This window comes from Delphinapterus leucas, chromosome 5 (genome assembly GCF_059928025.1).
Source record: "Delphinapterus leucas isolate spDelLeu-1000000601 "Yukka" chromosome 5, BTC_Dleu_Yukka2, whole genome shotgun sequence".
Taxonomy (NCBI): Eukaryota; Metazoa; Chordata; class Mammalia; order Artiodactyla; family Monodontidae; genus Delphinapterus; species Delphinapterus leucas.
The window spans coordinates 91,436,865-91,725,222 of NC_143133.1; the positions used below are offsets into that span (position 1 = coordinate 91,436,865).

The following is a 288,358-nucleotide window of genomic DNA, read 5'->3' on the forward strand; positions in this document are numbered from 1 at the left end:
AGAAACCAGCATATTGAACTATGTTGAGTACTTCTGTGTGTATCTGCAGTGTGTGCATCCATGCGCAGGCACTAGGGGGCAGTGGAGAGGACCAAGCCAAGATGAAAATAGATAGGAAGGCAAAGGCCAAATCGTGAAGAACCTATTAAACCATGCCAACAAGTTCAAGCTTTAAAAGCTTTTGCATAGCAAAGGAAACCATAAACAAAATGAAAAGACAACCTATGGAATGGGAGAAAATATTTGCAAACGATGCCACCAAAAAGGGATTAAGTTCCAAAGTATACCAACAGCTCACACAGCTCAATATCAAAAAAACAAACAACCCAATCAAAAATTGGGCAGAAGATCTAAATAGACATTTCTCCAAAGAAGGCATGCAGATGGCCAACAGGCACATGTAAAGATGCTCAACATCGCTAATTATTAGAGAAACGCAAATCAAAACTACTATGAGGTAACACCTCACACCAGTCAGAATGGCCACCATCAAAAAGTCTACAAACAATAAATGCTAGAGAGGGTGTGGAGAAAAAGGAACCTTCTTACACTGTTGGTTGGAATGTAAATTGGTGCAGCCACTATGGAGAACAGTATGGAGTTTCCTTAAGAAACTGAAAAGAGAGCTACCATATGATCCAGCAATCCCACTCTTGGGCATATATCCAGAGAAAACTATAATTCGAAAAGACACATGCACCCCAGTGTTCATAGCAGCACTATTAACAATAGCCAAGACATGGAAGTAACCTAAATGTCCATCAACAGATGAATGGATAAAGAAGATGTGGTACATATATACAATGGAATATTACTCAGCCATAAAAAAGAATGAAATAATGCCATTTGCAGCAACATGGATGGACCTAGAGATTATCATACTAAGTGAAGTAAGTCAGACAGAGAAAGACAAATATCATGTGATATTGCTTATATGTGGAATCCAAAAAAATGGTACAAATGAACTTATTTACAAAACAGAAATAGACTCACAGACATAGAAAACAAACTTATGGTTACTAAAGGGGAAAGGGGGGAGGGATAAATTAGGAGTTTGGGATTAACATATACACACTACTATATATAAAATAGATAACCAACAAGGACCTCCTGTGTAGCACAGGGAACTCTACTCAATATCTTGTAATAACCTATAATGGAAAAGAATCTAAAAAAGAATATTATATATATGTATATATACATATATATGTATAACTGAATCACTTTGCTGTACACCTGAAACTAACACAGCATTGTAAATCAACTATCTTTCAATAAAATTTTTTTATTAAATTTTTTTATTAAAAAAAAGTTCATGCTTTAGTAAGTCTGGCATGGGGCCCAGGACTCTGCATTTTAACAAGTACCTTAGATGATTTTGATGAAGGTGGTCCAGAGAGCATACTGTGAGAAATACTATTCAGAGGATGCCCAACATGTACTTTGGAGGCAAACAGAACTGAGTTCCAGTTTTACTTTGTCATGTACTAGCTGTGTGATTTGTGGCAGGTTACATAATATGTCTAAATCTTCTCACCTATAAAATGGGACTAATAAAGATGCTCGTTTTCTGAAGTTATTATGAGTATTAAATGAGATACTTAGCGCAGTGCCTGGAACATTAGAAGGGCTCAAAATATATTAGTTGCTATTGTTATTTTGCTTAACAAGTTAACCCTGGCAGCTCTGTGGTAGGCAAATGGAATTTGGAGAAAGTGACAGAAGACATGGATTCATAAAATGTCAGGCATGGTATTAGGTTTGAAGCACCAAAGACACATAAAGCTTGACCCTAACCCTCACACACAATCAAAGTAGGCTGATAAGACTTATTAGGGTCATTAGGTATGGTTGTGCAGGTTGTGCACTGCACCATGATGCCACATCTAAAAGGGTACCATTCACATTTTAGACATCGCAAATTTGCACATTTACTACAATAATTGTTTTAAGCAGATGACAGTCAAGTGTCTTGTTCTAATAAAATGAGTACACTATAACAATTTTCCAACAGATGGAAATAAAATGTCTTGAGGAAGGGAATGGTAGATTGTTATATTAATGGCTCCAATGAATCATGTTTCCTGGTATCCACACTCTTGTGTAGTTCTCTGCCATATTGACTCTGAACTTGGCTTTAGCCACTGGGACATCAGCAAATGTGACATGAATAGAGCTTGCAGAACTCCCAGTTATGAGAGCCAGTGTCTCTGATTTTCTAGGACTTTCCCTCACCATCAAAATATGGCTGCTGCTGATCCAAAACAGCTATAGTCATCTTCATTCAAAGCAGGAAGGAGAGGTATAGGCAATGCCAACTAGAGCTTCACTTATCAGAAAAGCAAAAAAACTTTCCAGCAATATTTGAGCAGACTTTCATTTATATCTCATTGACCAGATCTATGTCACAGGGCCATCCTTAGCTGCAAGGGAGTCTGGAGAGTAGAATACTTACCTTTTCCAGGCTCTGTAGTAAAATATGGCAAGCAAATAAGAGTCTGGGAAAGGTTGTTGGGTTGGCTAAACAGCAAAGTCTGCTGTAGAACTTTTAATCATGGATCCCACATGCAACCGTTCTCCCATTAATACCACAAAGGCATGCAACATGGAGATGGTAAGACACTAACCAATTTCCAAGTATACATGAAAACTTTTTAAGGTTGGAAGGTTGGTTATTCATCTTTGAGCCAGGCTCAATTCATTTCTATTGAACCTTCATAATAGTGCCTCTACAAAGAGATCAGAAAGCTTCTTGTAAATCAAAGGTGCCTGCTGTTAGCAAAATAAAAAGCCTGAGTTATGCATCACCAATCCTAAGCCAGGGACTGTCAAAGTTTATGGACTGAGACTCATTAGTAAGAATTTTATTTTATATCATAATCTAGAATACATGTACCCACATACATATTTCATAAAACAATACCTATCCTTATTATATGGTATATTTTCTATTATATTTAACATATCGAATACATTTTCAACTATATTTAAAATTTTTTAAATTGGTTATGACCCACTGAATTAATTTCGCCACCCACTAATGGGTCATGACCTGTAGTTTGAAAAGTACTATAGTAAGCAGAGGCCGGGAACAACATTTTTCTGGGCAAAGGGAATGGCAGATGCAAAGGCCCTGAATTTGGAGTTCTCAGAACCTAAGAAGGCCAGGAAGGTTGGAGCCTGTTGGGTGGGAAATGAAGTGGGAAAGTTCAGCAGAGACCTGTCATGAAGTCTACAGGCCACAGCAGGAAGTTTGGGATTTACTTTTACTCTAATGGAAGCTCCCAGTGGCTTTAAGCAGGGAAATGACATGATATAATCTACTTTCTAAAATAGTTTCTCCTGACCTCATGCACAGGCCAAGGATGATTCCAGACTGACTTAATTTCCTCTAAATTTAAACAAGCCTGGAATGACTTTAAGATCCTCCACAGAGGATTCTCTCACTCACCACACATTCATTCCATCAAACTCATTTCCTGGTTCCTTCCCTTGCATATGGGCTCCTACCCTCTGCTGGGCTCCTCTGGAGACCAGAGTCTTGCAGAAATACCGAAGTTTTAGAATTCTCCCTCCATCAAGATGAGTACCTTTATTGTCCTCCCATCACTAAATATCCATAAATTTGAGGGCCACACTGCCCTGCTGACTAGAGTCCTGCACACCCAGAGGTTTTTTTTATTTGCTGATTTGCAACATTGACACTTGGAAGGACATCTCTTCGTTTTGGCAGGGAGCTCCTTGCAGCTTGGAAGCACGTCTCCTCTACCAGTGGGGGTCTCCGCGTCTGCCGGGACATCTGCAGCGCCTTCTGTTGGGAGATGCCACCAGGGGGCTAAGTCCTGGTGTCACACAGACTGCAGAGGAAGCTGGCGGGGTGAGGGGTTGCATAACAGCAGACGAGCAGATTTCCCAGGGCCTGGGCCTCCTTCTTGGCCAGTCCCCAGGAGATGAGTTCCAGCTGCTTTTCTTTTCTTAATCTTCCTCCTCTCCCCATCCCCCTTTCCAGCTGGGCCCCCAAACCCTCCCTCCTCTGGCCAACCCCCAAGCCATACAAGATTTTGGGTGGAAAGCATGACTGTCAAAAGGGAGGAGTCCAGGGACTGGGCAGCTGAAAGGCGGAGGGGGATCCTCTCCTCTTCTGGAGACCTGTTCCACGGCTCTAGCATCTCCTGTCTGGGTAAAGACCACGAGGTGCAGCAAACACAGCAAATGTGTTTTCCTTCGGCCAGTTAACCCCCTCACGCCCCTCTGGCCCTGGAGAACATCCAACCAGATTTCTTTTATTTACCTGTAGTTACCAAAATAGGCATTTTCAAGGCCTGGAAGTAAAGATATTTTAGGAAAAAGATAGAGGCAGGCAGAGGAGGAAGAAGGAAAGAAGAGGTTGCTTTGAAAAGGGAGACCTAAGTGAGTCAGTAAATTGTAATGGTTAAGGGCAGAGGTCCAGAGTCACATCAAAGCTGGTTTACAAGACTGTCTTTGCCACGTGTTCACCATGTGAAATAGGGTTGGCTCTTTTCACCTCGCTGAGCCTCTGTTTCCTTACCTGTGAAATGGACATATTTATACCTGCTTTCAAGACTGAGAAGTAAATGGGGATTCTTAATGCAATTATTATCTACCCTGGTAGGAATTTGATAAATGGTAGCTTTATTATAGTTAATATTATTCACGTAAAAAGAGCATTGGAAAAGGAGCTGCCAGGTACTTTTGATGGAAAGAAAACCGGGAGAGCAGCTGTTGAGGAGTTTCAGAAACATGAGCTGTAAGTTTAATATTGTGTATATTTTTTTTTTTTTAGGAGTTTATTAATTAATTTATTTAGTTTTGCTGTGTTGGGTCTTCGTTTCTGTGCAAAGTCTTTCTCTAGTTGTGGCAAGCGGGGGCCACTCTTCATCACGGTGTGCGGGCCTCTCACTATTGCAACCTCTCTTGTTGCGGAGCACAAGCTCCAGACGCGCAGGCTCAGTAGTTGTGGCTCACGGGCCCAGCCGCTCCGTGGCATGTGGGATCCTCCCAGGCCAGGGCTCAAACCCGTGTCCCCTTGCATTAGCAGGCAGATTCTCAACCACTGCGCCACCAGGGAAGCCCAATATTGTGTATATTTTTAAATCAGATTTGGTAGCTTCCCACAGACTCTGTATCTCTTATCAGTCATGATCTTTACAAGTGTTGTGATGTATGAAAGATGAGTAGATATGTTTATCCCCATTTCACAGATGAAGAAATTGAGACCCAGGAGGTGATGATACGATAATGAACATAAAAGTACCTGGTATATTGCAACATAGTACATAACAAGATTATTTCTTGTTTTTTGTTGTCACACAAACTGACAAGCAGTAGGACAGCGTCCAAAACCCAAATGTCCTAAGTCTGTCTTCAGTGTTCTCCACACTGGGTCTCAAAAGAGGAAGGAAAACTAGGCTTACGTGCGAAGAGAAACTGTCCCAAGTTTAGGCAGATGGAGGAAGGCCTCAGGTATGAACTTGATGATTTATGGGGTTATATCTTCAAGCCTCCGAGGGCTGAGAGAAAGCAGGGCCAGGCAGGAAAGGCCAAGGCCAATCAGTGTTCCCAGAAGTAATGTCTGAAGTTTGCAGCCATAGTGATAATAGATGTAAAATGGGAGGTAAACATAATCTAAAAACAAAGCATATTAAATAGAAATATCTCCCCAGTGAAAAATCCTTTTGAAGGCAAGTCAAGCTTAGAAACAAAGAAACCATTCCCAATGACATAAAATTAGGGGGTTGCATTTTATAATACCGAAAAACTAAAGGGTCTTATTCTTTCCTTTCAAGCCCTGGAAATCGTGGCTTGGATTTCAGCCAGGAAGACCACAGAACTGGTTCTTGATCCCAATCAGTGATTTCACTAATGAGAACCAAGAGACGCAAACTGAGTGTGGGTTACTTGCTGAAAATAAACATAAATCAGAAATCACACTTGCACTGGCAGGTGCCAAAATTATACAAGATGCACACCTGGTCCTGTATTGTCTTTGGAAGGTTTCTGAGCACTACTTTCTTTCTTTACATATTTTTTAATCTCAGTTTGCTCTCCTAATGGATCCTTCTGAGTCTTCTTTGTATAAAATTAAAACTGATATTTCCTTTAGGGTAACTGGCTACCTGGATATCTTGCAAGCCCCTTAAACTCAGGATGTCCCAAAATAGGAAATAGACATCATTATTTCCCCCAACAAACACGTATGTCCCCCTGTATTCCACCTCTCAGGAGCAGCTCTCCCATTCACCCTGTCACTCAAAACCAGAAACCTGGGCGCCCTCCTTGAGGGCCCTTTCCCCACATGCTGCTCTTCCTATCAGCCACTAAGCTCTCTCAAATTCCCTCAAATCTCTACACTTCCCTCCATCTCTTCTCACCCACATCTGACACAGGCTCCCATCTTCACTTCTGTGGATTGTTAAGCGACAGACATAAAGGCTTCGAGCCTCAGCCGCTAGGCCCTGGACTCCCTGCGGTTTGCCCCCCCGTCCAGACCTCAGCAACCTGCACAGCAGCTGCAAGGTCCCTACAGCACCGAGCAGCAAGCAGCTACTCTACCAGGCCAACCACTCTAACGGCCCCCACAGGCCAGCGCTGAGGGCCAAGAGAAAGGAATGCTTCCAGACCAGCCAAGGAAAAGGAGCTGGGGAGATAGACAAAGGTACGGGTGACCCGACAGACGAGCAGACAGAGTTGCTCGGGTCATGTGCCGCTACTCTGTGGCCTCTAAGCAATTACAGCCATTGTTTAAGTGTACAGTTCAGTGACCTTAATACGTTCATATACCTGTGCCACCTTCACCACCATCCATCTCCAGAACTTTTCGATCTTCCCAAATTGAAACTACATGCCTGTTAAACATAGCTCCCCATTCCCCCCTCCCCCAGCCCCTGGCAACCACCATTCCACTCTGTCTCTGTGAATCTTACTACTCTATGTACCTCACATAAGTGGAATCATATAATATTTGTCCTCTTCTTTTTGGCTTATTTCACTAAGAATAATGCCTTCAAGATTCAGCCATGTCGTAGCATGTATCAATATCAGAATTTCCTCCATCTTTAAGGTTGAATAGTATTTCATTGTATGTATATACCAAATTTTGTTTATCCACTCATCCATCAATGGACACTTGGGTTGTTTACACATTTTGGCTATTGTAAATGATGCTGCTATGAACATGTACTAATATCTGTTCAAGTCTGTGCTTTCAAGTCTTTTGGGTATATATACTCAGAAGTCCAATTGCTGAATCATATGGTTTAATTGTCTTTTAATTTCTTACCTCCTCCAAAAGACTGTAAACACTTAAGAGACCAAGACTGATTCTTGACACAAATATTTGTTGAATAACTGATCATTAACCCAAGTAAAAAGGATTTTGTAAAAGACTGAAATTTATGAAGATAAAGGATGGGAAGGGCAGGAGGGGTTTGGGGCCTTCAAAAGGTTCAGATCCTGGTGAAATTTACAAATCTTTGATCAAATCTTAAACAGATGACAGGATGGGTGGGAGGCTCCCAGGGAGGCCTTATCACTGGTGGCTAAGCTCACAGGCTTTGGAGCCAGACCACCGGCCCCCTACTCTGCCACCCTGGGGGAGAAAAGAGCATAGACTCAATTTCCAAAAGTGCTTCTTGGCCTTGTGTATCTTTCATCATCTTCTTTTAGACATAGGTTAGTAGCCAAAGGACTAACAACTTCATTAGTCTGTCTACTTAGCAGAAAAAGAAAACATTGTTTCGCACGTGCCTATTAGGAAAGAAGCCAACTATATAAACCCACTCATTCTAGCTCTGTTGATTGAACAGTGATATAAATGAAATATTATTCCTAAAACTGAAAAAATGTTAATAAATGAGTACAACCCTTTTAGCTTTCATCTATACCTGATTTTCCCCTTGGAAAATAAATGTAATTTTTTTGAGGAGCGTACTGTGATAGCCCACCCTGTAACCATTTGTTTGTTAATGTATTCGTTATTCATTCAAAGTATAGTGATTCATTCTTTCATTCAACAACTCTTGTTAGTATTTCAAAGTAAAATTTAAAAAAACAAACAAACAAAAAACACTTACATATAACTCCTTTGGCCATCATGCTAGACACTTGAGGAATAAAAAAGCAGAAACCTCAGCCCCTGACAGTCCAGAGAAAGGTTTGTTGAGAAGAGAAAAATAATACACAGGAAGGAACCAGAGCTTATGATCCAGACAGGGCTGAGACTTTCCTGCTAAGAGCTGTTCAAATACAGGGCAGAGTTTACATATGTCAATGAGAAGGCTCCATTAAAATAAACTAAGTGGCTGCCCACAGGTAGAAAGAAAGGAGGGGCAGTGGGCTAGGCTAGAGGAACAGGCCTCCTGAAACTTACCTCCAAAGTACCCATCTTACCTGCTGAAAATTCTCTGCATTTTAATGTCTCTTATCCTTCCATTGTCTCCCCCCCTACCCCCGGAAGCCTGCTCCTACCTCCTTCGCCCAGATGGTAAGCCACTTAGTATTTTGATTATAAAGCATAAAGTTAGGTGTACAGGGGGAGGCTTGATTAAATAACTTCTAAAATTCCCAAAGGTTTAATGATCTAAAATTCACAAGAGGGAATTCCCTGGTGGTCCAGTGGTTAGGACTCTGCACTTTCACTGCCAGAGCCAGGTTCAATCCCTGGTTGGGGAACTAAGATCCCACAAGCCATGCGCCATGGCCAAAAGTTAAAAAAAAAAAAAATTCACAAGAATATCATTTATTTGAGCACTTACTAATATGTCAGATATTTTACACTCATCGTCTCACTTGATTCTTACAACAACTGTAAGAGAGACATACGTTTTTTAAGTCTATTGTACAGATGAAGAAATGCAGCCATGGAGAGTTCAATATCGTGGCCAGGTTCACAGAGAAGTGGCAGAACCCAGGACTGTCAGACTGTAAAGCCCATCTTCTAAATGCTTAAGAGTTAAGTATAGATGTCACTCTCTAAATAACTTCTTCCACTGTCTCACAGCCTCCTCGGTAGCCCCTAAACCACACTTATCTATCCTCCCTGTTGTACATTTACATAAATGTCTTTCCAAAGTATGAGTTCCTTGAGAGAGGGAACTTGTAGTGACCATCTTTGTAACACTCTCTGCTCAGAACACAGGACCTGGCACACAGTAGGTGCTTAAATGTTTAGTTAATTAATGATATCAGTCACCAGAAACTTAACAATCATGAGCACACTGCATACTCACCAAGTGTGCATGAAGATTTTGCACCTTTCTTCTGCTCTGCGTGTTATTATTGGAGACTATGTCTCTGAATATAACATTAGTTCTTTTTTCATATTTGCTGAGCACTTCCTTTAAAAAAAAAAAAATTGCTTATTTATGGCTGCACCAGGTCTTAGTTGCGGCACAGGGGATCTTCATTGCAGCATGCAGGCTCTAGTCCCACAACCAGGGATTGAACCCAGGCCCCCTGCACTGGGAGTGTGGAATCCTACCCACTGGACCACCAGGGAAGTCCCTATTGAGCACTTCCTGAAAGCCAAATACTGTGCTAGCTCCTTTAAAGGATACAAAGATAATTAAGACATAGCTGCTATCCTCCTGAAGCCTATAGTTTATGAGACAAGATAGACACATAAACAAGTGAGTTGGCTGCAGAGCAGATTGGGACAGGCAGTAAGGCAGAGACATAAATATAACATTGAATTTGACGCCCTTGATTGGAAGATGCATCCTGATTTTAGGTATTACTAAGAGAGAAAAGCTGTTGATAATTAACCCACACACAACAGTGATTTGAAGATGCATCCTTATTTTGGAGATGTTGAAATGTTTTAAAAATGTGCCTCTTGAATGAAGTACTGCTGATATAAGTAACAATGTGGATGAACCTTGAAAACACTATTCTAATTAAAAGAAACCAGTCACAAAAGATCACATACAGTATGATTCCATTTATAGGAAATGTCCTGAATAGGCAACTCTATAGAGACAGAAATTAGATTAGTGGTTGATTAGGGCTGGAGAAGATTTGGGAAGGGGGTAGGGGTGTGGATTGGTGAGTGATAGCTAAAGAGTATGGAATGGGGGGGGATGAAAATATTCTAGAATTGATTGTGAGGATGGTCACACAATTCTGTAACTATGCAAAAAGCCATTGAATTGTATAATTTAAATGGATGAATTGTATGGTGTGTGAATTATATCTCAGTATAGCTACAGCTCAAAATAGCACAATGGGAGGGCAGGGGCTGGCGGGGGTGGGGGGGAGAGATTAAGTCAGATGGGAAGGGATTGAGGGAAGCTTTTAGGCATGGGCATTGACGCTTAGAATATAGGAAGGAATCGTGCCATACAGAAATAGAAAATGGAGTGAGGGAAGGTGATCCAGGCAGAGGTAACAGCTTAAGCAAAGTCCAGGAAGCCAGGGTACTGGATAAAGTGCAAGTATTAGCTGAAGAAAAGGAGCTGTGGGTGGAGGAAAAGCTTGCAGGCAGACTGGTCCACCTGGGGGAAGGCATCGAACGTTGGGCTACAGACTGTGTTTTTTTTCAGCTTGTGAAAAGAAGCCTTGAAATTTTCCCCAAGTGGCAACCTTTAAAATTTTGGCAACCCCATACTCAAAGTGAACGTACTTGGGCTTTTCTTCTAGCCACAGGGCATGGTTACTGACCTGACAGGCAGTAAAATCCCCTTTGGAATTTGGAGCCAGATGACACAAAGGTTAGAAAGGCAAAGAGCATTGCCACTGGAAGAGCGGAACTTAAACAGATGCTGGGAAGAACCGGGGTTTGTGGCAGGGAGCCATGAAATTCCAAAGGTCACTTCAGCAGAGCCAGGAAGCTGAAAGCAAGAAGTTATCAGCGTGCTAGGACTCACACGGGAAGAATAGAATCGCACTGCTCTTCCAAAGAGAGTGAAAACTGAGAACACAATGAAATGGGGAGGAGGAAGTGTGCAGAGTTAAGGGAAAGAAAACAACTGGCATCTCAGGCTGAGGAGAGCCAGCAAATTGAAGCAGGAGCTCCTGGGCTCAAATACTGTTGTCTGGGAGCCGAAGCCTGAATTTGCCTGCTCTGAGCTAAGCGACAAGAGCCTGGGGCCACGGAGGACACCAGGGTACAGAGGAGGCACAGATCAGGGTTTGAAAGGCCCCCTCGCTGGGCGATTCCCCTGAGCCCTGCAGGTAGGAAACAGTCCTGGGTGCCCCCTTACTGCCCCTGTTCCTGGGAAGGGGATTCCAGGCAGCCCTCCTAACTCAGTCCAGCTCCAAAGAGGGAGGTAAAGGAGTGTGGAGAGGAGTGTGGAGAGGTGGGGGGACTGCAGAAGGCAGAGCGGCTGGGAACCCAGGTGGGGGAGCATCGTACTAATAAACAGAGAAGAATATCGCGAGGCCCACCTGGGTCTGTCTGCCCTTTGGCTCATCTCTTCCGTTTCCGGGAGAGCTTTTGTAAGTTTTAAGGGAGTCAGTTACTCAATTTAAATAATATGAACAGCACAGTCCCCTTTTCTTTTTTTTTTTTTTTGGCCACGCCGAGCAGCTTGCAGGACCTTTGTTCCCCGACCAGGTATCCAACCCGGCCCCAGCAGTGAAAGCACTGAATCCCAACCACTGGACCACCAGGGAATTCCCCACAGTCCTCTCTTATTCTTCCCCCAAATGCTGACACAGTTCCCAAGATGGACACAGGAGCAGGAACTCAGAAAAGCTATAGAGGGCCGCAAGCATGCCCAGGCCTACTTCCTCAGAGGAAACAGCCTTTGATTTAGAATAATTGTGCCCAGGCTACTCAGGCAGGCAAAACATGTTAGCTCCTGGCAGTGTGTGCTAAATGGAAGTGTTTATTTACCTGGAGTGTAAACCCGCCCACTACTACAAAGGGTTGCAGGCCCCGGAATTGCAATTTGTGCCTGTCAGTACTCCCTGCCCTCAGAGATTAACTGCTGACAGACGTCATGCAGTCTGAGTCTTTCCAAACAAAATCTGAAACCTTCTCTTCTTTGTCTATACCCTTGTCCCCAGAAAGAGCAGTCACAGGAAGAACCGCTTGGCCAATTCTGTAGATCTGATAAGGCTCTGGTTTTCTTCCTTAAGGTCAAGAGAGGTCTGTCCCCTGTCCCCTTTCTGGATCCAGCTCAGCTCTGCTCTTCAGCCCAGAGGCTGTGACACCTGAGCTCTGGTTCCAGTCAAAGCCACAAAGGTAGGGCAGGGCAGGGCAGAGGAATTCTCATCTGGATGGGCTATGGGTTTTAAAGTGTAACTGGAAGTGGGTATTCCTGTCAAAATGGTAAGTACGGCTGAATGTGGGCTTGGAAGAGGTCCTGAAACCCACTTGGGCTCAGCCCCAGGCAAAAAGCATAAAGATCTACTCCCTCAGAGCCTCCGATTCTGTGAGGTCTGGGATCAGTGCAGAAATCGACAACTTGAAAAAGCATCCTGGGGCTTCCCTGGTGGCGCAGTGGTTGGGAATCTGCCTGCTAATGCAGGGGACACGGGTTCAAGCCCTGGTCTGGGAAGATCCCACACGCCACGGAGCAACTAAGCCCGTGAGCCACAACTACTGAGCCTGCGCGTCTGAAGCCTGTGCTCCGCAACAAGAGAGGCCGCCTTAGTGAGAGGCCCACGCACCGCGATGAAGAGGGGCCCCCGCTTGCCGCAACTGGAGAAAGCCCTCGTACAGAAACGGAGACCCAACACAGCCAAAAATAAATAAATAAATAAATAAATAAATAAATAAATAAAGTTATTAAAAAAAAAAAAAAAAGCATCCTGGACCACACTTCCAGAAACATTGAAACAGAAGCTATGGGACACCTTCACAACTCCTGAAACTCACCCACCTGCAGAGGGCATTTCTCCTGGATGGGATGCCCACACCTACCAGGTACCCACTGTTCAACCTGACAGAGCACAGAACTTTCCTACACAATCTGGAGCAATTCTGGTAGACCCCAAAACAGGGACCCTTTCTCTTCTTCCCAATCGCAGTGTGTTTGCTTGTGCGGTTCCCTCCCCCTGCAGCATCAGCGCCTCTATCAAAACCCTACTTTTACTCAGGGTTCAAGTGCCACCTCTTCCAAGAAGCCTTCCTTTATCTTGTCAGTAATTCCTCTTTCCTCTAAATGCACACAATTCCCATTCTCCTTCTGTTACTTACCTTGTTTGTTTGCTCATCTTGGTCATTTGTGCACATACTTATTCTCCCTGTTAGACTGAGTTCCTGGGTATTAGGCAGAGGCTATACATTATATCATCCATACTACCTGTTTCTTGGACATACATGGCACAAAGGAAAGTAACTTGGAGATAAGAGAAATCAGGTTGCCTCTTCAGTGGATATCTGTTGGTTTTGCCTTCCTGGAACTCATCCACCTTCTTCTGGTAACAGTATTCGTCATTTTACATTCACTCTCAATCCATGCAGAAACCAGATCTCGGGAGCAGTCATGTCACCAAGGTCTAGACAATCCATTTACTCTATCTCCAGATACCATGATTGGTTCAGTGATGGGCACATAACCCAAGCTAAACCAATAAGATTTAACTGTAGGAGTTTTTATTGATTTACTGAGATAAAGAGAAGCTCTTTTTCAACTGAACTTAAAACTGTGAGGATGGGGACTTCCCTGGTGGTCCAGTAGTTAAGACTCCACACTCCCAATGCAGGGGAGGGAACTAGATCCCTGGTCAGGGAACTAGATCCCGCATGCCTCAACTAAGAGCCCGCATGCCGCAAGTAAAAGTCCCGCACGCAGCAACGAAGATCCCGAGTGCCGCAACTAAGACCTGGTGGAGCCAAATAACTAAATAAATATTTAAAAAAAAAAAAAACCTGGGAGGATGTGTGCCTGTGGCTGCTAGGGACCACTACCTGGCAAGAGCCTACTTGAAGGTGAAGTCAACATGGAGTAGAGTAAAGCAAATGGACTGGGTCGATGACATCGAACGTTTGGATCCAGATGTGCCAGAAACTTTGAAATTACAGAAACAAACAAATTCTGAATTGGGTCTTCCATTCCTTATAATTAAAAGAACACAGCCTAATGCACCATTTGAACTTTCAATCAGCATAATCCACACACTCCAAGTGAATGTGATTAGACATCTTCCTGTCGAAAGATGGTGGAAGAATTTGACTCTAGTCCCAACTTCAATGAAGGAAACATGCATATTTCTACAGAGTTGAGACTAGAATATCATGGTAATTTAGTAAGAGGTAGAAACATAATGAATTATATAGTGGCCTGAACTGTGCCCTATCGTGTGAACAGAAGAAAGGCAGCAGCCTGGAGCATGGAGTCCAAAAGTCAGAAATCAGCATTGCCCATCTAAGCTCAGATAAGGAGAAAATGTGCCCTGGCTTACAGACTCAAGTGCTACTGGCAGACCTATACCTGTTGTGGATGAGCCAACCACAGCCTCTAGTTCAAATTTCAATATTCAACAAACAAATTTGTGATGATAACTTCCCCTTGAAACAGTGCCCAGGGAGAAAATATGTTTATCCCATCAATATCAAAGCTGCACATGGTTTGAGATCTCACTGTAAACAAATAAACTGACTTTCTGGTTTCATACACCAGGCTCCCTAAGCTTGGTTAATTTCAGCTTTCCTCTTGTGCTGTGAGGACAAAAATTTCTGGCCCAGGAAACTGTTGGTCAGATCTCAGATGATGTTGAGTTCATCCTGTGAGTTCTCTTTGTACACAGGTTCTAGCATCTGCAATTTATTTTAAAACATATAAGCATTTACAACGTGATATTACATGTGTGTTTCTTAGGTTAAGCCAAAACCCTGGGAGTCAGCAAGAAAGCACAGTGCGGCAGAAGGCAGCTAGCGCTTCATCAGAAAGTGCCATGTTCTAGAGCCAGTCTCTGCATTATCACACCTCAACCAACAACCCATAGGTTGCCAGTAAGTATACTCAATGTCAGAGATGGGTTTTTATTGGGAAGGTAGTGACATTTTCATGCATATGACTGATGTTAGAAATGGGCTTTCAGTCGTGAAATTAAAGGAATTCAAGGTAGGTAGAGTGGTTAGAAAATACTGTAAAGGTAATCCCTATCCTTACACAAACAAGGTGTAAAAATCTGGTGAGGCCTGGGCCCAAATCTTTAGTGATAGTGCCTGAGGCTTGCCAGCTAATGGCTCCCATGACAAGCCATTGATTTACAAGAACTTCTGATTGTCTGATGCCCACTAGAAGCCATAGAAGCCTTCCTGGAACAAACCTTTTGTGTGGAGCTGGTGGAAACCCCTCAAAGGGCTGAGATCTCGGACTTAAGCTCCCAGAACAGTTGTATGAACTACGTTGTGCCTGCTGACTAGTAAATATTTATCTAATAATGTCTGTATATGTGGCAGGACTTGGTCTGAAACTTGCTTTCGTTATAACCTGGTAGTGAAGTATGGGGAAATAGCCAATTTTTACCTTCCTTAAAACTTCTTTGGGGACTACCATTCTCCACCAACAAGAACCTAAAAGTTTTCTTGACCTAAGTGTCTCATTTCAGATCTCACCACCAAGCTAAAATATCCACTATGCACCATGATGACAATACCCCAGTCCTTTCACATTGCAAGTTAATGGCTGGTACATAGAAAGGCCCTTAGCAAAAACCGACTAATACATTTGATGAGTAAATAAATGAATAGATGATGTAAGTGAACATCATGATGTAAGTGAATGGATGGACTTGGAAAGCTGTAGAATGATCGTTGCAGGTTCTGAGGCCCTACTGTCCAGCTTCCTTTGTAAAACTCTCCCCTCCTAATTGGCTTCCCACCATTATAAACGAATGAGTATTACCCTTTGGGTTAGATCATCTTAAATCTCCTTGGATATAAATTCTTTGAAGGCAGAAATTATGTATTTTTATATTCTGTAAAAAATCCAATGTGCCATTTTTAGATTCTATTATACAATATTTCTGAATATTTCTGTGATGTTATGTACAGTTATCCCTTGATATTCATGGAGAATTCGTTCCAGGACACCCCCTCGGATCCAAATCTACAGATGCTTAAGTCTCCTATATAAAACAATGTAGTATTTGCATATAACACACATCCTCTATACTTTCAATCATCCCTAGATTACTTATAATACTTAATACAATGTAAATGCTATGTAAACAGTTCTAAATACAATGTAAATATTATGTAAATAGTTGCCAACTCATGTAAATTTAAGTTTGCTTTTTGGAACTTTCTGGAAGTTTTCTTCTAGTATTTTTGATCTGCCGTGAGTTTCGCAGAGGGCTGACTCTATCAAAGAATATTTCTACAGTATTCTGTAAAACCCAATGTGCCAAACAGGATGTGTTTCATGAGGACTAACTGCTGATGATGTAAACCTAATAATGATAATAATAAAAATAGCCAATAATAGTAAGCATTTACTCAACGCCTGGCTATCCAAGTGCTTTGTAAGTGCTAGGTCAATGTTTCACACAATATCCCCATAAAGGTGGCATTATTATTTCCATTTGACCATTGAAAATTCCAAGAAGTTATATTACTTGCCCAAGGTCACATGGCTCATAAATTCCAGGGCCTGTGTAACCACAAGCCCGTGCCCTGGTCATTATGATTGTGGAATCTCTGGCTATGGGATGTTCACCAGAACAGCTGGTCCAGACTCTAGATCAACTGCTGTACTGTCTTAAGGAGTTAGTCAGTCCCTGCCCCAATTCTCTAAGGATTTAAAGTTCCTGCCTATTCCTCTCCCTTCCTTAGAGAGTTCAGATTTCTCATGAAGAGCAACGTTCATAGGCTCTGCCAGGACACCTGTCTGCATGATCTTTTTTTTTTTTTGCGGTACGCGGGCCTCTCACTGTTGTGGCCTCTCCCGTGTGCTCCGGACGCGCAGGCTCAGCAGCCATGGCTCACGGGCCCAGCCGCTCCGCGGCATGTGGGATCTTCCCGGACCGGGGCACGAACCCGTGTCCCCTGCATCGGCAGGTGGACTCTCAACCACTGCGCCACCAGGGAAGCCCTGCATGATCTTTTAGTGTTGACAATTTTGGGATCCCTCAGGACCCCAAGGTTCAAAGAGAAGGTCTGTTGTCCTCTGGTAAAAGAACCAGCCTTACCTCAAAGACTAATGGCTTTTTTTTTTTCTCCTGGATTGCTGGGAACTGGTTTGGAGAGCAAACAATGCCGTGCTTTCTGAAGAGCATTCCATAGGAAACAGATGTTCAAATTCAGCTTGGGTTCGTGTTCTATTGTGGTGGATAATTTCTTGGCTCACCTCTCTGCCTGAGGCACTGCTACCCAGCTGATGGTTGGTGGGGATTGAGTCGCCACGAAGCAAAGGAGGACGACAGCCTTCTGAGCAGGGCATGTGAGGAAACCACCTCTGGCTTTCCCAGGCAGAGGACAGAGGTCCTCAGGAGAAGCCGGCCTCAACCATCGGGGTGTCATTGGCTGCCAGTCGTGCTGGTGGAGAGCCCCGAGCCTCGCACCAGGACTTTCAGCAGCAGGCTGGCAGGCCCACTGCACAGCCGTGACCTGAGACTATGCACGACCTGGCTCAGGCTCTGGGGCCTATAGGAAGAAGGAAATTGGATGGGCAAGACACTTCCAGTGTTTCAGAACTGGGATGAAAAGCTCTCTTCCTAATTGATTGGAAACTGTAGAAGATAAGCTGCATTTCCTCCCATCTGCCAGCTGACCCAGGAAGCCCTCCTGTTTCCAGCAGCCACTTTTAGCTGCACTTTGACTGCCGAACACACATCTCTCTCCCAACTTACCATGAGGTCAACCTTTTTAACTCTCGTTCAGAATTATGTGGAGAAGGGAATAATGTCAGGGGCTGGGAGGGTCATGGCAAAGGGGACTATGTTTCATTAGGGTTTGTTTCTTTGTTTTTTTTTCTTTTTTGAAGTTGATTGATTTCCTATGTTGCATTTAAACAAACTGCCAATAGACTTTTGAACTCCATATATGAACTTTCTAGCTATATCCATTAACAGTCTATCTTATTGACCAAAACAAACCTTTAGCACTACCCCCAAATCTCCAACTCTCATTTGAACTATCAGAACCAATTATAAGTCTCAATCCAGAAAAATCCTTTAAGACTTAAGAAATGATCAAAGCTTAACACTTATATAGTGCTAGGCACAGAAATTTACAAAATAACTCATTTAATCTTTACAAAAACCTTATTATCCTGATTTTACAGAAGAAACAGAGGCACAGAGAAGTTAAGGGATTTGTCCAAATTCACACAGCTGATAAGTGAAAGAGCAGAGTTTCAAACCCTAGCAGCCAGAATCCAGGTTCTAAAATATCAATACTATACTCCATTTCTTGTTATGCTTCAGTTATTTGTGTTTTAAAGAATTTCTCAGTTTTGTCTAAGTTGTCAAATGTGTTGGCATAAATGCTCTAAGTTTGAAGTGATATTCCCTCTTTCATTTCTAATACTGGTCACTTGTGTTCTCTCCTCAGTCCAGCTAGAGGTTTATCAACTGTATTGATCCTTCAAATAAACCAGCATTTGTCTGGTCCTTCCCTGGTGGAGCAGTGGTTAAGAATCCACCTGCCAATGCAGGGGACACAGGTTCAAGCCCTGGTTCAGGAAGATCCCACATACTGCAGAACAACTAAGCCCGTGTGCCACAACTACTGAGCCTGCACTCCACAACTACTGAAGCCCTTGCGCCTAGAGCCTGTGCTCTGCAACAAGAGAAACCACCACAATGAGAAGCCCAAGCACTGCAACAAAGAGTAGCCCCTGCTCACTGCAACTAGAGGAAGCCCATGCACAGCAACAAAGACCCAACACAGCCAAAAAAAAAAAAAAAAGAAAAACACACAGCATTTGTCTTACTTGATTTTTCTATTTTTGCCCAATTTTTGTGTCATTGATTTCTGCGCTTTATTATTTCCTACCTTCTACTTAATTTTGAGTTTAATTTAATCTTCTTTTTAATCTCAAGTGGAATTCTTAGATGTTGATTTTAGAATTTTTCTTTGTGTTTAATAATATCAGCGTTATAAATTCCCTCTAAGCACTGCTTTAACTGAATCCCACAAATTCTAATATTTTGTACTTTCATAAACATTCAACTAGAGAGATTTCCTAACTTCTCTTATAATTTCTTCTTTGTCCCATGGGTTGCTTAGAAGTGTCTTCTTTAATTTCCAAATATTTGGAGATTTTACAGATATACTTCTCTCATTTAATTACATTATCATCAAAAAACATACTCATTTTTAACCTATTGAGACATTTTACAACCTAGCATATGGTTTCTCGGTGAATATTCTATGTGTGCTTAAAAAGAATATGTATTCTGCCCCTGTTGGGTACGATGCCAATTAGGTCATGTTGATAGTGTTTTCAAATCTATATCCTTACCCATTGTTTATCTACTTATTTTATCAGTTATTGAGAGAGGAGTATTAAAATCTCTAACTATAATTGTGTTTGTCTATTTCTCCTTTTAATCCTGTCAGGTTTTTTTACTTCATATATTTTGAAGTTCTTGTTACTAAGTACATAAACATTTAGGATTGTTATGTCTTCATAATGAATTTGCCTTTTATCATTATGAAATTTCCCTCTGTCTTTGATAATGGTCCTTGTCCTGAAGTTCAAATATAGCCTTAATATAGCCTTATTTTGATTAATATTGCATGGTATATTTTATTTCATTCTTTTATTTTTAAACTTTGTCCTTATATTTAGAGTGTATTTCTTTTAGACAACCTATATGTATCTTGTCCTCTTCCAGCATAACAATGTCTGCTTTTGATGTGTTTAGTCCATTTATATTTAATGCAGTTGTTGATATTTTTGGATTATTTACATCAACCATCTTGTTATTTGTTTCCTATTAATCCTATCTCTTCTTTGTTCATTTTTTTCAGGTTTCCTGCTTTCTTTTAAATTGAGTATTTTTAGCATGTCATTTAATCTTCTCTTTTAGTTTATACTCACTTTTTTTTTTTTTTTTTTTTTTGCGGTATGCGGGCCTCTCACTGTTGTGGACTCTCCCGTTGCGGAGCACAGGCTCCGGACGCGCAGGCTCAGCGGCCATGGCTCACGGGCTCAGCCGCTCCACCGCATGTGGGATCCTCCCGGACCGGGGCACGAACCCGTGTCCCCTGCATCGGCAGGCGGACTCTCAACCACTGCGCCACCACGGAAGCCCTATACTCACTTTTTAAATAGTGATTGCTATAGGGTTTACAGTATGCATCTTTACCTTATCACAGTTTACCTTCAAATAAAATTGTACTGCTGCATAGATAAAGTTAGACCTTATAACAGTCTGCTTCCATTCCCCCCTTGTCCTGTTAAAACTTTTACTTATATATGTTATTGATCCCAAATATATTGATATTACTTTTGTTTTAAATAATTATTTTTGAAAAAAATTTTAATGAAAAACTTTTACCCACATATTTACGATTTTCAATGATCTTTATTCTTTTGTGTAGAGCTGGTATTTTTTCCTCATAAATTAAAGAAATTCCTTTTCTGTTTCTTGTAGTGTAGGCAATAATTACTTTCTAATAATTAGCTGTTGTTTATTTTAATCATTAGCTATTATAATGCAGGCAAGAATTATTTTCTAGTAATTAGCCTTTATTGGTTTAAAAAACCTTTGTTTCATCTGCATTTTAAAAGGTTATGTTTATTGCATATTAGAGTTCTAAGATAATATTTTCTTTCTTTCTATGCTCCTCTGTGTCTTAACATTATTTAACATTAAGCCTCTCTGGCTTAACATTATTTCTGATGTGAAATCAGTGGAAAATCTTATCTTTGTTCCCCTGAATGTAATGTGACTTTCTTTCTCTAGTTGTTTTAACACATGCACTTTGTCACTGGTTTTCAGAAAATTGATTAAAATAAATCTTGATTTGGTTCTTTGTATTTATCCTGTTTGGGGTTTGCTAAGCTTATTGCATCTCTTGGTAAATATATATTTTTAAAATCAAATCTGGAATTTCAGCCGTTATTTCTTCAAATATCTCTTCCACACTCAATTTACATGTGTTAGGTTGCTTGATATTTACCCACAGGTCACTGGGGCTCTATGTATGTATATATGTATGTATGTATGTATTTTCTCTCTCTTTTTCTTTCCGAGCTTCAGTTTGAACTTTTTTTTTTTTTTTGGCTACATCTTCAACTCCTTTTTTTTTTCTTCTGTTGTGTGCCATCATCTGCTAAGCCCATCCAGTGAATTATGCATTTCTGATTTTTAGGTCTAGAAGTTACATTTGGTTCTTTCATTATAATTTTCCACACTTCTCATTGTGTTCATTGAGTTTTTCTTGAAATCCTTAAGCATATTTACAGTAGCTCTCTCAAAGTCCTTGTCTGCTAATTCCATCATTTCTGTCCTTTATGTATCTGTTTCTACTGACTTTTTTTTCCTGGCTAAGGATCATCTTTTCATGTTTTCCCACATGCCCGGTAATCTTTTTACCAGATTGTGGACACTGTGAGTGTCATATTGTTGAGTGTCTGGATTTGTGTTGTTTTCCCTTGGAAGGTGCTGGCTGAGCTTTTTTCTTGTAAGCAGTTAATTTAGTTGGGGATCAGCTTGGTCTTTTGAGGTTTATTTTCAAGTTTTTCTTGGGAGGGTCTAAAGTATCCTTTATTTTAGGGCTACTTTAGCCTTACTCCTAAGGTGTGGTATTTCTGGAGCCTACTGAATTCTGGCTAATTGGAAGTAGAATGTCTCTCAACCCTCTGCAAGCTCTAGTTATTGTTCAGTTTGCAAGCTTGGTAGTTTTTCTTTCTCTGGTAATAGTTCTATGTGCCCAGCTTATGGAGTCTCACCTTACACATATACAGCCTAATATTTGGCCAAAGACTTAAGGGGATCCTATGAACACTTGTACAGCCCTTTTTCTGTAAACCTTCTTTTGGTTTGGGAACTTGCCCCACAAATTCCAGTTGCCTCAACTGCTCCAAACTCTGATCTATATCTGTCTCCTCATTTCAGTGAGGCTGCCATGTTCTGCTTGCAGCTTCTCTCCCTACTATAGAAAGCCTGGGAAATTAGAGGGCTCACCGAATTCGTATTCTTTCTCTCAGGAATCAGAGTTCTGTGTACCTGTTGTTCAAAGTCTGAAGACTGTTGTTTTATATATTTTGTCCAGTTTTCTAGTTACGTATTTATTTCAGGGACGCTAACCAGCTACCAGTTATGCTATTGTGACCACAGCAGAAGTCAAACTTAGGTTTTATGAAAATAACATTTACTGAGCCTCACTCTCCATTAGATATCATGTTAGAATCTTTATCTGCATTGTTTTATTTAATCTTCGCTAAACCCCATAAAGTAGGTAGTTTTTTTTCTTATTACAGACATAAAACTGAGGCTTAGGAAGGCAAAGAAACTTGCCCCAGGTCATGTAGCCAGTAAGTTACAAACCAGTACTAAGACCTGTCGGACTCTCCGCCCTTCTTTTAAAAGTCTCTCCTCCCTTTTAATATTGAATTATTACTTTTGCTGATTATAAAAGTATTACAGGCTTATTAAATGGATGTTTGAAAATATAAAGAAATATAAAAGGAAAAATCTACAGTTTCTATATTTGCACCATCCAGTGACAGCCACTGTTAACATTACATAAATATATTTTCAATATATAAAATGAACAGAAAGGTTAGTTTTATTTTTACAAAACTAGAATCCTACAGAATCCTACCATACATCAATACATACTGCTTGATAAATTGCCTTTTCCATTTAATAATACCTTATAAGCATTTTCCATTAGATGTAAACATTCTTTGAGGACAAGAGTTTTTAGTTTCTGTTATCACAAATTTCAACTGCAATCCAAGGTATAGAGAATACCATAATTAACCCTCATGTGCATGCAACCCTCACTTAACTGTAAAATTATTAACATTTTTCAATCTTTGAATATAATTTTTAATGGCTCATATTCTAACACATAGATGTAGCATTGTTAATTTAACCAATTCTGTTGTTGAACATTTGTGTTGTTTCTCATTATTGTAAATAACACTGCAAAGATCTTTCTGAATAAGCCTTTGTGCAAATATAAGATTACTTCCTCAGGATAAATTCCTGAAAATAAAATTATTTGATTAAAGACAATGAACATTTCAAGGCTTTTGAAACATGTTCCCAAAATGCATACTAGAAAGTTTGTATTAATTTACCTTACTTCCTCCCAATAACAGTTTCTGAGTGCTATTTCACCACATTCTCAAATAACTAAATATTACTCTTTAAACATGTATTTGACTGTTGGACAGGTTGATTGACATGCTGTTATCGCTCTACAATCACCAATCCCCATCCTTCAAATTAGCTACAGAGAGACTGGCTCTCATATTAGTCAGAATTTACTCAGAGCGAAACATCAAAATGAGACTAGAGAACAAACACCATTGTTTGTTCCACGTATTTTTCCTATAAAAAAATACACCCTGCCTGGGACTTCCTTGGCGGTGCAGTGGTTAAGAATCCGCCTGCCAATGCTGGGGACACGGGTTCGAGCCCTGGCCCGGGAAGATCCCACATGCTGCGGAGCAACTAAGCCCATGCACCACAACTACTGAGCCAGCGCTGTAAGAGCCCGCGAGCCACAACTACTGAGCCCGTGTGCCACAATTACTGAAGCCTGTGCGCCCTAGAGCCCGTGCTCCGCAACAAGAGAAGCCACTGCAATGAGAAACCCACGCACCGCAACGAAGAGTAGCCCCCGCTCCCCGCAACTAGAGAAAGCCCGCTCGCAGGAACAAAGACCCAATGCAGCCAAAAATAAAATAAATAAATTTATTTTAAAAAAAAACAACACCCTGTCTTTGCACTCGGAGGAGGCCAGTCGGCCGCAGCCGTGGCGTCCAGCCGGAATGGCATGATCCTGAAGCCCCACTCCCACAAGGGCCGTCAGGGGCGTGGGGCCACGTGGTTCAACCAGCCGGCCGGCAAAATCCGCAGACGCAAGGGCCGGCAGGCCAAGGCGCGCCTCATTGCCCCGCGCCCCACGTCTGGCCTCCTCCAGCCGGTGGTGAGATGCCCCACGGTCAGGTACCACACCAAGGTGGGCGCCGGCAGGGGCTTCAGCCTGGAGGAGCTGAGGGTGGCTGGCATCCACAAGAAGGTGCCCCGGACCATTGGGATCTCAGTGGACCCGAGGCGGCGGAACAAGCGCACGGAGTCCCTGCTGGCCAACGCGCAGCGGCACAAGGAGTACCGCTCCAAGTTCATCCTCTTCCCCAGGAAGCCCTCGGCCCTCAAGAAAGGAGACAGCACTGCTGAAGAGCTCAGATTGGCCACCCAGCTGACGGGACCAGTCATGCCCATACGAAACGTCTACAAGAAGGAGAAAGCCAGAGTCGTCACAGAGGAGGAGAAGAACTTCAAGGTGGTCGCCAGGCTCCGCATGGCCCGCGCCATTGCCTGGCTCTTTGGCATCGCGGCAAAAAGGGCCAAGGAGGCTGCAGAACAGGATGTCGAAAAGAAAAAATAAAGTGCTCTTGGCAAATTGTGATTTAAAAAACAAAAACCACCCTATTTATCCCATATATGTGGTCCTGGTGCCTAACATTTGTACCCACTTAGAAAGGCAGGAATTCCTTATTTTGGCAGCAATGGAGGACAGATGATGGTCCTGGCAAAAGTGGCACCAGCCACCTGTCTGGGACTAGACCAAAGCTAACACTGGCTAACACTGTGCTCAGCCTTGCATGTGCCTTCCTGTTCTCTCCGCTTGCATCCAGCCTTAGAAATCAAATCTCCAGAAGTTGGCTCCAACACAGTTTACAAACATGTTTCAATGGGCAGAGAGAAGTTCAGGACACAAGGATGGCTTATGTGAGAGAACCATTCTGTGAGAACTGAGATCCCCTCAAATCACTTCCCCCCCCTCCTCTCTGGCCTTGGCACTCAAGCAGAAGATCTGAAAAGATGCCAGGATAGTCCCAGCATTGGAAACTGGCTCTGGACAATAAAGGGACGGGAAAAGCTACAGAAACTAGTCTAAAATATGCAGCTAGGCCATGTGAATTTCAATACATAAACTTACATTCTCATTAGAGAGTAAGCTTCATAAGACTGAATTTTGTCTTTTTGGTTCAGAGATTTATCCCAAAGGTAAGAAATAATGCCTGACACATTGTAGGCACTCAATAAATGTTTGTTGAGTGGATTCATTAAATGTGGATTCATTAAATGGAAAGAAAGAATTGGGAAAATCATATTCAACAATTATGTATTAAACACTTTATATATTGAGACAGGAAGGGGGCAGGGCACATTTAAAAGAATGACAGAGCCATTGAGGACACAACATAAACTGGTTAGAACCAACCAGTCCAAGATGGTGGACAAGTCAACTTCCATTAGACCTTGAGCCTCTTTTATGCTCATTGTGATAACATCAGCATGCTAAATGACACACCCACAGGCGCCATGACAGTTCTGAGGCTGACCATAAAAGGCCAAAAAGTGGGAAGTGACCCAATTCCTGGAAATCTCCGCCCCTTCCCTGAAATAGTTGGAATAATCTTCCCACTCATTAGCCTATGAAATTACCCAGCCCATAAAAACTAACCACCCCGTATCTCAGGGCCACTCTCACTTTCTGAGATGGCCCATACTCCGTCTATGGAGTGTGTATCTCCTTGAATAAATCTGCTTTCACTCTACTTCGGCTCACTCTTGAATTCCTTCCTGTATGAAGCCAAGAGCCCTCACTGGCAGCCATCCCAGGGACTCGCTTGAGACCTGGGACGTGACCATCCTCTCGCACCCCACTCTTCCTGCACCAATATCACTGAGTTAGGAGCTAAGCAGAAACTCAAGGAAGGATTAAAAAAGAAACTTTCCTTCTGGAGAAGCTGGCATACACAAAATAAAAAGCTGAACCCTCAGGAATGGCATAGACAGCAAGTATTCTTGGAGTTCAGAGGAGGGAGAAATACTTCTTTCTTAAATGATGGGGGAAGGCCATAGAAAGGAGGTCAATTTGGGGCCGGGTCTTGAAGGATGGTATATTAGTTTCCTAGAGCTGCTGTAACAAATTACCACAAACTGGGAGACTTGGAACAACAGAAAATTAATTTCTCTCACAGTTCTGGACTCCAGAACTCTGAAAGAGGATCCTTCCTTGTCCCTTCCTGGTGCTGGTGGCTCCTTGGCTGTGGCAGCTAACTTCAATCTCTGTCTCTGTCTTTCCATGGCCTTCTCCCCTATGTTACTCTGTGTCTTTTTCTGTCTTTTGTAAGGACACTCTCATTGGATTTAGGGCCCACCCTAATCCAGTATGATCTCATTTCAAGCCTTATCTTAATTACGTCTGCAAAGACCCCATTTCCAAATAAGGTCACATCCCGAGGTTCCATAACCTGAATTTTTGAGTGACACTATTCAACCCACTACAAATGAGTAGAACAATAGTCATGACAGGGACTTCCCTGACGGTTGAATGGTTAAGATTCTGCACTTCCAGTGCAGGAGGCATGGGTTTGATCCCTGGTCGGGGAACTAAGATCCCGCAAGCTGCATGGCACGGCCAGGAAAAAAAAAATAATAATAATAATGACAGAAACCCTCCTCCCAAACTCAGAGGGTGTTTGAGACCAGGTTTCCCCAAAACCAATACGCAGCCAAAGACGCAAAACTTTCCAAAGCCAGGCTACAGAGCAACCCTAATGAATACACAAGAAAATAGAAAACTTCAAATTGTAGGGTTCCCAATAGACATGCAATCTTCTGAACTGAACTTCCAAAAACTTAAAACAATTTAAAATGCACATGTAATGCACAAAATTGTAACTGAGCAGGACCCCATGGGGCCTTCCCAGAACAGACTCCCCTGACCCCCATGTCCTCCGCCTGCCTCTTGTCTATAGAAAAACTGTAGCCTCCTAGGCCTTCCCTGAGTTCCAAAGAGTAAATTTCATCAGAGGAGTGAGAAAATGCAGAAAGAATGAAAAACAGTCAAGCAAGACAAAATAATAATAGTTTAGCCATTAAACAAAGTCAAGGACCTTTAGTTCCTCCTCAAGGGCTACAGATAATCTTCTGAGCCACGTCCTTTCAGCTGTTTTGCAGATACTGAAACCCCCACCAGGTGGAAGAAATTAACTGCATGCTGCCCACAAGCCTGTAGACCCCAGACTGGTTGGAACCAGAAGGTTGATGACGTTGACTCCCGATGACGTCACCACCAACCAATCAAAAGAATATCCACGAGCTGATCACACACCTCACAACCGCCTCCCTCACCTTGTGTTTAAAAACCTTTCCCTGAAAGCGCTGGGGAGTGCCAGTCTTTTAAGCATTAGCTGCCCTGGACTCCTTGCTTGATGCCCTGCAATAAACACTTCACTTTCCTTCATCACAACCGGTGTCTTGGCTTTACTGCATGCAGGCAAGCGGACCCAAGTTTGGTTCGGTGACAAAATGAGAAATTTTGCTTCGAAATTATACATGAGCTTGAAATGAGCTACTTACTATTTAGAAAGATCAAACAATTAAAAGCACGAAGTCTGGGTTAGATTCCTGATTTCTCAATTCACTTACCCTGCAATTTGAGGCCCGTTACTGCCCTTCTCCAGGTCTCGTCTTCCTCATCAGTAAATTAGGGATAATAATATTACCTGTCTTCCGGGGTTGTGCAAAAAAACCCCTCAGTTCTCCTCTTGTGTTCTCCTTTAGTCTCACACTACTGCCACACTCAGAACACTTCTGATACCAGAGGTGTGTGGGTTTTTTCCCACACCAAGTAATTCTCTGTGACACCAGCTGTGTGTGTCTTACAATTTAACTCAGTTCTGATACTGTCTGCCTGGAGATAGCATCAAATCCCACAGGTTAAGGGCTCAGTCCTACAAGACTGTTCCCGCTCCACTTCAGATGCCAATCACAAGTCCAGGTTTTCACCTGTCCCCCTGACTGATGAGCTATAGACAACCCTTTCCTTCCTCAGAATCAATTAATTTGCTACAGCAGCTCAGAGGACTCAAGAAAACAGTTCACTTACCGTTTACCAGTATATTATAAAAAGATATAATAAAGGATACAGATGAACATCCAGATGGAAGAGATGCATAGGGCAAGCTATGTGGCTTCCATGCCCTCTCCGGGTGTACCCTTCCCCCAGCACCATCATGTGTTCACCAACCTGGAAGCTCTCAGAACCCCGTCCTTTGGGGATTTTTATGGCGGCTTCATCACGTAGGCATGATTGATCACCAGCCCATTTCCAGCCCCTCTTCCGTCTCTGGAGAAGGGAGGGTGGTGCTGAAAATTCCAAGCTTCTAATTATGGTTTGATCTTGCTGGTGACCAGCCCCCATGCAGGAGCCCACCCAGAGTCACCTGACTAAAAGAAAAGACACGGCTATCACCCAGGAAACTCCAAGGGATTTAGGAACCGGGGTTAAAGACCCTATGTTAGAACGAAAGATACTCCTAGTGCTCTTACCACTTAGGAGATGTCAGTGGTTTTAGGAGCTCTGTGCCAGGAACCACGGACAGAGACCAGTATATATATTTTCTAACACCTCACAGGTCAGAATAAAGACGAAAAGAGATAATGCATGCAGAGTGCCTTGCCTAGGACCTGGCATGTGGAAACTGCTCAATAAATATCAACTCATTGTTTTAGGAGGCTGTTAACAGTGGAGAATGAATTTGTTGAGGGGATGGAGAGAGTTATGAAGCTAAAGCCTAAGAGGATATTATAAGACCCAAGCAAGAGATTGTTTACATTTTTAAAAATTAATTAATTGATCTATTTTATTTTTGGCTGCGTTGCGTCTTCGTTGCTGCGCGTGGACTTTCTCTAGTTGTGGCGAGCGGGGGCTACTCTTCGTTGAGGCGCATGGTCTTCTCATTGCAGTGGCTTCTCTTGTTGCGGAGCGCGGGCTCTAGTCGCGCAGGCTCAGTAGTTGTGGCTCGCGGGCTCTAGAGCGCAGGCTCAGTAGTTGTGCACGGACTTAGTTGCTCCGTGGCACAAGTAAGGGATCTTCCTGGACCAGGGCTCGAACCCGTGTCCCCCGCATTGGCAGGCGGATTCTCTAGCACTGTGCCACCGGGGAAGTCCCAAGATTGTTTACATTTAAGAAGAAAAAATAATTTACATTTTCCAAGGCCTGGCCTATATTCCTACTAACTGCAATAGCTAGAGTGGCAGTTTTCAGAATGTATAATCGTTTGGGGACATCTGGGAATCTCCCAAACTCTTTGAGGGAGTCGTTGAAGCCTTTTTCACTCTCGTGCCCTCATGAGGGTGCTATGGCATTTCCTAGAGGCTTCCTGACATGTGATGTCACACCTGACAGAAGCAGATATGAGAATCCAGCTGTCTATCTTTTTTTTTTTTTGGCCTCACCAAGCAGCTTGTGGGATCTTAGTTCCCAGACCAGGGACCAAACCCGGACCCCCGGCAGTGGAAGCACAGAGTCCTAACCACTGGACCACCAGGGAATTCCCCCAGCTGTCTTTTATTAAGCCAGACATTAACGATACTTACAAAAAATGTAAAACAATGACACTTCTATCGCTGAATTTTTTGGAAAAATATTTGTCAACATATACATTTATTATTGTTATTTTAAAGAGAATGAAGAAATTAAAACGTTAAAGATTTCTGCTTTAATCCAGGTACAGTAAATTTCAATAGATATAATCCAGATAAACAACAGGTCTTGAATTCTCAATAATTTTTTAATAGTGCAAAGAGTCCTAAAACCAAAAAGTTGGAGAACCTGTGGTCTAGAGGAGCACATGATATGCCTCAGGGCCAAATAGTTTGGCATCACACCAGGTAATCACTGGATAGAAGTGGGCTCTACATTTACTTTCAGAGATTATTACATCATCGGCATAACTTTTAGGAGTTTTATGGGGAAAGCAATGTGGAATCCAAGTTTCCATAATATATCCATTTCATTTGCTCCTGAGCAATTGTTCCGATTAGGGCAGAGCTCCATTCGTTGCAAAAATCAGCTATCTACTCAGGACAAAGGGGAACACGAAGTTCACCACTGAAAACTCAGACTGTGACATCTATTTGTGTTCTAGTTTCCAGCTTAAAGTCCCCTTATTTCACATCCTTTCTTACTTCATTCACCTTGGAATTGCCAATTTTATTTGCAATAAATTGAACACTACTCAAGCCTTTACTCAGAAGTTAGATCACACCTTTGTTTTTTGTTGTCCTTGTTATGTTTCCAGAATTCCTGACATTTCTTTCTATGACATAAAGGGTCATATTTTATACCATGTGACCCCATCCTAACTGGCCACAGCAGACTGAACTGGAATTGGACACTTAATCCAGAAATAGCCAGTTGTGGCTTATCTATGATGTGTGTTCTCTCTGCTAGTCTGGCTTCCCTGTCCTATATTTTTAAAATCACCTAGGAGCGTGCTCAGGCTTCTCTGATTAGAAAGCAAAACAAAACAAAACAAAAAAACACACGGAGCTGGTTAAAAAGACAGATTCTCAGGCCTTTGTCTTGGAGATTCTGATTCAGGAGTTTGGATGGGGCCTGTGAACGAATTTGTTTAACGAGGTTCCACATGTGTCTTTATCAGGGCACTTTGCAGAACAAGTGCCTGTTGTATAAAGGCATTGGGAAGTCCCAGGTATGGAATAGACCAGGGATTTTCAGTCTTCGGTGACCATACCAGCTACTTGGATCTGCCGCAGAGATGATGACTAAGTAGATCTGGCCCGGGGCCCAGGAATGACCATTTTACCCCCTCACGTGTCTGATGTGAACGCTCAAGTTTGAGAATGGCCAAGAGTGAGATCATTTCATCAGATTATTTTGCTTCTGCAATTCCCTACCATGAAAGAATGAAATTTTTTTTTGAATGAAAGGTAAATAATGAAGTGAGGACAATTTTGGAATAGATTCCCCTATCCCTGCTCCAGGGGAAGGTTGAGCAGGATGAAGGGTCCAGGGGAATTTAAATACAGTTCTGGGATATTTAGGGCCTGAGCCTGGGGTAGGGGCGAGGCAGGAGGGGCACAGAGAATCTCCATTCCTTCCCTCCTTCGTGGCAGCTGCTCCATCCAAACTCTACCAAACACCAGCACCGACACTGACACTGAAAATGTGCCTGACAGTTAGAACCGGTTGGAACAGTCACGCAACGTTGTAAATGCCTTTGTAAACTGCAACACAGACTGTCTTGGTGAAGATAACAAATTACACCCTGAAGCTTCCCATCCCTGGAATCTCATTAGTAGCAGCTCGCAGGCCACCCAGCCAGAAATCAGGATACTGGTTCTCAGAGAAGTACTTATCTTTACTATCAGACGATCACATTCACTTATTTTCTGAGAAGGTCCAATGACACTTTGCTTATTCTCCTTCCTGGACAGAACTTAATCACTTGCACCAGCTTGATTTGGTGCAATAGGTATTTGTTTCTCCTACTGGAAAAGTATTCTCTGGTCACCTCTCAGGATTCACAATGAATCTCTACCTCTTGGTTTCTCTTAGTCCCAGTCACTTCCTCTTGGATGTGGACCCAGAAGCTCCAAGAGACAAACTTTATTTTTCTCGGTAGCAATCTATCCCCATCTATCAAACTGTATATTGGCCCATTTATTTTGTTTTCTTCCTTCCTCCACTAGAATGTAGGTTCCATATGAGGGCATAGTTTTGGTCTGTTTTGTTCTCTGGGCCTAAAACAGTGTGCCTGGTTCTTAGTAGACCTTTAGTAAGTATTTGTTGAAGGGATAAATAAACAGGTTTTATTTCTGTCCAGATGGGGGAAGGGAAGGTAGAATGGCTGAAGTTTTGCTGAGCCAAAAGGAAAGGAGAGAGTGGTGGGTTCTAGGGTCCAGGGTTAGACACAGAATGTTATTTAAGGAAATGATATACCATGGCAAAGACACAATCAGAACTGAATTTAATGTAGAGGAGCTTCAAGGCCCTCATCCTGGACAAACACAAAGCACTAAGACCAAAGGGCCACTGGACAGGAACTAAGGATGGGATCACGGAGCCCAGAGATTGGACGTAATGTCAGCAGGTGAGCAGAGGGAAAGGGTGAGGCAGGTGCATCAGCAGAGTTACACCTGAACCAAATTCTGCTTCCTACTGCTTTCCCCTTGTAAGAGTAGGGCTTTAAAAACTGATTTTTAAAAAAATAAATTTATTTTTGGCTGCGTTGGGTTTTCGTTGCTGCACGCGGGCTTTCTCCAGTTGCGGTGAGTTGCGGCTACTCTTCATTGCGGTGCGTGGGCTTCTTAATGCGGTGGCTTCTCTTGTTGCAGAGCACGGGCTCTAGGTACGCGAGCTTCAGTAGTTGTGGCACGTGGGCTCAGTAGTTGTGGTGCACGGGCTTAGTTGCTCCATGGCATGTGGGATCTTCCCGGACCAGGGCTCAAACCCGTGTCCCTTGCATCGACAGGCAGACTCTCAACAACTGAGCCACCAGGGAAGCCCGAGAAATGTGTTTATAAGGAAGAGAAGTAGTCACAAAAGGGGAAGGGGTGATGTAACAGCAGGGGGCAGAAGCAGGTCAACCCAGGTAAAGGGACTTCAATTATGTCGAAGGAAAAAGTCAGTCTTTATTTCTGAATGTGTTCATTAACATTTTCCTACAGTATTCTTTCTAGTCAGAATCAGTTAGCTCTCCTTTTTACAGATAATACAATAGCAACTTTAAAGATATTTACATTGATAAAGTTTTACTATGTCATTCTAACAATATAGTGTGGTGGGGAGAAGCAAATTCTTCGATATCAGCCTCAACCAATTTTATTGCCTGTTCTGCTACTTGCTAAGGGTGTAACTTTGGGCAGATGACTTGTCCTTTCTTTGCCTTAGTCTCTTCATCTATAAGATGGGAATGGTATAAGAGCTATTGCCTCCTAACGTTATTGTGAGAATTAAATGAATTAATATGTGTAAACACTTAGAACGTGTTAGCTGTTATTATTATTACAATGTGGCATGCCAAGCCATATGCATTGCTTATGTCATAGAAATGAACATGGATCATTAAATCATACTGACATTTATTGGCCTTGGAGTGTCCACTGCAAGAGTTAATGAACTTTGGGCTCCGTCTTGCACTGGGTCTGACTAGGCCCCAGGCTCCATGCCTCTCCATTGTTGGGAGGAGACTAGACCTCAGATCTTTGTACTTTGGGATTATTTGAACCTGAAACTGCAACAAAGGGAGGGCAGTTTATTTGGGGAGGTTTTACTCATGTTGCCAGGGAAAGTGATTGCTTTTCCAACCTTCTATCCCACCCAGTCCAGAGTCACTACTGTTCAGTAGACTTTTAAAGACACCAGTGGATACCCTCAGAAGCATCTAAAACACTTAAACCAGGGCCTGAGACTTTCTGTGCTGCCCTTCTTGTAATCTACACAGATTCTTCCTATAGGACTTGTGAAATGTTGTAGCTCTATATTAACAAGTGGAATGTCTGTACCTTATCCACACCTTGAAAGGGAAGGGCCTGTGATCCAAGCATCAATGCCCAGCTGAGGTGGTCATACTGGAAGCCAACAGAAATGCATTCTCAGTTATTCAAGGGACCAGAAAATCTACCACCTTTATACCATTTCTGTAAAAACTACTCCAAGGCACACTCAGCAAACTGAGGAATAAAGTAAACTTAATAACGAAAAAACTGGGGCATAAAAAGTGCTAGTGATGAACATTGAGACCAGTGCATTAAGGCCAAACAAGTGTCATACTAGGTCAAAAGGTAACTGTGCACTAATTATCTGGGCTATTTGTGCAATGATTCACACTTTATGGGTTGAAAGGAAGAAAGTAATAGTGATCCTTGGCAACTTAGCTTAGCAGCTATAGACTTCTGGGAAAATTTCCTAGTCCACTTTGTAAGTTTCATCTGCAATCGACAATACACTAATCAGGAATTTTAAGAAGCCAAATAATTCCTTACTGACATTTACTAAGCTGGAACTAATCGTGCATCAATTCTAAATAAAATGTTACTTTTATTTTATAGCTTTGGGTCAGATTATCCACCTTTCCCCTCTGTCTCTAAAACTAATACACACGATGGAGAATAAGTTATACCGAAGGAACTTTGTGATTCCCACTCCCTAACCTTTGGGGAGACCAAATGACATAATGGAACTAGCAAGTGCATCAGGCCAGGGAATCAGTACTGAATCTACAAATTATTAGCTGTGTAACCTTAGACAAATCACTTTACTGCTCTTTGCTTCAAAAATTCTTGATTTATTCCTCATTCTATTGCAAAGGGAGACAAAAGAGATTTCCCAATTCCCTATAGTCTGGACTTTAGGGTGAGAGAGACAATTCTCAATAATCAATACTGGGACTTCCCTGTCGGTCTAGTGGTTAAGACTCTGTGCTTCCAGTGCGAGGGGCATGGGTTTGATCCCTGGTCGGGGAACTAAGATCCCACATGCCACACAGTGTGGCCAAAAAATAAAATAAAAATAAATAAAATATTTATATTAAAAAATCAATACTATCTAAAGTGATAAATTGTTTGAACAATCAAAAATAATGAGATGGATTCACACACCAGGAAAGGTTAAAGAACTAGGATTGACATGAGATAGAATGTAGAGAACTTAAATCCTCCCTAACAATGGGCACAGCAATTACACTCGTGTGTGTGTGTGTGTGTGTGTGTGTGTGTAATTTGATCTTTACAATTTTCTGGGGAATTATTATCTTCTTTCTCCAAATGGAGAAATGGAGGTTCAGAGAAATTAAGTGATTTGCTCAAAATTAAACAGCAAGATAGAAGTGGAGAGGCAGTGACAACAGTGGGAATGGTGGAGTAAGGACCTCTGAAAAGCTGCTCTTCCGGGCAAAGAACATGAACACTGGCAAAAATTGTCAAGATAACTTTTACAGAACTCTGGAAATTAACCAAAGGCGAGCATTTATTTATAAAAAATGGCTGAATCTTAGTAAGCACAGTGAGCTTTGTGGCATTTTCACTTGCCCTATTCCTACGCCTTCTCCCCAGCTCCACAGCAGCCTTGAAACAAACGGCACCGCATTCACAGTGAAAACCCGCAGTCTAGCAGCCACTGGAAGGGGAAGAAAGGGGTTGGAACTCCCCAGAACACCATTCTCAGAGAATTGTCATTATTTGACATGTCAGGCCGTTCCCTGGAAAACTCTGTTCTAAGGCCTTGTCTTTATTTGACCTGACTCAGAACAGCTTTTTCCGCAGGAACATTTGTCAAAAACAATCAAGAGCACTTGTTTAATATCACAACTGCCTGAGGCAGTGATAACAATTGAGACAAACAAGAAACTGACCACAAAATTTAGAAGGAAAAGCTAGGGAATAAGATATTCATAGGAGGCTTTGAAAAGGTCCAACATATTTCTAGAAATCTAGAAGGATGCAAATGGTAAGGCTGGGCGAATGTTCCAGGAAAGATCTAAATAAATTGTGAGACATCTTGTGTTCACGGATTGGAAATTTTAATATTGTTAAGATGGCAATACTCTTCAAATTGATCAATAGATTCAATGCAATCCTATCAAAATCCCACGTGCCTTTTTTGCAGAAATTGACCAGTTGATCCTAAAATTCATATGGAAATTTGAGGGACCCAGAATAGCCAAAACATTCTTTTTTCTTTTTTTAATTTTTTAAAATTTATTTTATTTATTTTTGGCTGTGTTGGGTCTTCATTGTTGCATGCAGGCTTTCTCTAGTTGCAGAGAGCCGGGGCTACTCTTTGTTGCGGTGTGCAGGGGCTCCAGGTGCGTGGGCTTCAGTAGTTGTGGCTCGCAGGCTCTAGAGCACAGGCTCAGTAACTGTGGGGCGTGGGCTTAGTTGCTCCGTGGCATGTGGGATCTTTGCGGACCAGGGCTTGAACCCGTGTCTCCTGCATTGGCAGGCAGATTCTTAACCACTGCGCCACCAGGGAAGCTCGTCAAAATATTCTGGAAAAAGAAGAGCAAAGTTGGAATCACACTTCCTAATTTCAAAAGTTACTACAAAGCTACAGTAATCCACTTAGCAAGGTATTAGTATAAAGGTAGATATATAGATCAATGGAACTGAATTGAGAGTTCAGAAATCAATTATTACACTTATGGTCAGTTGATTTCTACAAGGGTGCCAAGACAATTCAATGGGGAAAAGAATAGTCCTTTTAACAAATGGTACTGGGACAACTGAATACTTGTGTGCAAAAGAATGAAGTTGGAACCCTACCTATATTAGTCAGGGTTCTCGAGAGAGGAAGAACCAATAGGATATACATAGACATATAGAGATTCGTTATGAAGGATTGGCTCACATAATTATGGAGGCCAAGGTGGAGGCCAAGGTGGAGGCCAGCTGGAGGCCCAGGGAAGCCAGTGGTATAGTTCTAGTCCAAACCTAAAGGCCGGAGAATGAGGGAAGCTAATAGCGTAAGAATCCAAAGGTCTGAGGACTGCTGGGGCTGACGGTATAAGTCCAGTTTGACTCCAAAGGCCCAAGAACTAGAAGTGCCAGTGTCCAGGGGAAGGAAAAGATGGATGTCCCAGATTGAACAGAAGAGCAAATTTGCCCTTCCTCTGCCTCTTTGTTCTATTCAGGGTCTCAGCGGATTAAATGATGCTCACCTGATTTGGTGAGGGTGATCTTCTTTACTCAGTCTATGATTCAAATGCTAATCTCTTCTGGATACCTCCTCATGGACACACCCAAATATAAGGTTTTACCAGCTATCTAGGCATCCCTTAGCATGGTCAAGTTGACACATAAAATTAACCATCATATCATATGTAAAAATTAACTCAAAATCAATCAAAGGCCTAAATGTGAGATCTAAACTATAAAACTCTTAGAAGAAAACATAGGAGTTAACCTTCATGAGCAATGGTTTCTTTTCTTTTTTTCTGTCCGTGCCACACAGCTTGCGGGATCTTAGTTCCCTGACCAGGAACTAAGTGGAAGATTTGATTTGTGGCCCCCAACAGTGGAAGCCCAGAGTCCTAACCACTGGACTGCCAGAGAGTTCCCTGTAATGGTTTCTTAAATACAACACCAAAAGCATAGCAACCAAAGAAAAAATAAATTGCAATTCATCAAAATTTAAAACTTTTTTGCTTCAAATGATACTATCAAGAAAGTGAAAGACAAACTACAGAATGGGAGAAAATATTTGGAAATTATATATCTTATAGGAGACTACTACTTAGAATATATAAAGTACTTACATAACACGATAACTTTTAAAAAACCCAATAATCCAATTTAAAAATGGACAAAGTATTTGAACAGATATTTTTCAAAGAATATATACATATGGCCAGTAAGTACATGAAAAGATGCTCAATATCATTAATCATTAGGGAAATGCAAATTAAAACCACAATGAGGTACCACTTCATACCCACTAAGGAAAGCTGTAATCAAAAAGATAGACAATAACAAGTGTTGGCAAGGAAGGATGTGGAGAAATTGGAATCCATCATACACTTCTGGTGGGAATAAAAAATGGTTCAGTCACTTTGAAAAACAGTTTGGAGTTCCTAAAAATGTTAAACATAGAGTTACCATATAACTTAGCTGTTCTACTCCTATGTATACCTAAGAGAATTGAAAACATACGTTCACACAAAAACTTCATAGAAGCATTATTCAAATAGCTAAAAGTGGAAACAGTCCAAATGCCCATCAACTGATGAATGGTTAAACAAAAGTGGTATATCCATACAATGGAATATCATGCAGTCAAACAAAGGAATGGAGTACTGGTACATGCTATAGCATGGATAAATCTTGATACATTATGCTAAGTGAAAGAATCCAGACACAAAAGGCTGCATATAACCACATATGATTTCATTTATATGAAGTGTTCAGAACAATAAAATCAAATCTATAGAAACTGAAAGTAGATTAGTGACTGCTTTGAGTTACTGGGATGTTGGGGTGAAATGAGAGTTAACTGCTAATGGATACAGGGATTCTTTGGGGAACGATGAAAGTGTTCTGAAATTAGAGAGTGGTGATGGTTACACTCCTCTGTGAATATTTAAAAACCTCTGAACTGTACACTTTAAAAGGATGAATTGTATGATATGTGAATTACATCTCAATACATTTTTTAAAAAATTAAAACAATAAAAGAGATGCAGCCAAGAAGCAGGTATTCTAATTGTAAGATTGGAGGCTCTCCACTGCACTACCAAATGATATGCATTAGCCATCACAAACTACTGTTTAATGAAGACACACAAAAGAAAGGGGATTACTCTTTTTCCTGGATGATGGGCATGAGTACTGTGAGTTCTTATATGGTCCTCTTATATTCTCATTGCCCCACTGGGACCCACACATGGGAAGCTCCTAAGAAATACCTGTTAATTGTATAAATGAACTAGGTGTTTCATTCTGTAAGAGAAAAATCTTGTTGGCAAGATACGTTTAACAAACTCTTTTTTGGTAATTGTCATCCCTTCCTGTCTCGGAATGCTTAGGTAAAAACGAGAAGAGCACCAAGGAATCAGAATATTCTGGTTCTTATAGGGGAAAGTTCTTATAGGGGAAAGAAATAGGATTGGAAATCTTCCCATGTATGTGGCTTATCTGGTTTATTCTAAACTAATCTCTAAGAAAAGTTCTTCCCTTACTTCCAGGCATGACGTATTGACTGATTTTATAGAGTTGCAGAAGAGAAACTCAACCTAAGCTATGTTTGTATGAGGAGCTACCAATTATTAAAATACGCTTGTTTCTTTTTTAATGTTAATTTTGGGCAAATAATACATATGTCAAATATACCATATCTGTTTACGTGAAACTCCTAACAAAAAATAAAAATAAGGAAAATAATAACTAATGGTCAAAGTTCATTTCATATTTAAGGACTTAATGGAAATTCTATGATTCTTTGCATTCTGTTTGAATAATAGGGGTTTCTTAGCTTGTTTACTATTCCAAGTGTCAATTTATAAAAATATTAAATTCAATGTATGTCTTCTATGTTCAAAGCACTGTGCTAAATATGGTAAGATATATACAAACATGATAAGGTCATGGTAGACACTGGCATCAAGGACATTATAGTCTCCTCGGTAAGGTTTTTCTTGATCATCCCATTGAAAAATTTAAACCTCCATACTACCCTGACCCTCTCTACTCTCGTACATACCTTTTATCCCCCCTTAGAAAAATCTAAAATACTATTTTACCTGTCTTTTTTGTTTATTGCCTTTTTCCCCCAAACACAATATGTTTCATGATGACAGGCATTTTTGTGTGTTTTGTTCATCACTGCATCTCCAATGTCTAGAATGGAGATATTAATGTCTAGAATGGATATATATATTTAATTAGAGGTGCACAAATAAACATCTAATTGGCAAACTGACAAGAGTAAGCTAGATAGTTCAGCCATGGCTAGTGCATGGAGAGATTTCTTGAAAATCAGAAGATGGGTTAATTTTGGGTGTCGGTCATCTTGGACAAGGCATTTTTCTTTACCTATAAAGTGAAGGAATTAATTATCAGGAAACTCAGATTTTCTCATCTTACAAATCACCAGCCACCCCACTAAAGAATTTGAGCCCCTGAATGACAGAAACAAAAGTCCATTATTTTCCAAAAACAACATTACATGTGTGTCTGCATTCTGTTACATTTTTCAGGTATGACAAGGCTTAAGAACATAAAAATTATAATACCATAAAGAGGAATAAATTTTGTGGCTAGGATTTATAGTGTAATAACTACTAATAATAGTGCTATAAAGAGCTAAAATTATAGCGATGCTGTTGAGAATATTTTATTGAGTGCCAAGTGTAAAATGCACTAGTGATAAATTAAAAATTGCAGTAATGGTATTAGCAGGAGAGACATCATGTATGTCTCCTGAAAATTACTGATATATTCTTATAATTTACTGTAAAATATTTCATACTGCAGTTATGTAAGGTGTTACCACCGGAGGTGACTGTGTGGGTCTCAAGTGAACCTTTCATGCAGGGAGCGGTTGAAGCACCTAAAGAAACCAGAGAACTGGGAACCTCATTGAGCTTAATGGTGTTTATTGAGGCTTTACTATGTACCAGGCATTTTCTAAGGACTTTGTGTTAATTCATTTGATCTTAAAAAAAAAAGCCCATATTAAAAATGAAAAAACTGAGAAGCTGAAGGTTGTCCAAACCAGGACAGGAACCCAGGCAGCCTAACTCATTGCCATGAGCCTAAGTACTTCATGATCCTACTCTTTCATTACACATTTTTTTTTTTTTTTGGCTGCACCAAGAGTCTTGGGGGATCTTAGTTCCCCACCAGGGATTGAACCCAAGCCCCAGCAGTGAAAGCATCAAGTTCTAACCACTGGACCACCAGGGAATTCCCGTGTATTCTGCTTTCTAATGAGATTTTTCTTTTGGAAAACATGCAGCAGAATTTGGTCCGAGACTTACTATTATAACGATTTATGTATCACGACTGAGTTGGGTGGATGGGTAGGTAACTTGCTCTCCCACCTTAAACTTCTTGAGCAATTATTGCTATCTTTCAAAAAGAAGCTAAGTGTTATGCATGACCAAGTTACCTCAGGTCAGTTTGCAATAGTCCTGAACTGATAGACAACTCGTTGGTGAAAAACCTCTTTGTTCCCTTCCTTTGTAATCAGAAGATACCAGAAAACACAACATCAGGTCAGGTCATCTTCTACTAAATCTCCTCCAATGGCATCTTTTTGCCCCCAGCATAAAAACAAACTCCCTAATATAGTTTTTACAGCCCTTCAAAATCTGGCCCAGTTACCTTTTCGGCTCATGGCTGAGCACTCCCCATTCATTCTCTGTTTCAGGCTTTCCTGTAATTCAGTTTCTTTCAGTTTCTTGAAAGTGCTGAACTCTTGCTCCAGGATTTTTTTTTTTTAATTAAAAAAAGTGAGGTAAAATTTATGTAACGCAAAAGTCACCATTTTAATCATTTTAAAGTCTATAATTTATGATGTCATGTGACCATCACCACTACCTAACATTGAAAGAAACCTCACAGCCATTAGTAGACACTCAGAATTCTTCCCTACCCCCAGCCCCCAACCACCACTAATCTACACTCTCTCTATGGATTTACCTGTTTTAGACATTTCATATAAGTGAAATCATACAACATGTGGTCTTTTGTGCCTGGATTCTTTCACTTAACGTATGTAACGTTTTCAACATTCATCCATGTTGTAGCATGAAACAGTACTGGATTTCTTTTTAAGGCTGAATAACATTCCATTGTATGGATAGACCACATTTTATTTATTTATTTGTTTGTCTGTTTATTTAGACTGCATTGGGTCTTCACTGCCGCGCGCTGGTTTTCTCTAGTTGCAGCGAGCGGGGGCTACTCTTCGTTGTGGTGCACGGGCTTCTGACTGTGGTGGCCTCTTTTGGTTGTGGAGCACGGGCTCTAGGCACACGGTCTTCAGTAGTTGCAGCACGCGTGCTCAGTAGTCACGGCACGTGGGCTCTAGAGCACAGGCTCAGTAGTTGTGGTGCACAGGCTTAGTTGCTCCGCGGCATGTGGCATCTTCCCGGACCAGGGCTCAAACCTGCGTCTCCTGCATTGGCAGGCGGATTCTTAACGACTGCGCCACCAGGGAAGTCCCGAATGGATAGACCACATTTTGTTTATCCATTCATCAGCTGGTGGACATTTGGGTTATTTCCATTTCTTTGGCTATTATGAGTAATGCTGCTATGAATATTTGTGTACAAGTTTTTGTGTGAACATATATTTTCAATTCTTTGATGTATATACCTAGGAATGAATTGCTAATTCATATGGTAACTCCATATTTAACTTTCAAAAAACTGCTCAACTATTTTCTTTCCAGGACGTTTTCATTGGCCCCTGGGATAATGTAAAGGTGCCAGGCCTTAGCATTCATCCTTTCAGGTCCCAGCTTAGACATTACTTTTCCAAGAAGCCTTCCCTGACTGCTTAAGTTGAAATTAGATATCCCTAATTCTGAGGTAAAGAATACTACCCAGCACTCACCATATTATCTTGTACTTGTTTCTTTCTCTCTTCACCAGCACACTCCTAGTCTGTGAATTCTAGGGGTGTTCAGAGGGAATATGTGTATCTTACTCTCTTGCGCAGTGCCTGCCATCAGGGGGGCATGCAATAAGAAGCTGTTAGATTGAATAATCACAGCATTTATTCTATTCACAGCAGCAAAAGGCTCTGTTGCATGATTCTTCCACTAACAAGTCTACATAAACTGATTCATGGAGTTGTCACTGAAGGATGATAATTAGTGAATTGTTTATACACATGTACACATATGTATATATATATATATATATAAAACACTAACATTCATGACTATTTTAGTGATTGATTCTTTAAGTGTTTAAGAATAAAGTTTAGGGCTTCCCTGGTGGCGCAGTGGTTAAGAATCTGCCTGCCAATGCAGGGGACACAGGTTCAAGCCCTGTTCCGGGAAGATCCCACATGCAGTGGAGCAACTAAGCCTGTGAGCCACAACTACTGAGCCCACGTGCTGCAACTACTGAAGCCCGTGCGCCTAGAGCCCGTGCTCTGCAACAAGAGAAGCCACCGCAATGAGAAGCCCGAGCATCGCAATGAAGAGTAGCCCCCGCTCGCCGCAACTAGAGGAAGCCCGCACGCAGCAACAAAGACCCAACGCAGCCAAAAATAAATAAATTTTAAAAAAACAGGAATAAAGTTTAGGGACCGCCTATTATGCCCAGATTGAAATTGCATTAATCTGTACAAATGTTTCAAAAAACAACTGCTACTTTTTGACCAAGTAATTCCACTTCTGAAAATCCTAAGGAAATAATTCTAAAGGCAGAAAATGTTTTATGTATAAAGGTTTGCCTGAAAAATTATTTATAAATAATTAAAGATTGGAAACAAGCTCCCTCAAAAGGTAATGGAGGAGTGGCTGCATAAATTCTACAGATATTTAAAATAATGTTCAAGAAGAATCTAGAATAATGTGGTAGAAATTCTAATATACTGTAACTGCAACTATTTAAAGAGGGGGAAAAAAATCCCAAACCTATGACAAGAAATGTATCAAAATGCTAACACTGGCACGGTTTATGCTGTGGGACAATACATGGTTTTTCTCTTCTATTTTATTTTCTAAATTTTAAATGTGATTTTACTGCCATAATAATTTTTTTGGTACAATAAACATTGAAGCAAATAACATGAAAAGCAAAAAAAGTTAAAAGCCCATATCACTAAAAATGATGTCTCTGATGACGTTTTTGTTTAGGATGTTCACTTTGAGAGTACAGGGACAGACATTTATAATGCTTTATGAGATGCTGTAGGGCAACTGGCCATTCAGAAGCGTGAGATGGGGGTCACGTTCTTCTTCCCATTTGTCTCCTAGGTCACCCATGGGGCCAGTGAGGGCAGGGTGTGGTCTCTATCTCCATCCTCAACAGGAGGCTTAGGTCTGGCAAAGAGCTGGCAAGACATGAAGGCTCAAAAGAGCACCCATTTAGCCCAAATCAACTGAGAAAATTCACTCTAAGGCTCACAGAGATATTGGTACTCATTTAAAGTTCTCCACATTTCTAGTGATTATACAATGCCTGAGGAATGTAGAGCAAAGATCATCCTCAAACTTCAGTGAGCATAATAATCACCAGAGCCTCTGGATTAAGAGAGATTCCCCAGTCCTGGCCCAAAAGATTCACACTCACTAAATCTGGGATGGAGTTCAGGCATCCATCATTTTTATCTAAGAAGCAAAGTAACAATGCAGATGAGCCATTTCTCATGACATGTGAGAAAACATGCTTTCCACCATCTTCCAAGGTCTTGACCTATTTCTAATTCAGAGATGGCCAATTGTAACGAGCTCTGCAAAATTCTGCAAAATTCACCAAACTACAGTACAGCTGACTCCAGTGACCCCAAATTGGAAGTTTTCCAGAGCACTTCATCTTAGTTTGCTTGCTTTTAGGGAAAAATAGAGAAAATGCCTATGCTTTAAATTCAAACAAATGTCTTGTGTCTTGTCACCTTGGGACAATAATACAATAGGTGAGCAGTCACTTTTATCGTTTCTAAACTGGCTCCCTTGATAGGCTTGACATAAAAAACAAGCTAAAGAACTACTTTAAGCCTCCTTTCCTAATTCTGAGAAACTTTGCTATTCAGTCACTGTTTGGATTTAGACTTTGGATAAACAATGATAACATCTCATCTGCACTTCAATGTAATTTTATCATCTTAAAACTTGGAGAGTGCGATGAGAATCTGGCTGTCTGGCAGGGATTCCTCTCTCCCAGAGATGCCCTAGAGGCGAGAAAGTGGGACATCCAAATACTCTGTGTGATCACAGTTCCAGCCCTTGCCAAGTACATGTCCAACTGCTTGGAGTCTGTGATGAAAGGAAAGGGAAATCTATGCTGGAAGCTTTCACCTAATTCTAAAGGGAATTTCATTGCATTTGTAGACAGCCTGGAGTTCTACTCCTCCAGCAGACACGTAATTAAGGCGCAATGATTGGCCAAGAGTCAAAGCCACAAAGTAGAGCCTGTAAGAAAAAAACAAAAAAAATTGCTTCAAGAAACCTGTTAACTGCTCTTCGTTGCTCTTTTGATACTTTCTTTTAAAACCGTGGGCTAAGGTATTGGTCCCTGCATGCAGGTCCACCTCTTCCCAGCCCCAGAAGGCACCTCTAAGAAGTTGGTGGTTACGGAGGAGATGGTGGGCAACAGACTATAGGGAATGCGGGGTCCTTCGAAAACCGATACCAGAGGGGACAGAGGCTCAAGATACCTTTTTAAAACCCAAACGGCTTCTAGGATATACCTGTTGGATGGCACTTGCACCTTTATTTACCTGGCTGGGAAACAGCCAGCCTCTGGCTATCCTTGGTCAGCCCTGTCCCCTTCCCGGATGTTGAGAGCCCGGATTCCACCGAGTAACAGGCCATTTGAGAGTCCCATTGGCGGGAAAGAACCTTATTTAATAACAATGATAACATCCCCTTATTATAGTACATTGCAAGATTATTTGTGGGCATTTAGGGTAGATGTGGTTCAAAAGAGGGATAAGCAGTTATATATTTTTTAAATTTCGGGCTTGAAATCAAACTCAGAGAAAAGTTGCAAGAACTGTACAAAACTATTTACCCTTTACTCCTATTCTATGTTGACGTTTTACCATCTTTGCTCTGTACTCCCCTATCTTTTTTTTTAATTAATAAGCTTTTTAAGAACAGCTTTAGATTTACAGAAAAATTCAGCAGATAGCACATAGGTTAAAACACCAGCCTCCCCCCTACAGTTTTCCCTAAGATCTTACATAGGTATAGTACCTTTATTACAATTAATGAACCAACATTGATTCATTATTATCTGAAGTCTATAGTTTATTCAGATTTCCTTAGTTTTTACCTCCTTGTTCATGTCACTTTAATTTGACTCAGTCCCTCTGAAGCACAGCTGGTAAATGTAAATGTAAACTATTAAACTGCCCCTGGGAAAATAGCCAAGAAATAAAAGAACCTCGCAATTATTTTTAAAAAGATATTCAGTACTATCTGTTATAGTGAGAAATCACCCACATGTGAAAGAGTAGAGAAATGGCTTAGCAAACTATTATATATTAACATAGTGATATACTTTCTGGCTATTAAAAGTGTAAGCTAGGGAAATTGTTTTAATATGTGCAGTATGCTATTAATGAAAATAGTGGAAGGTAAAATAAAATATGCATGCTGGTTAGCACTAGTCAGCCCCAAGTTAAAAGGAACCCATGGGACTAGAAATGAGTAAAACGTATTACTCCCTAGGTTATATCTTTTGTATGTTTGAAGTGGTTTTAAAAAATTATTATTAAAAAATAAAACTAGCAGCAATTTTCATCTTCAGGAAGTGCTTTAAGTAAAAGATTTATATGATTAGAAAAAAAATCTTTTGGATTTCCTATATTCCCTTCCCCATTCTTATGTTGAATGATAAAGTCATTCTAAGATATTCTCCCTAGCGATCAAAAAATGAAAGAAAGAAAAGAATCAGACCAGTGATACTGACAGATCTAGCCCATTTTAAGTTGTAATCAAGCATAGTAACTGTTCTTCAATCATATCTGGCCCACACCTGTCTCATGTCTCCACTACCCCACAAGCAAACAGAACAGCCACAGGTGTGAGATGGGTGGTCACAGCTGGGAGTTCCCATGAGCAGGCAACCAGTTTCCTGGAGGAGGGACCTCCTGCCTGAAAAGTCATGCACCCAGAACACTGGGCAAAAAAAAAGCAGATTAAAAACAAAAGAAAATCATTGCTTCAAGTCAAATGAAGACAAAGAACGATTTTTTAAATAATTTAAAACTTAATACTTTTAGGATCTGGCCCTGTATGGAAAAGGAAGTGACATTGAAGCAACACCTGGTCTGCAAATGAATTCTGAACTGCCCCATTTTCAGCCATCTGAAGACCTAAACTTTTATTTTATCTTGAACTTAATAAACAATACCCAATTCAAATGGAAAAATAACAATATATTAAGCAATAAAATAGGCTGGAAATTTCTATGCACAGTATGGTTTTTTTCTTATAAATTCTGGAAGGATACACACTGAAGTATTATCAATGATTACCCTAAGGTAGTGAAATTAGGGAAGGTTTTGTTTTCTTGTTCTCTTTTCTTTATCTGTGTTATCTAATTTTTTTTTACAATAAACATGTATCATTTGTATAATTTTTAAATTCTTTAAAATATGAAATAGATGTAAAATTTATAAAACCCAATCTTTCATCAACTGACTTTAGTTCTGTGTATCTAAATGCAAAGATAGTTGATATTTACGATAATAATCACAAAGCATTAATGATCTTAGACGGTTTTTTTAAACCATAAATTACTTTGTGTTTAGTTTTAGTGCTGAGTGTATTTAATTGTAGTTCAGTTTTCTTAAACTATTTATCATGTGAAGCATATGTGAGAAATTCTTATGAACTAGAATAATTTATTATTCAAAGCAATCCATTTCCCAAACCTATCAGATAATGGAAGTATTTCTTGTGGTACCTCCTTCCTACATCACAAAATACTGCTTAACTTCTCTATAAACTTCCTTTTTTTTTTTTTAGGAACATCAAACAGTTTGTTACTTCAAATCCAGTTTCCATCATAAGCCAGTATCTGGATGCTGTGGCTTTACATTTATAAAGGATAAGGATTTCTTTCTTTTCTCAACTTATAGAAAGTAAATAAAGACATACGGAATTTTGAACCTGAGGAAATACCTCCAAAATGGAATTTGAGTCAGACGCTTAACACAATAAAGAGAAAACGTTAACTCTGGTAGAACAAGAGCAGTCCTGTGCCCACAATCCAGGTGATACGTGTCTACCTGTTCCGTCACTGTTGTTCCAGGTGGTCTTGAAGAAGCTTTTAGCAGGAAAACACCTGGACCCAAGAGACCACAGAACGTGTAAGGTGACACACATATAAGGGACATAGAGTTATGATCAGGTGGCACCTAAGACAACTTCTGCCTCCAGATGTATGTCTGTGTTTAGAGAATTAATCCTTTTCTCAAAGAGTCACAGGCTGCTCACAGGATGAGGAGTTTTCGCAGCCACTCGGTCTGCTGCCTCATGCGGATGTCTTCCTTTATAAGAATCTGGGGACTTCCCTGGTGGTCCAATGGGTAAGACTCCATGCTCCCAATGCAGGGGGCCCAGGTTCAATCCCTGGTCAGGGAACTAGATCCCGCACGCATGCTGCAACTAAAAGAAGATCCCACATGCTGCAACTAAAGATCCCTCCTGCCGCAACTAAGACCCGGCGCTGCCAAAAATAGATAGATAAATAAATAAAAAAAAATTTTTTTAAAACCTTTAAAAAAGCATCTGGGAGACATCTTAAATAAATACAATAAATCTTGTGGTGGAAGAATGTAAAGCCAATTCAGTTCTCCGTTACCCATGCTTGAACATACATGGTGGAGGGGCGTGTTTTGGAGGGACATAGAATATCAACATTGGTCACTGAAAATTTCAAACACTTTAAAAATCTTAACAAGCAGCAAGTAGTCTTGAGTTTCAACCCCTCTGTCAGTACCTGACTGAAAGCTGCAGTTGACCGAGAACAAAGATCAGAAGAGAAAATGAGTGTGAAAGATCATCCACATCGGATACTCTGCTCCTGAAACAGAGGTGTATACCCCATATGTGAAAAGTGGTTCTAGGATTCAGCTTTCCCAAGATTTCATGATGGGTATCAGAAACTTGCCCAAGAAATCCAGGGCAATATTTCGTGATCTCTCTGCAGTCATAGAAAGATAGCTCCACAGGTAGGCTTGGTATACGTTATTATGAAATGTTACTTAGTTTATATGCCCCATAAGAATAGCTCTTGTGGGGCTTCCCTGGTGGCGCAGTGGTTGAGAGTCCGCCTGCCGATGCAGGGGACACGGGTTCGTACCCTGGTCCGAGAGGATCCCACATGCCGCGGAGCGGCTGGACCCGTGAGCCATGGCCGCTGGGCCTGCGTGTCTGGAGCCTGTGCTCCGCAACGGGAGAGGCCACGATGGTGAGAGGCCCGCATAGCTCTTGTGAGAAGATGTGGTCTCAGGATAGGATAAAGCAAAATCAACCTTCTGTTCTTTTTTCCCCCATTTCTGCTACCCATTTGGACTATTGTGCATTTTAGTGCCTTTCATCCTGAAGATCTGAGGCCAACTTGATGCTATTGGTATGTTTTTCTCCTTCTTCCCCTTTGCTTTCCTCACAAAAATCAAGGCTCACAGAGATTTCCTATCTGGCATATAACCAGTTAGGGTTAAACTAGGTGGAAAACTAATACTCAGTCAACATCCAAACCCCCAAGGGCATGTCTATTCCAATGCAGGTGGCTATAGTCCAGCCTCTTCCAGAAAGAAAAATCAATGGGACTCTCCTTGGACCATCAGTTTAGGCAAAGCTACTGTCATCAGCTGAGTAAATATTCATTTTGCTTACTTTCTTAAAGTTTATTTTAATTAGAAACTCTAAATACTCTGATCTAGGCACCCTTATGTGACTTGGTAATCCTCTTTCCTCAAACCACTAAGGAAATGGGACTATTTCTAGCCCAGTGGCTCCCTGTCTTAGCCCTACTGTGGCCGGCCTAGGCTCGTAGGCAGTGAGACCCAGTGTGGGATTGTGGCAGTTGCTTGGTTCACTACAGTTGTCCCTGAAGCACTTCCCTAACTGACAACAGATGATAGGACTTCATGACAGAGCTAATTGTATTTGAGGATATAAATATAATAGCAAAATCTTCAAGTTCTATAAGAGTAACAATTACGGTTTCAGGAAGAGTGATGGCACAGAAACACCTGTTCATAGCTGCTAGACTTGAGAGTATTCACTCTTCTCAAAAAGAGAAATAGAACACATGGAAAAATTAGACCCTCTAAAAAAAGAGTCCTGTCTTTGACCCCAACAGTCAAGTTGACAAACATCTTTCTCCTTATTTGTCATCATTTTCTTGTTTAATTGAGGCACAATTTGCATGGAGTGATGCCTTTTTAAAAAACACAAGTCTTAAAAGTAGAAAAGAGGAGTCAAACTTGGGAGCTAGGAATCAAGAAATACTATACCAAAGAGGGAGAATATTTCAGTACGTCAGTAATTTTTAATCCAATTCAGTGAGACTTCATCTTGACAAAGTTAGTGGAATTTTGGTTAAAGTTTACTGCATGGTTGACTTTAGTTTATTTCAAATTTCCTGAGTGATGGTAGCTCTACATACACACACACACTCAACTCTCCATAAGCCTCACCCCTTCAGAGCTCTGCCTGGATTTCAATTCCAGGCTAAACCAGAGCTGCTGATTTGACTGATGTTAGCTTACATGACTTCAATTAAGCCTAATTCTGTCTAATGACATACTGTAATAGCTCATGATTGTTCCGCACAGACAGTCGAATGGTCTTTTTCATTTGAAATGAGAAACACAAGCATCTTTTTATATAGAAGCATAATGAAAAATGTTTGACTCTATTGGCAAATCTCATTCTGGGAGCACTGTTTTAATCAACCAGAGAATTTCTTTGTCTTCAGCATAGATTGAAATTTAAAGTGAACTGTATATTTTGAATGGTGTTTAAAATAATAATAGCTAACATTTATTGAGGATTTACTATGTACCAGGCATTTTTTAAAATGTTTATTTATTTATTTTTTATACAGCAGGTTCTTATTATCTATTTTATACATATTAGTGTATTTATGTCAACCTCAATCTCCCAATTCATCCCACCACCACCACCACCACCCCCGGCTTTCCCCCCTTGGTGTCCATATGTTTGTTTTCTGCATCTGTGTCTCAATTTCTGCCCTGCAAACCGGTTCATCTGTACCATTTTTCTAGGTTCCACATATATGCGTTAATATACGATATTTTTTTTTCTCTTTCTGACTTACTTCACTCTGTATGACAGTCTCTGGGTCCATCCACAGCTCTACAAATGACCCAATTTTGTTCCTTTTTATGGCTGAGTAATACTCCATTGTATATATGTACCACATCTTCTTTATCCATTCATCTGTCGATGGACACTTAGGTTGCTTCCATGTCCTGGCTATTGTAAATAGTGCTGCAATGAACACTGGGGTGCATGTGTTTTTTTGAATTATGGTTTTCTCTGGGTATATGCCCAGTAGTGGGACTGCTGGGCCATATTGTACCAGGCATTTTCTAAGGACTTTGTGTTAATTCATTTGGTCTTAAAAAAAATAATAAATAAATCTTAAAACTGAGAAAACCAAGAAGCTGATGGTTGTCCAAACAAGGACAGGAACCCAGGCAGCCTAGCTCATTGCCATGAGCCTAAGTACTACATGATCCTACCCTTTCACTACACATTTCCCCACCCCCGGACCCCCCCACCCCCACCCCCGGAGAAAGGGATTGAATCCTGGCCCTCGGCAGTGAAAGCGCAGTCCTAACCGCTGGACTGCCAGGGAATTGCCTCAATTACACATTTTTAATCATTTGTTTGATGTCAGCAAACACAAGCACATACACTGACACTGCTGTGCTAAACAGCCTGTACAGGGATTGAATTTATACTCTTAGATCAATGCCACCTTGAACGTAGACCGTCATCACAGTAGTGAAGGGGTCTAATCACTGAACCGGAGCATTAGAGATGAGAGGAAATGGAGAGATCCTTTTGGATCTCACCTAACGTCTTCTGATTTTTATCAACTAAGTAAGCTCCTCCAACTAAAATTTTCTTTCCTCATTTTTAGACATCCAAACGTATTCACCTTATCGAGCTAATTGAGTCAATATTCCTATTTCCAATATGAAACCAAGACACTACAATAATTTACCTGATCTCTGCTTCTAGTTTGTCTCCCTTACTATATAGCAAGAGGGATCTTTACTTCACCCCAGTCTATATAGGTCTACATTAAACTGTCAATGGCTCCCCATTGCCTGGGTCAGTAGTTCTCAAATATGTACAGGAACTTATTATGGTGATGGTAGCACAACTCTGTAAATACACTCAAAACCATTGACCTGTATACTTTAAATAGGTGAATTGTATGGTATGTGAACTATACCTCAAAGTTGTTACTTTAAAAAATTTACTGAGGAAATCAAAGCACCTGGAAGTCATGGCACGCTATGTGTAAAATCCTAAAATGTTGAACTAGAAGCAGTTTTACTAGCAGAAAATAAAAGTATGGTAGATATTATACATAAGATTAAAATTCACTACTTTACAACTATGTCTACGAAAAAAGCAAGTGGTTGAGCTAAGATTATCCCCAGTTTCTAATGTTTGCCTCTAATATTAAATTGCCATTTGTTCAATTGCCCACCACTGTTTGCCAGCAAAGAAGCACTAACATCAAAGACAAGGAAAATTTGAAAGGGAAACTTTAAAATTGAGTACATGCTATACAATACTTTTTATTTGTCTTCAAATTAAGACTTTACGAAAGTTTCCATATTTGGAATTACACTAAGGTTTCCTGGAGGGAAAAACTGGACGATCCCTGGCTTCCTAGAAAATGCTTATTTTTCTTGACGTATCATAAAAGATACTTTCTTCAACCTGACCTTAAATTCCCTTTCTATCTTCACCTCGTTCCACAGCGCCTTAGGCTGCCACACAGCAGAAGCCACGTATCTCCCACAGCCATAGGAGCTAAGTATCCCCCAAACACACCCAGCAGCTTTGCCCTCACAGAGGCTTCGACGTCTGAGCTGGCCTTTGAAACATGAAAGTTCTCCAGGAAAAGAGCAAAAGGGATTCTAAGCAGAAAGAATTCAGCACCAGGACAGAAACTGAGAGGGTAAGGGCATTCACACCCCGATGGGTCTGGCCTCAGTGTGGGGGAGGTTTGTGGCTGGCAGGAGGCTGGGACTGGCTGTCCTCCTGGTCTGTGTTTTATGACATGAGCAAAAGGGTGACTCCATCAGGTCTGTGCTGTACACTGCTCTCAACACCCTCTTCTGCCTCGCCCTCTCCCCAAATACATGTTGACCACGTAAGAAGGTTGACCACAGTCATAGGTACGATATGGGGACAAAGGACAGGCGGACCTGATGGGTCCTCATAAGAATGAACCTGGAACCCAAGACTGTGTCCTAACCATTGAGCAGTCAGCCAATGTTGTGCTATGAAATCACACACTGAAGCCAAAGGCAAGAATGTGGTAGAACCAACAAAGCTGGTTTCTGTGGAAAGCCAAGATCATTCACCTAAAGATGCCTGGCCTCCCAGTAGCCGGCCCAGATTTTCTTAGCCCAAAGGACTCTCTCCTCTGAAATCCTCTGGAGCACTTAACTTTGTACTTACGACACTCTGAAAAAAAATTTTTTTCTTGTATTGCAGTTGTTTTGTCCTCATTCCTGGTACCTTTTTTTTCCTTTGCCTCATTTTAAAAGCTTATACATAGTACAATGCAGCTTTAAAAGACATCTTGGGAGTAAGGTATGGTATAAATCAGTCAACAACAAGTCTTGTTAGATTTTAAGTTCAAGAGGGGAGAAGTCATGTCCCATTCACCTTTATCAATCCCACAGCACTAAGGAAAACATATTTGTTGAATGAATTGACATTGTGATAACAGTATGGTAAAGTAAAAACATTCTTTGGCTTTTAAAAGAAGTTGACATTTAAAATTTTTCCCCCCCTGGGAGATCACCGCCTGTACTAGAGTATTCACATAAATGTTTATCTTTTATGTTTAAAAATTTCATCTCTCCTAACCATACACCTGCTGTCTGTACTTGTAGCTTTTTTTCCTTGATGTGATTTGCCAAAGTTTCATCCCTTGTATAGGTCTTTTTGGAGAAAAGCAACCCTTAGATTGATTTATTCTGCCTATTTTTTGTTTGTTTTCCAATAGAACAGATATCGTTATTTCAGCAAAATTATAAAGTAAAACTACAAAGAAACAAAAATATTTGATACTCACTGAGTCACAGTTTTGTAAGGCAGAAAGTTAACAATCCTCAGCATAAGTACAATAAATTATAAAGATCTGTGGATATTTTAATGGGGGAAAATAGCCAGAAGAAACACAAAAATACTTTAAGATACAACATCATTGCCACAGCGCATGAGAACAATTCCATAAAAAATTAACTCTTTCCTCTTAGACACTTCATCTTTCAGCCCTCTTTGAATTTACATTCTGAACTCTTGATTTTCTACCGCAGTTTATAAACTAGCCATCCTCTCATTCCATGGACCCACAGAGATCAGTCCCACCACGAGCAAATAAAAGGACCACTTCCTGCTAGAGATACAGCACTTCAAAGCTAATATTTAATCTTAATTGGCAAAATGTTTAGTGCAAATAAAATTATATTTAGCAGCTTAGAAAATTCCTGGTGGGGAGGCATTCACCTCATAACCCTTACTGCATCCCCAGAACAAAATCATTTCTCACTTTTCATGAGTATGAACATTGGCCATTCAAACCTACTGAAAACTACTGATGCTAATTCTGCTGTTCGTTACACAGGGAGTTTCCATAAAAGATGGTTTCAGTCACTATGCTAATGAGCCATACAGTTTTTACATTTGGAAAGTTCCCCTCAGGTTGATGTTTTTTTTAAAAAAGCAGGGTCTGAGTGTCAGTCACAACTGGATCTTACCCAACTGCTTCTCTGAAACGAGGCATTAATCATTTCTTGTGCTGGCCACCAAAGGTTGCATTCAAAGAAAGACCTGACGATGGGGCAGAGGATTCTCTTAAAGCAACTTCTACTCTCCAGTAATAATTTTACTGCACAGATTTGAATGCCAAAAAAAAAAAAAGGGAAAGAAGAGGAGCCATCTGATTTCAAACCTGGTGTTTTCCACTCTCAGCCAAGATTTGTTCTGCAAATGAATGGAAGCCAGAGAGCTCCTAGCCAGAGAGAGGATTTTGTTTGAGCTTCATCAATTCCTTGAATTGCCTCTCTTCTTGTTAGACATCTGTTTCCTCTCTAGCCAAGGCCTGGGGTAGCTGCTCGGGAGAACAGTGTGGCCTGCTGTGCCCAGATCTGTGATGGCAAGGGAAGGAGAACAACAGCCGGGTTTTAAGCACCTGACTCTGCTCCTTCTCTACGTTCACTGGCCCAAGGACTTGAGCCGTCAGAAAGCTTGGACGACCTCTGAGGCCCGGGATGTGCTGACGCAGAATCCAGGGAGGTAAACACTAGGTAGGCCATCTCACTTGGCCTGTCGACCAATTCCTCAGCAATTTTTCCATTCCCCCTGGATTCTCTCACTGAAGAGCTCAAGGATGGGGGTGTGGAGGCCATGTTGGAGAGAGGGGCTCCCCTCAGTCACTATACTCTTCTCTTTCCCTTAGACTGGGGAATTTCTCATACTGGTTGGCTGACTTCCATTTGCTGTGCTGACTTTTGAGCAGTGCAGCAAAGGAAGTCTTTCGAGTGATATTTCTAGATATTTCCCGGCTCTTGGCCTTCCTGGTGGGGGAAGAGCTTCGAACCAAGGGATAGGTGGAAAAAATGGGCTTGCCCCGTGGGGCTTCCAGTAGCTGCCATATTTCCCCAGAGGTATTACTCGTCAGATACTGCCAAGGCTTCTTCCCACTGCTGTCCCGGACGTTCACACGAGACGCCAACCTTTGCACTAGCAATTTGATGATCCCCTGGTGGCCATGAATGGCTGCAAGGTGCAGCGGGGTATACCCACAACTGGACTTCACATTTACATCAAGAGCAATCCCTGCTTTCTGTGCGCCTGAGACCAAGTCCTGAAGGACCCTGAGGTCACCGTGTTTGGCTATCCAGTGCAAGGCAGTGTACCCGGTCAAAAAGTCTTTGTGCAAAGCCAGCTGGGGGTCCTCCCAGAACAAAGTCAACACCTGAATCCAAGAGCCACTGGCAAGCTTCACAATCCATTCATGCTCCCTGGCATCAAGGGGGACCAGGGATGACTTGTGCTCGGAAGATCTGGGGGGGATCAAGACTGCAGGCCTCTCCCCTCCAGGGGCCCATGAGCTGTGTGGATGACCACACTCAACAACAGTAGCCTTGATGTCTGCAGGTTTTGGTGTCAAAGCGGCATCCACCCTCGGGCTGGACATTGCTCCCACCTTCGAGGGTTTCCTGGACCGGGGAGGGCGCCGGCTCCTTTTCAGCAAATCCTCCTCAAGGCACTCCTCATCAGAGGAGGACAATTTGGCTCTCTCTGCCCTAGAGCTCCTCCTTAGGGATCTCCTTAATTTGGGAACAGGCCAGGGCAAAGGCTGAGGGTGGCCTGCAAGGCCACCAGCTCCTATTGGGACGGGCTGAGAAGGGTGACCATCCTCTCTGCTCCTGAGGCCCTGAAGGCTCCTGCTGGGGCTGCCCTCCTTTGGAGAAGGGGCCCCAGCTGGATTCCTGAGCCTTCTCCCATTTGGGGCTCCAGGGGCAAGGTGCAGCCCTTCTTCAGAACCCCCAGGGGACTCTTTGGGTCCACTGCTGCTCTCCTCGCTGCCGTGGCTCTCCTGGTCCACAAAGTCCTCCAGATCTTGTAGGGACAGCTGACAACGAATGCTACGAAAGACTGCCAATGGAGACTTCCCGGGCCAGGATTCCGAAACAGCGGGAAAGAGAGAATGAGGGGGAGGAGGGAGGTCCGGTGGTGCTGGCTTAGATACCGGGACCCAGAAGCCCGGCTCCGAGGGCAGCTGGGGGAAGTTGTCTGGCAGCATCGACCAGGCTCGGATGGGACCCTGGTCTCGGGGCTCGGGTATCTGGGGGTGTCTGGCCACCCAGTCTCGAGTGCGCTGCTGCTGCTTCTGCAGGGTCGAATAATGCAGGGAGCCCGGGATCACCAGCTCGGGCGGCTCTCCGGGGGGAGTGGGGCAGGACAGGGGAGCAGGTGGGGAAGTCCCGCTCCCAGCAGCCTCGACGGTTGTGGGAGGAGAGCGGGGCGCGGCGCACACCGGCGGGGGCTCCGCGGGCGCACCTTCCCGCTGCGGCCTGGGAGCCCCGCTGTCGTCCTGGGCAGGCGGGGCCGGCGCCGGCTTCTCCCAGGCGCTGGCGGTGGCGGTGGGGGCGTCGGGGAGTGAGCCGAGCAGCGGCTCGCCCGGGAGTCCCCCCAGGCCGTTCTGGAGGCATTCCCAGCAGCGGCGGCCCTGCGTCTCGGCCGCCACGCACCTCGCTCCGTCCTGGGCGGCTGCGGGCACCGGTGCCCTGTGGCCGGAGCTGCCCCTCCGCCGGCCGCCTCTCCGGGCCGCCTCCCGGGCCCCGCTGGCGGGGAGTCCATTGCAACCTGCCTCGGCGGCCGGGCCTGCGGCACCTGCTTGCTCCTCCTCTAGCTCCTTCTCGCGCCGCCGCCGCCGGGGTTGCTGCGGCGGCGGCAGCGGCAGCGGCGGCGGCGGTGGCTCCCCCCTGCGCGCGAGGAGCGGGAAGCTGGGCGCAGCTCCCCCTGCAGGGGCGGCGGCCGCGGGCGGGTCTCTGGGTCGCTGCAGCCCCTCCTCCCCCAAAAGGTCCCTGTACCTCCTCTTGAGCACCACGTACTTGGTGCCGTCGGGGTCCTGGCGCACTGCGGCCACCGAGTTGACGAAGCCCTTGAAAAGCTCGCGGCGGCGCTGGTGCTGGCTGGGGGGCGTATCGGGGTCTCGGAGGAAGCTCTTGAAGTGGCTCAGCAAGGCGGCGTTGGTCACTCGGCCCCCGGCCTGGCACAGAAAGTCCAGTAGTGCCTCCTGGCTCAACTCTCGGGCCATCGCTGCCCCGTCGTTCCCTGGACCCGAGGTGTCTGCGTCTCGCCCTCCCTGCGCTCTCCCCCGCCAACAGAAACCCTGGCCTGGCGTCTGTCACCTGCGCCCGGGGCGGCGCCACCCGCCTCCATCAGCCACGGCCTGCTTGCAGCCCCAGAACGTGCCAAGAGGGCCGCGGGTCCCCGGGGAGAGGCCCCGGTGCTGAGCCCCCGCGCGCAGCCCAGGGTGGGAGAGGGCGGCTCCCAGGCTGCCCCTGCGCGATGCGCGCCTCGCGCAGCGAGTCCCCGCTGCGAAAGTTCCCGGGATAGGTCGGAGTCGGTTTCACCTGCGCCCTGGCGACGCCTCCTCCCCGGCTCTGGGGGAAGGGCCCGGCCCGCCTCCTCCTGTCCCTCCTCCCCCTGAGGTCTCCCCCACCCCTGACACCCATCCCAGATGAGTCAGGCTGGTCCGAGCCCGGAAGAGCGCCGTAGGTGAGGTCGCCAGCTAGCCGGAGCCGGCCACGTACAGCTCGGCAGGTCGCGCAGCCGCTCCTGTGCAGGGGAATGGAAGGCAGGTAGGCGACCAGCCGCTCCTTTGGGTTTCGGCCACGTAGGAAACGAAAACAATAGACCTGTTCTTGCCCTCTCCTTTCGCTTCGTTAGTCACGGCTGAAGCCGCTGGGTGAGGAAGAAGGTGCAAATTAACCAGCATCTTGCTGTCTCTCCAAAACATACCTTTATTAACGATGTAGGCTATTAATTTCAGATACCCTGAGGCAGTATCGAGGTCGGGGAAAACTCATTTTGCATTCAAAACAAGCCTATCTTGATCTGGGGATACAGCCGAGGCGGCTCCTCCGAACACCGGCTCCTAGGGATCCAAATACACCCAAGTCTGTACCGAAAAGAGAAATCACTCTGAAGATTACAGGTTGGTTAGAGGGAAAAGGAAGGCCTTTTTTCCTTCCTCACAGTCTCATGTTAAGGTGCCGGAAAAATCTAATTTGATGCCGAATTCCCTAGTGACTGAGATGAAGAGGAATTACGTCTCGACAGTTAAGGTATTTGGTGCCTTTGTTTTTATCTAGTCCAAAATTTATGAACAGAAGAGATCTGTACAGTCTCTTTTGTGTTAGCGTAAGTGGTGAAGTCTTTCCCTCCGAATGTGAGGTTTCCTCTACACCTTCAGAATGTTAAGTATTACAGGCTCCTTGATTTGACCCTGCTGCTCCCAACACTGGAATGTCTGCTTGACTCTCATTCTCCACCGCGGGGCCCGAGAACTTCCTAATTCCACGTCCATTTGTAGACTAGAGCTTGAAAAACTCTAGTTTCAAAACATTGGCCTCTTCAGGACAGTAGAATCACAGCACGTTTCCTAACAGCTGCTTCCCCCCTACATTTCACTTGTCCACAGGTTGATCCTGCCCTTTCTGTAATAATCCTTCTGGTCTTATCCTGTTTCTTTATCAGTCCTACTTACATGCCAAAAATACTTTCCTTGTTTTATCTACTTACCTATCTGACTCCGCGACCTCTCCCATTCTTTTCTTTAGCTGTCTTCTTATTTCTTTCCATCGTAACTGGTTGTTTATTCTCAACCCCAACTGTGACAGCAAATATGTTTATTTTTGGGAATGCTCTGTTGGCTATATTTCGTATTTTCTCCTGCCCTGTCAATGCCAGTCTTCCTTCCTGTACTCCCCTCATCTTTCCACGCTTTCTTCTTTTGCTCTACTATTTCTAATTGTTTCATGTGTCCCTGTTCTTTTTGCTGAGGGAGGGTATTGAAATATGTTGGCCGCACAGTTGTCAACATGTGTTAGCATGGGCCAATTTTACTGATGCCACGTAGGCCACATTAACTGAGCTTTGTTTTAAGTCTCCAACATACCCTGGTACTTTTCCATGAATGAATTGCAATCCTTGGCTTTAAATTATTTAGGTCAGAAAGAAGAACTGGGAAACATTGTTTTCTATTTTCAGCATTTTCTTGAATCCAAACCCAATACTGGGTTAAGAGGGGGTAAGTGTTTTCCACTGAGGTCTCTACCTTAACGTCAAGCCTTTAGAATAGTTATTAAAAATAAAGGTTTTGTGTTAAACTTTAGCTTCCTTTTGTGTGTGTCTGTGTGGTTTTTTGTTTTTGTTTTTTCCTGATGGAGGCTTGACGGAACTTGCCAGGTGTGTCCACAACTGGGGCAGGAGGGAGTCCAAACAGAAAACTCAGGGGGGCACTGAAGAGTGGCAAGTGGAAAGAATCCCCCTTTGGTACTTTCCAAAACTCTGGTTACAAAATAGGGGACTTGTGGCAAGAGGGGGTGATGACATAGAGGTCTGAACTTGAAGCACTTAGGACTAGAAAGAAAGGAAGGGGTCATCAAAGTCATGCTTGTTGAAGTCAGATTATCTTTAGTTGAGGGTGGAATTAGCAGGTCTGGAGGAGTAGAAAACGGGGAAAGGGAAGAAAAAAAAAAAACCCATTGCTTTAGCTTTCTGGATGCCCAGGTGGTTTGATGTCCAGATCTTCTCTCTTCCTTTTTCTCTCTCTTGTCTCAGGTTAAGGTGATAGTCAATTAGAATGCTCTTCACCTTATCTCAGGGAACATTTTTATGCTTCTCTCATGTATAGTTCCTCATCTTCAGAAATATTTATGGGGCACCTGTGTTGCCCTCGCAGTGCTGGAAGTGGGTACAAAGAACACATGCTTGAGAGCTCACTATTTACTGGGAGCAACAAACGAGAGAAATGGCTTAAACTTGTGCATTAAGTGCATCAGATGCTGGAAAAATTGAGAAGCAGCACATAAAGGAAGAGCCTAGACTCAGTTGGGGGGATTGGGACAATTTTCCAATAAGGGGCAACTTGGAGTAGAGGATGCGAGGAAGAGGCAGAGGAAACACTGGTGCAAAAGCACCAAGATCTGGCTCAGCAGAGTCTATCTGGGGAGCTAACTGCAAACAGATCTACCTGGCTTTAAGGAAGAGGATGTGTGAGGATGTGCTAGAAACAAGACTTGCAAAAGTAGGAGGGAGTCAGAAGATGAAGGACCTGGGGAGTGGAGGTGGGGTGGGGAGGGGAGTCTTTGAAGAATTCTTGGGAGGGTAGTGACCCGACCAGATTTGTACTTTAGAAAGATTATCCTGGAGGTAATTGCTGGTTTGGAATCATGACCCATATTAACAAGTAAAAATAGCACTTTGCAGAGCAATAATGAATTTAACCAAATCTAAGACACTATTGACTATATGATACAGTTTGATTTCAGAGATGTTAAAATGTGTGTGTGTGTCGGGGGAAGTGCCTCTTAAAGTAGAAGAAATACAGCATGTTTAATAAAATTATATTTTTAGAAAGAAAAGTGTATTGGGAATAAGATTTGAGGATTGGATCGGGGTAACTAACTTTTTCTTTACAGCCTTATGAACTATTGGCTATTTTACAATGACAGTATATTCCTTTTTAGTTTGAAAAAGACACTAAAGGAAAAAAAAACATAAATGAATAACAATGACAAGGGAAAACAAGTAATATCAGATCTTTAGACTGGAGGAGGGAGATGGAGGCCAGCAGGAAGAACAGTCTGGAAATTACTGAGATGATCCAGAAAAGGGAGCCAAATGTCTAAATTCAGCAGTGTCAGAGAAAGAGAGATGAATGGATGGATTGGAGAGATAGGGGGCCAAGTCAATAGGATTTGGAGCCAGAGGAGTCTGGGGGTGAGGAGTAAGCTGGCTTCTCTCATGCATCTGGCCTGAGTCTCTGGATGGACGGTTGTAACCATATACACGAATAGTAAATGTAGAACAAAGTCAGTTTTGGAAATGGGAAAGATGATCAATTCAGTTTGGGACATCTTAAGTTGAGGTGCCTACAGACCATAAAAACAGGAATGTCTAGGAGGCAGTTGGCCATAGGTTGGAGGCTCCAAGAATGTATGACTTTAGTATATATAAACAGTCATCTGAGTCACAGGTGATGATAAAATTGCTTAGAAAGAGATATGCCAGCAGTGGGAAAGGAGCAGGGTGGAGGGTGAATCCACATTTACCAAAGAGAAAGAGGAAAATAAACCTGTTAGGAGACTTAGAAGGAGCAGCTAGAGGGGGAAGAGGAACACCACTGAGCGTGGTATCATGGAAGCACAGAAGCAGAAGGGGGAACAGCTTTCTAGAGTTGACGCCAAGTTAGATAAGAAGTGAAATGTGACCATAGCCTGTTAGGTCGCTGGGGCCAGGTCTGGAGCAGTTTCAGAAGAGTGGTGGGGACAGACATCAGGTTACAGAGGGGTGCAGAATGAGTAGGGTAAGAAAGACTTGACCATGAAAGGAAGGAGAAAGAGAATTCTAGATATGGAGAATATCAGATCATGTAACCTAAGATTTGTTTTTGGTAGTTGTTAGAAGAGATATGATCATGTCTATGTGCTGAGGGAAAAAAGCCAAGAGAGGATAAGTTGAAAGACCTAGAGGAGAGGGTAAATAATTGATGAAACAGGGCATGGGGGTGGGGCTGGAGTCCAGAGTCTAGGTGGAGAGATTACCTGGGACAGGACAGAGAGAGACACTTTTCCCATCGAGAACAGAAAGAAGAAAAATGGCTATTGCATTAATTAGGGGGCTAAGAGATCAGGAGAAAAGATTTGAAGAAGTCTTGGTGGGGCTGAAAAGTAGGTACAAAGGCAGTAAGTGTATATAGAGCTTGAAGTTTAGGTTACTGTAAGCAGGGCATCAAATATTCTTAGGTCTTGGGGCTTAAGGTTTCCAAAGTGGGATCATTTGGAGGTGATGACAAGATTCAGAGTGTGACCATATGTAGCGGAAGTGAGAGGCACTGGAGGAGATAGCATCACGGAACTGTGAGACAGGGTGTTGAATGAGTCACGCAGGTTACTGAAGTCATCTAGGATGGAGAGGATAACCATGAATCATGTACATAAGTCTTTAGTACCATGGTATGAGTAACACAAATGGCATTTTGTCAGGAGCAATCGCTCTGCTAACAGTGTAGTATTGTGACTGACACGTGTGTGTCATGTTCCAGATTACTGTCCTTTATTTGATCCTCAAAACAAGTATGGGAACTGTGTAGGACAGAGATCATCGTCTTGCAGGAAGTAGCTCTCCTTGCTATCAATATGTATGTATGTTTTGTAGGATGTATTCTGATGTGCTTATTCTTTGCCTTCAGTCCAGACCTCTACTGTGGATGTAGAGTGGAATCTCCACCCAAGAAGGTGCAACTGTTCAATGTCAACCCTCCAGGTAGGTGGACAGATCCCCAGGTGAAGCTAGAGCTAAGATGTACCACGGAAAGGCAGGAGAGAAAACCAGGGTGCTGGCCCACTCTCTCTCTCTCCCCCCATTTCTTCCCACTCCTTTTTCCCCTCTTCCCCCTCCCCTCCCCCTCCCCTCCCCCTCCTCTCCCCCTCCTCTCCCCCTCCTCTCCCCCTCCCCTCCCCTCCCCCTCCCCCTCCTTCTCTGTCTCTCTCAGGTTTGGATTTCCACAAGTCTGGGTACTCCCAAGGGTGCTCTGAAGTAGCAAGGGGAAAGCATTTTTGTGCTGGGCTACAAGCTGAGGTTGAGGGTGCTAAGTTACAAGCCAGATAATTGAATGATATGGGGCTCTCTGGATTTATTTCCCTTCTTCTGTCCTGAGCCTTTAATCATTTATTTATTCATCAATATTTATTGAGGGCCTACCATGTATGTGCTTTTCTGGGGCTGGAACACAATGGTAAAGCAACAGACAAAATCTCTTTGGGGAAACTTATACTCCAGTAGGGAAAAGAGACAATAAACATAAAAATAAACAAGAAAATATCACCAGATAAGTGATGAGATGCAAAAGCCAACTGGTATGATACTGACTGGAGAGCTACTCTGGCCAGGATGGACAGGGAAGTTCTCTCTTAGAAGATACCAGGCAATAGGGACCTCAGTGCTAAGGAGGAGACAAGCCATGTGAAGGTGGAAGGGAGGGGAGCAGGGTGGGAAAGCATTCCAGACAGAGGGAATAGCTAATGTTTGTCAGAAATGAGTGTGATATTATAGAAAGCTAGTGAAATGCCACAAATCCCATATAAATTAGCATAATATGTTTATAAATTAATTGCCTAATAAACTTTTATGACAACTTTGTCTATATTGTTTAGTGCATACCCTTTGATCATCTCATCAAAATTTTCACCCTCCTCTTTAGAGAGAATAAAAAGATAATTTATTTTCTTCTCTTAACATATGGTTGAAATTTACTCTTTTTTTTTTTTTTTTTTTGCGTTACACGGGCCTCTGCGGCATGTGGGATCTTCCCGGACCGGGGTACGAACCCGTGTCCCCTGCATCGGCAGGCGGACTCTCAACCACTGCGCCATCAGGGAAGCCCTGAAATTTACTCTTTAATATTGATAGCTTGGAGCTCAACGCATTTTACTTCACACACAAATATGCTGGTTGTTTGTAGAACTGCTATAGATTTGTGCCATACAAACACAAGAATTGTGATACATTTATTTCCCAAAATTTTTTAAAATTTATTTTATTGAAGTATAGTTGATTTCCAATGTGTTAATTTCTACCATACAGCCAAGTGATTCAGTTATACATACATATGTATTTATATTCTTTTTCATATTTTTTTCCATATGGTTTATCACAGGATATTGAATATAGTTCCCTGTGCTGTACAGTAGGACCTTGTTGTTTATCCATTTTATATACAATAGTTTGCATCTGCTCATCCCAAACTCCCAATCCATCCCTCCCCCACCCCACTCCCCCTTGGCAACCACAAGTCTGTTCTCTGTCTTATTTCACAAAATTCTTATCAAAAAAGGAAAAAAGTATGTGTTTATAATTGTTCATGCTTTATTATCAAGTATATTCCTAACAAGGAAAGAAACTCTGTTTTGTTTTGTTTTTTTAATTGGGAGAAGTTGCCCAAGGCTGAAATATTTTCCCCCAGCTTTATTGAGGTATAATTGACAAATAAAAATTATATATATTTTTAAAAGAAAATGAGGGACTTCCCTGGTGATCCAGTGGCTAAGACTCTGTGCTCCCAGTGCAGGGGGCCTGGGTTTGATCCCTGGTCAGGGTACTAGATCCCACATGCACCAACTAAGAGTTAGAATGCTGCAACTAAGACCGATGCAGCCAAATAAATAAATTAATACAATTTTTTTAAAGTTTGAAAAAAAAAGAAAATGAAAATAAAATAAATGAGTATGGTGTATTTGAGGAACAGAAAGAAAACCAGGGGCTAAGTTGGAGCACAGTGAAGGACGAAAGTGTGGAGTGAGAAGAAGTCCAAACAGTGAGCAGGGTCTCAGTCCTGCAAGGCCTAATGGGGTTTGGGTTTTCGTCTAAGCGTGATGGGAAACCATTGGAGGTTTATAATCAAGAGAGTTGCATGTGATTTATGTATAACAGAACATCTGGCTGCTGTGTTGAGGGTAGATTATAGGGGATGCCAAAGTAGAAACAGAAAATCCAGTCAGAGACGACTGCAGAGGGCGAAGCAAGAGATGGTGGTAGCTTGGAATAGCAAGGTATTGGGTGTAGAGTATTGAGATTTGGAAAATATTCTAGAGATAGAAACTAGAGAATGTGCTAGTGGGTTGAATATAAATTTACCAAGATTGGGGGCAGGAAGATGAGCATTCCCTTTTGGAAAGGTTAAGTTTGGGATGAACATTAGCCATCTAAGTAATGATCTAGAATAGGCAATTGCTCAGGAGTGAGGTCAGAGCTGGAGATATAAATCTGAGAGTCTTGGGCATTGAGATGGTATTTGAAAGTTATGGGATTAGATGAATTTATCTAGGAAGGGAACCTAGAAAGAGAAAAAAAGACATTCTTAATCAGCCTCAGCATTTGGGGTCTAATCTTTAGTAGTATCTTGCTTACATATTATGACCTGTCTCAGTCATACTATGGCAATGAGAGAAACTATAAAATCCTGTTTTGTCCCCCTAAGGCCAGTCTGCTGCTTGTGGCTGTAACAGACATTAGTGTGAGACACCCAGCGAGTAAGGTTAATTCCAGGGTCCGGAGTAAGGTCCACTGACCCCTCCCCGAATGGAAAAGTCTCCCTCCATTGCCAACTTTACAAGATTTAAAAGTTTAGGGGCTTCGCTGGTGGTGCTGTGGTTGGGAGTCCGCCTGGCGATGCAGGGGACACGGGTTCATTTCCCGGTCCGGGAGGATCCCGCGTGCCGCAGAGCGGCTGGGCCCGTGAGCCATGGCCACTGAGCCTGCGCATCCGGCGCCTGTGCTCCGCAATGGAGCACAAAAAAAAAAAACAACTTTTTTACCGCAAAAAAAAAAAAAAAAAAAAGTTTAAAATTTGTTAAAGGAGTCAGCAGATTTTACATATAGGAAAACCAAGTTTCAGAGCTTAGTGTCTTGTGGAACTAGTGCTCAAATCAAGCTGACCTCAAATCTAGCATTTTGCACCAGAGTCATAATCTTTCCTCAACTCTCTGGAGTACTTGACTCAGTTGACCATTTTCTCCCTTTGAAATCTCTGTCTTGGCTTCTATAACCACTGGTCTTTTCTGGCTCTTCTCTTACCTCCCTGATCCAACTCCGACTCTCCCTTGCTAACTCTTCTTTCCATTCCTTCTTTCCATGTTCTCTACTCGTTCTCTGGGTTCTACCTGAGTGATGTTGTCTATTTTCCCAGATTCAATTACCACCTGTATTCTTAGGATTCCCAAGTCTATCTGTGATGCTCACCTAGAAAAAGCACAGACTTTCAACCAGTTGCTCTAGTCTTGACTCTGCCTGTAACTATCTCTTTAAATTGGCCAATATACAAACTCTCGGGGTCTCAGTTTCTTCATTTGTACAGTGAAGGAATTAGATCAGATGATTCTGAAGTTGCTTCCAGTACTCACATTCTGATTCCAGACTTGATGTCCCTTCTCATGATCTCTATAGTAATAATGACATTGATTGCATGCTCTGTGCCAGACATGGAACCAAGTACTTCACACATATTAATATATTTAATTCTCCGAACAAATTCCTATGCGGTAGGAGCTATTAGTATCCTTATTTTATAGTGGAGGATATCAAGATCCAAATAATGTGATTTCCTATTATATTGTAACCAATAAGTGGCAGAGCCAGGATTCAAACTCTGACAGTTTGAGTTTTGAGTCAGCATCGTTTAGCCCCCGCTCTCTTCCTGCTTTTCCCTTCGAGGACCCTGATCCCTTAGGCTCACATCTCTTCTGCCTCCTCGGGACCCTTACTCCTTCTGTTACCCCTCCCCCTTGTATCTTCATCCTCTTCCTCTCTTCATTCTCAAGGGCTGATTTCCTTCCTAAAACAAAACAAAACCAAAAAACGAGCACTTTGCTCTGAACCGCCCTCGTTCAGTCACTGCCTTAGCTCACCCTCAGCATTCCTGCGTGTGTCACCTCCTCGCAGAGGCCTTTCCTGACAGTGTGGATGAATCAGCTTCCACTGCGAGGCACCTCTAGGCACTTCTATTTGGGGAAAGTTAAGTTTGAGATGCCCATTAGGTATTTAAGTAGAGATGGCAAGTGGACGATTGGATATGCAATTCTGGTGCTCTACTTTCACAGCACCTAACACTCCACTATTAAAAATAAATTTTGTATTTGTTCATTTTTATGTGGTCCCCTCAACAAGAACACAGGTTCCGTGAGAGCTAGGCCTGTGTCCTCTTCACCACTAGCAAGGAATTAGCTCGGAATAACAAGGTGTATTCGTTTCCTGGGGCTGCTGTAACGCATTATCACAAACTGGGAGGTGGAGGTGGAAGCAGTAATATAACAGAGATTTATTCTCTTGCAGTTCAGGGGGCGAGACCTTGGAAACCAAGGTGCTGGCAGGCCAGACTCCCTCCGGAGACTCTAGGAGAGAATCCTTCTTTCCCTCTTCCAGCCCCTGGTAACTGTCTACATTCCTTAACTTCCTTGGCTTATGGCCACATCACTCCCATCTCTGGCTCCATCTTCACATGGCCTTCTCCTCTTCTGTGTGCTTCTCCTCTTCTGTCTCTCACAAGGATATTTGTCATGGGATTTAGGGCCCACTCAGATAATCCAGGATGATCTGATCATAAGAACCTTAATTTAATTACATTTGCAGATCTTTACCTTTTTACAAATAAAGTAACTTTCGCAGGTTCCAGAGAGTTGGACATGGACGTATATTTTGGGTGGCCACTATTCATCTCACCATACAAGGGAATAGGAGGAAGTTCAGGAATGTCTCCCCAGCCCCACCCCTTCTCCGTTTATCCTGGCTAAATTAAATGCTCTTCAAGATTCAACTCAGTGGTTGCCCAGTCAAGGGAGCCACACCCCCAGCCCCAGTACATGCCTCTCCTATAATAATAATAGCTAGTGCATATTCAGCACTGTTTTAAGGGCTTTATGTGTACGAACTCACTTAATGCCTGCTACAACCCTATGAGATTGTCCCCATTACTATCTTGATTTTATCAAAAGCTAATGGTCCGTTTTGTTGTCTCTCTTCCGCAGTAGACCTCCCCCCAGGGCAACAGCCAAGACTTCTTATCTCTCTGTCCCCAACATATACCATGGCATTTCCAGGCTCTGTGTGAAGGCTGGTGGGTTGAATAAACGACTGAGCAAGAGATAGGCTTGTACTAGTCTGGGCAGGGTTTTGAATATCAGATTAAGGTATTTGGATTTGGGGACTTCCCTGGTGGTCCAATGGTTAGGACTTGGCACTTCCACTGCTGTGGCCTGGGTTCAATACCTGGTTGGGGAACTAAGATCCCACAAGCGGCACGGCGCAGCCAAAAAAAAAAAAAAAAAAAGACATTTGGAGTTTATCTTGTAGATCATAGGTGGCCAACAGTTTTAAAGGTGAGTAGTGATAGGATGGGCCCATCTTTCAAATATATCCTCCCCTTGGGAGAAACGTCATCAAATATTGTTTTAATTATCATCTCCAAGTACATCCCTCCCCCTCCACCCCCTGGGCCTTCCTCCTGAGCTCTAGTCTCACATTGCCTGATTCTTGCTGGGTCTCTCTAGGCTCAAATTCAGCATGTCCAGGCCAGCCTTCGTCATTCTTCCCACCAAAGCCACTCTTCCTGTTTTACTGAGCTCAAAGGCATCCAAACTAGACAACTTGAATTAATCCCACTTTCCTCACCCCCACTGCCAATTAGTCATCAAGTGCTGTCAACTCCATCTCATGAACTTTATCTCATATCCATTCGCCTGGTCTCTGCCATAGTTCAGGCTCTTGCATCTTTCTTTTTTCTTTAATTAATTAATTTAAAATTTATTTTTGGCTGTGTTGGGTCTTTGTTGCTGCTTTGTCTAGTTGTGGCGAGCGGGACCTACTGTTTGCTGTGCTGTGTGGGCTTCTCATTGCGTTGGCTTCTCTTGTTGCAGAGCATGGGCTCTAAGTGCATGGGTTTCAGTAGTTGTGGCATGCGGGCTCAGTAGTTGTGGCTCACGGCCTCTAGAGCGCAGGCTCAGTAGTTGTGGTGCACGGGCTTAGTTGCTCTGTGGTATGTGGGATCTTCCCAGACCAGGGCATGAACCCGTGTCCCCTGTATTGGCAGGCGGATTTTTTTTTTTTTTTTTACATAAATTTATTTATTTATTTATTCTTTGGCTGCATTGGGCCCTCGTCGCTGGGCGCAGGCTCCCTCCAACTGCAGCAAGCAGGGGCCACCCCTCGCTGCGATGTGCGGGCCTCCCACCGCGGGGGCCCCTCCCATCACTGAGCGTGGGCTCCAGGTGCGCGGACCTCAGCGGTTGCGGCACACGGGCTCAGCAGCCGTGGTTCACGGGCTCTAGAGCGCAAGCTCAGTAGCTGTGGTACACGGGCTTAGTTGCTCCGCGGCATGCGGGATCTTCCCCGACCAGGGCTCGAACCCGTGTCCCCTTCACTGGCAGGCGGACTCCCAACCACTGCGCCACGAGGGAAGTCCGAGGCTCTTGCATCTTTCACCTGGACTATTGCGCTAGCCCCCTGACCAGTCTCCTCACCTCTAGTTTCCCCTCTCCAACTCCAGTCCATCCTCCACTCTGCTGCTCATTTTATAAGCCTAAAAACCAGATCTGATCATTCACTTTCGTGTTAAAACAATAAACAAACAAAGCTCCAAAACAACTCTGCAATCGTTCTTCATTGCGTACAAGATCAAGATCTTCGAGATCTACCTACAAAGATTTACTTTTCTTCCTTATTTATTCACTTAACACATGTGTATTGAATGCCTACTATGTGTCTGGTATTGTACTCATTGCATTCATATACTAGTGAGGGAGGTGCCCTACACATATACAGATGGACGTAGCTGTTCATTCATATACTAGTGAGGGAGGTGCCCTACACATATACAGATGGACATAGCTGTTCTTACGTGGGCGACTCATGTCACAGGCAGTGAGAGGAATACCCTAAGGAAGATTCTACAACTAGAAGAGGTCGATAGTGGCATCCTTGCTATTTGCTTTCAGGATATACTGTAACTTTTTTGCTATTTGTATGCCTGTTGAGTGGATTTACAGATTATATTTATCAGTATCTAGTTTCAAATTAATCTGAACCAAGAAGGAAAGTAATTTAAAAAAATTCTCACAAGGAAACTATGAACTAAAGAGAATACTAAACTTTAAACCAAGGAAATAATGCCATAAGCCTAAGGGAGTGGGGCTACACCTAATATGAGCCTTAGCAACATTAGACTTAAAACAATATCTAGGGACTTCCCTGGTGGCGCAGTGGTTAAGAATCCACCTGCCAATGCAGGGGACACGGGTTTGAGCCCCGGTCCGGAAGATCCCACATGCCGCGGAGCAACTAAGCCTGTGCGCCACAACTACCGAGCCTGCGCTCTGGAGCCCTAGAGCACAGTTACTGAGCCTGCGCTGCAGCCACTGAAGCCCGTGTGCCTAAAGCCCATGCTCCGCAACAAAAAGAAGCAACCACAATGAGAAGCCCGCACCCTGCAACGAAGAGTAGCCCCTGCTCGCCACAACTAGAGAAAGCCCACACACAGCGAGGAAGACCCAAGGCAGCCAAAAATAAAATATGCATAAATAAATAAATTTATTTAAAAAAATAGTCATTATATTTTAAAAAAAGAGATAAAAGTGTATTTTTTTTTTTTTTAGGAATACAAGTCCAAGTAGACTTGAGTCCAGATTTTTTTTTTATTAATTTTATTTATTTATTTTTGGCTGCGTTGGCTCTTCATTGCTACGCGCGGGCTTTCTCTAGTTGCAGCGAGCTGGGGGGCTACTCTTCGTTGTGTGGTGTGCGGGCTTCTCACTGCGGTGGCTTCTCTCCATGCTACAACATGGATGAAACTTGAGAATATTGTGTTAGGTAAAAGAAGCCAATCACAAATAACCATGTATTGTATGATTCCATTTATATGTTATGTGCAGTGTGGGCAAATCCATAGAGACAGAAAGTAGATTACTGGTGGCTTGTGGGAGGGGAGAATGGGGAGTGACTGCTAATGGCATGGGGAGATTGAGTCCAATCATGACCAATGACTTAATCAATCATGCCTATATAATGAAACCTTGATAGAAACTCTAAGGAGGTTCAGAGTGTTTCCTGATTGGTAAGTATATCAATGTACCAGGAGGCTGGCACAAGCTCCCAAGCCGCCCCCATTGCAGACTTTGCCTTATGTATCTCTTCCATTTGGCTGTATCCTTTATAATAAAACAGTAATTCTAAGTACAGTGCTTTCCTGAGTTCTGTGAGTCATTCTATCGAATTATGAAACCTGCAGAGGGGTCATAGAAACCCTCAATTAGTAGTCAGGCTGGTCCATCAGAAGTGCAGATGGCCCCCTGAATTTGTAGCTGGCGTCTGAAGTGGGGGCAGTCTTTTGGGACTGAGCCCTTAATCTGTGGGCTCTGCAAAGTGTCAGACTTGAAAGGAATTGTTGGACACCCATCTGGTGTTGAAGATTTGCTGGAGAGCTCTGGGGAAGGTAGCATTTGCTAAGGGGGCCATTATCTAAGAAGTCTGAGGACACTACAGAACAGTACTTAGTACCAAATCTTGAATACAGATAGAAAGTAGCAACTGCGCTACTTCGAGGCACTGCAAGTGAGAGATAAAAGTATTGACATTTTTAGAGTTGAATTGTACTTTACAATACAAATGTTTACTAAGGGTACTTTTCAAAAGACACTTTCTCTTCTTATCAACCTTTTCAAAGATAATGAAGCCTGTCTACCCAAAATTACTTAGGGATAGGTCTGTCTGAAAGTGAAAGGATGAAATTGGAGGCTCTCTTTTAGCCATATGATTATATACATTTCTATCAGGGAAAAAATCTCCCTGGATCTTGAAACAAACCAGCTGCTGCTATCCAAATATGTATGAATGCAACACATTCTATTTCTTTAAATAAGTATTTTTATTACACTGATTCTTTGGGAAAGGTTGATTATTTCCATACTTGCTCTGCACCATCCTCTCCTCTTTGGTCTCCTTCTTTTGTTCCCTCTTCCCCCAGATGGGAAGAAGGACATTCTCGGAAATTCACATATACAAAGGCAGAAATACTCAAGATTATACAGGGACAAGAAAAAGTCCACTATGAAAAAAAATTACATCACTCCAATAAGTTGGGAATAAAGGATGTTACATCCTACTCTTTGTGGCAATGAGTAGGGGAAAAGAAGGACAAAACTTCAAAGCAATTCATCTAGCATAATATAAACTAAATATTTATAAAATGAATATAAATAATATGAGGATTTTTTTAAACAACTGCAAAAATAATAAAGAAAATAACTAGTCTGTGTGTGGACATAGGGTCTTCCTTGTGAGGACTCATACCGTTATCAGATGTGTGACTTTGATCGTACTAAATCGTAATTCCTGCATATGGCATTAATTTGCAAGTTAAAATTTTGATAAAAGATTTGTTTTCCCCTAGACACAAGCAATGTGTCTAATTTTAGTGTAATTTTAAATGAGAATATTTACTGTGCTTCCTTGAATTAGTTCATTGAATCATGATAAAAATGGTATAATGACTTTTTTTCTCATTTTAAATGACTGCCATTACAGTCTTATGATGGGTCTTTATAGATTGCCTTTTGCACTAGAGAAAACATCTTATATTACTTTCCTCATATTTTAAAACTACAGGAGCCCCTGTTCATAGCACCTGAGGAAATGGTGAACATGAGTAAAATTATGCAGGCGAGTTTTAGTTTGCTAAATGAATAACACTTTAGTTCATCCAAAGTGGCTCCTAGAGACTAAAACAAGTAGTTCATTTATTTTTAGCTGCTGATTTAACTTCAGTTATAACACTTTTATTTAGGAGATGACTTCCTAGGAGAAAGTATTAGGCAGCAAGAAGAGAAATAAATATGGAACAATCTTTAAGATTCCATTAGACAGAAGGCTCATGATACTAAGAAGAAATGAGGCCATTCTGTAATTTTACCTTTAAAATGTATATTAGATTTGTAATAAAAATAAATATGTATCTTTTAATTTTAGTAATGAGTTAAATATATTTACAAAGCGGGCCGTGCACTGTAGTGGAAGGAGCAGCGTGTGGCCGTCTGCAGTGCTGGTCCTACGCTGAAACCATCCAGCTCTATGATTTCAGACTTACAAGTTAATATAGGCTTCCTGACTCCTGATTCCTCATCCTGGGGAACCGACTCAAAAATGTATAATAGGGCTTCCCTGGTGGCGTAGTGGTTGGGAGTCCGCCTGCCACTGCAGGGGACACGGGTTCAAGCCCTGATCCAGGAAGATCCCACATGCCGCAGAGCAACTAAGCCCGTGCGCCACAATTACTGAGCCCACGTGCCACAACTACTGAAGCCTGCGTGCCTAGAGCCTGTGCTCCGCAACAGGAGAGGCCACCACAGTGAGAAGCCCACGCACCGCAATGAAGAGTAGCCCCCGCTCACCACAACTAGAGAAAGCCCACGCGCAGTAACAGAGACCCAAAGCAGCCAATAAATAAATAAATAAATAAAAATAAAAACAACCTTTAAAAAAATGTATAATATACTTCCTAGCTCCAAATTTCTGTGATTAATTCCATAATCATTAGGGTGTGCATACAACATTAACATGTTTTAGGAAGAGTAAAGAGCCTGGGATTATAGTCACACTAAATGGATCTCCAGTTCTGCCACTCACTTGCAACGGAACTTTGGGCAAGTAAGCTTTCTGAATCCCAGTTTATTCGACTTTAAAACCAGGTTAGTAATACTACAGCAGACACTGGCAATGCCATGCCCCAGAGCCCCTCAGCCCAGGGCAGCTGCAGGGGCAGCGCGCAGCCCGGTCAGCTGCCCACCTCTGCCTACTTCCAGCTCCTTCCCTGCCCCTGCGCTTCCTCTGGTGCACAGCGACTTGCACAGCCCAGAAGCACCAGGGATTTGATGTCCCCAAATGCAACCCTCCACCAGTGAGAGACAGTCTTCCTGGCTCGCAGTGGAAGAACTCAGAGGCACAGTAACACGGCTCTTCAGTGGGTCCCCAGCTGGATCAAGTCCCCATTCCCCACAGTGGTGAGCAGCTCATTGACAAACCCTGTATTGGTTTTTCTCTCCTGCCTGTCTCATTTTCTCCACTATCTCCTTTGTGCTTCCTGGGATCACCTCCCAAATAACCTACTTGCACACAATTTCTTATCTCAGGTTTTGCTTTTGGTAAATCTCACTTCGCAATTGCTGTGCCAGTTAATTGAGAGCATGTGGAAAGCAACTACTAGATCCAATAGTTAGGCCCTAACAAATAGTAATGATTATTATATCTAACAATTGAGACAGAATTTCATGGTTCTAGGAAATGTTTAGATTGTGTTTCTATAGTTAAGTGATTTTACAGCCTGCTAAAGTATATTTACATAATTTTATGAGGTATCTAAAATGCACAGAAAATTTTGTAAGTGGGGAAAATTTAGATATGATTAAAAATTGGGTATAGAAAATATTTGCTAAGGAATTTTTTTTCTCTTCCATTTTTCATTTCTCCTTTTCATTGTTTCTATACTGAAGTCATATTCCTACTTCTATATGAAATGTCATAAATTAAGCACTATTACCTTGAAGAAATAAGTAGAAGAGTATTAACAATATAGGAAATAGCTGGTACATAAATATAAATCTTTTGAGGGTCGGGGAGGGATGGACTGGAAGTCTGGAATTAGCAGTTGCAAACTATTATATATAGAATGGATAAACAACAAGGTCCTACTGTACAGCACAGGGAACTGTATTCAATATCCTGTGATAAACCATAATGGAAAAGAATATGAAAATATATCGGGCTTCCCTGGTGGCGCAGTGGTTGAGAGTCCGCCTGCCAATGCAGGGGACACGGGTTCGTGCCCCGGTCCGGGAAGATCCCATATGCCGTGGAGCAGCTGCGCCCGTGAGCCATGGCCGCTGAGCCTGCGCGTCCGGAGCCTGTGCCCCTCAACGGGAGAGGCCACAGCAGTAAGAGGCCCGCGTACCGCAAAACAAAACAAAACAAATATATATATATATAACTGAATCACTTTGCTATACATCAGAAACTAACACAACTTTGTAAATTAATAAAGTAAATTAAAAAAATATATTTTTTGACTACTATTCAATGATTCCACAAGTGTTTAATCATGAAAAAGTCATTTATTTGACTTTATCTCACATTACAATTCTACAGAAGAACGCCAGATACTTTGTATTTCCTTCATGCCAGGAATGAATCCTTTAATCATTTCTTAGTCTATGTCTTTCCTAGGCAAATGTATTTAACACCTATGCGTAGTTTCCTGTTAATGTCTCTGTTCAATTTAAAATGCATTCTTGGCTTGTAAGAAATTCCATGGATAAGGACACAGCTTATGTGGAAGTTCTAAAAAATGATAAAATGGAGTAGAATGAATGTTGTAGCAAGCAGCTGTAGGTATGTCAATACTACCAATTCTTAGTTGCACAGGCTAGCTGAAAAGACCTCTCTAGGACTTCTGTATTTATCTGCACAGGCTTGAACCCTCTGGGCTCGCTCCAAGACCAAAAAGGCTTCCCTTGGGCAGTGTCGGGTATATGTGAAGGGAATATTTTTTCTTTTATGTTTTAAAAGTTATTTTTATTGAGATATAATTGATGTATAACATTGTGTAAGTTTAAGGTGTACAATGTGTTGGTTTGATACATGTATATATTGCAGTATGATTACTATGATAGCATTAGCTGGCACCTCTATCACATTACATAATTATCAGTTCTTTTTTTTTTTTTTGCGGTACGCGGGCCTCTCACTGTTGTGGCCTCTCCGGTTGCGGAGCACAGGCTCCGGACGCGCAGGCTCAGCGGCCACGGCTCACGGGCCCAGCCGCTCCGCGGCACGTGGGATCTTCCCGGACCGGGGCACGAACCCGTGTCCCCTGCATCGGCAGGCGGACTCTCAATTACTGCGCCACCAGGGAAACCCTAACAGTTCTTTTTTGTGGTGGGAATGTTTAAGGTCTAGTCTCTCAGCACCTTTTTTTTTTTTTGGCCGTGCTGCGTGGCACGTGGGATCTTAGTTATCCCACCAGGGATTGAGCTCATGCCCCCTGCAGTGGAAGCACAAAGTCTTAACCACTGGACCACCAGGGAAGTCCTGCAACTTTGATTTTTATAATACAGTATTGTTGTCTACAATCAATATGCTGTGCATTAGATCTCCAGGACTTATTTACTACTGGTTGCAAGTTTGTACCCTTAAACGTCTCCTCAATTCCCTCACACCCAGTCCCTGGTAACTACCATTCTACTCTCTGTTTTTACAACTTCAGTTTATTTTTGGTTCTACATATAAATGATATCATATAGTGTTTGTCTTTTTCTGTTTGACTTATCTTACTTAGCATAGTGCCATTAAGGTCCATCCATGTTGTTGCAAATGGCAAGATTTCCTTCTTTCTCATCGCTGCATAATATTCCATTCATCTATTGATGGACACTTAAGTTGTTTCCATACCTTGCCTACTGTGAATAGTGCTGCAATAAACATGGGAGTGCATATATTTCTTTGACATCCTGTTTTCATTTCCTTTGGACACTTACCCAGGAGTGGAATTGCTGGATCACACGGTAGTTCTATTTTTAAGTAATTATTTTTTTTATGAATGTATGGTGACTTGGGTATCCCAATATATTGGTAGTGGGAATATAAATTTGTTGGTTCTTTCTGAAAAATAACTCTATGTATCAAGAGTTTTAAAATATTCACCCTTATAGATTCAGTAATTTCACTTTCAGGAACATTTCTTAAGGAAATAATAGAAATTTAGATACAGGTATGCAAAGATGTTTATTGTGCTTTGTACAGCAGGAAGGAAGAATGAAAGGAACAGAGGAAAGCAGGAAGAAAATAAAGAAAGGAGGTAAGGAGGAAGGAAACAGAGAGAGGAGAGAGAGAAAAAAAAATGAAAACAACCTAATATTCAATAACCAGGGAGTATTACATAAATTTTGATGTGCTCATATGATGGAGTATTTTGCAGCCAGAAAGAGAATCTTATTTATCTATAATAAGGGTTGATATCTTTTACACTTAAAAGTTAGAAAAAATGTTAAACTAGCTCAAGAAAAAAAGTTAAACACTCCTTATGGAAATAATAGGCAAATGATATAAGTAGGAAATTTATAAAGAAAGAAAAAAATGGCTAGTAAAAATATTTTAAAAATTCAATCACTAATTGTGATATAAATTTAACTTAAAAAAACTGTTATTCTTTACTATAAAATGGCAAAGTTTTTTTTTTAACATCTTTATTGGAGTATAATTGCTTTACATTGTTGTGTTAGTTTCTGCTGTATAACAAAGTGAATCAGGGACTTTCCTGGTGGCGCAGTGGTTAAGAATCCGCCTGCCAATGCAGGGGACACGGGTTTGAGCCCTGGTCTGGGAAGATCCTACATGCCGCAAAGCAGCTAAGCCCGTGAGCCACAACTACTGAGCCTGAGCTCTACAGCCCACGAGCCACAACTACTGAGCCCGCACATCTAGAGCCTGTGCTCTGCAACAACAGAAGCCACCGCAATAAGAAGCCCGCCCACCACAACTAGAGAAAGCCCACACGCAGCAACGAAAGCCCAATGCAGCCAAAAATAAATAAGGCAAAGATTTTATTTATTTATTTCTTATTGAAGTATAGCTGATTTACAATGTTATATTAATTTCTGGTATACAGCAAAGTGATTCAGTTATACATATATATTCTTTTAAATATTCTTTTCCATTATGGTTTATTACAGGATATTGAATATAGTTCCCTGTACTATAAAATAGGACCTGTCATCTCTGCCCGAAGGGGTACAACTCTGTTGCTCCAGAACTTCCCACTGTGTTGGCTGAGGCTTTTTTGGGTCTATATTACGGTTCAGATTCCCCTTGTGCCCAATCTGGCTTCATCCCATTTCTACATCTCTAATAAACATCTTGCACCCCAAACTCCACTTTAGAATTTGCTGGAGGGTCACTGTCTACCCATCATGGGCCTCCTCTCTTAACAGAAGAATTTTGCTTAGTATTAAGGATCATTTCCCTCTGAGCCTTACCTGGACCCCTAACTTATGCTTAAACATTGAAACATATTTACCTAATGCCTTGTCTGTTATCATTTGAAGAAGTCTACAGACATGAACTTATATCCTCCTTTCATACACGTATTTGAATACAAGTAGCATCCTGATATACCCACTGTTGCTCTTGCCTGTCCAGCTGCCTTTACCCCTTCTTTTGGAAAGAGTATTTACATTTTTCTTCCAAGCCCAACAGATACTGATAGATGAAGAAGCAAGGAACTCAGGTTGAAATAAGTAAAGAAAGTTTTACCTCATTCAAAAGGAACAAGTCTACAAGAAGAGACATGAGGGTACAGAGTAACCCCATGCACTAGAGAGTTATTCAGCTAGTGGAAATTGAGGATGGTAGAATGATGGACAGCGAATAGGTTGAGACAAAACATGAAAATATAGAAGTGATACTGCTGTTCAAATATACAGGGATGTATGTATGATTCTATTCTAATTCAGTGGCAATATCTAGTGGTTGAAGGGACTTCAACTACATAAATTTTCTAGGCTCACAAAAAGAAATAATAACTGATACCACAATAACTGGCTACAGGGAGAAAGGAATTATCTGAGAATTAGAGATGTCAGAACTATGGGACCTGACCCAGGCTGGCTGCCAAGGACAGTGACTAGCAGGCCAAGTCATCATACTCCAGGGAGCATGTCATTTCACAGGATGCTCCTTAATGAGATCAGATTTTAAAAAGAGCATGTATTAAAGAGTAGCAAAAGCCTACGAGGATTGATACTTTCTTGTAGGCTTAGATAATTTTTGCTTTTAAAAAGAATACCAAGAAATTTTCAAAATTTTTTTTTTGCTTTTCAAGTAATACTTCTTGCCATAATAGGATGAAAAGAAGGGATGAAAATCACCACTTGATGCTGATGATATAATGCTATCAGATGACCAAGAAAAGTCAAAACTACACAACTTTTTGTCTCCTCTCTCAAAGAGAATTTTTTTTTAATGAAAAATGTAGTATAAACATGATTAAAAGGTTACTGAAATCCAATGTGGTAAGTGAACAATCAATTGCTTTAAGTGAGTTAAACATTCCAGGCCTAAATGAATTATCCCTGAAAGACTCTGCATAAGTGATTATGGATTAGCATTAGTCAGCTTTGGGAAACCAGAGAAAAATAAGAAATGCCAAGGATTGAAGAGGGCATATATTGTACTGATTATCAAATAGAATAAAAGCAGCAGGAACAGGGCAGAGTTTGAGAAATATTGGTAAATTTAACATTATCTAGAATGAATTTTTAAAAAACTGTTTTAACAGGGAAAGAGATTGAGCTTATAAATGACAATTTCAATTTTTTTTTGTTTCCACATATATCTACCAAAGTCTCAGTGGGAAAAAAAAAACACATTACTGCAGATGTTTCAAATGAAAAAAAAAAGATACCTTAAATAAAGAGTAGAACTGTTAACACTTGCTAGTCTAGTATGATCACCAGATCAGCAGTATCAGCATCACCCGGGAGACTGATGGAACTAAAGAGTATCAGGCCCCACACCAGACCTACTGATTTTAGAATCTGCATTTTAACAGGATCTCCAAGTGATTCATGTGTACTAAAATTCGAGAAGCACTGAAGTATAACAAATAAGGGATGGCAAGGCACCCAAAGACTAATAACATTAAGAAATCATTGGGGACTTCCCTGGTGGCGCAGTGGTTAAGAATCTGCCTGCCAATGCAGGGGACATGGGTTCGGGCCCTGGTCCGGAAAGATCCCACATGCCGCGGAGCAACTAAGCCTGTACACCACAACTACTGAGCCTGCACTCTAGAGCCCGCGAGCCACAACTACTGATCCCACGTGCCACAACTACTGAAGCCTGCGCGCCTAGAGCCGGTGCTCTGCAACAAGAGAAGCCACCGCATTGAGAAGCCCACAGACCGCAATGAAGAGAAGCCCCCCTCTCGCCACACTAGAGAAAGTCCGCGTGCAGCAACAAAGACCCAACGCAGCCAAAAATAAATACATACATACATTTATTTAAAAAAAAAAGGAGTCATTACCACTCTTAGAACTGAAGGAACAAAGGGAGGAAATTGTGAGATTGGAACTGGTGAATATATTAAAAACCATTGAATTGTACACTTTAGATTGATAAACTGTATGGTATGTGAATCGTATTTCAATAAAACTGTTAAAAAGGAAAAAAACCAAAAAAAAATACATGCAAAATCTGTATGCTGAAATCTCCAAAATATTAAAGAAAGCAAGCAGTGGAAATAAATGGAGTGATATATCATGTTCATGGACTGGAAGATTCGATAGTGTTAGGATGTTAATTCTCCCTAATGATTCTAAATCCCACTATGATTTTTTGGTATAAATTTACAAGCTTATTATAAAATGTATATGGAGAGGCAAAGGATTTAGATTAGCCAAAATAATTCTGAAAGAGAATAAAGTTGGAGAGTTCATTTTCCCCTCATTTCAAGACCTATTAGAAAGCTACAGTAATCAAGGCAATGTGGTATTGGCAGAAGGATAGACACATTGACCAATACACAGAAGAGTTCGGACAAGCACATATATACTTAATCAATTTTTGACTGAAGTACAGAGGCAATTCAGTGGAGAAGGGATAATCTTTTCAACATGGGAAGCTGGAAAAATTGCATATGTGAAAAAATAAGCTTTCATCCTTATCTCACACCATATACAGAAATTAACTCAAAATAGATTATAGACATAAATGTAAAAACTAAAACTATAGACTTCTAGAAGAAAAACAGAGATTTGACACAGATTTCTTAGATAGACACCAAAAGCACAATCCATGAAAGGAAACAAATCAATGTTATACTCCATGAAATAAAAATTTCTGCTCTTTTAAAAAATTCTATTAAGAAAATGAAACAACAAACCGTAGAGAGAAATACATGTGAAATATATATCAAGCATCTATAAGAATAAATAACAAAAATAAACCAGTTTTAAAAACAGGCAAAAAAATCACATAACCAAAGAGGGATATAGATGGCAAATAAGCAAATGAAAAGATTCTCAACACCATTAGTCACTGGAGAAATGCAAATTAAAACTACATTGAGGCACCACGGCAAAACTACTAGAATGACTAAAAAGTTAAAAATTGAATATACTTACTGCTGGTAGACAGCAGGACAACTAGAACCTCATATATCACCATAATAAATTTTAGAACATTTTTATCACCTTGAAAAGAAATCCCATACCCCTTAGTTATTACTTCTGTACCACTTCATGCCACCTCAGTCCTGAGCAGCTAGCTGTTATTTTTTTCTGTATAGATTTGCCTATTCTAGACATATAAATAGAATGATATAATAAGTGATCTTTTGTGGCTGGCTTCTTTCACATAGCATAATGATTAAAAGATTCATCTATGTTGTACTATTTAACAGTATTTAACTCCTCTTTATGGTCAAACAATACTCCATTGAATGGATCTACCATATTTTACCTATTCGTCAGTTGATGGACAGTGGGATTATTTCCACCTTTTGGCTATTGTGAATAATGCTATGAACGTGCCTGTATAAGTTTTTGTGTGGACATACGTTTTAATTTCTCTTGGGTATATACCTAGGAGTGGCGTTGTGGAGTCATATGCTAACTCTATGTTCAACCATTTGAGAAACTGCCAAACTGTTTTCCAAAGTGGCTGTGCTACTTGACATCCCCACCAACAGTGTACGAGGGCTCTAATTTCTCCACATCCTTGATGAAACTTGTTGCATGATTTTTTTAAAGATTATAGCCACCCTAGTGGATATTAAGTGGCATCTATTTCTAATGATGTCAAGAATCTTTTCATGATCTTTTACGGCCATTTGTACATCTTTTTGGACAAATGTTTTTTTCAAATCCTTTAACCATTAAAAAATGATCTTTTATTATTAAGTTGAAAGAGTTCTTTATATATTCTAGATACAAGTCTCTTATCAGATATATGATTTGCAAATATTTTTTCTTATTGTGTGGGTTGTCTTTTCACTTTTTTTGTGTCCTTGAAGCACAAAAGTTTTAAATTTTGATAGTCTTCTGTTGCTTGTGCTTTTGATGTCATATCTAAAAATCTATTGCCAAATCCAACATCATGAAAACTTAGCTCTATATTTTCTTCTAAGAGTTTTATATAGTTTTAGCTCTTACATTTAGATCTTTGACACATTTTGAAATAATTTTTTTATGTGGTAGGTGATAAGGATTGGAATTTATTCTATTGCATCTGCCTAGTTTCCCGGTATCATTTGTTAAAAAGATTATTCTTTCCTGCATTGAATGGCCTTGTCCAGTTGACCGTAACACTTGAGTTTATTTCTGTCAATTCTATTCCATTGATCTTTATATCTATCCTTATGCCAGTACCACACTGCCTTGATTACTGTTGCTTTGTAGTAAAATTTGAAATATGGAAGTGGGAGTCCAAGTTTTGACTATTCTAGGTCCCTAAAAGTTTATATGAATTTTAGAATCAGATTGGTTTCTACAAATAAGCCAGCTAGGATTCTGATAGGGATTGTGATAAATCTGTAGATCAATATGGGGAGTACTGCCATATTAACAATGTTAAGTCTTCCAATCCATGAACATGAGATGTTTTTCCACTTACTTAGACTTTGAAAAATTTCTTCCAGCAATGTTTTTAATGGAAGTTTTGTACTTTTGTTAAATTTATTCCTTAATATTTCATTCTTTTTGATGTTATTGTAAATGAAATTGTTTTCTTAATTTCAGTTTTGGATCGTTCATTGCAAGTGTGTAGAAAAACAACTGATTTTTGTGTAATGATTTTTTATCAATACAACCTTGTTGAATTCATATTAGTTCTAATGATTCTTTAGTGGATTTCATAGGATTTTCTATGTACAAGTTTATGTGAATAGAGACAGTTTTACTTTTTCCTCTCCAATATGGATGTGTTTTAAAATATTAGAACATCTTTATATATTATGTTGCAGGAGGGGTTCAGGATCTGTTGTCAGTTATACTGTTTGAAATGAAGTGGTAATAGCTCCTAACTTATTCCCTGTCTCTTATAGTGTTCCTAATTCATCATTTATCATTTTTTACTGGAATCAAGGTGATGTGTTAGTTAGGGTTGTTTGACTGCAAGTCACAGATTTGCTCTAGATAGCTTAAGAAATAAAAATAGATTATGGAATGCATAAACTCTAACAATTTGTACTGTCTTTGGGTCCTTAATTCAAGATTCAAACTTAACAGTGTCTGACCAAGCTTAGATCACATGCTCTCTTGGATATACTTTGGTGGTAAGAGGAAGGATTTGATGGAAAGTAACTTTAGGAACCTCTCTTGTAGAGGCATTTACTTTCCATCAAGGTGGAACATTCGCTGGAAAATCTCCCCAAGCAAATTGGGGTTCCATTAAGAAGGGAACAGATCTGGCATAACTAACAATGTCAAATATTCAGTAGAGATCTTTTCTATATATATGTATTTTTTTCCCGGTGTGCGGGTCTCTCACTGTTGTGGCCTCTCCCGTTGCGGAGCACAGGCTCCGGACGCGCAGGCTCAGCGGCCATGGCTCACGGGCCCAGCCGCTCCGCGGCATGTGGGATCTTCCCGGACCGGGGCACGAACCCGTGTCCCCTGCATCGACAGGCCAACTCTCAACCACTGCGCCACCAGGGAAGCCCAGCAGAGATCTTAGTTCTAAAATGCAAATAGATGGTTAACCTCCTTGGCTCTTCATTGCCCACGGGATCACATTCCAAATCCTTAGTAAGGCAATAAAGGCTTTTGGTAGCATAGCTTCTAGCCTCATCTCCATTCCAATGCACCTCAACATTCATTGAATATATCAGACTTTGTGAAACACGAATAAGCACTCTTGCCTTGAGACATTTATAATCTTACTCATAATCTCTGTATGTTAGTATGATCATCTCTCAATTAATAACTTGTAATAATAGCTAGGGTGACCATAAGTCCTGGTTTTTGCCTATTGTCCTAGTGTAGTTACTAATGGCACCAATGCTCTTTTTCAGTCTCTAAAGTTTCTAAGTTTGGACAATAAGTTATAGGTCATTCTAATAATAGCATACCTATGTTTTTTCAGTTAACTCTGAGCAAAACAATTCTCTGATGGACTGAATCTGTTAAGGTTGAGATGGTCCATTCCTATTGGATAATTTCAGTAGAGTTTAAGAAAAGGCTACTTGCAAAGGTGTGGGCAAAATGTAGAGAAACCACAAGGGGTTTACTCTAGAATAACCTAGAGTAACTGTGACCTTCAGATGTAGCCAGCCTGCAGGCATGCCATAGCAAGGGAGCCTTAGGGAATAAATACCCAGACTCTTCGTGTATTGCTGTTGTTCCCCATTGCCTGAACTCAACAAACTGAATCTAAGGGAAAGAAAGCCCTTTAAGTTCAGGTTCTCCTGTGGGCAGGAACATGGATATCCTGCATCAGAACTCACGATTACTACCCTATTTTGCAGTAGGAAAAAATGAGACGAAGAAAGGCTAACGTGCTCCATGTCACAAAGCTGATAAGTGATAATCTGGAGTCCAAGTGCCGTGTTCTCCCCACTCTACCAGGCTCCCTCTAAGGCTGCTACATAGTAGCAATGCCAAATTACCTATCCTTCCCATAGCATCATTTCCTTTGAAATCACTGAATCTTTGCTCATTCTCTTCCCTTGTTTGGAATGTCTTCCTTGCTCTCGCCCCTCTCCAACTCTTTGATGAAGCCTTTCCTGTTCTGACAGGGAGTGAATAGCTCCTTCTACTGTGCTTTGAAATCCCATAATTCATACATCTTTTCTAAGATTTAGCCTATTTATTGGAGTTGTTTAAACATCTGTCTCTCAGCAGACCGTGTCAGAGAGGCATCCTCAGTAAAATTTTTTTTTAGTTCCTAGCACAGTGCTGGGCAGAATTAAAAGGTAATCTAATCTCTTATTAATTCCATTAGGGAGGAGCTATTACTAAACAGGTTTTAAAGATGAGATAATTGAAGCACTGAAACGTTAAGTAATTTGCCCAAGGTCACACAGCTGTGAAGTATCAATAGTAAAGCCAGGATGTTGAATCTAGGTAGTCTGGTTGTAGAATGATACTTAACTTCAAAATGAGAACTGAAATTCTGAAATAGCCTTCCTTGGTTGAAAGGATTTAAATTGTATATTTATTAAACACACACACACACACACACACACACACACACATATGCCTACCTGCCAAAAAAACAAGGAAGGGGGTAATTTAAGGCACTCCTTGCTCCTAGTCAGTGAAAAAAAATCAGGCAGAAGCTGGGTAAACTGATGATTTTACCCTAAAAGGGTTTCCTCAAACAGATTAGATGTTGGACTTTAAGCTTTGTGATGAATTTAAATAAAATAACCTACCAACAAAGGTAGGGAGTTCACATCCTTAAAAACGAATCAGCTGTTTTCAACCTAAGCGTTTGCAAAAAAAATAAGTAAATAAAATTAAAAACAATGAATGAAATCCTGCAGTCTGGTCTGGTCTGCTCTATGTAACATAAAATGGAGAGTTGGTTTGTAACTGCCCTTATCCAGTTGGCAGCCTGTGGAGCTGTCTTTTCATAGGGTTTACCTGAGACCTCTTGTCCATGGGCAGTACCTCTGTGTAATCCTCTCTCTGGGGGAAGGAAAAAAAATGTCCATATACAGAGAGCTGCAGACCGAAGTATTTCTTTCCCCCTCCCTTTACATAGCACGCACGCACCTGGTAATCGTAACTCAACTCTTACAGAGTGCCTAATGCATGCTTGACGTAAAATGGTGGTCCTCGTCTTCAAAAGATTTGAAGTCTAGGGGTAGAAACTGGTCCAAACTGAAGAGGTTAGTGCTCTGAGGGTCTGGGCCACAGGCTGAAGAGCCCCTCATCTTTCTTTCACCGAGTATACTTTCATTGTTTTCTCATTCCTGGCGGTCCCACCAGGATGCTGCGGGTGTAATTCATTTTGGGTGGCCTCTAGCCCCTTGACCCCTCCCGGGGCAACCCAGCGCCTGCCTCGCAGCAGCTGGATGCGTGCCCGGAGCCCACCCACCCTTAGCCAAAGGCGACGCGGCGCGCGTTTGAATCCTGCGACTCATCGGGGGCAGAGACAGCAGGAGCGGCAGACGCAAGGCCTCGAGAAGCCTGGGTGCTTGAAGTCTCAGGTCAGGCTCTGAGGAGCCCCAGGCTAAAAGAGGTGGTTTGTCTGTCACCTAATTCAATAGGCCAGGGTTTTCCCTAAGGGCGCAATCCCGTGGGCTGATGACAGCCCTTCATCGCCTCACCACACCTTCCCTGCGCTTGGATCCAACTGGCTCCCGGCCCCCGACCGGGAGCTATCCTCAATCACCTTGTCGTCGTGGACCCCTCCCTCCTCAACCCTAAGAGAGGCCGCGGGGATCGACAGCACCTCCCGCACACCTCACCGCCCAGCTCTTGCCGGGGTGCCGCGCCACCCGGCCTGCACCAGGACCCTGCCATTCTGCGCTCCACACAGACACGCAGCGACGCCCCCGACATCTGCGGGAAAAGTCCTTCCCCACCGCGGAGCAGTTTCCCATTCCCACGCGCTCGGAGTCGCACAGACTGGCGCCGTCGCCGCGCCCCACAGCCGCAGGCCCGCGCGCCCGCCTCCGGGTCGTCCGGTCAGTCTCCAGCGATCAAAAAGAGTAGTCGGCGGAGCTCTCACGTGTACCCAGCTCTCGGGTTACAGCCGGGGGAGGCCTCGGCCCCCACGCTCTAGGGCAGTCAACAGCTGCTTTAATTCTCCGGCGGGGGCGTCCTTTTCCTCCTCTGCGGCCGGCTGAGGTTAGTCGTCCGCCGCAGCAACTTCTACCGCCTCTTCCTCTCCACTGTGGTCGCCTACCCGGCCGCACGCTACAGTAACAGCTTCCAGCTCTCTGCCTTTTAATCTTTCCCTTAGGAAGAAAAGAATTGTGGAGGGGAACTCTTCCCTCGCGGGGGTCGGCCCAGCCCACCTCGGTCGCCCACCGCTCTCCCTAGTGGCCCGCTCCCCTTCCAAGCCGGTTCCTCCGGTTGGGGCGTGCTTGCCTGGGGCTAACTTTCCGCGAGATGCTGTCCCCGTGGACCTGTCTCGCCCGTGTCCGGTCTCCCTCTCCGCAGCCGCTCCAGCTACCAGCTTAGCGAAACGCGTGGCGGGACCCGGGGCTGGGACCTCCGCGCCCAGGCTTTTACTCGGACTCCAGCACTTGGTGGAACGGGGGTGGCGGCCGGCCCACAGGCTGGGGGCTTTCGGTGGCACGGGAGACGGTCATTTCGGGACCGCCCGCTACATTTGATGAGGGCGAGCTCTGCGGCCTGGGCCTGCGGACCAGGGCTGGAGGCCCGCCCCTCTACTATCTTCCCTCCCACCGCCTCAGCCTGGGCGCGCAGGCTCACACCCCTTCCTGGGGAAGCAAATGGTCCCTTCCAGGCGGGTGGCCATGTTGTTCTAATAAAGCGGGAGGGGCGGCGGCGTGGGGAGGGGAGCAGATGCCGCTGGTTGCGCGCGGGAGCCGGGCGCTAGCAGCGCGCAGCCGCGAGGGAGGCGCGGGGGAGGCGAGCGGGAGCCCGAGCCCAAGCAGCAGCTAGTGTTGGCGGAGGGCACCCGGGCGCAGCTGGAGCAGCAGCCGCGATGGCCGTGGCCGTGGGGAGACCATCTGTGAGTGCTGGGGCCTCGCTTCCCTCGGCCGCTTCTCCTCCGGCGCTGGAGGTGTTCCCGCTTGCGGGCGGGGGCCGGCGGGGAATACTGGGGGCCGGGAGCGGGGGCCTCGGGACGGCTGCGGCGGTAGCTGTGGGTGTGTGCATGAATTTGGGCGCGTGTCTGGGGCTGAGGGGAGGGCGAGGATCCCCGCGGCTCGGCTACTACGTGATGCAACAGTGTATCGCCTCGTCGCGCCCCGATTCCCGGGATGTGGGAGAAAAAGGACCCCTCGCCTATTTTTTCTTTAAGAGGATCCTTTTGGCCACGGTGTTTCTCGGCTGCCTCCTCCCCGCGCACACCTTTTCCCTCGTGACAGTCGAGAAAGGCGCCGGGTGCGGGGGGGGGCTGTTTCCTCCCGGCTCCCCCGCGCCGAGGGGCGACCAGGGCGTGGGAATTGTTAACCCAAGCGTTGTGTCACGCGGTTGTAGAAGCGGGTCAAAAATGAAGGGGTGGGATTGCTGGGTCGTATGGTAGTTCTATTTTTAGTTTTTTAAGGGACCTCCATACTGTTTTCCATAGTGGCTGTATCAATTTACATTCCCACCAGCAGTGCAAGAGGGTTCCCTTTTCTCCACTCCCTCTCCAGCATTTATTGTTTGTGGACTTTTTGATGCTGGCCATTCTGACCGGTGTGAGGTGATACCTTATTGTAGTTTTGATTTGCACTTCTCTAATGATTAGTGATGTTGAGCATCCTTTCATGTGTTAAAAAAAAATTAAAAAGGCGTGGGATTTCCGTGGTGGCTTCCCCTGTGCACTGTGAGATCCCGGACACCCTCAGGCACCCACGCTGGTGACCGGGCCCTGCCCAGGATGTGGACAAAAGCCTTAGATACACAAAGTTTTCAAAGGGCCCTGTTGTCGGGGTGGGTGGAAGTTTTAAAATGCTCTGCGGTTGGAAGGTCGGGGGCGGCGGGCCGGAGAGGCGGGCGCGCGAGGAAGAGGAAGGGGTGGCGGGTGCGTGGAGAATCGGGTGCCCCGGGACGGGGCGAGGGAGACGGGGAGGGAGGGAGGGGGATGCTTAGTCCCCGAGTTTGCCGGCGGGGCAGGGGCCGCGCCTCCGGCGGTGCAAAGCTCATTCAGCGACTCTGGACCCGGCCCGAGGGCAGCCGGACTTCAAGGGTGCGGTTTCAGCCGGGGCTCTGCATCCCGGGTGAAAGGCGGAGGCCAGGGGCGGCGGCGGCCTTCCCTTTTTACTGAAAGGAGCAGAGTCGGTGGGGAAAGGCGCAGTCCTCTTTCTTTCTCTTTCCTCTTTTCTTTGTCACTGTTCAAAGTCACTTTTGCCTCACGGGCTTTGTGGGCTCCTTGAGCGAGTTTCTTCCTGCTCTACCACCTCCTTTTCTTTTCCTCTTCTTCCCCTTCCCACAACTGTGTAGCTGCAGGTGGTGGCTTGAGAGATTTTGCAGGTACAGACCAAAGTCTCGCGGAGATACTGGAAGCTCTGCAAGCCCAGAAATGCAAATTGCAAGACTGTGCTCTCAAACCCCCAGCCCTTCTCCCAACTCTTCCTCCAGATACAGTCGCTTTTTGCACCCCTCCCCCTTAATTAGCGGAGTCCTTCAGCGTGCTCTAAACCGGTTTGGTGGTTCAGCTGCCGCGATGTTTTCAAAGACGTTCTCCACCGTCAGAAAGTGTGCAGTGGTCATATTGAAGTGTAACTGTGGGTCTTTTAGGTAGTTTAAACTCTAATATTTAATGACAAACACTTAAGAATTCAGGTCTCCTCTTGATAATTAGTGGTCATAGATTGTTGTTACTGCGGGAAGTTGCATAGTCTCTGGGCTGATCCCTTTATTTTTCTGGTGAGAATATTGAGGTCCAGAGAGGTCAAGTTTATCTGGTTAAATTACTACTCCCACCCCCCTACCCCACCCCCCTTCCCCAACACACACACACACATTTACAGAGCACAGATTCAGATAAATAACAGTATCTGCTTTAGATAATTGGACAGTGGCTATATGCAAATGTTCTGTGTGTGTGTGGGCAGGGTGTCTTTCAGTAACACCTATTGCTGGTGCATTCTTGAGGCATGCGGGAGGTGGAAGAAATAATTTGCTGCACATTTTCTATAAATTAGTTCATATATGTCAGTTAAATAGGAACAGTATGTGGATTTAAGATTTAGTTGTGTGGCCACAATCATGTCCAACACCAGGTCTGCCAACCAGATGTGAGCTTAATTCCACAGAATTCTTGTGTAAGACCTCTCTCATTCAAAAAATAGAGGCGATTTTACAAAGTGTGTGTGTACAGAGGAGGTAACTGCTTTCTCTGCACATTCCCTGTTGTCATTAGAATTAAGATTAAGTTACTTACAGTTTGGAAACAGAAGACTGTTTTTTCTTTGGACCGAGTTGTAGGGGTGATCAGGAGTTGACTACAAAGTTAAAAAGTCTTTTCATACATTTTCCAAGGAGTTGTTGAACTGTTTCACTTTGTTCATTCGGTTCCTGTTTTAAGTGTAGTGTTTGCAGTTAGGTCTTCAAAACAACCCCAGTGAATGCAGAAGATTCTCCAAACCCAGCCCCAGGGTCTCTACACAGAATCCTTCATGGTAGAAATCACTGCCCCTCCTTTTCCCATATCTATTCTACCATTTGAACAAAAGAAGGGAAGGGTGTGTTGATAGAAAAGAATCACTCCAAAGTTGATGGTGAATGGAGTTTCCCTAGTTACTCCTTTAGAATTAGATTTTTTTGTTTAGGAAAACGTGAACATATCTCCTTCCCCTACAAACTGCCTCTCATTCAGATTGAAGAAGTTCAACCAGAATAACTTGCCCTCAACTTTAGACAGACATTCTTGAACTTGAACCTCTGAGTGTGATACCTCAGGTACATATGACATTTCACTGGGCAAAAATCCTTATATATCAAATGCAGTATTTTCTATCTTATGAAGTGGTTATCTTCAGTTATAATCATTTTAACTTCAAGGCTAAATTCGGACGTTTCTTAAGTGGATTTGTTGTTGGCTGGGAAACAGAAGCTTCAGTCTGGTGTGATACTGTTTATTTTCATTTTAATCTCGACCCCTAGCTTCTCCATTTTCCCAGGAGTGGTTTTTGGACTTGGCTCCCAGAAGCCCCTGAAGCACATCTGCTGTTTCCAGAGTGTGATGATTAGTAAGAGCATTTCTCCCCTAGGGATGTGTGCACATTACGGATGAGTTAGTATTTTGGCATCCAAGTCCCAGGGCCGCTATTATCTTTGTTTTAATCAGAGCATGGTAATTTACTCTACCTGGGAACAGGCTTTAAGTAGCTGATCCTCTCATTTAAGGAGTGGTGTTCATCAAGTTATAAGGTCTGGGGGTTTAAAGGGACTTTAGGGGTCATTTAGTTCAGCCTCCTCCCCAATGCAGAAAGAAATATTTTCTACATTATCCCTAACAGAAGTGTTTAAGTCTTTCCAGTGGTGGAGATTCCCCTATGATATCATTCAAGAAACAAGTTTAATTATCCTTTTATCCACTGCGCCAAAAGGAATGGAAATCCAAGTTCATTCATTAGCTTATTTAACACTATTTATCGAGCACCTCCTGTGTGCCAGGTACTGTTCTAGGTGCCAGGGATACAGTAGTGGACAGCAGAGAAATTCCTTCTTACCTGGAGCTTTTATTTTCTGAGAGATTTAGTGTCCGTGTGTATTACAGAAACAAACTTCAATAGCGTATGTAAGCCATTTCGGGAGAAAGGAAATTATGTGCCTATTGCTGAGTCAACAGCTATGATGCAGGTTAAAGGACCTTATCTATTCGAGGATCATTATAGGCAGTTCCTAAAGATATGGTCTGTCTTCAGCAGGAGGGTGAGGACTGACAACGAGATGTCATTTTCCCTTGTTGTAAAATTGCCATTTCTATGACTTGAGGATGTGGCCCCCTGCATGGAGGTCTGTGGCTTTTGGACCTGGAGAAGGATTAATACTTTTGAAAGCTGTAGATTATTTCTCTCTCTTCTAAAGTATCTTCTTTAAAAATGATGTGTCTACATCACGATGACCCAAGGAATTGATTAAAAGATGAAAACTACTCATATCCCATCGTCCTGACGTAACAGTTCTTAGATTATGCTCATCAACTTTTTGAGGTTTACAGCAGCAAGCATAACCCATACCATATAAACTGCTACTAAGAAGCCCAACTGTGTGCCCGGGAGTGCTCTGTCTGACTATTTGGACCCTTGTGTAACCGAGGCAACGGATGCTTAGTGCTTTCACAGGGGCCCCCGCTATGTCTGTGTCCAGACAAAGGAATGAATGACTTGGATGGCCTGCTTTGATTGATTACCAAAAGACCCAGTGTTTATTACACTGACGATGCCACAGCTGATGATAACTTCGGATTTAGGCTCCCTGCGGAGCAAGCTACGATCAGGGTTTTCTGTGCCTGTGTTTGTCTTTACGGGCCTTAAACTTGGTTGGGGGGGGGAGGGTAGGGGCTGCTCTTGGATTTTATCATTTATTGGGAACTGTCTTTCATCCCTTAGCTAAACTGTCTCAACTGGGGTCAGCCAAGCTGAACGATTATTTAAACAAAGACCCAGTAGATCTAAAGCTTCAATCCTTTTTCCCCAAAGAGAACTCCTTTACAATATAATTGATACCCCCTTTGTTTTTTTTTTTTTTTAGTTTGTTTGTTTTAATCCAGATTGACAGAAAATCCCCTTTCAACTAAACAATACCTCTCCTATCCACTCAGGCCTGCTGGCAGCCCATCAATGCGGCTGCTGTTGAACATAGAAACAAGACTTGGGCTAAGGTGAAACAGACAGATTTCTAAAAAGAATGCTGGTGATCTAAAGATCAAGTATGCATTGTCTCACACCTGGCCTGAGGGAGAAATCAGGAGTCTGTTGCCTGATATGACCAGAGCCAAGGCATTAGAAACACCTTTTCAGGATCCGTGCCAGCGAGGGTGAGTGCATCGCTCAAGTCAAAGGATGCGGGAAATTGAGTTGTGTGGATGCGTTCGGTCCACCTGCTGCACTAGGACCCTGTGAGATGGAGGGTGATGTGTTGACTCGGGCCAGGCTGGGGTGGAGACGTAGGAATGGCTTCATGCTCCAAAAGAACATCTTTGGTATCCAACAAGGGGGAGCTTTGTTCCTGCTTTTTTTTTTTTTTAAATTTTTAAAATTGTTGTGAAAATATACCTCACATAAAATGTGTCTGTTTGTTTTTTTTCCACACACACACACACTGTATTTCATTTTTACAAGAGATAAATAAACTGACACCAAGCATTGTAAATGGATGACCACAACAAAAGCAACAATGATTGCAATTACCAAACACGAAACACACTCATACCATGTCATAATATTGACATTCAGTCCAGGAATCCTCCACGGTAACAGCTCCTTTACTTTGCAGTGAAAATTGATTTGTATATTTTTTGCCTCTGAGTCCTTGTGGAATTGTTTCTGTTTTTGATAAGTAACATTCCTTTGGGAAGAATTTATGATTTTCTTACTTTCAAATTCTTTTTTCTTGTAGAAGTAGAATTACAATAATATAGATAGGTTAGAAATGGAAAAGCAAAACAACTGTCAACACCCTAATGCATCAGTAGTCATTCTTGGCTTCCTAATCCATCTGCTTTATCAGATACACCTTGTGCACTTTCTTTGTGTAGGTGCTGAGGTTATGACGTAAGTCCTTGAGATGCCGTCCCCGATGCTCATCAAATTTCTCTGAAGGATGAGCAAGCACTAGGTCTCAGCAAGGAAAGTGAGGTGGGGCGGTGGCTAGGGAAAAGTGTTCCAAGCCAAGGGAACAGCATGTGCAAAGCTCTGAGGTGAGGCAGAGCCTCTTAAGGGAATCCAGTGTAGCAGGGACGTCAGCATTCATGATGGCGTAGAGTGGATGGACGTGAGGCCGAGAAGGTGGTGGGAAGAGACCACATCACTTTTGCAGTTCATTCTTCAAGACACGGGTACTTACTACATAGCTCTTTAAATATTTTATATGCTATCCACCCGACCCGCAACGTAGGATATCCCAGATTCTTAGACTTGGTTGATGGAAGACACTGAGAATCTTCAGAGCACTAATTCTTCAGGTTTCAGGGGAGGCTCGGGGAGTTGATTTCTTTCATGGCCAAATCAAGCCCTCAAAGAACAGAGGAAGTAAAGACTGAGGAAGGGCACAGAGAGGAGTGACAACGTCACCAGGCCTTCCTCTGTCTAGTTTTCTGTATGGAGCTCTTCCTCAAGATGTAGAACTAAAAGTCTTACTTCCTTACACACCAAAGCAATTGAGTCCTGAGGGGTGGGGTAGAATGCTAGGACTCCTCCCACCTTGGACTGCAAGTGCCAGTTGGTTTTGTCCATAAAGAAAACTAAAAACCCACTGGATCCTATGCAAACAGGAGGAGAGTCTTTTAAAAGCCAGGGTTCTGTTAAGACTTAATCCTTTTTCATTCATCTTCTTAATCCTTTTTCATTCATCTTCCTTTGTGTACCGTTTTCATGCCAATATAAACTTCATGAATCTCATTAAGGATGCCTATTAAATTTACTCAGACCTGCTGTTGGAAGGAAAAGGCTTGACTCACAGCTTCTTTGTCAGGTATAGGAAACCTGTGCAGCGTCTTGATTTTTAAGTGTTTTCTATTTAAATTACTGTCAAGACAATTATCTCTCTTGATCCTCACAAAATTTCTGAGAAGTAATATAGGCAAGAAAACTGAGGCACAAAGAAGTTGTCACTTATCTAATCTGGTACAGCCAGTTAGTGGGAGAGCTTGGCTTTGGAGCCAACAGTTCTGAGACCAGTGTGCATAGAGACCTACCATTTGTATTGGTCAGTTAGACTAAATTATGTTGAGGTAACAAATTGGTCCCAGGATCTGGTGGCTTACACAGCAAAGGTTTATTTCTCACACAGGGTCCTTGTCTGTTCCATCCTCTGAGATCCGCTCCATGCTGAATTGACCCTAGGACCCAGGCTGAGGGAACGTTCTGTCCTCTCTCTGGACATTGCCAATCTGGTGGCAGAGGAAGAAGAGGCCTGCTGAACCCTGAACTGACTTTTCAAGCTCTTGGGTGGGTCACTTGCACATGAACATCATTGACCAAAATAAATGGTTACTCCTAAATTCAACAGGATGGAGATAGATAATCCTTCTGCAGAGTGTGGCTCTGCCAGTCACTGGGCCAAGCTGGATGGGATGGGGAAGTAAACCCTCCCCTAGGGAGAGCCAGTGATGGTGTTGAATAGTAAGAGTTCACCATAGCTTCGTAGTCAGGGCATCTGCTAGAGAGCTAAGCGTCTTTATTATTTTGTAAAATTGTCTCCCTGTCGTGATTTTTCTCAGTCTGTTTGTCCTACTCTGATTCTAGCTGGACATGGTAGAATGATGAGAGAGGGAGAAAGAGTGTCTGTGTTTAAGCAGCCAGAATGAACTGAAGGCAGGGAGTATGATGATTCCTATTCTTTCACAGTGAGCTTCCAATAGCACCGTCACCAAATAAGGGATGAGTGGTGACCTTCTCAAAGACCTTCTGTGCTAGTCTCTGGTGGCCCCAACTCTGGGACTGTACTCTCTGGGAAACGGTTTTGAGGCTATTAGGGCTTCTAACTGCTTGATAGAATTATTTCCCTTAGGATGCTTCCACATCAGTCTTTTCCCAGCCTTTCCTGTTCCTCAATGCAGATGCATCTCTGACAGCCTTCTTCTCTGTGCTTTGTTTTCTCTCTGCTGAGAGGTACTAGTACAGTCATCCCTCGGTATCTGCAGGGACTGGTTCCAGGATCTCCGCGGGTACCAATATCTGTAGATGCTCAAGTCCCTTATATGAAATGGCCTAGTATCGTTGGCCCTCCGTGTCTGGATTCAGCCAGCCGCTGATGCGGTCCCTGCAGATAGGGGTAGAGGACTGTATGTAGCATTTTGGTTGAGAATGTGGGCTCTAGAGCCAGACTGCTGGCCTCCTAGTGTATCACCTCTGCCATTTGACCACCTTAGACAAGTTACTCACCTTGTGTACCTCACATCCCTCATCTGTAAAATAATTACAGTACCTTCTTCAAAGGTTTACAGGATTAAATGAGGTATTGCACCAGGTGCTTACGATGATGCATGAAACATTCGTCCTCAGTAAAAGGCAAACGAATACTGAAATAATAACTGCTTTATACCTAAGGCTGGGCTCAAAGCAGAACTGCCACCCCCCCAACTCTACCCAGTAGGAGGCGAGCATTTGCCCCTTCCCTTGTTCACGCACCTGAAATGTGCACTCTTCCCTTTTTCTTGTCAGGGCACACTTTTTTTTTTTTTTTTGCGGTACGCGGGCCTCTCACTGTTGTGGCCTCTTCCGTTGCAGAGCACAGGCTCCGGATGCGCAGGCTCAGCGGCCATGGCTCACGGGCCCAGTCGCTCCGCGGCATGTGGGATCTTCCTGAACCGGGGCACGAACCCGTGTCCCCTGCATCGGCAGGCCGACTCTCAACCACTGAGCCACCAGGGAAGCCCAGGGCACACTTTTGAGGCACAGATCCAACATACCCGCTCCTTGAAGCCTCCATTCACCAACCCAGGTTTTGGTGACTTTTCTGTCTTTGAATTCCAGCAGCAATAATGCCTACCACACTTATGTGCCACCTACATAGTGTTCTGGCGCACCTCCAGCCCCAAGGTACTTTTTTTCAATAAACAGGAATGATCAAATGTATTTGTGAATGTTTAAAAAAGCCTCATTACCTTAAGCAATATGTTCTGATAACCTTGACCACATTCATGCACTCTTAGCTCTAACTGACAGGCTTAAGGGAGGGGCTGGCGCTGTGCTGTGCACAGACCCCACAGCCCAAGAGACGTTTGACCGAAGGAGTGGAAACTGGTCCTTGGATCCGTTGGATGAGATGTGTACCGGCTCCCCTCCTCTCAGCCACCCTTTTATTCCAGCTGTGCTGTGCTAACCTCTGGCAGGTGTAGACCTCATCTCTACAGCTTTCTGCCCCAGGCTTCTCGGCTGTGGTATTCTGCTTCGCTGTTCTGACCTGTGTACATATCTGGATGTCCAAGGGAGTTACCATTGCATGGCTCACCTCTGACTGCTGGGGGATAGAAGCTGGTAGATAAATACTTCTCTCTTTTGTCACCAAGTTGGACAATTCCGAGGCACAATCAGAGGGTCCACGTGGGCCCCAGCCCTCAGGGGTGACTGGTCCATCCTTTAGGATAGCTTTCCTCTTTCGCTGTTAAACTTTTCCCAGTCCCCACTCCTGTTCCTCTGGATCACTTTCACATTAGCTGCATGCATGCAAACCCTTGCCTCAGGCCCCTGCATTTTGGGGAAACCCAGGTGAAAACACCTTGTTTCATGCTTTGTGGGTCTTCTTTTGCCTTATGCAGATGAGGGAGCCTGCATGTTGCTTTGGTAACATACCAGATTACTCGACATCAAAAAAAATAGGTTCAGAACAAGCTGATCTTTCATCGGGTTTTTACTATTTACGTAGGAGGACAGACTTCAAACTGCTGTAAAAGCTAGACTCTGGGATTTCCCTGGTGGCACAGTGGTTAAGGATCTGCCTGCTAATGCAGGGGACACGGGTGTAAGGTCTAGCTCATGCTCTCAAGAAGCCTGCAGTTCAGTTGAGGGAAAAGTCTGAGACTCAGGTAATGCTCCACTTCCATGATTTTGCGGGGAGGGCGGGGTGGCAGCGTCTTGTCAGCTCTTCTAACTACTATTTAGCCCTCCCTTTTCCCTTAGAGAGTAGATGTCAGGAACTCGGTTCCGAATTCAGAAAAGTAGGGCCCGTTTTATTTCCCTCCTCTTCTCATTTTATAATGTCATTTGAGGAGTGCTAGAAAGATAACCTCAACTTTATTTCCTTCTAGGCTACCATTAGAAATTTATTCTTTTGGTGTAAGGTGAGGAGAAAAGTGGCACAACAAAGGGAATTGACTAATTGTATCAGAAGTCTGGAGGGGATGTTTTCAAAATTTCTGCCAGATGAGTTTGTATGCCCCATTCTCTCTTCAAAACATAGTGACTGCCACAGCATGCCAGATGCTTTGACTAGCAGACTAATATTCTATTCTAGGGCACGTGGGCATTTCTGTACCTACCATGCCTACTGGATCAGTAAGCCAGTACCCACGCTTACTGGGTCAGGTGTTTGTTTCCAAAGCCGCTTCTGCCAGTTGTAGTCGTCATCATAATGCGCATAATTTAATATTATGTAAATCTATGAAATATAAGTGCGAAAACAGAAAGATTCAGTAAAGGTGAGAATTTTGCTAAAGTAAAACTGCTGTGAATTTAATATGGTTAAGTTGGAGGAAAAAATTGTAAGACTCTAAAGGAGTCTGAATTCAGATTACATTGGAAGTGTTTCAAAATTCTGACTCCACTTGAGAAACAGGCTGGAAATCATAGATGATGCTTATGGGTTTGTACCAAAAAGACACCTCTAAATGGACTTTCTCTAAGTCATTATGATGAAAAAACACCTTGGCCTTTTGTCAAAAAAAATTGGTGCATGAATGTATGTTTATAGTTTTAAGGTACAATAAAATGTTTAGGTTATAACGATTGTTTTTTTTTTAAATAGTAGTTTTTATTGTGTATGAAATTTGGAGTGAGTTTTATTAATTTATTGTTTTTTGCTGTGTTTGGTCTTCGTTTCTGTGTGAGGGCTTTCTCTAGTTGTGGCAAGCGGGGGCCACTCTTCATCGCGGTACGCGGGCCTCTCACTGTCGCGGCCTCTCTTGTTGCGGAGCACAGGCTCCAGATGCGCAGGCTCAGTAGTTGTGGCTCACAGGCCTAGTTGCTCTGTGGCATGTGGGATCCTCCCAGAACAGGGCTCAAACCCGTGTCCCCTGCATTAGCAGGCAGACTCTCAACGACTGCGCCACCAGGGAAGCCCCGATTGTTTTTAAAATCCTAGTCTTTAAATGCTTTTTAAGATAAATTATCCAATCCTGCTCCTAATAGCTTTGGATAAAGGAACTAGTACATAACCACCGTTCCTCCCAACTTCCCCATTTCCATATTCTAACACATATGGTAGATGGGGAAACAAGTTGAGAATTACTGTTTTTTCCTGGGTCAGATGTGAATGTCTCTGGAAGAGTTAACTTACTTGACATGATTTACCTTCTTTTACACCTGATGTAAATGGCTATCAATGTTGGTTTTTTGTTTTTGTTTTTTAAATCTGATTTGAAAGAGGTGAAAGGACACTAGAAAATTTACCTGTTCCATCAGTTTCTTTTAGGTTAGTCCAGAATAACGGGAAATACGATTTTGGGAGCAAAATAATCTCAGTTTGGAAAGGTGAGGTTATTTTAGTGATCATTTAATTTTCTCTTTGAGATACATGAGCACATGAGAGATATGGGTTACTCAAAGACGTACTCTGTCTGGGAAGAAGAAATTGCTTCATTAGATGCAGATGAAAGCTTAGACCATAGTCTTAGTAGTCAGTCTGGACTTTTGCATTCATTCCTTCCAACCATCCTTGGATAATCTTCCGTCAGCAATTTGATTTAAGTTTTAATCCCAACCATGAAAAAATTGTGTTAAAAACAAGTAGAAAGTTGTTTTTCTATTCCAAAATAAAGGTAGTGGGAGGAGAAACTTAACAAATTGGAAGCTGAAATGTGTGATTTCTCCATTTCTCAAACTAAAACAGGAATTATTTTTCAGGTTTTTTTTGGTCTTTAAATACACATTTGAAATGTTGTTGCTAATTTGCACATTGACTTTGCCACTAAACTTATTGCACACGCAGCAGTTGTGTCCTAATTGAAGTTGTGCAATTCCACACATTTTTCCTGTGATAAGACTTCAGTGTAAAAGTTGATTTTTGAAATAACGTTGTAAGGAAGTTTGATTAGATATTATTCTTTTTATATATATATAGATTTTATTTACTTATTTACTTTTGGCTGTATTGGGTCTTGGCTGCTGCGCGCAGGCTTTCCCTAGCTGTGGCGAGCAGGGGTTACTCTTCGTTGTGGTACGAGGGCTTCTCATTGCGGTGGCTTCTCTTGCGGAGCACGGGCCCTAGAGCGCAGGCTCAGTAGTTGCGGCGCACGGGCTTCGTTGCTCCACGGCATGTGGGATCTTCCCGGACCAGGGCTCGAACCCATGTCTCCTGCATTGGCAGGCGGATTCTTAACCACTGCGCCACCAGGGAAGCCCCGATTAGATATTATTCTTGACCCAAGCCCGTCAGCCCCTATTTGATGGATCAGGGCTCATACTTGATGATCTTAAGGCCAAGTCTTTTGGCTGTTGGTTATACCTCTTCTTACCAAATAGAGATGACACCCAAGGCTGCAGAACAGTGCTGTCAGGTAGAGCTTTCTGTGACGATGGAAATGTTCTACCACTACATTGATCAGTATGGTAGCCGCTAGCCGTATGTAGCCGTTGAACACTTGAAATGTGGCTGGTGCAACTGTAGAATTAAATTTTTTATCTTTAATTAATTTGCATTTAAGTTTAAATAGCTGCGTGTGGCTAGTGGCTATCATACTGAACAGTGAAGCTTTAGGAATGTAATCTAGACGTATTTACAATCTGACATCTTTCTCATTTTTTAGAAAACTTTTTTATTGAGAAAAATATCAGACATACACAGAGTAAGGATGGAGGTGTTCATTATAACATTCTCTCATCACCCAGGCCAATCTTATGTCATCTGTTTTCCCTTTTCTCTAACCTCTTTTCTTCCCTACCCGTCAACCGCCCCAAATTATTTTGAAGTAAATTCCAGGACAGTCTGATCTCATTTTGTTTTAAAAGCTAAGATGGTGATCTGGGGGAAGGAGGGGAATGGTATTAGAGAGAGGTACTCAGGGAGCTTCAAATGTATTGGTGATTAAAAAAAAAAAGACTTGAAGTATAGAGATGGGAAAAGTTATGGTTTGACAAAGGTAGGTAATGAGTATACAGATGTGCTATGTTTTTGTTTGCTTGAGATCTTTCGTCACCATCACCATCATAAGAAGCCAAGCTTGAGCCCAGAGATGGAACAGTCACTGTACCAGGCCTCACTTACCTGTGCTTATAGTGAACCTTGAGTTCATGGATAATTTAAACATTCAAACATTATTCGTATGCGATATTTATCCTTGAGCTTAATTGAATGCCAACAGTGCTATAGAGTCATAAGATCTGTAAAAAGGTGGAAAGCAAGGTGAAGACCTTTCTCTTTAGCCCAGTCTCCTCCCAACACTTGGTTTCAGAGAGTGGTAGCTTGATTGGAGCTCACATTGAGCCCAGAGCTTTCTGTCACACCACACTTACCAGATCGACTGATTTGCTGAGTTAAAGCTTGCAGCGCTAGGTCACTCCTACCTACTTTTAAAATGGCAGATTCCTTTTTATAAATAAATAAATTAATTAATTAATTTTGGGCTGCATTGGGTCTTCATTGCTGCACGCGGGCTTCAGTAGTTGTGGCTCGTGGGCTCTAGAGTGCAGGCTCAGTAGTTGTGGTGCGTGGGGTTAGTTGCTCTGCAGCATGTGGGATCTTCCCGGACCAGGGCTCGAACCCATGTCCCCTGCGTTAGCAGGCGGATTCTTAAGCACTGCACCACCAGGGAAGTCCTAACAATGGCAGATTCTTCTGATCTCTTTTAGAGCAGATACATTATTTCTAAGTCTACTTGCAGTTTTGCAGGTACTCTTGTTGGAGGGAAATGTTTTTGTAATAGTATAAAGAAGTCATTTATGAAATTTTATATTTGGAGCTGAGAATTGATGCCTGTTACTGGTGGAGAGTATTATAGGAAATGCCTGTTTGTTTTTTACATTTCTGTTTATAAAAGAAACCCTTGTAGCAAGCACAAGGGTTTGGTCATGTGGACACATTGAAGGAAATAGTGCTTGCATCAATGATATTTAAAAGTGCAGTTTTCCTTTACTACGTAAAACAAAAATTGTTGCTGTGCTTTTGTAGCTCAATTTAGAGGCTAAAAATGATTTTCTTCCCTTCTGATAGTGTGCAGAATATGTATATTCTAAATTTGGAACGCTATACTTGGGTTCTCAGGATTTAAGGGGAATGCATTTGTGATGGTAAAGGATCTTGTATCATCAGAAATGCTCCCAGGCCTTGGCTCAGCTGTCCTATTGATGCAGAAAGATAATATGCTTTAGAAGAAGAGCGATTAAAATTTTTAGCAACATTCTGAACAACTGCAAGCCCATGGTTGCAACAGGATGCTGTTCCTCTTCCATGGTCAAGTCTCTAAAAGCCTGCCCTTTGTGTTCCCTTGGTCTTTTGTTAACTACATTCCTGGGAGGGAGGGAAGAGCTTTGTCTAATCTCATGATCTACATTGCAGGTTGGTCCAGTTTGTTTTTATTCCATGGTTTGTGGAGATAGTGAATAGTTGGTTAACACCCTACGTATAAATGTTACCAGGAGTCAAGATTTATGCCATTTTTACACATCATACTCCCGTGAAATGAGCCTTCTTATCTCCACTTGACAAGAGATAGTTGAATCCATGGTAGGGCAAGAAGATTTAGGGAAATGTTTTGTCAAGTCAGTTGCTCTGTCCTTTTCATGTAGGCTAGAGACAAGAAACTATTAAGGCTTTAAAAATGACTGTGACCTGATTAGACCATAGCAACTATTTTCAGTAAAGAGGGCACAAGATTAGTGTGAGTAGCAGGTTTTTTTCTTTTTTTTAATGTATTAAGTTTACAGATTTTGAAAAGCTTTTATATTAGATGAAATTTAAATCTAGCGATAACACATCTTGAAAAAGAAAATAAATTCATGTAATCTAGATCTCAATTAAGCATTCTCACACTTAATTACCTTTAGAAAAATGTTAAACTTGATGTAACCATAACACTAGTAAGAAATAGAAGTTTACCATATGTGTTCTCTTTAAAATAGTTACTGAGCCATGGCTTACTAGCAATCTGGCTATCTTTGATAGGCCTCAGTTTGGTTCTGGAGTGAATTACTTATGTCATGGTAGGATAGTAAGGGAGAGAAATATGTCAAACTGTCTTTGACCAGGGTGAGCTTCATTATTTGGCTCATTTACTTGAAGGGAAAAAAGTACCAAAAGGGACAACTCTCAGATTCTTCTAGTTAAACTGCTATAAACGGGCAAGCACGTGCCACCTCTTGATTCTGGTTGTTGAAATAAGGGTGTTAGTGGTGCCATAGTTTTTCAAGAGAAGACGGACATTTAGAGTTTGAGGTGAAATTTCCCCGTCTGAAAATGTTGGCAATGAAATCAGATATTTTAAAAATACTGTGTGGGCCACATACACACATGCTCATGGGCTGAGTCTGCCAGTATGCAGTCTGATTTCCACTGGAAATGATTCATTTATTTTTCTTGTATTTGAATAAAGAACTCATTAAAGTTTTAAAATTTTATTTTGTTTTGGTAGGCCTTTTAGAATGCTTTAACATTTGAGCAATTACAGTGCTTTGTGTGGAAAATACTCAGGTTTTTTAAAACAGAAGCAGTGCCTTGAACTCTGGTATGAAAATGTCTAGATTGTTCGAGGGCAGCATCAAAACTTGTAAATTGTTGGGCTTCCCTGGTGGCGCAGTGGTTGGGAGTCCGCCTGCCGATGCAGGGGACACGGGTTCGTGCCCTGGTCCGGGAAGATCCCACATGCCGCAGAGCGGCTGGGCCCGTGAGCCATGGCCGCTGAGCCTGCGCGTCCGGAGCCTGTGCTCCGCAATGGGAGAGGCCACAGCAGTGAGAGGCCCGCGTACCGCAAAAAAAAAAAACAACAAAAAAAAAACTTGTAAATTGTTTCCCTCACAGGATATCTCCAAACAGGTTTGATCACATTGGGAGAAATGGAACCGGAGTTGTATGGTGTGACTAGGACCCACAGCAGAGAGAGTGGGAGGGATTCATGAGTGTGTGGGATCCAATGTAAATATCCCTCTGCAAAAACATGTGCTGTATATAGTGAATGGGGTTGGATTTTTTTTTTTCTTCCTGTTTGGTTGAGGTCCAATGACAGTTAATGGCTGTTTCTTACAGGCTGTGAAATTATTTATGAGTTTGGCAGTAGGATGATGTAAAATGCAAGTGGATATAGGTAGAATAAGGGCTGTTACCAAATTCCAGTAAACTGTTAGTGCTGGAGCTGGGAGGGAATTTAGAGGTCATCTCATCAGGGCCTGGCTTTGAGACGGGGAACTGAGGCCTGAGTTCAGCTGAAACTGAAATTCCCCATTCACTCTTCCCTGCCCGGCAGGAACCCGGCATTCTCCCTTCTTTTCTTCTCCCTGCCTGTAGGAAAATGTATCTTCCAGGAACTATTTGTGACAATTAGAGAGTCTTGGAAAACAAACAAACAAAAGCAGATGTTTGGTGAACAGAAGTTTTAGAGAACAACTTGCGAGGAGGTTGTCTTTCCGATTGTTAGAACGTTTTTATTGGTAAAGTTTCTGTGGTTGTTTTTTGTGAGTCTTGATACCCTTCTTTCTAAAAGTCTACTCTTCCATAATGGGTATAAGAAGCAAAAAAACAGATCATCGACAGAAAAATGTGGCAATTAATTACCTTTAAGTCTGCAGAATTTCCTAGTGGTGGGTTCAACCACATGAACTAGTTGATTTCAGCTGTTTCTGAACTACGGAACCGCTAGTTTCACATGGTTCAAGATAGTAGCTTGAGCAAAAGGGTAATAAGTACAGTTGACCCTTGAACAACAGAGGTTTGAACTGCACAGGTCCACTTAGAAGTGGATACTTTTCAATAGCAAATACTACAGTACTACGTCTGTGGTTGGTTGAATCCAAGGATGCAGAGAGACCACTTGTATGCAGGGCTGACTACACATTATACGAGGATTAACCCCTGTGTTGTTCAAGGGTCAGCTGTACTGGGGTATCTTCCTAGTCCTCTAAAAACGTCCTTAGCGTTTTACACGGTCACTGACCACTCAGCCCTTCTCAGTTTATCCTGCTCAAACACTGTTCTGCTGGGGTACTTTTACTAAGAAATGTGGAATTGAAAGCTCCATGTGCACACGTGGAACAGTCTTCCTTCCACATGTTACCTTTGGCTTGAAAAGCCTCCTTTGCCTTGAAGAAAAGACCACCCAGCTAAAGTCAGATGCTGGATTTGTTTCTAATTGTTCAGGCCAACAGAAGCCAGTTGGAATGGAAGTCTTGGTCAACAGCAAGATAGTTTTGGGTGTTTTTAAATTAATTAATAAATTTATTTTTGGCTGCGTTGGGTCTTCATTGCTGCACGCACGGGCTTTCTCTACTTGCAGCGAGCGGGGGCTACTCTTCGTTGCGGTGGCTTCTCTTATTGTGGAGCATGGGCTCTAGGCACGCGGGCTTTAGTAGTTGTGGCTCGTGGGCTCCAGAACGCAGGCTCAGTAGTTGTGGCGCACGGGCTTAGTTGTTCCGCGGCATGTGGGATCTTTGCGGACCAGGGCTCGAACCCATGTCCCCTGCGTTGGCAGGCGGATTCTTAACCACTGCGCCGCCAGGGAAGCCGCCAGCAAGATAGTTTGGTATGCAGTTATATTAATGTTACAACTTGTATTGAGGATCTGAGACTTTTGGAAACATTGCCCTGTTATTGTAATTGAATCCTAATTCTGATTTGGCAGTGGTAGTGGGGGGGGGGCGGTGGTGAGTGGGCCCACAGAAAGCAATGTTGTAAACTTCAGACCTTTTCTTCCGCTAGTTTCCTAAATCGAATCCACTGAGTATTGGCTTTGTCAAACCGACTTTTGTTAAACAAGTGGCATTTTAGCATTTTGTAGATTCGGAAAATAAGTATAAAATACGAGACATTTGGGCTTCCCTGGTGGCGCAGTGGTTGGGAGTCCGCCTGCCGATGCAGGGGACGCGGGTTCGTGCCCCGGTCTGGGAAGATCCCACATGCCGTGGAGCGGCTGGGCCCGTGAGCCATGGCCACTGAGCCTGCGCGTCCGGAGCCTGTGCTCCGCAACGGGAGAGGCCACAGCAGTGAGAGGCCCGCGTACCGCAAAAAAAAAAAAAAAAAAAAAAAAAAAAATCAGTAGTAACAGGCCCAGGTTTTTGCCTAATGCAGAAGGACTTAATCAGTAAAAATTACTGTGGCAGAACATCCTAGAAGGAGGTTAGGGGACAAAGAATTTAAGAATCTGCTCAATTTTCCCCAGGAATTCTCAATTATCTTTATTTAATGGTTGAGCACCTGACAGTAGTTTGCTGTGGAGGGCTGAGAAGTGAACACAAATGCAGCGGGCTGAAGGTTTTAATTTTCACTTCACCTGTTTCTTGTCTCAGCTCAATTTTTCTCAGCCCTGGGTTGCTCAGGCTATACCAGTTGGAGTTGACGGAGCATGATATAATTTACTCCTGCCCATCAGAAAATATTGCAGAGTGACTGGGTGAGGCAGCCTCAGTAAATGGTACAGGTGGTTCTCTTTGATGCTGTACTCAGGGCCTTTTCCTGGGCATATTTTTCCTAATTATTGAAATTGTATGAATAGCAATGATCCCTGAAGCTCTTCTATGTGGAAGTTGGTGGGCTGCTTTCAGTATTTCCACTTTCATTAGTTATTATCTTCCAGAGAGCTGCCAGGTGAAAGTTCTAGAAATAATAGCATGTGAAGTGGTTATTCATAGTTGTCTTTCCTGTGGAAGTGAGGCTACGGAATTCATCAGGACAGTAAATATTTACACTTTTTAAAGTTTGTATATGAAATCTATATGTGTTTCTTAAATAAACATCCTTAAATGGCTAGCAGAATTGACAATGAATTGATAGGGAAAACATTTTAAATCTTGTTTACTGTGGAATCGCTTAAAGTGGGCAGGACTGTACCAGATGCTTCCTATTGTCTCTGTGGAAAAACTGTCAGAAACCTGTGATATAGACATCTGTACTTTTCAGTGAAAGGAAAAGAGACTTAGAAGTCACCTGCCCCAAAGTCATTCAGCTCAAAGATGGCAGAGCTGGAATTTTTATTCCCAGCTGACTTGCAGCCAATGCTTGTGACACTCTTCCAGGCTGCTTTATTTTTTGTATTAATTACAGAGAGATTTTTTTCCAAGCCTATCATTTAAGATACTGATATTTAAATATTAAATTAAAAATGGCACCACCAACTTCATGCAGACCTGCCTCAAATGTATGTTGGTGAAAGGTAACACTAATTACTTTAAAATTTTAAATCATTTTATGCGTTGTTCTGGAACAGAATATTGCAGTGTATGTTTCAGCTAAATACTTTAGTTATGATTTTTGAACGTTGGCTCGGTGCAGCACAACACCTATGAATATGCCAAGACTTTTATGAGCTTTTTAGAAGGGTAGTATTTGCTTGGAAAAAAGAAAACCATCTGAAAATAGATAGAACTTTGGGATTATTCAGTGGTGACAGTGCTCATCTTAGAAGATCAGAATGAGACAGTGAGGGTCTGGGTGTGAAATGCCAAGTGGTTGTCACAGTGCCTCTTTTCTGTCCAGCTTCACATGGTATGTAAAAAATAGGTCTTTTAAAATATGGGGACATAAATTACTTTTCTTAAGTAATTCTTAAGTAAAGATGGCCAATGGCTCCGCGAGATACAGCCACCTCTAGGTGGTTATGATATTCAACTGTCATGATTGTAGTGAGGTTGGACATCTTTTCATGTGGCTATTGGCCATTCATGTTTATTTCTCTGTGAATGACTTATTCACCTCCTTGCCTTTCCGTTCCTCTATCCCCCAGTTGGGCTGTTTCTCTCTGTCCTGTTGACATTCGTCCTTTTTTTATGTGCAAATAATTTTCTCTCAGTCTGCCATGTTTCTTTTCTTTTGTTTTTGGTGTCTTGTTATATAGAAGCTTTAACTGCACCATCTTCTTTTCGGTTTGTATTTCGGTGTCTTGTTTTGGAAATCAAGCTCCCTTTTCACTGAACTTCATTTAATTATGTTTAACAGCTGTTTTGTCTTTTGCTCAGTACTTTACAGAAGACAAGAATGTAGCAACTGTTAAGAAACAGAGTCCATTCATCCAGTGGGAGATGTCCTGAACTAATAAATTAGAAACAACTCAAAGAGGAGACAGAAAGGGAAGAGCTTGGAACCCAAGATGTGAAAAGGAGCTCAAGGATCCAGCCCCTTTAGAGGGGCACAGGAATTTAATGCTCTGTGATTTGAAGAAACTTTTATGAGATAATTAACACCTAACTTGTAATTAGCAGTTGAGTACACGCTGAGCTAGATGGAGGACAAGCAAGGGAGGCCTTGAGTTAGTGATTGGGTCTTTGCGTTAGAAATGTGTTGTTTGGGGGGAGGCATCCCATTTTAACATTCCTTTCAACTGGGCTATTTCCACGTTTATAGATCAAAGTATTTTATCGGTAATAAAGAGTAAGAATACTGAACACTCACTATACAGCAGGCGGTGTGTCTAAGCACTTTATGTGCATCGTCTCATTTGGTCGATAAACTTATGAGCAGGTGTTATTATTATGCCATTTTCCAAATGAGAAAGCAGGCTCAAGAAGGTTAAATAACTTGCCCAAAGTCACATAGCTGGTAAGTAAATGGTACCAGGACTTGAATTCAATTTTTTTCTGACCTCAGGGCCATCCAAATGTGATTGTTAACACATGTAAAAAAGTATTTGTGGAGATTCTGAAGGATGAGTCCTTGAAGTCAATGACAGTGGCTGTTCTGCTTTAAAATCAGGCTCCATCAGGCATCTGCTGGCAGGGCCTGACTTAGTTGCTGTCAGTGGAAGTCAGAAGTCTCTGAAGGACTTTACCACTGGAAACCCTTAAAAAAAATCGAAGCCGCTTCACTTCTGGGGGCCCTGCTTTTCTCTGCAGCCTTTGCTGTTTGCTGCCAAAGTGATGAGTGGGTCATTCTGCTCTTTCAGGCCCTGGCTTTGCTCTCCAGCAACCTTTTACTAAGTCAGGTCACAGGTAAACCTACATGTTGCGGTGGTGCGAGGGGACTGGATAGACCTTGTCTGTGTGTGTACATGACACACACATGTGAGGGGAGACTCAGAGCATGGCCATCTCCTCCCCAGGGCTCCTCGTCAACAGTTCCACTCCCCAGCTCAGCACGTATTTCATCAGGCTGTCCCAAACATAACCTTCTACTTCAGTGAAAATGTGACACATGTCAAGCAAACGGAACAGAGACTAAAATCTCTTTATGCGGAACAAGTGCTGTTGTGAATCGCTGATATAATTCCATAGTGATAAAGCCGGTTAAAAATCCAGGTTTTGTTACTTACTTCCTCTGAGACCTCGGCCACGTTTCTTTGTATCTCCATGACTTAATTTCCGCCTCTGTAAAATGAGGATGATAATATCTATCTTACAGGGTTGTGAGGATGTAAACGTTCATGCATGTAAAGCACTTAGAATAGTGCCTGGAGGATAAATGGTGCCTTATGAATGTTAGCTATTTTATAGATTTAAAGCAATAAACCACTATTTCCAGAGTGGTGCTCCTGGTACTATTTCAGTGCAGTTCACGGACATCTTACATTCTTATCTCTGACAGTTTGGCGCACTGATATTACACTTACCTCCCCCTGTAGGTGAAGGCACTTCTGTGGTCTCTAGAAAAGTAGAAAAGTTTATTTGAGCCCCAGGAATACTGCTGCTGGCTTTGAGTCATCCTTTCTCACCATGGCCACGGTCCTTTGATCACCCAGATGTAGTCCCCCATTTAAGCCTAAAGAATGGGTTCTCTGCCTTCTAGAATCGGCATGTGTTCATGAGTTATTACCCTAGCAGCTGAAATCAAGATGGAAACACCCGAACTGTCCTTGTGGTCTCTCCCTACCTCCTCTTCCTTGTTGAAGGTGCCCCTTAGCTATGGTCCTTGTGGACTGTTTACAGCTCAGTGGCCCGTGTCGAGCACTGACACTCCTCCAAGCCCTGGACTAGATGCTGTGGAGGCACACTGAACACCACTGCAGGTTTCTGTGGCTTGGGTTTTCAGAGAATGTTCAAGCAGGAACGACTTTTAGAGAAATCATCTCATCCAGCTCTTTCATTTTACAGAGAAGGGGGCCAAGACCCAGGAGAGTCAGTGACCTGCTTAAGGCCCACAGACTCAGAACTGGAGCCAGATCCTCTGACTTTTGCTCATACTACAAACCCAAGGCCAGTTGAACGGAGGCATTCCTGATAGGTAGTAGGCAAATTCTTTGGTGGTTTCCCATTGCCTAGCGGAGAAAACCCCAAATCCCTTTCCAGTTACTGATCTCATGTTTGGGACCCTGGTCACTGACTACGGTGAAAAAAATCTTAACGGTTTTGGAGCTATACATGTAATGAATCAAGTTTAACTTGGGCCCTCAATGCAGTTGGGTATTTATGGTTAGTCACCCTTCTTAAAAAAAAAAAAAAAAAGTGATTCCTTATAAAAGGCTTACATAACACAACTCAGGTTACTGTTGGTGGTGCTTGTGTGTGCATCTCCAGCCTGTGGACTAGAAAATAACTAATGCCTTACCGACAATACAGGACACCCTTTGAAAGCTCTCTACCATCCCAAAGTGCTTACTGTGACAGTGTCAGTTTGGGACATTCTTTTTTATTATTAGTTGCATACTTTATGCCAAAACAAAGTACTCCCCGTAGCCATTCCTGTGGCGTTTTGTTGCATCATCGATCCACTTCTATTATTATTTATGTTTTAAAAATATTTACTTATTAATTCATTTTACATAACAATAATCGTATTACCTGTTAACATTAATAACAGTTTTATGAAATGTAAATTTTTCAAGTCATTCAACGAGTGAGATGAGATACAATTGTTTTACATTTTTGTGATTCTTTTTAATGTCTGACTTAATAGAAGACAGCTGGTCTTCAGGTCTGCTTTTCATTTACTCTGATGCAATGTATTGTTTTGGTCGAAGTGCATGAAGAAGTCCCAGCCTCACAGATATGTGGTTGGAAAAGAAGGAACTTGTACACCCCTAAAAGTTTCCTGGAAAGGCCTCAGGGAACCCCTGACCACACTTCGAGAACTACTTTACTTTAGAGTAACTCTCTCAGATCTGTATCCTCATTCATTCCCCTCTAGGGAGGAGCATTGCATTTCCTGATAGATGACACGGATGGAGAAGGGAGCGGGCAATGCTATTACTGTGAAGTTAGGACTCTTAGTGACTGTGCGCTGATAGTGGTGTATAAGGTAGAGCTATGGTAAAAAAACGAAACAACAAGAAAATGACTCAGTGCCCATTCAGGATAGTGTTTGCATCTGGTGGTGGGCAGGAGGGAAAGGGTTACCATCACACGTGGGGAACTCTGGGGCTTCAAAGCTTTTGGTAGTGTTCTGTCTCTTGGGCTGGTTGTTGGATATATGGGCGAGTGTTCTATTCTCTTTGCATGATAAGGATATGTTAGAGATACTCATATATATATATATATATATATTTTGCGGTACGCGGGCCTCTCCCGTTGCGGAGCACAGGCTCAGCGGCCATGGCTGACGGGCCCAGTTGCTCCGTGGCATGTGGGATCTTCCCGGACCGGGGCACGAACCCGTGTCCCCTGCATCGGCAGGCGGACTCTCAACCACTGCGCCACCAGGGAGGCCCGACACTCATATATTTAAAGAGAGCTCTGGTTTCTAGGACGTGGGGGAAACAATGAATCTGTTTTTTCCCTCATTCAATCTCTTCTGCTTTTTTGGCTTGGAGTTCTTGAATCTTTCCAGTCTAAAAAACACCTGTTTGGATACATGAATTATGACTATTTCCATCACAGTTATTTTTCACTTCAGGTACTTGTGTTCACACAAGATCTAAAGCTTATGATTCCCTCATTGTTGTAAGAATAAAGAAAATCAGAGACTCTCAAGCTCAAATATAGGGCTAGAGTCATGAGAGCTCTTGGTGTGGGAATGGTCTGGTGACGGTGGCCCCCCCTTTGCTCTGAGCCTTCTGTGTCACGTTGATCTTGGCTCACAAGGGCTGATTGGTTTTTCTGCCTTCTGCTAGATAATAGGCTGGCTTTGTGGTCTTAAAAGCTAAAGTTGTGCTTCTTGGACCGGCTAACATACTGTTTGACTTGCACTTGGATCCATTCCTCTGTCTGTTTTGTCTTCTCCTTTGGCTTCATATTTTGTACTTCTGTTTTGATGACTGATTACTTCTAGTTGGATTTTATTTGAAGCCTGATATCCACTCGAGTGTAGGCACTGGCATCCTTTCTTTTCTTACCCCATGGTCAGTGGTAGAAGCCTGTGACTGAAGAACTAGAGAGTGTTCATGCACCCTTCCTCAACAACGCCTGTCCCCTCATCAGTGTTACAGAAGATGACACTGAAGCCCAGAGAAATGGTAGTTGCTGTCATGTAAAGCAGCCCCTAGCTGGCATATGGTTGCAAGCCCTGGAGGATTCTTAGCTGTGGAATGTAACGGCTAAAGTAGCTTTGTGTGCTTATTTACTTTAAGGTAGGTAAGTCCAGCTTCAGGATATAATGTGGAATGAGGTGGAGGGAAGAGTATAGTATTGTAAAGAAAGCATATTTGGTGGGAGAGAAATTTAGACGATAGGACAAAGCTCAAGAGGAAGCAACCACCAATTTTTATTGGAGAGGGAGAAAATGGTATTACATAATATGTGACTTTAAATTTATTAAAGTTTGATTTTAGAATGCTTTGCCATTTGTTGCACTTGCCGAAATATTGTTGCCTAAATAGATGACATCTGAATATGGTTTCCATGGGTCTGAGTAAGCTATTAGTAATTACCTCATGGATGGTTAAGAAATCAAAAATCAGGTATTTTGTGTTGATGCCACAGTGGCTGGTGGCTTGAACATGTGTTCCAGATTGTGAGCTGCAGACAAGTGCATGTAAAGGAATGTGGGTGCAATTAAAATGCCTTCAGAATGGAAGCCTAAGTAAATATTAAGTGAAACAACATAAGTGAAATTGCCAACTAATGTCTAGCTCAGAGTAGGCTTTAGAATCATGAATGTTAGTTTCCCTGAGGAAACTAGTTTTAAAAGTTTTAAAACTAGTTTTAAAAATATCACTAGTTTTAAAAGTTTTATTTTTTAATATAAGCTCAGAAGTGGATAGTGGTGTTCCATCAATAAATCAGGAGATAATCATTCTCTCTTTCGTCTAATCTTTTTTTCAATTTATTTTTATTTATTTTTGGCTGCGTTGGGTCCTCGTTGCTGTGCGTGGGCTTCCTCTAGTTGTGGCGAGCGGGGGCTGCTCTTCACTGTGGTGCGTGGGCTTCTCATTGCAGTGGCTTCTCTTGCGGGAACATGGGCTCTAGGCATGCGGGCTTCAGTAGTTGTGGTGTGTGGGCTCAGTAGTTGTGGCGCACAGGTCCAGTTGCTCCGTGGCATGAGGGATCTTCCCGGACCAGGGATCAAACCCATGTTCCCTGCATTAGCAGGCGGATTTTTAACCACTGCGCCACCGGGGAAGCCCTCTCTTTCATCAAATCTTAAATACCTGGGTGATGAGCCTTCCCCCTCTAGACGGGATGAGGGAATGAATCTGGAGACGTCCTCTCATCCCAAAAGGTGCCTCTCTTTTTAGGATAATTAAGGATGATTAAGTTGATGTCTTGCCAGTTCCTTGCACGTGGGAATAGGGGTACAGAAAATATTTGTTCTTCTCTATCCCCTACTCCTAAAAGTTGTTTAGAGTCCAGCCATATGTGTGTGTGTTCCTCAGTGCTCTCTGAGAAGCTAAGGAGGAAGTGATGGGAATTTCCGACGTGTTAGCCATGTGGTTTTAATCAGTCAGGACTGCATCCTGTCTTTCTTCTCTATCTCCAATGCATTTTCTTTGCATCTTCTATGTGAGCTTTAGTTGATTTTTCTCTACAACTGGTTTTTATAGCATTTTTCATAGCTTCTTAGAGAAAACTAAGAAGGGAGGCTTGATAATCTTTGCTTTTTGGATGAGTGAGAGAGTGACTACTGTAGGCTGCTCAACTTTAACCTATAATCTTTCGGTTAGACATGTTCCTTCTGTGTGAGAAATACAAGAATCCACTCCAGCAGCTGGTGGTGGAAAGGCATCTCTTCTCAGATCCTTCCTCCTCTTCCTTCCTTAGTCTCCCCTTTACTTTCTTTTGTGTGCTCCACCAGATGGCTCAAGGCACGTATGTCGTGGTAGAGCTGCCTCTCCTACGCTTACTGACCTTAGGAGATGGTAGTGTAGTGTGCTGGTGTGAGGCTGTGGATGTCCCCTGATGGCCAGCACACACACATCATTCTGTGGTTTATAAAACGTTGACTGGGGGCTTCCCTGGTGGCGCAGTGGTTGAGAGTCCGCCTGCCGATGCAGGGGACGCGGGTTCGTGCCCCGGTCCGGGAGGATCCCACATGCCGCGGAGCGGCTGGGCCCGTGAGCCATGGCCGCTGAGCCTGCACATCTGGAGCCTGTGCTCCGCAACGGGAGAGGCCACAACAGTGAGAGGCCCGCATACCGCAAAAAGAAAAAAAAAAAAAAATTAATCTCTTTATCTGAGAGATAAGTTTGGAATTAACTGTTCCAGGAAGTAGACAGCAAACATAGCAGAACTCGGCAAAGTAATAACACACCAAATTCACTAAAAATCAGTACGTATTAAAACTTGATTTCTGGGGCTTCCCTGGCGGCGCAGTGGTTGAGAGTCCGCCTGCCGATGCAGGGGACGCGGATTTGTGCGCCGGTCCGGGAAGATCCCACATGCCGCGGAGCGGCTGGGCCCGTGAGCCATGGCCGCTGAGCCTGCGCGTCCAGAGCCTGTGCTCCGCAACGGGAGAGGCCACAACAGTGAGAGGCCCGCGTACCGCAAAAAAAAAAAGGTTGACCAGAAGTAGCTTTTTTCTAGGCTCTTAGGCCTTACTATAATTCAGTGGCACGGGTTTGGAAGCAGCCTGCCTGGCTTTGAACCACCACTTACTTGCTGCATGACCCTGAGCAGCTCAATCTCTGAGCTTCAGTTGCCTCAACTGTAAAATGGGAATCATATCAGAGGCGGTGGTGAGAGATAAGTGAAATCAATGTAAAGTACCCAGGATGGTGCCTGGTGCTGTGCGCGCTCACACACACGTTTCCTGAGACCAAGTGCCCTACAGTGTTTGACTTCTAACTATGCACAATGAGTTGCCACTAAGTGCCGGGAAGGGACCATACTGATGCGTGTGGCTGGAGTATTAATGTCTAACTTCTCCAGTTTCCAAGGGCATCTTCACCCTTACTTCCTCCATCCCACATACCCTGGGGGTTTTAGCCCGTAAGGAATGCTCCTTCCAGCATGGCAGTTGTTTTGGTTGGGGAAGGCAGGGGAAGACTGTTAACTCTGTGAGAACTGATTCCCTGCATTTGTTCATCCTAAACATACAGATCAGGCTACGTGTGACATTGTGATAAGTGAGGTTCAAAGTAAGATGAGTAAGATGGGGTTCCTGTCCTCAGGAAATTTACATTCTTCTGGGGCCTAACCACTGGAAAACTAAGTATACTGCTGGGTACAGGACGTGCTGAGTGGCCCAAATACAGTGAATGTTTGTAAAATAGAGAGCAGTGGTGTCTAATTCAAGGAACCAGGGGAGGCTTAATGAAGAAGGCGACATTCTGCCTGGGATTTTAAGGATGAGTAGGATTTGACAGGTGGAATTGAGGATAAAGCATTCTCTGTGCAAGGTGGTGTGCTTTGAAAAGAGTCAGCTTCCAGCTTAAAGTCCAGGTGGCTGTCCAGGTGGTGGTGGACTTGGAACCTGGCACAACCGGTTTGAATGCTGCCTCTGCCATTCATTTGAGCTTTGGTTTCCTCATCTATAAAATGGAGCCAAAAATATCTACTTCACAGAGATATGAGGATTAAATGGGAAGATGTTTTAAAGGTCCAGGTATGGTGTGTGGCACAAAAGCGCCCAGTAAACTATTATTTATGTGATGGTTGTAGTGGAAGGAGGATAGTATTGAAAGCATAACTTAATCAGGGGTTGAAGTAATTCAGATTTTTAAACCAAGGGTTCATTTTTTTTTTTTTTTTGCGGTACGCGGGCCTCTCACTGTTGTGCCCTCTCCCATTGCGGAGCACAGGCTCCGGATGCGCAGGCTCAGCGGCCATGGCTCATGGGCCCAGTCGCTCCGCGGCACGTGGGATGCTCCCGGACCGGGGCACGAAGCCGCGTCCCCTGCATCGGCAGACGGACTCTCAACCACTGCGCCACCAGGGAAGCCCAGTATTGTGGTCTTTACATAAACGTTCAATGGTTGCTTTTTGGTTGATTGATCAAGGGAAATGTTAGAGCCCCTCTTTTTAGTTCTCTGGCTAAAAGAGTGGTAGAGCCTGTTTCCTCTTTTCCCTACTATGAATATTTTAACCTTCACTATTCAGGTATTCCAGGCAACTTTGAATTGATATTTGTAAAAGATATCAATCTACTTTTCCATCTTGAACCCAGAATATGAGGTGGAATAGAAGGTACATTTCTTAGTGCTCTAGTCTCCCTGAGGACTGAACTTTCACTCATTCCACTGTCCAGATAGAACTGGTTTTACAGTGGTTATTCCTTGAGTATTTGGGCATGCTAGCAGCCAGATGACTTGTGGCTGTCACACTGTCTTCCGAATTATTAATATCTGGGCTAAAGAGTATGAAATTGGACTGAGGAGGAATCCGGGGGCAGAGCTGCCAGGCCTTATTTCCTTACATTGGTCGCAGCTGCCGCATTGCACGAAACCCACTCCTGGTAATAACCAACCTAAGTATGTACAGTTAGTGCAATTGTGGCCAAAGGGGTTTAACTCTGTGTAGCCATGATTATAGTAAGATATATGGTCTGACCCTCTCTATGCAGGAGGGGTTTGAGGCTTAGATCTTTCTCAAATCCAAATGGCCAAAGTTGCTTTTCTTGTTTTTGCCAGTGTAATTAGCACTTATCTTCCCTGCCTGCCTTTCATTTTCACTACATGAAATAATAATTATTCTAATGAACCATTAAGGCTTTGGAAGAGGTTAATGGTGGCAGCTTGGATCAGTGACTAAGACTTTTGCTAATTCTGTTCTTTCTTTCACCCTGGGTCTCATTTAACTTTCTTAGTTTCTCCTTCCTACAGAATGTATGAATTATAGCGAGGATCTCTTGCCAAGCTATAATCTTTCAAGTTTCGATTTCAGTTTAATGCTTTCCTGTAATCGTGCTATCAAAGACTGTCAGAAACATATTCCCATTCACATATCCCGCAACTCTTAATCTATTGATCTAGGAGCATAGAGCTGGGACTGGACTCCATCTCAGTGAGAAGTCTGGGCTGCCAACCCGACTCCTTTGTGCTTTGTGGGAACAAGATGCATGAAAGTGTAACCTCTGCTGTTGCATATATTCTGTCACCTAGTTTTGAAAGCTGATGGGATTTTGTAACAGATTGTTGTATGTAGTCAAGATTTCCTAGTATCCGACTTGGGTCCTACTTGATTGTTTAGAAATAACATGATGATAATTATAATGAAAATGCCTCTTTAAGAGGCAATAGAGGGGGCGGAGGGGACTGTGGGAACATTCTTCTGTGACAGCATGTGAGAAGGTTTGTTTTGCATTGGCTGATCAAGACAAGAAAGCCAGCATCTAAAATCATCCAACAACAGGAGACTTTTGAGAGTAGCAGAAAATTGTAACGTAGCCTCTTGGGTCTGCTTTCCTAAGTACAGCAATATGTGTGAGAAAACCCCTACACCAGCTTTTTCTTAGAGCTAGATGGACACTTCTGTGATGTGCTACTAGAAGGCAGAAAGTTGTCTGTTCTGCTGGAGTATTTATATTTTTAGGGGTTAACTGGCTCCCATTTTTTTTTTTTTTTTTTTTGTGGTTCGCGGGCCTCTCACTGTTGTGGCCTCTCCTGTTGCGGAGCACAGGCTCAGCGGCCATGGCTCATGGGCCTAGCCGCTCCGCGGCATGTGGGATCTTCCTGGACCGGGACACGAACCCGTGTCCCCTGCATCGGCAGGCGGACTCTCAACCACTGCGCCACTAGGGAAGCCCTGTTTTTTTGTTTTTTGTTTTTAAATGCTCTGAAGGACGTTTGCATCAAATAGCTTACCATTTGGATGGTTGCCCAGGCTGGTAATCTAGGTTAAAACATGGGCTAGAAGGCAGTTCTATACCCAAGATCCCTTGGGCTGCTGCTCTGGTGGGAAGATCTGTTCCTAAGTGCACTGGGTGGTAGGAAACAGAAAAATCTTTCATGATGTGACCGCCCAGTGATTGTTCCTTGACTTCCTCCCTCCCTCAACACTGGGACACCCAGTGACAGATCCTGGGTATGTGTTTAGTTATGTGTCGCTTATATGTGTCTTTGTAATGCTTCACTTTAAGGGATATTTCCAGTAAACTGAAATGTGAACCAGTTTTATTTAAAGTCTTATATCCTCTACGCTGAATTATTCTTTGGTTTTTCCAGTTCATTGATTTCCATGCCCTTTTGGACCTCTTTCCTTTCCTGTTGCCTCCCCTAACAGACTCTACTTCTTTCTCTCCTCCCATCTCCATTCCTTCTCTGTAGCTATCCAAATTGATTTCCCCTTATCATGAGCTAGATGAGGTCTGACCCCCTCAGAGAAAGTCTTAGTTTTTTGCCATGGTCCCTGTTGCTCTCCATTGTCTCACACTGATAAACTTTGTACTATATTTCATCATCAAACAGTTTGCAGTCATCTTCTGTTTTGTCTCAATGACTTTTCTCCCTAATAATGCTTAAGTTCCTTAAAAAGCTTCTGCATCTCCTAGAATTCTTACATAGCAGCCACCTAAATGTTTGCAAGGTTTACTTCATTGTTGGAAGACTTCCTCCAAAGGCAAAGTGACACTCCAGCTAGTTTGTCGTTAGCCCCCTTATCACTTTTGGTTAAGAGAGGGTGGAAATGCTTTGGTAACCTGATGGAGATCTAGTTCACTATGGTTTACTAATTTCTGTCTCCCCCTCCCCTCCCCCACCCCCAGAGACTTAGTTGTGTTTTGTTTTTAGTTAGGGAAACTCTAATATTCACTATTTTATTCTATCCTAAAGTTACCTGGGAGAACATAGGAATATTATAATGCACATGTGGTTGGCAGAATCCTAAGGTGGCCCCACGATCCCAGCCTCTTGTGTGCATGCCCCGTATAACCCTCTGAACTTGTGAGTACGACGGGTTAGTCACCCCCTTTGATGAGGTTATGTTATGGCACAGTTTCCTCTATGATATGAAGATTATCCTGGGGACATCTGATCCAATCAGTCCCTGAAAAGGGACTGGACTCTTTCTAAAGAAGGTGATTTGAAATATGAGAGGGACAGAAGGGATTTTCTGTTGCTGCCTTTGGAGATAGGTGGCCATATGGCTAGTAACTGTGGGTGACGTTTTGGAGCTGAGCACAGCCTCTGGCTGACAGTCAGCAAGGAGAGGAGGCTCTCACTCCTACAGCTGCAAGGAATGAATTCTGCCGACCTGAATGAGATTGGAAGTGGAATTTCCTCCAGAGCTTCTCAGCCTGGCCAGTGCCTTGATTTCAGTGATATCGTGGGCAGAGAACCCAGCTATGCCATACCCAGAGTTCTGAGTTACAGAACCGAGAGCTAATGAATAGGTGTTTCCAGCCACCAAGTTTTCTGGTAATTTGTTGCATGGCAATAAGAAACTAAGACATACCCCAAGTGTATGCAGACAACCTCTATTCCATCCTGATCGCTTTTCATCCAGGGCTGAGGTTAAGATGCAGTGCTATTTTATTTTTGGAAGGCTTGAGAATTTTGGTCAGGATTGTTTAGTAATATTTGCAGAGTGATATCAAATGTTAATTTGTATGTTTATTTCCTAAGAACGTATTTACCATGTCTTTGGTCATTGTTGGTATAGCCCCTCAGTTTTCAGGTGCTAGAAATGAATTCCTGCACTCATAGATGTTCTAAATCAGCCGGGCTGAGCAACTGAAGATGCTTTGGGAGGAGAAATCCCTGGTGCTTTTGTTTATGACTGCCACAGAGCTGGTTTGGATTTTTTTCTTCTTTCTCAGAGACTGCCATTATGTGGTCATTACAGTAACTGAAAGTCCCTTGCATCTTCAGAAAGGCTCAGAAATAAATAATATCTTTCAAAACGGAAGTGGCTAATTTATATCCGGTGATAGAAATGGTGCAAAGGAAGGAAGTGTCCCATCCATATTTCACTTCTTGCTGATGAATGCTTTCAGTGAACAGAGGTACATGAACTGAGACACAATATTTCTCAGATAGGAAGCACTGAGGAATTGATGTGTGTATATCAGGAGGAGAACCGTACATAAAAAGTTGAGAACAAAGCTTCCAACTGATATGGGCCCCTTAATTATCTTTGACCTCCTATTCACCACTGTTTTGAGAAAGCTTGTCTGAAAGATCTGCACTGTAAAGGCAGGGCAGAAGGCACAAAAAGGAGCCACACAGCTGTGAGGATTTGGGTGGTCTTCTCCCCTGCAAGATAGGTGATATGTTGGAGATGGCACTGGGTTATTTGGGGTCCCACTGGAAAGCTGAGGGTCTTGAAATGATTAGTGACTCTCCTCCGTGGTTTTTTCATTAGCTTTCCTTGGTGTTTGCTGAGTGAAGGGCTTCTCTCTGTCTTGGTGATGTTGAGTGGTGTGAGAGAACAGCTGTAGCATGTGTTTCTAATCGGAATGTGCCTTTCTAAATACTTCTTGCCTATCTGTCAATCCCCCTCCCCCTCCCACCCGTCTTCCTCTGAGCCTGCAGAATTTGTGAGAGTCCCTGGAATGCACATGTGGGCCTTGTTATTCCCAAACATGGGACTTTCTGTTGATCAGCACTTTGTAACATTAGGCTCTCACAGGCATTAGTCACTTTGACTCCACTAGAAAGATTGATCTTTGGAAATGTAAGAAAATGTCTTTTGCTGTTGTTGTTATTAATTCTTGGCATCCAGTTAGATTTAGCCTTTGAGAATTTACGTGGACTTCTAGCAAAAAAGCATTCTGTCTGTAAGAAAAAAAAGTGCTGCCACTTTTTACAGTTTTGGGATTGTCACACTTAGTAGTTATTGGCTGCAAGACTGTTTTACTAATAAGCCAATACCTCCCCCATCCTGCCTATCCTTCCCCCACCTCCCCAGGATCCAGGGTTGTGGGCAGCAGCTGGGATTTTGTTCACTTCAGATACCCGTTTCTGAGGACTGCTTTTAAACAGTGTATTTCCTAATTGTGAGAGATCTGATATCTAACCGGACAAAGGTGAGACTCTAATCCCAGACAAAGCAGCAAAGCAGCAAGATCTTGGAGGACGTGTGGGCAGTGACTGTTTTCTGTGAGGGGAGGCTGTAGAGAAGACAGAAAGGCCGGTGGAGGAGCAGAGGCAGGACTGTGTCCTCAGCCGTTTGGTGTCAGGCTTCACTCGGCAACAATGTGAATTTTCACCTTGCAGCTGGCCCAGGCGTAATGGAGGGCGGGGTGGACCAGGCGCCAGGGCGCTGGGTGCCGCAGCTCTGTCTCTCCACGTGGCCCTGCGCGTACCTGTCTCCTTCTCCGAGAAAGATGAGGTTGGAAGATAACGATTTCTGTGAAACCTCACACGGGATACAAATTTGGTTGAGGTGTAAAATAGGGGTGGTGTTAGGAAAAGAGGGACATTCAAGTCGTGGATTTCCAGGCTCAGAAATAGAAATCAGCTGGTAGACTGGATGCACTTTTGTCAGTTAAGAGTGCCGGGTGGGCAAGTTTCAGCCAGAAAAGGGGTGATGGGAGGTTATTAACATCTGGGCACAGAGGAGAAAAATCTAACCTGAGACTGACAGGCTTCAGGAAACCTTCACCGTCTAATTGGGAGGGTTTAAGATGACTAACCAGTGGACTTTTTTCTTCTGCAAGAGGGCGGAGGCCTATAAATTTATGCATGTTTTTAGCAATATGCATATCTAGAGGCCACTAATACCTTGAAGTAGATATTGTTGCCATTTGACATAAGAAAATCAGAGGAAGGACAGATTTGAATTGAGAATGGGGGATAGGGTGCGTTCTGTTGGAGATGGTGGCTTAGGGGTGCCTGGACCATGGATGCCCAGGCACCCCTAAGCCTGGAGGCGGGCAGCTGGTTATAACCAGGGAGTTGTTAGCTTGGGGTTGTCATGGGCAGGGATGGGGTCATCCAAGCAAAAATGTGTCAAAAGAGCTGAGGAGAGAGAATTACGTTAATTCTTGCAACAGCTTGGTGAGCTAGTTTATTTTAAAGTTGACAAGACTGATACAGCCACTATGCAGAACAGTATGGAGGTTCCTTAAAAAACTAAAAATAGAGCTACCATATGATCCTGCAATTCCACTCTTGGGCATATGTCTGGAGAAAACCATAATTCGAAAAGATACATGCACCCCAATGGTCATTGCAGGACCGTTTACAATAGCCAAAACATGGAAGCAACCTAAATGTCCATCAACAGAGGAATGGATAAGGAAGATGTGGTATATATATATATATATATACAATGGAATGTTACTCAGCCATGAAAAGAAGAACGAAATAATGCCATTTGCAGCAACATGGATGGACCTAGAGATTATCATACTTAAGTGAAGTAAGCCAGACAGAGAAAGACAAATATCATATCATATTGCTTATATGTAGAATCTAAAACAAACCAAACCAAACCAAAAAAAAAAGATACGAATTAACTTATTTACAAAATAGAAATAGACCCACAGACAGAGAAAACAAATTTATGGTGACCAAAAGGGAGGGGGGAGGGACAAATTAGGAGTTTGGGATTAACATATACACACTACTGTATATAAAGTAGATAACCAACAAGGACCGCCTGTATAGCACAGGGAACTATACTCAATATTTTATAATCTATAAGGGAAAAGAATCCGGAAAAGAATATATATACACATATATAATTGAATCACTGTGCAGTATACCTGAAACTAACACAACATTGTAAATCAAGTACAATTGAAACAAGTCGATAAAACTGAGGCTGAGAAGTTAAATGAGTTACACCAGGTCATACAGCTAAACAATGGCAGAGTTGCCCCGTGTCTCCTGACTGCACGTGTCAGGTACCTTCTACTGCACTAATCTGAGTTTTTGCTTTTACTCTCGTCGCTTCCTATGTAACTTCGTTCTGTTATTAGAAAAGAAATAAGTGCACATATTTTATCTTACCACCCACCTATTAGCTGCAGTAAAATTGCAGGCTGAGCTACTTTGAAAAGATTTTTATTATTTATTATTGTTATTCACATTTCCTGATTTTTATTTATTTATTTAAATTCAGGTTGAGACTGTCCTTTAATATAAAGTCACGAGTAAATTTCCTGTGGTCCTGACACAACTTTCTTTTTTTTTTTTTTTAATTTGGAGCATAGTTGCTTTACAATGTTGTGTTGGTTTCTGCTGTACAACGAAGTGAATCAGCTACATGAATCAGGATATATACACATATCACCCCCTCCCTTGGACCTCCCTCCCACCCCAGCCCCCCAATCCCACCCATCTAGGTCATCACAGAGCACCGAGCTGAGCTCCCTTTGCTACAACTTTTAACAAGAAAAAATGTTGAAGTTTTGGTTTTCTTAGATTATATTGTCCGCGGGTAGTATGAAAGAATTCCCCCGAACATATCAGCACGACTTATCTTACCGTTTCTGCGTCTTTTTATATCACGCAGATAACTGGCACCCCTTTCCCTCACTGTACAAAATCTGAATACGATCCATTTCCTGACTTATAAAATCTCATTTTCTATTCTAAAAGTATGAGGGGTTTTTTTGATAATTAATTCAAATATTACAGAAACATAACAGAAAGTAAAATTTCCCTATAATCCTACCATCCCCAAAGAAAACCCCTACACCATATTATTTTTGCAAGGATCTAGAAAAGCAAAATCTGTCCCTCTGCTGGGAGTCTTTTGGAGAAAGTTGCTTAGAGATGGCACTTACTATTGGAGCAGTTACTTAATATTAATCAAGATCTTTCCTGGTTATTTGGTGGTGTTTCGAGAGTGGCTCCTGGGTTTGATAGAGCTGACATTCCTGGCTCTGTGACTTGGGGACTGGCCCCTGGGTGCCTTTTTTTTTCTCAGTCCCAGCTTCCAGCTGGGCTGCACTCAAGCTCTTTCCTCATATGGTTTTCCTCCTAAGAGTTCTCTCTTCTTCCTGGCTCTTACTATTCTGCTGCTTGTGCGAGACGATTTCCTTGGGGGCTTTCTTGGCTCTGACCTTGGGATTTCATGGTATAGATGACAAGCAGAGTAGCAAATGTTGTCCAAGTCATTCTTAAAGAACGCAGTCCTCATTGGTAGTGAGATGCTTCAGATGTTTTATATTATGGAAGTGGCCCTAGCAATGCCTAGCCTTGAAAACATCCCAGTGCAGGCTTCGTAGTTGTGGTTTGGGTTGATACTTTGCATACCAGTGTTTTCCTTTTTGCATGAGAACTAAGGGCGTGTCCCATCTTCCCACCAACTTTTCTTTCTTTAAAAGAGAATATGAAACCAGTTGAATACTCTCTAGAATGTATTTAGGTAAGTGTATGTATTTACAAAAATGAACGATCGGGCACTTGGGAAGAGCTTACTTCTTGGACAGTGTGTGAGGCCAGGATTTCTCCAAATACTGAGAAGTGGCTGGTGCTCAATCAGTGATTTTGTGTGAGGAGAAGCATGTTCTTCTCTTTGCCTGTCTCCAGGTGGCTGGCATCTGTACTACTGAAACAGAGCCTCAAAAAAAAGACTCTAAGATGAAGGGATATGTACTGCTCCTCTTCTCTAAGTGGACATCTCCTTTATGAGAAAAGACAGAGAGTAAAGGGAATATGCCCCATGGTTCCATCTCAGCTCTATTTTAAATTGGACATTCATTTTCTTAGGACTGGAGTCTTAATTATTTCTACCTCCTCCCATCAGGCAATGCTGGTCAAAAAGACTCTTTGTTTTCACCTGAATACATAAAACCTGCACATCAATTGTACATAGGAGCTGTCTACTAAATTAATACCAAACAATGCTGCAGACTAATACATGTTTTTATATCCTATAAGCTGGTGGATCTACTGCAAGAATCACATGAGTTATAAGGTTGCATCGAATTCTGTACTTTGGATAGCTTGTGATTATACGTTTGGATTGCTTGATTAACATCTGTCTGTCCCACTAGACTATGTGTTCCATGAGTTAGCAGTGCTTTGCTTTCTCACCGTCATCTCCTTAGCATTTATCACAGTATCTGGCATGTGTTGGTGTTCAATAAATATTTGTTGAATGAACGAAAGCGTGAAAAATTTGCTTTTCTTCTTGAAGAGATGATTAACTTACATAGAAGAATTTTCTACATTTTGTTTTGAGGCTATAAATCCACTTTTCAAAAAATTTCTTGAAGACTGCAGATATAGCTGAAGAAACAAGTTTTTAAGCAGGACAGTTGTAGGGAGTGGGTACGTAACTTTTGTTTTGAAACTAAGTCAAATTATCATAGTTAAGCAAGCAAAAGTGAAAAGTTCATGTGGAAGACACAGCGGTACACACACAGATTTCTATTCTGTTTGGAGTTAACCAGGGTAAATGACAGGAACTCCCTTTCAAGGGTCATGTAAAAACTGAGCCATCTTGGATCTGACAATAGAAAATATACTGCCAAGGGCTTCCCTGGTGGCGCAGTGGTTGAGAGTCCGCCTGCCAATGCAGGGAACGCGGGTTCGTGCCCTGGTCCAGGAAGATCCCACATGCCGCGGAGCGGCTGGGCCCGTGAGCCATGGCCGCTGAGCCTGTGCGTCCGGAGCCTGTGCTCTGCAACGGGAGAGGCCACAACAGTGAGAGGCCCGTGTACCGCAAAAAAAAAAAAAAAAAAAAAATTTACTGCCAAGAAGTTTTTGCCCTGTGTTGGCTTTCCTCAAGCAACATGACAAGATTTAGATTTATGCATCTCTGATTTCCAAATGCAAGAAATCTTAGAATTAGCATTAGAACCAAAGACTTTGCTTAGAGGTCATTTGGTTAAATCTCGTTTTACAGATGAGGAAACATAAGCCCGGAGATTAAGTGACTTGGATCAATGTAATTCATTCTCCATAAAATGAGGCTTTGAGAAGAGTGTAATTTCCAGTTTGGTAATACATAAATTACCTGTTAAATTTAAAAAATAATACTTTAAATTTTAAAGAGGCAGAATCTTTCTAAACTTAAATTGTAATGTCTGTCTTTAAAGGTAAAAAAATGAAGTCTAATTGTTTTCAACCTAAGTGAAAACAGATATCACCTTGGTAACGTGCTCTCCAGCTCCCCCTGACTGATAAGGGTCAGCAGCTGTAGACTACCTACTTACCACATCTGCTGAAGCCTTCAGTTTTAAAAGGAAAGAACTGGGTTATCACTTTGAGTATGGTGAATAGAATCCATCTGTGCACAGCCAGTTTGTTAATTTCAGGAGGCTCTGGGCTGGACTAAAATAGAAGGAAGAGTGAAGAAGAGGAATCCTTAATGGCTTCCAGCCGTGGAGGATGTGGATGCCTGCAAACAGGAATGGAATTCTGTGGCTTTCCCCTCAGCCTTGTAAATGAGCTTCCTATTTAGGGTGGATTTTCTTCACACTAGAGTTCCCCATTCTCTCTTCCCTGTTCTTTTTTTCCTCTTTGTTCCTCCGTGAGTGATTCTTCCTCCCTGGTTAGTCTGCGGGCTTTGCCCATCCCCAGTTTCTCCCCGGGCTCTCAGCAGCAATAGGAGGGCTCCTCATTTTAAAATGACAGCTGTCTTCCTCCCACCTAATTTAGGGAAAGGAAACCCAGGTTTCCTGAGGACCTATTAAATGCTGGCCCTCCCATAGGTACCATTTCCTTAGTTCCTCCCAGCCACCCTGCCAAGTCCTCCATTTTTACTGATGGAGGACAAAAAGTAGGGAATCAAACCCATGGCTGTCTGACTCCAAGTCTTTTTCCATCCTCCTTGTGGTTAAGCAAGATTTGGAGTTGTGGAACATATTTTAAAGCAGCACTCAGAATGTAGGTGTTGGCACACATTCTTATATAATTTGTTTTATAATTATTTCCATAATGAAGTCAGCTAGATAGCTTCTGAAAAACTTGTCGATTATGATCTTCAAAGTACACATTCATAATAAAGTGACCCTTTGTGTATAGATAACATTTATCTGGAAGGCTTCTGCAAGCTGGACTTCTTTACCCTGGTAGATTTGGAGAGCTCCAGCCTTCCTGAAAGATGCCCCCCTGACTTTCCCTAGCCAAAAGCTACCTGTTTCCCCTTTGTCATTCCCACAGTTAAAGTGATGGTATGTATCACTTTTATCCTTAATAGTATTACATTTACTTGTGTCCTGTCTCTACTGCTACATTGTAAACCCCTGAAGGGCAGGAAGAGTGTTTAATCAATGAATAACAAAAGTAATGTATTTTTGCTCCCTTAGCGCTTTGAGCAGTGAGGTTTTTTTTGAATGAACAAATAAATAATTGTGTTCATGTCAAGATGATCTGGAAAGAGAAAAATGAGACTGTCAAGTTAAAGACTGGTTATTTTATTTTATACTATAGAATTCAGTCATTGCCCATTTCAAGATGGAGTGGGCCTAGAAATTATCCAAGTACAACCCCTCCCTAGATAGATTAGCAAATGGAGGACTAAATCAATTAAGGTCTTATAGTTACTTACTTAGAGGCTCCAAGGTGGCACTTACATCTCAAAAATGGTCCAAACTAACCCTTTATTATTGGCTTCATGTGCCACAGATGCAAAAATCAAAGTCTCAGCATTGCCAGGACCAGTGAAAATATACTTAGAGCTGCTTTGCCAATTTCAATTCTCAACTTCCACCTCTTACGGTTGCCAAAGAATTATGATTTTAGAGAACATTTTTTTCTTTCTAGTTTAATATATTGGATTTCAATAGCAGCTCCAATTACTGTATTGTCTGGGGCTACCTAGGAACTTAGATCATCATGTGGTAACAGTGACTAAGTGTGAGGACTCTGGACTCTGGCACCTGACCTCCTAGGTCCACATTTCAGCTTCTCACCTTATTGGCTGTGAGACCTTGGGCAAGTTACTAAACTTCTGGGCCTCTGTTTTCTCATCTGTCAGTTGAGATTAGGTAACAATAGTAACTACCTCAGAGAATTGTTAAGATAAACTAATTCATTCATGTTTAGGGCTTTTCTGGAACCTTGGTCCATAAATGTTAGTTAGCTGTTATGATGATGGTGGAATACCAAATAGCTCGAGCTACTTTTATCCAATTATTATTTTCCTTTTATTGGTAGGGGGAATGTTTACTGAAATCCTCCCTGAGATTTCATAGTAAAGACAAGCCTGGAGATAAAATTTCTGTGGGATCTGGAAGGTTTGGATATGTAAACACTGGCTGTAAGTTCCTTCCAGATAGAGGAAATAGTATGAGTAAAGTCTGATGAAGAGAACCCTGGGGTTTTCTCCCAGGAACTGTAATTCCATTTAACTGCAGTGGAAGGTGCTCCCTGGGAGGAGTGGGAATAGGGATTTGTGTTTAGCCCATGGAGGCTCCTGAGATGGCAGGCCAAGTTTGGATTGAGGACCTTTGAGTACCAAGATCCCTTTGGCAGCAAGGTAGAGCGAGGGAAGATTAGAGGGGGTGGGATGGAGGCAAGGTGACAGTTGGAAGGCTGTTGAATTAGCATGAAGAGGAGGAGGGTGTGGCATTGATAACAGTTTGGAACTGATGCAGGCAGGTGGGTTTCAGGTACAGATAAATGCCACTAACAGAAACAGGGAACCCGGGAGTAGGGGTGGGTTTGCAATAGAAGAAGATGATTTCAAGTTTCTTGAAGAACAATTTGAGGGACAGAAAGGACAACCCGGGAGAACTGCCCCTTTTGGTAGAAATTCAGAACTGGAACGCAGAGTTCAGTACTTAGAAAATTCTGAGAGTCGTTGCTAGGTGTGTGATAGCGGTAAAGACATGAGACTATCTGAGATTCCCTGAGATCACGCCTGTAGACTCAAGAGCCCCGCACACTTTCTTTGGATAGAGACATCTAAGGCATGAAGCCATAAGCGTGGTGCCATGAAGTGTCGGGGTGTAGGAGTTCATTTTAGCTGCTGTGTGTGAGATAGAGCTCCCCTCACACATCCTGCAGTGCTTTCAGTTTTAAGCCTGTTCATGAACCAAAGGAGGAACTTCCTATTTCCCCTTTCCCCATCACTCACCAATGGGCAATAGCCCAGTAAAGGATTCCTTTACGGCTGGGCAGAGAAATAGGCTCAGATTATGGAATTTTTAAATGGCATTATAAAATTGACATATTTTATATGACAAAGAAGAGAGAGACTCTGAAGACATAAATTTAAATTAAAAAAATTTTTTTCAAGACCAAACTGTTTTATAACCCTTCATTTTGTATGTGGTTTTCAGTGGGTATAAAAATACTCGGTGGGTATGTGGGTGGTTTCTCATGTTTTGGAAATGGTGAGAATATGAGATGCTGAGCATTGGGTTCTGGGATGAGAGCTATAATTACTAACTCTGATTCTTTCCCCCGATTGGCTCCCGGGTAGATATCTGAACCTAAAAACCCAACAAGAGTCCAGAATCCAGAGCAATAAACCACTCTCCTCCCCGCACCCCCCCCCCCAGAAATTAAAAGAATTATTGTGGCAAAGAGGAGAGGGAAGGAGGGACGATGGTTCTAACTTGCCTCGTCCCCTTTTCGTGCTGCTCACTGACTGTTCAAGGCTGTGGTGCATCAGGAAAGAGGCTGGTGTGACGGCTTCTCCTCGCTGTCTGCACAGCAGCCCCTGTGCAGCTGTGATGGAAAGAGTTCTAAATATAACCCAGACTCCTTTCAAATCTTCCTCCCCCAGTCTTGGCAGATGTGGTAAACACCCTAAAAATACCTGCTGTCTGAACCTTTGAGGTCTTTGGAGAGGAAGGGGCAGGTGGTAGCCCTGGGGCCACAGGGTGCTGTCAGGAGGCCTTGCCAGGCTACCAGGGCTGCTCCCCAAGCTGTTTGGTGCACTGTTGGCCAGTCCATCCTGCTCAAGGATAAGAGCCCACTCTTGAGTCTCATAGTCACTGCTGGCAGGTTTCAAGGAGACTATTCATAGACTAGACATCTGTTCTCTGTCCCATTGACCTCAAACCTGCAGCTGCCACCGTGGTATTCAGGCAGTGTTGTGTCTTCCAGTCTTGTTTCACAGAATCAGAATTGTAGAGCTAGCGAGGCCCTCAGGTATTACATTGTTCATAAAACATTCCATTAAAATCACCACATTTATGGAGTTACATTTCCCCGCCTCTATAGTGACTTAGGGATTTGGAAATGGAGTCTCAGTCTTTGATTATTAAAAGACCCTACTGTCCTCATTGTGTAACACACATAGGAGGATAACGAAAACCAGTCTTTTTAAAAATAGTGACCAGATGATCCTGTGCACGGCGTTTTCTTCTTTATTAGAAAATGGAAATTTGAGGCTCATTTTCTCACCCAAAATTCAGTATCTCGAGTATAAAGCTCATTGGCAACATAGCCAGATACCAGGAGTCTCATTTTCAGGAAGGCTTTCAAGATCTAGTTTCTGGAATCCCATACCATAACTGTGGTGTTTAATTGAAAGACCATAGCTGACCTCTGCTTTCCTGGGAAAGGAAGGTTTCACAGATGATCTCCAATACCCACGGAATACATTCAAAGTTGTGGAGGCAGTCAGCACCATCTAATGAAACAGCACAAATCATCCAGCTTTTAAATGTATGATAACTACCTTAGTCCCAGTCTCCTTCAGGAGACTCTTGAGAAGGTGTGGGGAGTGCAGAACCTGTGCTAGGAGCTGTGTGAGGGAGAGCAAAGTAGCCCCAAGAAGCCCGTCCAGATGATGGAGAAGGAACCAAGTCCTGTGCCATGCCATTTTCAATATGTTCATCATGGTAGTTACAGAATTTCCGTAATTGTAATGGGTATGCATCCTCCACTGTGAGCTTCTCAGAGCTCCTTCCTGTATCTGGAAGAGTGTCATTTATTTTTTGCCACTGGGCTGAAAGTAAATTGAAGGGTTTTCTTGAGTGCTTGAAGCTGTCAAAATGGTTGAAGTTTTTAATGTCACTTAATGCATGTCTGAATCAGCCACTGCTAGAAGCTTATTTCCCCTGGACCAGTGCACCTGTCACCGGACCTGAGCTGCCTGGGAGGGGGATTGGTATACTTAGGGCCTCAGTGTGATTTTGTGGAAAGAGCGTAGCTCTGGAGTTGGTAACTTCAGTTGTGTAGAAGCCAGGGACGGGGTGGGCACAGAGGGGTCGCCTTTCTCCATGCGTGTCAAGAAGAGAGGATGGGAGAGGGAGGGGTACCCAGGTGGCACTGTCATGGGTTATCAAATGTTTCCCTTCTGAAATTCCAGAATGAAGAGCTTCGAAACTTGTCTCTTTCTGGCCATGTTGGATTTGACAGTCTCCCCGACCAGCTGGTCAACAAGTCGACTTCTCAAGGATTCTGTTTCAACATCCTGTGTGTTGGTAAGTGACTCATCCCTTGCTGCTGAGCAAGGAATCTGACTCTTAGGTGTTGGCAGGTGACTGTCAGAGGGGCACGTTTCAGGAAATAAGGGGAATGATATTTTTTTACTCTTTCATTATCAGTAGAGCAGGGCAGTGATACCCACTCAACCTATGTCACACAAAGATCGAGACTTGTATTTAGGTAGAACGCTCTGTAGGCTTTGTGACGTTACTCAAAATGTTATTTTCATTTGTGTCACATAGTGATCAGTTTAATATTGCTATTGAACCACTTATTTAAATTTTTTGTGGGGGGAGGGGCTTAGACCCTAGCTAGACTACAGGAAGTTGAAAGAAGGACCTGAGATGCACATACATAGGAAGATCATTCAAAAGCATTTTAAGAATTTGTTTCCAGGGTCTTTGACTGTGGTGCAATAGTAATCTCCACTGAAGTCTTTTTAACGATATGCTGTCTACAGTAAGTAAAATCTGAAACTAACCGCTTCGATAAACTTAGAATATTTAAAATTTTTGCTTTTAGAGCAGAAGACAATTTAAAATTCTATTTTATATTTTTGAAATACCTTTTCTGCCTGAATTAATAAATTAACCTTTTGTTCTTAAATTGGAATCTGAAATTGACCTCAGTTTATTCCTGGTAGATAAATGGAAAAGGCTAAAGAGATACCACTTATATATTTGCATGCTCAGGATGTGTTATTCGTATCCTTTAGATGTTATGCATTGACCTAGGCCTGTGGCCTTGGTATTTTTCTTCTTCTTTAGCCATATCTTTCTTAAACTAAGACAAGGAAGGTAGGAAAGGAGGTGGAGAAAAAGAGGAACATAGAAATAGAAATCTCCTGTTGGTTTGAAGCAGACGTGTCCCTGGAACAGATGACGGCCTTTCCTTCACCCTCCCTGTCACTCTTGATGAAGGACCAGGCTAAACAGCAGTGAAGTGGCTCGGGCTGCATTGTTTTGTTGCCATTGTCCTCTGGGCACAGACTTCAAGACAAATTAAAAGGAATTCTGTATGTATCCGATATGTGTTCTCTGTGTATCCTCCCCCGACGTTTGGCAGAATGTCCTGACTTCTCTTGTCTTAAGTAAAATGAAGTGACTTTAGAAAAGAAAGATGTGCATTCATTGTAAGTTAGCTGTTGGGGGGAGGGCCAGGTATTTTCCTTTCTTTTTTTTTTTTGCGATACGCGGGCCTCTCACTGTTGCGGTCTCTCCCGTTGCGGAGCACAGGCTCCGGACACGCAAGCTCAGCGGCCATGGCTCACGGGCCCAGCCGCTCCGCGGCATGTGGGATCTTCCCGGACCGGGGCACGAACCCGTGTCCCTTGCATCGGCAGGCGGACTCTCAACCACTGCGCCACTAGGGAAGCCCCAGGTATTTTCCTTTCTGAAAATTCTTCGAGAGGGGCATATTGAACGTGGCCCCTGCATTGGGCATTCGCTAGTAGAAAGCCGCCGCTGACTTGCACACCAGATGGCTTGCTGTCTGGCATTATGTCTCAAGCACTGGAGAGAGAATGACTGGAGAGAAACGTGACCAGAGCCCATCAGCTCTCCTGCTTTTTCCCTTTTCCCCACTTGAAGCCGATTAAAATTCAGCAGGGGACCCCCTGGAATGGCAGCTCTCAGAGTGGCATAAATGAGTCGTCTTTTCTCTTCTGCTAAATGCTCACTGCAGAGCAGGACAATTCTTCATTAGCATAGCAATTTGTGGGCAATTTGTTGATTTTCTATTGAAAAATGTGCTAAATAGTGGGCCAGTTACTATTCTGGCTTCTCTTCTCCGTCTCCCCCAGCCCTGTCTTCAAAATCAGTTTCAAGAATCTATGTGAGAGCTGCGGCCCAGCCCCTGCAAGTAGGATAAAGCCTTCCAGCGGGACTGGGCTGGAAGGACCTGGTTTGACCGGGTGTGTGGTGTGCAAGGGGGAGTGTTGGCTCGTTGGCTGACCCTTGTGTTACTAGCACCATTATACTAGCACCATTATGGTGCTGGTTGGAATTCCTCACAAGCCACCTCCTTGCTGTGCTGTTGGATGTGTAAAGCAGCTGCTATTCTGACTCTCCTGGGTGGGTAATAATCCCAGTGATTCTTAGGTTTTTATCCTTGTTCCATTCTTAACCAGGTTGAAAATTCGTTTTTCAAGTTATTTAAAATAATGCATATTTATGTTAAAAAATTATAAAATGTCCCCCCTTCTCTCCTGCCCTCATTTCCATTCCACAGAGAAAACACTGTGGAATCCTAGGAACTTTCTAAACTTTTCTGTACTTGGAAATTATTTTCGGAGGCTGAAAACAACGCTAATTATCTCACATTTTCGTAGAAGTCCCACATGTGTCTCACCAGGCTAAAATCAAGGCATCCGCAAGGCTATGCTCCTTTCTGGAACCTCAAGGGGAGAAGACATTTCCTTGTGTTTTCCATCTGCTGGAGGCTGCCCGCATTCCTTGACTCTTGGACCCTTTCCTCCATTCTCAAAGCCAGCAATGTTGTATCTCTCTCTGACTGTTCTTGGGTTAGGAAATTTTCCACAGAGAATTGCAGAAATCTAGTTTAAACTCAGTTAAGCCTCTTCCTCAACCTCCAAACACACTAAAAAGGTAATACATTGAATTGTGTAATTAAGAACAGCTGGCTCTAGGGATGCAGAGTGTTTGCAGGGCTCTGTTTCTGGTTTTCGAGCCCGTTTGCTGCTGCGTGGCTTCATGGTCGGGCTTCTTCTTCAAGGAGGTGGTACGGCCTCCAGCAGTGTTGCCAGCTGAGCAACCCCGGAGGAGAGGGAGGCAATTCCTGACAAGGGCTTCTCAACAGTCATAGGATCTCTGATCAACCAGGCTGGGGTCATCTGCCCGCCCAGGGTGGGAGATGGGGATCAACCACCCTGAAACATACAAGGGTCCCATAGGAGAGAAGACATGGGCAGAAAGGAGAAAGGCCATGGGAGAGACACACACTGGACAGATATAAACAGGTCTCTCATGACTACATAAGTACTTTTTTGTTTTGGTGTAACGTAAATGAGATCATGCCCTTCTATTCTTTTGCATTGTCTCCTTTCACTCTACAGTACGTCCTGCCTATCCTTCCATGCCCACATATCTAGCAGGTTCTTTTCCATAGCACTTTGGAGCTCTTCCGTTGGAGCCAACATTAGCCCTTTGGGAGATAGGGGTGTCAGCATTAAGGTAAACAGCATTAAGGTAAACAGCATTAAGGACAACTTTCGCTGTCAATTAATGCTCTATTTTTTTTTTTTTTAAAGAAGATGTTGGGGGTAGGAGTTTACTAATTAATTTATTTTTGCTGTGTTGGGTCTTCGTTTCTGTGCGAGGGCTTTCTCTAGTTGTGGCAAGCGGGGGCCACTCACTGTCGCGGCCTCTCCCGTTGCGGAGCACAGGCTCCAGACGTGCAGGCTCAGTAGTTATGGCTCACGGGGCTAGTTGCTCCGCGGCATGTGGGATCCTCCCAGACCAGGGCTCGAACCCGTGTCCCCTGCATTAGCAGCAGGCAGATTCTCAACCACTGCGCCACCAGGGAAGCCCTGCTCTATCTATTTTTAAGGTAAGAGTCTATGAAAAGCATTCTAGTTGATCAAAATATTTTGACAGCCACTTAGAGGAGTTGGTGTCGTATTTAACTCAAGAGTATCCATGGTCCTTGTCACCCTACTGTGCACTTCTGTTTTTTATGCGCATGCCTGGTGTTTACAGCATCATTATTTCCATGTGAAGAGTATGGAAGGGAATTGAGGATTTATTTAAAAAAAGAGTTATGATCCCAGTAAGGAAACTGATGATGTTTTTCAAAAAGGTCTTAGAGTTGTAATTTTGTTTTGTGGCAAGCTCCTACAGGTTGCAAACAGAGAGGAAACAAACCGGGACAGAAATGAGCCCTGGCGTGCACCTAGTTTAGTTTTAGAGGCCCTGAATTAAATGCTTTTAGAACCTATCTCTCTCGAGTCCTGGATAGAAATGTAATAAAGAGCGGGAGAGTAGTGTTCACTTAACTGGGAAGAGAATTCTTGATGCTGAATCGGGTACCAGACACCCAAGATCATAGTTCCCCTACTCTCCGTCTTGCCTACAACACAGCCGTTCACCCACAAAATTGCACTTTGTTTTAAATAAAGCCTTTCTTTCTTACCCACGCTGTATTTCTCCAAAGAATCTAAATTAGTATTCAGCCTTTCTTCACAATTTTAAATTTATACATCTTTGTCATTCACTTTCCAAAATGACACCAGCTCTGTGAGAAACTCCAGCATTGATCCAGCTGTATGTGGTTCTTTGTGCACCTACACAGATGGATAAAATACTGTGACATCCCTGCTTTTGAAGAGGAACCAGTTCAACAGCAGGGTCAAAGTAAATTAATAATTTTTTTTTTTTTTGCGGTACGCGGGTCTCTCGCTGCTGTGGCTTCTCCCGTTGTGGAGCACAGGCTCCGGACACGCAGGCTCAGCGGCCATGGCTCACGGGCCCAGCCGCTCCGCGGCATGTGGGATCTTCCCGGACTGGGGCACGAACCCGTGTCCCCTGCATCGGCAGGTGGACTCTCAACCGCTGTGCCACCAGGGAAGCCCTAATAACATATTTTGAAAATAGAATTAAAAAAAAAATAATTCCACTGTATTGTTGTGAGGGGAAGGCAGAAGAGGAATAGAAAACAGACAAGTTTAAGATCATTTTAGCCGAGGCTATAGTGTCAGCATAAGCTGTAGAATTTTACAATCAGATCTTAAACATTTTTATCCCATCTTGCTTTTCCAGGAAAGGCTCTGAAGTGGTTTACAGGGTGAAATGAATGAGTTAATGAATAAAAGATAAAATTAACCACAGAAAATAAAGTGAAGCCAAGGTTAGAGTCAGAACTCAAAGCCCTCAGACCTGCCTCTGGCAGTTGATTCTCTCAGGAGCGCATGTGCCTCTCCGCCAGTGGTCAGAGCATGGAGGGACCCATTCATTCAACAGATATTTGTTAAACACATATTATGTGCCAAAGACAAGTTAAAAGTTTAATGACGACAGACTTACAGTAGCTATAAAGTAAAAACAAAATAGTTGCTCCAGATGAAACACAGTTCACTGGGAAAAATCTCTCCCATGGATTTTCAGAAAAAAACATACGGTGGCCGTCCCTCCATTTAAGCCTGGGTTCCTGAGCGTCCCCCACTCAGTGCCACTGAGTCAGGCAACGCCGAGGGTCACGTGCTGGTCTTCCAAGGGGACTTGAACGACCAGCATGCTTTGGCTAATACCACCAGCTAATACCGCGGCTGGTGGTATTAGCTAAAGCATGTCCCATCAGAGGCGATTCTATGAGGAGTTAAAACAACACAATGTAGCTCTCTGATTATCTGGGTTCATCCAAGAATAAAATCCAGAATGTTTAGAGGAGGCAGTCAGACCTTCATGCACAGCTATTTGAATAATTATGATAATAATTATCCAAGGAGCCAGTCTTGGCAGTCAGAGTCAAAATGCTGAATCATAGATCAACTATTTACTCAGTTTACAATTAATTACCTTCTAATTCATTCCTCTGTGTGTTGTTTTGTTTTTGTTTTGTTTTTTTCTTTTTTAATAACGTCCAGCTTAGAGCTTGCGGTTTAAACAGAATGGAAGGGGCAAGCCTGCTTCCCACTGTGCGATGGGTGTTACGCTCACCAGCACTGGCAGACATGGGAGAAACAGAAGCCCCAGATAGCGCTTCAGGAGTAAATCTCTAATTATTCTAACAACTGTTCAGGCAGATGAATTTATAACAGAATAAGCAACGAACTCTGAAAAATCTACCGAAGTGGCAAATGTCAATATAAATGATCACCATGATCATTTTTCTTTTCAGTTAACTGAAAAGAAATGCCTGAAACTGAATGCCTGCTCTGTGCCAGGGATTCTGAAATGTTTCAGAGTTGCTGCCAGTCATTAATTGTCTCAAAATATTGTAGTTGTTGGGTTTAAATTGGAACCTATGCCAGGTAGGCTTTTGGTTACTCAAGTCAAAAGAAGCCTTTGTGCTCTTGTGTGTCCTCAAAAATATAGAAAATGCCTTCTTTTCTGATTGACCTCAACAACAAACGCATTGAAAAGCTCTCCTAGTTCTAGAATTCCTTTTATTCCAAAAGCTGTCCTTTCTTAGTGAACTGCTTGTGGTGAATTGCACTGCTGCTAGAGTAGCTGTGTCTAATTAGGGCTCTTCAAAGCACAGAGCATAGGAATGGAAAGCAAAGCACTCTGAAATTTAGAGGAACAGTGGTTTTTCCAACCCATGGATTAACCCTGTGCTGTAAGTAGGCCCTGGAATGCTAATTGTTCGTAATTTCCACCTTAATGCAAATAATAATTAAAATTACCTTGCCTTTGAAAACAAAACAGAACATGGTGTTCTTGATACACATATGCTTAACTAATTCTCAACTTAGTAAAATGTGATGGTAATTTCAGTCCTGTCCAGGTAACCTAGAATCCTTGCCATGTAAATTGAAGTCTTTATTGCTGTTTTTATGGGAAGAGATGAAAGTTAAGTGGGTCACTTTCCACTGATAGAACCGTTACCTTATAGGGGAAATTTTATAAATAGTTCTGCTGTTGTGCCTTTTTCCCTGTTCTGAAAATAGGTAAATTCTGAAAAGAAGTTTGCTCTGTTGAGAAAGATACTCAAGTAGGTACTTAAAATGACTGGAGTACCTTCAGTGTAGAATTGCCTTGCAGATTATGTATCTTACAAGTGAGAACCCTGTTTTGTTTCTGTATCCATTACTTCGTAACTTTGTTTTGTTCAAAGTTATTTTGTTAAGTCCCCAGTGGTCGATATCAGCTTGGTGAGCATTAGGGAACAGAGACTACTTTAGGTTACTTTTATTGATGGGTCTTTTTTTGTAAGAGTATGAAGGAAAGTAAGGAAGACAGGAGACAGTCTCAAGTGCTACACAGCTAGACTTCATGGAGACCTGGAATGACATTCAGGATATTACAGAAGTTCAAGAAGTGTCAGTTGCTGTTTTTCTTCACCATTTTATCCCCAGCACCTATGCTTGTCACATAGTAAATACTCAAGTATTATTAATGAATAAATTTCAGGTACTAGTGTCTACCGTATCTATCTGCTCTCTTTCTCCTGTATGTCCAGCTAATGGTCTGTCAGCAACATGTCTTCTATTTATTGGCAGCCTTTGCTGCCTCATGGCATCTGATTTTTCGCTTCTCTCAGCATATCTTTTCTTTTTCATGCCATCGTGCTGTGTGCAGGTTCAAACTCCCAAAGAGAGAAGTTTGATTGGATAGACAAGTCACTGTCCAGTATGGAGCATTCTCACAGCACTGGCGTCCATGGGTGCCTTTGGACAGCGGGCTAGCCCTGGGCCAGTTATCTGTGGTCATTAGCAAGGTCTATGTTGTAAACTATGGTCTTGCTTGTGAGAGGAATGTGGTTATGGCAGACATTTAAAATATCATTCCCATAATAGTAAATCAGAGTCTGGCTAAGTATTCAGTCATGTTCCAGGTCAGATTCTAAGCTATGGGAGATCAGGCCAGTTCGTTGTTGTATTCCCAGAACTTGGTACTAAGCTGGAAAGGAGACTGGCTGAAAGAAGACTGATGAAGGAGGAAATTCTTTGATCTTAGATGTATCGGGTCCAACGGGTAAAGCTAAAGAGTTAGGCAAATGTACTTGAACAACTTTTATCCTACAAGTGAATCATGGTAGTCAGTGGCAAACCACATAAGGCTTCTAATTAGAGAAAGCTCAATTACAGGAAGATTCCATTCTACTTCATGTTTGTACTGTGTTGGAAAGCAATGAGTAATACAGAACTTCTAACTAGCAAAGGTATTTTGTCAGTGGGAAAGTTGCCCTAAGGCTATAAATCTCAGAGCTCTTTTTCCCCCCATGGAATTGTCACCATCCTAAAAGTCATTATGGCAATTTTTCAGAAGCGAGGTACTGTTCCTAGGACCATCATGGGGTTGGGATTTGTTGAAAGGGCCGCAGTATATTGGTATGTTTAAATTGAGCTGAAAATCTAATTGGGAAATTTTCCAGAGTTTTTTTTTAAAGGCATTCCTATAAATAATGTTTCTCGATATCTACCATCACACACTCGACCACCACCCCTGACAAGGGTGGGTTCTTTCTCACTGCCAACTAGTTTTGACTCAAGAATTAGTATATAGAGAGAAAAATTTTCTTGGTCTTATTTTGAAGACCAAGCTAAAGTTCTCCATGGCTCCACATTTGGGTCTTACCATTTGATTGGTGTAGTGGTGTTAGGTACCTGCCACTCTCCTTTGCATATATTAGGGGCTCGGTAAGACTTAACTGACTTGAATTATCAATGTGAATTAATAAGGCCATTGTTGCAGGTTATTTAACATCATTCAGTTTCATTGTCACAAACATCCGCTTGAAACTGGGAAATCTAACAAGTGCTTGCCATCTGCTGAATAGGGAAAGAAAATGGAGATAATGGAGGATTCTCACAGATTCATAACCATACCTAAAAAAAATTAGGCAGTCAGTTTTCTCTGTAACAGTGAAGTCAGGATGCTGTGTTGGTTGAGCGTAGGTGTTAGAACCACACAAACTTGGGTTAGAAGCCTGGCTCTGCCACTTAACAGTGTGACTTTAGACAAGTTACTTAGACCTTATCTAAGCCTTAAGGCCCCATCTGTAAAAGGGAGGAAAGAGCAGTACTTATTCCATGGGGGTTAGTACTAGGGTTTAAATGAGATAGTGCATTGGAAGCTCTTACCACAGGGCCTGGTACAAGGTAAGCACTCAGCGGCTGTAGCTGGGTTTGTTATGATTGCTATTGTTTGTCAAGTGTGTTGTTTTGAAAAATGTAATTCTTTTCCACAACAGTAGATGATATCAAGTAATCCAATACAAATGAATCAGTCTTTTGAATTTTCTTCGTAACAGAAACTCAGCATATAGAAATTTTTTTAAAGCAATATAGTGTTACATGCCAACATTTAGGGAAGGAGGAACTATGGTTTATGTCTTTGAAATGACCACAAACTGACCACAGGCAAGCTTATAGGTTCTAATTCTCTATGCAGAGGTAAAGAAAAGCATCTTGATCTGTAAGTTCAAGATCTTTTCTACTGAATGGTTTTGGAAATTCATTAAAGTGTTTCTTGGGAAGTATTCCGTAGATCACACATGGAAAGAACTATCTTTTTGTGGTGGGATTTTTGGTGATACTGACTTTTCAAGAAATTTTACTGTCATGATGATGAAAAACTCCTGATGGTGTGAACTGGTGCCTCAGAGGCATTGACACATTCTTTGATTTCTCCCTTGTGGTCATGCAGGCGAGACGGGCATTGGGAAATCCACGTTAATGGACACTTTATTCAACACCAAATTTGAAAGTGACCCAGCTACTCACAATGAACCAGGTGTCCGGTTAAAAGCCAGAAGTTATGAGCTTCAGGAAAGCAATGTACGGCTGAAGTTAACCATCGTTGACACTGTGGGATTTGGAGACCAGATAAATAAGGATGACAGGTACATCTTGGGATTTTGTGGGGATGTAAATGAGTGAGAAGGTAACAGGATCCATCCCGGGTAAATGTAAAGACTAAATGTTCGCTAGTTATGGGTCTTGGTCTCCTATCACCTAAAAGATAAGACATTCTTGTCCTCTGAGAAATTTTCTTAGAATGTTCTTGAGGTCAGAATCAGCTAGTGTAATTGATTCCAGCTAGGGTAAGGAGAAAAGGGATTTGTTAGAAGGCATAAGCTACCTTATGGCATTTTTCCAGGAGAGTCATGGAACCAGGCTTGGGCGCTTTCCCACCTGGAACAGCAGTCTAGAGAAACACGTACAGTTAGTGGAACCCCTGCCGCAAACTACCTTATATAGTTTGGTACCTCTGACACTGGGGAGAGGTCTCTAGAACCTTTACCCAGTCTGTCTCAGAGAGCCAAATGCCTTTACCATCGCTTGCAAGAAGAACCCCTTTCCCTGTGTGGGCCTCTGCCTTGTGTGGCTCCCTTCCTGCTTCCAGGTCTTGTATGGCTGCATCTGCTTGGTAGAAAGTAGACCAGATCCAGAACACTAGCTGCAAGAGAGTCTGGGAAGTGTGGTTTCTGGTTTTTGTTGTTGTTGCTGTTTTAACTCTGCCAAAAAAAAAAGGGTGGGGGGGCATTAAAAAGTAAAAGGAGTTTGGAATGAGCATCTGCCATGCTCTCCTAGTCTCTGAGGCAGATGGGGATATTTGACTGAATCCCCAAATTCCTACAGATCTGAATGAAAACTTGGAGTCAATGTGATTTTCCCAAGAAGCCAAAGCCCAGGATTTAGTAGACCCGGGTTGTGATCTGGATTCTGCCGATGAGCAGCTATGGGACCTTGGCAATTTATCTCACTCTAAGGGAATGACCTGGATACTCTCGGGCCTCTTCCAGTGGGATCTGTTTACAGTCTCTTCTTAGGTGGGGTCTAAGGAAGGGCACTGGGAAAGGCTAAGCCTGGAGGAGGGGTGTGGTAATAATACACAGCTGATACAGTGCTATCAGCTCCTAAAACCCCAAAGTGAAGAAAGCATGTTTGTGAAAGATCGGTTGGAAGAATTGTCGTTGACTTCCAGCCAGAGCAGGATCTTAATATTGATGCTAGTGCCGTGGCCTGAGCACTGTGTGTCCTTTGTGCATTGTCTGGGTCTTCCTGTGGGCTGCTCGTACTTGGGTGGCCCGCTGGGTGCAGAATGGCCACATTGAGTCTGAATATTGAGTGTGGTTTCAGTGGAGCCTAGTGAGGAATTCAGATCGCTCTCTATCCAGCAAGGGTTTGTTAAGCTAATTTGATAATATATATAACAAACTTCTTTGTCAGTGTAGAAGAAGGACATGTTTAAGCTGCTTAAGAAATAAAATGTCTTTTCAGAATTTTGGTCCTGTAGTTTGTATGTCGACAGAAGCTGTTAGCTATGTCAGTCTCACGTATTCATTCACTAAAACTGGTTTACATAGACTTGACGATCTAGTTATAAAATAATATAGTGAGGTTTTGCTTTTTTTTTTCTTTTTGAGGTGAAGCAAACAGTCATTTTATTGACTCAAGTTCTTTCATTTACATCTTATCTCAGGCTATTTTGCTTTAGTAGTTTAGCACCCATCAGTTAGTAGAGAAGGCTGTCCGCATCCAGAGGTTTTACTTTTATAAAACACACATAGTCATTTTATAAAGCCAAGCAAGTTTGGCTCTTTTCTCTGAGTTGCTGTGTGCCCTTATTTGAGGGAAGCTGTTAAGCCTTAAACCTTCTTGGTGTTAATCTCAAGATCATCCATCTTATTCACTAATCTTGACTTTAAATGCCTTATGATTGTTTTATTTTACTTTTTTTTAACTTTTATTTTTTTTAATTTTTATTTTGTATTTTTAAATTTATTTTTGGCTGCTTTGGGTCTTTGTTGCTGCACGTGGGCTTTCTCTAGTTGCGGTGAGCGGGGGCTACTCTTCGTTGCGGTGCGCGGGCTTCTCATTGCGGTGGCTTCTCTTGTTGCGGAGCATGGGCTGTAGGTGCGCAGGCTTCAGTAGTTGTGGCACATGGGCTCAGTAGTTCTGGCTCATGAGCTCTAGAGTGCAGGCTCAGTAGTTACGGCGCATGGGCTTAGTTGCTCCGTGGCATGTGGGATCTTCCCGGACCAGGGCTCGAACCCATGTCCCCTGCATTGGCAGGCGGATTCTTTTTTTTTTCAACATCTTTATTGGAGTATAATTGCTTTACAATGGTGTGTTAGTTTCTGCTTTATAACAAAGTGAATCAGCTGTGCATATACATATATCCCCATATCTCCTCCCTCCCACGTCTCCCCCCTGCCCTCCCCATCCCACCCCTCAAGGTGGTCACAGAGCACCGAGCTGATCTCCCTGTGCTATGTGGCTGCTTCCCACTACCTATCTACCCTACACTTGGCAGTGTACTCATGTCCATGCCACTCTCTCACTTCGGCCCAGCTTACCCTTCCCCCTCTCCTTGTCCTCAAGTCCATTCTCTGCGTCTGCCTCTTTATTCCTGTCCTGCTCCTAGGTTCTTCAGAACCATTTTTTTTTTTTTTTTTTTTAGATTCCATATATATGTGTTAGCATATGGTATTTGTTTTTCTCTTTCTGACTTACTTCACTCTGTATGAGAGACTCTAGGTCCATCCACCTCACTACAAATTTCGTTTCTTTTTATGGCTGGGTAATATTCCATTGTATATCTGTGGCAGGCGGATTCTTAACCACTGTGCCACCAGGGAAGTCCGTTTTGATTGTTTTAAATACTTAAGTTCATTCTCAAAAAACGTTTGAGAAAGTTAAAATTAAACTGTCCCAGGCCCAAAGATAATTCCAGAAGGAGGCTTCCAGAGACATTTTTGTGCAGTGGCAGCTTAATGGGAATAAGACACCAGATCATTAAGTTACATTATGTTTGCTTAGGGCTCAGAAACTTCATTAGTACCAGTTTTTTTTGTTTTTTTGTTTGTTTGCTTCATTTTCCTCCAAACTGTGTATGTTGTATGTGTGTGTTTTGTAAAGAGGAATTTGAACCATTTTATCTAGGGCTATGTATTGTCTAGGTATATTTTAACTCTCTGTGATAGAAGTATGAGCACATAGTAACAGCAGAGAAATATTTAACTCATGCTCTAGCTGAGCACGGAGCTCTATTTTATGTATAGGGCAATTTAAATGCTCTTCAGTAAGCATTGGCCTGTAATACAGGAGCAGTTGTTAGACATAGTAAGAAAGATTTCATTTTGCATCTGTCAAAATGGACTATCTGTACATTGTCTTGGAGTGGAGGAAAGCTAAGCACAGCTGAGCAGTTGCTCTTAATTTATGACCTCAATGCCGGGGAATGATGGAGAGGTTCTTGCCTGAAGGCTGTCTGCAATGCCCACTGAAACAGATGAAGAGAAAACCCTGATGACAGGCAAAAGTGCACGCTGGTCCTTGTGTGGTCACGGAGCCCCCGTCCGAGCAAGGCGGGTCTCCATCTCTGACCTGCGCAGGTCTCTCCCTGGGGTTGGGGAGTGCCATGCTTGTGCACTCCCTGATGGGAAGACGTCAGCTGCACCTTCTCAGGGTGTATTCCTGCAGGAATGAGAACCGTCTTCCTGCATTTTGCTGCTAAGTTTCCTTGAGCTGTTGTAGCTCTGAGTCATCGCCTCAGCACTGCCATTGCATTTTTACTTCTCCCCTAAATGGGGACTTTCCCTCAGTCTGGGGGGTTTTCACTCACCAGCCCTGAACAGCAGGTGGCCAGTGCAACGCTGATCCACACGTTCGCAGCTGGAGGCCTCTTTAAGAAATTATCTGACTCATTTGGGTCAAATAATAGTTTCCAAGGAGACTTAGAAGAGAGGAAGTGTGATATTAACCTAACCTACATACCAAGTATTTTTTTTTCTTCTGAAATTTCTTGACAGCTGTTTCATAACCTCTTTAAGTGGCATTTAGAACTCTGTGCCCCAGAATGATTGTTGACACTGTTGACTATAAACCCAAATGTCTGTTAAAAAGAAGTCATTTGGATAGGGTCTGCTTCCTTCAAAAAATTGCAAGTGGGATATGCATTTCTGTATCGATATGTAAACATATGGAAGGGGATGTGCTGTTTCTCTAAACCCATGATTATTTTTACTACTTTGAGGATTAGGCAAGCTTTTCTGCCATCGATGCAAGACTTCAAGAATGTCCCAGTTTGTTTATGTAGGCTTCGGACATGTCAGCATTCCTGCATCATTAACTGCCTGGGACCAGGCTAGCTAGAAGGAGGCAGGAAGAGAGATCTGGTGAGGTTTCCTGTTTTGTTTAACAGCACGATTAACTCTTCGTGGTCTAAGGGCCTCCTTGTTTTGCTGTCTGTACGCTTCAGTAAAGAAGGAAAGAGGTCTGGAGAAGAAGGGAAACCAAATTTTGCCGTAGCGCTGGAAATAAAAGAATTTGTTGGCCTCACATTTGGGAGGTGGGAGATAGAATGTCAACGGCATATTACAAACTATAATGGTAACCAGTCCTAAAAAAGCATGGATAATTGAAATCCACTGAGAGAATCCTCAAGCCCACCAAATCTTTATCAGAGTTATAAAATGGTAATGGAATGGACTGTTTGGTCTTCAAATTCTGTCTTAATTACACTTTCTGGTAGATGTAGTTGAAGGATAAGGAAAATTAACTTTGGCTAATAGATAGAAAGGTGGTAGGTACCTGGTCACATGTGAAATGGAGAGTCAGTCCCCGAACAATGGCATTGGCTGTTTTGCAGGTGGGTAGCTTGGGTGGATAGAAAACATTGCATAAAATATTTTTTCCCCATCAGTTTTAGGGTCAACCTCTGTCAATTTTTTTTGTGTTTTTTTAATGGCTGCAGATTTATGGGGGGAAAAATAAGTAGTAGATAAAAAGGAATATCCCATGCCTTAAAAAGAAATTATGTGAAAATGTAAGGACTTGATTTGATCTGCCCTATCCCCCCTCCTTCCCCCACCCTGCCCTTTCCTCTGCTTGATATTGCTAAAATCCACAGAAGTTTGAATTGGCAGAACAGAATACAAATAGGTATCCTTGCTGTAAGAATGGAAACTAGCGAAAGGCAAAATAGGGATGAAGTTTCCTTATCCTTATGACTTTGAGTGTAGATAACTTATGGACAGGAGTAGGAGAAAGGGCAAGAGAGTTTGTTCAAAGGATGTGAAGGGGAGTACAAAGCCACTAGGCTGACTCATTATGCATCAGGAAGAAACTGTTTCATCAACATAATTAAATCTGGAACACAAGGTGTAGTGGTTATGGTAAATTGTTCTCCTGGAATACATTTATTTGTTTATCATGATACAGAGGGTAAAATGGATGGGATTTTGTGCTTGGTTGTGTGTAGGAGGTAGGAGAGGAGGTCTCTGGGTTGAACCCCGGGGTTCTGACACGGCCAGTGGTCTGGATGCGGGTGCAATTTGCTGACCGGAGGAATACGGGGGAGTGTGGGTCTGGGGACAAGATGAAGAGTTTGATTTTGGACATATTTAGAAGAGCAAGTGGAAATATCTGGTAAGCAGTTGGATGGATTGGTCTGAAACTTGGGTGAAAGATCTGGTTAAGTGAAACACAGGAGTAAATGTGATTTTCCAAGGAAACCACATACAGGGAGAAGAGGGAGATTGAAAAGATTGGCCCAAACTCCTTAATAGGTGATGGCAGAAGGAAGCCCGAGGTATAGAGGAGAACAAAAGATGTCTTTGGATATACCAAATCCAGGGCAGAAAGCATGCCTCACTGGAAAAGGAGAGGTGCTATGCACCCCATAATCTTGGAGGATTAGAATCAAAACCAAATGCAAACTGTTGGTGGGAATGTAAACTGTTACAGACACTATGGAGAACAGTATGGAGGTTTCTTAAAAAACTAAAAATAAAATTACCATATGACCCAGCAATCCCACTACTGGGCATATACCCTGAGAAAACCATAATTCAAAGAGAGTCATGTGCCACAATGTTCATTGCAGCACTGTTTACAATAACCAGGACGTGGAAGCAACCTAAGTGTCCATCGACAGATGAATGGATAGAGAAGATGTGGCACATATATACAATGGAATATTACACAGTCATAAAAAGAAACAAAATTGAGTTGTTTGTGGTGAGGTGGATGGACCTAGAGTCTGTCATACAGAGTGAAGTACGTCAGAAAGAGAAAAACAAATACTGTATGCTAACACATATATATGGAATCTAAAAAAAAAAAAAAAAAAGGGTTCTGAAGACCCTAGGGGCAGGACAGGAATAAAGACGCAGACGTAGAGAATGGACTGGAGGACACGGGGAGGGGGAAGGGTAAGCTGGGACTAAGTGAGAGAGTGGCATGGACATATACACACTACCAAACGTAAAATAGATAGCTAGTGGGAAGCAGTGGCAGAGCACAGGGAGATCAGCTCGGTGCTTTGTGACCACCTAGATGGGTGGGAGGGTGGGAAGGAGGGAGCCGCAAGAGGGAGGAGATAAGGGGATATATGTATATGTATAGCTGACTCACTTTGTTATAAAGCAGAAACTAACACACCATTGTAAAGCAATTATATTCCAATAAAGATGTTAAAAAAGAAAACAAATGCAGAAAGGAAATGAATAGAAAGAAGCAGCATACTTGGGCCACTCTTGTGGGGAGGTGCTCAGAAGCTGCAAATCAGGAACTGGGGAGGCAGGAAGGAGCACCTGCTGTAAGCTGCTTTCCTCTCTTTGGGGTTAAGAGGGCGTAGGGGGACCTTGATTCCCCCAGTCACATGCCTCGGTGTCAGGAGACCGAAAGATCAGGCTCTGGACTGACAGGGCATGGGTGGGCCTCGCTGGAGTGGCCTGGTCCACTGCCCTACAGGGCATGAGTCAGTAGCAGAACAGTTACCATGGAAAGTGGGTCAGTGTAAAGTTCCTTTTTTTTTTTTCCCTGTCTTTTTGAAAAGTCAGGCTTGCTTTTCTCTTATTTGTTGTTTATTATTATTACTATGAAATAGTTATATCTCACAGTTTTATGGGCTAATTCTTTACATATGTTAGCTCACTTAATTTGTCACATTAGCTGTCTGATATAGGTAATATCTTTGTCCTTGATATCACCTATGAGGAAATTGAAACACAGAGAGGTTTAGTAGCTTGCCCAAAGCCACACAGCTAGTAAGTTATGGATTTGGAGTTTGGTCTTCGGTGGTCTGGCTTGAGTCCATGCTTTTATCATAATAATGGCTATTGCTATTGTTATATAATTCCTGCCTGTATTTTAAAATTGGAAAGTGGAGGAGAATCTTATTACTTGCTTATCCTTTCTACTGGAATTCATTGGGATTTCTACTGTCGTGTTTAGAATTTTATTTAGGCCCATTCTGCTTTTTCTTGAAACCTCTAGAGGTTTCGTCTGCTCACGTTCAAACAGTGGATTATGATAAATCAAGGGAAAATATAAGAAAACTTTTTTCTGTTTTCAGTTTGGGTCATCCATTTTTGTTTGTTTGTTTTGTTTTGTTTGTTTTTTCCTTTCAGGGCATCTGCTGTCATCCTCATTATAAAAGATTTATAGTTCTCTTTCAGGGATTTCAGTTTAATTTATGGATCCGAGAGTTGACTGTTGAGAGGTTTTTATTTTTGTTAATGCCTAAACCGTTCCTCAGCAAGGTAGTAAGTTTGGGGAAGAATTAACCCATTTTATTCCTGATCAGCCCATGTCATTGCTGCTGACCCTTACTTCTGAGCAGTCCCCTTGGAGACCTGGAAGAGTTCATGGCTTTTCCACAGTGACCTAATGTACTGTTTAATCCTTGGAGAACATATGGTTTATTGAATATGTCTTCCCAATATGCTATTAGTGATTGTGTTTTTGGTCAGCTAATAGAGTCATGTGTAATTATTCAAACTGGATTTGAATTATGATTTGGTGAGAAGAGAGGGTTACAGAGTTTACCTTCAGATCATAAAATTTGAGAGTTGGGGAGAATCTTGATCATAATAGACCAGGCAGTTCAGTTTATAGATGAGGTTATGGCACGCGCAGGGCTTTATGAGAGTACGGAGAAGCCCTCGTCCCCGGGGGTTGGGGGCGCAGGAGCAGGGAGGGGGCTGCCAGCAGGAGGAGGTGCTGCATCCTGAAACTGCAGAGCAGTTTCATCTTGTGCACCGATGCCAATCAGCTGGGAGAGGCTGTCAAAATCACTTTATTGAGACAGATTTTGAGGCTCAGTTTTGCCCAGCAGGAAAGAATGCCACAGTCTCTAGCAATACCTTCGTGGGTGCCATGGGGGAAGTGACAGTGTGTCTCACGTATTTCCAGTTGCTGTTTTAAAGGCTGAATGTTAGCCAGGGGAATAATAGGAAGAAGACCATTCCAGGTTGAGGTGTGGGGGGATGGGATGGCTAGCATGAGGAAAGGCACAGAGGCAGGCGAGAGCTTGACATGTGGGACAGAAAGGGTGAGCCCCGGAAGGGGTTGGAGAGAGGGCCTGGGGTGATGTTCAGGGGCCAGATGGCTAAAGGCCTGGGCTGCCAAGGTAAGGAACTTGGGCCTTAGCTCTTAGGGAAGAAGGAACTACTGAAGACTTCCTGGAGGATTGTACAAAGAGGTTTGAGACTAGCAACATGCTGATTTGAAAATGTGTTTTAAAAAAACCTTCTTCTGGGGGCTTCCCTGGTGGCGCAGTGGTTGAGAGTCCGCCTGCCGATGCAGGGGACATGGGTTCATGCCCCGGCCCGGGAGGATCCCACATGCCGTGCAGCGGCTGGGCCCGTGAGCCGTGGCCGCTGAGCCTGCGCATCCGGAGCCTGTGCTCCACAACGGGAGAGGCCGCAACAGTGAGAGGCCCGTGTACCGCAAAAAAGGAAAAAAAAAAAACCAAAAAAAAAACCTTCTTCTGCATCCTAGCTATAAGCCGATCGTGGAATATATCGATGCCCAGTTTGAGGCCTACTTGCAAGAGGAACTGAAGATCAAACGTTCTCTCTTCAACTACCATGACACCAGGATCCACGCATGCCTCTACTTCATTGCCCCCACTGGACATTCGCTGAAGTCCCTGGACCTGGTCACCATGAAGAAGCTGGACAGTAAGGTACTCACTGCTGTTCTGGGTACCGTCCACTCTCCTGTAAGATCACTTCTATCCGGGGGCCCCGATTTACCTCTGCTTTCAGTGTAATTTGGTGTTTTGTTTTAAAGACTATGTTTTAGAGCAGTTTTAGGTTCACAGCAAAATTAAGAGGAAGGTGCAGAGATTTTCCACATACTCGCTGCCCCGTGACACGCATAGCCCCACGCCCACCCCATTGCCAACATTCCCATCAGATGGTGCATTTGTTACAACTGGAGAACCTACAGAGACACATCACTGTCACCCCAAGTCCATAGTTTACATGAGAGTGCACTCTTGGTGTTGTACATTCTGTGGGCTTAGACACATTTATAATGACATGTATTCATCACTAGAGTATCATACAGAGTAATTTCACTGCCCTAAAAGGCTTCTGTGCACCACCTGTTTATCCCTCCCTACTTCCTAACCCTGTATTTGTTTCTTCTGGTTGACGGAACCATAGGGTTTTGAAAAAAATGGTTCAAAACCTCTCTGGATATTAGGACAAAACAAAACAAACAGAACCATGTAGCTTATTACAAAGTATTTTTAGTTCTTAAATTAGCACTAGTGTGTGCTCTGTTGAGGGTTGGGGAATTAGACAGTGGAGACACCTAAAGGGCCGTAGGAAGGGTTAAATTTAGTGAGATTGAACTATAATTTCATGCTTTGTTTATTTTCTTAAAAACTTTCTTTTAAATCTCTCTTTGAAAGGTTTTTACAGGCTTGGCTTTAATTTGAAGTTTAACATGGAAAAAAAAGTTTATTTTTTTTTATCTATGTGATAAGGATGGTCCAACTTCTTAGATTTTAAAACTGAGCTGCACCATTTGTTCAAAAGAATTAGAGTCTCAGATCAAGCCTGACCCCTAATCTTTGCACATTTATAACCTTCCTCCTTCACAACATTTGGAGGAAGGGACTGATGAGTTTGACAACATTTGATGATCTACTTTATGATTAATTTGATTTTCCATTTTGAAATAAATGGAAGACAATACATTCTGAAATAAAGAAGCAGCAGGTGGCAACAAGGACACCCACAAAATTGAGCTATAGTGTTTCCTCTTAGATTCTAACCTCTTTTTGAGTTCAATACAAAGTCTTACCTTTAGAGGGCTTTGTTGGGTGTTATTTTCTGTCCAAACAACACTGTTTAAAAGATGCTTTTGCTCCGGAGGGACATAATAGTGAGAGAATGCTGAGAAGATCAGCCTGTCCCCAAGGCCTCTCTGCCTGTACCAGCCCAAAAAGGGCCTGCGGGCTGACACCGAGCCAGGCACCCGGGGCCCCCAGCTTGCGAAGACGCACTGCTTTACAGAAACATATTCTACCAGCCAGAAAGGAGTCCTGCAGCTAGAGCACTCTTGGGAGAATAAATGGAAACCCTTCCTCATCTCATTTGATTCAGCTTCAGTGAACCATCAATGGTGGCTCACTGGGCAGGGAGGTCTGCTTCCTTCACTGTCACGTCCTTGAGAGCAGGGCTGGGAAGCAGACAGAGGGAGGTGGCTTCCTCACTGAGGCTGAGCTTGTAGACCACGCCAGGGTGATATCCAACAACAGGATTATGCTTCAATTTAAAAAGGGAAAGAAAACAAGGCAAAACAAACAGCTAATCAAAACAAAACAGAACAATCGCTACAAAGCTGGTTAAACTGCTTTCAAAGAACTATTATTGTTGTAGAGCTGAAGTGCTAGGGAGTATCTGAAAACGGTATTGTCAAAGGTTCGTTGATACAAGTAAAGTGAAGAGTTAAGGCAAACATATGACAATTTCAGACAGGATTTCCAAGCACCTGCCACTGAGGAAGAAGAGATCTTAAATCTAAATTTGCTTGGTTCTTCTATCTACTCTAATCAAACTGGCCAAGAAAATGTGAACCTCTGCCATTTTGTCCATGTTGATATTAAGCCAATACTAAGTGCACAAAAGTTAGCCAATACAAACCATAGGGAGGGGTTTGTTCCCCACGTCCTGGTCCAGGCATTCTCCCACCCTCAATGATGTCTGTCTCGCTGAGGCAACTTGCTGCAGGAAGCCCATCCATGACAAGGTTAGGATTGGGTTGAGGAATAGGGCAGAACAGATTTTTCCATCAACGGGTCATCTCAGTCTGGTTTATCAGGGATATTTGACTTGGCTCTTGGGATAAAAGGAGAAGCAAAGGAATGCAGATGTGACCCGGAAAACCCCCCTAAAGACTCCCTCTTCTCTGGCTGGGACTGATCGCTTTCTCACCGAGCCTGTTCCCTTTTCACCTGAGCTGGGTGGAGAGCATGGTCCCCGGTATCAGATGTCAGTAGCAACTTGTTGAAACCTCTGTACCAATCAGGGAGTGGAAGAAAGTTAATTGTAAAAAATCGATTTTAAAGAATGTGTCCTGTGGACAGTGCTGGGGTAAGTTGGGAGCAGAGTGTCCCACCTTGGGCTTTGGGGCTTGCGCTTGAGGGTCCTTGGCCCTCGTTCTGGGCTTTCTGCCAGTGTTGTCAAACGTCAGAGTTCTCACCTGGTCTTTGTATCTGATGCTCTGAAAGTGAGCCTTGTCTTTTGGCACTAGGTCTCATTCTGGCACAGAGAAGTAATGTGATAGAAGCTGATTTTCAAGAGAATTAGTTGGTGTGATTTTGAAAAATTTAAAAGTAGGTGAAATCAATTTTGTTTTGGTTAATACTTAGGTTCTCTGCTTCCAGCAGTTCTCAAGTCATCAGAAGAAAGAAAGGATGCTATCCTGCATAGAGCTGAATATTCCAGTATTCTAACTAATGAAAATCTTGGTATTAGACTGTTAGAAACATGCAAAAATCAAACTCCTAAAGTAGCTGGGAGGAGTCAAAAAGGAGTGGTTACTCAAAGAATAGGCTTCTTTGTTACCGCTCTTTGTCATAGAGCAACACTTCCTTTTACACCATAAAGAAGAATGAGGTGGCATAGAAGAGGAAATTACGAGGATGCTTTCTTTCAGTGTCAGATGGGAGCGAGTAAAAATGTTCAGAGATGGAACTAAAAGATTATTCCATATCTTCTTAATTTTGCATCTAGGTAAAAAGTCCAATATTTAATATCATCTCTATTTCTAAGGGAAGTCTTACAATTTCTGCTTCTTTGTTTTCTATATTTTATTCATTTGTCTATTTTTCTTACGTTGGAATCGTATAAAAATGGATGTGTTTGGTTTATAGGTGAACATCATTCCAATAATTGCAAAAGCTGACACCATTGCCAAGAACGAATTGCACAAATTCAAGAGTAAGATCATGAGTGAACTAGTCAGCAATGGAGTCCAGATATATCAGTTCCCCACAGACGAAGAAACGGTGGCAGAAATTAATGCAACGATGAGTGTAAGTCCTCAAGTAAGAAAGGACCAACCAGTGATTTTCCTGAAAGCTTTTCTTAGTAGCAGCATTGTGCAGTGGCTAGAACGTTGGACTAGCATCTAACGTACTCAGTGGGGTCCAGCTCTGCCACTGTTTCAAGTCATTTAATCCATCTACTTCTCAGTTTGTCCATCTGTCAAATGGGAGAGTTAGACAAGATCTCAAATCTCCTTCCTGCTCTAACAGTTCTGATTTCCACAGCAAACCTTGTGGGAAGGGAATGCCAGCCCAGCACCATTTCACACAAAGCAGCTTAGAGGAACTAGCTCTCCGCTTGCTTCTGCCAGTGTCAGCAGAAACATATCCACCTGCCTCTCTTTTGCTTCTGTGATTGGTTCCTGCCTTTTTCTCCTTTCTGCATTCCCCACCCTTTCCTGAATCATGAGGTAAACTGGCAGTGGAGGGTGCAGTTTCCACATCACAGGGAGGAATGGTCAGGAGATAAATGATGAAAGCTTCAGCAATCTAAGTGTGCCTGTGATATAATCTCTCCTGATGACACTCCATCCTGCTAGTCGATACCCAAGTCTTTCCCACTGCTCCTGTGTGTCTCGTAGCCATGGCTCACCTCTGTGTCACGTAACTGTACCCATCTTTCTTCAGTTGGGAATGCCCGACTTCTGTAGAAGAAGCAGCATTCTTCACACATAGTTGATGCCCACTGAGGGTTTTTGGAATTCTTAAAACTGCAGGTTAGCTTCAATGGAATGTAATTAGTAGCTGTTAAATAGCTTGGCCTTCCCTGAATACGTGCTCGAAATTGATTCAGAAGTGTGCTGGTGGCAGTGGAAGTCAGTCTAGATTTTTTAATTTGTGGTCCGTTGAGGTATGTTTTACTTTCCTCAGATCTGATCATGACAAGTGTCTAATCAAGTCATTATTAAAGGCACTAAAGGCGCTCTTTTTTTTTTTTTTTTTTCCCGGTACACGGACCTCTCACTGTTGTGGCCTCTCCCGTTGCAGAGCACAGGCTCTGGACGCGCAGGCTCAGCGGCCATGGCTCACGGGCCCAGCCGCTCCGCGGCATGTGGGATCCTCCCGGACTGGGGCACGAACCCGTGTCCCCTGCATCGGCAGGCGGACTCCCAACCACTGCGCCACCAGGGAAGCCCTAAAGGCGCTCTTTAATGAACAGCCTTGTTGAGATATAATTGATGCACTGTATGGCACCCATTTAAAGTGTACAATTCAGTGGTTTTTAGCATATTCACAGCATTGTGCAACCATTGCCGCAGTCAATTTTAGAACATTTTCATCACCCCAGGAGGGAACCATATACCTTTTAGATGTCAGCCCTCTAACCATCAAACACTGGCAACCACTCATCTACCTCCTTGTCTCTGTAGGTGTGCCTGTTCTGGACATTTTATATAAAGAAAGTCATACTGAAGCTTATCTGGAGAATTAAATGACTTGGTCAAAGTCTTCCAGTTAAGAGCAGCACTGGGATTCTGACCCAGTCCACCTGGTCCCAGTCTTGTTTGCCATCGTAATTAGGAGACCAGACTAATTCCACAAAACTGCTTCTTCCTTCTTCCATTCAGCATACGGACTTTTCTAGATATGGCTGTTATCATTTAAGGAGGAACTTTTCCCATAAATCACTCCCAACATGATTAGGACTTTGGAAGGGAATGTAACTTTCCCCTTCTCTGGGAAATTGTTGAATTTAAAATTTTACGGGGCGTCCCTGGTAGCCCAGTGGTTAAGAATTTGCCTGCCAATGCAGGGGACACGGGTTTGAGCCCTGGTCCGGGAAGATCCCACATGCCGCGGAGCAACTAGGCCGCTGCACCACAACTGCTGAGCCTGCGCTCTAGAGCCCGTGTGCCATGACTACTGAGCCTCTGCGTGCCTAGAGCCCGTGCTCCGCAGTGAGAGAAGCCACCGCAACGAGAAGCCCGCGCACTGCGACAAAAAGTAGCCCATTCTCACTGCAACTATAGAAGGCCCAAAGCAGCCAAAAATAAATTAAAAAAAAATTTTTTTTTTAATAAAATAAATAAAACTTAGGGATCTCATTAATGCAGAGATAGACCAGCTCGGCTCTGTCCTAGTCTGGTCACACTGAGTCATGTGACCCCCCCTGGCTGTCGTGCTCCTGTATCCAGGATAGTAAAGGGTCTGGAATCCTTGGAAGGAACTGGAGAGCAGATTCTTCCTGGGAAATGGCCACGAGGGCATGCGAAAGGAAGGTAATCATAGGGGAGAGCGACTAGACTTACTCAAAAGGCAGAACCAAAACCAGAGGGCAAAAGAGCAGTGCGGGCTTTGGGCCCAGTGAAGTGCACGTTTAACTCTTGGTGCCTCCATCACAAGTAGTTGGTGGGCAACAGATTCTGCTTCAACTCACTCAGAAGAGATACCATGGAGGGAATTCCTACACAGGTTCCACCCCTAAAATTCTCTGGTTCTGGGTACTGAGAACTTGGTGATAACAGTAGTGCCTGACATTTTGACATTTATGGAGCACTTATTACTATGCATCGGGCACTGCTCCAGCTCCACATTTAATGTTCACAACAGTCCCACGGACCCAGGCGGAGGAGCGTACTTGGTTATAGCATCGTTAAAAGCTCAGGCTGGGACGGCACGTGTTTATTCGGCTGTAGGACTGCAATTTGGGGTCAGTGGGATTCAGGAAGTAACATGAATGAATACCATCCAATTTTTCTCTGTATATCCCTTCCTGTCCTTTTAAATAATTTTGCATGGCCATGAAACTAAATTTGTGTTAAATTTCTTGGAAAGAAAATACCCATGAATCTTTGCTCTTTTTCTCTCTTTATCAGATTCACAGAACTGATATTCCCAAATTCATTGTGCTCTTTATCAAGGAATTTTCTTCTAGGGTCTTCCTTGCAGGCAGTTCCTGGTGATGAAATCCCATATGATATGTGGAAAGCAGATTTCGTTGGCGGTTGCTTTCGTCACTCAGGTCGAGTGGAGGGGGCAGTTCCCTGGGTCGGCACAGCAGAACGTGGGCTGGAAGGGTCCTATTACCCCTCAGCTCCAGGGAACCACATTTCAGTTCCAGATGCTGAAAAAGAGAACATGCTTTCTTTCCTTCCTACAGAGTGTGAGATGAACTAGAAAATATAAGTATCTGGAGCGCCAGACCAAATACCAGTTGGGCGGCCTGGGCTGAGGATTTTGCCAAGCTCTGGGAGAGGATCTGGCTTTAAAACACTCTTGTCTGCCTCCGTGTATCTGTAGTGGAAGAGCACTGGGTCAGGGAGCCCTAAATAATAATTCTCAGAGCAGCCATTTCAGATGTTATTCTCACGTGCTAATAGGAGAAAGATAGAATTACTGTTTTCTCCCCAGAATGTAGCCATAGTTACCAAATAAACCAACGTGGCACAGCCAGTTGCCTTGAACAGTAGCTCTGCTCAAGGTAAGTCGGGGTGCAAGGCTTGAGCCAGTAAGTTGAGCTAAAGTATATTTGACTTGAATTTTGTGCAATGATCAACTGTCTAAAGCAGTGCTGTTCAGTAGAAATATGAGCCACACAAGTAATTTAAATTTTCCAGTAGCCACATTTTTTAAAAATAAATTTATTTATTTATTTTTGGCTGTGTTGGGTCTTCGTTTCTGTGCGAGGGCTTTCTCTAGTTGCGGCGAGCGGGGGCCACTGTTCATCGCGGTGCGTGGGCTTCTCACTACCGCGGCCTCTCTCGTTGCGGAGCACAGGCTCCGGACGCGCAGGCTCAGTAGTTGTGGCTCACGGGCCCAGTCGCTCCGCGGCATGTGGGGTCTTCTCAGACCAGGGCTCGAACCCGTGTCCCCAGCATTGGCAGGCAGAATCTCAACCACTGCGCCACCAGGGAAGTCCCAGTAGCCACATTTTTAAAAAGTAACATAAAATTAATTTTAAAAACTTATTTAACCCAGTATATCAGAAATATCATTTCAACATGTAACCAATATAAAAATTATTAATGAGATGTTTCCATAGCAGGGCTTTGAAGTCCTCTGTGTGTGTGTGTGTGTGTGTGTGTGTGTGTGTATGTATTCTTTTTTTGTCACACCACATGACTTGTGGGATCTTAGTTCCCCAGCCAGGGATTTAATCCAGTCGCTGGCAGTGAAAGTGTCGAGTTCTAACCACTGGACTGCCAGGGAATTCCCCCAATGTATAGCTTATAATTATATACATCCCAATTTGGATGCATACCTAACTTACTGCTAACATATTTAAAAGTTTTTCAATATGAAGTAAGTACCAAAAAGATAATTTTCCTTCATGTTTGCATCTACGTTAACAAAACTGGTTCTTCTTTTTTTTTTTTTTTTAAGAAGATCTGAGTTTGAAGCAAAGTGAAATGCAGTCCTACCAAAACAATAAAGTGATAATTCATGGAAAAATATTTCACACTGCTTCCCTTTAAATGTAACTTAATTAAAAGTAAATAAAATTTAAATTTTCTTCATTTTACAAGCCTCCTTTCAAGTGCTCAATAACCAGTGTCTAGTCTCAGGCAGTGGACATCCCACGCTTACCATAGAATCGCAAAGACTCCTAGTTTCCCCCTGAGTCCAGCTCATGTCAGATACTTGGCATCTGGTTGTAGGGGGGGTCGGACACACGAAGCCCAACCCCACTGAACTGTTGAGCCCCTCGCTCTTCTGCCCTCCCTCGCCCTTTTCTCTTGCCCTGAGCAGAGGCCTGCGGGGGGAGGGGGCGCGTGGAAGCGGAGGAGAGCGTGTCTTTGCAGCACGGGGAGGATAACTGCTCTCTGTCCTTGTGTTGCTGGCAGGTCCACCTCCCTTTCGCAGTGGTCGGCAGCACCGAGGAGGTGAAGATTGGCAACAAGATGGCAAAGGCCAGGCAGTACCCCTGGGGTGTGGTGCAGGGTACGTGCGCGTCGTGGGGAAGGGCTTCCTCGTGTGTCACCCCCACGGTGGCTGTCCCCGCTGGGTTTGGGCAGGTCCTTGACGTGGGCAGGTGGAAGGGGGTGGCAGGGTTTTACACCTGGCAATCGTGGAGGCCAGAAAGAAGCAGGGAGGCTGGGAAGCAATGGAGAGAAGTGGCTGCAGAGCCCTAGTGCCAATGAGGCAGCCCCCCAAGGATGCTGGGTTGTGTGGGGAATTTCGTATAAATTCCTGCTGGAAGAGAGATCTTGCGAACAAGAGGATACTTGTTTCTCCATTATCTCTGGAAAAATTGTCTTCTTGTTTTTTGGGGTTTTTTTTGGAAATTGTCTTCTCAGTAAATATCTGAGAACAAGGGACCTATAATTGTTGTGGGACATGACCACAATCTCTAACCTGAAGACATTTCCTATGTCACTTTGATGGGCAAGGTCTCAGATTCTATTTCCAACCCTTGTGTGTTGTGAAGGAGGGACGTCCAATGCTATGGATTAAGTAGGGTGGCTGCAGAAAGCTCCCTCATTGGCTTACGATATATCAGTCTTCCGTTTCCTTTGTTCTGAGGAAAGGCAATAAACCTGTGAGACATGAGAAAGCACAGTACCTTTGAGACACGTAGGAAAATTATGGTTTTTATCCATCTTCCCAAATTCTCTACAATAGAAAAACTTGCTTTATCGTGTTGTTGATAAAGTTAAAGGAGATGATACATAAAAACTGCCTCGTACGGGTCCCGACAGCACGCAGGGGTAGAAATCGGCCTGGCTTTGGAGCCAGAGGTGACGGGGTCTGAATATAGACTCTGCTGCCTCTGTCTGGGAGGTCAACCTGCTCATCAGAGCCGCGCTCTGCATCTGGGAATCCTGCTAGGCAGAACTGCTACCAGGAGTCAAGACAGTATTGGCAAAGCTCCTCCCACGGTGCCCTGCCCTCAGCAGCCACCCTCATCACCAGCAATCATGGTCCCTGCTGTCAGAAATCCTGTCTTTGTAGGGGTGTAAGGAGGATCCAGTGAAGGATCTTCGGGTGACCTTGAGGCCTCAGAGATTTCAGGGGCAATGGTAACTACGTCTTAGAAAGATCACTTCAGATTTTAGTGACATCGCTGCTGAGAGCCCTCCCCGCTTTCTTCCCCATCTCCTGCAGTTGAGAATGAAAACCACTGTGATTTCGTGAAACTTCGGGAGATGCTGATCCGTGTGAACATGGAAGATTTGCGAGAACAGACTCACACCCGCCATTATGAGCTGTATCGGCGCTGTAAGCTCGAAGAGATGGGGTTCAAGGACACCGACCCTGACAGCAAGCCCTTCAGGTATGTGGGCACCTGGCAGTCAGGCCCCCTAGGCAGCGGTGTGAGTGGCGTGCTGGCGCATCACAGAAATGCTTGTTGGATTGAGATATGGGTGGTGGAGGGACCTGGCGGGGGCAGATTAATTGCACGGATTGCCAGGCATTGCGATAACCGCTTTATTTGTATCATCTAGAGTACCCGAGGTAGCTGATGTCATTATTGCATCCTCATTTTACAGATGAGGAAACGAAGGCACTGCAAGTGTAAACAGCCTGCCCAAGTAGGAAGTGATGGGTGTGAGTTTTGAACCTCTGTTCTTAACTGTTAAACTCACAGAGGCACAGAACCTGGTCCAGGCATTTACAAAGGTGTGGATGCTCACTACAGCTTGTCCCGTTCATTTTTGCCAAATAGGTTTAACTTGCCATGTCTCCTACTTCTTGACGTGCTCTTACTAGGTTCCAGTGAACCAGTACAATTCTAACAACACGAATGAGTACTGAAGGAAACAACTTACGGAACATTTGCTATGTATTTTCCCACACCGCTGATGGATGGAGAGGAAGAGGCAAAACGTGAAGGGGAGAATATCGAAGTTAATGTAGAATTAGTGGCCCTGCAAAGGCCAGGCCCTGTTAGAGCCCAGTGGTGGGGAAGAGTTGGTGGGGGCAGAGTGCCGGGGCCACTCCAGGCTTGGTGAACGGTCAGAGGAAGGTTTGCCGCCACCTGGTACAGGAGAGGATTGCTTCACGGGGATCTGAGTTGAGGTGATGTGAGGTGTGTCTGTGCTTGGCGCCTGTACTGATCGGGGGCCACGGTTCCCTGGAGAAGACTGTTTTCCTCCTCTTTTGTGGCTGGCCTGGACTCCCACTCAGATGTCTAGGAGCGGCTGGCCGCGGTGCCTGAGGCAGCCTGTGCGCGGTGCCAGTGGACTCCCTCCGCTGGATCTGAGCTGCCATTGCAGCGGCAGGGAGGTTATTTTCTTGGAATCTCTTTAGTTTGGTGAAGTCTGGACTGGTCTCCCAGTGAAGTGTTCCTGTGGAATGTATTTGGGGAGAACAAATGGAGACCCCAGACAGAGGGCTTCTAACCAAAAAGTTAGCTTCTAGCTAAGTTTGCATCATTTAGTCCTGCTCTAGGGGCTTGTAAAATTGGCCCTCTTCATTCACGTGAAATGTGCTTTCTGAGGCGGCGTAGAGGATGCCCTTTTGTATACACAAGTTTAGGGGATTGAACCTTGAAATGCATGGACCAAAAAATAGCCCCTACACAATCTCTGGTTATTAAGCTTGAGGAAAATGGTTTTTGTGTGGCAGAGACTATCTTTATTTTTTCATAGTTTTTTTTTTTTTTTTCACCCATGCATAGAGATGAAACAAAAGGAACCACAGTAAAAATGGAACCCATGTGCCCTCCACCCTCGTTCAAACCCAGGCGATGCTGAAGGGTGAAGGGGCAGCAGTGTGGGTTCAAGTCTTAACCCTGCTACTACCCAACTCCTTAACCTGTCTGGGCCTCAGGTTCTTCATCTGTAAAACGAGGAGCTGGGCTAGATCAGGGGACAGTCAGATCTAGTAGGAGAACTTTTTCCAGAATGTGCCACAGAGGAAATGCTCTAGGCTCTGTGGACCACGTAGTCTCTGTCCCAGTGACTCAACCCCACCCTTGTAGTGCGAAAGCAGCCAGAGACCCTAAGGTGAAAGAACAGGAGTGGCTGTGTTCCAATAAAAATGTATTTACAAAAACAGGCAGGGCCAGAGTTTGCCCTCGGGCTGTAATTGGCCAGCCCCTGGCCTAGATCATCTCTTGGAGCCCTGAGCTGCCTGCAGAAGTTAGAATGTTTGTGACTGTTTCTTAAGTCTGTGAGAGGTAATTTACCTCCCCACATGTTAAGACCCATTCAGCACAGCTGTGTTTTTTTCAGCTCTGGAATTTGGAGCCTGTGATGCAGGCCCCTTCACTAACCTTCCACCATCACGACCAACTGGGTTTCCTGGTTCCCGGGAACCAGGGCTGGTGAGGATTTCCTGCTGCTGCCCGTGTCTCTGCGTTTGAGTTACAGTTTCTCCTGCAAGGCCAGGGTAGCAGCCGCCAGGAGGAGGGTTGCTGGGTGGGTCCAGCCGGTCCTGCAAGGACCCCAGGGGCTTCAGGACCCGTGGTGGACGTCGCTGAGGCCTGACTTGTAGAGAATGTGCTTTATTCACACATATCCCCCTCCCCATTTGGTTCCTTTTCTACTGGCCTGAGGGTTCCTTTTTGAGGATGAAAAGGAGGGAAATATATTTTATATAAAATATATTTTGTAAATGTAAATATGTTATATATAAATATATTATATATATAAAACCAAGGCCTTTACTCTTTTCCCTGTATAAGAAAATAAGAAACAGAGAAAAGTAGACCTTCTAAAAATAAACACCTTCTATCGTCTCAGTTTCTGGGAACCCTGGAAATAGTTTCTCCTCTTAGAAACCCACTCAGTCAACCTCAGGTGGCCCTCTTGGTGTAGGCAAGATCATTTGGAACATGAAAGTTGGCTTTGAGTCACATGTCTTGGCAGATAGCAAGGTGAAATAAACTTGGTTTTCCTCTCCTTGGAAACCACTGCTTTACAAAGGGCCCAGCCTCTCCCTTGGAGGAGTTTCCAGCCTCCCCAGCACTTCCTGTGAGCCTGACACTGAGGGTGCAGGAGGGGACCTGCGTGAATGATGACACAGTTAAGGAAAAGCAAAAGCCACAGTTAATTTAAGGGATTTCCCATTTCAAAGTCATCATGCCTGGATGCTCATAGAAGACTTTTTTTCCCTGTGAATTTAGGGTGAGCTTGGAGGAGTTATCAGTGAAGGACTCAAGGCTTTTATATTCTCAAAGTAGATAAAGGATCCCTTCACGGTGTACAGTGAAGTCCATCCTCCCCTCTGGGCACCCTGTGTCCACCACTTGCCCTCTGGGTGCCACTTGTGTTTATACCATGTGTTTATAAAGCAGAGAGTGGCCTCTAAAGCCGAGGCCTGTTAAGTGGGAGCTCCCCTGAATATATGACAACGTGTGAAACCACACCAGAAGCTGGGTGAGCACAGGAACAGGCCGCATTTAAGCCTTGGAAGTACGTCCTGGGCACAAAAGCTGAACCTGTCCCTGGTGCTTTCCTTCAACCTGCCTGTGTCTCTCTTGTCTTGCGGTAGAATCTTTCTCTCTGTCCCTACACGTGTATATGTCCAGGCGTCAACCTGCTTTTTCTTGTGCGCATCTTTCCCACCTGCTGCCCTGCAGCCTCAGAGCTCATGCCTCACCCCAGCCAGAGCGCCCATGCCTTCCCTGGACCCAGGTCCCCCAGACCCTGGCCCCTTTCTGGCTGGCATTGGGGGAAGATGGGGGCGGGGATGGGTCTTGTCGCTGCTGCTTGTCTCCTGAGATGCCACCGCCCTCTTCCTAACACTCCATCCTCACCTCAAAGCACCACCTTCTCCTTGACTCTACCTGTCAGGTCACAAAAAGTGCTCCTTTACTGCCCCTCTCTCAAGAAATCACAAAGTTTTCAGGCCCATGAGACCATTCATTTTTAGGAGCATGGAGGCCTCACTTCCCCAGCCTTGGGAGGTGGGGCTCCCACCTGAGCTAGGTGGCCCAGCTGAAAATCCCGGCTCTGTCAGTTCTTCACTGTGTGACCTGCACAGGTTAGTAAGCCCCTCTGTGTCCGAGTTTCTCCATGTATAAAATGGGAGGTGATAATAATAGCTACCTCGCTGCGCTGTTGTAAGGATAACACATTTGCGTGTGTAAGTTCCTCCGTAAACCCCGGTGGCGTGCGGTGCTCTGGCCTGCCCCCCACTGGGTGGTCCGGGAGACGTAACAGGGAGACAGCTGTGCTACGTGAATTACCGGAGTGCACGATGAACTGGAGTGTCAGTGCTCATTTTCCCTTCCCTTGACCTCCATGAGCAAAGCCTTTCTCTCCCAAAAGCTGTTAGAAGAGAATGAGAAGATAAAAGCCTCAAACCAGCCCAAACCCTCATGAAAAAATGGTTCACTTTTCACTTGGAAAGGGTGTTAATAACTACAATTAAAAATTAAGTTGGAAGAGCTAGAAATTGCAAAAGGTATCATCACTTTAGGTATCTGAGAGGGTACTATAGATGCAGTTCCTTCTGGACTGGTTTTCACTGGCCGGAAGCATAGGGGAGGGTGTCTGGTGTCTCTCACTCACATGTGGATTTCTGCAGGTGCCCAGGGAGTAGGATCTGTGACTGCATTGCTAAGAAGCCTACTGCAGGTCACTCCTTGGAGTGGGGGGTTTATGATTTCCTTCTCATACGTTGGTTATGAGTTCCAGTGTCAGAGATGCAAAGCTGGTTCCTATCCCCGGATGCAGCCATCTAATAAGCAGCATATGTTGAGGCCATCTGGCTGGTGGCAACATTGCTCCTTAACCTTTCTCTAGAACATGCGCTTTCCAGCTTTGGACTGCAACCTTCACTATCAAATGTGTTCTACATCGTGATCCAATATACACATATCGTGAAGTGATACCTGCTCTTAGAGTTTGCACTGCATTCTGGTTTCTTCTATCCTGTTCTCTAAACTTTTTCTTTTAACATACTGGTTAAAACCCTTGATTGGGTCATAACCCGTAGTTTGAAAATGGATCTCCAGAAACTGGAGCCTAAGCTAGGTTGTGGTTGGGACTGGATCAGGTCGAGTCACGCTGAGAGGTCTCAGAATTCCGGTAGCATTACCCAAAGGACCTTCTCTCTGTGGGTCACTTAACAGAAGTTTCCACAATTAAACAAATTTGGCTCTAAGTGAATCAACTTAAACAGGTTTTTTTTTTTTTTTTTTAATTGAGGGACTTTTCAGAGCACTTAAGACGAGCAGTGGTTGGCAGACTAGTTACATCAAGTCACCTGGAAGCGTTTTAAAAATACAGATTACTTTTGCCTTCGCCTGACATCCTGCGTCAGCATCTCCAGGAGTGGAGTTAGGAAACTGTGCTCAGAAAAGTCCAGTAAAACATGCCCAGGCGACCCTGACGTGCTGCAGGGCTTGGGAGCCACCGTGCGCTGTGGCTCTCCTAAAGGGAGGTCACACATTGCATTTTCCTTTGGTTCTTTTGGCTTGGGAACCCCACTTTTGAAGATTTCTTGAAACTAGCGATCTCTGGAACACACTTTGGGTCATGTTTCTTGGTAGTGTTTCTATACTAGGTGTTCCACTGCTTGTTAAGAAAGAAGAGGAAGATGGATTCATTGTCTTAAAATCAATAAAAACTGGGTTCCCCAAAAATTTCATAGCAGGGACAAGTCATCTTCTGCCTTTGGCCATTCTGACACAAATGATAGTGATAAAGAGTTTATTAGAAGCTAACAAGCAAAATCAAACTCATGAATTATTTTATAGTTTCATTATCCGTGCATTTCTCTATAGCTTAAATTTCAAGTCTAAATATTGCTATTAATATTAGCCAACACTAATGTCGGCCAAACTTGCTTTTGTCTCCTAAGATAATGTGAAAGCCAAATATACCTCCAGAAACTCCAAACTCGTGATTGTCCATTACCCAGGCAGTGTTGACACTCTTGAGGGCAGGAGAACTGATCAGCAACCAATAAGAGCATTGATTATAGAAGTATAAACAATTCTAATTAATGCATTTTGTAAGTATGCTGCTCTATAGAAACGTATATCCACATGCACACGCCCCTCCACCACCTGAATGTCCTTCTCCTTCTACATGGACAAGTGTGAATGCTGGGGTGGCTCTGCATGGAACCTGGGCTCACGCACAGGCGCTCTTCATTTTGGAATCAGCACTTTGGATGAATTTGGTCCCTGGGTAAAAGTGGATAATCCTGCTGCAGACTTGTGTAACTGTAACAACCCTTGTTCTAGGGAAACTGCAAGGGAGAGAGAGAGATAGCAATTACCGGCAAATGTATCTCTGTTTGTGTAAGTGTGGGTGTGGGTGTCTGTTTTTTTTCTAAGTGGTGTTACCAAAGGTGATTTTTCTGTAAATATATCTCTTCTGACTTGGAGGTAAAACTGAGTGATGGCCTTTGCTTTAAAATATTGGGCCCCAAGTTCTGTAGACGGTCAGGGGGAGGATAAGGTTTAAAATAAAAATCCAACTCCTCCCTGATCTATTTACAATTGTTAATACCACTTGAAGAGCAGCAATTTTCTGTAATACCTTTAGATACACTATTGTCTCTTTAGATGATTCACTGAGTCTGTTTTCTAAACTGGGGGCTGGAGGAAGACGAGTGCGGGGGTAACATTTATTAAGCACCGATGTTATCTCAAATGCTTTACTCACTCTGCCTACATTTACCTCCCGAAATCATGGGCCCCGGAAGCGCTATATTCAGAGAACATTGAGGCTGAGAGGCCGTGCCCTTCCGAAGATCAGTCAGTAAATTGCTGTGAACCCCAAACCAACCCTGGTGGATCTGTCTGGCTCCAGTGCCGATGCATTTCTCTCTCTACACCCCCTCCGTCTTCTAAAATTCTAAATCACGTCTTCAGTATCTACGTGGTACTGAACTGGGAGATACTGGCCAGCCCAGGCTTCCCCTGTGTGAATGTATGTAGCATACAGCTTGGCCAGTAGGAGACATCCCGTTAGCTACACTGTACTTATTGCCTCATCTTTGGTTCCTGATGTGCTTGTCTTTCTGATCGCCACATAACTAAAAAGAAAGATGGTGCCATTTTGTGTGTCCTTGAACCTGGTGAGTTGGCAGCCTTATTTATTTTGAGGAAGTGGCTGCGTAGGAATTGTCTGGACTGAAATTTCTTATCATGCAACTTCATGACACTGTCCTTGGTTTGTGGCTTTTGAATAGTCTTCAGGAGACATATGAAGCAAAAAGGAATGAATTTCTGGGAGAACTTCAGAAGAAAGAAGAAGAAATGAGACAGATGTTTGTCATGAGAGTGAAGGAGAAAGAAGCTGAACTTAAAGAGGCAGAGAAAGAGGTAAGCCATCTGTCCTTGCATCCGGGGCAGACACAGACGAGACAGGCCTTTGTGCTGCTTTAAGCACTTGCTACATATATTCTGTCACACGAGGGGCCTAACTAACCTGGTACGAACAGTAGGGCAGCCAGTCTTATCCCCATTTCACAGATGGTAACACTGAGTGTCGTAAAGCTTAGGTTATTTATGCAGTCACATACCTAGTTAGTGGCAAAGCCAAGACTAAAGCTAGAACTTAGGTTTCCAGACCTGATCCTACATTCCTTGTAACTCCATATTTCATCAATTTACAAGTGATGAAACGTAAGATTTGCAATTCTGGGACCATTATTGTCTCACTCTACCAGTCAACTCAGTGAGCTAAGGAGTGGAGGGCCCTTCGCCCCTGTCTGACGGGGGACGGGCTCTGTCCACCATGTCTGTGCTCTGACTTCCCTCTGGGATGCACACCCCTGGCTCCAGTGTCCTGCTGACTCAAGTTCCCCGCCCCCAGCCCAGGGTAGCTGCATCCTAGAGGTTACCTTGGATTCCTTTTTTATTTCTAAAGAAGTGTTTATTGATTATTTAAGTTTTATTTTGAGAAGTTTCTTGAAACACAAAGTATAGTTTTTGGTGTATCTTTTTTTTTTTTTTTTGCGGTACGTGGGCCTCTCACTGTTGTGGCCTCTCCCATTGCGGAGCACAGGCTCGGGACGCGCAGGCTCAGCGGCCATGGCTCACGGGCCCAGCCGCTCCGTGGCATGTGGGATCCTCCCGGACCGGGGCAAGAACCCATGTCCCCTGCATCGGCAGGCGGACTCTCAACCACTGCGCCACCAGGGAAGCCCGGTGTATCACTTTTGATATGGAACAAAGTTGTTTGTAATAATTAAGCACAGAGACACACAAGTAAATTATCACTTTAAAATATTTTAAGCACACAAAATCTGCCTAAAACTGCACAGATGAATGTATATTTCATTATAATGTACCCATTATTTAAATTAAACCAAGAACTTAATTTAGTTGCCATTAGATTAATGAAGTGTGGAAACTTTTAAGGTCACTTGATTAAATGTAAATGCATGCTTTTTACTTATATTTGTTTCTTATATGTAATACCCTAAATACATGGCTAAACGTGTGCACAGAATATTATAAAATGAAATAACGACGAGTATTTTCAGATGCACAGATTATTTCACATTATGATGAGTAGTAACTTGATCTCATTTTAAGTAATATTTTCATTATAATAAGATACAGTTTTAGCAGAGTTCAGAATTAAAAAGTCAATTCTCTTCAGATTTTAAAATGACCCAATTAATTCTTTAGCTGATATAGCTCAATGAATATTACTCATTTTACCCTGTTAAGAGATAAACTGAGGGACTTCCCTGGTCGTCCAGTGGTTAAGAATCCGCGCTTCCACTGCAAGGGGGCACGGGTTCAATCCCTGATCAGGGAACTAAGATCCCACATGCTGTGCAGCGTGGCCAGAAATTAAAAAAAAAAAAAAAAAAAAGATAAACTGAGGCACATTACCATTCATAAGAGTTTATCTGAGCAAACATCACTTGGAATCAGGCCCCATGGATTTCTATTGTAACAGTCACCCCAATGAGAGCAAGAAATAGGCTTGCCTTTGATGGTAGATAATAAGAAACTTAGAGGTTATTTAAATAGCTAAGTACTCACCCTAGTTTTGCTGCAGAGAAAGGAAAGTTGAGCCTTATTTGCTGTTGGCTTTAAGTATCAAGTTGAATGCTAGGTAAAAATTCTAGAATTATCTAAATAGTAAGGATTTCCCCCTCCCTCCCTCCCAGTTTTTTTTTTTAATATAAATTTATTTATTTATTTTTGGCTGCGTTGGGTCTTCGTTGCTGTGCGCGGGCTTTCTCTAGTTGTGGCTAGCAGGGGCTACTCTTCGTTGCGGTGTGTGGGCTTCTCCTTGCAGTGGCTTCTCTTGTTGTGGCGCACGGGCTCTAGGCGTGCGGGCTCAGTAGTTGTGGCTCGTGGGCTCTAGAGCGCAGGCTCAGTAGTTGTGGCGCACGGGCTTAGTTGCTCCGCGGCATGTGGGATCTTTCCGGTCCAGGGCTCGAACCCATGTCCCCTGCATTGGCAGGTGGATTCTTAATCACTGTGCCACCAGGGAAGCCCCCTTCCAGTTTTTGTTTCTGCATTGTGATAATTTTCTAAATTCAGTTTGTCAAGTGCCCGAAATCTCTCCACATACTCTTCTTATTTGAATAGTATGGGTACATATATCTGTAGTCACTGTGTAAGTCTCTAAGTAAATTATACTTTTCAAAAAAGGACCAGAAGTAAAGAACTTTTCTTACTACTAGGGTGAGTTTCTTATTAGGAGCATGGATAATTTTTATTTTCTCCTTTATGCTTTTTACAGTGAACACGTATTTTATTATCAGAAAAAGTGCACAGAGGTTCCCCTTAGTGCTAAGGGGTCCAAGTTTCAACAGTGTGTAGGGCTCCAAGGGATGCTTTTCACCACCTCGGCCTGGCTCAGCACCAGACGGTACCTCACTCGTGTAACTAAAGCACGGGCAGCGGCACACACACGTTCTGCCTCTGAACGGATCCAGGTAGCCTTACGCCAGTAAGCGTACCATTCCCTCCACCAAGCTTGTCTTCCTCCTCTTCTCTCCAGCTCCACGAGAAGTTCGACCTCCTAAAGCGGACACACCAAGAAGAGAAGAAGAAAGTGGAAGACAAGAAGAAGGAACTCGAGGAGGAGGTGAACAATTTCCAGAAGAAGAAGGCGGCAGCTCAGTTGCTACAGTCCCAGGCCCAGCAGTCTGGGGCCCAGCAAACCAAGAAAGACAAGGATAAGAAAAAGTAAGCGGGTGTCACCCCCATGCAGCGGGGCCCTCTAACAATTTATTCCTCTTGCATGTCTCTACTTTTCCCATTTACAGACTGGAAACTGGTCTATTACCAGAAAGATAAAAGCAAGAATTTTCTCTACAGTGCAGGGGAGACGACAAAGGTTTTTAAAGTATTTCTAAAGGGTACACAGACACTAATTTATAAAACTTGACCACACGATCAAGCAATCAGGACTGGAGTAACCTGTCATCTCCAGTAGTATCTTCTGCACCAACACTAGGACTCTTGAGAAGACAGTGCATTTCTCTTCACTACTCTCTGGAGACAATCCTCATGGCTCTTGATAAAGGGCATCCTAAAATTACGATTGTTAGAATTATTTTTCTATTCTCTGTTGTAAGGCTTAAGAAGCCAGTCATTGAAAGTCTTGTTCCCAAAATGAAAGATTTGGAAGAACTACTAGTGGCCACTAGTTTTCCCTCTAAATTCCACAAGACGATGAATCGTTTTATTGTGAAAATGGGATCAAAATGCCCGTTAAGACACCTCCACCAATTCTCAAGACACACCTGTACCCGCACAAAATTTTTTTAAAATATGGCCTTGATTTAATGTGCCAAAGGGTCAGATTCTGCTTTTGAGTTGTCGCTTCCTATGATACTCCAATAGCAGCGGCCTGAATCCAGTGGGAGATTTGGGCCTTCCTTGAAATTCTGCTGTGATTTGAAGCTTTACATCAAATCACCTGAAAGACTAGAGGGTGCCATTTTATGACAATTACTATTGGTTTGACAGTAAGCACAGTGGTCAATAAGATACCTTTGAAGAAAACCTTAGTGCTAGCTGGGTGGTGAGCCCATGGATGCCACCCTGCTTTGTCTGTTTAAGGTGTGGTCCTCTGAGGGCGTGTTTCAGGATTCCTGCTCTTCATCCATTGCTAAGGTTCTAGGGCAAAGGCTGACAACTAAGTAAACAATAAAAATGTTGGTACTGGAGTAAGCAAAGAATTATATTCTTAGACATATATGGCAGATAGGATTGAGCCTGCACGGTAATCGAGTCCTATCCCGGGGGAGTGAGCTCGATAGTGGTGTTCACTTAATCTGAATGAACGTGCAGACTTGTCCCTGAGGAATCTTGTTACGTTTCCTGTGGTAGAAACCAAAATGCACTGCTACAGTGACGTACAGAGAAAGTTTGAAATTCTGCTTTGCAAACCTTGACTTTCCAAGCTTTGAGCCAGCAGGAAATGTATGGAGAGAGCAGGGGAGCCAGCAGATTTTCTAAGCAATAGAAAGTAGTTGGTATAGGTAAGCTGTGATTTAAATGGGGTTGGTACAGACCCACGTGGTCAAAGGACTCCAGGGGCCAAAAATTTAGTTATGCTGGATTGATTCTGAGAGTAACAACTGCCTAGATTATAATCCAGTTCAAGAAAGCACTTTGTAGCTACACATGTTGGGAGGGCATCGGTCACTAATGGTGACGTTTCCCATGCAGATTCAGACATTAGTGACTCTTCCAGGGAAGACAAAACGAAAACCATCTGGCATCATTCCTTGTTGATCCAAACTAACCCAGGATAAAAACAGGTGGAGTGTGTGTGTGTGTGTGTGTACACATCTATAGGCATGAATGAAACAGGAAAAAGCTGCTGACTCACGGTTTAGGAAACCCAAAGTTGAGTTTTTCTTACCCTGAAGCACTAAAGTGCGTAAAGGTACATGTTTCAGAACTTAAAATGTTTATAGAAGACCAGCAATGTTCCAAGGGTATTTCATGTGTACTGGATGTGCCTTTAAGCAATAAAAATTCCGAGAGCTGACCAGTATTGTGCCTCCATTTTAAAAAGTATCTAATAACGGACTTCTCCGTGCAGGGAGGTTTTTCTTTTCCTATAGAACATTTTAGGTTATTTTCTTCCCAGCCTTGGGCCTTAGCAGTGTATAATGCATTTCACGTTTATGTGAAGTGTGTGCGAATTCTATTTTAGCCTTATTTATACATTCTCATTTATTATTAATGGAATTAGACTTAATTTGGTGAGCAGTAGTCACCAGATTTTGTGCCTGACGAGGGCGCGTACTTTTCGGTAACTTCTATGTTCTTAAGCTTTTCCACACTTTCCCATTTGAACAGTGAAAGCAGTTGCCAGTTGGAGGCCTGAAGTGTCAAAGTTTAAAAAAAAAAAAATCACTTCCCTTGCTGCCAGTGGAGAGTTTTGGTTAGAGAGGACCACAGACAGACAGTAGTCAGGGTAACCAGAACAGTTCTTGGAAAATAAATGGGAGGCTCTTTCCTCCTCGTGTAGCTGGAGGACAGGCTGGAGTCACCACACTTGTTGCTTAGGAGCTTCTCCAGGGAGAGAGTTTAAAAAGAGATGCGTATTGATTCACCTGCCATGCTTCCACCTCAGAGCTTCACTTCGTTTTTCTAATAGTTTTAAATTCCGTTTTTTCTATTCTAATGACACGCTCCCTCTTTAACGTAGGTAAGGCTTTGTACTTCTCCTTGACCTGTTAGTGGCATGAGAGCATATAACATTTCCTAAGATTACAGACAAGGTAGAACTAACCCTGGCACTGCCATTAGCTGGAGCCCCGCTTCCTGCCATCTCTGGCCACCAAGTCACTTTCCTTGTTTGCGGCTACACCTCAGTGGTGGGAGTGCCTGAGGGTAAGTTGTTTGGTAGCTGTTCAGTGTTCATCTTTTCTGAAAACTCTGCACAGTTGCCGGCCAGCAGTTCCAAAAACAAAGTTTTAAAAATCTATCATTTTAAAACGGTACCTGGCATCTGATAACTATAGTTCACACAATCATCCACTCATCTTTTCTTTTTTAAAATAATATTTTGATTCTTCCTAAGGAATGAAGTTGCATGTTTTGGACTTGCCTCAAATTAGACATGTGAATCTTGGACTTGGCATTGCTTTATACCGAGGAGGGGGAAGGCTCCGGGCATTGCTTTAGCTGTAACCATATAATGATGGTCCTTTTTTTTTTTTTCCCCTCCCAAGTAGATTAATAGCATGTCCTCCATCCACTATATTCCAATCCCCAAGTTAATTGTTGAAAGACATTTATTGTATATTCAGTACCGATGTGATACCCAAATCTAATAGATAATGGTTTTGTGTTATTTGAGAAGATGAAAGTCAAACAGCAAATCCTTTCACTAGAACATGTAGTGGTTTCAAGAAGTCACTCATGAATTCTGAATTACCTGCAAATGGAAACTAACCACGTGTTCTTTAATTCAATATTAAAATTTTGCTTTTGCTTGTCATGTAGAATAGCTTACTCAAATTTTTGGTTTTAATTTCTGTCAATTCCATAATCATTGCATGAGCATTCACCATCACCAAATGCTGGTGCTGGCACTCCTAATTTTCCTTCTTTTAATTTATTATTATTTCTAACTTTTTTGTTTTGTTTTTTAACTTGCAGTGCAAGCTTCACATAAAGCCTGGCAAGCCAAGGATGGTCCGCATTCACCTGCTTTTGCAGTAATATTGTATCTCTGCCATCTGTGTCCTTTTATTTTGTTTTATTTTTATTTTTTTCCCTTTCCCAGACACCATATAACTATTAACTCATTTTGCTGAATGTTGTTTGGTGGTGGAAAATGATAGAACAAGGGGATAACAGCAAAAGCTATGTGCAGCCGGACTTTGTTTCTGGAAAGCAAATGATTTGCCTTTTATGCCTGTTCAGAGTGGCAGCAGGAAGCATGCCTGTTCTGTTACTTTTATGTTGCTTTGGACCAAGGGAAGGAGGCTAAATTGCTACATGTACGTCTGACAGGCAAACTTTTCACCGCCTCAGCAGCTGACTATAAACCTGAATAGCCACGACAACGTGCTCTTCTTCATTATTCGTCTCCATGACGCAAAAGGCCCTGAACTCCCTCTGTCTCTTCTCCACACCTGCCCCGAACCAAGGTAGCTTTGTATGTAGGCAGAACGGTGGGTAAGCTTTACCTGACTTTTACCCTTGCGTGGATTTTTTTTATTACTTATAACAACATCATTTGGCCTGGGTTGTGGGTCTGTTCAGACTGACTGTCTCCTCTTATGGCTTTAAAAATGTGTCTGAACCCCTGTGTCTCAAATCCTGGCCAAGTGGGGTTGTAATAAGAAAATGATGAGTCTGTTCCCTTGTATCGGGGCAACCATGGCCCTCTCACAGATCATACAACCTTGTTTAGTAGAAGAATCTTCTACTAAGGATGACGGGCTTTCCACAACCTGCCTACTACTTACAAGATCCAGTCTTTTCATAAACACACCTAAATCTGCTCTCAGTAGGCTGAGAGAGGAGGGCCTAATGACTGATTCCAGGGTATCGAGTGCTTCTAGTAACAGTTTTCAATAATTACGAGGAGAAATTTTCCAGCAATATTTAAAACAGAAAATCTGTTATAAACTGTGTCATCTGCAGCACAAGTTTGAGGGGCCTTGTCAACTTAAGGTAGAAATGGGAAGGAACACAGTATAAACCCACAAGTCAAGAAAGCAGAAATTCAGCTTCACATCCAGTTTCCTTGCATAGTCTCTTTTTGATATTTGCAGTAAAGGTATGATGGAATAGAACAGCTGGTCTTTCACATCCAGCTGTCTTGAAGGAAGTTCCTCACCTTTTCCTTCACGAAGACTAGCTCTACCTGCTCTTTGCGTTTAAGGCCCCAGTGCCCCATCAACAAGGGTTAGGACTTAACCATATGGCAGGACATAGACTACATGCCAAATTTGTATGGAAAAGGGCATATCTAATTTCTTTTCGGTACTTTTCCTTTTTGAGGCTTATCCTTTCATTTCCTTGATTTTTTTTTTCCCCCCTCTAATAACAAGATACTCGCAGCTTTCTCTCTAACTCCGTAGTCTCCTGTTTCTTACTTGAAAGAATAACATTTCTCATGAACCTGATACTTCACCTCTGCATTTTCCTTTTGGCCTTCACTAGTCATACATTAATCAAATAGGATAGAATACACACACACCTACACACACTTTTTTTTTTAAAATAAGTCTCTAGTTGATTCCAATGAAGACTTTTTTCCCTTCTCTTTATCCTCAACCACACTATTATGGGACAGAAGGAATGGTCGTCCATGAACTGATTTAGGCTTAATTAGGCAAAGTAAGAAATCAGTTTCATGGAAGCCGAAACTAAGCTGGGATACAAACTGCAAACCAGAAGAAGCAATCGTGATATAAAGACAGGCTTAGGAGCTCCTGGACCAATGTCTTTGTTTTTGCTTTTGCTTTTTTAATGATTCTAGTCTGAAGCTGGCTATCAGGCAGCATGCTGATTCTAACCATAGGCCGAGTTTGCTCAGATGCTGTGCACCGGACAGAAGCTTGAATACTTGTGTTGTTATGCTTGTTCCAGCCATTGCTTGTGTGAGCATTTTCGTGCCTTGTAACAGGAAATACACTTCTAAATTCTAAAAATGCATCACTTTAAAATTTTCGTTTTACATGCATCACTAAAGCCTTTTTAAAGTGAGCCTAGCCACAAAAGGCATCCAGCTGACTTTTTGATTCCAAGATTGTTGATTGATTGGATTGATTTTTCTTTTCCCATTAAATTTTTCACAGAAAAATAAATCATGTGGAGAGTCAGGGAATAAAAAGTCAAAGAAAACATATAAAAGCTTTTTTAAAAAATGCATTGCTTCTGAACTTTTTTCTGCCCCTGCTCCCTGGCCCTGTTTGGTTTGTTATTGCTGCCCTCTCTTCTTTCTGTATCTGTGCCTTTTTTCACAGTAGTCCTTGGCTCTGCACGGAATAAATGATACCCTCAAATCTAATTGGATGTGCTTTCGCCTTTGCATGTAAGTACGGCAGTAAAAAACCTTTGAGACCTTTTTGACTTTTTAAAATTAGAGAAACAAATGGGATAGATGGATTTTTTTTTTCCCCTGGAGGGGGGTAGGGAGGTATTGGTTTGAGTAGTCTTTGTTTTTTTAAAAAACAAACAAACAAAAAACCTAAATATATTTTAAATGGCTCACATTTATATCTTTTTTACAAGAAACACAGAGATTTGACTTTTCCTTGATATCCATGTGCAAGTCAGAAATTACTAACCCCAGTCTGTTCTACACAGCATTGTGGGTTCATTGGATATTAGAGGGTCCTTGGTTTGTTTTTGTTTTTTGGTTTTTAGTGTTTCATTTTTTTTTTCTAGGTTTTTTGTTTTGGTTCGGTGTTTTTTGTTTTTTGACTGCACCGCGCGGCTTGTGGGATATTAGTTCCCTGACCAGGGACTGAACCTGTGTCCTCGGCAGTGAGAGCGCGAAGTCCTAACCACTGGACTGCCAGGGAATTCCCAGAGGGTCCTTGGTTCTGACTGTGTAAGTAAAGTTAGAATGAGAAACTACTACCTTCCACTAGAGAAAAAGCAAGAGGAAATTTTTTTTAATGCTAGGCTCCCTTTATGATTGCTTAATTTTTGGTGATCTTGGTTTAATGGTCTTTCCCTTGTGCTAACTACTGGCAGGGAGCACCTTTTTTTTTTTTTTTTTTTTTTGGTGAGCTCTTGCTGGCCTCTCCCCACATCTTTTGTTCAACCATAATGACCATCTTTTTGCTTCTTCTGGACTTTAGATGCCCATAACAGTTGTAAGTGCGGTAGGATGTGATGGAAAAGCACTTAGGAGAATTTACTGGCAGTTTAGAGACTATGTTTTCCCAACTTAGGCTCTTTATTAATTGGTCAAGGTTTTATCCAGAAAGGTCACCTCAACCAGGGGAACATTTAACAAAATGCTGGGCACAGGTTACTCACCTTCCTTCTCTGCTTTGTGATCTCACCAGCAGTAACACTTCATATCTTGTGCACCTCACAAAGACTCGGTTTCCTCACTTTCTTGACATATCCATAAGTGTTTCATATACAAACTGTTGAATCGGGTTTTTCAGCTGTTACCAACCCGTGTCATACTGTCTCTGTGTGGTCCTACCAAAACTGTCCATTCAGATCCCTTTGCTTTCCCATTTGCAAGTGTCTGAAGTTGTCAAGTCTCAGCTTCCAGAAGTCTCGGTTCCATTGACAGGATACATATGTGATGACTCTTTAGGGGAAATGATGACGTACAAAGTCTAGATCGTATGTAGGTATGAAGGGAATTTTTAAAATAAGTTGAAGATTAAGCTGTGTGAACAGCATTAGAACTTTGTCTATTTCTTAATTTTAAAATATGCTGATATGCCTTAAACTGTAGTTGTAGATCGTCATTTTGCTGTTTGAAAATAACCAATGTGTTTTTAAAACTGTTGTGTAATCTACTTGCAGTGTTAATGCAGAGTTGTCATATGTGTAAACTGCATGTTAGACACTTGTCTTTTTTAAAAAACTAAAATAATTGTATTAATGTGAAGCATATCATTTTTTCAAGTATGAAAGTAATCACTTAGCAAACTTGCTTGGTAATTTGGTGTCTGTTAAGGTAGGAGAGTGGCGGACAGGTAATCTATGCATATATCACTAGTGCCAAGACATGAAGTGGGGGAAAATATATTTTTACCCAAACATTGTGTGCCCTTTTGTGAGTTCTTTTTAGTCACTGTTTGACATGCAAATGTACACATGCTTATAATATTGGATAAAAGAAATAGGGATGAAAGAGTCTCGTGTTTTTCTACCTTGTCTGGACTTCAAATGCTACCATCTGGGCAGCACCAGCTCCTCCAAGATGCTTGCCACGTGATGTCCTGTACGTCATATTACTGTCTCTGCCACCCTTTCTCCCTGACTCCCGTCCCCTTCCACCCTGACTAGCGCCCCACTGCCCCAGCTGAGGCGTCCTCTTCTTCCCTGGCCTCCGGTGCTGGCGCTGCAGCTCACCCCCCAGCTGGGCTTGAGGAAGTCATCCCTTTACTGACACACTGCTGTTCTTTCACAGTTTGTTGTAGAGAAGCTCCTTTTTTTTTTTAAGCCTTTTAAGAATCAAATTTGAATCTGAACCTTTCTTTTTTCTCTTCTGTAGCTTCTTCTTTATGTAACCATCCTGTTGACAAGCCCTACTCTCTCCTAATGGACATAGAGCATTAGAAGAGCAGGAGCTGTCTGTTCACACGTGTTGGGGAAGAGTTACCTCATTTCCACCATCGCCTCCTATTCTTTTAAAGTCTGGGTCAAATATTGCACTGCTGTTTGTATTTGTCAATGTCTGTTTACAAACCACTGCCCATAGTGGTTACTTAAGTGACTTATCACCACCAAAAACAGTAATACCTAATACTACTACTTAAAAGGAAATTGAGTGAAACAGAGAACTTGGGCCAAAACCCAGGGTAGCCCTGTGTTGGGATCCTCTTGTTTAGCTGTCATGTTCTTGAAGCTGCTGACCCAAGAACTCATGGACTGAAGACAGCATGGACCCTAATCTGAGGGTCCACAGACTTGATCTCATGTTAACTCCAGACCTCTGTCCCATGAGTGACATTCTGAACAGCCCGATCAGGACCCTCTATCGTCAATCAGGTCATAAGATCGGGGCAACAATTTTCCTTCCTTTTGTTAGCTTTGTGGGTTGTTTTGAAGTTTGGGATTTTTTTTCTAAACATTTGATATTGCATGAACAAAGATGGCTGCATTTTTTTAATTTGGAGTGTTCTATTGATACAATGTTTTTATTTTTCAGCTGACCGTCTGCCTCTTGAGAGAGAGAAGTGGGCATCCTTCCTTTAAATTCAGGAACCATTGTTGTTTTATTTGACTCTTTTTCTGTTACCTGCACCCCTCATCTAAGTTTTCGGGGTTTGGGATTCTGTTTTGGAAAAAAAAAAAAATTTTCCTACTTAGCCAGTTCCGTTTTATGTATTGGTTATTCAAACTTAGTTTTGGTATCAAAATTATGCCAATTTTAAGCTCAAGGGGAAATTTAAATGAAGTTTTAAGTCACAGAATTCTGTTTAAGATGCTCTCCTCATCTCAGATACAACAACAACAAAATCCCTGTGCTGTCACTGGGATTTTGACCTACAAGTCTTAATCATGTTTAAAATGTGCCAGTGTTAGGTAGATGACTTTTCTGCCTCTGGGACTCAATTTATATTTAAAGGTACCTTAAAATAACTTTCTGGCCCATCCCTGCCTTTTTATTTATTGCGAAGCTCTTCTTTACCTTGCGTCCAGTTTTTGTGTGTCCTGGACCATGGAAACAAACCCCCGACAAGTACATATCCTGTCCCAGACAACAGCAACATTAACTTAACGTTGGTTCTGATCAGGTGGCTTACTCCACTGTGTCTGCAAAAAAAAAAAAAAATCTGGAAATCACTTAAAATACACCCACATGCAAACACACACACTTCTGCCAGTTGAGTATGAGTTCTAATGCTGACTCGTTTGTGACAGGCTATTTTATTAGCAGCCGCCTCTTAGGTGCAGTTTTTGTAGTCAAGGTACAATTTTCAAATTCATTTCTATTTTAAGGCATGAACACGCATTTTAAGTTACCTTTTCATTTCATTACTTGTCAATAGTCTGCTTATTTCCATCATTTTTTAGCCCCATAGTAAGTGGATATTGGTGGCGTGAATTGCATTTGGTAAAGATCTTAAGAGTGTTCCCTTGTATTTAAGAATGGTAACATATGCTTCTGTTGAAAGGTGAAATGATGAAGCAACAGTCCCTGCTTCTTGAATCATTTGATTCTTGGAAGAGGTTATTTAGACCAATTGGAGGAGCTTGCTGGCAAGGGGCCTTCTTTACTTAGAAAGACACTATTATTAAATGCAATAAAATCAGGTTCATCTGAGCCATTAAATGATTAAAATATAAGAGTCAAGAGCCATCCCCTCCACACTACAGTGTAATCTGTAAGGACGGAAGTTTGCTAATGATGTGACCGCTGGTTTGCGGGTGGATGGTGGGTATCAACTCCTTAACTGATGCTACAGCGTGACATACTGTCAGTTTTGTAAGTTAAACACAAACATCCTATTGTGTGAAACCACTGTGATTACTAAGTACAACAAGTGGATTTATTTTTAAACTCCTTTTAATATTTTAATATCAACTTTACCCTATCACTCATATTTTAAAAGTAAATTCTGCATCAGATTGTAAAGACATTTTTGGGGCAATATTTAAAAAGCAAATTAGGCAGTATTTTTTTTGTTTGTTTAAGTAGAGGAATGTGTAATCTGTTATTCCCTTTTTAATCTTCATGTTGGAGGAAGTGTAATGGTAATCATCTATGGGAGGGACGAGGGAACTGGCTATTACACGCAGGTCGGCCTCTGTTCAGTTATCTAGGGAAAGTGGATAACAGACACCACTGGTCAAGTACACAGTTATCCTCCATTGATTTGGCATTTTACTTAAGGTGGTTCCTTTTCTCAAATGTTGATAAAACTGGTAGGTTCTCGAGTTCTCTTGGCTGACCAACTAAGAGATACGAATAATAAAAACTACTCGTTTATCTCAAGCTAGATTGTTGGAAAGCAGGGAGAACTGAGCCATCTGAACCTATTTCCATTGGTGATAGGCTTTTTATTTTTCATACAGTCTTTAAAACAAAAACCTTACTCGGCTTCAGATACAGACTCGTCCTTATTGCTGAAAAGTGAGTGTAGTCTAGATGGTCTACTTGAGATAGGCACAGCACACGTATAAAGGAGAGACCTGATCTGAATTAGTATGTGCTGAGCTGGGTCAGATAAAATTAGGTCATCTTCGCAATAGGCTTGACCATACTTTTCCCCATCGACTGTACCTAAACGTCCTTCTTAGTTATTTTGGCTATTTTTCTGCCTATCATTGTCCCAGCTTATGGGTAAAAGTTCTGGATATCTGAAAAACTAAGTACATAATTTTCACTGTATTTAAATGACATTTCTATGCAAACAAAACCTTTTGCTTTGCAGATGACTGTCATCTTTCCACCCTGGAGACTGACATTGTTGGCAATGTGGCTCATTTTGAAGATCCTTGTACTTGAATCCTTAAGACCATGGTATTTAGTCCTTGAGACTGATACCATCTGGCTTTCAGATCAATCTCTAGCAAACAACTGGCACCCTCAGGGCTGGTGTAGAGGTTGAATGTGTTAATCTAAAAAGACTAATTGCGAGCCTCGGTATCTGCTCACCTCGCTTTCCAACCTTCCTATTCTGACAGGTAGCTGTTTACAAATGAGATCTTTTGGTTGTTAGTGGAACATCGTGGGAGGTACAGATGAAGACTTCACATCTGCCTCAAATCAGTTATTTGCATGCTGTGAGTTGAATGGCATTTCAGTCCACTATGGAAACTTCCTTTCAAAATCATGGCACCTAGATCAGAGGAGGCAGAGGCTATTATCACAAGGTTGGTCCCTGTCAAAAGGAAAACTTGTGTATGGTGGGGAGGGTGCAGAATAACATTCCACGAAGAACTCTGCTTAACCATGCCTTCTCTGCACGGTGCGTTGAGAATACTGAAGAGTTGCAGTTCTAGCTCTCCTTGCCCTTTATTTATATCCATCCATCTTTCCCACACCACCCCCCCAAATACTTTTATTCTATATACTGCACCAGGCCTACATTAGGTACTGTGGATGTAGCCACACACTATGAATTGCATGTCTCTCTGCATACCTCAAACACGGCAAATTCTGGGGGTAAACAGAAAAGGTAAGCCCTTTCTATGCTAAATTGTGAGAGATAGTATTCTGAAAAGCAAAACCCACCTCCACCCCCAATTGCTTTTCAGTGGTTTCTTTCTTAAGGTTGCCCTTCTTTCTGGAGTGTTCTCTTGCTAACAAAATAAGCTGTTTCTGAGCATGAGAAACCAGTTTACTGGGCCTATGCTTTTCTACACTGCCCTACTGTTGTGTAACACAATAAGGTCAACAGTTTTGGCATTTGATCTGCTATGAAGGTTGTACTTAAAGAGTCAAGAGAAATGGAGAGGTTCAGCCTCCTGGAAACTTCAACACTAGTGTTTTGTGCTCTCTTCAGATTTCTCTGATAAGACGTTCTTGGTTACCTCTCATGACACCTTTTCAATAATCAAGAGATGGCACAGGGAGAGTTATGTCTGTGTGCTACACATGGGTCTTACATCATAAAAACCACTGCAGATGGTCCCTGACTTAAGATGGTTGGACTTACAATTTTTTGGTTTTATGATAGTGTGAAAGTGATATGCATTGAGTAGAAACCATATTTCTGAATTTGGATCTTTTCCTGGGCTAGCAATATGCAGTTTGGATGCTCATTTTGCTGGGCAGTGGCAGCGAGCTGCAGCTCCCAGTCAGCCAATGCAATCACAAGCGTAAACAACGGATACACTTAGAAGCATTGTTTTTCTATTCAGTATTCACTAAATTCCATAGAATATTCAATACTTTATTATAGAACAGACTGTGTTAAATGATTTTGCCCAACTGTAAGGTTACTGTAAGTGTTCTGAGCACATTTGAGGTAGACTAGGCTAAGCTATGATGTTCAGTAGGTTAGATGCATTAAATGCATTTTCGACTTAAGGATATTTTCAACTTACGATGAGTTTATCGGGATGTAACCGCACTGTAAATAAAGGAAGGTCTGTAAACTCATCAGTATGGTGAGGGAAAGCTTTCATTTTAACTCCTTAATGCAAGCTGTGCTACAAAGCCTGTACTTCCATCTTTTCTGTCCTACTGATTGGTCAAATCCAGTTCAAAATGAAAGCAGCAAGCTTTTGGGAGTTGGCTATTTTCAAGTATTCTCAATCACATTTCGAAGTTATCTTGCAGGACCGAACAATGAACAAGTATTAGGATTTTTAATTTGTAAAACTTTTTTTTTTTTTTTGGTACGAGACATGCTTAGCCACCATCTGTCCCAAACCACGGCAGATATAGCTAATTTCCCTCAGTCCCACATGCACAGGCCTCCTATGGCTTACGTGATGTGAACCTGTAACTGCAAATGATGCTGATGCATTGCTTAGCAACAAGAGGTGAGCGCTCAACTGCTCATTCCCACACAGTAAGCCCAGTTTCTCCCTGAAACTTAAAAAGATGTTCTATTTTTCTAAAAGCACCATCTAGTGGCCAAAGCTCAAAACATTATAAATGAGCATAGGAGACATTCTCCTGTTAACACAGTTTAAAGACTAGTTTCAACAATTTTGGAGGCTTTAGAAATAACAGTTACATGTTAGACAAAACATCGTATCTCAGAGCTTTATCCTTTATATTTGGTAAGTCAGAAATTGAACCTTGTTAAAAATTCTTGGCTATGTGGACAATTCTCTAATCTTCAACCTGCTATGTCCCAGGAGGCTTGTGAAGAAAGACATCTGGCACAGTATCTTCCCTTTCCAGTTGAAAATGTACAAACTACCTTAAGGATGAAGATAACAAGGCTCCCCGTTATGCTTGCTGAGCATCAGTGGCTTTAACCACATTGTGCTGTTTCGGGCAGTGATGCTCAAGGACAACTTACTTTCTTGTTTCAGGAACTCCAAAGGAGTGAATTAGAAATCCTGAAAATCCAGGTATGTAAAGAGAATAGACAGGACATACATACGTGTTGGTTCTAACAACATAGGAGAAAAGAAAGAATACTTCTTCGGGGGCAGACGCCAATGTCTTAACTGCCTCAATGGCAGGACTGTAGGCTCCGATTCTCATCAGCTTGGCCAAGTGAGGAGCTACGCTATAGCTTCTTTCAGAGCCGAAGGCATGGTGTCAGGAACATTTCTGGCAAATCAGTTGTATCAGTCTTTTTAACTGGCATTCGAGAGCACTCTCCTTTCCCAGCCCTCCCCTCCACACTAATGTAACACATCACTGCAGAAAACTCAGTTCTCCACAGGTAACGAACTTCAACCCTGGAAGACAAGTAATTATTCGGCTACTCCTAGTAAGAGCTTCAAGAGCTAGAGCATGCACTTTCACTTCTGTTGAATGGAGGATTAGAGAATAACTAATTTCTCCCATCATGTTTATTCCCTTGCCTTTGCAGAGCCTTTGTGGAATAACAGGTTTTCTCACCACCAGGAGGCACCAGGCAATCGTGATCCATAAAGCTCAAGTTTCCAAATCTTGGAAGAGAGTAATTGTGGTGTGATGCCAAGATTTAAGACAGGTATCTTGGGACAGGCTAATGAGCATAGTTTCTGATAAAACAGGATCTAATTTAACAGTAGGAACATTCTTAATGAAAAGTTCCACACTGTTCAAGAATGTTCTGCGTTTTTCTGTCTCAGTCCGTGAGTTCAGGCCCCAGAGAGCCAAAGTTCTCCAAGAGCTCATGGTAGCTCAGGTCTCTGGGACAGTGGCAGGGAGATGTAACTGAAAGGGTGCTCAGGAGGGGCTGGTCTCCAAAGTACTATCAATCATTTAACTGATCTATGGGTTAAATAAGCTTTGAGGCATGAGACCTAGCAGCAGCCCAACCATTCCAATTCAGTTTCCCATGAAAATACTTTTTTCCAAACGGACTTACCATCCATTTTTGATTAGAAAGCCTCAAGATCAAGAAATTAAAATATTAGTTCTAACTTCTGTACCATCTGTATGTAGCAACTGGACCACAAATGAAATATTCTGATTCTAGACTCAACTTTATCCCTAGCTTTCTACATAACAAAAATGTTCCTCATTTGTTAAGTGACAGGGGGTGGGGGGTTACGTAGCATTTATTTTAATGATGAACATTTGTAGTGTGGACTTCCTGGAGCTCCCACAATTCAGGAGAACTAAGAAACAGAACCAGATGAAGATTAGGATAAGTGGGATTTTTTTTTTTTTATGTGTATCTGCAAAGCCAGCCTCATGCTGTCTTTACCCCAAAAATAGTTCATTCTTCTATATTCCTTCTCACTCCCTGTACTTATTTACACGTAAGTTTCCCCCCTTGATTGGACTACAGCAGGTAGCCAGCCCTACCATAAAAGAATTTAAAAGTCAAATGCTGACCGGAGAATACTCTTGCTCTGCTAAACCAGAACAAAATCGGTGGCTTAAAAGTGACAGGTTATCTAGATATGGGTCACAGTTCCTTAAGCTAAGAATTTACTGTTTGGAAGGTCACAGTCCACATGTCAAAACCTAAACTCAGTCACATTTAAATCCCCGCCTTTCTTCATGTTTTATTTTCTGCAAGCATATTAGGATTTTTATCATCTTCCGTCGTTGAAACAGCAGTGCCTAACTAATCAAGAACTTGCACTTCTTCACAAGCAGGAAAAAAAGAGATAAAAAGGTTAAGGACAACTTTTATTGCTACCAATCAGTACATGGTTCTGACTGCAGTACCTTCTTCAGGCTGCACAGGGAGCTCAGGACCCAGAAGTCATGAAGAGAATACAGGTAGGCTGGGGAGGCAGGGGGATTAACTTTTATCAAGTAAATCCTAATAGCTTAACATAAAACTAGGGTACTGAATTCAGTTATTACATGTTACAGACCCAAATCATAGAGCTGCCCCAACATCTAGACAGTCTCTCCTACTGATTATAAATGAGTGAACTGAACAGTTTTTTTAAAATCTAATTTTAGTTGTTACATGTTTCTTTGGTGAGCACCTGGGTATATTAACTTTATCACAAATTCTATTATACAAATGTCAAAAATGCTTCCAACAAATCTTAAGAGTGTCCTAATCACATGCCGCTTTTAAGCTTCAATTTAAGATAAAAATGAAAATATTAATTTTGTTTCCAAACTCTAGAAATTGAAAGGAGACAAACAAAAATCAACATGGTAATGGGAATAATTCTTCTGTTACCAACTCTGATTCACAGGCGATTCTGAAGTACCTTTTTCAGATTAAGTTGAATTTGAATCATGGATTATAAACATGGCTGTCGCTGAAATAATTTGTTCACTAAATTGCTAAAAATAAATTTTCAGGGTTTCCTCATCAGTGGAAGTCAGGCTATAGGTCAACATGCATAAAATTCATTTAGTATTCAAAGCAGCAGCAAGCAAAAGCAAGAGGAAAATTAAATCAGGATTCTGGGACAAGGTCTGCTAGCTAGGAATTTTGGAACTTTAAAAAAAAAAAAACACTGAACGTGAATTTCTGACACAGGGTAATCTACATTACATTTTAGCAGAGAAAAGGGTGGAACCGACAAACTACGAAGAAATTTTTTAGTTAAAAATTTTTTGATCTTGAATTTTACACTTTTTTTGGTCTTTAAGTGCTTAAATAATGTTGAATTATAATTAGCCATACAAGTCAACAGGTTTTTTTTTTTTTCTGGCTCATTTCGAATCAGCCTGGTAAGGTATATACCTTTATACAGCCTATCCTGTTTTCCATGTCCCCATTCCCACAGTAGTCTACCTTAGGTTGCACTTGAAGGTAACACCTGGAGCTACATGACAGAAACAGGCTGCAAAGGTGGACAAGGGGAAGTATGTCCCTCTTGCCTTGATAAATCAGTGCCACACACAGAACCCACATTTTCTGAAGCATTATCTTCATTATAGAGCCGTTTGATCCCATCATAGAAGTCGTCCACTTCCATTTCCTCTACTTTGCGTTTAGCAGAGGTATGCTTGCACCCATTGGCAGCTGGGAGATGATGGTAGAAGGCTGCTGTACCTCTGACTGGCACTTCTGGTTTGCTGTTGTCCTTGGAGAAATCTGGGCCTGGGGCAGAGGAGGGATGTAATCTGAACACTCCTTTGTCACAGGTCACCAGGGTGTGCTTGAGGGGACGGTAGACATAAACGGAATTTAGAGGCAGGGAAGACTGCAGAGTAGAAAGGTGATGTGCCACAAGCTCCCGACAGTGGATCAACTGGGAGCTATCCATCTGAGCCCGGGGGAAAGAAAACACAAAGTTGATAATTAATATAGGCTGTCTGTCGTCTTTGCTGGCCACTTTTTCTCCCCATGCCCTCTGCCCCCCAAGATTTCTCTCCCCACATCTTTTACCTCAAACTCGTCTACTCCTCCAGCCTACCTATCATTTTTAGAAATTGTGTCCAAATCTGTATTTGTATTATAAAGTTCTTTGGAACTTGAATTCTTTATTTGCAACTGTATGCTGTACATCTTCATGAAAGCTGAAATTATTCTCTTTTGTTCACTGCTACATATTCCAACATATGCTTTTGTTCAGGCTATCTCCCCTGTCTAGAAGGCCTTTCACCCTACCCTCCTTTTCTCTTCCAACCTCCTTAGTGAAGACCAAGGTACAGATAAACATAAAATCCATTAAGCATTTAAAGAAGCAGACAGAGGCAAGAAAAAATTTAAATAAGGGATGGGGAAAGGCTGACTAAGAATTTTGAACAACTTATTATTTTGTTTTTAAAACAGTAAATGGGAACCTTTGACAAGTTATATTTTTGTAGAAAACAGCAGAATTGACAACAATAAGAAAAAACGTTCTTGCTAATGTTTTTAATCTGGGAGTTTCACTAATTCCTTCTTATCCTTCAGGATAATTCAGGTATCAGTCCTTTTTGAAGCCACCCTTGACTCCCCTTAACCCCCCGACAAACCCAAATTTCAGGGTCATCTGTCTTTGTATCAACCTGTCATCATACTTACTACACTGTATTAGAATAATGTATTTAACCATTTATGCTTTTCTACTATAGACTACAAGATCCCAAGAGGTAGGCAGTGTATCACGGTTTTTTTTGTTTTTTTTTTGTTGTTGTTGTTGTTGTACGCGGGCCTCTTACTGTTGTGGGCTCTCCTGTTGCGGAGCACAGGCTCCGGACGCGCAGGCTCAGCGGCCGCGGCTCACGGGCCCAGCCGCTCCGCGGCATGTGGGATCTTCCCGGACTGGGGCACGAACCCGTGTCCCCTGGCTCGGCAGGCGAACTCTCAACGACTGTGCCACCAGGGGAGCCCTCATATTCATTTTTATTCCCTAAGCTTCTAGCACCACTGACTGTACCTGGAAGGCCTTCAAAATCTTACTTGTGATAGAGAATCCAATTAGTTGCTCTTTGCCTTACTTTCCCTGCAATTATAGCTCTAGTCAGAATTCCTCTGGCAACATATATTTCTCCCTATTCAAATTTCTTTAGCGGCACCCCAAGTGCCTGCCGGAAATAACCTAACCTCTTTAGCTTGGTATTAAGAAGGCTCTCCACAATCTGACCCAGCCTTATTTCCTCCTACCATATCCCAATTTGTGCTCTACATTCCTGCCAAACAGGCCTGCTCTCTACTCTGCACAAATCTTGCCCTTTCTTACTTTACCCTTGCTCATCCTGTTTCTACACGTTGAAACTGTATTACGTATTCCTTCCAGGTCTGGCTAACTGATGCCACCTCCAGGAAGCCTGTCCTGACAATTTAACTATCGGGGATCACTTTCCAGTCTTATATATTCTTTATATAATCAATTCTTATTCATACCTATAAAACCTGTAGCACACAGCATGACTTCGCAATACCACAGAGAAAATAAAGGAAAATAACATGCTCTGCAAGAACATATTTGGTGAGAAAATTATTTTTATCTCTAAATATACTCATTACTTGTTACCCAGGTCAGTGGAAAGGAAGACGAAAGGCTGGTGTTAGTCATCACGTAGTACAAAGGTAAAAATGTCTGAAGTTGTCAGAAACTATACCTGAAAATGACCATTTTTAATATCTACTATTTTGTTCACTAATTTTTTTTCCCCTAGTTTGAAAGGCACTAGATAACACCCTAACAAACAGGTAAGGTATTATTAACTAGTATTAGAATTTCTTTTCCTCTCTTAAAAACAATGGAACAAAGCACACAGGATAGGGATGGGGCTTCAAAGTTCTTTAAGGCAACTGGTACTCTAGGCCAGGTACCACGCTTCTTCAAAAAGCCTACAAAAGAGGTAACAGAAAAAAAGACAGGAATTGGGAAGTGAAAAGAAGGCTACAGGGTAAAAATTATTATAAGTATACCTAGGTTTAATGAACTGTTCTTTAACAAATGAATGATACTCAATGGCCTAGAAAAGTAAAAATATCACAAATATTCTAATGCCTTGGTCACGGGGCATAGTATCACAGAAGAACCCTGAAAAAGGACATGTATTTCAAGTAAAAGGAAGACTATTTATGTCACTATAAACTTCCGCTGTGAAAATAGTAAATAGGGAGTTCTATTTATAGGTGAGGACTGGCAGAAAACGGGGCTGGAAAGACAATGAAGATTATGCAAACCAATAACATCTAATGAACTCTACTTCCACCCAAGTTAAGTCCTTTGTCTAAAATAATGCATCAAAATAAATTTCTTCTAATCTACTACAACCTAAATTTGTTCTAAGAAAAAAAATAATATGGTCCTCATTGAGATGCAGTGGAGGAAACAAAATAAGCACACATACTGGAATTACCGCAACTTTAGACACCAGACAAGTCCTCTAATGAAATTGTTATAAAAAGATTTAAAATGAACTTGTTCTGATTGCAGAGTGTCAAGAGAACATTTCACTATCTCCCCAAATTCAAATACGGTAACCATTTTAAAGCATCCCCTGCAACAACAAACAGAACTATAATATAGCTCACCAAGGAGGTAGGGTAAACAGCATTGAAAGTTTACAGAGCAGACATCCAAATAGGTTACTGATGGGAAGAGGGGATCAGAACAGCATGATGTAATTGGTTCAGATGGACCCATAAGGTTCAATGGACAGCATAAAGCACTGAAAATACCGTGCAGTGCAGTAAGTAGTCTGACTTTAAGCACCTTTAAGAGGAACTAGAAGACCCGGTGGGGAAGGTCTGCTTCCTTAACTCCATACTCTTATTTTAAACTACACCACAGCAGAAACATCTACTTTGACGAGTGCCTGAGTAGGGTCTAGGAAGACCACTACACTAATCTGGGTAGATTTCACATCCTGAGATAATCAAGGTCGACCACGTCAGTCAGAAAGAGAACATCAGTATAGCCACAGAAGCAGAGCAATGAGAGAAGGGGTAAGAGGAAAGAGAGGGTTAGCTATCCCAGAATGATGAGCAACAACAGGTAGCAAAAGAGATGAGGGGTGGTGATGAGGGCGGTGGACTGGGGAGTGAGGGGACAGGGAGGGACAAGAGGAAGCTTGCCTTTCAAACCAGGGAACACTCACTGTACTTCGTCTGAAGTCCAGAGGGAACATAGGCAGAGTTGGTGATAGTGGGCCCCCTCTCAGCATGAGATGTCTATGATGGACCACTAAGCAGTCCTCTCAAACCAGGACCCTGGGAAACATGTCAGAAGTAATTCCAGCATGATCTTACCATCTGATGCAAGAATTTTCTAAACTAGAACCAGAAATCCAGGAGATACATCTGATATTACTATGGCCTTGTCATGGGTCTAATTACAAAGATATTAGACTTGGTGTTCCTACATGAACACAGGTGAACTTAGCAAAAGGTAAAAATGTCTGAGTCTTAAAGAATAAGGAGCCACTCAGATTTGGGCCACGAGGGTTTCAGAGAATTGCTAAAACCAAGTCTCAAAATCTCTGAAGTTCTGTGACCTAACTTGTTTTAAACTGTCTTCCTTATTATAACTTGACTATTACATGAAGCAGAGACGTTTTAGAATCACTGTATCCCCAATGCCTTGATCATAGATTTCTCAATAAATGTCTGTGGAATATAACTATATACATATACAAGAGAAAGGAACAGTGGTTTTCAAACTATGTCCAAATAGCTTATGAAAGGGAAGAGGCCATGTTAAATAGGACTGCATCTGATAGGCCTGTGCCCCAAACACACATTACAAAGTAATACTTTACTACTTAGGATTTTGGGATTGTGTGTGTACAAGATTTTGTTGGGGGTGAGGGAAGGGTTCCAGTTCTAATGGAAACTCTTAAAACCACTGGACTAGAATCTTCAAGGTTTCTGTGGTACAGAAAAAGCACTGGTTTTTTTTTAAGTTTTCTTTGCTACTAAGTTCTGTGTGTCTCTGAGAAAGTCCCAAGTTCCCTGGACTGCAGCTATAAAATAAAGGAGTTGAATGATATGATTTCTAAGAAGGTTCCTTCAAATTCCAAGCTCATAATAATAATACTTGGGGGAAACAGTTTCAGTGAACACTTTCTTCTAGCACCAGAAGACTTATAAAAGAGAATAAGCAGATTCTCTAGTGTTCTTCAGTAGAGAACAAGCCCTCAAAGCTACAGAATATACATGCTATTTACATTCTTACTATTTATGCTTCGAAGCCTGTCCTTTTTCTGTGACAGTAACTCTTCATATAGCAAATTTTCTCTGTACTAGATTGGAAACAGGCACAGAGACCAAGTCATGGAGGCGTTTAGAAATATGTCCTTTGTTCCAATAAAAAGATGAAAAATGTAGGAGGTAGGATGTTCTCTTTATGTCCCTTCCCCTCCTTCTGCAGTCTAATGTAAAAGAGTAATATTCAACTTCATTTTCCAACACTCTAGGTAGGCAAAGTAAATGTTCCGTGCTACACTATTCACTTATGTGGTAGTTTATGTTAGTTTCTAAAAATTCTCACTAAACAGTAACTATCTCCTTGGGTTTATTTTCATTATAGCATTTCTTTCAATGCAAAGAAGCACTTCTCAATTATTTTAATCTAACACATGCAATTAAAAGAACATAAAGGAGAAATAGCCTTTGTTACACTAACATCATGTTTCCCAGGGATACAGAACAAGCTGAGCCATGCTAAGAACAGTGGAACAAGACACATGTAAGAGGAATGGAGCTCTAGTTGATATATTGATCGACCATCATCATCATTCTCTTTATGAAAAGACTCTCAGCCCTTCTCTGCTCACAAACTAGGGCATGATATTCTCAGCTGAGAGGTTGCACTGGTATACCTTACATGTCTGGGTCTGCTAACTTTTATAGCTCATATCTATAAAATCGTCAATTATAACTATCTTACAAAACACCAAATTCAAGTATTCTCTTTTCTTTTATAGAATTATAAGTTTTATTAGCTCAATAACTGCAGCCCTTTGCTCAAGTTAGTTCTTTTTATATTACAAAATGTTTTTAAGCTCAGAATTTAACAGACTCTGCTCTAAATAACACTCAATGAAACAAATCAGAATAACTACTGCCAAATGAGAATAAATAGGGACATATATATTTAAAAGGAAAGTAGGTTCATAAGTCTTTTATGGACTCAGTTGGCCGAGGAGTATGGTTTGCAGCAGATCTAAACTTGTAGGTTCTATTTGGTGACATGAATAGAAGCAATAAGGATTCTCTCCAAGTTGCTGCTAACATACAGCAGCATTACTAATTTTTCATTTGAATGAGAATTTTCTCCACTAAACTTTTACTTTTTATATAGACAGTTGATAAAAATTTAACTGACTGCTAACATTTTGTATCAATTTGCAGATACAAGTTATTAACCAATCTTAAGCAAGAGTGAGAACTACCAGGACTTCAGAAAGTCCTGGAACTTCAGGAATATAGTTTCTATTTGCCAAATACTTCCCTCTCTAGCCAACAATAAATTATCTGCTTGTCTAAAAAAGTAACTTCTTGCAATTTATGTTCTGGACTTTTATAAAATGAGTAAGTCAGAAGTACTATAATGAAACCTACAAATATAGCTAGGAATGTTCTTCATACAAAACGAATGGAGAATATATTATCAAGAATCTTACTTTTAAAGTAATCTAGAAGGGATGAAAAGAATCAAGAAAATACTATCTGAGCTTTAAAAAAGGAAAAAAAGACATCTAACACATAAATTTAAAGTGTGTAAAACTATACTCTTAAAAATGAGTTGCCATTACAAGATTAAAATGTCTCTTCGTTTTATAACTATCTGCTAACCCTATGTATCCCAGTAGGAGAAAAAATTTAAAATGAACACTATTTAATTAGACTGACACCTACCTGTGCTTTCTGAAGCAGTTCAATTGTAAGAGGAAGCCAATCAGGAATGAGTTTCTCCATTTCCAAACTAACCATGGCCAGGGCAAGCATGGATCCTTTGAATTGCAGAAGTTGGCTGCAGGCCATACAGTGAAGTAATTGCTTGGTAAGGACTGCCAAATGTTGAGATGGGCTCAGTTTGGGCAAACTAAAAAGTAACTGAGGCCTAGTTGACACTGCAATGGCATGGAACTAAAAAAATAAAAAAAAATCACAAGAACATCATTCTAGTTTTACTCAAATGTCTAGATAAGCTATATACAGAAACTGATGTAACCTCAGGTATTACTCAATTTCTAAGTTTGCAATTTTAGCTTCAATGATTTGACATACACCCCAATTTCTCATTTTTCCTTGGTTAATTGCAATAATTTTCCTTTTCCTAAAAATCAGAACAACAAAAAAAATGAGTGGGCAATCTACTTTTCAAGTTACTGAAATAGGACTACACATTCAAATAAGAAACAAAAAGATTTCAGGTATATTTACAATGTGAAGAAAATCCAATGGTGTGGCTGTGTGAAGATCCCAATTCAACTTATCCAGAATAATTCTCTCCATCCTCAGAATTTCAGATGAAGAACATCCACAGAAACTATCTCTTGCCAACACCTTCAGTACTGGTATTCTCTATCCAAAGCAAAGGGAGATGGGGCAGGAGGACAGGACAGAAAAAAATAAACTCAGTTTTTGTTTTGGTAAACAGAAAATAAAAGGATAATTTCAAAAAAGAGACATGACTAATTTTTAAAGGAAAATATTTACCTCGTCTTCCTCAACAGTCTTGGCAGCTAGGAAAAAACAGCTGATTGCAATACAACTCAGGTATTTTGGGTGGGCCTAAAATGGGGAAGAGAGAAAAAGCAACTTCAGTGATTCTTCAAAAAGTTGAGTTAAAAGTATGCACACAATTCTATGGAATTCAATTAATCTGATTCCTACGCATTTTTTAAAAATTTATTTATGGCTGTGTTGGGTCTTCGTTTCTGTGCGAGGGCTTTCTCTAGTTGTGGCGAGCGGGGGCCACTCTTCATCGCAGCGCGCAGGCCTCTCACTATCGCGGCCTCTCTTGTTGTGGAGCACCGGCTCCAGACGCGCAGGCTCAGTAACTGTGGCTCAGGGGCCCAGCTGCTCCGCGGCATGTGGGGTCTTCCCAGACCAGGGCTCGAATCCGTGTCCCCTGCATTGGCAGGCAGATTCTCAAGCACTGTGCCACCAGGGAAGCCCCCCTACCCACTGCTTTCTAGATCAGAGCTAACTTTTAACTTCATAACCTCAGCCTTATACTCTATGGAAATACTAAGACCATTCCATTGTTGGAAGTTCAACCAATGCTAGTTAGCCAAAGTTAATTTCTATCCAGCAGAGATGAGCTTGATTTTACAAGACATTTTTTTATTTAATAAAATTCCCCAAATTAAAAATATATTTGTGTATTTTTTAAGCTAGTTTTATTCTTTGCCTGTTGTATCAGTTAGATTAACATACTAGGTGTTAGGGGAATTAAAGAGAAAGAAGGGAAAATAAAATAAAGGCTATTAATATATTTCACATGCTTTAAAAAATTATAGGATGCTAGCAGATGAAATTTTCTAATTAAATGTTCACCCAAAAAATTATATATTCAAGATCCATGATAAGAATGAAAGGCTCCTACATATATACAGAACCAATTAGTGGGGAAAAAACCTTTCTTGTGTTTGACACCCATAGGAGGGCTTGAATTTGCCTATTTTCCTTATCTATAATGAGTAGGCACACTTTCTACATCACTGGTAGAATAGGGTTTGCCAACCCAGCATCAGAATCCAATTTTAAATAATCAGGACAGGGATTTCCCCGGTGGTCCAATGGTTAGGATTTGGTGCTTTCACTGTCATGGCCTGGGTTCAATCCCTGGTTGGGGTACTAAGATCCCGCAGCTGCTCGGTGCAGCCAAATAAATAATCATGATAATTTAGTCCAATTATATTGAATGACACAGAGATAAGTTATATAACACAAAGAAAACCTGTTTCAACATTTATTTTATACCTAAATATTACATTCCCATGAAGCCTTGGGGAAGGCTTCTGATGACCAGAGTATGGCCTTGATTGATTACTTAATAAACATGCCAACTAATGACCACTGTGCCTCAGTATAAGTGGCAGACTGTCTAGGAATCTTCCAATTCTCTGCCCGTATGAGAAATAAAAGCTAGTTCAATACTATCAATGTTTTAAAATAATCATTAATATTAATCAGAATATTACTGTTTAGAAAGCACTGCCATAAATATATCTTCTTTTACAGATGAGAAAACAGTCTCAAAGGTTAATGGACACCACACAAGTGATATAGAAAGTGAAGTCAGATCTTGTTGCTAAGACAGTTTTCCAGGTTCCCTTATTTCTCCATGTACACAACATATCAAAACCATATCCCTGAGGTAATCAGAGTTCATTACAAAGAAAAGAGTCCAACAGTTAACAACTTTGGGTAGGAAATGCAACCCCCAAATCAAGGGCACCAATAATAAATTTAGTACTGAAATGAATCCCAACAGCAAATATATGGGTGTGTGTTTTTTAAACAAACAGTAGTTCTCAATCCTGGATGTATACCAGAATCATCTATGTAGTTTTTGTTTATTTAAATACAGATGTCCAAATCTCACCTACTAGAGATTCAGATTCAGTATGTCTGGGATTGGGCTCGAGATCTATTATTTTTAAAGAATTTCATAGTACCTTCTTCTGCACAGCTGGGATTGAGGTTCCATTCACTGTTGTAGCCCTTTAATGGTCTGCTTTAAGCACCTTTAAACTATGAATACATTTTAGATGAATTGTTTCAATATAGATTAACCATATCTAAGTATCTGATGCTAGTAGCATGATAGGACCCATTAAATAAGCAATATGAAAGAAATGATATTTTACTTGGCAAAATTCTCTAATTGTTCCAGAAACCTCCCCTAAATCTGTTTAAAATGTTTAATAATAAGGCCAGTAAAAATCTTCTCTATGATAGAAGCTACAACAAGTCCATTAAAGTTTTTGAGGAATATACAACCCAAGAAACGACACTAACCTCAAACGCATCTTTCTCTGTGAAAGGGAGATTAGCTACAGTAGGGGACTAGGGAGAAGGGAGGGGGATTTGATGCTGAGATAAATGTAGGCATCTCAGATAACCCAGGCTTCAGGCAATTAGTGTCATTATAATTTAAGTTGCTTTACTCTCAAAAGTAGAAGTTTGAAACATAGAAAGGTAACTTGAGTGGCCGTCCAAATTCTTCCACTCCATAATTCTTTGGCTTCTATTTTTTTATACCTAATAACAAAGAATATGGCACCCTCAGCACTGAATACATCATTCCTGCAGCTACATATTTCTAGGCATACAAATAACAACTGAATTGCTTTTCATGCCTTGCTATTGAATAAATGCTGACTTTCTGCTTTAAATCTGTTGTGGGCCTACTATGACTGATTTCACATAATATAACCAACAATATATTATAGCAATAGGGACAACATAAAACTTACCTGTAATGCTGCCATTTAACAAAAATACAATGAAGTTATTTTATGACAGTTCAGTTCATCTTGTTATACTCCTCTAGAAAGTATTTATATATTGTTCAGAAAACTACACAAAAGGGATTCAATAAATAAGTAGTGACAGAAAAATATGCAATAGGCTTATACTTTTCTAGTCTGATTCACTGTTCACAGCTAGTACTCAGTGTGTTAAAAAGATGACTGAACATTTTGCCAATGCTATATGGTTTGTATTAAAATCAAGAGATCAAAACTTTCATAGGTTAAGTATAAATTATGAATACTTGTAGCCAAAAGAAAACTACAGAATATAATTAGAAACATTTCCGAAAACTTAAAGCAATAGCTTATAAGTATATATATAATCTTTAGGAAGGTTTTCCACTCCTTCCCACTTTGTAGAATATTTTACTAATAGTCCCTGGTGTAGCATATAAACCCTCAAAAAAGAAGCTGTATGTAAGTGTATTCTAAAATATTTACCTTTACAGTAGCTAAGAACCTGTCCAAAAGACTGCTAGCCAGAGCAAATGTTTCTGGGTAAAGGCTGAATTGGTACTTGAGTTTGGCCAGCCACTGGATCACTTCATCTCTCTGGGATGGAGAAACATTCTATAAGGGAACAATTAAAAAATAAAAATAAAGTGAACAAGTAAAGTTTCAAGTTATCATCAAGGATATGTTTGTAATTCTTGTTTATAAAAGGTTAGCAAATGCTATGGAATATGTGTTTATATGTTAAAAAATGTTTTAAAGTTTATTCAAAATCTATCAAACTTGAGATAAATGAAGATAAAACCTTATGTACTACTTATAGCATTTAATATCAATATCCAATATTCTCTTATTAAATAAAATTTTCACAATGTCATCTCACTATATATCTATACTTTAATTAAGTTGAGGTTTTAAATTTTAGGTAACACTAATATCAACTGATAGTAATTTTGGAAGTAAGTTTTCTTAATTCTTGAGAATAAGAAAATATACTGGATTTCTTTCTAAGGCAGCAAATAGCCATTAAACTATTTTAGGAAACACAAATGGACTATGATAACAGAATGATAGTCCATTAAAAACAAAACTAAAGTCAAGAGGAATAAATGAAAAATATCAGGAATAAGAGACAAATTACACATTTAAAGATGATGAAAGAATATTGAAGGGGAAATTAACCTGAACCAACTTATCATTACAAAGATCACTGCACAAACACTAAACATTATTGGCATTTTAATCTTCCAACATATTATTTTAAACTGCTGGATACAGGCTTAATTTTTAAAAGGTACACACTTTAAAGCAGTATTTAACGATTTACTCTTCAGTTTTGTAAGCACCATAAAAAACAAAACAAACCTAGTAATACTTAATCTACTACTAATAAAACAGATCTATGTAAGTACTACTTCTGCCAGGTAAACACAACAAACTACAGAAATAACTCTGTGATTAGTGGGAAAGACTATTTTCAATAAGTGAGGGTTCCAGACAAGTAAAGGTTTAATCTAAGCACTGCAGGATTTATCATCATAACCATTCTGGATAGAAATCTCTTTAAAAATAAATATAATACTTATCTCATTCCTCAGAAAGTACAGACCACAGCTTAAACCTCTTTCCTGATCATTCAGGGTCAACTTAATGAAATTAATTCCTGTATCACAGAAAGATGCCTCAAGAGCTACTGAAGCACGAAGGGCTGTACATCTTGACAATATATCTCCCCAAACAGGTATTTCAGTTGGAATTTCTTCTCTCCTTCCTCTTGGCTTTCTTTAGTTTGTAAGGAATAAGCGCTTTGATGATCATTATAATCTCTACTATTGCACTGGCTAGTTTCTCTTATTTTACTCCAACTCCTCTTTCTGTCAGTTTTCAGCTTTGACACAACAAAATAAAGTGTTTCTGTGTTGGCCAAACCAACTAATCACACACATAATTTTTATATTTAGCTCTAAACTTAGTTATAGCTGGTATTTTAGAAGGTTAACTGCCATACATTCACCTTCTGGTCAATTCCTTTTGTCAAATAAAGATTGACTCTAGAATATTGCACAAGAAATACTGAGAAGAAAATGAGATAAAGATGGTTTACAACCTCTTATATTTACATCTCACCACCAAGCTGGTGTTAAGACTATGAACAGTAATCTGAAAACATCTGACAATCAAGACATTTAACTGAGTTCATATTAATGAACATTAAGTGTCAGTCATATGATAGGTCATGGGAATACAATGAAGAATGAACTCTGGGACTTCCCTGGTGGCACGGTGGTTAAGAATCTGCCTGCCAATGCAGGGGACATGGGTTCAATCTCTGGTCCAGGAAGATCCCACATGCCGCGGAGCAACTAAGCCTGTGCGCCACAACTACTGAGCCTGTGCTCTAGAGCCTGCGTGCCGCGACTACTGAGCAGGTGTGCTGCAACTACTGAAGCCCGTGTGCGTAAAGCCCATGCTCCGCAATAAGAGAAGCCCGCGCACCACAACTAAAGAAAGCCTGCGCGCAGCAACGAAGACCCAATGCAGCCAAGGGGGGGATAAAAAAAGAATGAACTCCCTCTTTAAACTTTAAAATTTAAAGTCTCATGGTGAGGAAAACAATCAGAAAATGTTAATAAAATATGGTAAGCATTAGAATAGAGGCATACACAGGGTGCTAGCAGACCACACTGGAAGGGCACCTGGCCCAGTGTGGGAGTAGAGTAAAAGGCTCTTGAAGGAGACAGTAACTAACTTGTATCTTAAGGTGAGGGGATGGGGCGATCATTTGTGAGGCAAGGAAAAGAACCAAGTATTTTAAACCTGTGAACTTTACTCTGAAGGATAGGACCAATGTCAACCTGGAGGCAATAACCTATTGCTAAGCTCCTCAAATTTGCATATAAAAATCAAGATGGATGGAAAAGACTGCTAGAAACAGATACTCTGACAACTAGTGAAACTAGTGATACAATTCAATGAATCAAAAAGAAACAGTAAGTTTCTTTTGTTCATGGGACTGAAATTGTGGGCTTGACAGGTTTGGGGTATATAGAGTAGCAGGGAACTGTATGTCCTGCAGAGACTATTATCCAACTTGACAAGAGGAAACTGGAGTTATGCTATTAAAGCCACGAGTTGGATTCTCACTCTTAGAAAAGGAGTCTGAAAAAGGCAGCAAAATACTATCTGGGGGCTTCCCTGGTGGCGCAGTCGTTGAGAGTCCGCCTGCCGATGCAGGGGACACAGGTTCGTGCCCCGGTCCGGGAAGATCCCACATGCTGCGGAGCGGCTGGGCCCGTGAGCCATGGCCACTGAACCTGCGTGTCCGGAGCCTGTGCTCCGCAATGGGAGAGGCCACAAAAGTGAGAGACCCGCGTACCGCAAAAAAAATACTATCTGGATTCTATGGCTTCTCCAGAGATGGGAGGAAGCAGACACAGCCCTACAGCTAATCCCTGGGTCAGACAGCTCTTAGTATGGTCACTGGTTTTACAATATTCCATCTTCCATAGAGCCTTGAGGTGCTACTTTAAGAGCTGGACTAGGGGCCCCTAAGGGTCCCTGGGAACCAAGTGAAGCAATCACAAAACTATTAGATGGAGAGAGTTAAGTATTCAAGAGAAATTAAATTTCTACCAAGTTTAGTTTTTATCTAAAAGTGCCAAAAAAAAAAAAAAGTAATGTTAAGTAAGCCATCCGAACAATTCAATTACAAGGAAATAAATTCATACAGGGAAAGGCAGATAGATGGTGATACAATCTGATGAAACTGGGGACGCTTTTAGGGAGGTGAAAGAACAATGATCTAGAGTAGCAATGAGGAACAAAAACACCATTAATTCTACCTTCAGGTCAGAGATATAGGGGAAAAAAAAATCCCTAAATAACAGATTGTATTATGTAATGTGACTATCTGGTGTTTGACATTAAACAAATATATAACACAAACATATAACTGTAAGCAGTCCCACAGAAGATGAACATAATGTTCTGTCAGTATGGGTGTAACACAAGGGAACACAGTTAAATAGAGATTTCCATACCATATTTATAACTAAATGATATAACTTATGTAAAACACACAGAATGCAAAAGGCACTTAAATATTAGTTTTGTCCTTTCCCTCCTCTAAAAATACCTGGTACTCTGTGATGCCAGAAAAAACAAATTTACAAAATATTACATATAAATAATTCTCTTAAACCAGTTACAATGCAATTAGTTATGAAAGAGATCATGACAATCTTTGGACTTTAACTTATATTAAAAATTTGAGAATAGAACCAAGAAAGCATTGTTGCATGGCTAGTATTATCAACACTAGCCAAAACTAACAATAACCAAAAAAACCCCACAGAAGATAATGGTTTGAGAAGACTCACTCTTAAGTGAAGTGATACTGATCCTAAGATCACTTTTTCAAATCAATTAAAACCTGCACTGAACAGTAATATTATCAGAATAGCTTTAAACAATTAAGTTCTGTGCATAAGTAATCCCATCAGGGAGGGAGGGAGGGAGGGAGGAAGGAGGTCTGCCTACCCTAGATAGTATTCCCTGATCAAGGGATCTGTTTTCTCTTATATGGATTTCTCAAATAGGGTTAAGAGAGTTCAGTAAATTGGTTGAACAACTAATCCCACAGAGAATTTATAATGGTTTGACTCAACCTGGTAAAACACAGGGCTTTATATTCCACTGCTGCTATTCTGATCATTAAAACACAAATCCTCCCCAGCTTTAAACTCTAAAAGGTTAACAACAGCAACAGAAAGGCATGAGAACTGCTAGGATAACCGGGCCTTGAGGAGCCAAGATTCTGGAGAGGAGGTAACAATAAGAGAGGAGTCAACACTCTGCACAGCTTCCCCTTTCAGGCATCTGCCCATCCTGTGAGTATGGCAAGAGGTGTAAAGTATGAGCAAAGAAACCAACAGAGCTTTGGGAGTCTTACAAGGCAAGAGACAAAATTTGGAGACCTGAAGAGCCAAGAACCTAGTGGGAAGAGGGAGGGTCAGAGATCTGAATGTGACACTCAGCTGACTTTCCTCTTAATTCATATTCTGAATGAAATTCTGAAGTTGGGAAGGACAAGGTTCTCAGAGGCTAAGCAGAAAGCCTTTGAAAAGCAAGAATGAGTTCAGGAGGAGTTTAGCACCCTTCAGGAATAAGGGGCACTAGTAAACACTCCAAGCTCTCAGCTGGAATCCTTGGCTACACTCTAGGAGTTGGGGGCAACCAGAGGTGATGAAGCCATACCCAACAGCAACCCAGCCTCCAATCAGCACAGTCCCTCAGTGGATTAAAGTGATTAACCTCCTCTTCAGTTTGCCCACCAGAGGGAAGACTGAACCATCCTGCAGAAAGATAGCATCTAGAGCCTCTACAATTTTTCATAATGTTCAGCAACCAATCAAAAATAACGAGGCATGGGCTTCCCTGGTGGCGCAGTGGTTGAGAGTCCACCTGCCGATGCAGGGGACGTGGGTTCGTGCCCTGGTCCGGGAAGATCCCACATGCCGCGGAGCGGCTGGGCCCGTGAGCCATGGCCGCTGAGCCTGCACATCCGGAGCCTGTGCTCCGCAGCAGGAGAGGCCACAACGGTGAGAGGCCCACATACCACCAAAAAAAAAAAAAAAAAAAAAAAAAAAATTAAGAACCCAATACGGGACCGAACAACAAACTAGGCAAGGGTGGACAGCTATGCTTTGAAGAAAATTTATAGCTCTAAATGAATATATTAAAAAAGAAAACTGGAAAACCAATTATTTAAGCATCTATCTCAAGATAAAGAACAGCAAATTATATAAAGAAAGTAGACAGAAATAACGAAAAAAAGAGCAAAACTGAAAAAACAAAAGACAAATGTATAATAGGGAAAATCAACAGAACTGAAAGACTGACAGACCTCTAGAAAGGGTGATTAAGAAAGAAAAAGCACAAATCAACTAAGAAATGCAAAAGGGAACATCACTATGGACCCTTTAGATGTTAAAAAGAAGATATGAGTAACTTTACACAAATAATTTGAAAATTTAGATGAAATGAATAAATTCCTTGAAAAACGCAACTCACCAAAACTGAGATAAGATTTAAATGAAGACCTGATTAGCCTCATATTTACCAAAGAAATGGGACTGATTATTAAATACTTTCCCACAAATAAATCTGTAGGCCCCAGTGGCTCTGCAGTAAAACCTTCCAACATTTAAGAAATAATATTAATCTAAACAAACTGAGAGCACTGAAAAAAAAAAGCAGGAATACTTCCCAACTCATTTTACAAAGCCAGCATAACTTTACCATGAAAACTTGACAAAGGCATTACAAACCAATCTGACCCATGACCACAGATGCAAAACGCCTAACCAAAATATTAACAAAATCCAATGATGTATAAAAATTCAACACCTATTAATGAAAAAAATCTCTTAGCAAACTAAGGCAGAGAAAGGAATTTCTTAATCTAATAAAGATTAAGAAATATATAGCAAATATTATAGTTAATGGTGAAATACTGAAAACTTTCTCCTCAAATTCAGACTTCAGCAGTGTTCTGGAAACCCTAGCTAATTCTGTAAAACAGAAATATAGAAATATAGAAAGTATAAGGACTGGAAAGAACTAAATAAAACCATGATTATTCACATCTGACATGACTGAGTATAATACACAGAAAATCCTAAAGACTCGGCAAACTATTAGTAAGTTAATTTAGTATGGTCTATATAAAAATCTATTTTATTTCTATATACCAGTATATAGAAGCAAGCATGTAAAAAAATAAAAAATTTAAAACAATACCATTTGTAATAGCCTCAACAAGACTCAAATACCCAGGAATAAACCTAAATCACCAAACGTTAAAAGAAACTGAAGACCATCTTTAAAGAAAATTGGAGAAATACTCTATGTCAATGGAATAGGAGACTCATATTATAAACATGTTAATTCTTCCCCAAATCAATCTACAGACCAAAACCCCAAAATTTTTTTATTTTTCAAAAACTGACAACTATTAAAAATACATATGGAAGAACAAAGGGCTTAAAATAGCCAAGACAATCTTAAAAAAAAGAACAAAGTTTATGCCACCAAAGGCTTATTATAATGCTACAATAACCGAGGCAGTGTGGTATTAAATAGAGGCAAACAGACCAATGATGAAAAAAGGGGCAAGAAACTAACGCACAAATGTATCTACTCATATACAGCAGTCACTTGATTAAAAACAAAAGTATGTATCACGGGGGGACTTCCCTGGTGGTTCAGTGGCTAAGACTCCACGCTCCCAATGCAGGGGGCCCGGGTTTGATCCCTGGTCAGGGAACTAGATTCCCCATGCTGCAACTAAAAGGTCCCACGTACTGCAACAAGGATCCCGTAAGCAGCAACGAATATCCCACGTGCTGCAACTAAGACCTGACGCGGCCAAATAAATAAAGAAAAAAGAAGTACATTGCAGGGCAGTGGCGAAAAACGTCTTTCTAATAAATGATACTGGTTTTTCATATGGAGAAAAATTATTCTTGACTCCTCCTACTTCACACCATACCAAAAAGGAAAAACAAAATCCTATCTTCATTACCTTGGATTAGGCAAATTTTTTTTTAGTATCTTTATTGGAGTATAATTGCTTTACAATGTTAATTTATTTTGTACAACAAAGTGAATCAGCTATATGTAGACATATATCCCCATATCTCCTCCCTCTTGAGCCTCCCTCCCACCCTTCCTATCCCACCCCTCTAGGTCGTCACAAAGCATCGAGCTGATCTCCCTGTGCTACACAGCAGCTTCCCACTATCTATTCTACATCTGGTAGTGTACATAGTCATGCTACTCTCATTTTGTCCCAGCTTCCCCTTCCCCCTGTGATCCTCAAGTCCATTCTCTAAGTCTGCATCTTTATTCCTGCCCTGCCACTAGGTTCATCAGTACCGCTTTTTTAGATTCCATATATGTACGTTAGCATACGGTATTTGTTTTTCGCTTTCTGACTTACTTTACTCTGTATGACAGACTCTAGGTCTATCCACCTGATTACAAATAACTCAATTTCATTCCTTTTTATGGCTGAGGGATATTCCACTTTATATATGTGCCACACCTTTATCCATTCATCTGTCGATGGACATTTAGGTTGCTTCCATGTCCTGGCTATTGTAAATAGTGCTGCAGTGAACTCTGTGATACATGTATCTTTTGAATTATGGTTTTCTCCAGGTATATGCCCAGTAGTGGGACTGCTGGGTCATACAGTAGGTTCTATTTTTAGTTTTTTTAAGGAAGCTCCATACTGTTCTCCACAGTGGCTGCATCAACTTACGTTCCCACCAACAGTGCAGGAGGGTTCCCTTTTCTCCACACCCTCTCCAGCATTTACTGTTTGTAGATTTTTTGATGATGGCCTTTCTGACCGGTGTGAGGTGATACCTCATTGTGGTTTTGATTTGCATTTCTCTAATGATTAGTGATGTTGAGCATCTTTTCAGTGTTTGTTGGCAATCTGTATGTCTACTTTGGAGAAATGTCTATTTAGGTATTCTGCCCATTTTTGGATTCAGTTGTTTGTTTTTTTGATATTGAGCTGCATGAGCTGCTTATATATTTTGGAGATTAATCCTTTGTCAGTTAGGCAAACATTTCTTTCAAAGGACTAAGCAAAAAATTTTTTTTGATAATTTGGTCATTAAAAATTAAGAACTTCTATTCATCAAAAGTCAACACAAATAGAGCTGAAGATATGTGTAATACACAGAGCCTGCAAAAGAAAGAACTCTTAACAATTTAAAAAGGAAGTTAATGGAACACAGGTGAAAGATTTGAACAGACATTTAACCAAGAAAGGATATCTAATGGCCAAATAAGCATATGAAAAGCTGCTGAATTTCATTAGTTATCAAGGAAATGCAAATTAAAACCCAATGTGATACTACAACACTCACCGTGATAACTAAAATGAAAAAGACAGACAATACCAAGGGTTGGCAAAGATGCAGAGGAACTTGGGACTTTCATACTCTGCTATAAGGGGTAAAAAAAAAAATGTGGTGTAAACGTGGTATAACAACTTTGGTAAGTAACACAATCGGTGGTATCTGCTAAACCTGAGTATACACATATTCTAGGTTCTAGGAATTCTACCCCTAGGAATATACTCAACAGTAATGTACACATACGTTCAACAAATGACAAGCACAAAAAAAGACTCTAATGACCATCAACAGCAGAATGGATCAATGAATTCATATGATGGAATAATACATGGAAATGAGAATTAAATTAACTATGGCTACATGAAGTACCATGGATGCATCTTACACCAAAGAAAATGCTGAGCAAAGGAGGCCAGTACACACTTTATGATTCCATATACAAATATAATTCAAAACAAGGAAAAACTACTCTGTGATATTAGGATAATGGTTTCTTTGTGGGGAGGGGATAGATGGTAGTAACTATAAGAGGACACAAGGAGGTGCTAGTAATGTGGTGGTTACACAGTGTTATTTTGTGAAAATTTATAGAGTTGTACACTTATGATCCGTATACATATACTTTAAGAAACTGTTTACTTAAGGAAAAGAAACAAAACCTATGGGCAAAATAGATTTATTTGTTTACCAAGTCTACAGATGGTACAAAAAGGACAAAGTCAATACATTACATAACAATCATAATTTTAAAGCCAGAAAAATGGGCCAGCACCAACAATTTGAAACTTAGTAAGAATAAATATGAAACAGTGCACCTAAGTTAAAAATTTTAAAAGTACACCTAGGATAAGGGAAACTCTGCTTAAAAGTAGAGAAACAAAACCAACAAGGTTTTAAAAACAAGTTCAGTATAAGCCAACATGACACTGCTGCCGAAGCATAAAATTTTTTTTTAATTTAGGGCTATATTAATGAAATTATCAAGCCAAGATAAAGTGAGGTAATAGTTGCACTTTATTGCTCATTAATGACCACAACTCTAATGTCACAATTAAGAAACACAGTAAATTAAAGAGTATACATAGAGAAAGAAAAACTGAGAGGCACAATCTTGTCAAATGAAAAATGGTTAAAGAACAAAGGATATTCAACCAGGAGAAGAGATGACTTTGAGAGCTTAACACCTGACTGTAAGTAGATAAAGGGCTAGCATTTAAAATATAAAATGAATATTTTCTGTACTGCTCCAGCGGAGAGAACTAGAACCTGTAAGTAGCCACTAGAAAGCAACAGTTTTCAGGTTCAATTCAGGAAAAACTTTCCAATAATTGATAGAGCTTTTCTATGGTGGAATGGACAAAGTATCCAAAGTAGAGGATCACTTATCCTAGATGTCAGAACTTTTTCTTTTATTTTGTGGTTAGACTAAATCAGTGTTTCCCAAACCTAACACATATCAATAAAACTGAAGTTTTTTTAAAATACAAATTCCATAGTTGCCACCACAAGCAACGTAGGTCTGGGAGGGGCCTGGAATCTGTAAGAAGCCTCCTGGGTGATTCTCATACACCTAGTAGCCTAGTGGTTCAAGATCCTGTTATTTGAAAACCACATAATTAGATGGCCTTTAAGGTTCCTTCTCAAATTTCTAATGGAAATCATCTTTATATAAACAGCTTGAGGCAAGGTTTACCTTTGTATATCAAAAGCACTCTGTACATCAAAATAAATTGAGAATATCTGAAAATACATGTCACTGTAACCAGTCTTTAATTTTTTTCCCCCAAATTTGTAACAAAATGGCTGTGTACTTGAAAATACTATTACTATATAAAAGAACTCCTCCAACCTGGATGAATTATAAAGAAATGATAATCAACGTTCATTTAACAAGTGTTTACTGTGAGCCTATTATATGCCAATAAACAAAAATGACAACTCTACCTCAATGGAACTTGGTCAAATCATCAGAGAATTATAATATTGTGTGCTATCATACAGGAAGTATAGAGTGCTGGGGGAGCAAACAGAAGGGGAGTGATAGGTGTGTAATATTTTTGCATGACCACTCTGTCCTAAACTGCAAGATAGGATAATGTAAATGACAAGAAAACTGTGAGAGAATGACCCTGAAGTAGAGTTTAGGTGAAGGAAGCGGTAGGAATAAGAAAACTAGAGGGAAAAAAGCTTAAAAATATTTTATTTTTCTGTTTTAACCAGCACCCCCTCCCAAAAAATTAAAAAGGAAAGTTGGAAAAGATACATATATGGTTTAGATGCTAAACTTTAGAGACAAGATTGTTTCTCTTATGGAAGGAGGAGTCAAGAAGGGAAAAATCGTGGTTAGAAGCAATATTGGAAAGGGAAGTAGAAAAGCCAGTCCCTGAGAGTCACAGAAGAAAAAAGAATTAGAACTAGAATAGAGAAGTGTCCCTGGGGTTACCCTGTCAAGTGTCTCAAGCCCCTATAGCTCTTTACTCCAATCTCTATCTTATCTCCTATACCCACCAGACCAAGCCCACACACATTTTACAAGAATTAAGTATGGCTTCTACCTGACATTACTAAAGGCAAAACCTTAAATAGATCCCTCTTAGAAGTTCTGATAGTGTTCTGTTCTCTGGTCTAACATCTTAGTAATATTTGTTAAAATACCTATAAAAATAGGCCAGATTAAATGATAATATAGCAATATACTATAATCTTGGTAGAATATCACCTTCAAAGACCATGTTATAAAAGTATATCATTGTTGGTTGCATGCTGACTCAAGGAGATAGTAGGAGAAAAATGAAAGAAATGGTTCTAAAAGCAGCTGTAATAAAGCTTTGAGGCTTATTAGAATAGTGTTCAGAATATGGCAGATACTTAATAAATATTTACTGAATGATTGAATCCCCAGTCACCTAAAAATCACACAAGCATACAAAAATAAAAAATGAAAAACAAAGTATAATGGGAAGAGAACTGCCTCAGGTTCAAAATTATAACTCTACTACTTACTAGTTGAAGTCTTGAACAAATTGGGACTACTGCCTTTTTCAAAGGATTAAATGAGATACTAAATGTGATAGCACATGCAAATGCTCCTAGTATAAAAGGCATTCATTCAGGCTAACTAATCTTCAATTCACTAAATGACAATTAGATAACAGTAAATGGAAGACATGTATTTCTTTAGCTTGTGGGAAAGAAGATAAAAGTAGGTTGGAATTAGAAAAAGCATTCAGATATCAATAACCTATGAGCAAAGATTAACCTAAACCAACACAGGAGGAGATCAGATACTGTCATTTGCCTACACATACCAAAAATTTCTCGGCCACTACTTTTTATCCCAAACACAATGCTAGGTACTAGGGATAAAAAGATGTGTAAGACATATTACATAGTAAGCTTTTGGGACAGACAAATTTCATAGTTATTTGGAAAAAATAACTCTATATGAAATTTCTAGAAGGCATACAGCCAACAGTAATTGAGAGGTCAGCTGCTGATTATCTCCCTATAAGCTTTCAACACTGACATTACATTAGTAGTTTAAGTGAATTCCTTATATTCATGAAAGAGAAAGTTGTTGATCACTAAAGACAAGGATTTGACTGTGTTCAGCCTCTGTGGCAAACTATATATCTAGAAATAAAGAAGGCTTATTATTGTAAGTATTGTACTACAAGAAAAGAGAAGGGACATACCTAGCTTCCTAAAGGTGTAACTCAGATAAAACAAAACAAACAAAAACAGTTCATTTTTGTTTTGTTTCAGAATGAAACAAGGAGATGTTTCTCAAGTAAAGAATAGAGCATATATTTAATGGTACATATTTCTCCAATACAGTGTCAAGATGCTATTACATATGATAGTAGTACACTTAGTTCTAATAAAAGTCACCTGTCTACAGTGAAAAGAGAAATCATTACCTGATTTGTAGGCATTTTCGGCACATTCACTTTCCACATCTGGGCTTCCCTGGAGATTGCCTTTTCCAACAGAAAAGACAATCTCTGGTTTTCCAATGGCCCTGGAAACTTCATGATATCCTTTGGATCTGCCTGCCGCCCAGCTTGATGTAGCTACCTATAAAATCAAATATAAAACAATGCTCTATATTTAATTATATATATAGTAACTGTAGCATAATATAAATATGTTGGTACTTATGAAGCAATTCATAAAACAAAATAAAAATGTTATGAGGCAATATAGGATTTTACAGCTCTTTAAGATATCATATATTAAAATGTTACCATAATCATCACTTATCTAAAACATTCTCACTTTAAATCTGAAATTCAGTTGTAAAGAGAATAAAAACATGACCATATAATTGACAGAACCTTAGGACTTGGATCAAAACATATTATCACTGTGTCAAAAAATTTTAAGTCACAGGCTTTTTAGTCTAGGAATTCTTAGAATATTTGTCCCAAATATTTCTCTTAAAAATCTACACAGATAAGGGCTAAACCCTCTTTTCATTAAAAAAAAGTTACATCGGGCTTCCCTGGTGGCGCAGTGGTTGAGAGTCCGCCTGCCGATGCAGGGGACACGGGTTCGTGCCCCGGTCTGGGAGGATCCCACATGCCGCGGAGCGGCTGGGCCCGTGAGCCATGGCCGCTGGGCCTGTGCTCCGTAACGGGAGAAGCCACAACAGTGAGAGGTCCGCATACCGCAAAAAAAAAAAAAAAAAAAAAAATTACATCAATTACATTAAATCCCACCCATTTCTACTGAATCAGTATTAGACTATCCCCCCCTTTAAGTATGAAACCATCTTGAATTGTGCTCCCACTACAGTGTCCACTAGCTACATGTGTAGCCATTAAAATTAGAATTGAATAAAATTAAAAAATAATTCCTCAGTCACACCAGCCCCATTTCAAGTGCTCAGCTGTCACATGTGGCCAGTGGATACTGCACTGGACAGTGCAGGAAAGGAACATTTCTATCAATGCAGTAAGTTCTACTGGACGATGTTGATCTAGAAAGCTCAACAGTAGAGTAACTGGCACTCTAAAATGAGCAGCAAGTCTAAAGAGCAACACAGTACAAGGCATCTCAGAGTCCGAGAGACGTTTCTATGTTTCTTAAAAAAAAAAGGAAACTATAGAGGTTTGACTGTGTATGGAAAATTGGATTGAGAAGCTGCTGAAGAATGTGAAAAGACTTAACTAGATTGATGAAGGTTATTAAATTCAGAAAAAGAGATTATGCAAGACAATAAACATAATAATATACCACAATATTTACACAGCAATAATAATAAAATACTAGATAGAGATTTCAACACAAACGCTGTAATAAAACTACACTGGCAGGATGAGGGGTGTTGGGAGAAGGCAGAATGAGAGCCTCATCTTTATATTTCAGAGGAAAACCATAAATAATATCTAAAACTTAAATATCGAAAAAACAGCAATAGGTAAGTTACTTGAAAATATGATCTTAAATAACAAGAGAAATAGGTAAGAGCTGAGTGATTAACCTCTGGGGAATGAGAAAAGGGTGGAGAAGCCAAGCAGCAGAGGAATGTGGTTTTTCATTATAGACCTCATATAACTATTCCCTTTTTTCAACTCTGGACCTGTATTACGTATATGCTTCAAATTCCAGGGATTCTTCTTAAAAAAATTCAATGTCTAGAATTAACATGTGAAAAGTTCCTAATTTTTGATAAAAATTTAAAATTTGAAAAAACAAAAAATACAAACCTAATCTTCAATTTCCATGTTCCCTCTACCCCAACTTCAGCTACTATCCTCTTTCCTATTTATCACCCACATACTTCACTTACTATTCAACCTATTGCAAACTGGTTAACTGGATTGTAATTTTTTTTCTTTTTGTTTCTTTAAACTCCTGGGTTTTTGCAATTTTTCTATATCAAGCATGAAGTGCTTTTCATACTAAGCAGAAAAAAGTTAAATAACTTAGAAAGTGGAAAATAATAACTATCCGGAAAGGTCCAACTCAAAGGTAATTTCTTCCAAGAACTATCTCCCCTAATAAATTATAAATTCCCTTGCAGTCATATCTACGAATATCATGTTTTTATTACTCACAGTGCCCATCGCACAGTATCCTGATGAAACAGAGACACAACCAAAGGCTCATTTCAACCCTCGGGGCCAAAAACAAAAAACCATAACCAAAACAAACAAACCCAAGTCTAATCTCTTTCACAGGTGAATTCTTCAATGTTTAAAGGCTGCTATCATGCTCACCAGTTCATCCACTGCATTGCTGAAAAACCATTCAAGAGTTTCTCACATGACATGATTTTTGCTCTTCTAAATTAGCACGTTTAATTATTAATGCAGTCTAAGATCATTAGCTATTTTTTTAAAGGCTACACCACATTATCAATTCAGATAAAATTAATGCTCAACTAAAACTCTTAAGACTTTCTAAGGTAACTCTTAGGTGAACTTCCCCTCCACCCCCACCTTGTATGGGTTTTTGGTGCCTTTGGGCGGCGGGAGGGGCGTTACATCCTTGTTCAGGACCTTAAATGCATTTTTTCCTTTAAAAAAAGTCATCTTGTTAAATTCTATCTACTGTTACATTCTGCTTAGACGTTCTGAGATTCCAATTTTGTTGCACTGGTACTTTTCTCAAATTCTCCACAATTAGATAAACAGAGTCACTACAACTTCATCGAATGCAAATGTAAATATCAACCTCAGAAACAGAGTATAAACTAGATGTTCACCTGTCTAGACGTATTTAGAAGAAACACCTATATTGGATGGAGACTGAACTTCATAGGTTCTAAGAACTTCTTCTAAACCTAATTTTGGTCTGTAATTGATTAACTCCTGTCAAAACTTACTTATTTCATTCCTTTAGCTACTCTCAACAGGGTGGTTCACCAGGATCTGCCAGCCTTCTCAGCATACCCCAATGGGTGGCTGCCCCTAGTAATTACTCTTCTTTTACAATGATTCCTTTGAAGATTACTTTTAGGGTAGGATGGGTGGGGGACCTGACAGGAACATATAGGATAGAGTCATGTAAAGAAGTATAAGATCAGGTTCAAGGGATTCTTGTTCTTCAATCTTCTATAATTAAGGCCCTTAATAAGACTTTCAAATATTTAGATGATATAACAACTTTTTTAAAACAAAGGAATCCACGTCAAAGAAGAAATCGTAAGTGAAATTAGAAAATACTTTGAGATGAATAAAAAAGATCAAACATACTAAAACTTACAGGAAACAACGAAATACTTGTAAATGCCTATATTAAAAAAGATCTCATAGTTATAACTGAATCACAATACTGTAAATCAACTGTACTTCAATAAACAAGAAAAAAAACAGATCACAAGTTAAGACTCTAACCTTCCACTTTAAGACACTGGAAGAAACAGACCAAACTATACCTAAAGCAAGTCAGAAGAAAGAAAATAATAAATATCAGAGTGGAAATTAAGGAAGTAGAGAACAGAAAAATAGAGAAAAATCAATGAAACCAAAAAAGTTGGTTCTTTGAAAAGATCAACAAAATTGGCAAACCATTAGCTACACTGACCAAGAAAAAAGAGATCAAGTACTAAAATCAGGAATAAAGAAGGGACATTACTACCTATGTTACAGAAATAAAAAGGATCATAAAGAAATTTTTATTAACAATTGTGTGCAAATAAATTTGACAACTTAGATGAAAAAGACAAACACCTAGAAACAAACTGTCAAAACTGACAACAGAAAAAGCTGAAGTCATATACCAAGTACTAAAGAGACTGAATTAGTAAAGAAACTAGTGTCAAAGAAAAGCCCGTGCCCCAGTGTCTTTGCTGGTGAATTCTACCAAACGTTTACAGAAAAACTAATACAAATTCTTCACAAACTCTTCCAAAAACTAGAGGAGGAGGCCTTCTCATTTTATGAAGCCAGTTATTATCCTGCTACCAAAACCAAAGACAACAGCACAAAAACTACAGACCAGTATCTCTTAAATACAGATGCAGAATTCCTCAACAAAATACTAGCAATCTGTATCTGAAAACATAAAAAAGGGATTATACACCATAACCAAGTGGGATTTAGCCCAGGAAGGCAAAGCTGGTTTAACATTCATAAATCAGTGTAACACACTGTATCAACAGAAGAAAAGAAAGCAATCATTCTTTGCTCACAATAGGGAAATGTAACAAAGGAAAAAAAAAAAAAAGAGTTCAAATTTCCTTAAACTTAAAAAAATGAGGTATAAATAATACAAATGAGAAACAAAAAGGATGGAGGACACCTGTGGGGATGTTTCAGATTTTCCAAGCTACAGAAAAATAAAAGTGCAGTACCTTACCCTACACTGGATCCTGTACTGCAGAGAAAAATGCTATAAAGGTCATTCTGGGGTCAACTGACATAATGAGAATTTGGACAGACTTGACAAAAGTAAATTATCAATTTAAAATTTACTGAAGTTGGTAACTTTACTGTGACTCTGTAAAAGAATATCCCTATTCTCAGGAAATACACACTGAAAAATTTAGGTGTAAAGGGCCATAATGAATGCTGTAGAGAGAGGGGGTGGAAGATGAGAGGAGGGAAGACACGATAAAACAAATGGAGTAAAAGGCTGAAAATAAGTGAATCCAGGTAGTTTCTTTTTGAAATTATTTACAAGTTAACAACACAGAAAAAGCAAAACAAAACAGAAACCATAATTTATGAGAAAATGTTCTACATTCCTTTTTTAAAATATGATATGATACAGTGGAGAAAGCGCTGGCTTGAATTCTACTTCTTTTACTAACAATCCACAAGGCTGCATTCTAATGTTTTAAAACAGATTATTTGAGCTAGATGAAAAATGAATCCTGCTAAGAAATAAAACACAAACATTAAAAATATAAACTTACTGTTTTAAATAACAGAACTTTATAGTTTTATGTTGTTATTTTATGCCCATTAATGGTCACATTCAGAATTCTGAATGCTCAGAAAAGTCTCTAGGAACTAAAAAACAAGAAGACTGTATTTTGGTTGGCATATTACATAAACTTTGACCTTGAGCGTTTCACACTTCTCCTCCCATTCTTTCAATTGCTGCTTCTGCTTCTTCCTCTATGTTTATCAAATACCTTAATGTCTGAGTGAATAGTTTATAAAACACTTATTGTACAGCATTAACTATGTTACAAATCAGCATACGGGGCCTCTTGCTCTTCTGAGGAAAAGTGCTGCACAGTGCTGGGTATACAACAGAAACAACTTCATTAACATGGAATTATTGTATTTATTATGTTCAAAACACCAACTCCATTAATAATTTTGTACTGGTGCTGACTTCCGGATCTTAGTTCCTCTTATAAGAAGAGGGATTTATTAATGTGACCATACAAAAACCTCATGTTCTATCACTATCTCCTTGACTTTACGCCCTTAACCTAATAATGAACTACAGGTACTTATAATTCCAAAACACTCTGCTTTATCCCAATCTCCATGACTCTCCACATACTGTTCTTTCAACTTGAAATGTCCTTCTCTAGCTTGCACTCTCCTTCCTACAGAGTTGTCATTTGCATCATATGTACTTGAACATAATTCTACTTTTGCATTTAATTGCTCCGTGAGAGCTGACTACTTGTAGGCTGGTCTCTCCTACTAACCATGAGTTCCTTGATGGCAAACACTCTCCAGAGTTTAGCACTGTGCCAAATAAATAATGATAAGAGCTTACACTTGTTAAGTGCTTAACAACTAAAAACAATGAGTGCTTACTACTTGGCCAGGTATTGTTCAAAGTACTATGCCATATTAACTCCTCGAACACAAAGGAGGGTATAATTATTAAGTCTGTATTATTATTAAGCCCCCTTCAAAGATGAAGAAACATGGACAGAAAAATGAATACTTTTCATTTTTAAAGTAGTATACAATCAGAATAAAACATGTACACACACTTTAAGCTTCCAATCTTGACCAAGAAACATTTTAGAGTTCCATTCTAAACTACTGATACTAGGATGTCACATTGCCACGTAAACTCACTTATCTCAGTTTAACCGCAAACCATCCCGGTGCACCTTCCCGGCACACGCTGATTCTACTAGTCTGCTCTTCATCAGTATTGAGAAACTTCTTCTAGTCCAGAAGTTTAGAATCTCTGATGCGTATGGTGCCAGACTAGCAAATCTGAATCCTGTCCCTTCTTTCTTCTATTTCCTCTGCCTTTAATCTGTTCCGGGACAGAGACTGTATAGCACAGACTGCCTGGGCTGGAATTCTGGCCACCGGGTTCTAGCTGCCTTCTAGTGGGAAAATTAATCTTATGGAGCCTCAGTTTCACTCATCCGTAAAATGCTCCTGAACTACCTGCCCCGTGAAGATTCAATAAGTTGCAAACCACTTATAACGATGCCTCTCCGATAATAAGCCTCAACAAGTGTTATTATTAACATCCTAAAGCCACACTGCTGCTGCTCAAACGTCGAGTGTCTCCCGCTGACAGAATAAAAGCTAAATATTTTAGCCTAACATTCAAAGATCTCCAGTCTGATTCCATCCTACCTCCGGAGCGATACCTTCCACTATTTTGCCATCGAATTCTCAACTCCTAACAAAACGATCTGCAGTAGAACTTCTAGCTCGGCAGAGCGGCTTCTGCCCTCTTTTCAAATTTCCGGTATTATCTGCCCTACAGGGTGCAATTCAAAGCTCACCTCCTTTCCAGATTCCCCCGACTCACCCCAACCCCGGGAAACGTGCCCCTCCCCCGAGCTCCCGCAGCGGCTCACCCCATTCATCCGTCCTCCTCCCCCACCCCGCCCGCTCAGCAATGTGAATGATGTTCCCGCGGGTCCCGCGGAGGCGTCGAGATCTAGGGGCGGGGGTGTGTCCCCTTCTTTGTGTACCGCACAGGCTCGCGGGCCCTAGAACGCGCACTAGGAGGCAGCTTGCTGTTGCTGCAAGAAAGTTAGTCGCCGACGGGAAAATTGGCCCGAAAGGGAACCCAGCGGAGCCGTTTCCAAACTGGGCAGGTGCCTGAGTTGTAGGCGCGAGGAGACAAGAGGGGCGTCCAGGAGGTTTCCTGAAGGGGGCGGCGGGGGCGGGGCTCAGCCGAGGGGCGCGCGCCGGCGGCGCGGGGCTGCAGGGGGCTCGCGCGCGGGTCGCGGGGACGCGTGGAGCCCCCCCGTCCCCGCCCGCTCACCTTCTCCTCCTCTTCCTCCTCCTCCTCCTCCTCCCCGGCAGAGCTGTAGGCCTCACAGTGGTGACGAGGGGTCATCCGGGGGCCCGTTACCACCTCATTTTCTTCAGCGCGCGGCGACGGGGCGCGCGGGACGAGGACTGGGCCGACTGAGGAGGGAGAAGAAGGGGAACCGGGCCGGAGAGCGCGGGCGCTGGCGCTCGAGCGGGACGCACGGCTGCGGCCTGTGGGTCGGTCAGCGAATTAGTTCCATGACGCCCCCGGACCTGAGGCCGCCGCCGGTCCCGCTCCTCCAACCGCCGCCGCTTGTGCCCGGGTGGGGAGGGGGTTCCCTCTCGCCATAGGGCGGCGGGGACCGGGGAGAGGCGGGGGGTGAGACCGGCTCTGCCCCTGCCCAGGGGAAGCGCCTCCGAGGGGAAATGGTGAAAGGGGGGAAAGGGGGAAAAGGAAAAAAAAAGGAAGGGGAAAGGGGGGGAAAAAATAAGAAAAAACGAGACAGAGGCGCTGCCGCGTCCGCTCGCGGGGAAGGCTGGGGAGGGAGGGGAAGGGAGAAAGAAGTGCCGGTTTCGTCAGCTCCGCCCTCGCGGACCGATTCCTAGACGCGCTCACTCCTTGTAAACAACACTGAACTGGTCTCTGGACCCTCTCCCGTTTTCCTCCCCGCCGCCTTCTCCGTCCAGCGAGCGTACAGAGAAGTCCGGCAAAAAGCTGGGCTGTTGGAAACGAGCTGGGAAAATCTCTGGCATTGGGTTGGGAGGAGGGCTAAGAGAAGCTAAATGTGCGTGGACTCGTTTTCCTTGGAGGAGAGGAAGGGTTTCTCTTCGACTGCACGGTGACGTAAGCGCCTCCTCAGCTCGCTGGAAGAGGCGTGCGGTGGCCGGAGAGTGCGCTGCGCATGCGCCCCAGGGAAGAAAGAAGCAGCTGAGCGCTTCGCTTGGGGGTGGGGTCTTATAGGGATGCTACTCTGACCGAACCGAGCGTTACGTGGTTTTATCCAGTCTGTCTTTGTCTCTGGGGCTGGTAAAAGGATTTGTTAGAAAGGGCCGCGATCTGTTGTGTAAAGATCTTGCGTTCTTTGTTGACCTCGCAAAAAGTTCTGTGTTCTCTTCTTACCATTGACGTGTAAATACAATTGCGCGTTTTTTCGCTGCCACGTCGTGGGTGGAGGGAGATTTTAAAGCGCATTAGAAATCGGGAAATTGCAGGGAGCATAGGCTCAGGCACCTTCTAAAACAGTAAATTATATTGCTGGCAGCAGGGAACCTGCTTTGTAACGCGCCAAGGGAATTCCATCCACTTAACCAACACATCTGAGTATTTCCGAGTAGGTTTTATTACCAGGTCTTTAATGAGTGAGTGGTGACATATAAATGTGTTTTATTTGGGGTTCCTTTACGGACCTATGGTAAATTTTGCTCACCTTTTAATCGTTTTAGTTATAAAAAGAAGAGTAGAATTACAGAAAGTTTTGAAAGAGAAGAAAACCCTCAAACTCAACCATTTACAGAAGTAGTTGATTTGTATTTCCATTTGTCTTTTATATGCCTATTTTAAGTCATTTAAATTTGTTTTAAGCTTATTCAGCGAGCCGGGGCTAATAAGCTCTAGCAAGCTGGAATTAACCAGGACAAATAGCTTCTACCTTCATGGAGTTTACAATCCAAACACTGAGCTAATTATCACTATCTAAAATCACCCAGTACGTTGATTTGCTTACTCGTACATTGTATTCTCTCCTTAGAATATAAGGTCTAGGATGGCAGGGATCTTGCATGTTTTATTTCACCCTGTATTCCTGCATGTAAGAGGCTCTCAATATTTTATTACTGACTGAATAAACAATTACCAGTATCAAAAGTATTAAGATGGAAAATTGCAGGCTGCTATGGAAACACTTAATCCTAGCCTAGTCAGGGATATCAGAGGAGGTTTCTGTGAGGAAGAGACATTTAAGGTGAGACTTGAAACCACTTGGGCATAGAATTGGGGAAAGAGTGTTACAGGCAGAGGAAACAAGTGCAAAGACTCGAGCTGAGACATTCTAAAAATCTCAGAAAGGTAGTGTGGCTGGTCCTCAGAGAATTGAAGGCTGGGGTAGGGGGCAGGTACCTATGACAGAACAGGGAAGGGAAGCCCAGGAAAGATTTTAGGTGGATCGTATTTTGCTTTTTTCACCTCATGTAGTCTTTCTTATGTGGGCTTTATTGCTACGTGGTCTTCCTTCTATAACACATTGGCAACATTTTTTTGCACAATACCATTCACTGCAGGACCATGAAATTGCTTCTGATTTTCACTACTTTAAGAATAATACCAATTCCATTCCCAGATATGTAGTCAAGAGAAATGTAAACCTGTCCACACAGAGACTTGTACGTGACTGTTCATAACAGCATTATTCATAATGGCCAAAAAGGTGAAACAATATGAGTGTAAGTCAAATGTGGTATATCTATAATATGGAATGTTATTTGGCCATAATAAGGAGGTACTGAAATATGGTGTAACATGAATGACCCATGAAAACAATGTGCAGTCCTTTGTGGCTGGCTTCTTTCACTTAGCATAATGATTCCATTTGTATGAAATGTCCAGAATAGGCAAATCCATCGATAGAAAGTAGATTAGTGGTTGCTTGAGACTGAGGATGGGGATGGGATTGGGAAATGATAGATAAAAGTTTTGGCATTCCTTTTTGATGAAACTATTTTACAATTGATTTTGGTGATGGTTGCAAACTAAATATACTAGAAACTATTGAATGATACACATTAAATAGGTGAATTGTCTGAGAGGTCAATATAGCTGTTACCAAAAAAAAAAAAAAAAAAGGGAGAAGGGGAAAAAACCAAAAAGAATACAATTAACATCTTCATGTGTAACCTTTTCTGGGTTATTCCTGGGTCCAACGGTATTTATACTTTTACGGCTTTTGATGAATACCCATTTGCCAAATTGCTTGGCAGAAGATTTGAATCAATGAAAATGTAACCTGAGTATTTAAGAGTTCTCACTGTGGCCTCTCCCGTTGCGGAGCACAGGCTCCAGACGCGCAGGCTAAGCGGCCATGGCTCACGGGCCCAGCCGCTCCGCGACATGTGGGATCTTCCCAGACCGGGGCACGAACCCGTGTCCCCTGCATCGGCAGGCAGACTCTCAACCACTGCGCCACCAGGGAAGCCCTTGAAACTTAGTTTTAATAAAACTGCCTTACTGCCTGTGAGATTACCAGTGACAATTTAATCTAGAATACTGTAAATATAATTACAAGTAATTAATTGGTGGGTAAGGAACTTGTTCCAGTTGTCCTAACAAAATATATGGACATTCTTTTTCTTTACTATTCATTCAAAGACCTTACTTTTAATCAACATCTCTTTTTTGTTAATAACTGTAGTAGTTTTTTTAAAAATTAAGTGTAGTTGTAACAAATGGAAAGACTTTGCAATTCCCTGAGAAAATAAATAAGGCATATAAAGAAAACATTAAAATCCTTGTATTGGTAAGGAATTCATATTTTTTCATTTTTAAAATATTTTGTCACAAATAGTAAAAATTTTACTAAAATTTAAAAATTAACATTTAATAATATTTAATTAATATTAATAACAATAATTAATAAAATAGCAATTGATTATTCACTAATAAAATAATATTTATTATTTAATTAATAAAACTACCACCTTTCTATGTGGTATTTGAGAATAATAATAACTGAAATATACTGATTACTCACTGTGTACCAGGCATTGCACCAAGCACTTCTACTGCATTCTCTTCTGTTTATTCCTGCAGCACTCCTCTACTGTAGGTATTTTTCTTATCCTCATTTTTCAGAAGATAAAGAGGTAAAGTAAAAATAAGCAACCGAAAGAGGTAAAGTAAATCCTCAAGACTGGTCACACAGCTTGGAGAGGCAGAGCCAGGATTCAAACCCAGTTTGCCTGACTCCAGAGCCTGATGTGCTTTTAGTCACTACCCTTTACTGCCTCACCCTGTGGGTATTACTGGCTTGCATGGAAGTCTTCGAACAAAAATACTCACCCTATGGTTATTTTTGCTGCCTTTAATCTTAGAACAAATATTCAAATAAAAGTTTTTAGTGACTAGTTAATATTTGTGTTACTAGAGAGTTGATTTTTGCTTGAAAACAGGTTGTTAAAATTTTCTTACACTTGTTTTATTTCATGACTAGAACATTGAATCTTGAAATATAAACATGTTCTGCTTCAAATGCAGACTAAGGAGGAAGCTGAGGGCTTCCCTGGTGGCTCAGTGGTTGAGAGTCCGCCTGCCGCTGCAGGGGACACGGGTTCGTGCCCCGGTCCGGGAAGATCCCACATTGCTGCGGAGCGGCTGGGCCCGTGAGCCATGGCCGCTGAGCCTGCGCGTCCGGAGCACACGGGAGAGGCCACAACAGTGAGAGGCCCGCGTACTGCAAAAAAAAAAAAAAGAAAAAAGAAAAAAGGAGGAAGCTGAGAAACAGTGTGCTCTCAGAATAAAAGCTCTGTTCTCAAATGCAGTATAATGTAAAGTGAGACCCCCTCCAGAAGTCTAGGACAACTGAAGGGAATCAAGTTGATGAACAAAGTGGTTTGCTATCTGTAATCTTTCAAGAAAAATAATTAGAAATGGACTGCTTACCTTTTTATGAGTATAGAAGATAAGGTTATATTTAATCTCTAATGACAAAAATTTCTAGTCTCCTTTGTCTTAAAAGAAACTTTAGGGTAATGTTCCCAGCAGACAATCTATGAGGGTACTATCTTGTCGGAGAAATACTAAGGCCTACAGGAACAAAGAAAGTGATTCATTGTCATTATAATCACTTACTTTTAGCATTTATATACACTTAAGGATCCTTTTTACAGCTCCCGAAATACTTGTTTTCTTTAATCTCTACAGAGACACAAAGTGAGAGGAGTAAGCCTGTCAAATAGACATTAAGAGAAAAGGAGTCCACATTCACCAAATAATATAAAGACCACCTACTTACTATTTCTTTGTTGAAGGGTAGTTGATTTACCATGTTGTGTTAGTTTCAGGTGCACAGCAAAGTGATTCAGTTATATATAGATATCTATTCTTTTTCAGATTATTTTCCATTATATGTTATTACAAGATATTGAATATAGTTCCCTGTGCTATACAGTAGGTCCTTGTTTATTTTATACCTCCTACTTACTATTAAGTGGGGAGAAGTGCTCAAAGAAAAGTCAAAAATTCTAAAATAGGAAGCCGCAGCTGCTTTCCAGATTTTGACCAACTCTGAATAGAAACTGGCTTTAGGTTTCTCATACTTAGGTGCTTATTTAGAAAGACTTCACTGGGAGGGATCATTGGTTGCATGCTTTATTAAAAGGAGCCCCAGAAATCAAATAGAGGCCACTGTTTGAAATTTGTAAATCAAAAAGGAACATTCTTTCCTTCTTCTTGGGAGGAAAATACATAATTAAAATAACACCATTTTACTCTCACAAACTGTTTTGAATGCTCAGCTACCAAATTTAGTAAATTTGGAAAAAAATATTTTTGTATATCTTACATAGTCAAACTACCAATACATTATTATATTTCTTGTCGAGCATTATGTGTATGTGGGAGGTGTGGAGAGACAGGTAAACATCTTCCAAAGTGTATTTTTAGTCTCATCACAACAAATGTTTACTGTAATCTTTACTTCTCCTCAGTGCAGGAAAAGAATTATGTTTGGGGAATCGATTTAAATTATCCACGATCAGGGTTTCCAAGACTTCTTTCTCACATACATAAGCTGCTTCTATTACCAGACAGTGATTTAGTAAATATTTGAGACCCATTTGAATACTGGGGTAGGCACCATACGAGATTCCAAGAGTCATATGTGTTCCTGTTTGTAAGAAACTTCCATTCATTCATTTCTTAATTCAACATTTACTAGCTGTGTGACCATGAGCAAGTGAACCATCTTCTCTATAACTTGACCTCAGTTTCATCAACTGTAAAACAGGGGATACTAATAGTATATCTCCAAGGTTTTTATGAGGACTAAATGGGGTAATATTTACAAAAGGCTTGGACCAATGTGTGACACATAGGGAACACTAATTGTTAGCTTAATGCTTGTAACCCTTTATGTGCCAGGCTTCAGTTTAATCTTTTTTTTTTTTTCACTTAATACAGTTAAAAATGGCCCACCCTCTATCAGCTCCCAGCCTTGCACAAGGGAAGAAACAGAGAGGAGAAATTCTCTGTGTTGGTCAGGAAAGGCTTTATAGACTTGAACGTGGCATTAATTATTTTCTGTTGAACAAATTCCCTCAAAACTTAGCTGTGTAAAACAATAAGTATTTAGTATCTCACATGGTTTCTGAGGTTTAAGAACTGTGAGTACCTTAGCTGGGTGGTTCTAGTTCAGGATCTCTCATGAGGTTGCAATGAAGTTGTTGGCTAGAGCTGAAATCATGACGGGACCAGAGAATCTGCTTTCAAGTTCAGTCATGTGGCTGTAGGCAGGAGGCTTCAGTTCCTAGCCACTGGGTCTCTCCATAGGGCTGCTCATGACCAGGCGACTGGCTCCTCCATCACAAGTGATGAGAGAGAGGGGGAGAGGGGGACCAAGATGGAAGCTGCAGTCATTTTATAGCTTAATCTGGGACATGTTCTACTATCACTTCTGCTCTATTCTATTTATTGAAGCAAGTCAATAAGTCCAACCTGTACTGAAAGGGAAGGGAATTAAACTTGAAGGGAACAGTATCAAAGAATTTGTGAACATATTTTTTATATTTTTAATCTTTTTTTAAAAAATTATTTTTATCTTTGTCTACGTTGGGTCTTGGTTGCGCGCAAGCTTTCTCTAGTTGCAGAGAGCGGGGGCTACTCTTCGTTGCAGTGTGCGGGCTTCTCACTGCGGCGGCTTCTCTTGTTGTGGCGCACAGGTTCTAGGCGTGCGAGCTTCAGTAGTTGTGGCATGCGGGCTCAGTAGTTGTGGTGCATGGGCTTAGTTGCTCCACAGCATGTGGGATCTTCCCGGACCAGGGCTCGAACCTGTGTCCCCTGCATTGGCAAGCAGATTCTTAACCACTGAGCCACCAGGGAAGTCCCATGAACATATTTTTAAAACCACTGCAGGCGTGGAAGGAAAAGTAAGGTTTTGCTAGGTAAACAGGAACAAATTTACGACAGGCAAGGGAGCAGCAGAAACAAAAGAATAGAGATACTAGATTACATGCCATGTAATCTGGCATGGCTAGAGAATTGAGGGGGTTGTTTTATTCCTTTTTTTTTTTTTTTTTCTGGTATGCGGGCCTCTCACTGTTGCGGCCTCTCCCGTTGCGGAGCACAGGCTCCGGACGCGCAGGCTCAGCAGCCATGGCTCACGGGCCCAGCCGCTCCACGGCATGTGGGATCTTCCCAGACCGGGGCACGAATCCGTGTCCCCTGCATCAGCAGGCGGACTCTCAACCACTGCGCCACCAGGGAAACCCTATTCCTATTTTTAAAATGAGGAAACTGAGGCTTAGAGAGGTAACTTTCCCAATATATATTATACAGTTAGTAAATGGCAGAGCTGGGTCCTAAATCCATATAATTCTGATTATAGAATCCATGAACTTATTACTACCTGTACTGGGCAGGGTTCTCCAGAGAAACAGAACCAAGAGGATGCATCTGTGTCTCCATCTCTACCCTCTATATGGAGAAAGATTTTGAGAGAGAGAGAGATTTATTTTAAGAAGTTGGCTCATGGTTGTAGAGGACTGGTAAGTCCAAAATCTGCAGAGGCTGGCATACTGCAACTTTATGGAAGAGTTGCAGTTCAAGTTCAACTGCAGTTTGCTGGCTGAATTCCTTCTTGCTCAGCCTTGGTTATATTGAGACCTTCAGCTGGATGGATAAGGCCCACCCACATTACAGAGGGTAATCTGCTTTATCCAAAGTCCACCAATTTAAATGTTAAATCTCATCTAAAAAACACAAAAATACCCTTCACAGAAACATCCAAAATAATTGTTGACCAGATATCTGGGTACCATGGCTCAGCCAAGATGACACATGAAATTAACACATGAAATTATACTACCCTCTACAATAGTGACAACTTGGGGACCAGACTGCAAACAGCCCTGAATGTCATACTAAGCAGTTAGCTGGACTTATGAAAATTAACCAGTGGCTCTGTCTGAGAGACATGACCTTGAACAAGTGACATTGGATGGGGTGTTCCCATAGAATATTGTAATTCCTTTAGGAAATGTATCTTGGAATATTTGTCTATCATGCTTGATCTTCAGTTCTGTTTTGACAAATACGGTTTTTATTAACATTATATTTTTTCCTTTCAATATTTTCCTTTTCAGGCCATATATTTTTAGTAATTAGCCTCTCACATATTTTGAAATGATGACTTTCATTTCAAAAATATTTTTCTCTATTATTTATTCTCCCCTATTTGGAGCTTTTCTCTTAACTTTTTCATTCACTTTGATGTTTTATTTCAAGGTTTCCTTTTAGTCATGCCTCCTATGAGAATGAAATGCGAAATTAGGGAAGAAGACAAAAATATGGGTGCAAACTAAAGAACCCAGTTTGTACATCAGCTGGACTTGGTGATTCCAAAGGTATAAATATTGTTCAAGTATCATTTCTTTGATGACTGTGAATAAGAAAAGCTGTTTCAAACTTGCTGCTGGAGATATTTCTCTTTGTAACTAACATAGAGCAGGAAACTCTTAACTTTTTTTGTGGAGCCTCAGAATTGAAAATTGCACTGGTCCCAACCTGTTCTTTTGACCCACTCCAGTCTGGGTCCCCACTGAGGACATGACACAGATAAGGGGTGGGCTGGAGAGTGTTGTGAGGACAACTGAAATTGATGTGGCGTATACATCTATGGATACACCCTACCAGGAGAGAACAGGGAGCAAAATCTAGAAAACCAGTAGAGCAAAAGGTACAACAAGTTGGAAAGGAAAGCAGAACTGGACTTTCAGAATAAATAGGGGTTGAGACCTGGTGGTAAAGCATAAAACAAGGTTAGAGAGTTTGGGAGCTAAAGTTTGGGCTATGGATTTAGCCCATTTTCAGCTTTCCTTCTTAAGAACAGCATGATATAATTTTTGAGCTTGAAAACACGGGGAGGGGTGGATAACACCACTAGATGGTTTGGTGAATTCTAGCAGATGAGCAGATTTTGTGTGAGTGAAGAAGACAGCACCATTCAAAGGAGAAGCTAGTTTCCTAAAAAAGGAACATTTAATGCATCAGTGCTCTTCTGTGTTCCTTTCTCTCTCTCCCCTATCTCCTGTTGCTATACTGATCATTCTACAAGCTCAATCAAGTGTGATTTCCATCTTTAGTGCTATGAAAAAAAGGGCTTCATTAATAGCATGAAAGAACAAATAAAGGTTTTAGCAAAATCAGTTTCTTTTATTTTCTAACATATCAACACAAATATTATGTCAATGACATAGTGGAGGTTTTGATAGTTTATCTTTCTATCTTTAATAAAATTATACCTAAACCATCTTAGAAAAATAGTTTTCTTATTTTACCTTGAAAGATTGCCAGTGGAGGTATACTTATAAATTCTCTAAGTAATCCATTCCAAAGGAAAAGTCTTCTTTTAGATGTGTTCCTTTGCGTATTTCAGAAAGCTATTCTTAATATGTTGCTCATTTGAACTGTGTGATAGTGGAAACTAAGACCCAAAGATCTGGCCATATGAAATACACTTTGGATCAACCCAGCTAATTTTGACGTAAATCTTAGAAAATGATCTGCTAATTTTGACTTAAATCGTATTTATACTTATAACCACTTGCATTTTAAAGTGAAAAAATACATACCCGAAATCCACTACTCTAAAGTATAAGATAATTTCCATTCCTGAATCCAAAATGTCTTCTGAATGCTTAAGGATAATGTTGTCTAAGGAGGAAAGATAATGCTGGAGAAATATGGTGAGAGAAATCAAGCTTTATGCTGAAGAAACTGCAGTTTTCTATGGACTTTCCCTTCCTCCCACAATAACAGATCTCCTCCTTCAGACCTCTCAGAGAGGCCCACTGATCAGTTTTTACAGGTCCATTGAAACTTGGCCTCCTGACCACTATCAGGAATTTACAATCTACATATAAATAGGTATTGAATATTAAAAGATTAATTTGAATGCCAAGTCAGTTTTTTTTTAACCAGAAAATTGTTGAATATAGAACAGACTTCCTTTGACAGCTACTCCTGCATACATTATAATATATGTACCATATTCCTTACTGTAGAAAGTTACAGTTAAGGTCATAGAAACCGTCTTGTCCATATGAAAAAAACAAGGCTATCGATGTTACTAATAGTATTGCTTTTATGTTTATACATATATCTTGTATGTGTAAGTATCTTGCTCTTTGCCTTTGCCTTTAAAATATATTACTGCTTTAGTTTTTAAAACTGTTCAGGGCTTCCCTGGTGGTGCAGTGGTTGAGAGTCCGCCTGCCGATGCAGGGCACACGGGTTCGTGCCCCGGTGCGGGAAGATGCCGTGTTCCGCGGAGTGGCTGGGCCGGTGAGCCATGGCCGCTGAGCCTGCGCGTCCGGAGCCTGTACTGCGCAACGGGAGAGGCCACAGCAGTGAGAGGCCCGCCTACCGCCAAAAAAAAAAAAAAAAAAAAAGTGATACACACACACACACACACACACACACACACACACACACGCACGCAATGGAATACTATTCAGCCTTTTAAAAAGAAGGAAATCCTGCCTTTTGTGACAACATGGATGAACCTGGAGGGAATTATGCTAAGTGATATAAATCAGATAAAGACAAATACTGCATAGTATCACTTATTTGTGGAATCTAAAACAAAATTCGAATCCATAGAAACAGAGAGTAGAATGGTGGTTGCCAGGGGCTGCAGTATGCGGGAATTGGGGAGAGTTTGGTAAAAGGGTACAAACTTTCAGTTATAAGATGAATAAGGCTTGAGGATCTAATGCATAACATGGTCACTATGGTTGATAATACTGTACTGTGTAATTAAAATTTGCCGAGATAGTAGAACTTAAATGTTTTCACCTCTCCTCTGCCCCCAGAAAAAAGGTAAATATGTGAGGTGATGGATGTGTTAATTAACTTGAGTGTAGGAATCTTTTCACAATGTACACATATATCAAATCACGTTGTGCGCTTTTAATATATTACAATTTTATTTGTCAGTTATACCTCAATTAAGCTAGAAAAAACCCCACACATGTTAAAAATGATGGAGAGTGCTACTCACTTGCTACACTGAGAGACAAAAAACAGAAAACAGATTCCTGGGTCCACTCCTGACTTACTAAATCAGAATTTCTGAGGTGAGATCCTCAAAATTTCTGAGGTGAGGATGCATGTTAGCACCTGCATGCTCAGGTAGTCTGAAGACCATGTTTTGAGATGAATGAAATGACTACTGTAGTGAATTAAATAAGATTTTAATGATATATTTTTGTGTGTGCATTTACTAGGAATTTCAATTGTTATTGCTGTATAAAAGAAAGAATACAAATTTTGTATACAAGGTTTAATGGGAATTCATCATAAGCTTATATTTTTATTTAGTTGTTTTAAAACCAGAAAGAATAAGCCAATGAAGAGAAGGAAAATCAAAAGCTGAAAAAGATAATAATGAATATCATAATATTTCACAGGATATTTACATTATTTGGAGGAGAAAATGCCCCAAGGAAGTCATTTTTCCACATCAAAATAAGAAGTAAACATATGAATGCTAAATGTAACTTTTAAAAAATGAGACTAATTTAAAAAAATTACTCCAAATATTACTATGATGATTGTAGTTTATGAAATAAGTGTTTCACCAAGTGGTTATGTACCTGTATAATACATACAACACACAGAGCAATTTACTAACAGTATAAATAAACTTTGGTTAATCTCATGAGTTAAGAACACTTTTGTGAGTGAATTAATGATCTTATCACATTAACTGATTTTTAATACGCGTAAAGTTCAAAACATATATATCTGAAGAGATCACCTACATATTTATTATTATATTATAACTGATAGAAAAATAACAGTTAATGGAGTTTACTGAATTAAATTGCAGAACTAATTTGACCGCCTAAACTGTAGTACTCAAGCACAATCTCTGTAGAATTCATATTTTCAATTAAAACATTCTCGTGTTAAGGAAAAAAAAAATAGCCTGACTTTATAGCTTTAGGGAGATACGTTACTGTTAAGTAAATTTAGGGGACTTTCAGAGGTAGCAAAATGAGATGGGGTAAACTACAGAATTATCACACTTTTCTGATAATTAGAGCTCAAACTCTTGGGACATAGCTGCATAATTTCTACCCCGAAGACTGGTTCCTTCCTGGCCCTCAAAAATAAAGGGCAGAGCTATCAGTTGGGAATCAGAAATCAGATTCTAAGAAGGTGGTGGGGCGTAGGGCAGCCAAGGATACAGAGTTCTCTAGAACGGAGGTTTCTTATTTATTTTAGACAGAAAACTTTCTACCTCCAAATGGAAAAAAAATCATTCTTTATAAAAATGTGTCTCTCTGCCAGAACATTAGGAGACAACTGAGCCATCCAAGCCCTGAGGCTCTGTGGCTCATTTGCAAAGTTCACCTTCTTAATCTGCTCTCCGTGCCTCCCTGGTCCTGGGCCAGACCCAGGTTCTCAGTCCTGCCTTTGTGCTAAGGACAAAAGCGAGTTCGGAGCCTAGGCTGCTTTCTCCAGTGAAACTGTCTACCTACTCCAGGTAAGTCAGGGTGTCCCAGGAGAATCCTTGGAACACAAAAAGCATATTGTGCCCAATGAATGCAGCCCTGTTGCAGGCCTGCTTCAGAACCTGTCATTAGACAATACCATATCTCTCTGCTGCCTGGAAAGGTTCCTGCATGAGTTTTAAAGCTGTAATGTGATTTACAACCTTATTAATTTCAGTTGCAAACTTGAGCACATACAGAGTGCTCTATTTAAACCATGAATAAGCCTGCGCTACACTGAGTGGGGCTGCGTCCGTTTGCACAGTTGCACTTTGCCATAGTGTTGTCAAGTTCCACTCTAGGCTTTCAAACAAAAATTTCCAAAGGTAGTACCTCTGCTTGCAGAGCCTATTTGGACAGTATCCATATATTTGCCACTGTCGCTTTTAAAATTGGTTTCCAATAGAGTTTGAGGCCCTGGATCTAGAGTAACCTGATTTGTCTTCTAAGACACAGAAACTGAAGCTCGAGGCAGCCTCCGTACAGAGAAGGGTTTCTCAGCTTCAGCACTATTGGTGTTTTGGGCTGAATAGTTCTTTGTGAAAGAGTTGTCTTGTGCATTGAAGGATGTTTAGCAGTTTCTGGTTTCCTTGAGGCCTCAAGCATGCTAAATGTAGCCCAGGCAAGCAGTCAACAATAGTTTTATTTCCACCTTCAAGCAGTAAGAGCTGACCTCTGGCCCTTTCCCTTCAATGGAGGGCTTTGAGCCCATTTTCCCTTTAGGAGCTCTAACCAATCACTGCCAACTTTCATCCTGAGCTCTCAGCAGGCCAGGAACTTCAACTTGCTGCTTTACATTTCTGCCTTTTATTCCACTCTGTGAACTACCCCCTATCCTTCTAATGAATTCATTTTACACTATTGATTTTTTCCCCAATTCGGTAAATAGCAGCCCTGTTCTTCCAGTTGCTCAGACCAGAAACTTTGGAGTCATCTCTGACTCTTTTTTTTTCTTTCCACATCCTGTGTCACTCAATGTCCTGGCAGGATACAGATAGCACACTAAAAGCGGTATCTGAGAAAAATTCAATGGATTATTTACAAATGTGTGGTCAGGTTAAGGGAGGATAATAAGAAATGGTGAAGCAGCCATGGGGGAGTCACGGTGAGAAGCCATTACTACCCAAGGCTGGAAGGAGGCAGGGGTGAGAAGGGCTTACCAGAACCAGCAAGAGCTGTGGTCATAAAAGGTGGCTGCCAAACTGTAGCCTGGCAGGGCAGGCGCCAGGAGAATAAATATTTCTGTCTTGTTCTCCTCCTGCCCTCCAATTTCCTTTCACTTCATTTCACAGTCTGAACCCAACCAAAGCAGGACAGGAGATTCCAGATGTGTGGTCTGCGGAGGTCAGATTTCCAGTCCCCGGGAAGGAGTAGAGGGTGGATCTGAAGGGGCAATCAGAATCCCTGTGTGCCCTCATCAAAAAATCTGTCAGCTCTGCCTTGAAATACATCCAGAATCCAACTCTCACTCTCTATTTCCCTTATTACCTTCCTAGTCCAAGCCGCTGTTTCTCACCTGGACAACTGTATCAGCTTCCATCCCTTTACCAGGTTAATTTTTTTACAGCATTTATGACCCCCTAAAATATTATGCATAGTTTGTTTATTTGCTTATTGTCTGTCTCTCTCCACTAGAATGTAAATTCCATGAAATCACAAACTTAATCTGTTTTTTTACTTCTTTTTTTTTTTTTCTTGCGGTACGCGGGCCTCTCACTGTTGTGGCCTCTCCCGTTGCGGAGCACAGGCTCCGGACGCGCAGGCCCAGCCGCTCCGCGGCATGTGGGATCTTCCCGGACCGGGGCACGAACCCATGTCCCCTGCATCGGCAGGTGGACTCTCAACCACTGCGCCACCAGGGAAGCCCTAATCTGTTTTTTTAACTGCTATGAAATTCCTTATACATTGTAGGCAGTCAATAAATATTTAATTAATTAATTAATACTTAAGTTGATCTGATTTGGTTTCTGTTGCTTAGTATTTCCAAAGAACTTTAGATGATTTCAGGGTGTACACCCCTGAATGTAATGTAAAAACAAAATTTAATCTCATTTGGTTTTTTAAAAAAATTTTTTGTGTGTGCATATAGAAAAGAATGGGAGTATATTCAAAAATTTTAGAAGTGATTACCATTAGAGAGTAGGATTGGGGGTAGTTTTCATTTTCTTTTTTGATTTTAACACTTCTGAAATTTTCTACAATGACTACATATGATCCTTGTAATAAGATAAAAGTACCTTTATTTTATTTTAAAATTAAAAGAAATATTTTTGATTTACAATGTTTTGTTAATTTCTTCTGTAGTGCCTTTATTTTAAAGTACTGACTAGCATCAACCAGATCTAGAAAGCTTGGCAGTTCTTTTTCATCCCTTGGCTCGCCGTCCCTGTTCCGACAGTGACACTGCCAAACCTTTCCCACTCTTTTTAAGCAGTCATGCTGGATCCATTTCCCACGGTATCTATCCTGCTCTGTGCTATAGGAAGCTGATCCATGAGATTGTAACAATCTGGCTCCCTGGCCCTCTAGCTTCCAGCTTGGTTCAGCTAATGGCTTTACCTGAAATCTAGAGGGCAAAAGGAGAGTGAGGTCAGACCACTTATTCCCCCAGCTCCCTCCTTACCAGTTCCTGCAGGTTGGCTATGTCCCTTTACCTAAAGGCCACAGCTCCTGCCAAGTGGTCCTCTCCAAACAGCTTTCTCTGGGTCCCAGTAACTGCTCTCTCCTCTCTCTTCTCCAGGCCCAGGGATGGTAATAGTTTTCCCAACCACTAGCCCTGGGGTAACGCACCATCCCTTTTTCTTCCTAATCCTTGCTCACAACTCTATAAAGTCTCCTCAAATTACCCAATTCAAGAATTTCATGTCTTTTCTTCCAAGGTCCCAGCTAAGCACTCAACTCCATCTTCTTCCGTCATTCTCAGCAAATGACCTTGCCTCATTCTTTACTTTTTACTGAGAAGGTCTTCTTGTATCAGCTTTCTTCTCATTCCTCAGATGGCCATTCATCATCACGTTACTAAGAGTAGTCTATATAGTGGCCTGCTCTCATGCCTAATATTGCCTCTCAGAGTACATAGCATATCTTGCCCATAGCAGGGCTCTACCCTGTCTTCCTCTTGCCTCTGAGAACATTTTTCCTTCATTGGCTCTTCTTCTTTCTTCCATCATTTAACTCTGGATGTTCCCAATGTGTCAAACCTTGGTTTTGCCCCATGACGTAATTCTTTTAAAGAAGAAAGTTTATCGATTTTTACTACTTTAATTACTTTTATTCGGATAATTTTTTAAATGTATACTTGCTGTCTTATTCATTTAACTAAACTCCAATCCTTTATCTCTTCAATCAGATTAGATATTTTCCATGGATTTCCAATTATCTCCTCCTCCTCAAATCCAGTATCATTTCATTCCCTTCAATTCGATTTTCTCCCATTGTCTGTATTTTTTCCAATGGAATCTACATTTCTTGAGCTGAAGAGTTTAAAACACTGAAGTTATTTGTTAATGCCTCCATTTTCTGTGCCCCTCAACTGCAATTACTTTGTGAATTCTATAATTTTTTTTCTTAAACTCATTTCTCAGAGTTATTCCGTTCCATTCTCATTGTTGTAATCAAAAATATTTTTTTAACCATAGGCCAAGATTATTTCAATAGTCCCCTAACTTGTCTTCAAGTTCCAGTGTCCCCCATTCCTACAGAAGGATTAAGATTTCTAGAATATTACTAATATCATATGGTTCTAGAATGTGGCTCCCATTAATAATATTCAATAATTACAACATTAACCACTAATATATACTGAGTATTTGCTCTGTGCTGACTGCTACACTAAGTTCTTTTTTACATGGGTTAATTATTTTAATCCTCAGAAGAGTCCTGTAAATATTCAATTGTACAACTGGAAGATTTTTTTTTTTCCTACAAGTCAAATTTATTAGATTTGTCCACAGTCAGCAACGGCGATACTCTTGCTGGTCTTGCCATTCTTGGGCTGCAAGTACTCTATCACTCCCAAAATATTCATGTCCTCTCTCACCTTGCCAAAGACTGCATGCTTGCCATCCAACTGCTCAGTCTTGGCAGTGCAGATGAAAACCTGGTAATCGTTTGTGTTGGATCCAGCACTTGCCACGGACAAGGTGCCAGGACTGGTATGACTCAGGATGAAAGTCTCATCAAATTTCTCCCCAGAGATGGGCTTGCCACCTGTGCCATTATGGCGTGTGAAGTCATCACCCTGGCACATAAATCCCGGAATAATTCTGTGAAAACAGGAAGCTTGGGCTTCCCTGGTGGTGCAATGGTTGAAAATCTGCCTGCTAATGCAGGGGACACGGGTTCGAGCCCTTGGTCTGGGAAGATCCCACATGCCGCGGAGCAGCTAATCCCGTGAGCCACAACTACTGAGCCTGCGTGTCTGGAGCCTGTGCTCCGCAACAAGGGACCACGACAGTGAGAGACCCGCTCACCGCGATGAAGAGTGGCCCCCACTTGCCACAACTAGAGAAAACCCTTGCACAGAAACGAAGACCCAACACAGCCAAAAATAAAAATAAATAAATTAAAAGAAGGCTTAACATTTAAAAACAAAACAAACAAACAAATAAAAAACAGGAAGCTTTACAACCAAATGCTTTCTCCCCGGTGCTCAGAGCACAAAAGTTTTCTGTTGTCTTTGGAAATTTGTCTGCAAACAACTCATAGGAGATGTGGCCCGAGGGCCCACCATCCATGGCCATCAGCCCTGAGGTGGTGGTGTCTTCAAGGCCAGAAGAATTTTAGAACAGTTAGGAAACTCCCAGATTACCCAGCTACTGGTGGTTCTGGAATGCAAACTCCACATGAAACCAGAAGTCTCGCTCTTACTCTTTTCTTCCATGCTATCCAAATCCCTCAACATGACTTCCAAAATGCTCTGCAAATTGCCCCCACCCTTCTGATCCAATATCAGCCTTTGTTTCCCTCTACATTATACTGAGGGTGAGCTCACTAATGCACCATACACACATCATGTTCACTGCAGGTTCTTTTGCCTTGACTTTTGCACCTGTATCTTTTTTCCTGTTGTCAGATCAAATTCTCTTTTTGAGTTAAGGTCTGGCTCCAGACCACAATGAAGTCTTCACGAATGCTACAGTACACATGGATCTTTCTTTTCTCAGAGCCTCTAAGACCATTTACTGTCTGTACCATTACTTTCCTATTCAATCAGGAAGTACCTTGATTTATATTTAACTGCTGTCTGTACAATGGCTATTTATTCACCCCAGAAAAAAAAACACTGAGCCCTTATTATTTTCCAGGCACTGTGTAAATGCTGAGAATACAAAGGTGGGTAAGATTCAGTCTCTGAAAGAGTTTTATCCAGGGAGGCAACATGAATGCAAACTAAAATATTACAATACACTCTGATAAGTGATAATATTGGAAGGATATATTGCATAATGGTTTAGTACATGAGTTTTGGAATTGCCCAGGTCTGGGTACATTTTCCAGCTCTGCTCCTCAATAGCTAAATGAGAATTACACATCCTAAGCTTCTGTTTCCTCATTTGCAAAATGGAGATGTTAATTGTTGTAGCCACTTATTAAGGTTTTTAAGAATTATACAAAGAATTTTATAAAGTATATAAAGTATAAAGCATATAAAGTATAAGGTAATTAGAATAGTGCTTGAAAGTTTATAACTATTTATCCCTATCCCCCACAAAAAGGAATTTGCATGTATTCTGTACATTTTCTTCAGTGGGAATAGAGAAGATGGAGAGAATAACTGTGCCAGGGTTGTCAGGAAAAGCTTCGGAAAAAGGGTAGAATTTGAAAACAGTCTTGAAGGATGAGAAGGAATTTGCCAGGTTATTCTGATTTGGTTAGACTGTAGGAAGAATGTAGAGAAAGTCTTGTGAAAAGAATCTGGAAAAGTCTTGTGAAAGGAATCTGGGAAGATAGCACAGGCAGATTGTAAAGGGCATTATGTCTATGCAAAGATATTTGTACACCACCTTCTCGACTAGCAGTTCCCAAAGGCTTTGGTGTTGTGCCAGAGATTTCCAAAACCATAGGCTCACCAAATAATATCTGTCTATTAAAAAAGCATAGTGACTCAGACATGTCAACATATTTTAAGGTATTTCTGAAGTTATAGTTACTCTTTGGCACTTTATGCTCTATTAATTAGTGAATCCTAAAAGAATTACTATAGACTCTATGCTAGTTATCAATTTATTGCCTCTCAGCTCCAAATTCACCCTTCATAGCCTGCTCCATGAAAATGGATCTGAATCTCTTAAATATTTTCCCTTTGCCTCTGGCACAATGTTAAGCTTTGTAGAGAGCCCTAGAGAGACATTTCAGGAGAAAGAGGCATGAGTCACTCTAGCTATTCCATTGAGAATGAATTGTGGAGGAAGGACTGATTGCATTTGCAGAAGACCAGTTCATTTGTTTATTTATCCTTTGATTTAACAAAGATTTATGAGAATCTACTCACTGTCAGGCAATGAGGATTGTTGGATCAAGAAGACACAGTCCCTGTCTCAAGAAGCTCAGAGGGGAAGAGAGTTGAGTACATTAATGACATAAGGAGTGCCCTCTGTAAGATCAAGAGAAGCCCCAGATGCTGCGAGAGCTGGAGGGACAGCTAATCACACTGAGAAGAGAGAACCATATTCTAGGGGAAACTTTTGAATCAAATCTTGAAGGAAAATAGAACATTCAGGTGCATAAAGCGATGAAATATGGTCTAGCTGAATTGAACTACACTGTGTAGGGTGTGAGAACATTGACCAAGCAGTTGAACATTGGGATGGGCGCCTGGTGGGTTGGTGACAGATGAAGTTAGAGAAGTTGGACCCAGATTATGGAAAGTCTACTAGGGTATTTGATATTTAGATTGTTTCTATATTTGAAAACTTTTTATTTGGAAGCAATCTCAAGTTTAGAGAAAAGTTGAAAGAACAGAACAAATAACTTTTTCTCCCAGAATCATCTGAGAATAAGTTGCCAATGTGATGCTTAATCCTCTTGTCTCCCTAAATGCCTTAGTGTGTGTTATCCACAAGCAATGACATTTTCCATAACACAACCACCAAAATTAGGAAAGCAATGTTGATCCACTACTACCCTCTAATCCTCAGAACTTATTCATGTTTCAGTAGTTGTTCCAATAATTTTTTTTATAGTAAAAGATCTAGTCCAGAGTAAATCATTGTGCTTAGTTGTCATGTCTCTTTAGTTTCCTTCCGTCTGGAACAGTTCCTCACCCTTCCCTTGATGTTCATTTCCTTGATCCTTTTAAAGATTACAAGTTAGTTATTCTGTAAAATGCTCCTCCGTGTAGGTTTGTTAGATCTTTCCTCATAATTGGATTCAAGTCATGTGTCTTTTGTACGTGTATTCCAGAAACAATGCTGTGTTCTTCTCATTGTATCCTATCAGATGACACATGATTTCAATTTGTCCCATCAATGGTGATGTTAACTTAGATCACTTTATTAAGGTGGTGTCTGCCAGGCTTTTCCAGCGCATGGTTACATCTTTCCCCCCTTATAAATAGTAAATATTTTGTAGGGAGATACTTCAAGACTATTTAGGTAGTCATTCCTTTTCAAGCAGTCAATTCATCCATTTGTTTATATCATTTGAATGAGTATGACTCATTCTATTTTAGTCAATGACTTATGTGTCCTTTAGAAATGATCCCATTACTCTCTGAACCCACCCTTACTTTCTGGTGCAAGATGCTCCAGCTTTATTGTACATTCCCTGCCCCAGCACTGGAATCATCTATTTCTCTGAAGAGCCCTGGTTCCTTTTAGTGGAGAAGAATATTTAGAAACCAATATCTATGCACTAGTGGGCTCCTTGCTATAGTGGTGACACTGCTCCCAAACCCTCAGAACAGACATATGTACATATACATACATGTGTTTATATCTGTGTTTGTTTTTATTTTTTATATCTATTTTGTTATATTGACAGCCATGAGTTTACACCAATATCCCCAATTCTAAGCCAATATCTCATTCTTATTTTCTCCCTTTATATAATTGTAACTTGTTTCTGTAGAAGTGAGAAACCTGGCTCCCTTAGCCTCAATATATTTACTTACTTGACCAATCCCCTATATGTAACTGTTTCCCCTAATGGCCACCACACTCTCACCCCTGCAAATGCCCTCCTCACCTTGATTGCTCTATGACACCCTGCTGTGGGCTACCCTTCCACAGAGGCTCTCCTCTTACTGCTGGGGCTCCTGCATCCTGAGTTGAGTCAATCCCCTGCAGAGACACTTTTCTCCAGTGGTGCTCTGCCATCCCACATAGGCTACCATGGCTCTTCCCCCACACACCTACGGGGACACCTACTTTGCAGAGCCCCAACCTAATGCGTTTGGGGTTGAATTGCTCAAGAAGTGAACAACTGAATGGAAGGGAGAAAGAAGGAAAGGGGAAAAGAAAGAGAAGAGCATTCTTATTTTTTAACAAATATATTATCAATAACATTCCCTTTTTGTACTTGAATCTCTATCATTAGTTCAAATTATTTTCTGGGATAGATTCCCAGAAATGGAATTACTGGGTCAAGTGTTATAAAGGAAATAACTTGTCTTAATTTTTTACTCCCACCAGCAGTACATGACACTGTCTATTTTATCCTAGACAGCTTTGGGTATTAGATCTAGTTTTAAAAGAATTTTTTGTTAACTTTATATGAAAATAAGGTATTGTTTTATTTTCTTTGCTAGTGAAGTTGAACATTTTTCCATTTGTTTATTTAGTCATTTTTAGCTTCTGTTTCATAAATTATCATTGTCATGTCCATTTTAGAATTTTAGTATTTTTCTTAGGTCGGTAATATTTATTAATGATATTAATGCTTAGTCATATTCATTGCAAGAAAGATTAGTGTTTTTTTTTTGTTTTGCGGTACGCGGGCCTCTCACTGCTGTGGCCTCTCCCGTTGCGGAGCACAGGCTCCGGACGCGCAGGCTCAGCAGCCATGGCTCGCGGGCTTAGCCGCTCTGCAGCATGCGGGATCCTCCCAGACCGGGACGCAAACCCATGTCGCCTGCATCGGCAGGCGGACTCTCAACCACTGCGCCACCAGGGAAGCCCTGAAAGATTAGTTTTTAAACTATAACTGGCTTCCTCTGGCCACCTTCTACATTTGTACTTGTCTTTCTCTGCTGCCAACCAATTTCTTCTCAGGTAAATACAAACTAAGGGTTATATTACTCTAAGAAAACATAAAATTAGAAAAATAAACAGCCTGTCATAAAGCCATTCAAAAGTATGGTGTACTTTTTGAAAACAAACTCTTATTTTTAGATCATTTTTATCTTTTTTACTCACTATTAGTTTGAAAGATTTATCTAATTCTCTCAGTTTTTTTCACTTCATGTAATTTGAGGCTACAGTAGCAGTGCTGTATTACTGATGAAGTGAATTTTTCATCTTATATCTCTTTTATCTCTAATATTGCTTTTTAATCTTAAAGTATATTTTAATGTAGTGACATCAGCTTTTGGGGGGTTGGTATTTGCATGCTATAACATTTTCAACCTTTTATTTTCAATCTCTTAGTATCCTTATGTTTTAGGTGTGTCTCCTGTTGTGAGTCAGGATCCTGGCAGGAAATAAAAAGGCAGTGCACTCAAAATGTTAACTGAAGAGAGTTTAATGAAGAAATTCTTTATAAAGGTATGGGCAGCATTAAGGGAACCAATAAAAGATGGTGAAGTACTCAGGTACTAGAAACGGAAAAGCATGTATACCCTAGCACTGAACGGTCAAAGAAAGGAAATAGTGTTACTGGAATCCAATATAAACTGTTGCTGGGAGAGGGGGCACCTGCAGGACCAGTGGTCTTAAGTAGAGATAACACAACCAATGAAAAACTCAGGCCCAGCAGGAAGGGAAACTAGGGGAACTGACCCTTATTTTCTCCTCCTGCCTTGTGATCTATTGCCCCTATCTGCTATTGGTCAAACCCAACCAGAAGTTAGAAAGCAAAAGATCTCAGGGGACGCAGAGCTTAGAGCTGGGCCCAGAGCCAGGCAGAGAAGAGTAAGGAAGAGCCAGCACACATGTAAACAGCTCATAGCTGGATTTTGTTGTTGTTATCCAGTCTGATTGGTTTTTTTTTTAATGGAGCCTTTAGCCCATTTACTTACATTTGTTAGATTACTAGGGTAATTTAGTTCTAAGATATTATTTTATATCTCCCGTTATATATTTTTTCCTCCTGTCATGACTATTTTTGATTATCTGAGTAATTTTTCTTGTTTTATTCATTCCATTTCTATTATTTTAGTGGTTACTTTAGAAATTTATCATGTAGTATCTTTAACTTCTCCTAAATAAGAGGAGGATCTTTGAAACACTTTTGCTCTTGATTATTCCTTCCTGATTTATGTGCAATTGTTGGGTATTTTTAACCCAATAATATATTATTGATATTGTTTTATATTTAAATATCTTTGTATATGATATAAATATATATTTATAATATATAGTCAGTATTTATTTGGATTTTCCTACTTTCTTTGCTCACCATTCATCCTTGCGTCTTAGAGTTTCCATCTCAAATCACTTTCCTTCTTTCAATCTTTTGGAACATCCTCTGTTGAGATCTATTGGTGATAAACTCTTTCTGCATTTTCTTGTTTTTGAAAATGCCTTTGTTTCATCCTCATTATTGAATGATATTTTTTCCAGGTATATAATTTTAGGATGACATCTTTGAAGGTATCTACTGCCTTAGGGCTTTCATATATTTGTTGAGAAGTCTGACGTCAGCATAATTGTTACTCCTTGGAAGGGTAGACTTTTAAATATTTTCTTTGTTTCTGGATTGCTGCACTATGTGTCTAGGTGTGAATTTCCTCTTATATATCCTGCTTGGGGTTCATGGATAATTCTAAAACTGTCAGCTGATATCTTTTTCATTGGTTCATAAAAATGAAATAAAATTCAATAAAATTCATAAAAATTCAATAAAAATTATCAGAGCTTTTCTCTTCAAATATTGCTTCTACCTCATTCTCTCTCTCCTCTCGTTTTTCAACTCTAGTAGGTATTAGACCTTTTCCTCTACTCTCCATGTTGTTTAGTCTCTATTTCATATTTGCTCTCACTTTGACTCTCTGTGCTGTAATCTACATAATTTCCTCAGATCTATAGTCCAGTTCATGACTTTTTTTCTTTAATGTGGCTAATCTGCGGTTTAGCTTGTCAATTGGTTTCAAATTTTATTTTATATATATATATATATATATATTTTTTTTTTTTTTTTTTTTGCGGTACGCGGGCCCCTCGCTGTTGTGGCCTCTCCCGTTGCGGAGCACAGGCTCCGGACGCGCAGGCTCAGCGGCCACGGCTCACGGGCCCAGCCGCTCTGCGGCATGTGGGATCTTCCCGGACCGGGGCACGAACCCGTGTCCCCTGCATCGGCAGGCGGACTCTCAACCACTGCGCCACCAGGAAAGCCCTATTTCTTATATTTTTATTATTAGAAATTCTTGCTGGTTCTTTTTCAAATCTGCATGGTCAATTTTAGAGTCATTTCTTCCGAATTCATATTTTTAAACCTTTATTCCTTTGGACGTATTAAGCATAGTTATTTTATTTTCTGTGTTTCATAATTCCAATATCTGAAGGTTTGTGAGTCTGGTTCTTCTGTTGGTTACTTTTGCTGGCTCTTGCGTAAAATGCCTTCTTTCTTTATGAATTTTATGTATTTTGTGATTATTGTACTGCTATTCTTTGAAACTTTATCTGATGAAAAACTTTGAAACCTGAGTTGAAAAAATGCTCTTTCAAAAAGAATTTGCCTATGCTTCTGAATGGTGGATTGTAGGTTCCAAACATGGCAACCACAATATCCCCCATTCTACATGCGTTTCTTACAATGTGGCTTTGACAATCCTCCCATGGGGGAGCAGGGTCTTTGTTCCTGCTCATCGAATCAGGGAGGGCTTGTAACTCTATGTGACGTCCAAGGCTGGGAGATACAAGGCAACACAGTTTAACCCTACTTCTCTTCAGATAGTTTGGACTTGGAAGCAGCCACTATGTTGTAAGAAAGCCCATGCAGCCACATAGAAAGGTCATATGTAGGTATTCTCACCAATAGCCTCAGCTGAAGTCCTAGACAACAGCCTATATCAACCACCAGACCTGTGGGTAAACTAGCTTACAGGTAATTATAGCTTCCAGCCCCTGAGTCACCTCCCGGTCTTCAAGTCTTCTCAGATAGCCACCAGATACCTTGGAGCAAAGATAAGTTGTCCCTGTTTTGCACTTTCCAAATTCTTGACCCACAGAATCCGTGAGTATAATAGCATTCCTGCAGTTTCATGATACCGAGTTGGAGGGAGTGTGGATTTTTTGTCCAGCAGTCAATAACCAGAACACTTCTGCCAGATACCTGGGGGCAAGACCAACCTAAGACTACTTTAAATTAAATTCTAAACTTTAGGGGTTTGGGGGCAACAAAAGTAGCATAAATTCAGGCTACAAACCTGCTTGAGGCTGGTGTGTAACTGTGAATGATTAGGAGGAATACTTTTCCCTCTACCTAATGCCATGGTTCAAGAGTGACAGTTTTCCTTGCAGTCCCATGATTTGGTGGCATGAGTAGGGGACAGGCTTATTTCTAGCTCACCCTTATACTGAGTGTTTATCCCTTTGGTTTTGGGGAGCTCTAATTAGATTCCTCACTTTGGGTAGGTCTTGGGTTTCATCTCCTGTTCTCTGCTCCCTGCAAATTAAAGAAAAACAAAAATGAAAACAAAAAAACTTAAGCTGCTTAAGGTCACCGGATTTTGACAAGTACCCTCAAAGTGAAACCAGTTTCACTGCTACGCAAAGACCAAAGCCAAGTTAAAATGGGAACCAAGTTTCCCATTTTAACTTGGTTTGGTCTTTGTGTTTATCTTTTTTTTCCCCTCTCAGCTCATTGATGCATTTGAAAAGATGCTTTGCATATTATAAATGGAATTTTGGGTTTTTTCAGCAGGTGGCTTGGTCAGGACCCTGTTATGGGCTGAATTTCAGGACCCCCTAAAATTTATATGTTGAAGTCCTAACTTCCAGTACCTCAAATGTGACTATATTTAAAGATAGGTGACTTCAAATAGGTGACTACATTTGAATGAGGTTGTTGGAGTGGACTCTAATCAAATATGACTAGGTCCTTTTAAGAAGAAATTAGGACACGGACATGTACAGAGGCAAAACGATGTGAAGACAGAGGGAGAAGAAGGCTATCCACAAGCCAAGGAGAGAGGCCTCAAGAGAAACAAAGCTGCTAACGCTTGATCTTGGACTTCCAGCCTCCAGGACTGCGAGAAAATAATTTTTTGTTGTTTAAGCCATCCGGTTTGTGGGGCTTTGTATGACAGCCCTAGCAAACTGGAAACCCTCACCCCATTCCTTTATTTGCTTAATCAATAGTTGAAAGTACCATTAATACCAGTTTATTAAGGGACTGGCTATTCAATCTGTATTTCATGCAACTTCTACGTTTTTTCTGACTTCTGCTGTCTCCCTTTCGATCATTCCATGGTTCTTCAACACTCACAAACAACATGAGAGGAACACAGAGACAATAAAACCCCAGTTCTTCTGTTGTACCTCCTAGCTAACATCCCCGGTTATTAGTGTGATATTGGAGGGAAGGAAACTGTAGGCTAAATAGAGTTTTTGCATAACTCTATATGTTATTTTGTATGACCCTAAACATTTTAACAATATAGCCTCTTGCTTTAATGGTTATAAATGTTCATAGATCAACATAAACATAGGGGCTTCCCTGGTGGCGCAGTGGTTAAGAATCCGCCTGCTAATGCAGGGGACGTGGGTTCAAGCCCTGGTCCGGGAAGATCCCACAGGCTGTGGAGCAACTAAGCCCGTGCACCACAACTACTGAGCCTGCGCACAACTACTGAGCCTGCGCTCTAGAGCCCACGAGCCACAACTACTGAGCCCATATGCCACAACTACTGAAGCCCGCGTGCCTAGGGCCTGTGATCCACAACAAGAGAAGCCATCACAATGAGAAGCCCGTGCACCGAAACCAAGAGTAGCCCCTGCTCTCAACAACTAAAGAAAACCCGTGTGCAGCAGCAAAGACCCAATGCAGCCAAAAATTAAATAAGTGAATAAATAAATAAATTAAAAAATATATATACATCGATCAATATTCAACCTACAATACACGGCATGTTGCCCAAGGCTTGTGAAGATTTCAAGCTACTCAAATAACATAACAACTTAAAGTTGCAACAGGAAAACCATCAGGGTGTTTATATTCAATAATTTTATTATTAAGATATTTTATACTAAAAAAACACCCATTAGTCCATCTAATTTTTGGAATTTTAGTTCCAAAAATAAAACTTAGACAACTTGAAAGAATCATTATTTGTTACTCCAGTTAGTTCAATATTTACAATATAGTCAATGAATCAATTTTCCTCAATGGAAATCTTAAGACTTTTCTAAAAATTTCCAATTATTTTTGGAGAGAATAAGATGTAACACAGAAACAGATGGAGAATCAAAAACAAATACTTGTTTTATCATAGTAACTTGGAATTGGGTTTAAGTACTGAGTGAGTCACAGTTTCTGTTCTTGCAGACCAATTTAACTTCAATAAAATTACGCAGGCTTAATGAAAGAGTCCTCACAATATGTAAAAAAAAGTGTGATGATATGTGTATGCATTTGCTTTGGGAGTTTTGGAATCCTGGGGGCCTCTAATAATGAATGGATGCTAAAATGAGGCTTTAAAAAGTAATAACAAACCCATTTTCTTCTATCAAGTAACCTAGGGCATTTCCTTATTAAATCAGAGCATTGCAAAATTTCAGAAAAGGGGTGGGATAAAAATATATTTCTATAATGAAGACAAAACCAAGTTTCCTAGAAAAAGTAAAGTATCCACCTCCATCCTTAAGAGCATAGGAAGGGGAAATGTTAAAATTTGGAAGTAGGGAGGGGGGCCCAAACTCCTGCTCAGGAGGCTAAGACAGGGCAGGGCCCGGAGATAGAAGACGGGGTGTTCCAGAGAATTCATGCAAAGTCAAGGCCGAGTCCAGGGCGGGGAGAAAGCAGGCCACCACTGAGAGCTCATAGAGACAGGCCTTCCAGAAGCCTTCTAGATCTTCATTTAGGAGAGCAGGATGCCTTTGGAAGAGGAGAGACTGGCAGAGCTGTGATTTTTTGACTTTGCCCCAGTGGCATGAAATGATTTTGATCAGTTTCCATTTCTAGACCAACCTGCTAATAACCCTCATGTGATTGCATAGGCCCTTTATCCCCCAAACATTCTGTCTGAGCGTTGATGTGTGAAATCCCTTCAGTGGGTCAAATAGCCACGGCTCCACAATGAGAGATAAAAGGCTTACAGGGAAAATTCACTGAGTTCTTGCCCATGTGTGAACAGTTGATCACTGACTGATGACAGAGGTTTTCATAGTTTTGGGAAGTGTAGGCAGCAGGGAAGTAGAGGAGTGGGGAGAGAGAAGAGCTCAAGTTTTTCTTGTTCATCTGGGCCTCTTTCTCTTCAATATTTGGTGACAAATAGAAGTTTCTGTGAAGGTATATTTATGTGGCAGACTTGCTGGGAGCATCTAAGCCCCATGGTGCTACCAAGGTTGTGAAGCAGAATTTATGAAGCTGGTTTTTATTGTCTTACTCAGTTCCTGGTGCCACCGGCAGCATGAATAAAGAAGCTCGTTTTCTCGGAGGACAGTGAACTGATGTTTCATGGACGTATGCAAACCAGCCTCTCTGAGTTCTTGTGATTTATTCAGAAGAGTGGTCATCCCGCAATTTTTACAAGTCAGCAGCACTTAATCATTAAGTACTATCTTATTTTACTTTATATTCTTCTACAAAGCATTTCAGGCTACTTGCAGGAAATACACTTCATCAACATAAACCATCCCATTTTGCTGAAAGAGTTTTGAGTATTGTTGCTCATCGTTGTGAGGGGACAAAAGTCAGGCTTGACCGACTGGAGCAAGTTGGCATTCTACACCATCAACCTGCCAAGTGAAGCTGACCCAGGCTGTGTCTTCAGGCAGTAACCACCAGCATTTGTGATTAAAATCATACCAGTGCAGGAATTCACTCTGTTTACGCTGCCTCACTGAGTCATTTTTTAAATGGGCATTTGGTAACCCAAATAAATCTTTCTATAAATGAAAGAAACAGTTTTGAGGGATGTGGCGGTCTTCCAAATTCCTCATAAGAAAGCCTTCTTCTTTCTCAAAGTTGCCCAAAGTCTTTTTCTTCTTTTTTTATTTTTTAAATGACATGAGAAGTACATTCCCATTGTAAAAGACAATACAGAAGCATACAGATATTAAGGTCCACCTTCCCCGAAGAGTTTTTAATGTCTCCTTTTCTAGAATAGAGGTCCTTTCTTTGCAGCTCTGGGAAGTGGTGAGGAGAGCAGGGCCGGCTCTGGGCCCCTCATCACATCTCTTTCTGTATCCTTCCCTGTATTAGTCAGGAGAGGCTCTGCTGTGTTGCCTGAATAAACAAACCCTCAAACCTTACCCAGATCACTCTTGCAGAGTCTACTGGAGGTTCAGCAGCTCCCTTCCAAGTGATGACTTGGGAATCCAGGTTGCTTTCACCTTACAGCTACTCTATCTGGAACACAAGACTTCAAGTGACACTGAAGCAGGGGATGAGTGAGAATTCACATGTGTTCTCAACTGCCGTAGGCTGGAAATGACACGCATCACTTCCATTTCTAATTCATTGGCTGGAGCCTGAGCATGGCCCCAAATTAACTTCAAGGGAGGCTGGGAAGTGTTCCTGTGTGCCCAGGAATGAGAGGAAAAATAATTAAGATGAGCACTGCTAAATTTCTACCATATTCCATCTCTCCCTAATGTTCTTTCCACCCCAGCCCCCTTGCACTCAGCAGTGATGACCCGACTTGTCTGTAGGTATCTCTATACCCATTCCTGAGCAGTAAACTCTCTGAGGCAGGTTGGAGGCTAAGAAAGAAGAAGGTTTGGATACGGGTGTGATATATGGAAGGGAACTAAATCCCTCGATGGATAAGGTTCCCATGCTTGAGAAGGGACTAGCCAGCAGAAACCAACTTTCCTTTCCCCAAACCTATTTACTACCTGACCCTACCATGGTATGATAGATGGGGTAGTAGAGTTCTCCATCCGGTCCTGCCACTGTATAATGAGGGGGGTTGTGCAGTTTTCTCCTGTGAGAGTCAGTTTCTAGAGAGGAGAATCTGATTTCTACATAGCCCTTGAGAACAGACTAGATAATAATGTAGGAAAAGTTTTGAAATACTCACGATTTACCCTTAGAGGTTTATGAACTTTCTGTTTACTAGCTTTTAAAGTATCCTATGGGACTTCCCTGGTGGTGCAGTGGTTAAGAATCCTCCTGCCAATTCAGGGGACATGGGTTCGAGCCCTGGTCCGGGAAGATCCCACATGCCACGGGGCAACTAACCCCGTGTGCCACAACTACTGAGCCTGCGCTCTAGAGCCTGCGAGCCACAACTACTGAAGCCCGCACGCGTAGAGCCCGTGCTCCGTAATTAGAGAAGCCACCGCAGTGAGAAGCCTGTGCACCGCAACGAAGAGTAGCCCCGGCTCGCAGCAACTAGAGAAAGCCCACGTGCAGCAACGAAGACCCAACACAGCCAAAAATAAATAAATAAATAAATTTATTTTTAAAAAAAGAGAGAAGTAAGACAGACACAAGTAGCTAAACAGAAGTAAAACAGACCATGTTAAGGTCTCCTTTCCCCAAATTGGAGGCTTTGAGAGGGTCAGTGACTTCTCTTGGGTATCCAGTAAGAGGTGAGGCTAGGTCTCCGGGTTCTCAAGTTACTCTTCCGACCACAAGACCACACTTCCTTCCGCTCCTATTGATATGCAGAGAAGACTGTAAAATGTAAGCAGCCAGGGTGGTGACAGGGCAGGAAGGAAAACACCACAGTGTTACTTCACAAGACTACAAAATCAAATCTGAATTTAGATGACCCTTTTAAGAAACCGCTTTGTAAATTCAATAGGAGGCTCTCAATGTAATTTAAATGAAGGAAACAACTTATTAAAAACCTACCATATGCTAGGCACTGATAAGTACCAGGGATACAAAGAATGCACAAAATGAAGTTCCTTCCATCATGTGTTAAAAATCATCACTGAACAATGAACAGCGGTGTGGTATGCAATGTAGCCCAGCCCAGATCCCCTTCGCAGGCTGGGGCAGCCATCCTCCAGCTGCTACGAGGGCCTTGGCTAACAGCTCATACCCATGACTTTCTCCAGAGTCTTGACCTTGGCTGAGTGGAGCCACTTCACTGGAGACTACTGAGAGTCTCCCCTGTCCAAGGGTAACTGAGGACTGACTCATTTCCACTCCTTCGTATTCCTTCCCAGACTCTACCTAGGAAGATATCCTTGCTCAGCTCTTTCCCATACTGCTTCTTCCCTTCCTTCAGCTTTTCCTAAAGAACATTAGCTCAACAAAGTACACATACTAGAACCCTTTTCTCAGGCTCTTCATCTACAAAACCCACCTTGAATAGGTGTTTCTTTAGGTTACAGAGTAATCTCCTAGATGCATTGTCTAGGGTAGGATTAGTAACATTATGTAGTCTGTACACATTTTAAAAGACCCCAACATTTTCTCCTACCTATAGGACACTTAGCACGTTACCTTACATCCCCTCCATTTTTTTTTTTTTTTTTTTTTTTTGCGGTATGTGGGCCTCTCATTGTTGTGGCCTCTCCCGTTGCTGAGCACAGGTTCCGGAAGCGCAGGTTCAGTGGCCATGGCTCACGGGCCTAGCCGCTCCACGGCATGTGGGATCCTCCCGGACCGGGGCACGAACCCGTGTCCCCTGCATCGGCAGGCGGACTCTCAACCACTGCGCCACCAGGGAAGCCCCCATCCCCTCCATTTTTGTTCTAAAGACTAAAAATCTCGTTTTTCAATATGAATTTCAGTGAATTTTTTTTTGGCACTTAAGAGATATTCTTTGGGAAGAAATACAGACGGCACATGAAAATATGCTCAACATTGCTAATTACTAGAGAAATGCAAATCGAAACTACAATGAGGTATCATCTCACACCTGTCAGAACGGCCAGTTAAAAAGTCTACAAATAACAAATGCTGGAGAGGGTGTGGAGAAAACGGAACCCTCCTACACTGTTGGTGGGAATGTAAATTGGTGCAGCCACTGTGGAAAACAGTATGGAGTTTCCTCAGAAAACTAAAAATAGAATTACCATGTGATCCAGCAATCCCACTCCTGGGCATATCCAGACAAAACTATAATTCAAAAAGATACATGCACCCCTAAGTTCATAGCAGCACTATTCACAATAGCTAAGACATGGAAACAACCCAAATGTCCATCAACAGATGAATGGATAAAGAAGATGTGGTACATATATACAATGGAATACGACAAAGCCATAAAAAAACAGAAATATTGCCATTTGCAGCAACATTGATGCAACTAGAGATTATCATACTAAGCGAACTAAGTCATAAAGAGAAAGACAAATACTGTATGATATCACTTTTAGGTGGAATCTAAAATATGGCACAAATGAACCTATCTATGAAACAGAAACAGAATCACAGACATAGAGAACAGACTGGTGGTTGCCGAGGGGTAGGGGGTTGGGGGAGGGATGGAGAGGGAGGCTGGGGTTAGCAGATGTAAGCTTTTATATATAGAATGGATGAACAACAAGATCGTACTGTATAGCACGGAGAGCTATATTCAATATCCTATGATAAACCATAATGCAAAAGAATATTTTTTAAAAAAGAATGTATATATGTATAACTGAATCACTTTGCTGTACAGCAGAAATTAATACAACATTGTAAATCAACTATACTTCAATTAAAAAAAAAATTGACCAAAAAAAAAAAATTCTTTGGAGAATGGACTAACATAATAGGACAGTAAATATGTATGTATCTATATGAATGATATGTGTTTTAGCACTTTCTCGTAACTGTGTGGTCATTAAAAGCCATTTCTGTTATTAAAAAAAAAAGGTTTTCCATGCTCACTATACAATAATAGAATAAAAACTACCTAGGTGGAAACTGGTGGTCTTACTGTTGAGGCAGTCATTCTCAGCAAACCTCCAACCAGGTGTTGCATAGGACATGCAGCTATTGTGTTCCTTATCCATGCATTTCAACAAATGAACTGCGACTGCAATGCCAACCTTATTCAAATTTAATGTATTTTTATTATAATACCAGTTTTCATGGTGGGTGTAACTCCTGCTGTCCATTCTCCTAACCCTCACAGTTTGGTGCCTCTAATCACATTCTCCTTTTCGAACCTCCTAAGTAGTTAAGGCATAAATATCCCACCACCAACACCTTAAATATTAATAAATGAGGTTAAATTATTAGAAACAAGATTAAAGTATTGGAGCCATCTCCAAAATGTGCCTCTCCTCCCACTCTGCCCACCAACCATCAAGAGATGATTGATTAGTTAAAGAGAAAGACAAGGCAATGTTAAAGAAAAAATTATTCATGACTCTTGTTAGAGACAGTCAGGCAGGCAGACTTCATTCAAGGGAGACTACCTCCATGGGGTGTTGTGGTAGCTGACAGAGATCTGACCCAACTGCAACCCGAAAAAGGACAAGAGGGGATTTAGAGCCAAGCAGGAGGATAGGGGTTAGTGGATGGAAAATTACTAAGAGAAATCATCAGGGGTGAGAAGGATTCATGCTAGAACACTCGACAGAATTCTTGCTAAAGGCAGGTCAGAGTGATAAGGTATTGAGGGTGGGGGATTTTCACTAAACTGATTTAGCAGGATTCTTGCTCAGCTGGATTCTCCAAGGACAGAGAGCGAAGCCGTAGGCCTGGCCCGGTCCAGCAAAGGACTTATAGGAGGTCAAGGAGAGACCTCTCCTAGATCAAGGAGAGAGCCATAACCAAGAGTCAATGGAGGTTATAAAGTTAGTGCAATAATAACTAACCATTAGTATGGACAGTTGCTATTCTAAGAGCTCCACAATATTAATTTGTTTAATCTTCACAATGATATACGTGCAGATACTATTATTACCCCCATTTTACAAGTGAGGGAACTGAGACACAGAAAACTTAAGCAGATTTCCCAAAGTCTCCCAACAATGGCTGAAGGATTTAAATGTAGGAAGTCTGGTTACTGAATCCATTGTCCCAATAAGACATACTGCCTTTTTGTGTGAGAGAGAAGAATTAAAGCCTGAGATCTGGGGATAGGTTTTATAGCTGACAGAGTGAGCTGGAAGTTCTGACAGAATAATTTATAATCCCATCTTGCTGGTTACTATACCATAGTTACAGAAAGAATTTTAGATTAAGTAGGTCAGTTTCTAAGATGATCTGCAGCCCCTTAAATGAAGAGAGCTGAAAGTATGGGTAATATTTATTTTTTAATCGAAAATATTTTCATAGTTGGGTAATACTTATTCAAATGCAGGTGTACACCAATGTTTCCTTTTAAAAAAACAGTTCTTACTGTACATTTGTATACTTGCATTTTAAGAGGACAGGAAGTGCAAATTTTAGAAAACTCTCTTCCTTGAAAACTCTCTTAGAGCTCATTAAAAACTGAATTTTTTCATTCTTTAGGGCATTAGTAGATGTTGCAACAGTGCAGTCTCATTAGGATTTTGTATTTAGTGCTTCTGGTTTATAATGTCGTTTATTATACAAAGAACACAGTATTATGGCTATAATCTGAAAACACAGAGACAGCAGTTACAAAGTAGGTCTGGAAAACAAGATTACCAGTTTGGAATGGAAACAAGGAAACATCAAGCCCCAGATTTTAGGAGAAATGGGTTGTAAATAATACATACAGTGATGGATCTTCTTTCTTAGTGTATCTTTTTTTTTTCCCCCCCAAATTGGTCCGAGATCGTGCTATCATCAGAACCACTCCTCTAAAGTAAGAAATTATCTCTAATAAACATTTCTTTTATTTGGAATGGTTAACAGTATTAGACCATTAAAACTCTAACACAGGTTACTTTCCCAGCTGCTATCATGGAGCAAAAGACTACAATATAGAACAGATAGATTTTGCTTGAGTGAAAGGAAAGAAAAAGAACAGGTCTGGAATGTGGGGTATTGCGTGGGAGATAGTCTGCCCGTGTTGAGTAATGAAGTGGCTCTGAGATATAAAGCACATGGTAGGAGGAAATCGGCAAAGGGAAGGATTTCTCAAAATACATTTTGGCTTTGTTGGAGATCAGCAGGCTTTTTTTTTTTTGGTGGTAGTGGATCTGGAATGTCTTTTTCCAAGGTCATGAGATGGAGCCATATCCATTTGGAATCATTTAAGAGTTGTTTTGCTTAATGTGGTACAGATAAATGGTTCATCTTTTGTAGTGGTCATCCTTTGGAATCAGTCACCTAGTAGTAAGAACCCACCCTCCACCCAACTGTCCCAATCTGGTGATCCATGGTGATAAGACCAGACCAGCCATGCCCCAACCCCCATGCTACTCCACCATCATTTCCATTTCGTATAAGGTGGTTCCTTCATTCTGCCTCTCAGCTGCAGTTCACTGTACGAATGATGACTATTTGACCTAAGGTGGACCAATCAGAGCACTTTCCCTAAGAATATGGAATTGAGGTGGATGTGGAGTAGAGGGAAGAAAAAAGAGAGGGGAGGAGGAGATTGACTCAATTTCCCTGTGAGGTAGAGTGGTGACCTGCAAACTCAGGAGTTGTGGGTAGCCTTTCTGCCAGACAGACAGGGGAACAGAGAAAGCTAGGGTGCAGGAACAGAAGAATGCAATGGTTACACAGAGAGAAACAGAGAGACACAGAGGAAATCCAGGTGTGGCTCTTTCTGAGGCTGAGCTTCCCTTTATGCTTCTGTAAGTTACCTCTGTAGTGATATAATAAATGCTCCTTGTTTGCTTAATTTAATTCACCTGGATTTGTTTTTAATAACTAAAGAAATCTCAAACGGATACACCTTCTTCCCTTATCACCCTAATGCTATGCAGTTCAAGTGTTTTTCTCTTTTTGAACCAGGAGGAAAAAGCAACAAATTCTTCAACACAGGTCCTTCTGGCTTGTGGCCTCTGTATGTATTTTATGGCTTGTGGAACATGAAAATCACATCAACTTTGTTAGCTTCTGTCACACCTGATGTGTGGGAGCATTGTTGGTGCTTAGGCTTAAGTTGAGAAATACGGTTTAAAATTGAGATAATGATGTGAAAGCATCTAGCATGATGTCTTCCCAGTAGATAGGAGGTAATTAGGTTCCATTGGATACAAGGAACAGAGACTCACCCATTATTTTTTTAAACAGTGAGGTCTTGGAAGGATATTCACAGACAAAAGGAATCTCTGCTAAGAGCTAAGGCCTGGCTTGGCAACTCTAAGAACTGGATTTTCTAGTTAGCTGCTCAGTAGCAGAAATTTGTTGACCTTACACAGTGATGGTGACTTTGTCTCTGCATTTACTGCTTCTGCTTCTACTGACCTACTTGCTCACCTTCTCTTCAGCCCCATTTCTCTCCCTCATTGTTTCTCCTCATGCATTATGTCTCCTTTCTTGTAGCTTCAGCTTATTTTATAACTTTTGAATGCCCATGACCTTTTATAGCCCTGACTACCATTTCTCATCTGGGTGGTTTTTTCCCTGCCACCTACACCTGGCTGATTCTTTTTTTTTTTTTCTCCTTCTACATTTTAGAAAGGGAGTCTGATTTGTCTAGTTAATTTCTGTTTCAGAGGAGCGCTTGTGTTACTGTCCTCATAATATCGTGGTTTCTATGAGCCTCTATATTGGGTGCCCTCTGTTCAAAGTCAGAGCTGGATGGTAATAGGGATGACAGGTGTTACGAAAGAGCTGAGTGAGACCATGAGACCATGGTGATCATGACGGCCCAGAGCTGCCTGCTCAGGAGGGACTGTGGACAGGATTCACTTATTTAAGGTAGCTCTCAGTAAGTCTTTCTTTTCCTTTTTTTCTTTCTAGCATAGTGACCTGGGGAAACACCTTTCAAGACATGTTCCATCTTTCACATTGGTATAGTCCTTATGCATATGGAAAGTCCCCGGAAGACGACTTGCGCCTAGAGATTATTTCAGTTGTCCTGTATAGCACTTCTCAAAGTGTGGTCAGCAGACTACGGGGAGATCCTCTCTGGAGTCTTTGAGGTCAAAATTACTTTTATTATAATGCTAAGATGGTACAATCTTATAATCTTGTCTCTCTGTGTTGACATTTGCACTAATGGTGTAAAGCAATGGTGGTTAAAATTGCTGGCACCTCAGCGTGGCTCAAGGCAGTGGCACTGAACTGTATTAGGAATCATTGTTTTTCTCACTGTCATGCACTCACAGTAAAAACCAAACCACATACACACACGCACACACACACACACAAAGCCAGTTTCTCTTAAGAATGTCCTTGAAGGAGCAAGGATTTATTTTATTAAATCCTGACACATGGTTATACATTTATTCTATGTTTAAAAAACTGGAAAATGTACATAAAGCATTTCTGCTGCACACAGAAAAGTACAATAATTGTCTTTAGTAAGTACATGTGTGTTTGAGACAGAAGCTGAACTACCTGCTTTTCTCGTGGGACATCATTTTCACTTGGAAAAAATGACGGATAGAAAAACTATGGTTATTCAGACGCAGGCATTTGGCAGATACTTCATTAAAAATGCATGCAGTGGGCTTCCCTGGTGGCGCAGTGGTTGAGAGTCCGCCTGCCGATGCAGGGGACACAGGTTCATGCTCTGGTCCGGGAAGATCCCACATGCCGTGGAGCAGCTGGGCCCGTGAGCCATGGCCGCTGAACCTGCGCGTCTGGAGCCTGTGCTCCGCAATGGGAGAGGTCACAACAGTGAGAGGCCCGCGTACAGCAAAAAAAAAAAGCATGAAGTGAACCTGTCACTTCAAGGAAAACAACTGATAGTGTTTATTGCCAATGAGAAAAATGGAGCGAAAATTAGAATTTGGGGAAGTTTGTATTCACTACTGTGAGCTTGATAGTTTCCCAATTCTTAAAAACTTTACTAATGAGATTGGTGGTGATATTAGTGAATATAATTTTTGATATTATATAATGAAATATATTAACATTTTGGAGATCTGCGTAACTCAGTGAAGCAATCCTTTCCAAATGACTGATGCTTTTTTAAAAAAATTTATTTATTTTATTTATTTATTTTTGGCTGCGTTGGGTCTTCATTGCTGTGGGCTTTCTCTAGTTGTGGCGAGCGGGGGCCACTCTTCATTGCGGTGCATGGGCTTCTCATTGTAGTGGCTTCTCTTGCTCTGGAGTATGGGCTCTAGAAAGCAGGTTCAGTAGTTGTGGCTTGCGGGCTCTAGGGCGCAGGCTCAGTAGTTGTGGCGCCCGAGCTTAGTTGCTCCACGGCATGTGGGATCCTCCCGGACCAGGGGCTTGAACCTGTGTCCCTTGCATTGGCAGGCGGATTCTTAACCACTGTGCCACCAGGGAAGCCCGACCGATGCTTTATGTTACAAAATCATGCTGGGTAAAAGATCCACTCAAAATGCAAGATAGACCAATGGATTTTATTGTGATAGAGTTTAAAATCTCATTATATGGTTTCAGATTCCACATTGTAACTAAGCTTTAGGATACTGCCCTTGTTGAGTTTTAGTATAGCATCAACAAGAAATATCCACAATTATCTAAAAAGTTTATTAAAACCCTTTTCTAATAACATATCTGTTTGGGCCAGATTCTCTTCATATACTTAAAACAACATATGACAACAGAATGAATGTAGGAGGAGATATGAGAAGTCTTCTGGTAACCCAGACATTAAGAAAATTGCCAAAATGTAGAACAATGCCTCCTTTTTTGCGCTAATTGGTTTTTGTTTTGTACAAATGTTTTATAAAAATAACATTTATGCTAACAAGTAGTAGCATTGTTATTTTTGATAGAATTTATAAATAAAAATTTAAAGAATTTTTCAGTTCTAATTTCTAATGCTATAAGTATTTATTGATATAATCCACGTAAAGTTTTTTGAGGGCCTCAGTAATGTTTAAGAGTGTAAAGCAGTGGTGTGCAGGCTGGCTGGCACTGGCTCATGTCAGTCAAGGTGAGCATCTCTTTCCAACTCTGTGTTCAATGACATCATATTTATGGCTTGAAATCGGACATGGAGAGAGTATTTGCAAAACAAAAATCAGCAAATGTGCAGAGATTTTTAAAAAAATGTTTATTAAACATTTACCAGTATATTACTCTGTAAAGGACTCCTGAGACCAAAAAATGGGCGAGCCACTGGTCTAGTGGCTACCTCTGTCTCTCTCCTCTGTCATCTTCCCATGGGGAATCTTACTGAATTATTTTTTCATTTGTTCAACAATATTCACGGAATGTCTCTATTTTCTAGGCACTACACTGAGAAAGGGAGAGGCCAAGATGAGTAGTTTAGATAGACATAGAAAGTTCTCCATTTAGCAGGGATATTAGAGAGCAATCACAAAATTCTGTGATGATTGTGCTAGGGAGTTGTTAATGATAGCAAAGTGGGAGAAAAATTTCCAACCTAGAGTGGCGGATGGGAGCAAGTGAAGGAATCCTAGGAAGGTGTCTGTATCAGTCAGCGTTCTGTCGGGAGACAGAAACTGCACCAACTTTTTTTTTTTTTTTTTGCGGTACGCGGGCCTCTCACTGTTTGTGGCCTCTCCCGTTGCAGAGCACAGGCTCCGGACGCGCAGGCTCAGCGGCCATGGCTCACGGGCCTAGCCGCTCCGCGGCAGGTGGAATCCTCCTGGGCCAGGGCACGAACCCATGTCCCCTGCATCAGCTGGCGGACTCTCAACCACTGCGCCACCAGGGAAGCGCTGCACCAACACTTAACAGAGGAATTGTTAACCAGGTACAAGGTCGTTAACTAGGTAATGGAAAAGACAAAAGGGAAATGCTAAATTATTAGGGAGGCAGCAATTGTGGGAAACAGCTACCACTCCGAGGCTGGTGAAATAAAGAGGTTGGAATTATTAAAACTTGGAAACTTGTGTGGGGCTCCATTGAGCTGAAATTGAGATGTCAGAGCTCGAGGTACTGCTTAGCTGGTGCTGATGTCTCTGAGTTTGGAAGAGGAGCCCTTTGGACTGGGAGCCAGATCTCTGAGAGGGAGGTGTCTGCTAACTGGTGCCATTGTCTCTAAAGTGGGACAGAATGAGGATGGTTTTACAAGTATAGGAAAAACAGGCAAACTGAGTTAAGCTGCTGCTATGGAGGGAAAAAATTGTCTCCTAGGGTAAAGAAATGATGCTAGAGCAAAGCTCACAGGCACGGAAAACATAGAAAAAAACACGCAGCAAGTCCATTCATTATCCTCCAGCCTTGTAGTATCCTTCTAGAGCACCCTCTATACCCTAACAGGAAGCCAGCTGCGAAGCATAAATGTGATTTGGGGATTTCCTGTACTAGCATCATTAAGCAGAGTATAGAAGTGTACGTTTGCAGCTGTGAGATGATAGCTTAGTAACTGACACAGTGTACCCCTTGGCTACTCAGCGTCCATACTTACCCTACTACACATATCCATCTTCTGACCACCAGCAAAAAGAACTCTATATTTCCACACAACAGGATTCAACTCTCCCTTATATAAGTGAAGACATTTTTACCTTCTCCCTAGTAATCATTGAATCCATTTCTGGAAGTCAGTCACACCACCCACCTCTGGACCATGTCAATTACTCAGCAAACTCAGTCATTGTCTTGCCTGAATATTCTTCTACTAAAGACTAAATTGTAATGCTAACCTCCAGCAAACCTTGTGTAAAATAATAAGAGGGAGAAGGAGAGAGAATGAAATCGTTTTCTCTATCTGTATACATACACAAACACACATTCATAATAATCGAGGAAGAAAATATACAAAGCTTCTACAGCCTTTATTTCTATAACTGGTCATAAGACCATAACTGATATTTATAACTTCTCTCTTCCCTTCTATTTTTCATTTGTCCTCAGGTAGGACCTCAGCTGATAGGGGTCCTTTACTTGGTAGTGTAATCTAAACTTTTAATACTGAAGCATCTGACTGTTGAGTTGTCCTGACTTTAAGGCTATAGTTTTCCATTATATTTCATTATTGTACATGGAAATACTGAGAGGCTCCTTAGAGAACCCCCTGGGTTCTAGATGTAGTCCTCCCTGCACCCATTGTATAGCAGCAATTCAATTTTTCCTCAGTAACCTGGATCAGTCATTCCAGTAGTATAAAGTATAAAGTATACTGCCAGTATACAAAAAGCCCCAAAGGGGCAGGTGTCAGTCTCAACTTCTAATTCAGTGGAGCCATTGTTGTAACTCCTGGCAAAAATATTCTGCCCTTTGGAACCAAAATCTCCATATCAACAGAACTGAAAATTGCAAGTATGGAGGCAAAACTTCTGTGAGTGGTCGTTAAGTGTAACGTTGAGGGGATCCATTTACACTTCCCCCTTGATTACTGACCCCATTATTTTGGTTACAGAAGAGATAGCACCATATACCGGTTGCTGATTCAAAGAGCATTTTCATCTTATATGCTAGAACCCCATCCCTCACCTGGCATTGTGAGTCCAGGAGGCAATTCCATCCTTCTATTAAGCCAACTGCTTCTGCGTGATGGTGTGTGTGACAAGAGTGGTGAATTCCATGCTGCACTTCTTTGGCTGTGAAATGAGCTCTTTGACCAGGAGCGATGTTGTGTGGAATGCCAATGATGGTCAATAAAGCATTCTGAAAGTCCACAAATGCTGGTACTTGCAAAAGCATTTACAAGCAGGGAAGGCAAATCCATATCCAAATCCATGTCCATTTCAGTGGGGACACATCTCTGTCTCCTTCATGATGTGGGGATCCACTGTCATCAGCCTGTACCTGGTAGCTGGCTTGTCCCCTGGGGAATGGAGCTCTATTGAGGACTCAGTTTTGGTCTCAGCTGTTGGCCAAGTAGGTGTTCATCAGTAACAGTAGCTAGCTCAGTCCATGTTTTTGTGGTTGTGGTTTTGTTTGTTTGGTTTTTTTGGCCCAGCTGTGTAGCTTGCAGGATCTTAGTTCCCTGACCAGGGCTTGAACCTGGGCCCCAGCAGTGAAAGCACTGAATCCTAACCACTGGAGTTCCAGGAAATTCCTGGTCAGTTCATGTGGTTAAGCCCATGAATAACCTCCATTCTTGGGCCGTGACCACTTTATACATAGGCCCATTGAGCGAGCCTTCCAGTGGCTGGTGAATTAAGCTGATTGACATATACAGAATATGTCACTTCTTCCTACCTGCCTGATTATTATTATCCTCTGCAACGGGTGCTCTTTGAGGGTATTCACAAGTATCTTCACCCTCTGTGCCCACTATGAGAGATCCATCCACACAGCTTTTCCCCAGACCCCTTCTCACCAATATTTCAATCCTGTTTTTATTTTTGTTTTGTTTTTTTTACCAAGTCCCTGAACATCCAGCAAAACTGTTGGTAACCACCCACGCATCAAGGTAAATCCATATTTCCGGCCATCTCTTAGTTCAGAAAAAGTGGGCAACCAAATGTATTGCTTGAAGTTCTGACATAGGGGTATATTTTCCTTTACCATTGTCCAGAGACACTCCTGAGAACTGTAATGCTGGAAGTGACCACTACAGGTTGTCCCAGAACATTGTCTTGCTCTCTGTCAATCAGGACTGAGCTTCTCCTTCCTCATTCAGCTGGTAATAAGAAACTCCCCTATGAGGCTATAGAAGAAGGAGCAGAGCCAGGGGTTGATACTGCAGGAGTGGAAGCCACCTGCTTAGGCAACTTAGTTGTGCCTTCTAGACCTGCTTGAGCTCAACCTTATACATACCATTTCCACTTGAGGATAGATGGTTTCTGTGCGCATTCAACCTTATGGCTAGGAAGGTCACCCAGTTCATAGTAGGAAACACAGTTTACATGTAACGCATTCAGTATCAGTATCCAGCTAGAAGCTGTTTCTGAAAAGGAGAATTGTTATCTGCAGAAGAGATGTAGATTTGCTTCGAAGCCCTGAGTTCTATGCTTGATTCTCTGATTGTTGCTTGTCAGAGACTTCCTGCAGCCCCACAGATCCTCCAAGTATCATATCACTGGGTCTGTTGGGTCACAAAGAGCAGCTTGCACTTCACCCTACACTTGCTCTGGTCTCTTTCAAAACAGGCAGCTTTACAGATTACTTGTAAATGGGATCTAAGGAGCACACCCGCATGTGGTAAATATTACCTCTAAAATCCAAAAAGGCCCACCCAGTGCATCTTCTTTAGTGATAGACCGTGCAAGGCACAGCAATTTACCTTTCACTTTGGAGGAGATATCCTGAGATGTTTCATCCCGTTTGACTCCCAGGAATCTCACATAGGTAGTGAGTCCCCGAATTTTCATAGGGTTTTATCTATTCTCTGATTGGCATAGGTCTTACTAAGTCATGAGAAAATACTTGCTACTTCCTGTTCAGGTCATGATCAGGTCCAATCAATATAATGTCATCAAAGCAGTGGATCAGTGTGATTTGATGTGGACTAACAAGGTGATCATAATCTCTGCAGACCGTATTATGGCAGAGAGCAGGAGAGGTGACATAGTACTGAGGTTACATCAGGTAAAAGCAAATGGCTCTGGTGGCCCTTGCAAATTGGTACAGGAAAAGAAGCACTTTCAAATCAATAGCTACATACCAAGTGCCAGAGACTCTTGATTTCTGCCAGAAAAGAGACTACATCAAAATAACAGCTGCAGTTGGGGGCACCCGATGAAGTTCACCGTACTGCACAGCCATTCTTGGGGGTCCATCCAACTCCCCTATAGGCCAAACAGGCAACTTAAATGGGGATGCAGTAGGTATCACTACCTCTGTTTTTTGTCAGATCTTTGCTGGTAGTGTTCATCTCTGAGGTCCCGTCAGCTATGAGGTATTGCTTTTGGTTTACACTCCTGGTAATGACAGGAATTTCCAGGGCCTTTCACTTGACCTATTTTTTACCGTCATGGTCCTCAGTGGGCAGAGATTCAATGGGACTACTGCAGAGAACATAACAGAATTATCCCACCTGGGTCAGGAAAGAGCTGGGCTATGTATCCTCCGCTCAGTCCTCGGTTGAGGGCTGATCTCACAAACAGGCAGAGTTGACTCTGGAGGCCAGATAAAATTAACAGGGCACCAGGCAGCGTCTGCTACAAAGTTTTCTCTTTGTTGTTGTTGTTATTAAATTTTTAATTGAAATATAATTGATTTACAATGTTGCGTTAGTTTCAGGTATACAGCAAAGTGATTCATTTATACGTATACATACGCATATATTCTTTTTCAGATTCTTTTCCCTTAGACGTTATCACAAAATATTGAGCATAGTTCCCTGTGCTATACTTAGGTCCTTGTTGGTAATCTATTTTATATACAGTAGTGTTGCTACAAAGTTATTTGAATGGGATTTTCTGAGTTGTTTTGAACATGTTGAGAAGTTAAGGATATCCAGTCGACTATTGAATTAGTGAGTCTGAAATTCAGAAAAGAAGCTCTAGCTCCTCCTCTATACCCCCATGGCCCTGTGCTCACCTCTATCATACTGTTTACTATGTTTCATTTGAATGACCTATTTATGTACTTGCTTGACTTTTGACCAAACTGAAAAGAGCTGTGTCTTTTCTTTTTTTTTTTCCATTGCTCATTGTGGTACCTGGCACACAGTAATTGTCCAAAGTGAATGTTTTTCTCCTCATCAATGTTTTTGTGCTGTTTTAGAAAACCCTTCCAGAACTGCCACAGCGAGAGCTGACATATAATCAAGAAAGTATCACTTGCATTTTGGATACTGGCACCATGCCTAGCATATCTCAATCAAGCTCTCTGTGGGCAGTGGGGAAAACCTTCTCCCAAGGGAAAATTGGAGTAGTCAGAGTCTATAATTAATTTATAGTGTGCATGCTAATATTATATTTCCTCTATTAGGATATGATGTTATGTAAATGCATTTAATTGATTGTCTTGCATCCCAAAGGAATGCTGTCCCTTATTGAAACCATACAAATTCCTAAAACTTGGCTGATAACATTCATACAGAATTTAGATTGTTTCCTGAGAACAATAACAAAAAAGGAATTATCAGTGTTATATTAATCACACTGTCTTTTTCAAATAGAAAATTATCACCAAAAACCCATGTATGAAAGGAAATATGTTTGGTCTGAAATACAACGCGTGTGTAGAGTTTAGAGTCATTGAAACCCAATGATCAAGTTCCCTCAGTTGCATTAACAAATAAACAGGTGTGCGATTCCTAGTACTTGTGCAACTGGTTGGAATAAGATCAGAAGTTGCCATGATTCAGTGACTCCTGGGAACACACAATGCTATTATATACTTACGGAGAAATAAGATGATAACTTGGTTTACATTATTCTTGTTCTATATGTCACATGCTACAATACACCAAAATTTTATATTTTTCAGTTGTGTGTCACTTTAGGTTTTTTTTTTTTTTTTTTTTTTTTTTAATTTGGAGTCAGAATTGTCTCATATAGCTGTCTGGTTTCCCTGGCATGTTACTGATCTGTATTTGGGTCATAAATATCTTGGAAATGTCTGACCTCTAGGTCAGTGGGGGAAAGGGAATTAAGCTTGTGAGAAACAGCACGTGGCTCTTTTCCATGGTGACCCACTTCGGTCACCTCTCAGAAAAACATGAAAAAAGACAGCTGGGTGGCGACAGTCAAAGCCACCATGCGGTTGTAGAAATGGATGATAAGGAAGGACAGAGTACAGATTTGCAAGGACAGGGCAATATAAAAACAAAAGCAAAGAGAAAGAAATAATTGAAGTCTCCTTGTATGAAATAAGCAATATTCTTATCCAAACATTTCATGGGTGTAATATTCATGACATTATAGTGATGCTGATTTCTTGGGCGTTGCAACAATGTTCTTGGCATGTGAAATTTGTTTACATAGTTTGTGTCCAGGTTGGTTCACCCAGTTACCTAGTAAGGCCAAGGGTTAGTTTTCATATTGGCCAGTTAGCTCTATAGACAGAAAAGATCTGTTCCTTTGCTGTAGCTAGTGCTATCCAATTCGGATCTCTCACAAGCATAGGCCATCGATTATGTGGCTAGTTCAGTATAATCTATTATAATTATTGGAAGAAAAACTCAAAGCAATTTTTCTCCTGATATAGGTAACAAGATAAGTAACAAGAAATAATAATTAGCCTTACTGAACCTTTAGCACATAAACTATGTTTAAACTCTCTATTTGTATTGTCTCATGTAATCCTCATCGAACTGCCATTTTCAGGTAAAGAAATAGGCTTTAAAAAGTTAAGCTTTGCCATACAAGTCATTCAGATATTAAACAATAAAGCTGGAATTTGAACCCCCCCAAAAAAAGTAATACTTTACCTTTGTTCAGCAGTTTTTGGTTTACTAATGGCAATTTACATACACGCATGCACTTAACCTTTTCAGTCTTGTGAGATGGGCGTTATTATCCTATCTTTACAAACGTGGGAATGGAGACTTTGAGAGGTCACTCAACTAGTAGGTGTCAGGGACAGTATTCAAAGCTGAGTCTGCTACTTCCAGGTTTCAGGATCTTTCAACCTTCAGACAGCTGAGGCCAGGCATAGGCGTATTTATGTTGAAGTTAAAGTCTGTACAGTACAAAATGCAATGTAGATTTCATAATTATCCAGATTATTCAGGCCCTATAGGGTCCAGCCACTTCATTTTTTGCTTAATGAAGTTAAAAACATGAAGTGTTGCCAGTGAAAATAAGCATATGTAATATTATAAGTATTCGATCCACTAGAGTACCTCAGGTGTGATACTAGAAAGCTTATATTCTCTACAACTTATTTCATTATGTGTCCTAACTGGTGGAACACAACTTCTCTGCAATTGACTTATCTGAAAAGAATTGTTCTTCTAATAACTCTCAATATTATTAGATAACAAATGCATCTGTGTTACCCTTTTTAATGTATTGAGTTGGCCAAAATGTTCGTTCGGGTTATGGAAAAATCTGAACGAACTTTTTGACCAACCCAATATCATTTAGCAACCATTTACACGTTAGATAAAAATTATGTATTTGACTAGTAAGAAATGACTTCTTTTATTCCTTTTTTAGAACTATAATTTATATTTTTATATTCTGATTTTGAAATACGTTGAAATTACACAAATACACTATTTTTAGCTTAAATCTCAAAGTTTGTTTTGAAATTGATTGCCTTGACAAATGAATAAAATGTTTATATTTTAAAACAAAAGTGCTTTGGGCATTCCCTGGTGGTCCAGTGATTAGGACTCCACGCTTCCACTGTAGGGGGCCCGGGTTCAACCCCTGGTTGGGGAACTAAGATCCCACAAGCTGCATGGTGCAGCCAAAAAAATAAAAATAAAACAAAACTGGTTTAAATTGCTGGGGATGGTAGGAGGATGAAAATCTGTTATAGTTAGGGAAGAAATAAATTTAGAGTTTAAAGTAACTCACCAAAGCCCTATTTCTGCTTGGATAGGTATATATTTAAGCTCACTTCAAACTATGTATTTTTAAAAAATTTTTATTGGCCTGTAGTTGATTTACAATGTTGTGTTAGTTTCAGGTGTACAGCAAAGTGATTCAGTTATACATATGCATGTATCCACACTTTTTTTTTTTTTTTTAGATTCTTTTCCCATATAGGCCATTACAGAGTATCGAGTAGAGTTCCCTGCGCTATACAGCAGGTTCGTATTCGTTGCCTATTTTACATATAGTAGTGTGTAAATGTCAATCCCAATCAAAACTATGTATTTTTAATTGGATTTCTACACAAATTGACACTTGAGAACCTCTAATCAGTGGTTCCAAATGGTGAGCATCTGAATTAGATTACTGTGTTCAAACGACAGTGTTTTAAAACCCATTTTATTCACAGATACAAATATTGAAGGCAGTACACACACATATATACATGCACAAACACATGCCTACACACAATGCACATAAGTGTGAGTGTGTGTGTGTGTGTGTATGTGTAAGGTAGAAAGATTTCAGAATTCTCTCTTTTTAGAAGAGATACTATTTCCTTCCTTGCTTTGTGTTACTAAACAAGCATTATGTATTTTTGTGTCTCTCTGTGTTCGTGTCTGAATATATGTTTATATATGTGTATATTAATCTAAAAATAAAAGCAAAGCTTTCTCCTATATATGAAAATAATAATTGTATGTTTAAGTATAGTCATCTTTAACTTTACAGAATATATTCTCCAAAATCAAGAAACCAGAGCATTTTTACTGAGCATCTGCTCTGTGCTTAGTTTTATGTAAAGAGGAGGATACAGAGGTATAAGTCACTCTGGTCCTTGTTTTTAAGTTTTATGAAAATAGGTAACACATTTTGTTGAGAATGTGTTACAGCAGAAGCTCACAGAGAACTGCTAGAAACCGACTGATGCTATTCAGCTCAGTCCAGAAGTTTCATTTCTAGCTATCTTTTATGGAAAAACCCTTGGATGTGTGCACAAGGAGATGGAAGGGAAACATGAATTGCAGCAGTTTTTGTAAAAGCATTAAACGGGGAGGATTTCCAAAGTCCATCCAGTAGGAACAGATAAATAGATTTCCAAAGTCCATCCAGTAGGAACAGATAAATAGAGTGTGATATTTTCATACAGTGGAATATTATGTAGCAATAAAAATTTCTATGGCTATAGGCAAACATGGATCAAGGTCAAAAACATAACATGAAGTGGGAGAGGGTGGAAAAAGCTGAGGAGCATCTGGTATTCACAGGCAGGCTCCCACTCAGGTCCTCTCCCAAGCAAACAAACAACAACATCAAAAACCTTAATGTGGGCTTCCCTGGTGGCACAGTGGTTGAGAGTCCGCCTGCCAATGCAGGGGACACGGTTCCGTGCCCCGGTCCAGGAAGATTCCACATGTCGCGGAGCCGCTAGGCCCGTGAGCCATGGCCGCTGGACCTGCGCGTCCGGAGCCTGTGCTCCACAACAGGAGAGGCCACAACAGTGAGAGACCTGCGTACAGCAAAAACAACAACAAAAACCCCTTAATGTTAAGGAAAAAAAAGTCACAGAAGAATATATTCAGTGTGATTCCACTTATACAAAGTTCAAACACTAAACAATGTATTATTGGGGGATACACATAAAGTAATCTATTTTAAAAAGGAAGGGAATGATTAACTGAAAATGTTACTAACGCTGCTTTTAGGGGGAGAGAGTGGGGATGTGGTCTAAGTAAGACATCCAGAGGGTTCAAGGTACAGATTATATTCTATTTATTAGCTTGGATGGTGGATACACAATCACTTGTTTCATCAATGGTCTTTAAATTACACGTATACTATATATAATCTCTTGTATGTATATTTCGCAATACAATAAAATTTAAAAAAGATATATATATATATATATATATATATATATATATATATATCAGAAAAGAGACCAGAAGATTTTACATCATCACAATAATGTTAGTTGTATTAGATTGTTTGGCTATAGGTAATTTTTTTTCTTTTTCCACATTTTCTGTAATATATTTTAGTTATTTTATAATTAAAATATATTAAATATATTATATATAATACAATATATTAAATAATCCACTTATAGGGAAGTGGCAATATTCTGATTTAGTCTAAATAAGTCACAAGATATAACTTGCAGTGGTTTTAGTTAGGATAATGAATTTCCCAAGTATCTGAGAAATACCAGTGTTAAAAGGACATTCTGAAAGTGAAAGTTCTACCAACATGTAGTCTTGAGGAGCTCAGATGCTGCTAATCTGTTCTGAGAGCAGAAGCTGCTTCCTTTTAAAAATGAATATAACATTCTGAGTTGAAGGGAGAAGACATAGTCACACAGCAGAAGCAATTTTTCTAGAAGCAGCCAAGAATCTCCTCCTTTGAACAGATTTACCCAATCTCCCTCCCCCTCCTGAGATAACTATTCTCTCTCTATCTTGCTGCTATGCGTCGTGCACACTCCTGTGGTTGCCCAGATCACACTGTAATATTGTTATTTGCCACCTGGGCTCTCCCCACCTAGGCTCTAAGCTCCCTGTGGGCAGGGCCTAACCATAGTCACTTTGTATCTCCAGTTTTCACTACTGTGCCTCAACAGAGTAGCTGCCTAGATAATGCTTATTAAACTAAACAAAAGAGGCGGTAAAAAATTTGAAACATGGCGTGGCCTGCATTTATAAAACACATGGCTACAGAAACCTGAATATTCTAGGAGGCTAATCTTTATGCAGAATGAGTCAATACTTTTCTACAATATTTACATAGAAGCTCTAGAGATAATATTATATCCATCATAAAAACTTACAAACATTGCACAACACTATAAACACAATAAATCGGTAACTTCTGGGTACACATCAGTATCTTCCGCATATTGTGTTTGTGCCACCCCTCCGCATCTCCACCCTCCTTCTGTCCAGCACAGGCTGGAAAGCTCAAATCTGCTATTTTTAGCAGTGATCAGAGGGCCTTGACCTCCACCTAAAATGATGGTATGCAGGTGAGAATATAAGAGCAGGACCAGCCATGATAGGGCAAAGTATTTGTTGGTTATAATCTTCGGTTGTAAAGACAAAAAAATGCTTCCATGTCAAAAGATGGAAAACAGCTCAAACATCCCTAGGAGAACCAATAAGAACACAGCAGCGTTTCCCTCTGGCACCTAAACATTTGTAAACTACTAAAATGACATACTCACATGATGTTCAAAAGTCTTAGACATCTTCCTGCAATGTCTAAAGGCAGGCAGAAAAGAAAGAACCTCTGTTTTCTTTCCTACTGACTTTCTTGGGATTTGAGTCGTAGAACTATGCTGAAACAATTGGCCTGCTTTGTTAGAAACATGTTAATTCAAAACTCCAGGGCAAGGGCAGTTAACCCTGGTAGGTCTGGTATCTATCTGGACAGTTTCTTTTCAGATTTGTTTGGTAGAGAGAAATCAGATTTCTCAAAAGTGTATTCACTTGTTATTGAAAAAACAAACAAACGCAAAGAAACACCTACAAAAGCATGCAGGTGGATAGTTTATTGATTAAATTTCCTAATAAAACAAATCCAAATTGCCTTGGTTTAGGCTAACCTAAACTACCCATGCAACCATTTTGTATGAATTTAATAGAAAGTATAGGCAAATGGATCAAGCTTATGTCCAATTTGCTCCTTCTTCCTGGATACCAGGATCTACGTAAAATACTGGTTAAGACTGCGGGTCCTAGTATCAGATTGTCTGCTATCGAATACTGACTCCACCACTGTCTGGCTGTGGGATCAAATTACTTAAACGCTCTGGGTCTCTTTCTGCATCTGTGTGTGTTATGGGCATTACAATTATGTCAGTATGTATAAACCACTTGGTACAGTGCAAGACAGTTAATTATTGATGACCAAGTGTGGATTTATTGTGAAGCTAATGACATTTAGCTTCAGGCTCCTCGCTTGCCTGGGTTCCTTCAGAGGAACTCAGGAGGTCTCAGGATGGGCCCTAGCAGAATGTTCACATATGTGTTTTTTTTTAGTTTTCCAAAAGTAAGACATTTTAACTGCAGTCAGTTAAGGCTGCTGTCTTTCTCCACGTCAAATCGCACTGTACCATTTTCCCTTGTGTTTGGAGGTGCTTAGGGTCCACCTGTATTTTGGGCATCTGGCTAAGGGGAAGCTGAGTTGTGGGACACACCATTTTAACTGAAATTTGGAAACGCATTTTGGAATGTTTCAATAAAACAATTGAGAAATTACAAACCTCTAATTTGGATGTAAAAGAAAAGTGCCTTCTTTGTCATCTATAAGTGTTTTTATTTAAGAACTAATAAAAAATTCTGATTAAAAATTAATGAGATATGAAATAAAAGTGATAAAAATGCATGATAAAATCAATGGAACGTGCTTGGATACCAAGACACTAATTTGAACAGATTTTTTTTCCAGATCATTCCAAAAGTGGTAGTCCCCTAAAAGGAAGACAGAATATTCTAGTAGAAGTAATAGATAGGCTCTTGGATTGTTTGATACTCTCATCAATGAAGAGGAAGGAATCATAATATCATTTTGAAATATATTGAAATTTCTTGCTGATTTGATACAACATACTGATGTTGACAAAGATAACATGAAACTCAAAATATGTTTCTGCAATAAGGAAACAGACAACAAGCTAATTAATGAGTATGACCAGTCTTCCCTGACACCCTGAACTTTTACAGCTCATACATGAAAAAATTTTGATAAAGTTTTTCTCAAATCAGACATCAATTCTAAAATATCACATGATATCAATAATGAATTGTAAGACTGAAAGAAATATTTTAAAATATGAACAATTAAAAAAATTGATCCACCATGCTAGGGGAAAGACTAAAATATTTTTCTCCATAGGAAATTATATCACAATATTCTTATCTTATGAAGATGTGATCAGAGAATTTGCAGTCAAAAATATTGACAAAAAGTTTTATAGCCACATGTCAGGAAATTTATTAATAAAAATTATCATGGCATTTCCTCAATTTTTTTTATGGCATTTCCTCAATTTTTAAAAATAGATTTATTTGGCTGCGTTGGATCTTTGTTGCTGTGCAAGGGCTTTCTCTAGTTGTGGCGAGCGGGGGCTACTCTTCATTGCGGTGCATGGGCTTCTCATTGCGGTGGCTTCCCTTGTTGCAGAGCATGGGCTCTAGGCATGCAGACTTCAGTAGTTGTGGTGCGTGGGCTCAGTAGTTGTGGCTCGCAGGCTTAGTTGCTCTGTGGCATGCGGTATCTCCCCAGACCAGGGCTCGAACCTGTGTCCCCTTCATTGGCAGGCGGATTCTTAACCACTGCGCCACCAGGGAAGCCCATTTCCTCAATTTCTTTTTTTTTTTTTGCGGTACGCAGGCCTCTCACTGTTGTGGCCTCTCCCGTTGCGGAGCACAGGCTCTGGACGCGCAGGCTCAGCGGCCATGGCTCATGGGCCCAGCCACTCCACGGCATGTGGGATCTTCCCAGACCGGGGCACGAACCTGAGTTCCCTGCATCGGCAGGTGGACTCTCAACCACTGCGCCACCAGGGAAGCCCCATTTCCTCAATTTTTGATGTTTGTGTGGAAGATTTTACTTTCCAGAGATGATCCCAACAATACCTCCCATCTCACATGCTCTTCTTACCGTGTGATCAACATGTCTCTCATCAAGAGGTGGAGTCTCTGTTCCCTTGCCCTTGAACCTGGAACATGAGCAGACTCTTGACTGTGGCTGAAGGAATGCTGATTAAGGCAGAATAATGGCACCCAAAGATGTCCATGTCCTAATCCCCAGAACATGTGAACATGGCATGTTATATGGTGAGGGGGGGATTAAGATTGCAGATGGAATTAAGATTGCTAATCAATGGACTTTGAGATGGAGAGATTATTCTAGATCATCCAGGTAGTTACCCAGTGTAATTACAAGGATCTTTATAAATGGAAAAGGAAGACAGAAGAGTCAGAATTGAGAAAGATTTGAAGAGGCTATGATGCTGGCTTTGAAGATGAAGGAAGGGGCCATGAGCCAAGGAATGCAGTGGTGTCTAGAAGCTGGAAAAGGCAAGAAATATATTTTCCATAGAGCCTCCAGATAGAATGCAGCCCTGTCGACACCTTGATTTTAGCTCAGTGAAACCCATTTCAAACTTGAGACCTCCAGAACTGCAAGATAGTAAATGTGTTGTTTTAAGTTGCTACATCTGTGGTAATTTGTCATAGTAGCAGTATGAAACTACTATAGAACCTATGTGGCTGCCAAGCCTGGTTCATAAAATGAGGTACAATGTTCACCCGGTTTTCTTTGAGTGTTGTCACCATGGCATGAAGAAGTAGAAAGACCACGTGGAGAGGCCACCTATGTAGGGGACCAGACAGCAGCCTCATCTGAGGTCCCAGCCCAGTCAACGTCAACTGCAGACACGTAAGGAATGAGCCACAAGGTGGCTCCAACTCCAGCCACCATCTGAATGCAACTTCGTGAAAAACCCAGAGTAAGGACTGCTAGCTGAGCTCAGCCAAACCCAGAACTGTGGAAGATGATAATACATTTATTGTTGCTGGTTAAGCCACTAAGTTTTGGGTGATTCATTATCCAACAATAGATCACTGGAACATGAGTATATGTCAACTTTTAAAAATTTATAATTTTTCTGGATTTGTCCCATTTAAAATAAATATTCACTTTCATATCTAATTTGTATTTCTAAATTCTACTTTTTCCTAGAGAGAACCCCTCCAAACTGTAAAGTTTCAAATCCCCCTCCCCCATCCCCACAAGGGGGAAAAAAAAAACCAACTAGTTCCTGCATGTAGTCATAATTTCTTGTTCAGAATGTGGTTGAAAAACATAATAATATGTGTAATTAAACAGACCTGAGAATCTTGAAATAAAGAAATCTTTATTTTTTAGAAGTTAAACCCTCATTTTGAAGACACTTAAAAACAAAAGCAAAATTTAAGCTTATATTACTTGTTCATATCACTTTAAATACCAATTGCCTTTTCATTTGAGATGAACATGTAATACTTTCACAGAAAATAAAAACTTCCTTTAGGAATAAGAAAATATATTCAACAGATGTCTGTCTTCTAAGTGATTCTTTGCTGACAGTGTCAATTTCCCATAGCACTATGATGTCAAGGCAAGATTGGAAGTATTTGACTTAGGTTATGGTTCTTGGGATAAATCATAAAAGAGGAACGTGTTATGTAAATAATAATGTACAGTGTCCCAGAATGCAGCCTGGGCTACTTCAGATATATTTGCCTTGGAACAGACCCACCATTTTGAGATAATCAGCTCTGATTTCAGAAATCGCCATATTCTCAGTTGCACCCCCCTTTGCCGGTCTTTCCACACCTTGTCAGGGCTACTCCATTTATTCCAGTTGACTTTCAGCATAGCAGAAAGAGGTCTGGATACTAAAGTCAAGAGTCAGCCACAGAGGCAAGTGAGCTTTGAGTTCTCGGGTTTCAAAGATAGTTTGCACAAGACTCACTCACTTGCAGGCTAGCAGGGCTGGGAGGGCTAATCTGGCTGGCTGGAAAAAGCCTTGCTGTGGCCATTCAGAGGGCCTCTACAGTGAAGATAACTCCCTCAATTCCAAAACTGAGTACATCAGCATGTGGGAATGAATATCCCTAACCCATACATAAATAAGCTCCCTGAAAGGTGCAACATGCTTCTACCTTTAACAACAACAGCAACAAAATATCGATACCAAAATAGATTAGAATGTTGGATTTGCTATTTCAGATTTGAAGTCTTGTCCACAAGAAAGTCAGAAAGCAGAATATATGAGACGTTCCCTGATTTATTCTCTGATTGCTTGAAGAAAGGAATTCATTGTCTGCCTATAAATTCTCATTCTTTCAAGTTCACATTCAAAAATGAACCCTTGGGGGCTTCCCTGGTGGCGCAGTGGTTGAGAGTCCGCCTGCCGATGCAGGGGACATGGGTTCGTGCCCCTGTCCGGGAAGATCCCACATGCCGCGGAGCGGCTGGGCCCGTGAGCCATGGCCGCTGAGCCTGCGCGTCCGGAGCCTGTGCTCCGCAACGGGAGAGGCCACAGCAGTGAGAGGCCCGCGTACCGCAAAAAAAAAAAAAAAAAAAAATGAACCCTTGGTTAAAAAATCTGAATTACTTCAACCCCTGATTAGGTTATGCTTTCCCTGTTTCTCTCCCTCTGACAAGAATTCCTGTCTCCTTTACAGGTTCTGCTAGTAAGGTTACTCTAAGCACAAGAAGTTTGGGGCTGCAAACCACCCGTAAGAACAGAAAACAGCCTAGGCAGAGAGCTAGAAATAGTGAGCAGAGGGGAAGAGGAAGTGTGGCCTTTTGTCAGCTTTACCCATCCTGATCTTGAGCTTCTTTCCCTTGTAGGGCTGCTTTCCTTTGATGAGGTTAGGGATGATCTCTTCTTTGTTTTTTTTTTTCTGTACGCGGGTCTCTCACTGCTGTGGCCTCTCCCGCTGCGGAGCACAGGCTCCGGACGCGCAGGCTCAGCGGCCATGGCTCACGGGCCCAGCCGCTCCGCGGCATGTGGGATCTTCCCGGACCAGGGCACGAACCCTCGTCCCCTGCATCGGCAGGCGGACTCTCAACCACTGTACCACCAGGGAAGCCCAGGATGATCACTTCTTGAAGTCACAGCATTGTGAAAGTCCCATCAGCCCAGGAGTACATAGCAAAAGTGCTTTTACACCTGTTTGTATTTAATCTTTACGTCAGGTAGAAACAACTACTCCCCGGGGTCTCCTCTCCCCCCGGCCATTTGTTTATTTGTATGTTTGCTTTTTCAGATTAGAAAGCTGAGGCTCCTGGGACTTCCCTGGCGGTCCAGTGGTTAAGTCTCTGCCCTTCCAAAGCAGGGGACATGGGTTCCATCCCTGGTCTGGGAACTAAGATCCCACATGCCGTGTGGCCTGGCCAAAAGAATTAAAAAAAAAAAAAGCTAAGGCTCTGGATAAATCAAATTATTCAAGGTATTTGAAGAATTATCTCCAGTGAGTAGTAAAGCTGGGACTCAAAGTCAGGTATTTTGATCACTGCTGGAGCTTTTGCCCTACACCTCAGATACACCAAGGCATATTCTGGGATTGTGTTTTATTTATCAATTTTTGTGTCTGTGCCTAGCACCATGCCTGGCATCTAGTGTGTGTTCATTAAACGTCTGTTGAATAAAAAGCCAGGGTTTATTATCTAAACCTATCATTTGTGAGGAGGAAGATGATACCTGGAAAGTTCTGTGGGAATTTTGATGCCTTACAAAGTTCAGGGAAGTTGAGTTTAAGGCATTTGGGGCAGCAGCCACTTGGGAATGTGCTATTTTCTTTTCAAGGTAGAAGCTTAAGTGTGGGTAGGTTTGAAGGACACGCCTCAGGAGTTGAGGATTCGCTGAATGAAGGCATTGTTTCTGTGTGGCTGTGCTGCTGTTTATTTCCTGCTCTGTGCCCACCTTGTGGTTTCACAGATTCAGATGTCACTGAGGACAGCTGGTTCCCTGTCAGGCCTCCATGGGGTTATGGGGGGCAGACTATCACCCAACCCCACTGCACCTCCATCAGTGTGCTGCAGAAGACCAAATATAATGAGATAAGTCCCCTCCAAGCCCTTCTTGAGGACTGCCAGATTTCTGATTCCCTATTTTGTATGCACACATGATGAAGGAAAATTGCCCTCAAGAGAGCTTAGCAAAGACTGAAAGGCAGCTGACGGGTAAAGGCTGATTAGCCTCGGGGAGAATGTCTTTTTGATACCTAAGACCTACAACTGCAGCAAAGTGAGCCAACGTGATAAGGACAAATAGAGCCTTGGAGGAAGGCTGTCATGAAAAAAATTTTTTTAAGTTTTGAAATTAAAAAAATTAACACACATCCAAAACCAAAAAAGAATCAGCAGAGTCAAAGGAGAAGACTTGCATCATTTTCTCCCCCAGAAGATAATCATTGTTAAAAGGAGGTGTTTTTTTTTTTTAAAAAAAGGATGATTTAATTACTGGACCAGTTATTTTTTAATGATTGCTTTCCTTTATCTTAAAAAGATATGTGGACTAAAATGAACAAGGGGCTCCATATCAGAGAACTTGATAAGTCTTTTCTATACTGAACAGGATCTGCAAAGAGGAGGAAATTCAACAGCATTTACAAAGCTTTCTTGAGAGAGAACTGCTAATCATTCAAGAGGCTGCCTGTTAGAAGATACATCAAATAACAATTATAAAATAAATAGTATACATTTTGTAGACCTTTATAAGAGTTAGTGATGTAGGTAAAGGTCAGTTTCTCCATTTCTTCCTTTTTGTCTTATATCTTCTCTATTATTTAAAAAATCTTCTACCACATAATTTTACATTTCCTTCTTCACATCACTTATTCTATATTTTATGTTCCTCTTCTACCTTTGCCCTTTTACTTGAAAAAAGTCCCCATTTGTTAATGTAATTTTATTAAATTTTCAAAACCCTGAACAAGGCCACACCTCTCTGAAATAGGAGGATTAGCTCTTTGAGCTGCCCTCCCCCCCAGTTGCTCTGTGCTCCAGACATCTATGTCTAGTCCCAGCTAATATGCAAAGGGACCTATTTCTAAAATTCCTTAGCTGCTCTGGAAAAAAGAAAAAGCTGTTGTGAAAGCTATGTTATGTGCATATTTTACAAGTAACCAAACAATTTTACAAGTAACCAAACATGCACAGAAAACATACAGAAGGGCGGAAAAGAGAAATCAGTTCCTTAGGGCTAATTATTTAGAGTAGAACTCGAGAAAGTGCTATTTACCGATTTGCATATTTAGCAGATGGCCAGCGAGGAACTGAAGCAAGAGAAAGTAAAGAAAATAACTATAAACGTTGGAGGAGAGCCTCTTACATCCCCCAAAAGATATTCCATGTGAAATTTTCTCCGGCCTAAGGCACTCTTTGCTTTGCTTTTTGCCCCGCCTCAGGAGAGGTGTCGCCTCTTAATAACAACTCTGTAATGGACAATAAATGATAATTTATGGGTGACCAAGGACCAAGAAGCCTCTCTGAGTCTTCATTAAAACAACAGTACAAGTACAACCTCGGGAGGTAGGCAATTATTAGATGTTTGCTTGCCATTGTCAATGTGCACAGGTAATTTTTTGTTTTTAAAAGTCCCTTAATTGAATATTTATTTTTATTACGGAAAAATTTCAAGGTACACAAAAGTAGAAATAATAGTATAACAAACCCTCCCGTGTCCACCCAGTTTCAACAACTCTTTTTGCCAATCTTGTTTCACAGTTCCTCTGCATTTTTTTTCCCTTTTGGTCGGTAACCTTTAAAGCAAATACAAAGATGATAGCATTTTACTCGTAAATATTTCAGTAAGCACCCCGAAAATTTTACAATAACTTGACTGGTTATCGCAAAATTGACCTGCAGAACAAAATAAAGAAGGAACGTAGAAAACCCTCCCGCGGTGGAAGAAGTTGTCACAAAGGTTATCTAGCTATTCTAGCTCTTCGGAGGTGAGAACTATGCGTGGTATTCCCTTGGGACCGGGCCGGGGTCGGGGGGGGGGTCGGGGGGGCTGTGTTGGTGATAGCGGTGGGAAGGTACAGACCCCTGGGCAGGTTAGTGAATTTCTCCGAAGTGGTCCACCCAGGCATGCGCAATTCAGACACCAGAGTTGCTAAGGCCCTGAGGCAGATAGAAGCGCAGGATACAGTGAAAACCAATCAGAGGGCTCAAAGGATAATCAGTTAGCCAATCCGGATTCGAGACTGAATCAGAGCTTCAGCATCCTGCTCGCCCCCCACCGATATCCAATCGGGAGCCCGCTACTTTGGGCGGACTTTTCAAAACAGCGAAAACAAAACAAATCGGGGACCTTTAAAAGGTGCAAAGCGACCAGAAACTATCTCCTTCCGCCCCTCACGCCTATCACTCCCTTTCCTTCCTCCGTAGGATCAATCGAGGAATAAGGCCGTGCCCAAATTCCATCCTCCTCCTTGGGAGGGAGGAGTGGCTCAGTAAAGCAAAGGCGAGTTGACGAGGCCACAAAGCTGGCTGGAGACGTACACTTAGGGGAGGGACTCCTTTTCAAAGTCTGTTGAGGAGGCGGCGGATCCCTCCGCGAAGAGTCACGTGCCCCGCCCCCTTGGGGGCGTCGGAAACTCAAAACAAAAACAAGGGGTTTTGTTGGGGCCTCCGCGGTGGTGGCAGCGTCAGCGGCGGTGGAACCCATAGTGGGGCAGGGCTTGAGGGACCGGCGCAGCGCCCCAGCCGGAGGGTGGGCGCGCGGGGAGTGGGATGAAGCCGGGGCTGTGAGGCCGAGGCGGCGGTGGCAGGGGGGAAGGGTCGGATGCCGGTCGGGGGCACCACTGAGGCGGCGGGTGCCTGACCTCGGAGGTAGGTCCGGACGTCCCCGCCGCGCCCAGTCCCATCCGACCGTGACGCCGCGGGCCGGTGGAGGCGCGGCTGCAGCACGGTGAGTGGGCCCACCCGGGATCGCGGAGCTTCTTTGTTCATGGTCGGGACTGCGAAGAGCGATGTCAGAGTGCCCACCCCTCAGCTTGGGGAGCGATTCCGGTCCTGCCCTCAGCCCTGGGGCAGTGGGCGCCCAGAGGCGGAGAGATGCTGATGGGATGGATGGATGGAGGGTCGAGGAGGCTGAAGACAGTTCTTTGGTGTCCCCCCCCCCCTCATTTTGTCACGGTGGCTCGCTGGGGTGGTTCTTCTTGGATTGACAGCTCCGGGTCTCCGCAGAGTTGCGGAATCAGGGCATCGGTGGATGGAAGGGTATTGTCTGGGCACGGGGCGGGCTGCCGACCGGGTGGGCCGCGCCACTCCAGCGCTCTCTGGGACCTAGGTCTCCGCCCCTCGGGTTTTGTTCAGAGGAGGCGCTGCCGAAGCGGATGGGGAAGGCTTTGGGGCTGGACTCCAGCGAGAGGGGCTTCTGGAAATGGGCTCCGCGGGAGGGGCGGGGCTCGGGAGTCTCCTCCCTCCGGTTCTTTGTTCAGTCGCGAGACTTTCCCTCCCCCCACGTTGTGCAAAGCCCTACCTCCCGGACCCGCTGCCCTCGGAGCCCCCAGTGCGTTCCACTGGGCAGAAACTCCTCCGCCTGCGACTTCAGGTGGGGCGGACCGTCCGGACACCGCCGCCAGAGGACAGTTTCCTGTTTGTGAAACGGCTGGGAGACCGGGGCTGGCCGGTCTGACCCAGCTCTAGCCGGCGGACGTGACCACGGCCCCTCCCCCTGCCACACCTCCCTGGCGGTGGGGGAGGATTGCTCCGGGGTTCGGCTGGACGTGACTGGTGCCCTCACCCGCTTTTCTCTGGGGTGTGCTGGGGCGCCCCTCGCTGGAGGTATTGGCTCCAGCTCTTTTGTGCTTCCCCCCCCCCAACTCCAGGATACATTCTAACTGTGTGTGGTGTCTTTGCTACAGATGAAGGATTTGGGGGCAGAGTACTTGGCCGGTCGTGAAGGGGTCCAGCTCTTCGGATTGTTGAACCTCTACCTAGAACAGGAACAGAGATTCCAACCTCGAGAAAAAGGGCTGAGCTTGATCGAGGCTACCCCGGAGGTAAGTCCCAGGAAAGATAACTTGCTCTAGTCGCTGACAGGGCTTGGGCAGATAACTTTAATTTTTTTTTTTTCTTTTTTTTAGTTGAATCTAGACTAAAGGCTGCAAAGTTTCTTAAGACCACAAGTGGTCGTCCTAGAGTACTAAGATAAATCTTAATACAGGGTCATGCTTTTGTTTCTTAGCAAGAATGAGAGTGATACTAAATCTAGGGAAGTGTGGCTTCAAATGTGGCACCCCCCCAGCCTGCAGCTTCAGAGTGGGAGACTCCCTGGGAATTGAGCAGGTCATTTGTGGAAATACCCTCTGCCTGTGCAATACTTCTGTATAGTAGGCTCTTAAGTGATTTTTTTTTTAAAGAAAACAAGCAAGGAACCTTCTAGATGTCCATTACAAGGGAATTGAATTATGTTTGCTCTTATCCTCTGGAAGTGTGGCAACAGTTTGCTTTATATTGAATTGCTGAATGTCTTTTATGATGTATATTTTTAAAAAGCAGTGTTGTATACACATTTTGTATCTGAAAAATTGTAGTGTTTTGTATTCTTGAAGATGCAGGGGAAAAATTTACCTTATTTGAATCTGTGTGTATTGTCCATTGTAGTTCTAAGACAGTCATAAACTTTGGCTCTTGGTTTTTGTTGCAGAATGATAACACTTTGTGTCCAAGATTGAGAAATGCCAAAGTAGAAGATTTAAGGAGTTTAACCAACTTTTTTGGATCTTGCACTGAAACTTTTGTCCTGGCTGTCAATATTTTGGACAGATTCTTGGCTCTTATGAAGGTATTTCATCGTTTTTATAAATAAAACTTCATTTTTTTATACCCAGTGCCTAGCACGATGCCTAGAATACAAGGTTTCAGTAAATATTTGGCAAATGAATGTAATTATGTCACTATACATAAACATTTTTAATATTTGGAATTGTGATCTTTAGTCCAGATTAAGAAGCTACAAAAGTAAGTGTATTATTGTATCTTAAGTTAGGTTTTCCTGTACCTCTTACATACCTTCTCTTTAAGGATGTGAAAAAATGAAGACTACTGTTTTTTTAGGTGTTTCTATATACATAGCTCTCAAAATAAGGTTTTCATATTTTCATCTTCTGTTATGTTTCTGTTGAGCCTAGGTGTTTTTAAACACTTGAAACATGGCAAATGGAAGTATAGCAGTATGTTAAAGGGGACCTATTGCCTTCACTATGAGAAATCTTTTCCAAGCAGGGAGCCACAGCCTTATTAACAATCACCAGCAAGTCATATGATAGCACTTTTATGTGGAATCCAAAATACGACACAAATGAACCTATCAGTGAAACAGAAACAGAATCAGGGACATAGAGAGTAGACTGGTGGTTGCCAGGGGGAGGGGAGTGGGAGAGGGTAGGAGTGGGAGTTTGGGATTGGCAGATGCAAACTAGTATATAGAGAATGGATAAACAACAAGGTCCTACTGTATGGCACAGGGAACTATATTCAATATCCTGTGGTAAACCATAATGGAAAAGAATATGAAAAAGAATGTGTATATATAGGTATAACTGAATCACTTTGCTGTACAGCAGTAATTAACATTGTAATTCAGCTATACTTCAATAAAAAATAAATTTAAAAAAAAAACAGTTACCAGTAACTGTTAAATGTGGTGATACTTCTGCCAGTAGGATTGCTGTCAGCTGCTGGGTCAGTTTTCAGGGCACTGAAAAGGGAAGCCATCTGTCCATGGCAGCTTGTACATATGCTCTACTCTGCACATCTGATGCAATATCTCGGGGAAATTTGCAGTGAAGTATGGGATGATTCTTAAATAGATAAGAAGATACAAAGATGAATGTATTATTTTTATATCCAAAGAGGTATATTTTCTTGGTGTTGGAAGGCTTAATTTATTTTGGGGGAGGTTGTACTATTATGAATTTCATAAGTTTGAAATATAATGTATAACTGTGAGAAACCTAGCTTTTGAACTTGCATTAAAAATTTTTACCTGCATTTAAATTAAGTAATTTAAATGCTGAAAATGTCTTTTTTGTTTTTTAAAGGGAGGTTAAGAGAGCTTAAAATGTAAAAACGATTAAGTATAACTGTGTGTAAGGGTAAGTGCGGGGAAGCAGCTTGATTGTGTTCTGTCTTAAGAATAGGGGCTCATTACAATATTCTTTTTTTTTTTTTTTTTTTTTACAATATTCTTTTAAGTGTGTGCTTTGCTAAGTTAAAGTGACAATTGTTGGAAGAAATGTTTTGTTCTTTGTTTTTCAGGTGAAACCTAAACATTTGTCCTGCATTGGAGTCTGTTGTTTTTTGCTGGCTGCTAGAATAGTTGAAGAAGAATGCAATATTCCATCTACTCTTGATGTAATCCGGATTAGCCAATGTAAATGTACTGCTTCTGACATAAAACGGATGGAAAAAATCATTTCAGAAAAATTGCACTATGAATTGGAAGCTACTACTGCCTTAAACTTTTTGCACTTATACCATACTATAGTACTTTGTCATACTTCAGAAAGGTAGGCGGGATTAAAATTTAAGATTTTCTACTTGAGCATTGCTATAAGTAACAGTAAAGAATTAGAACTCTAGTGAAATTTGTTTTTACCTGCTCCAAACTTTCAGCTTGGACTTTTAATAAGTCCTTAGAATTGTTTAAATCTTTAGAAGTTTAATAAATAAATATTTTGTTCTTTCTTTTCATTGTATAGGAAAGAAATACTGAGCCTTGATAAACTGGAAGCTCAGCTGAAAGCTTGCTGCTGCCGACTTATCTTTTCAAAAGCAAAAGTAAGTCAATTTCTTTCTTATATATATCTCACAGTTTCTGTTTTTCCCCCCGCAGTTTCCATTTTGAATTAAAAAAATTATTTTTCTTCTTTTTCTTGTAGCCATCTGTATTAGCTTTGTGCCTTCTCAATTTGGAAGTAGAAACTTTGAAATCCATTGAATTATTGGAAATTCTTCTGCTTGTTAAAAAACATTCCAAGGTAAATATCTTCAGAACTTATTCTTTAAAGCAAGTTTTGTCCTAGTGTCTTATTTTATCTTTTCTGTAGTGACTTAATCATTAAGTAACACTTTATGGGGCTCTTAACTGTTACTCATTTATTCTTGTATCTTAAGTGTTGATGTTCTACAAATGCAGCTTCAACCCAGACAGTATTAAGCTGGAAGGGAACCCGGTCACTTAGGCTAGCTTCTTTCTGCGTTTAGACATCCCTTCTGTAGTCTTCTTGCCAGTTGGTAATACAGCGGTCTACATTGCCCCATGCATGTTGTTGTAAAATGCGTATTAAGGGCTTCCCTGGTGGTGCAGTGGTTAGGAATCCACCTGCCAATGCAGGGGACACGGGTTCGAGCCCTAGTCCAGGAGCATCCCACATGCCGCAGAGCAACTAAGCCCATGCTCCACACTGCTGAGCCTGTGCTCTAGAGCCCACGAGCCGCAACTGCTGAGCCCGTGCTCCGCAACAAGAGAAGCCACCACAATGAGAAGCCTGTGCTCTGCAACGAAGAGTAGCCCCCACTCGCCACAGCTAAAGAAAGCCTGTGTGTAGCAATGAAGACCCAACACAGCCAAAAATAAAAAATAAATTTATTAAAAAATAAAACGCATATTAAGAAGTAGAGTTAGTAAATGCACGAATGGCATCCCATTACATCTGTAGGACTGAGTCATCGTCCCTTTGGTAGCATTACCAAGATAACATCAGCTATGTTTTTTTTTTGTTTTTTTTTTTGTTTTGTTTTTTTTGCGGTACACGGGCCTCTCACTGTTGTGGCCTCTCCTGTTGCAAAGCACAGGCTCCGGATGCACAGGCTCAGTGGCCATGGCTCACGGGCCTAGCCGCTCCATGGCATGTGGGATCTTCCCGGACTGGGGCATGAACCCGTGTCCCCTGTATCAGCAGGCGGACTGTCAACCACTGTGCCACCAGGGAAGCCCTGGCTATGTTTTTCTTTCAAACTCCTTTGTCAGGCTAGCCTGATAAGTTTTTTCAATCATAAAGAGGTGTAAACGGAACATAAGCACAGTCCTTTTTCTTACACTGATAGTCTAGTTGGAGAAGTGTGGAACTGAACACGAAGCAGGGTGTTCTGTCATTTACTGTCTGTGTCGCAGTCCTGTAGGGTCTGTGTCTGAACATAGGCAATAGTTCGGGATTTGGTTAGCAGAGAAGTAGGGTAGACCGTGAGAGGCACAATGACTTGGAACCTGGTTCTACCAAAACAATCTTAGACAGTGGAAGTTTGGGCAGCAAAGGCTTATGGCTAGGAAGATGGTGGACTAGAAGGGTTTGGGAATCATTTTAGGGTAGGTTTTTAGATAGAATATCTAGGTGATAGTCACAAGCAGGAAGTAGTACACCCAACTCAGTGGTTTTTAGAGGCCAAGCATGGAAATGAGGCAAAGAGTCACGAATGACCAAGATTTGGACCTAATGGTGGAGAGAATATTGGTACCATTGAGGGAAATTGGAGAGAAGTTAACTGTGATCAAAGAAGTATGATTTTAGGTACTTGTATACCTTTCAGATAGGTAGATGTCTAGCAGATACTTGGCAGTCTGGACTAAAAACTCCAGATAAATTATAGTTGGAGATTGAGATTAGCAATTTCCCATGAGGAAATAATAGTTGAAACCGTAAGAAATTTTGGGGAGTCCTTTGCTTAGCGGTTGATTAAAACTCTGGGTTTTCAGTGTTGGCAGTTTCCCCACGTAGGGGATGTAGGAGGTGATGTCAGGAGAATAAGAGAGTGGTAGAAGCCAGGCTACCAGGGGATTAAGATGTGACTGGATTAGGTGGAAATGGAGGCCAAGATGATATAAAATCATGATCTGTTTTCTGGTCAAGTACATGCAACGTGAAGCATTGTGTTTTAATACGTAACTTCCAGCTTTTGTTTTAATCACGAATTTACTAGTTTGAATCTAAACCTTTTATAATAATGTCATCTGGAAACATCTTTGGTGAAAATTGATTCCATGAAATAAATTAGGGCACTCCCCAGTGGTGGAGGAACTGTGCCCTTCTGGGGGAATTCCTCTTCTCTCACACTGCCAACTTCTCCATTTGCATATATCTGGTGTCTTAATGTAAATACGTATTTTAGCAATCCAAGTCATGCTATGTTACAGAAACATAAGTTATGTTAAATTCCTTTGCATTGCGACTGTCAAAGTATATACTTGATAATTGATTTATTAACAGACCTAGTGTTTTTAGGTGAGTGTGCTTTCTTAAGACAGGCAGAGTATTCTCTGTATTGAATCCTATGTAAACGATTTATACCTGTGGTGCTCCTCCCCTAAAGCAGTGGTTACCAAACTTTGACTGCACATTAGAGTCACCTGGGGAGCTTTAAAAACCCTCGATGCCCAGATGACACCTCATATCAATTAAATAAGAGTATCTGAGGGTGGGAGCCAGGTGTTTTTTAAGGATTGCAGGTGATTCCAAGGTGCGGCAAGGTTTGGGAACCGCTGTCATAACCTCTTCATTTAAATATTTTTTTCAGGTTAATGACTCCGAGTTTGTTTACTGGAGGGAGTTAGTTTCTAAATGCCTAGCTGAATATTCTTCTCCTGAATGTTGCAAACCAGACCTTAAGAAGTTGGTTTGGATTGTTTCAAGGCGCACAGCCCAGAACCTCCACAATAGCTACTATAGTGTTCCTGAGTTGCCCACAATACCGGAGGTGGGGTGTTTTGATGAAAGTGAAAGGTAAGCAGGTTCCTTGACTAATGACACTTCCCCAGACTAAATGTTACTGATTTTTGTGTATTAGGGCCCCTACCTCTGATAGCATCATTTCTTTGGGTAAGAAAATTAACCAGAAGTAGTTTTATTAAAATAGGCAATAGTTTGGAAGTGTGCCCCCCCTCCCCACTTTTTTTCTTTATTAAAAAACAACAACAGGGGCTCCCCTGGTGGTGCAGTGGTTAAGAATCCGCCTGCCAATGCAGGGGACGCGGGTTCGAGCCCTGGTCCGGGAAGATCCCACATGCCGTGGAGCAACTAAGCCCGTGCGCCACAACTACTGAGCCTGCACTCTAGAGCCCGCGAGCCACAACTACCGAAGCCCGTGCTCCTAGAGCCCGTGCTCTGCAACAAGAGAAGCCACCGCCATGAGAAGCCTGCACACCTAAACGAAGAGTAGCCCCCGCTTGCTGCAACTAGAGAAAGCGCGTGTGCAGCAACGAAGATCCAACACAGCCAAAAATAAATAAATAAAATAAAAATTAAGAAAACAAAACAAAACAACAACAACAAAAACCAGCATCCTATACGTCATTGCCTCCCCGGCACTTATAACTGGAAGTTTGTACCTTTTGACCACCTTCACCTACCACCCCCTCCCCCCAGCTCCGCAGCCACCCATCTGTTCTCTGCACCTGTGAGTTCTGTTTCGTGTTTTCAGATTCCACATGTAAGTGAGATCATACAGTATTTGTTGTTCTCTGACTTATTTCACTGCTCCTGTTTAAAAAAACTGGTTGTTTCCCATCTTTTTTGCTTTTTGAAATAGTTTAGTTTTTTAACATTAGTATGAATTTCTATAATGGTCCTATGGAAAGAGGCTGCGGGTTAAATGACTTGAAAGTAAAGGGAACTACCACCACTGATGCGGCAGAGTTCTGTAGAGATTTTTAGTTTTGTCAAATGCCGTTGTCTTATTCAGAGTTTATTTTTGTTAGTAAAGTGCATTATTGAATTTTATTGAATTTCACCGTTTTATGCTGTAGGGAGAAGAGACCATAAGTTCCATTTTTCTAGCTCGTTGGTTTCTTAGTTTGATATTTGAGAAGTTCAGTGATGCAATTACTGATGCAAGAAAGACATCAAAACCATGTGATAGGAGATCTTTGTCATTAGTTTGCATTTACTGGATTTAAAGTACTTAGAATTCTATAGTTATTGCTGACAGAGTTATTACTTGGTACAAGAATAATAGTTTGGCAAGTGGTAATTTGTTTAAACCTCTTAAGCAAATCTGTATTTTCTAAGGAGCTTACAATACACTTCACTTTAGGAAGTCCTTCTAAGTTAAATTTTGTCTCTGTAGAGCTTAAATTTTGAATGTAAAAATCCTGAGACTAGAGCTACTTGTTCAGCAGTTTAATTTTGCCTGTACGACATTTAGACGTGTTTTAAATGATGGGATCCTCTTCTCTCTGTTTTTCCTTTTAGCGAGGACTCTTGTGAAGATATGAGTTGTGGAGAAGAGAGCCTCAGCAGCTCCCCTCACAGTGGTCAGGAGTGCACTTTCTTCTTCAGCTTCAAAGTGGCACAGACACTGTGCTTTCCGTCTTAGAAATCTCATTGTTCTGGGTCCACAATGAAAGTGTGTGTACAGGTTTCAAAGCAATAAATGGGGGAGTAGGTAGTTTCCTGGTGCAGCCCCCATCTAGGCAGGAATTGCATAGACTCTGGAATACCTACCTTCTATTTATTATTCAGATCAGATCTGGCCTATTTTCATATTTAATCCTAAGCCATCAAATGGGTTAGTGCCTCTTAAACAATTAACCATACTTCAGACATTGGCACTTTATTTTTCTCCTTGATCTTTAGCTACGTGGGGGAGGAGGGAAGGTGCTGATACCTTCAATTTGTTACTTTTCAAGAAGATTTTTAAAGTTGAATAGTGTAGCGTCAACTTTTTTATAAAGCCTTCAGGTGTCTTTACTGAAACAGATTGGGAGTGTGCAAGTGCTTCCTTAGCAGGGACAGTGGGTAATCCTGTAATGGTTTATCTTAGATCTCTCTCTCTCCCCCCCATTCTCAGAGCAGAGAATATACTCTTAAATGTCAAAAACCTTTTTTTTGTTTGTTTGTTTTAAATGATCAGTGTTCTATCTGATGCAGACTCTAGAAACTTAGGAATTATAATGTTGACATTTCTGTGAATTTTAGTATGTAATATCTTCATTTCTTTGAGGTTTCTGCCAAAACAGAAATAAGCAACAGACTAGGGTTGTTGGATAGTTGCATTCCTAATGATTAAGTGTTGTCAGACTATAGTATTATTTTAATGTTTTTAAAACAATCCATAATCTAGTTTTGCATGTACCTGTATGAGAGCAGTGCAGCAAGTTGAACAGAACTAGGTAACTATGGAATTGATAAATGTTGACCTAATAGCACATTTTGTCTCATTTTCTTCTATTAAAAAAGTCTGCATGATTACATTGTATTTCCTTTGTAATTCGCGTTTCAAAAATAATGGTATTGTACATGGGTGCCACGACTGAATATGAAGTGTAAAAAAAAAAACAAAACCTAAGTGTTTGTAGTATTATAGTTTTAAGCGTATCTGTGTGGTGGTACAGCCATAAGAATAGGGATTTATAAACTCTGTACACGTGAGATTTTGTACAGAGAATTTTTTTAAACTTTATAAACTGTATATGAAAATGTAAATCTTTAAAAATGTACATAAAAATCCTGTATTTTTTTACCGTGTGTGTGATAGTCTAGTCGTTGCATGTAAATATAATTTATTGTGTATTCTGTATTATAAATCATATAACGATGACTTACTTTTTTATTGGTAAGTCAGCATCCATCGGATGTTTTTTGAAGTGAATCTTTTTGGAGTAATAATAGATTACAACTCAAAATAAAAATATTAATGAATTGTACTCCTGTTTACAGTCACATTTTAATTTTTACCTTTTTGGTGAAAAAGAAAAGGTGCTTGCTGTATTTCAGAGGGGAGGCTTGAAGTGAGACTGGAGCGCCTCCAGGATAAGTCCTGTCTCTGGTTACCAGAAGTCCTCCAGGTAGTATTTCCTCACTGCAGTTTGGCCCTGAGCCTTGGAGATACTGAAAGTGAATCTGTCACTGGAGAGTTGACCTCTCTCTGGGGTGTACTCATGTTAAAAGAGTGACATATTAACCTGAATGCCTATTAGTTTATAGCGAAAGCCAAAAGGTATCAAGTAGACCAGAATACTCACGTTGGCAGGTTAGTACAGTTTCTCTCTCTACAGACAAGCCAAATTCTCTTCAGAAGGTTGCTTGGTGAATAAGCACTAGGGGAGTTAGCTTTGACTGGACATTGCCAGCCTCTAGCTCTTTGGATCTTTTTCCCCAAGCTTTAGGCTTGATCTGCAAGTGGTGGCCTCCACCACCCTTTTTTTTTTGCATGGGTTTCCCTATCTAGTTTGGTTTTGTAGACCTTTGTTTGTTCTAGTTGGTTAGAAAATGAGATATACAGAATATGGTTTTCATGTAATACCTCTTCTCCCCTGGTAATAGGGACATGTTTTCCTACCCTCCTAGTGGAGAATCTCTGCTTGAATGACCCTCCCTCTCTTATTAAGCAATTTGGCAAATAGTAGACAATATATTCTGCATTCAGATTTTGATTTGTTGAGCTGTAAAAGTCATTTGTGGCTTTGCAAGTCTTGAGCCCTCTTCAGTTCTTCTAGGGTTTTATTGCTTTTCTTACTACATGGTCTTTCTGTGTGAATCTGTCCACATGTGACTTCATATGTTCTCCTTTCTGGTTTTCATTGTATTTAGACCCTTTTCCCGAACTCCCAGCCTATTTGTTCAAAACTGGTCATCCCACTTGGAAGTTTCTGATTACGCCCAAACCTGCTCTTCCTGTGTGTCTGTTTTGAGAGTAGGTATTCCATCTACTCAAGCTGGAAACTTAGGTGATTTCCTCATTTCTTCTTGCCTGCTACCTCCGGCCCGGAGGTCACCATTTATCATTTATACTGTGTATCTACTCTGTCTCCACTTTTCTGACACTGGCTTGGCTCAGACCTGTTCTCTATTAGCAGGGTTACTATTGTACAATATCCTAATCATCTCTCAGTCTCCAGGCTTACTTCTGATCCCCTTGCTGCCTGGGTATCCTTTTGAAATACGCAAAATTTTTAAAAATATGCAAATTTGATTGTCTCTCCTGAAAAATTATTCAGTAGGTACTTCTCAGGATAAAGTCTATATTGTGACATACAAGTCTCTTCCTAATCAGAACATGGCACCTTTCTCTGGTCTTTCTTTTCCTTGCCATTTCCTAGAGCTATAAAATGTGTATTAAAAAAAGGTAACTGGCAGCTATGTGGGAGATGGAGCAGGTAGAGATGAATAACGTAATGGGGAGACCAATCAGGAGTCCTGCAAAAATCCAAGAAGCGATGAAGGACTGAACTAAGGCAATGGCAGTGGAGATGAGGAAGACAGGTAGGACTAGAGAGGCACTGTCCTTTGTCTTTAGGCATTAGAAGTAGACTCACAGACAAGTCCAGGAGCCTGGTTATGCCCTTCTTGGGCCATTCAGGGCCATTCAACCAGTTGGCTTTCCCATAATTGTGATGAATAAAATTGAGAATCAAGCCCCCTGCCCCATTCACAGCAGAGGTGAGGAGAAGGCTGACGTTTTGGTCTCATACTTGCTCCTTGATTTGGCGAGAGATTTGGCTTTTCAGGTTTCAATCCTGTCATTTCCTAGGATGTGGTGTGCCCACTTTGCTGCTTCTGCCAGAGTGCATGCTGAAATACAACTCTCCCTGACCCCTTGGTCCCCACCCATTTGACTCTCAGAAAGCGAGATTGGACAAATAATGTGTTTCATTCACCTGTTATGCTTGGAGTTAATACTCAGGTTAAGTGTACAGGCATTGGTTCCAGAATACAATTTTAACCATTTTCTTGGTCTAGGATCTGCCTTTTTCCTTCACTTTCTTTCACTGCACACTGGGTTCTAATATGATGTTCCCCACTGCCTCCCACCTTCCGTGGCAATGCATGCCAAGTGCCAGCTTATTTAAGCAACCGACTTATCAGATTCTTACATGGCCAAACACCATGTACTTTGCATTTGTCACTTGACTTGAGTTTTTCTAACTATTTATACCAGAAATGGTCAACAACTTTGCTTTGTGGTTAGCAAATCGGATTGTGTGTTAGATAGTTTCCCAATAGCCAACGAGTCCTCTCATCCCTGTGCACTATCAAGAGGTGGATTCCATTCCCCTTGAATTTCAGCTGGCCTTGTGCCTAGCTTTGCCTACTAATGTGCAGTGGAAGAAGTTCAGTGCATGTCTAAGCCTAGGCTTCAAGAACTTCCCTTTTATCCCTCTTGGAAGCCAGCCACCATGGTGCAAAGAAGCAGGTTGAGTTACTGATAGTAGAGAGCCCATGCAGAGAGAGGCTTTTGGAGATGGGAGGCCATCTTGGATGTTCCAGCCTCAGCTAAACTCCCAGCTGAACACAGCTTGCATGAACATCTTCAGCTAAGCCACACGGAGTGGGGGAACCACCCAACTGACCCTAATTAACCCACAGACTCTTGAAAAATAATAAATCATTATTTTAGGCCACTAGGTTTTGGGGCTGTTTGTTACACAGCAGTAGATAGATAGCTGCGACAGGTTGCTTGTTATTTATAGTCAAATGGCGGTTATTTCTGAGTGGTGAGATGACAGATGACTTTTCTTTCTAATTATGCTTATGTGCAATATCCATGTTTTTCCTTCAAATGGATTTGAGTTATTAGTGTATTGACAGAATAAGGAATGAACTCTAATAAACACATACTGATTATATCCTTTCCTTGATTAAAATCCTTATTGGTTTCACATCACTACTGAGCATCAAGTTCAGACTCTTTAGCACAGTTTCCAAGACCCTGCTTGACAACCCTCCTCAGCTTCATCTCTCACGGCATCCACACCCACACGCTTTCCAGCCTGGTTGCAGTTCAGCTCCTTCCACTCATCATGGTTTCGCTCCCTCCTGTGACTCGGTGCACACTCCTTCGTCTGCCTGGAACACCTTTCCTGTCATCCTTATCTGGAAAACTCCTACTTACCACCTTAGGAGTCGCTTCATTCTCTCATTCACCACCAGCTATTTGAATGCCTCTTATGTGTCAGGTAGCACACTAAGGGCTGGATATACAAAACCAAACACAACGCACAATGTCCCTACCCTCATGAAACTTACATTCTAGCCCAGAACCAAATAATTTACAGCAAATAATATGATTTTTAAAGGTTGTGATGATGTGCTTTCTTCCAAGAAATCTTTCTGGAACTTACCTACTTACTTATTTCCCTCTCCTGTCAGTGCTGTTTCCATAAAACTCTATATTTTTCTTATCCTACCAGTTAATACCTTGCTTGTCTGCTTACCTTACTTGTC

General features: G+C 41.7%; 4 protein-coding genes and 3 pseudogenes across 17 annotated transcripts; 3 read left to right on the forward strand and 4 right to left on the reverse strand.

Moving 5' to 3' along the window:
- Positions 1 to 4,074: 4,074 nt before the first annotated feature.
- Positions 4,075 to 24,878, forward strand: LOC111187657 (large ribosomal subunit protein eL13 pseudogene; annotated as a pseudogene).
- Positions 24,879 to 53,476: 28,598 nt separating this feature from the next.
- SOWAHB (sosondowah ankyrin repeat domain family member B) lies at positions 53,477 to 57,518 on the reverse strand. The gene has a single exon (XM_022599460.3). The coding sequence runs from the start codon at positions 57,171 to 57,173 to the stop codon at positions 54,777 to 54,779; it is 2,397 nt and encodes a 798-aa protein (XP_022455168.1). The 5' UTR covers positions 57,174 to 57,518; the 3' UTR covers positions 53,477 to 54,776.
- Positions 57,519 to 57,611: 93 nt separating this feature from the next.
- On the forward strand, positions 57,612 to 184,518 carry SEPTIN11 (septin 11). 8 transcript variants are annotated; one of them, XM_089912083.1, is made up of 11 exons: positions 57,612 to 58,206; positions 62,337 to 62,410; positions 130,734 to 130,848; positions 140,179 to 140,374; positions 149,265 to 149,451; positions 152,656 to 152,817; positions 157,614 to 157,710; positions 158,875 to 159,043; positions 165,865 to 165,997; positions 168,645 to 168,832; positions 172,271 to 176,359. In XM_089912083.1, the coding sequence occupies exons 2-11, from the start codon at positions 62,396 to 62,398 to the stop codon at positions 172,284 to 172,286; spliced, it is 1,278 nt and encodes a 425-aa protein (XP_089768209.1). In that variant the 5' UTR covers positions 57,612 to 58,206; positions 62,337 to 62,395; the 3' UTR covers positions 172,287 to 176,359. The 8 variants fall into 8 exon arrangements, 6 of the variants coding, with proteins under 6 accessions (XP_089768209.1, XP_089768208.1, XP_089768211.1 ...); XR_002648201.3 differs by lacking the exons at positions 57,612 to 58,206; positions 62,337 to 62,410 and adding exons at positions 87,227 to 87,385; positions 177,474 to 184,518 and having other exon boundaries at positions 172,271 to 175,181; XR_016393335.1 differs by lacking the exons at positions 57,612 to 58,206; positions 62,337 to 62,410 and adding an exon at positions 87,227 to 87,385 and having other exon boundaries at positions 172,271 to 174,659; positions 175,016 to 176,359.
- On the reverse strand, positions 75,390 to 87,077 carry LOC149749178 (uncharacterized; annotated as a pseudogene).
- On the reverse strand, positions 184,010 to 215,803 carry CCNI (cyclin I). 3 transcript variants are annotated; one of them, XM_022599447.3, is made up of 7 exons: positions 215,291 to 215,798; positions 208,051 to 208,207; positions 195,684 to 195,812; positions 192,418 to 192,492; positions 192,142 to 192,282; positions 191,614 to 191,844; positions 184,010 to 185,578 (listed from the first exon to the last, which is right to left on the reverse strand). In XM_022599447.3, the coding sequence occupies exons 2-7, from the start codon at positions 208,162 to 208,164 to the stop codon at positions 185,135 to 185,137; spliced, it is 1,134 nt and encodes a 377-aa protein (XP_022455155.1). In that variant the 5' UTR covers positions 208,165 to 208,207; positions 215,291 to 215,798; the 3' UTR covers positions 184,010 to 185,134. The 3 variants fall into 3 exon arrangements, with proteins under 3 accessions (XP_022455155.1, XP_089768212.1, XP_022455156.1); XM_089912086.1 differs by lacking the exon at positions 191,614 to 191,844 and having other exon boundaries at positions 215,291 to 215,803; XM_022599448.3 differs by lacking the exon at positions 208,051 to 208,207 and having other exon boundaries at positions 215,291 to 215,801.
- Positions 215,804 to 231,731: 15,928 nt separating this feature from the next.
- On the reverse strand, positions 231,732 to 233,284 carry LOC111187631 (peptidyl-prolyl cis-trans isomerase A pseudogene; annotated as a pseudogene).
- Positions 233,285 to 274,833: 41,549 nt separating this feature from the next.
- CCNG2 (cyclin G2) lies at positions 274,834 to 284,380 on the forward strand. 5 transcript variants are annotated; one of them, XR_016393337.1, is made up of 9 exons: positions 274,834 to 275,100; positions 276,059 to 276,196; positions 276,844 to 276,981; positions 278,457 to 278,707; positions 278,900 to 278,978; positions 279,080 to 279,178; positions 281,712 to 281,917; positions 282,160 to 282,590; positions 283,385 to 283,496. XR_016393337.1 is itself a non-coding variant. In XM_089912088.1 (8 exons), exons 2-8 carry the CDS (start codon positions 276,059 to 276,061, stop codon positions 282,248 to 282,250), a joined length of 1,002 nt encoding a protein of 333 aa, XP_089768214.1. In that variant the 5' UTR covers positions 274,834 to 275,100; the 3' UTR covers positions 282,251 to 282,729. The 5 variants fall into 5 exon arrangements, 3 of the variants coding, with proteins under 3 accessions (XP_089768214.1, XP_022455174.1, XP_022455173.1); XR_016393336.1 differs by having other exon boundaries at positions 282,160 to 282,623; positions 283,385 to 283,485; XM_089912088.1 differs by lacking the exon at positions 283,385 to 283,496 and having other exon boundaries at positions 282,160 to 282,729.
- Positions 284,381 to 288,358: the final 3,978 nt, after the last annotated feature.

What these genes read in the sequence shown, in the direction of transcription:
- SOWAHB (XM_022599460.3), bottom strand. Translation starts at nt 57,173, where the DNA reads ATGGCCCGAGAGTTGAGCCAGGAGGCACTACTGGACTTTCTGTGCCAG.
- SEPTIN11 (XM_089912085.1), top strand. Translation starts at nt 87,359, where the DNA reads ATGGCCGTGGCCGTGGGGAGACCATCT. An exon ending in CAGATAAATAAGGATGACAG is followed by an intron (nt 140,375 to 149,264) that starts GTACATCTTGGG and finishes TCTGCATCCTAG; the next exon opens with CTATAAGCCGATCGTGGAAT. An exon ending in CCCCTGGGGTGTGGTGCAGG is followed by an intron (nt 157,711 to 158,874) that starts GTACGTGCGCGT and finishes CATCTCCTGCAG; the next exon opens with TTGAGAATGAAAACCACTGT.
- CCNI (XM_022599447.3), bottom strand. Translation starts at nt 208,164, where the DNA reads ATGAAGTTTCCAGGGCCATTGGAAAACCAGAGATTGTCTTTTCTGTTG. An exon ending in CGAAAATGCCTACAAATCAG is followed by an intron (nt 195,813 to 208,050) that starts GTAATGATTTCT and finishes GTTCCCTTATAG; the next exon opens with AATGTTTCTCCATCCCAGAG. An exon ending in GGTTCTTAGCTACTGTAAAG is followed by an intron (nt 192,493 to 195,683) that starts GTAAATATTTTA and finishes TCCCCATTTTAG; the next exon opens with GCCCACCCAAAATACCTGAG.
- CCNG2 (XM_022599466.3), top strand. Translation starts at nt 276,059, where the DNA reads ATGAAGGATTTGGGGGCAGAGTACTTGGCCGGTCGTGAAGGGGTCCAG. An exon ending in CTTTGTCATACTTCAGAAAG is followed by an intron (nt 278,708 to 278,899) that starts GTAGGCGGGATT and finishes TTCATTGTATAG; the next exon opens with GAAAGAAATACTGAGCCTTG. An exon ending in TGTTTTGATGAAAGTGAAAG is followed by an intron (nt 281,918 to 283,384) that starts GTAAGCAGGTTC and finishes TTTTCCTTTTAG; the next exon opens with CGAGGACTCTTGTGAAGATA.